General features: G+C 37.2%; 6 protein-coding genes and 1 long non-coding RNA gene across 8 annotated transcripts; 5 read left to right on the forward strand and 2 right to left on the reverse strand.

Annotated features, from left to right (window-relative positions):
* The first annotated feature begins 7,235 nt into the window (after positions 1-7,235).
* LOC125241810 lies at positions 7,236-15,315 on the forward strand. The gene is made up of 2 exons (XM_048150453.1): positions 7,236-7,363; positions 13,612-15,315. The coding sequence occupies exons 1-2, from the start codon at positions 7,275-7,277 to the stop codon at positions 15,308-15,310; spliced, it is 1,788 nt and encodes a 595-aa protein (XP_048006410.1). The 5' UTR covers positions 7,236-7,274; the 3' UTR covers positions 15,311-15,315.
* Positions 15,316-33,367: 18,052 nt separating this feature from the next.
* Positions 33,368-35,611, forward strand: LOC125241817. The gene is made up of 3 exons (XR_007178769.1): positions 33,368-34,239; positions 34,349-34,537; positions 34,696-35,611. It is a non-coding gene; the product is annotated as an uncharacterized LOC125241817 (long non-coding RNA).
* A 19,499-nt stretch (positions 35,612-55,110) lies between these two features.
* On the forward strand, positions 55,111-58,683 carry LOC125241815 (Y-box factor homolog). The gene is made up of 5 exons (XM_048150458.1): positions 55,111-55,316; positions 56,556-56,619; positions 56,924-57,139; positions 57,222-57,365; positions 57,873-58,683. Exons 1-5 carry the CDS (start codon positions 55,208-55,210, stop codon positions 58,141-58,143), a joined length of 804 nt encoding a protein of 267 aa, XP_048006415.1. The 5' UTR covers positions 55,111-55,207; the 3' UTR covers positions 58,144-58,683.
* A 3,309-nt stretch (positions 58,684-61,992) lies between these two features.
* LOC125241811 (facilitated trehalose transporter Tret1-like) lies at positions 61,993-102,461 on the forward strand. Of its 2 annotated transcripts, XM_048150454.1 has the most exons (14): positions 61,993-62,138; positions 85,438-85,564; positions 85,970-86,074; positions 90,262-90,464; positions 91,277-91,432; positions 92,320-92,403; positions 97,501-97,588; positions 98,011-98,144; positions 99,210-99,419; positions 99,885-99,950; positions 100,081-100,188; positions 100,557-100,702; positions 101,001-101,121; positions 102,167-102,461. In XM_048150454.1, exons 2-14 carry the CDS (start codon positions 85,438-85,440, stop codon positions 102,242-102,244), a joined length of 1,626 nt encoding a protein of 541 aa, XP_048006411.1. In that variant the 5' UTR covers positions 61,993-62,138; the 3' UTR covers positions 102,245-102,461. The 2 variants fall into 2 exon arrangements, with proteins under 2 accessions (XP_048006411.1, XP_048006412.1); XM_048150455.1 differs by lacking the exons at positions 85,438-85,564; positions 85,970-86,074 and having other exon boundaries at positions 62,007-62,138.
* LOC125241814 lies at positions 64,388-84,004 on the reverse strand. Its single transcript, XM_048150457.1, has 6 exons — positions 83,892-84,004; positions 83,146-83,430; positions 81,170-81,333; positions 74,747-75,005; positions 69,754-69,846; positions 64,388-64,578 (listed from the first exon to the last, which is right to left on the reverse strand). The coding sequence occupies exons 1-6, from the start codon at positions 83,916-83,918 to the stop codon at positions 64,432-64,434; spliced, it is 975 nt and encodes a 324-aa protein (XP_048006414.1). The 5' UTR covers positions 83,919-84,004; the 3' UTR covers positions 64,388-64,431.
* A 6,151-nt stretch (positions 102,462-108,612) lies between the features above and the next one.
* On the forward strand, positions 108,613-156,711 carry LOC125241809 (neuralized-like protein 4). The gene is given in 32 exon segments (XM_048150452.1): positions 108,613-109,091; positions 109,502-109,603; positions 110,254-110,367; positions 110,674-110,835; positions 122,519-122,657; positions 122,743-122,809; positions 123,024-123,156; positions 123,774-123,929; positions 124,429-124,569; positions 125,838-125,925; positions 126,065-126,167; positions 126,418-126,594; positions 126,771-126,861; positions 129,174-129,291; positions 129,935-130,043; positions 130,453-130,646; positions 131,086-131,271; positions 131,805-131,929; positions 132,227-132,339; positions 132,709-132,841; positions 133,583-133,724; positions 135,260-135,438; positions 136,342-136,548; positions 137,579-137,810; positions 138,171-138,253; positions 145,440-145,595; positions 146,070-146,255; positions 146,338-147,142; positions 147,145-147,294; positions 148,247-148,409; positions 149,551-149,610; positions 150,261-156,711. Coding segments are annotated over 32 exon segments (5,070 nt in total). The 5' UTR covers positions 108,613-108,938; the 3' UTR covers positions 150,364-156,711.
* A 1,142-nt stretch (positions 156,712-157,853) lies between these two features.
* Positions 157,854-238,823, reverse strand: LOC125241816 (neprilysin-2). The gene is made up of 17 exons (XM_048150460.1): positions 238,601-238,823; positions 215,901-215,954; positions 198,601-198,737; positions 192,969-193,076; positions 189,838-190,083; positions 187,330-187,541; positions 186,525-186,701; positions 186,133-186,218; positions 185,936-186,041; positions 185,586-185,770; positions 173,930-174,019; positions 173,207-173,357; positions 167,575-167,743; positions 162,013-162,129; positions 159,802-159,935; positions 159,579-159,719; positions 157,854-159,062 (listed from the first exon to the last, which is right to left on the reverse strand). Exons 1-17 carry the CDS (start codon positions 238,609-238,611, stop codon positions 158,862-158,864), a joined length of 2,325 nt encoding a protein of 774 aa, XP_048006417.1. The 5' UTR covers positions 238,612-238,823; the 3' UTR covers positions 157,854-158,861.
* Between the last annotated feature and the right edge of the window lie 49,535 nt (positions 238,824-288,358).

Consider the following 288,358-nt stretch of genomic DNA (forward strand, 5'->3'; position numbering starts at 1 on the left):
GATTTGGGGCGGCGGTTAATAAATACATACTTATACGTATAGTTATATACACAGAAAACATCCATGACTCAAGAACAAATATGTGCTCATCACACAAATAAATGCCCTTACCGGTGATTCGAACCCAACACCGCGTCTTAAAAAATGGAAAAAAAAAGTGTTTTTTTTTTTTCATTTCAACCCTAACGTGTGATATATTGTTGGATAGGTATTGAAAAAATACGGGTTTACGAAATTTTTTTTTTTTTGATAGACGGTAGACGTTTGACCACGATCACACCTGACGGTAAGTGATGATGCGGTCTACGGTGAAGCACGCTTACCTATGAGATACCTATTTTACTCTTGCTTTAAAGAGACCTTTCACTTTTCGGAAATAATCGTTCCAAAAGTTTAAAAAAACGCCCCCCCCCCCCCCCCCTCTAACTTTTGAACCATAAGTTTAGAAAATATGAATAAAATCACAAAAGTAGAACGATAAATTTCTAGGAAAATTATTTTTAACTTGATAGGTTGAACAGTTTTTGAAAAAAATACGGGAAACTACGGAACCCTACACTGAGCATGACCCGACATGCTCTTGGCCGGTTTATGGATTTTCCTTTGACTCTTTTAAAAATACGAAAGCGATTCAAATTTTAAACTAATTAAAACAAAAGTTATGACCAAAAAAACAGTTATTGGGTCTAAAATTGTTCAACTTTGACGGCAATTAAATAGCACTGAAACAATGAGCTGTGAAGTAATTATGAAATACTATTTCGCTTAAAGACGATGCTGTTAATAAATATTATGATAGGCTTTAGTAGTGATGTGCAAGTTGCGGAAACTTTCCAAAAAAATCTTAAATTTCTTGAAAAATTCACGAAACTTTCACGAAAAATAAAGGGAATTTAAATTTATGAAATGGAAAGTTTCTATCCATACAATTGTCCATACAAAGTATGGAAAGTTTCCGAAGTTTTCCTAGTTAAATAAAATTTCAGAATTTTGGAAACTTTCCGTCGGCACATCAGTAGGCTTTAGAAACCATCATATAATTATATAAATGGATACAAATCGAAGGTCATTGGCGCAGGTAATCCCCTAACGAAATTCGTTGATTCGACCCGATATTCTTCAATGAAAGATAACTATAAGAAATACGTACCTTTCCGTTCCGGCGACAACATACATATTTATTGTATTATTCTATGTATAGTAAAGGACATGAAATTAAAGCCGAGGCTGGGAAAAATACCATTTGCAGGCCTAAGTATTGATTTTATACGGGTGTCGTCCTTGGGAAACGATATAATTTAATATGAACGCAGCAACAAATGACATGATAATCAATAGTGGATTCATTCAATACTTACGTAGGTACCAAGTATACGAGGGCTGTTCCGAAAGTTGGTTGCTCAGTATGTAGTAAGCTCAGATGTAATTTATACTATTTTGTGGGATATTTCAATATACAACGCATACAAAAGAAATTGAGACTAGTGCTTAAAAATATATTTATGACATATTTTTACCAAAAGCTGTTTTGTATAATTAGAGTTTTAATTTCTTAGAAAAATTTGACTTTTTTTCTATATTTCATCGAATTTAGTATCCAAATAGTTGTAAGTATAATATGTTTGAATCCTCCGGGATTGATCAATTGTTTCTATCTGCTTTTTTTTTTTCATTTTCATTATTAAGTTAGGTTGACGCGAAACGAAAACGAAACGCCGCGAAAGGTAGTCTGGCTCTGTCTTGCCAATACGCAAGAGCGAAAGAGATAGATATCTACGAGCGTTTGGTTTCGTGAGCGTTTGTGCATTCGGCTACGCACGCTGACATCAATGTTACTACGTATATAGGTACGGTATGTTTTAAATAATCACTTGGGGAGATGGAGCAAAGAGAACTAAGCTCCTAGATGATTATAATATATCTTGCCCAACTATTTAATTAAATATAATGAACGGGATGACTATTAAAGCAAATTAGGGCGTAAGTATAAAAGACTAAACAGTAAGAAGGACATACATACTATGGCCGGACCAGTTACCGATTATCGAAACTGCCCCATCATTTGCCCCCAAAATGAGCGTTAGATAACGAGGTGTAAGTTTTACGTAAATCGTACTACCTAAATCCAAAATGCACTTACGTATTACGCCTTAGCAAAGAAAATATTTATGTCGCCAAAAGCGATCTAGCTCATGCCTTCATATAGGCGCCAACAGGCACTTTATAAGAAAATCAATCAAATGATTGTTTTACAAAAGATCAAACTTGTTAATTAACCACTCGTGCTCATATAACACTCCAAAAATTATAAATTGATAATATTTTGAAACAACGAAGATGAAATCAATCCTATTATGATCAGTTATAATTATAAAACTTACCTTCATTTCTACTAAGAATTAATTGTGAAATCGTTTTACATAATAATTTCATGAAGTAATACCGGCTATGGTAGTTTCAACTCAGTTGAGGCCACGCACACTATAACACTGTCATGTAATGACAACGAGATTTTGAAATTAGTGTTCTTACCGTGTACCGACTGCAGATTCAACAGTGAATTGTAAGAAAGACCAAAAAGTTTCTATTTACTATTTTGTTAAGAATTACGCCTATAGAACAATTTTCAAACAAAACAGAAAATAAAATATCTCGTATGTGATTAATTAATTGTCAGATTATGATTATAATATAAATCGTAGAAATCAAAGATAATATGTAATAAATTGCCTTATTTTATCATCGTAGCTGTTAAAATGGTGTTTAAGTACCTATTTTTTCATTAGGTACTTATTAGCAGACATAGAAGTCGCAGTAGCAATTTTAACGTCAATTAACATAGGGACATCCTTCCGATGTAAAATATATCGATAGCTGAATACTTATTTGGAAGTGAAATTTCATATGAGCTATAAAGTTCACCGGACAATTTAATTTAATAAAATAATATCGTTTGTCCTTAGCAAAATGTTATTCGTGCCACCGCGACTTCCAGCTAGTAATACTGAGTTCACATTTAATAGCGTCATGAGAAAATTAAACGAAGAAATAGCAGCACTTGATAAAGAAACGTTTAACAGCATTTTCAGAAAAACCCAAGAAGACGAAGAAAGATATAGGGAAACCTATGATAGATGATTTAAACGAAAACCAAAACCTTATAATCAATCCTAACGAATAAGATGAAGATAATTATGCCAAGTGACGGTGGTTTATAAAAGGATTTGTTCATTATTTTTTACTGGTTTTAATACCATTAATGAGAAGTATGTATATCAATAAATAATAATGTTTTTCAAAAATATATTAATCGTTTTTAGGGTTCCGTAGTCAACTAGGAACCCTTATAGTTTCGCCATGTCTGTCTGTCCGTCCGTCTGTCCGTCCGTCCGCGGATAATCTCAGTAACCGTCAGTACTAGAAATCTGAAATTTGGTACCAATATGTATATCAATCACGCCAACAAAGTGCAAAAATAAAAAATGGAAAAAGTGTTTTATTAGGGTACCCCCCCCCCTACATGTAAAGTGGGAGCTGATATTTTTTTTCATGCCAACCCCAACGTGTGATATATTGTTGGATAGGTATTTAAAAATAAATAAGGGTTTAGTCAGATCCTTTTTTGATAATATTAATGTTTTCGGAAATAATCGCTCCTAAAGGAAAAAAAAGTGCGTCCCTCGCGTGGGGGGCCCTCTAACTTTTGAACCATATGTTTAAAAAATATGAAAAAAATCACAAAAGTAGAACTTTATAAAGACTTTCTAGGAAAATAGTTTTGCACTTGATCGGTTTAGTAGTTTTTGAGAAAAATACGGAAAACTACGGAACCCTACACTGAGCGTGGCCCGACACGCTCTTGGCCGGTTTTTTTACATTCACTCACTCATTTCATTCATTAATTTTTTTGCAATCAGTACTAATCTTCATTTAGCTGTGTGTGTTATCATTCACTTCAACCTCCGTGGAATTACCGTGTATCTAAGTACCTAATTATTTTACCGAAGCGGAGTCTATGCTTTCTCGTATACTATTGCTCGGAGAATTATTTTTTCAGCTACCATTTGATCAATAAATGCCATATCGTAATTAATTTTCCAAAAATATGCTCTATTATTTATTAAGTTTGCATAATTGGTTGTTTGTACATTTGAGGGAAAAACCATACTCTTGTACGGGCCACCCACGGAGGAGTTTAAGCATTTATTGTAAACTTCGCGTATACGAGTACAAGTAGTACGACAAATAGCTCCGGTGAGATTGTTCTTGTATTTTTCCGAAATACTTAAGAGAGACAGATTACATTCATTCGTTCCCGAAATTGAGACAGTCACTTACTGCGGCTTCCTCCAAAGTTACATCCTGTATCCCATTGACTTTTATTTGTTTTAAAATTGTTCCCCAGAACATCGCCAGGGAGATCTTTGCCTTTTTGAATGGCCATTGGCCAAGCGTCATCGCTAGAAACAGATGTTGTCGGGAGAGTTGGTGCAATCGGCGGTGCTGTCCAGAATTGCACTGCGCAACCTAAGGGGTATCAATCAACGTGATTAAAGGATCATATCATTTACTTGTACAGTAAAACCTCCATTATCCGGATACCGACATCGAGTACAGAGTACTTTAGACCCGCTTTATGACACGTGCAATTTCTTTCAGTTCATATTCTAACACTTGTAAAGATATAAATTTCAAAACAGCTTGAAGAGCTACATCTTAAGACTTCTCCTTCACTTGGTAGGCGTTACGGACTAAGAGTCAACCCTGCAAAAACTTTTCCAAACGATTGTGTGGTTTTTCCAAATAATCCCTAGGATAATATCTCCGCTGCCTGCCATAACGTTTGCTGATGTCGTATTCCTTTTTCTAAAAGGTAAAGAATCTTGGGTTTTAATAGACTGTCATTTATCTTGGGTTCCTCAGATTAACGAGGTAAGCAGGAAGGTGTTTGCGTCAATGGGTTCACTTCGCCGAAGATTACGAAACTGTACTTGCCTATCGCGACCAAAATTGCGCTATCAGGAAGTAAAAAGTGGTACTATATCTTGATATACTTGTCCTTGGACAAGGAACCGTTCAAGTATTACGTAAGCAAAAATTATGACAAGTAAGGCCTGTAACGAAAAAAAACTGTAAATTTCAAACAGGTGTCATTCTAATTCTAAACAAAATGGCTACCATTTTCATCCTGTCATAGAGTCCCGAGACGTTATATTAATTATTCCAATATAAATTTCGCGTGTATTACGGTGAATAAGGCTGCAAAAATGAATAGAAAAGAACGTCGAGAAGTAGTCGTTTCCAAATGGCGGGAAAATCCACAACGCCCTACTAGTTTAATCGCAAAAGACCTAAAATTGCCCCGAAGCTCCGTGGATCTTATATTAAAAAACTATTTTAATACCTTGACTCTTGACGAGAAGCCTCGAAGCGGAAGACCTCGCGGGCCAAGTGAGCCCAGACTCGACAGAAAGATCATCAACTGCATTCGGCGAAATCGTAGTATGTCGGTCAGAGACATAGCGAAAAAATGCGGGTCTAACGCAACTATGGTGCAACGAGCTAAACAACGAGCTGGTATGCAAACCAGGAAGAAAGTAAAGTCGGCTAAAGTTACACAGAAACAACGGTCAATAATCAAAAAGCGAGTTCGAAAATTATACGACTTCCTTCGTTCAAAAAAACCGCATTTGATCATTGATGATGAAACGTATACAAAAGCCGACTTTTCAACCCTTCCTGGTCCGCAATACTACACATCGAGCAAAGAAGAGACTCTTCCAGATACGGAAACCACTGTTTGCGTCGGGAAATTCGATGAAAAGTTCCTCGTGTGGCAGGCCATCTGTGAATGTGGCGATAAAAGCTCGATTTTTGTCACAAAGGGAACTGTCAACCGAGATGTTTACATTAAGGAATGTCTCAAGAAACGACTCCTGCCATTTGTAAGGAAGCACAACGTCCCTACATTGTTCTGGCCTGATCTCGCCCCGGCTCACTACGCAGCTGACACGGTAAAGTCTCAAAGAGAAAGATATTTTCTCCTGATTTCAGTCAATGTAATAGTACGAGTAAAAGATATAAAAAACCGGCCAAGTGCCAGTCGAGCACGAAAGGTATCGTATCACAATCCACAATATGTAGAAACGGCAAAATAACATACATACATACATACAACATACATACAATCACGCCTGTTTCCCAGAGGGGTAGGCAGAGATCACGGATTTCCATTTACTACGATCCTGACAAACCACTTTCGCTTCACACACTTTCATAACGTTTCTCATACACGCTCGTCGGTTTCGAGTACTTCTGACCTGGCCTTTTTGCAATATTTCCCCGATTTGATCAAGAAAAGTTCGCCTAGGTCTTCCACTACCAACTGACCCTTCCACTCCTTTTTCATATACTTTCTTCGTTAATCTCCTCTCATCCATCCTCTCTACATGCCCAAACCACCTTAACATACCCATCTCAATCTTTGTCACCACATCTACATCCACTCCACACTTCTCTCTTATCACGCTATTTCTGATCCTATCACTCAACTTTACACCAGCCATGCTTCTTAACGCTCTCATTTCCACGGCATTCACTTGAAATAACATGTCGGTTATAATGAGCGTCCCACTAAAATATTTATACTTAATATTTTGTTTTCAGGATTTGTTGTATACGACAGCAGAAAAACATCATTTGTGAAAGTGTTAAATGAATAACTATCACGGTTTATTATGAGATAGACAGACAGACAGTCTGGTGACGGACTAGGACTCCCGTTGGACAGCCAAGTTTTAGTAAATAAAGTAAAAGTTTTAGTAATAAGGTCCCGATTGACTCTTTGGTTACGGAACCTAAATATTAACAAATGTTTGTTATGCTGCGATTAGTGCGATTGAGATACTTACTCGAATAAAGTTATTACTTATTAAGTATTTTATGGGAATTGTTTCTATCCCTAAATACCCATCTTCAGAAATCAGATCATAAGCATGCATGCTGATCCGTTATCTCCGGACAATGCATTATCGATTGCGACATGCCGATCCAGTGAACAATGTTCTGCGACCTTAATACTTAGGCACGTTTCGCCATGCCGCCGCAAATAGCTGATGTTTTCAAAGCAAATTAACATTTATCGCTCAATAATTAGTGACTACCATTGTAAAAGAATCATTTCCAGAACGGCTACGCTCACAGCCGATTTAAATATTAACGCTTTTTTTCTAATTAGTACTTGCGTGTGGTGTGTGGCGTCCGAGTGTGCCGAGATGTTGGCTGTGTACCTCCCCATTTTCGTGTCGTTGGCTATGGCGGCTCCAGGAATTTCTCGCACATGCTACAATTACTGCAATACAAAGTAAGTTTTATTATATACAATTTTATCGCCTGTCTGAGGCTCTCTTAATCGGGAATGCAAATTGTTATTCCGAGTGAAAAGTTATTTAAGTACCTATATTGTTTCTTCTTGTTAGCTGGTCAGTTTGACCTGTATTTGTTTTGTTTTGTTTTAATGTATAAATAAATAAAGGCCGTAGCAGGATAAGGGAACAAAAAGTGCCCTTTATGATTAGGAGCTGGTTTTTTTTTATAGTTACTTACACTTAGTAGTACGATTGTGCAAAGTTTTGTTGAAAAATTCCCAGTGGTTCAGCCAGCAGAAGAAAAAATCCAAATTCATGAAATATGACTTTTCTCTAAAATTATTTAACTTTATCATACAATCTTTTTTTCATTTTGGTTAACTAAATAGAACTTATAACCTGGAAGAAATTTGAATCTCCAACTATAATATTTCTGCAAAAAGTACGTAAGTCAACATTTCAAAAAAAATTTTTTTTAGTTTCTGAAGGAGGGACCACTCTAAGTGATACTTCTAAAAAATCCTTATTTAATGATCTGTCCGTCATATAAGTTTGACAGTTAAAATCGAAAAGCAACAGTGTCAAAATTAAAAAAATAATGTTGGTTGGATTTTGTTACATTTTATTGTTATACCGTTCTAACACCGCCAAATAACTTAAAAATATATTTTCTGTGTGAATGTGTAAAAATAAAACAAATTTTTGACAATATTGGCTTTAAAAAGATATACAGGGTATATTTTGATAGCGGGTCAGTGAGGGCAGCTACCAGATCCCGTGCTGCTACGCGAAAACGGTCTAAGGAGACATTCCATCTATTTCAAATTGATGAAGATTGGCGTTTACAGATTTTGGAAATAACATAGGTACAGGGCGTGAGAAAAAAATCATTTTTCAAAAACTTTTTTTTGATGCCAAATGATCCCATTCCTCTCAAGGATCAAAAGTTTGTATGGAACCAAAAAAAAAATCCGGCTGAAAATCCACAAATCGAGAAAAACATTTCCCATACAATTTATATGAAAAAAATATTTTTTTTATTTTTACATACGACTCACGGTAATGTACTAAAAAGATACAAATTGAAGAAAACTTTCCCCATACATTTAATATGGAGAAAACATGAAAATGTATTATGTAATGTAATTACGCCAATTAGTCCTGTTACATTGAAGGACCGTAATAATGTATGAAAACATAACAGTAACATAAGATATAGTAAAATTAGAATACATTTTCACCTTTTTCCACATGGGGATTTTTTTTGTGGCTTTTTAGTACATTACCGTAAGTTGATCTCTAGGAAACTATTGATACTGAATAAGAATGGAATCGTTTGGCATTAAAATTTATGTGAAAATAAAAAAAAAATTTTTATACAAATTGTATTGGAAAAGTTTTTCCCAATTTGTGGATTTTTTAGCCGGATTTTTGTTTGGTTCCATACAAACTTTTGATCCTTGAGAGGAATGGGATCTTTTAGCATCTAAAAAGAGTTTGTGAAAAATGTTTTTTCCAAAATCTGTAAACGCCAATTGTCATCAATTTGAAATAGATGGAATGTCTCCTTAGACCGTTTTTGCGTAGCAGCACGGGATCTGGTAGCTGCCCTCACTGACCCGCTATCAAAATATACCCTGTAATCCCTGTATATCTTTTTGAAGCCAATATTGTCGAAAATTTGTTTTATTTTTACACATTCGATCAGGTAATACATTTTTAAGTTACTTGGCGGTGTTAAGAACGGTATAACAATAAAATGTAACAAAATCCAACCAACATTATTTTTAAATTTTGACACTGTTGCTTTTCGATTTTAACTGTCAAACTTATATGACTGACAGATCATTAAATAAGGCTTTTTTAGAAGTATCACTTAGAGTGGTCCCTCCTTCAGAACCTAAAAAATTTTTTTTTTTAAATGTTGACTTACGTACTTTTTGCAGAAATATTATAGTTGGAGACTCAATTTTCTTCCAGGTTATAAGTACTATTTAGTTAACCAAAATGAAAAAAGATTGTATGATAGAGTACTTGTATGATAGAGTGATTGTATGATTGTATGATTGTACTTTTAGAGAAAAATCATATTTCATGAATTTGTTTTTTTTTCAGCCGGCTGAACCACTGGGAATTTTTCAACAAAACTTTGCACTCCAATTGCTAATTCGAGTCCAAAAAAACTACTACGATGTTGCCAACGCAATAAAATGTTTGTAAAATAGTATAATCCTTTTTTATAAAAACACACGCCAAGATAAATTATTTATTATTTATTTCAATCCTTTGATTTATATATTTAATAGTCTTTTATTATTTACATAAATACTAGGACGCTCGATTTTTTTTCTTTTTTTCCGTGATTTTTAGTTGTAAAGTTGGTATTGCGCTTGTATCACTTCAGGTATCAATAACATTTGGTGCTATATTTTGCGGTATAGAACAAACTATTGATGATATAGATATTGTGACCAATTTTTTATACATATATTTTACAATTAGCTAATCAGCGAAATAGTGTATAGTGGGCTTTATGGTTGCCACGGCTGCCATTGTTTTGGAAGCGGCCATGACACCATGGTCTGTCAAACTGTATTTGAATTTATTATTATGTATGATACACAGATATACAATTATACAGACTACATCTCTGATATATGAATGACAGACGTTAATATGCAAGTAGCGCTTTATTGACAACCGACACTTATGAACCTTTTAGATAAAAAATGGCACATGTAATGATCTATTGTTTTACCTTAAAGAGAGTATGTAAGTTTGAGTAATGTTCTTCAATTTATGGTTCCAAATCTCCTGAGGAGTCTCAGAGATACATTGGGCACTCGTTCAATACGCTAAGGAAATACCTTTCGTGAGCCCCTGACTTCGCCACGCGCCATTCTGAGAGCCAGTTCAGGTGCTACGTATCTTCTTAGTAGTTTGTGGGTGCTACCCTTCAGCAATAACATTCTAATATTGGTAATGGGTTGTTAGACTTCAATGACTAATTTAATAAACATTGGCGAAAATTGCACCTGACTGAGATAGGGCAGCTTTAGTGCATACGTTTGTCTGGTTTAAGTTTTATTATTATTAGCAACGTGAATGAAGGTGATGTTAATTGTCACATATACACGTAATATAATGCGAATTACCAACATTTATCATTAGTGGCGACCGGTGGAACTAATTTGACGTATGAGAATTAAAACAAAAAAACTAAAAAGAATTTTCTCCACAATTTTATCATCAAGTATTCTTGGATTTCTTACGTGCCAAATAAAGAATGTAGAAGGTTGGCGAAACCTGAAAAGTATTTTGACAGTGACATAAGTGACATTGACAGCTGTGACATTGACGTATCTGTCGTAGTTTTTTTGGACTCGAATTAGCAATTGGAGAAAAAAAAACCAGCTTCTAATCATTAAAGGGCATTTTTTCTTCCCTTATCCCGCTACGGCCTTTATTTAATGAACAATACTTGTACAAATCGATTCTTAAAAGTAAATCAGAAGATCTGTTTCCTAAGTAGGCGAACCTGTGGTTTAGGATAAACAGTGCCCCTCCCCTTAACTATAGGTACATAGTTACAATAACAAGTTGAGAGATTCAAATAAAGATAATGAATTTATGAATAGTAAAACAACATAAAATTTAGAAAAGGAACAACAAACACATGATAAATATTGATATGAGTAGGATTAATACACATATCATTTAAAAAAAATGTATAATTCAGTAACTTTATACATCTGTAGTATTCGTCAAATCCGGTAGTTCTGATTTTCTGCAGACTTGTATGATGTTGGCCTAATGAATAATCCAAGTTTGTGACGTCGAGCGCCGAACGCAACTTTGTCAAAAATCGAGAAAACTGCGAAAAAAATCGTTCATTTTCCAAATTTTGGCGATTGTAAGTATTGTAACCCTATAGGACTAGTTTTTGAAAAACCATTCTTAGGACGATTTTAAAGTAGACTAAATTTGCTACAATATGATACTTAAGATAAGTTCGTGAAAAAAAAATATCTATTTATCTTAGGTTTCTCAGATAACTCTATGTTGTATACAGTATGTTGGTTTTTCAGGGATAATTCTTTATAATGTGAACCGCTTTCGGCAGTTTTTAATTTATTTGAAAGAAGATATTTTAAGTACATTACCCATTGAGGTATATGTACTACGTACTAGAGGCGACGTTGCTAAGAGAATTTTTACACAACGCACTGCGGTCCACTGGACCGCAACGTTGTCAGTCCTTACCGGGTCCTTGCGGTGCAGTGACGTGCCGTGATGCATTTACTTTCCACGTGAATAATGCCTTCTTGTGTTTAAAAATTGTACTAATCACTCGAGGAAATCAAATAAAAGCCAAGGTGTGACATTTCATCGGTAAATTAAACAAAAAACTCGTCTATAATATTTTAAGATTGAATATTCTACAAACTCGCGAGCGGGCGCGACACTGCCGCCATTTTGGTGACGCAATCATAGACTATAAAAAGTTAACCGCGCAGATGTGCCATTTACACTGTTCCTACTACATATGTAATGTGTTTCATCTCTAATAGAGTTGCGAAATATAAATATTTCTATTTGGAAAATTAATAAGTAACTACATACTATTTCATTAATTATGTTACTAAAATATTTAAAAAATATATTTTTTAATATAATATAGTTAATAGTTTTTGAGTAAAATTGTATTTTTAGCACGCTCACTTTTTGCAGTTTTCTTCGGCCTGGTCATGAAAAAATGGAACAATTTATACGATTTGTCCAAAAAAATCGTGCTGAGGAAACTTGGTTACCAACTGACCACACATATATATGTTCATTGTGTATTTTAAAGAAGAAGATACATACAGCACATTTATTTTGTATTAATTTGTATTGTTCAAGTTGTAAATAAATAAATAAGTTTGACTAGAATATCCGTATTTAACTGTAATGTAAAATTCCCGTTAGGCAGAATATAATAATGTGTCACATCTGGTGGTAGACCTACTCTACGCGTAAATAACCGCTCCCCGCACCCCGCGCATTTGTCAGCATGTGCAGTGTTTTTGCTTGGCAACGTCGCCTCTAGTACGTAGTACATATACCTCAATGACATTACCCCATACATTCGCAAGGGTGGTAAATTTGAAAGTTAAAATATGAAAAGTTTTTTGTTAATTAAAAAAAATTTTTTCAAGGTACAATCATGATTTTATTTTATCTGTAATACTTAACGTAAAACCACTGTTTCGTAAAATTTTCATAATTTTTCGTCGGTAAACTTCGGAGATAAGGGAGGACGGTATTTTTTTTGCATTTTCCCTCAAAATACTTATTATTTCCACAACAAAAAAATATCAAAAATAGTTTTGATATGTAAGTACAATTTGAGTTTTTTCTAACGATACCGCACTTGAGCTAGTATCTTGACATTTACACGCCCCCCTTTCATTTTGGCCTTTTCTATAATTAATATTAATAAATTAAAAAAAAAATACCTTAAGTTTGTCTAGGTTAGCATTGTTCATAACTATAATATTCCAAATTTAAAAACGATAGCATAAGTAGTTCTCGAGATATTTAGTAATGTGACAGACGGACATACCGTAAGTGCGTTTTCACATTATCCGATCCGATGTCGGATGTAGGACCGATATCCCATACATTTAAGCCGCCATCTTTGATTTTTGCCTTTGAAATCCGTCCGACATCCGATATCGGATCGGATAATATGGGTTAACGGTTTCTTGTGTACCTCTTTGGTACGGAACCCTAAAAATGCATTTGTTTTTATACATTTTAGTCTGTCGAAAAGGCTTTGCCTCTGGTTGGTGTGGTGAAAAAATATAAGTTTCACTCAGAGGCCATGTTTATTTAACCTTCGCTCTATATTCTGCTTTTCAAACCAGTGCTCTTCAATATTGGAATCATTCTCTGGCTCGGGCATTAGTCGTTCGCTGTACCCCATACATTTCAAAAATTTCTACGTATACGTGTTGGCTTCGGCTCCGCCGCCACTGTTCCGTAATGGGAAAGACATAGTATACTTACAAAAAGTAATAAAATCAAATACAAAAGAGGTATATGTACGGAATCCTCGGGGTGTGAGTCCTCGGTTCCAAGCATGCACAGCCATTTCGCTTACGATGAAGTTCGTTGATTTAAAATACTATAGAAGTATTGTTAGAAAATATGACCAGCCTTTGATCGAATGATTTGCATACATGTGATATTTATTTTCCAGAACATCCTACCCAATCAAAAGCATTGTGCCCCTGGACTGCAATTGTGAAGATTTTCTAGACATTGCAATAGAATCCGAAGAGTCATCCAAGCTTACTCTTGACGAAACCGGCGTTTACTTTGTACCGGCGGATGTTCGAATCATTCTAGACAAAGTTCATTACAAGCCTTTCTTCATTTCAAACCCTGCAAAGTTTTTATCAAAAACAAGAGATAGAATATATAGAGAATTTGACTCCTCTAAAGGAGCCGTAAATGATCTCTTGCCTTCGCAGAGCACACATATTGACATATACGAAAAGAAGGAAACAATATCACATACCAGCATAAATGAGGAATCTGGAAATTCACCGCTATATTTAGATATAGAAATTCAGGATTCGTCGAATATAGATAGAATAGCTGAACAGAAATATACCTTTATTAATGACTTTGATACCACCGAGAAAGCTTTGGTCAAATGTCTCGACTTTCAGGTTCTACATTACACCAGGCAACATGGATTTATGAAAGAATTTCAAGAATTCTGGGAAGGCAGAAATTTACACAAATATGAACACTTGTCTGATTTGGATGTAGAAGAAAATATTAAAACATGGTGTAGTGAGCCTGCCACTATAGTACAAAACAGCCTGCATGAAATAAAGCAGGGGTTACCTAAAAAACAGCCCAATTCCAGAGCCGTCAATAGAATAACAGATAATGTCAATAACATTGACAACATAATTAAACCTACCAAAACTATTATGCCAGAGTTTACGGAGCCAGAAAAAACGACACTCCCGTGCGAGTCCAGCATCCTGTACGACAATATCACTGAATCACCCAAAACGAGTAATAAAAGCACTGAAGAAAATACATCCGATACCACATACAACGGCATCGAAAACTGGACTGTCATGGACATAAACGCGTCTTCCACTTTAAATAAGGATAATATGGACGAATATCAACATGTAACTTTCCCCGCAGCTGCACTCTCCGAGGTAACATCGACTACCACTGAGGATCCATTATCAGTAGATGATTCGGTTGAAATTAAAGCCATTAGTACATTATTTACAGATAATTTGGATACTACCACTAGCACACCAGTAGATACAGAAAATGATTTAGTCACTATGGGTTCTGAAGATATTATGCACACCTATGTCTATAGCCCAATTTTAACAGACAAATCAGACAGTAACAGACTAAGTGACAATGACGACGATCATTATTTTAATAATACCTCTTTAGTGCACATCTCGACCACGCCTTTAAGCACAGAACAAACCCTGGGAACTGAAAGTATCTCTGACACAGATGTTTTCGGTGAGGAATCGTTAAACCTCTCAGTCACTGATGCTTACTCTGAACTTCGAAGTGCGTACGATGAAAAGGAGGTAAAGATACCAAGAATAATAACCAAGGAATGTCAAAATAATACAATACAAACTATAATAGACGGCATTGAAGAGTTACCAAATAATGATTTCAGAGATGATGAATCAGACATAACTGGCCGACTTTATTTCGTTTCAAACAGAGAACTTATCCCAGTACGTTTTGTACAAACGAAAGGGGGTAGCGTTAATTTGGGCATAGATGGGACAGGGCTGTGCGATAAAATAATCCGCAATACTAACAAAAAATCAAGCTTACTGACAGTCCTATGTGAATATATACAAAGTGACATGTATCGAAATAAAAACCCATAATACATTATTCTTTTTTACTACCTTTAATCAAACGTTTTTTACCTAAAAATACATACAGAAAAGGGTGTTGCTTATAGTATATAGGTGTATTTGGTAAGCTGCCATTTTTTCAGTAAGTAAAGACTGTATCGATAAGTATAGGGACAAAAATAACATGAAACATTTTGGTACAACTTATTATTTTTTTGTTAAACTAAACTAGCACTTGACAGCTTCCTTATAAAAGTTAACAAAAAAACATAAACAAACTAAAATTGGACCTAGCCTTTAATTATTTTTCTTACGCGTCCTCGAACGCTGCCCATTAAGTATTGGGCTACCCTTTTTGACACCATCCTGGAAGGCTTTGGCCAATCTTTTTTGAAACTTTCAGTGGAATTTGAAGCTGTGAACTTTGTCCTGAGGTTTTGCTTCATTATAGCCCAAAATTGCTCAATGTGGCGAACTTCTGGACAGTTATAGGTGGTTCGTTCTCAAAAAAGTGGCACCGTCAGGGTAAAGTGAATGAAAAAAAATGAAAATGGTTTTTTGTACCTTTTTGGATTTAAATATGTTTTTGAGTGCATCAATCATACGGAATTTGCAGGAGGGAACGAAATAGTAGTAAAAACGTAGAACTTATAGCGAGTTGAAATTTTAGACATACAGGAGAAAGTGAATAGACAGGGTAGCAGGGAAAACGTGGCAGGATAAAGAGAGTTTGAATAAAAAAACAAGTTTACCACTAATAATTCAACGTATATCGACTATTATGATTTCGTTAGGATTCAATTTTTTTTCTTTAAGTAGAAACAAAAGCAAAAAAAAGTATTTTTTTTAAACAATATCCATTATTTTTTATTCAAAACAGTTGAAGTACAGTAAGTGATATCTGATTATTATTTTCAGTCGATGCCTGCAGTGTTTGACTGGTAGAGAATGCCTTAAGGCATTATGTACACCATTTTGTACTTTTTTATGTGCAATAAAGAATAAATAAATAAGTACCTACAATCACAGTCTTGTAAAACAACAAAGCACATATCATGATTCACAATGTGAGTTGTACTTGTGCATGTAATGCCTGCAATGGCTGCCCCAGTGGAAGAGTTGGTTCGTCTCCTTGATGTCTCCTTGGTAACAGATGTCGAGATAATGAGGTCAGTATTTAAAATGAGGGCCACTCTAGGGCCGGACGGTGTGCATTGGCTCTTTAAACATCTTGGAAGTAGATTACGTGGCCACATTGACGACTGCCTCCGAGAGGGTATAAATTCTCGTTGGAAGGTGGGCAGACTGTGCCTTTCGAAAAAAGGGTAGTCCAGCTGACTGTCCCTTAGGATACCGTCCCATTGCCCTCCTAGATGAAACTGGCACGATGTTGAGCGCATCATCGTAAGTCACATCTACTGCTGTGCACGCATTTTGAAAGACACGTGCCCAAACATCAGAGATCGGGTTCTGGGAGGAGCGATATACGCAATTGATGCGCTGCATAAATACAGCGGTCTGGTAGCAGAGAAAAGGCAGGGAGCTATCGCAGTATCTCTTGACATTGCCAATTACTTCGGCTTTCTTCCTTATGTGGTAATAAAATAGGCGTATTGCTTCCACGATGCGCCTTTCTATTTGAAGATCATCATTCACCATAGGGCATTACCTTATAGATAGAGTACTGCTCAATGAATCAGGAGGAAGATGCCTAGAAAGACGAATGGATTGTGGTGTTCCTACCGGCTGCGCCATATAAACGTATAGGGACAGGTCAATGAGACTACGTGCTCAAATCAAGACTGACTTCTTTATTCTTCTTCTTACCCACATGCATATTCATAATAATCATAACCTACCCACAGTTTTCCACAGGGGTCGGTACTGGGCGCCTGCTCTGGAGCATTGGCTTTGACTTGGCTATCAGAGTAGGCCAACTTCTCCGCATGATCACCATTTGTTATGCCGATGACACAATAGTAGCCGTGAGGGGAAGAAAGTACCAGGATAATAAGGAGAGCCACAGTGGCAACTGAGCTCACAGTTAGGCGCATTAATTTGTTTGGGCTTGCGGTGTTACTTGCCACGACCGATGACGTGGTTTTCGAAGGAAAGGTTGGCTTCTGCCCGAAGAAAGTGATTGCTGCCGACCTAGCCAAAATGATAATCGTTGACGCTATACGCCGATCGAAATGCAATCTGGTTCTGTAATATATTGATTTAGACTAACACGATTTGCACTCATAATTTGACAACCCTAGCGCAAAAGTGAATAATCAAGAACAAGTGCGGGTAGTTCGAGAAACTCGCGCGGCTAGAAGATGTTGATGCAATTCCTCGCCAGTCTACCCGTGACCACGAACATAATGTGATGTTCGAAACGTCGGGCCTAATATAAATGTAAGTGTTTACGCGATTAAGTCCCGTTTTGTTCTAAAATTATGGTTCTGTAATGCCTATATGCAAGAGCGATAGGGATGTTGCCTTGCCTATTGGCGGTGAGGCGGTCCCTCTTACGCCCCAAATTAAGTACTTGGGCTTAAATTCAAACCAAAACTGGTACTCCGAGGAACATTTTATCAAATTGGTTCCTAGCCTCGTCGGGACTGCTTCGGCGCTGAGCAGACTATTGCTCAATATCGAAGGACCCAATGCCCCATATCGGCGCTTATATGCGAACGTCATCCGCAGCGTGTATACAAAATTTCAGCTCAGTCGGTTGAATATTTCTGCTTCAAATTGGGTTGCAAGATTTGACCTCAACATACATACAAACATACATACATACATACATTGCAAGTTAGTAAAAACCATGTCAAAATAGCTTTTTTTTACTTGTGTTTCTTTATCCTGTCAACAGTCACTTTACCCTGCAGAGTGATGGCAGGATAAAGTTACACAGGGTGTAGTGAAAATCCGATTAACTAGATATTATCTCCGAAACTGTTGATAATACAACTGTCATAATTTTAATATACATAGTTATACTTCAATACAACATTAAAATGTTATTGGTAAAAAAACTGCCGTAAGTATTAATATTTTAAAAGAATCATGCCAGAATAAAGTGGACATACCTGTTACAAACTCCGAACGTCACACTTTGAAAACTTCTAACCACAAGACCGCAGCACCTCACACACAAACCTTTACACCGGCGGCTAGAACCATACTGGCTACGTGTTTTACGTATATTAGGGCCTCAATAAGACTTTCTGTGTGTGAGTGAGGTGCAATACCGCGGACGCACAGGATATGGAGAAAATATCGCTGGACAAACTTTGAAGGTGAAAATTAGTGTTCAAAAGTAATCGAAACATCCCGTGCAACGTATATTTAAGAATATAGTAGTCTATTCTCTACAAAAAACGATATTTTATTATCATAAAACTGCAATTTAATAATCTATAGAGCGAAAACAGGTGGGTTCATGACCTTATTCACAAAATGAACGCTGATTGCTTTCATCCACTCTACAGTTTTCTTAGCGTAGTGGCAGGAAAGTTGTTCTCTAGGATACTATTGATACTGAATAAGAATGGAATCGTTTGGCATTAACATTTTACGTGAAAATAAACAAAAATATTTTGTAGATATTTTTTTTGTTCCATACAAACTTTTGTGAGCGTCAGGACCCCTGGACCACTACAGATATTTGATGTTTAGTACATACTAAAATTTAGTACCTATTTGATACTATTTGGTACCTGAGTACATATATTTGGTACATCCACTGATATCGAAAAATCGAGCGAATAAAGTGGCCAGACATTCTGACGTCAGGATGTCTGGACCATTTTTGGTTTACATAGTTCTAGATAACACTACACTCAGGTACTAAATAGTATCAAATAGGTACTAAATTTTAGTATGTACTAAACATCAAATATCTGTAGTGGTCCAGGGGTCCTGACGCTCACAAACTTTTGATCCTTGAAAGGAATGGGATCATTTAGCATCAAATAAAAGTTTGTGAAAAATAACTTTTTCCCCTCACTAGCTCGGAAACACATGTTTTGTCATTTAATACCAGCGGGTAAAAACGCATTTTATCCACTAGTGGGTAAAGTAATTTGACCTTGAGTAAAGTCAAATTAACAGCTTTAAAAGTGATAAAAGTAGGTGAATCTAGTAATAAAGATGATTTACTACCTGTGGAACTACTGGAAGCAGTGATAAACGCATTTTTTGCGTTGTATTTTCCTCGCTATAGTGAGAGGAAAAGTTTTGTGTTACACTCGGGTGCAAATGTATTTTACTTCTCGTGTGTTAAAAAACTCGCAAGTTCAGGATTCTATTCTCGAACCACTCGCTTCGCTCGTGGTTCAACTATAGAATCCTTTCACTTGCTCGTTTTTCAATTCCACACTCGGCGTTAAAATACAACTTTGCCCCCTTGTATAACAAATAGCTATTTTTCTCACACCCTGTATGTTTTTCCAAAATCTGTAAACGCCAATCTTCATTTGGAATATATGGAAGGTCTCCTAATACCGTTTTCGCGTAGCAGCACAGGATCCGGTAGACTGACCCGCTGTCAAAATATACCCTGTATATTTTTTTAAAGCCAATTTAAGTGTCGAAAATTTGTTTTATTTTTACACATTCACACAGAAAATATATTTCTAAGTTATTTGGCGGTGTTAGAATGGTATAACAATAAAATGTAACAAAATCCAACCAACATTTCTTTTTTGACACTGTTGCTTTTCGATTTTAACTGTCAACTTATATGACTGACAGATCAGGGTGGCTAGCCGAATGGCACAATCGCTCACGAAACGCTCACGAAACGAAGCGCTAGTAGATATCTATCTCTATCGCGCTTGCGTATTGGCGCGACAGAGCCAGCGGCGTATCGCTTTCGTTTGGCGTCGGAGAAATGCCATTCGGCTACGGGGCCAGGCTTTTTTAGAAGTATCACATAGAGTGGTCGCTTCTTCAGAAAGTAAAAAAAAAAAAATGAAATGTTAACTTACGTGCTTTTTACAGAAATATTATAGTTGAAGACTCAATTTTCTTTCAGGTTATAAGTACCTACTACATATTTAGATAACCTAAATGAAAAAAAGATTGTATGATAAAGTTAAATAATTTTACAGAAAAGTCATATTTCATGAATTAGGATTTTCTAACTTTATCGGATAACCGCTTTCCCATCATGCTTCTCTCTATAGCGTTGCATTTAATAAGATGGGAGGCAAATTAGCAGACAGGTCGCCTGATGGTAAGCGATCACTCCCGCCTATGGACACCCAAAACACAGGTCGCCTGATGGTAAGCGATCACTCCCGCCTATAGACACCCAAAACACCAGAAGGATTGTTTAAACGAGAGAATATACTTGAAATAAAGTTTAAATGGGCATAATATAAAACTATATGCAAGCTTGCAACGTTTGAGCAACGTTGGAGCCATATTGATGTTAAACGAATTCGGCCGCGCTGTAGATAAACCCTGTAAGTTTCCCAGATCGGATTTTTACAACTTTCTATAACTTTGAATAGCAATGTTGCTGATACATTGAAATATCAACTTACTAGAAAGTTACGACGAAAACTTTTAAGAAGTTCATTTTTGTACATTGCAACAATAGCACATTTGCAACTTGTACGTAACTTACACGCTATTCATTACGGCAATGTTACATTTACAATATACCAATAAGTTTGAAGTTTTATATTGTATTAACTTTTCATAGATACCTTTTAATAAGTTACAAATGTAACATTGCTTTAAATAACTCTTGTGAAGTTCCTTGCAAGTTTCATTTCTGTACATTGCAACAATAGCACATTATGCAACTTGTACGTAACTTACACGCTATTCATTACGGCAATGTTACATTTACAATACACCAATAAGTTTAAAGTTTTATATTGTATTAACTTTTCACAGATACCTTTTAATAAGTTACTAATGTAACATTGCTTTAATAACTCTTGTGAAGTTCCTTGCAAGTTACACTTGTAATGTACCTAAAAGTAGCTCTCATAATGTTTCATTTGAAACTTCTGCTATGGTTATATTTGGTATGTTGTGTCAACGAATCACTGGCAGTTTATTCGTTTAGTGAAATAATAATATTGCTGCAATTTACTAGATGCACGTTTTGTGCAAGTCACTCGTGAACCGTTCACACAATATTTCATAGGGATATTTCAGGGAACGTGATTTTTGTGGTTGGTAGGACGTCGCAAATATAACTGCACGCAAGGTGCTCTGCAATCTTCGTGAGCCTGAGCGAGCCTCGTGCGGCTGCCAGCTGCCGGTTCAAAGAGATCTCGCTTGATTCGATCGCGATTCGATTGAAACAAGCTAGATTCTCTCCAAAATCCGACAGCCAAAGGCTCGCGCGCGAGTATGCTCGACAGGTTCGGATCCGTGCGCAGCTTACAGATACTTCCCAGCATAATTTTAATGATTATGTATGATCAAAATAACTAGAAACGAAAAAGTCAAACTTAAAAACTACCTCACACAAAAATCATTGATTGTAAAACAAAAACATGGATATACAGACAACATAATTATTTTATTTGAAGTTTTTTCTTCAGACCGCAAAAACAGCACCATACTAATGAAAAATGATATGTATACTTATGTAGTGTTAGACATTTGAATTGAACATATGTTATCATAATACACACAAACACTATTTTAAAACACTGCGTGAATACTACGACGGTTAAGAGCCCGCAGGACCCGAGCTCCTTCTCATATTTGAGGAGAATACACCCGTCGCGCTGTAGAGGCGTCACTAAGGCCGTTCGCACACGCACCTACTCCTCGCCTCAGGTGACATACCTGCAAAAAATTAAATTCATTAAATCTATAATTCTGATTGTACACGTGAAACATGAGTTTGCCGCTGATGAGATGAAGGATTTATGATATTTTGTATGATTTAACTTTATTGATTATTATTACACACTATCGTTTATTACACACTATTTATGTCACACTTTCGTTTTCTATCGATCCCTTATTTGCCAAGAGTGGCACTGAAACTTGAGTAGTTTCATGTGCTCTGCCTACCCCTTCATGGGATACAGGCGTGATTGTATGTATGTATGTATGTATGATTATTATTATTATTTGCCTGAGCGCTTTTGGAGCTCGCATCCTGCACAGTCTCCAATACGTCTGACGATTTCTTAGAAACTGATAAGTCTTCAAGAGGATACTTTGCAATTGTGGTTTTGTACATGGAATTTTCCTGTACTTAAAATATTTTATACCATACAAAATTACAAATGAAGCATTAGATAATTATAAGAAACACATTCGCAAAAGTAATTTTTAAATCAAATTTCTATTGAATATGTCTGATAGCGTGCATTAGGGTAATTTCGAAAGTCACAGAAAAATCACCATTATTTCCATCATCATATCAATATTCCCCTTTCGAAATTACCCGAGCATTTCTGTGCTTCGAAATTACCCCAATGCACCATGCTAAAAGAGTTGACCGTGACGTCACTAAACACAAATTCCTACTATTTCCATAATTAGCAAACTTAAAAAGAAGCTGATTTGTGTGCTACTCTGCGGAGGCGGCACCATAATGTTAATGAAATGCAACTAAATGTACGTATTATGTTTATGACTGTACCTCAGCAGTTCTCGAAAAGTTTATACAAAAATTAAGGGAAAAGTTAAATTTGTTTTTATTAATTCCTATTTTGTTACCAAGATTTTGTTGATAAATTGAGATTTTATTAAGTTTTATTTCGTCATTAGGGTTCTCTAGTATCTATATTTTCTTAATTATAAAAATTATCCTGTATATATCTTACGAAAGTCGAATTATATTACAAAATGTTGGTAACAAAATAGGATCAATTAAAATTTGCTGACGTGGCATTGTACAAAGTTGACGGGAATTGCTGACCTATACTGCCCCGCTAAGCCGAGTGGCGCTATCTCAAAACCAAATGATTTTGGAAATGGAACTGTCAGTTATAGATCCATACTAATATTATAAATGGGAAAGTGTGTGTGTCTGTTTGTTTGTCCGTCTTTCACGGCAAAACGGAGCAACGAATTCGAACGAATTGACGTGAACGAGTTGACGATTTGACGTGGTGATTGATTTTTTAAGTGGATATAGTTGAAGGGATGGAGAGTGACATAGGCTACTTTCTGTCTCTTTCTAACGCGAGCGAAGCAGCGGGCAAAAGCTAGTACTTTATAAGTTATCTGTGGATTTCCGTTTGAGATAGCGCTTTTCGGCTTTAGGAGGCCAGTATAGGGGGCAACGAAATAATGGGCTTTGAGCGTGGAAGGGACATATCTCCGTCTCACTTACCTGTACACCTCCTGACATAATAGCTCATAAGCAGGGAGCGTACTTTTCATGCCGATGACATTAATCTGACATCACGCTCCAAATTGGGTGATCCCAAATAGTTTATTGTAAATTATTAATCATTACTCGTCAATTATTTTAATCATATACAAATTACTTCAAATACAGTAGTCCATTTACATGTGGCATAAATAATACCTACTTGAAATGTGAAACGTGAATAAAATTATTTGATTTGTTTTTATAAATAAATTTAATTAAATAGTATTGTTAACAACACATTACAATAAATACGTAGAAAAGAGAATTTCTCTCTAACGTAAAGCACACCATCCTTCTTGCATTCATTACCATGCAAATAAATTCATAACTTAAAATGATATTGATGACTAATGATTAATAATTAACAATGATACAATTTGTGATCACCCTATATGGAGCGTGACGTCAAATTGATGTAATCGGCACGAAAAGTACGCTCCCTGCTCATAAGGTTCAGGTGGAATGCGGAACTACTGAAAGTACATAAAATTACTAAGTTGTAATGATTTTTTCAATACGTACATAATAAAAGGTAGGGCTTGCAATATCGGACGGTTTTCAATTCCGGAACTGGTTTTCGAGATTGGACTTCAATTCCGGAATTCCGGAACTAGTTCCGGAATTGAACAATTTTTTTTTGGTTCGGTTTTCTGGTGGATTTTTGATGAAATAATACAATTTTAAACTGAAATTTGTTATAAATCGACGTTTAAGACAATAACTCCGTACCTGAAAGGCATATAACACTGAAATTTTCATTTTAGTAATTTGCGTCAAAATCGGTCTTGCAAGGTATTTCGAACTACAGTTAACGATACAAACGAGGTTTTAGTGCGAGTTTTCTGATAGTGGTCAACGTTAAAGTTATTTTTTAATCCATTGAGCATCGAAATAATACAAAAGTAATAATTTACAAGAATTGCATAACGTCTTGTTCACATAACTGTAATGAAAGAAATATTGAATTACCTTTATCAGACTCGAGTAGGGACAAAAGATATCCAAGCTAGCCCAAAAAGACAGATTTTATAATTTATTCCTAGGTACCTACATGTACCTCTACACCTTATTTTTTTGTAAAAAAATAAATCATTCTTTTATATACATCATTTTCCATACATTTGCTTCTCAAATCTTTTGATTTTGTGGTAAGTGGTAATAGACTTAGATAGAGTTTAGTAAAATATGGACACAACTTTGTGAAAAGTGTATAAAGTAACTACGACGTTATGCTTGTGAATGAATGTAATACCAAATACTACGATTTGCTTCTGAACTTAAGACTTTATGCCTAAAATATTCAGTGCTATGAGAAAAGCAGTAAAATTTTGAGTTTATGCCCCTTTAATACCGATTAATTTAGATTATTACTGAAATTTAAGTTCGATCTAATAAATTGAGCATAAATAACGCCAATAAAATAATAATATTAATAATGTACCTAATGTTATTTATTTATGTTTAATTGTCCTTCAGTATTCGAGCATAACACTCAACTCCCGGCTAGTAATTTTAAATTATCACAAAACAAAACTTTCTACAACAAATATTTACTTTAAAATGATTATATATTTCACTTATTAGCTAAAACAATTGAGAGCAAAACCAGAAAGTGACAATGGTATAATATTAGCGGGTTAAAACTACACTATCTCGCTCTAACTAGCCCTGGATGCAACCCTTTGGTCATAAAATAGGTACTACCTGAATCCGAGGAGTGTCTAACTTAATGAATTTACATATCTTTTATAGATGCGGTGGTAGTTTTGTAAAATAACCAGGCTGATATTACACGTTTTCGTCCAAAAATATATCTTTTTTCAACTCCGGAATTTTCGGGATTATGTGTTTCAATTCCGGAACTGTAATATCGGAAAAATTGTCCGAAATTCCGGAATTTCGAGATTCCGGAATTCCGGAATGCAAGCCCTAGTTGAAGGCATCGCCGCCGCGCCGCAGAATAGCACACGCTGAATTTACTAAAAGGAAAGTAGACTTCCCACTTAATGCTAGTTAGTTACACTGTCCAGTTTTTGGACAACTATATATATTATAAGAGTGACCCACATGTCAGTGCGCTCCCTAAGCGTATTCAAGGCTCTCAAATTTGTTGAAACATGGTCTACAATAAATTTAATCGACTTACGAGATTTGTTATTAAGAGTAAAGTCTAAAAAAAACCGGCCAACAGCGTGTCGGGCCACGCTTTCCGGCCGTAGTTTGCCGTATTTTTCTCCAAAACTACTGAACCTATCAAGTTCAAAACAAATTTTCCTAGAAAGTCTTTATAAAGTTCTACTTTAGTATTTTTTTTTATATTAGGGTTCCGTAGTAGTAGTTTCGCCATGTCTGTCTGTCCGTCCGTCCGCGGATAATCTCAGTAACCGTTAGCACTAGAAAGCTGAAATTTAGTACCAATATGTATATCAATCACGCCGACAAAGTGCAAGAATAAAAAATGGAAAAAAATGTTTTTTTTAGGGTAACCCCCTACATGTAAAGTGGGGGCTGATATTTTTTTCAAACCAACCCCAACGTGTGATATATTGTTGGATAGGTATTTAAAAATTAGTAAGGGTTTACTAAGATCGTTTTTTGATAATATTGATATTTTCGGAAATAATCGCTCCTGAAGGAAAAAAAGTGCGTCCCCCCCCTCTAACTTTTGAACCATATGGGTAAAAAATATGAAATTTTGAACTTGATAGGTTCAGTAGTTTTTGAGAAAAATACGGAAAACTACGGAACCCTACACTGAGCGTGGCCCGACACGCTCTTGGCCGGTTTTTAGGGTTCCGTAGTCAACTAGGAACCATTATAGTTTCGCCATGTCTGTCTGTCCGTCCGTCCGTCCGTCCGCGGATAATCTCAGTAACCGTAAGCACTAGAAAGCTGAAATTTGGTACCAATATGTATATCAATCACGCCAACAAAGTGCAAAAATAAAAAATGGAAAAAAATGCTTTATTAGGGCACCCCCCCTACATGTAAAGTGGGGGCTGATATTTTTTTTCATTCCAACCCCAACGTGTGATATATTGTTGGATAGGTATTTAAAAATGAATAAGGGTTTACTAAAATCGTTTTTTGATAATATTAATATTTTCGGAAATAATCGCTCCTAAAGGAAAAAAAGTGCATCCCCCCCCCCCCTCTAACTTTTGAACCATATGTTTAAAAAATATGAAAAAAATCACAAAAGTAGAAATTTATAGTCTTTCTAGGAAAATTGTTTTGAACTTGATAGGTTCAGAAGTTTTTGAGAAAAATACGAAAAACTACGGAACCCTACACTGAGCGTGGCCCGACACGCTCTTGGCCGGTTTTTTTTTAAACATATTATGGTTCAAAAGTTAGAGGGGGGGGACACACTTTTTTTCCTGTAGGAGCGATTGTTTCCGAAAATATTAATATTATCAAAAAACGATTTTAGTAAGCCCATATTGATTTTTAAATACTTATCCAACAATATATCACACGTTGGGGTTGGAATGAAAAAAAAAATCAGTCCCCACTTGTGTCGCTCAACTTCAAACGTGGGTAAATCCATTTTGCTATAAGGTTAATTATCTTTCAGATCATATTACATTTTATATAAAATAAACCTTTTAGCAGAATGGATTTACCCACTTTTGAAGTTAACACTTTCGCAACCAGGCTAAATTTCGAACAATACCCCAGAAACCGACAGTACCCGATAGTCGGGCAACGACGTGCAACTCAATGCCGGACGCCGCGAACCCGATAGTCGGGCAAGCGGCGGACGCTCAGGGCTGTGCCAAGTAACTTTCGTATACGTGCATAAAATGAAAGAGTGCGTAGCACAATGTCGAAAATCAAATGTTCTAAGTACGAAATTCCGAAAGACATGACATCGAAAATCAAAATTGCTAATGTACGAAATTCCTAAATTCAACAGTGAAGTTAACTCCTCTTCGCGTAATTGTGGCTGAGAGTTGTGCTCATCAACTACTGCATCCTCGCCGAATATATTTATTAAGTCTCGCTCAATGTCATCAGGACCACGAGCATTCGCCATCGTCGTAGTAGAAACAACCAAATTAATTATCAATTCCAATCAGAGGCAAAACCACAAAGTCCAGTAAGAAAGCAGAAGTCACAGTTGTCCAGAAACAAGCCGATAGTCGTCAAAATAAAAATTAACACAACACAACAACGTCCAAAGCACATCACAAACCATTACGGAATGGCTCAGATTGCAAATTTTACACCGTGACCGGTGTGAAAAACCCGAGTCGCTAACTTCAAATAGATATTTATTTATTTATTTATTTATTTAATATTTTATTCAAAGCTACTTGTTTTGCTTCCACGCAGTTGCTATTTTATGACTTACCTATTGTCTTTTTCTGAGAACTGCCGCTTAGAAATTAGAATGTTGTTAGGTTCTTAGTTGAATTTTTTGGTTTATTTTTCTCCGAATTTTGTTTCACTAAAATAATCCTATGAGTACCTACTTTATCACTCTTAAATATTCGTAAACACAAATTAGGTTGTACGATTTACGAAAATTCTAACTCCTATTGATACATACCCGTGTATGCGATTTAACGTAACCAACTAATAAGAATTATTATTTTGTAATCGCATTAGGTAAAGTAAATAGAAATACAAAGTGAATTAATAAATATAATAATCAACTGTACCAACTTTTCGACCACATAAGTACATTATAATCAGAAGACAGTCAGTGGCAGCCCTGAGGTAGCGAAGATGCAAAGCTTGCCCGACTATCGGGTACGTTGGCGTCGCGTGAAGGTTTATAGCTCTTGCTCGACTATCGGGTATGCCGGCATCTGAGTAAAGTTTACGAGTACCCGATTGTCGGGTACGCGGCGTCCAATGTGTTAAGCGACACACTTTACATGTACCCTAACAAAACACTTTTTTTCCACTTTTTATTTTACCACTTTGTCGGCGTAATTGATATACATATTGGTACCAAATATCAGCTTTCTAGTGCTAACGGTTACTGAGATTATCCGCGGACGGACGGACGGACAGACAGACATGGCGAAACTATAAGGGTTCCTAGTTGACTACAGCACCCTAAAAATGATGTGAGGTTGAGATGATTATTTATCAATACATCCTTATTATAGGCTACTTTCCTTCTAGTCAAATCAGCTTCTTTTTAAACTCTCAAAACGAATTTGAATGATTTGCTGATATGGAAATTAAATGAAAACGTGTCGACTGACATCAAGGTCAACTCATATGATCATTATAAATTTCAATGAGACTTCTTAAATAGAAATTGGGTTTAAAAATATGGCAGATTATTTTTAAAGGCAATTTTTATTTAAGTTTTGCTTTGTCAATCTCCTTGCTCTCGTTATCACTACTGTCATTGTCCGACATTTTGTATTTACTGAATAAAAATACAGAAATAAATAAATGAAGAGAAGGGTAAAATGTGCAAGCTAACCAAATTCCATCGGGCCAAACAAGGTGAGTGAGTGCACTGTCGCGATGACACATGGATCTGCAGTTGGAGAATGGCCTGGCACGAAGTAGCGGGGCTCTGGGCCACAACCATCTGAAATGTCCGGTACGTGGGCTATATAAAACAAGTGCAAATAACAGGGAGGGAGGTGCAGAAACAGTTAATGAGAAAACCCAGGAATATTTATGAACACACACAAATAATTTGCAATTAAATGCACCCAAATATCAAATGCTACGCAAACGCTACACATCTCTTAGGTTAATTAAGCTGAGTTCGGACTATCAAAGGGTCATTTTGGATTATTTACGTGACGTTTTTATACTTGGTACACAATAAAATACAAATATAAATGTTGTAGATAAGATACAAATATTGTACTCTCGACGGCTTTTTATTGTCAAGTTGTAATATCAAGCAATCACAACTGACTACATACCTAAGGGTCACTTGCACCACCGAAAATGGAGGGTTAACCCGAGGCTAACCCACCATTTCATATGGAATTTGACAGTCGAAAAGGGAATCAAAATAGACGTATAAATGCACAACTACCTTTCTAAGCTTGAGAAAGATCCGCCGCGTCATTTGCACCCGACGACTGCGTGATGACTTGATGACGTGGCACTGGGATAGACTTCATTGGCCATTGCTCGCAGGCCGGGTCCTGTTATTGATCGCCGACTTGTCCAGGATGGCGGCAGATGATGGGGCATGGGGCAACAAAAAGAACCCTGAACCTGAACACAGTGAAAAATTATATTGAATTAGAATGTTTAAAATAAATCGCGTAATGCGCCATGTCGGTAGTCCGGTGGCGAGCCTTTTTTCTGTAATATGATATCTTGGGGATTCACGCCGATTCAGTGCGCGCCCCGAGACACGCAACGCTTAAGTGGGAACGCCAGAAACCAACCTAGTCCCACAATAAACTCAATAAGCTATCGAATAGTTAACTGCCACATAGGCTGTAAATGGGTAATTAAATAGCAAATCTCACCATTTTTCCGATCCGGTCAGCTAGCTTCAGCTAGCGGATTTATTTCAAGTTCACACAGCAGCACAGCACGCACGACACGATAGAAGATGGCGGCATTGGCGTCCGCCGTTTTTTTTTTAATTTATTTCCAGACCATGGATACAAGTCCTTCAGTCGCTCGCGGCGCGTCGCGGTCCGGGGTTGCCAACTCTAAAACCGTTCTCAGAAACAGAGGGAAAATTATATTTATAATATTCAGAGCCCGTAACTTTCATAATAATATTATTTAGTTGCGTCACCGTCAGTGGCGAAAATGCATATCGTGATTTCGCTAGGACGGGTATATACATATAAGTTGTATTTAATAAGAAACCCCCCTTAGTAATTAGTCTCTGGCATATAATTTATAAGTGTAGGTATTCAAAGAAGAAAATATTAATTTACGTGAAATGATCAATGAAGGATTTAGAAATTACTGACAAATATTATTTTGTATGTTTTAATGTTTATCTTTTAATATTTATTGTGATTTATTTTCAACACGGAGTAAAAGTGTAAAAGCATCTCAAATAAAATAATTATAATGTATTAAATGATAATGCAAGTTTGAATATACTATACTTATGACGTTTTTCAGTACAAAATCGTGCTTCGAAGTTTCGACCCAGCATAATATAATTCGCTTCTCGTTTTTCTTGAAACGAGTTTTAACTTTTTTTTCTAAAAACATAATTCTTGAAACGAGTTTTAACTTTTTTTCTAAAAACATAATTCTTGAAAGATTTTACTTTTCACTTTTTGACATTTATCAATGAGGATAGTGAAACCTCAGTGAAACTAATCTCCATAGTGGCATCAACTCCCTTAAAAAGATCTTTTTTACTGAGTAAGGCTTCCCACAGACAGTCTTAAAAATTCATAATCTTAAAAAAAATTTGTATGCAATTGACACTGACAGATCTGTCAGTGTCTTGTCAGTGTCAGTTTGAACTGTCAGATTGCATACAAGTTTTTTTTAAGATTATGAATTTTTAAGACTGTCTGTGGGAAGCCTAACAATTAGATTTTTTTTCAATTGATAGTAACTCTGAAGCTAAGCGATGTCCAAAAAAGTATAAGTAGGTACATGACAATATAGTCTCTAAAAGTGGTCAGGAATACACTGTTAAAATCTTTTGACGACGTTAAAAATATTTAGGGTCTGTTTAACAATGTCTAACTAAAGTATAGCTAATCAATAAATAAATTAACTGCGAGATAAAACATCCCACAGTTTGCGTTTTGGTCCAAGAGCTGGCAGGATTTTTGAGCAGGTCCTTGAGGCAACCTGGAAAGGTGCTCAGATGCTTCTCCAATCATAACCCACATCAGGTCTGCAAGTCTGGCAGCTGGGGAGTGGGGCTTTATCGAGCTATGAATTAAAGATTTAATTTTTTGGGCCCAAAAAAGGTGTTTGAGGCAACCTGGAATTATTAAAAAGTGAAAGTAGAGTTCCTCAGAAGTCGTATAGTGTTCATGCCAGATAATTTGGCCGGGTTCTTCACCGCGCCAGAACCGTGCAAAGTGGTAAAAAAATCCAAAAAAGGTTCTTGAGGCAATCTGTCATTTTTACCAGTAAAACATGAGGGTCTAAATAGCCATGAAAAAATAATGCCATGACATGAGGTGGGTGGGTGGGTGCCATGACGTACCCTGCCATTCGATCTTGAAAGTCAATTTTTTAGTTTTTCGTAAATAACTCGTAAACGGTGGCCCATAGCAAAAAAATATGTTAAACAGAAAATATCTATATAAAATTTCCTACAAGAAAGGTTATGTACGTTTTTTCGATAGGATCAATATATAAATGGACTAGTTTTTTAAAGGTGCGCGGGGCCCGAGGGCATTTGATTTTTCCAAAAAAAATTTTTCTCATTCCTATTTTTGGACCCCGTTCTTACCACGTGAAAAATTTTAGCGCGCTCGGACCGAAGATAAAAAAATAACAATTCAAAGTCGGCCATTTTGAAATTTTTTAAATGCTATTCGATGGACCTCAGATAACTAACTACATACAACATTAGTTTAAGTACTTTTAACCTTTTTCCTACCGTTACGGAGCTATGGGGATTAAAAAAAACCTCCATACAAATTTCAATCAGTCTTCAAAGGCCACCATTTTGAATTTTTCAAAATTTTGTTTTTGTATACTAATCTTTGGGCGACTGTACACGCATCTGCCAAGTTTCAGTGCGCTCGGACCATTTTGAAATTTTTCAAAAAAAAAGTCGGCCATTTTGATTTTTTAAAAATGCTATTTAGTGGACCTGAGGTGACTGTATAACATTTGTTTTAGCACTTTTCACTTCTTTGTACCGTTACGGACCTGTGGTAATTAAAAGACAAACCTCCATACAAATTTCAATTAGCCCTCAAAGGCCGCCATTTTGAATTTTTCAAGATTTTCTTTTTGAATATAAATTTTGAGGCAACCTTCCACCCGTGTGCCAAATCTCAGCGCACTAGGACCATTTTGAAATTATTAAAAAAAAAGGTCGGCCATTTTGATTTTTTTTTTAATGCAACTTTTTTCTACTCCGAGACCTGTATGACATTTGGTCGAGCACCCCCCGGCTATTTTTTTTAATTTCATTCGAATCAAGGCCGCTAAGAGATTCAACGACCAAAATTTGAGCACTCTACGTAAAGTCGGCCATTTTGAAAAAAAAAAAAGGCGGCGTCAAAAATTTCCCAGGGTCCTCACTGCCAAGAATAATGTTATACAGAATTAATCTACATAAACTTTTTTAATATTATGTAGATTAATTCTGTGTAACATTATTTTTGGCTGTGAGCCACCGTTTTTGAGTTATCAACAAAAAACGGCCCATGTAATCTATTTAAAAATACTTTCCAACTAAAAAAATTATCCTAGCGTAAAAACCTATATAACATTTCTTATAGGAAATTTTATGTAGATATTATCTGTTTAACATATTTTTTTGCTGTGGGCCACCGTTTACGAGGTATTGACGAAAAACGGAGCATGTAATCGATTAAAAAAAAACTTTCTTACTAAATTATCCATTTATATATTGATCCTATCCAAAAAACGTACACAACCTTTCTTGTAGGAAATTTTATGTAGATAGTTTTTGTTCAACATATTTTTTTGTTGTGGGCCACCGTTTACGAGTTATTTACGAAAAACTAAAAAAAATGACTTTCAAGATCGAATGGAAGGGTACGGCTACGGACCCCACCTCATGTCATGGCATTATTTTTTCATGGCTATTTAGACCCTATCTTTTACTGGTAAAAATGACAGATTGCAACCGAACCCTAATAAAACTTATTATATTATATTATTATTTATTTTTTCCACTTTTTATTTTTGCATCTCAGCAAAAGCAAATTTCAGCGGTTTCCAGTCCAGGACGGACGGGCGGATGGACAGACAGACAGACAAATATGGCGAAACTATAAGGATTCCTAGTTGACTACGAAATACTAAAATAAGCGCCAAATTTGAAACATGGGCGAAGGTTTATTGTGCCATAGAAAATTTGAATTAGGCGCCTTTTTTAAACGACAGTATTTGCTTGGCCATAATTTTCTTTAAATAATTTTATTAATGTAAATGTTGCAAATAATTGTGAAAATAAAGTTATCGAATAATAATACTAAAGCCTGACCAGAAATATATGACTATTATTGTCAAGAGGGCGCTGTTTATTCTGATGTATGGGGTGACATTGCAGTTTAGTATGAAGAATAGTTCTCATATTATATTTCTCTCTTTATTAGGCTCTCAGGCTTTATCAATCTATGACTTTCGAGCCAATTCGTCACTACTTTTAAAAAATTTCGTATCTCACGCTGTTCCTCAAAGTTAAAACGCAGTAAGTCTATATGCATTCCATACATACTTACTACAATTTTCTTTTCATTGATAGACGAAGATATGAGTTTTTTTTTAAAGTAGTGACGAATTATTTATGTCTCCTGATTTTTAGGACACGTGTCTTCTGATTTTATTCAAATTGGACCTGGCAACACTGAAATAATGTCAGAATCTTTTCTTTGACATTATTTACAATTTATATTATTGTACATAATTGGTTTTTTCACTATTCTTAAGCTAAAAAAAACACCTGTTTGTCCTCCAAAGAATACCTTATGTACGTATGAAACATATTCTTTCTTCTAGTATGAATTGTACGCATATTGCCAAACTTCAGGTTTAATTAATATAATATTGTTAATCAAACTACCTCTTCTATTTTGCAGTGGATTCACAGAATGATTGAGGATTTGAGGGAAGCATGTTAAGACTGTGACAATATGGTCTTAAGGCAGCCGGCCTCATTGAGAACAAGAAAATATTCTGCTTCATGTAGCGGTTGTTATTTGTTAATATGACATGTCTCGGCAGTGTAGTGACCCTGTGCTTAATTAAGGCTTCAGGCTCAAATCATGGTGAGGGCATTTTTTTATATGATAAACACTGACATTTGTTTCTCAATAAATGTATTATTATACACGGTCAGAGTATAGCAAAAGGACTTAGAAAAATTTGTGAACAATTTTTTTTTTGTTTTTATGCAGTACTATTCTAAAACATTACTTTGTTATAGGTAAACCAAAATGTAAGCGGCCGGTTGAAAAAGTAGCAGAGTCGAAAATGGAAATTAATGAGCTGCAGAAGTAAATTTTAGAAGAATAATTCTCTTCTTTGTTGTATCCTTGTGGCTGAGGGACATGACGAATGAGGCCATTCTTTACCAGTGCTCTTCACGCCACTCAATCCTGGGCCCGGTGCATGCTAGCCTGCAGTGGTCTTTGTCAGAGATGTTATTGTGTCTGCCCAATGTGTGCCCATGCTGCCACTTCTTCACTTCCTTGCCGTGTCCTGTGATTATGGGAATAATATGCAAATAAAAACCAACAATGGGCCATCGAAGAACAGGAGAGGGCATGTGGGCCTTAGAGAAAGAGTTGTTAATGTGAAGACTAAATAAATTCAACAAATAAAATCTCAACTATAATACTGTCTTTGGTACACCCGCTACCATCGCGTCAAATAGTGAAAGTGCAGTTCAGTGTAAGCAAAGACAGTGTACAAGATATACCACTCACCTATGGCATTAGTGTTACTAGACCACATTAATACATAAAGACTATTTTTCTAAACTTGTCCAAAAATTTTATTAAAAAGGTGTCGGAACGCCTTCTCGGGGGACCAAATAGCGGGTTCCTTCTTTGCTCAGAGGTTGAGTCTGGCGGTGCAAAGGGGAAACGCCGCAAGCATTCTTGGGTCTATGCCGGAGGCAGGGGATCTGAGGGGGTTTTTTATATTTAGTTATAACCTGCTTGTGTTAGTTTTAGTCTTTAGGGTTTTAAGATTTAATTATAAGATTAAATATATTGTTCGTAGTTGTTGTTGAATAAGCAGTGTTTGTGTGTCTGACTAACGAAAATATAAATTCAGATTCTAAACGTCTAAACTTGTGTATAGCTCTGTGTTGTCTTAATAAATCCTATTGGAAACGCTGTTGTTGTTCTGATTAGCCAGGCCTAAACGGTACCCTTCACCATCTTATAAGAGTACCAACTATTGGGAACCTGAACCTAAATGACAGTAAGGGTCACTTGCACCACCGAAAATCCGAGGTTAACCCACCATTTTATATGGAATTTGACAGTCCACTAACCTTGAGTTAAGCGGGTGGTACAAGTGGCCCTTAAGGGAACGCTATCACACAATGAAGCTAGGAATATATTGCGCGGACGTCTGCGATTGCACGTGCATGACCGACAATCGATAGTTTGCACAATTCAGTGTATAATCATTATCCAGATCGCGTCCGCGGTCGAGACCCATAATATGTTCCTAGCTTTACCAGTTCCACAATATAATATATCGTCACTACTTTGAAAAAATCTCGTATCTCACCCTGCTTCTCAAAGTTAAAACACAGTAAGTCTATATGCATTCCATACATACTTAATACAATTTTCTTTTCATTGACAGACGAAGATACAAGTTTTTTTTTAAAGTAGTGACGATACAATATTATGTGGTATGTACGTGGCTTGGCCCGAACCCACTGATGCACACGCCGCTACGTATCAGGGAGGCAAGTATGGTCGCCCGATAAATGATAAGATAAAACATCAACATCGTTCATCGCTCGACCATACTAATGCCTGCCAGGGTGCACACGTAAGGCACCGGCCACATCAGAGCGTCGCGTGTCTCGGGGCGCGCAACGGACGTCGGCGCCACGCCACCTGAGTGTAATTCAAAAAGCGTCTCCTCAGTACATTTTGTATAGGAAGGACGTAAGGCGCGCCGCCAAGCGGCGCGGCGCGCGCCACGCCGCCGCCACGCAACCGGGGGCGCGTCTTAGTGACCGGCCACACCAGAGCGTCGCGTGTCTCGGGGCGCGCAACGGGCGTCCGCGCCACGCCGCTTCAGTGTAATTCAAAAAACGCCTCCTCAGTACATTTTGTATAGGAAAGACGTAAGACGCGCCCCAGGTGGCGTGGCGGCGGCGGGGCGCGCGCCGCGCCGCTTGGCGGCGCGCCTTACGTCCTTCCTATACAAAATGTACTGAGGAGACGCTTTTTGAATTACACTCAGGTGGCGTGGCGCGGACGCCCTTTGCGCGCCCCGAGACACGCGACGCATAAGTGGGAACGCTGCCTTAATTACGTCCTTCCTATACAAAATGTACTGAGGAGACGTTTTTTGAATTACACTGAGGCGGCGTGGCGCGGACGCCCGTTGCGCGCCCCGAGACACGCGACGCTCTGGTGTCGCCGGTCACTAAGGCCGTTTTCACATTATCCGATCCGAATATCGGATGTCGGAAGGATTTTAATGGAAAGTAAACTGCATGCTGGGGATGAATCTATTGAGTGGTTCGTGATGGAGTCGTTGGATATCCAACATAGGTCTTTCAAAAGGTGTAGGGGTTTGAAATGAAATTCGTCCTTGATGTAACTTACCCTAAGACCGTTTTCACATTATCCGATCCGATATCGGATGTCGGAAGGATTTCAATAGAAAAAATCCAAGATGGCGCCGGTAATGTATGGGATATCGGTCCGACATCCGATATCGGATCGGATATTGTGAAAACGCACTAATACCTACCCACCGAGCAGTAAAAAAACAATCTGAAAAATCTAATAGGTATAGCTCAAAACATCTATTGTGTTTATAATTTACCCTGATGTTATGCTATTTTGATACGGGTAATATTTATAGATTCTAAAATAGATTAATTAAAGGAAATATCAATTTGTGATAACGCAGCAAAATTATAAAAAATATATTTAAAACGGTCAATGACTGCAATATTGATGTTAAATGTTTAATAAACGTTATTATTTAAAATTGGTGCAACATTGAGAAATTAATTCTTAAAAAAAACAATTGCCGTGACATTGTATTTATAATTACCTGTAATGTTACAAAATAAATATACCGGTTATATCAAAAGGTTTTATTGAAGTAAATCTTAATTTGTGATATTGCAGCAACTACATAAAACCAATATTTCAAGTGGTCAATTGCAGTAATATTGATTTTGAACATTTGGGAAACTTTATGCTACGTATCAGGGAGGCAAGTATGGTCGCCCGATAAATGATAAGATAAAACATCAACATCGTTCATCGCTCGACCATACTAATGCCTGCCAGGGTGCACACGTAAGGCCGTTTTCACATTATCCGATCCGAATATCGGATGTCGGAAGGATTTTAATGGAAAGTAATAAACTGCATGCTGCTGGGGATGAATCTATTGAGTGGTTCGTGATGGAGTCGTTGGATATCCAACATAAGTCTTTCAAAAGGTGTAGGGGTTTGAAATGAAATTCGTCCTTGATGTAACTTACCCTAAGACCGTTTTCACATTATCCGATCCGATATCGGATGTCGGAAGGATTTCAATAGAAAAAATCCAAGATGGCGCCGGTAATGTATGGGATATCGGTCCGACATCCGATATCGAATCGGATATTGTGAAAACGCACTAATACCTACCCACCGAGCAGTAAAAAAACAATCTGAAAAATCTAATAGGTATAGCTCAAAACATCTATTGTGTTTATAATTTGCCCTGATGTTATGCTATTTTGATACGGGTAATATTTATAGATTCTAAAATAGATTAATTAAAGGAAATATCAATTTGTGATAACGCAGCAAAATTATAAAAAATATATTTAAAACGGTCAATGACTGCAATATTGATGTTAAATGTTTAATAAACGTTATTATTTAAAATTGGTGCAACATTGAGAAATTAATTCTTAAAAAAAACAATTGCCGTGACATTGTATTTATAATTACCTGTAATGTTACAAAATAAATATACCGGTTATATCAAAAGGTTTTATTGAAGTAAATCTTAATTTGTGATATTGCAGCAACTGCATAAAACCAATATTTCAAGTGGTCAGTTGCAGTAATATTGATTTTGAACATTTGGGAAACTTTAAGTTTAGACATTGAAGTAACATTGAAAACTTGATGTTTAAAAGTTAATGTTGCTGTAACGTTGCATATGTAATATAGCTAATACCTTGTTGCAGCAATGTAATAAATGAACATTTAAATAACTTGTAATCAAAACATCCTTGCAATATTATAATATTAGTTTTCATTTGTCATGTTACAATAATATAGCACTACTAATTTTCTGAAAGTTTCAAATTACCAATAAGTTGAATGTTGTTGTCATATTTCTCCGACCTTACATTCTAAACTTACAAATGTGAGGTATGTAAACTTACTGCAAGTTATTGTAAGTTTCATGCTCAGTGGGTTAGCTTTCCATCTTAGAATATAAATTAACCAAAGTTATGCTTCTTATCTGTTCACAACGCTGAGTAATGTATGTGTTAATAAAACATGATAATAAATAAGAGATATTTATTAACTCGTATTCACTGTTCGATCCGCAGAATGTGCCCGATAAAAAACCTTATATCGTGACCTTGATTTCATGTTTCTTATATAAAAATCATTTATTTGTTATTATTCTTGAAATTTTGATTAATACTGGTGTACCACGTATACTTTTATATAAAATATGAATTAAATAACACATAAGTGAACACAGGAAAAAACACTTTCGAGTATAGGTACCCTGATACCCAAATAGTTACCCTTTGCTGGCACAAAATCTTTTTTGATCAATATTGGCTTCCGTCAAAAGATTCCTTCTCTAAGTGATCATGAATCTACAACCATCTCTTTCTTTATGATGAAATTAAAGAAGAACTTTGTGCCAAACGCGATTGTCGGCTATAGCTGTATCAAACTCATTTGGAAATGCCTTTTGCTCATTTGGCCACCCTTTGACTTGCCCGCCTGTGCTCAAAGATATGCCATGTAAACTAATAAACTAGATATCGTATTGTTGGTTACTTTATTTACAAATCGTAGTCTTTTTGGTACAGTACAGAAGGAGTAGTATAAAACGAACTTGAATTGATGAATGCCAACCTTTCGAGCAGGCTGGTTTCCGTACCAAGGTGCAAGACGTGAGTTTCGTCATAAAACCAGACTAAAATGGAGTTGGGTGTGGGGCCCATATTGCTAGGTAAAGCGATGGCAGGTGGCCTAATATTTTAACAGAATGGTGTCGGCTTACAGATGTAAGTAGCGCTAGACATCCGTTGGCTCGCTGGGTGGACGACATCCAGAAAATTGCGGGTCATAACTGGATTAAGAGTAGCTCAGGATCGGGACAAGTAGCGTACTAGAAAATAGGCCTATGCTCAGCAGTGGGCGAAAAAAGGCTGATATGATGATGATGATAACGGACTTGTTTGCAGATCGAGTCACGCCAATGTTGATTTTTATGAGGTTGGGTCTACGCCAGAAGGGTAAGAAAGCTGAATTTACATCGGTGACCGAGAGGCTCACGAGAGGCTCTTTTGTATGCTTTAATTTGAGAAAATTAAAGCATACAACTTCAGCAAAATTCCAATAATACCGTCGTTATCTGTGCCGAGGAAAAAAAGAGCTTTACACACTGAACTATGCTGGAAATGAACGTCCGGCATATAGGTCTCAGCATTTTGAGTTGGACGCAGACAGTTTATTAGGAAATGCGGTTCTGTTTTTTGCGTCTTGGAACCACTGAATAATTTTCCATTTTCAAAGTGTGGGTCGCGACCCCCAGGGGGGTCGCGGCACGTATCTTGAGGGGCCACGAAGTTTAGGTTTAAGAGAAACTTATGACAGGCTGATTTGATTTTTTCTAACTTCATGAAGTTAAATTCTTGAATTTCTACGTTCACGTTCACGTTGTCCACAACTCTATTTTTGCTAGAAATCCGTTAACTTTATCTGCTGTAATTATGTTTTCGTCAAAGATATCGCGGCAAGATACTCGTTTGCTACTTTCAATGGCCAAACATATTTAATCAGAAAGTAAATCTGCAAAACCAGTTTTATTATACTTGATATAGCTAATATTTGGCAAAGAGCTATGGGGGCCGCGTATAAATTAAGGAGTCATAAAGGGCCGTGACACCATAAAGTTTGAAAACCACTGTGCTATACGATACGTGCAGGACATGTTTGCACCTGATCGGTGGGCAAAAGTAGCAACTGAATGGTTACCGCAGCTTCGCAAGGGCAAAGGCAGACCAAAAATAGAGATATCACTCGGACAGCGGGAGCAGGCATCAAACCGTGATGAGTGCACGAAGGAAGAGGAGGCATTTACACAGCAGTGGGACACATATTAGGCTACTTAAAAAAAACACGATTCTATCAAATGAAGTTTGACATTTGCCAGTGATTGGAAACACAGAGAATGGAATTAAAAGCTTCATTTCCTGCAGAATCAGATCAGTAACAAAATTAGGATCATGCAAATTTAAGCAAACCTGGGTTACCTGGAGAAGTAAGGTGAAAAAAACAATCGCCTTCTATTCAATCTGCTGATTTACAGTCTTACATACAGCGGCTATAAGCAATTTGCCGACGATGTGGGCGCGTGGTTATTTTGGAAAGGACAATATTTCAAGGAGCCATGAAATCTAGAATGGATTACATGGTGATCTAGATCAAAAGATAGCAGAAGATCCAACAGGGAAAGTTCTTGGCTCTCCACTTGTGGTATTCTCGTAGGTGCTGTAAACGATTGTGTCAAGTCGTGTGCCAAGTCAAAGTCGTCACGGTCATAGATCTTCCCCCATAACCGGTTTTTCGCATTTTTCTTAGTGCTTAATACAGAATATTTTAAAAACAGTAAATTATATGTATTGGAAATTGCATAAAAAGTCCAAAAATGTAATCAAATACTAAGTTTGAGCAATTTATTAACTACCAAGGTCACGCCGATTTTACGCCGATTAATAATCGGCGGCGGCGGCGTGGCCAAAATTGCCGGCGGCGGCGGCGCGCCGGCGCGGCGCACACGTCTAGATTGGAGGTGCGCTGCCAGCCTAAGAGCTTCACTGAAAAGCGACTGGCAAATATCAAATGACATTTTGCATATAAGTTCAGAAAAACAATTGAATGTGTAACATATTTTACACGTCTAATACGTGTAACGCAATAAAATTATATTATTTTATCTTTTTTCCTACATCTGCAATTTTGCATGGATGTATTTATTGGCTGTGGTTACGGATAGACGCCCCAGTAAAACGGAGGTATTAGTGAACAACACTAAATTACCCTTGCATTAGCTTAAGTATGTTAAACAAAAATATTGGCCTACTTTTTAATGTTATATGCTTTTACCGGATTTATTTTTCTGCCGGCTGAACCACTGGGGATTTTTTCAACAAAACTTTGCACAATCGTTTTCGCTCGGCTCTGTAGCTTCGGCTTTTTGGCCTCCTTCGGTGGTCAGCCTCAGCCACTACCCTCACTCGTTCCCGCGCCCCATCACGGCGGGCGAGTGCTGCTCTCCCTCCGCGCCTCCGCTTCATTTATAAACACTCTAGGGGTAGGGCATACAAGACCACGTGGAAGTGGGGTGCTCTGATTCGGATTTCACAAAGGCAGGATAACATACTAACCTAACCAAACATTTTTTTTTTAGTTTTAATATTTTAGGTGTTTTGTTGGGTTTATTTTGTTTATTTTTTACCTGAAACTAATTGGTCTAGCGACTCTATAATTCTATCGACGGGGGCAGTCAGCGCGACAGCGGCAGTTATTTATTTTGATACCGCGCCGCCCATAACCAGGATAAATCTTGGATATGTCCGCGAGAAATTTGCGGAATCTTGCGGCGGGTGTTGGACAAAGGCGCAATATGTTCTGGTCGTACATACATTCGCCCACGTACCATTAATTTTTTTTTGCACTGCGGCATGAACGGCAATGGCGCTTGAGCTCTAACCATTGCCGTTCAATAATATTAGTGTGCACTTGCACGCTCCGCTGCTGCGAGCCGGGAATCGGTTGCCCCAGTTGTGGATGCGCGTCCATGGCAATCCGGCCTGCTACAAATTGTTGACTGTGATTAACAGTAGCATGTCCCTGCATACCCAAACGCAGATGGACCCCAGTATACGACCGGTGCATATCACTCATGATAAATGAATCTTCCTGCACCACGGCCTGCACAATGGGGTCTAAAGGGGTTTTATCTTTAATGAGTTCGACATGAACGTTCTTTGTCAAACGGCTGACACAGCCAAATGTCCATGTTTGGCGCTTCAGAAGACGCCTTCTGTGATATTTGTTACGCCGTGGCTTGCGTGGGCGACGGTCGCGCGATGGTCGCGTGACGGCGATGCGACGCATACGAAATCAAACCTTATCGATATGGAAGTAGACAATGCCATGAGACGCGACCGTCGCCCACGCAAGACACGGCGTTAGTGTGTGTATAAATAAACATTATATGAAAACATCATTATTTTTTATCATGTTCTATCTATACGATACTTCACTTTATAAAACAAGGTTTTCATATATTTTACAAATCATGGTTTCATAGTATTTCTAAGAAACATCTTGCAAGTTAAGACCGCTAGAAATCTTAAACGACTACATAGGTTTAAAAAAAAAATGCGCTTAGTAGTTTCGGAGATAAGGGGCCAATGGTCATTTTTTGCCTATTTTCTTAAATTACTTGACATATATTTTTTTTTAATTTGAAATACATACTTACCAGGTACTTATAAAAATTTCTTTCATTTGATATGTAACACAATATAGGTAGTTCAAAATACTTTTATTTTTCACTTTATACTTGTTTTTATTTTTCACTTTAACCCCCAAAAAGTGGACCCTATAATTAAATATTCTTCATTTAAATTACATGTCCGTCTTTGGGTCACAGGTTAACATTACACAAATTTCAAGTTAATCGGTTCAGTAGTTTTGGAGAAAATTGGCTGTGACAGACGGACATACAGACGCAAGAGTGATCATGTAAGGGTTCCGTTTTTCCTTTCTGAGGTACGGATATATGTAAGCCCTTTCTTTGTTAGGCCGGAAACTTTTGGACCTCGTAAGAAAAATTTTTTTTCTTTCTTTTGGCCTCAATAACGCGTGGTTAATGTTATGTGTGTTCCTCGCGAGCACCCTTTATAGACATACACGATGCTGATGAGGACACCAAATAATTAACCCCCGACACAAAAACGACGGGGTGCTATAAGTTAGACGTGTCTGTCTGTCTGTGGCATCATAGCTCTCGAACGGATGAACCGATTTAGATTTAGTTTTTTTTTTGTTTGAAAGCTGAATTAGTCGGGAGTGTTCTTTTCTTAGCCATGATTCATGGAAATCGGTCCACTATGTCGGAGGTTTTATTTGTGGTTATTTTAACAGGGTATTCATGATCCCATTTTAAGATTAAAATGTCATATAAACTTTACTGGTTTTTGCCCAGTTTCAGAGTTATTACCAATTGAAAAGTAAAAGAAAATGTCTTTTATTGTTGATGCCATCATGGAGAATAGTCTCGTGACTATCCTCATTGATAGATGTCAAAAAGTGAGCAGTAAAAACTTACCCAGATAATTAACTGCCAATACTGTAATAAAACGTATGTAACGCTAACGGTGACAGTATAAAATGTAGATCTGCCTTATAATCATTTTTTATAATATAAATTCAGTAACATATAACTCTATGTATGATAAGAAATGTCCTCAAATGAAAAACGGTTTCACTTCCCTCGTCTCTGGGGTACCTAAGTGAAACAGTTGTCTTTGTCTTGTCTTGTACAGTCAGCTGCAGAGAAAAGTAGACCCCCCTGCATACAAATTTGTATGCAAGAGGGTCTACTTTTCTCTGCAGCTGACTGTACTATGGGCCTCAAAAGTAATTTTGAATTTAACTGTTGTTCCATCTTAAAGATATAAAACAATTTGTATACCTAATACCCGAAAAGACACGTTTATTTTTGAATTACAACAAAAACATTGTATTAGGGGTAAGTGAAACATACATTGAAAGTCTAATTCAAATAAAAATATTCGTACAAAAAGTGGCCATGTATTGTATTTAAATTACACACTAATGAGAGCTGTAACTGAAAGTTGCCCACTTCTGAGTGCAAATGATTCCTTATCAGTTATTTTTTTATAATTTCGCACATTTTCCATGTCTCTGTACTTAACAAAACACTGCATACAAAAGAATGACACAACTTTTGCAAAAATATTAACCTATAATTTTTAAGGAAAAAAAACCGCCGCCTTTGGGGTTCTGATGAAAGCTACTTGCGAATGTTGGATTATGTAGAAATGTGTAGGTATTTTTAAAAGCTGCTTTTAATACATTAATTATTTGATGGCAACACATTTGTCATTTGATATTTGCCAGTCACTTATCGGTGAAGGAAAACATCGTGAGGAAACCGGACTCATCCTAATAAGGTCTAGTTACCCTCCGGGTTGGAAGGTCAGATGGCAGTCGCTTTCGTAAAACTAGTGCCTACGCCAAATCTTGGGATTATTTGTCAAAGCGGACCCCAGGCTCCCATGAGCCGTGGCAAATGCCGGGATAACGCAAGGAGGATGATGATGATTTGATGGAAACACAAATGAATATACGTATACCGTTATAGGTTTGAGGAGTTTCCTCAATTCCACATGAATCAGATTATAAAAATCGAAGCTTGACAAAATTTGACTTGAAAACTCAATATTCTTAACAAACATAACTAAATAAATGTCACTGTTCTGAACTTAAATGCATGCTATTCTTATAAAAATACCAGTCACTATAAGTGTGCCGTTCAGATTTAAGGAGTTCCGTTCTGATCTTCATCAGCAGTTCCACTGCACCAAATGTCACTGTTCTGGACGTAAGTGCATGCTATTCTTATAAAAATACCAAAGTCACTATAAGTGTGCCGTTAAGATTTGAGGAGTTCGGTTCTGACCATCATCCGCGCGCATTTCCTCTGCACAAATGTCACTGTTCTGGACCTAAGTGCATGCTGTTCTTATAAAAATACCAAAGTCACTATAAGTGTGCCGTTCAGATTTGAGGAGTTGGGTTCGGACCATCATCAGCAGTTCCACTGCACCAAAATCACTGTTCTAGACGCAAGTGCATGCTGTTCTTATAAAAATACCAAAGTCACTATAAGCGTGCCGTTCAGATTTGAGGAGTTCCGTTCTGACCATCATCAGCAGTTCCACTGCACCAAATGTCACTGTTCCGTACGTAAATACATGCTGTTCTTTAAAAAACACAAAAATCACCATATGTGTGCCTTTCAGATTTGAGGAGTTCCCTCGATTTCTCCAGGATCCCATCATCAGAACTGGGTCCTGAGAAAAATGGGACCAATCTGTATGCATATACATTCAATAAAAAAAAAAATTCAAAATCGGTCCAGTAACGACGGAGATATCGTGGAACAAACATAAAAAAAAACATACAGACGAATTGAGAACCGTCCTTCCTTGAGAGATTTGAGGTGGCAGTTAAAAATGTATAACATATGTTTCACTTGCCCTGACCCCGACTGTTTCACTTGCATCACTATTAACACTATGTTAATTTTTGATTGTGTTTTAATTATCAAATTGTGTCTAACTCAGATTGTATTAAATAAATCTAAATGACAGATGTGAAGAGTCAAATAAAAAATATTGTACTGACATTCATCACAGTTCAATAATACGAGTTATACGAGTTCTAATTGAGACACTTTAGCACTAGAAATTCGGCACCTCGTCGAATTTTTGCCACCAACAACTGATACTTTCTGAGGATCTGTCTTTTTCTCTTGCGACCTGCAGCGTAATCTTTTATCGATACGCGAAACTATTACCACTGTAACTATTTAACCGACACGCACTGCAGCTTATTGGAGTGACCCCAGTGTTTCACTTACCCGCATTGACCTTAGTAGAAAAAATTCAAAACAATTTTGTTTTGGAAAATGTCCTCATCTGTAGGTACATTACATTTTTTCTTTTTTTTTTTGATCTCAAAAATGTGTGGTTTAAATTATCTGGTTTCCTCATGAGCAATGTGTATATTTTTTTTTATTACGAAATAAAATGTCCCTAATGAGTAAAAATGTAATTAGGTCCAAGTGGCTGATTGTAACTGCTCTCCTGTAACATGAACAATTAAAACATAGATTGTACTCCCTAAACTAAGTCCCCTTTTATTTTATTTATTTATTTATTTTATTTGTTAGGAAAACTTACAGCTAAAGTTACAATAAGGCTATGTAAAATATGTGAGATGTAGTGTGAAAAGGGTTTCCTTCATATTTTTCCGGAAACATAGGTATTTGTCATGCTAGTTCAGTCGATGTCAGTAAATCTTGTACTGAGACAAACTGAAATAGCATGACACATTTGTACATTTCTGTAACAATACAGAGGCAAATCTTTTTGCACTACATCCGTACAAATTTATTTTTAAAGATGCTGAATAAATGTTGGTCAGATTTAAAAGTATAGCCTATAATTTATTCCTCCTATTAAAGGAAGCTCTTATATGAGATAAGCTATTATAAATATGATATGAAAACAATCACCACTGTAGCACAGTATACTAAAGAGTACTATCATACAGTATGGCCACTTCCGCTCCCCACCCGCCCACCCCCTCTCGGTTACCTCACAGTGACCGCGTGTCAAAAACGCGAACAGTAGACCTGTCATACTCATATCTCACTCATACAAGCATAGTACGCGTTCACCTACACGAGCTTAGAATGTGTGATAGGAACGCGCCTCTTTCATATATTTGATCCCCAGTGTCCGAGATGTGACTGTAGAGTAGATATGGTTGAAAATTGTGATCATGAGAAGAAAACATTATCATTTGCCCCAAGTAAAAATGGAGATCTTCACTAACACTTTGGTCAATAACAGAATTGAACTAAAACAACAAGAACACTAGGCCACTCTGACAAGATTGTGAGATCAAAGAAGACAAGGCAGGCTACTGAATGATACCACCCCCAAATCCCCCAATGAGGAAATTTAGGAGGCCAATCAAGTAAGTTTAAAGGAGTGCATGTATTCTTTTTTCAAGTTAGTGTAATTTTGCAGACATTCAGATTAATTTTAATGGAGCACATGAAACAGAGTCAAAGGGAGAGCTTGCAAAAATTAGTGATTTAGAGATGTAGGAATTATTGGTCCTATATTACAATACATAGGTCGAAACTTCAACAGAATATACCAATACGACAGAAGACAGTAAATTGCGTAGCTGGATCTAGAATACTATCGTCATTAATAACCTATACGCAGCTAATAATCAACTGCAACAAATCCATCTCACACGTTTTCTGACAATTAGTTGCACTTACAGTAAAAAAGTAAGGTGCTATATATATTCCGATTACACCATATAAAAAATTATATTTTCCAGTGTAAGCCTATTGTGTCTTGGTTATGTAAGTAAATAATAGAATGATTAAAATGGTAAAATAATATCGATAATAATTGCTCCAATTTACCGCTTAGCTTTGTTTTGTCGACACTCGCTAAATCAGCTGTCAGTGTCAGTTTCATACATGCCAAATACAAAAAGTCCGAATTGCACGATTGATCCCGGATCACTTGTTTACGGATTTATTAAAACACACTATAAAAATCATACTTTAACTAAAGTACCCATTGTATATAATAATTATAAAAAATAAAACTATATTTTCGCATATTTTCGTTTTTTTAAGCTATATCTGCGCAAGATATTGGCAACATTTATCATTAAATATCTTGTTTACGTAATTTTCGGTTCTAAAATAGCTTAACCTATTAATGTAAATTAATTAAAGTTCTTCTGTTAATTAATACAAAGGAATAAGCAATACTTTTTTATGTGCTTTTTTGCTTAAATTATTTGAATCCAAAGACGTATTAAAAAAAACTCGGAGCTAGTGACGTGTAGATGTTATATCGACATTATTTTAACAAGAGCAATGGAAATTTGGAAAAAGAGAAATAAAAAATAATAGTATATATGTATCAAACAAGTAAGTCAAAAACAAAAAGGAGCGAAATTCAAATTTACTCGACTCTAAGAGTATTGACTGAAGTTGTAATTAGTTGTTACACAAATAAATCGTTTAATTGGTATAAAACACGTTTACACTATATTTTTATATTTGTAATGGGCCACGTGCTGCGTACCTTAAATATGCGCGGACGAAAAGACACTGGTAAAGCTAGGAACATACTACGCGGACGTCCGTCGTCGATCGACCGCGGACGGGGATCTGGACAATGAATCTTATACTTTTAAACGAGCAATTCTTGTATATTTATTTATTTATTTATTTATTTATATATATATTTATTTACACTGACGATCTCGGAAACCGCTCTAACGATTTCGCAGAAATTTGTTATGTGGGGGTTTTTGGGGGTGAAAAATCGGTCTAACTTATCCTTAGGTCCCGGAAAACGCGAATTTTCGAGTTTTCATGAGTTTTTCTTCGCGCGCCATCTCGTGTGCAGTAGTTGTACTGTTAAGACAGAATTCTTTCGGTTGATGTAAGTACTATTTATTGCAAACACTAGATGGCGACACAGGTCAAGGCTAAAACGAATAGAAAAATACACTATTTGAGACTTTTTTTTTTTTTCAAAATGGGTCGCAAAATGGTCCGAGCGCGCTGAAATTTTGCACACGGGTAGACAGCCACCCCAAGATTAGTATACAAAAAGAAAATTTTGAAAAATTCAAAATGGCGCCCTTTGAAGGCCAATTGAAATTTGTATGGAGGTCCTTTTTTAAATCCCCATAGCTCCATAACGGTAGGGAAAAGGTTAATAGTGCTTGAACTAATGTTGTACAGTTATCTGAGCTCCATCGAATGGCATTTACAAAATTTCAAAATGGCCGACTTTGAAATTTTTTTTTTTTATTTTCGGTCCGAGCGCGTTCAAATTTGGCACGTGGTAAGAACGGGGGCTAAAAATAGAAATGAGAAAAAAAAAATTTGGAAAAGTCAAAAACGGTGGCGAGAGGGGACAAAGTCAAATTTCCCTACCAGTTTGTATGGAGGGTTTTTTTTTAAATCCCCATAGCTCCGTAACGGTAGGAAAAAGGTTAATAGTGCTTAAACTAATGTTGTACAGTTATCTGAGGTCCATCGAATGGCATTTACAAAATTTCAAAATGGCCGATTTTGAAATTTTTTTTTTATATTTTCGGTCCGAGCGCGTTCAAATTTGGCACGTGGTAAGAGCGGGGGCCAAAAATAGAAATGAGAAAAAAAAATTTTTGGAAAAGTCAAAAACGGCGGCGAGAGGGGACAAAGTCAAATTTCCCTACCAGCCTGAGGGAGCGTTCTACAGCCCGACGGTCATTGCTCCGGTCCAAGTTCCGAGCTGCGTACAGACAGTGCTCCCAAGCAAGTAAATATAAGTAAAAGCCGCAGGCCGGAGGTCCAACTTCCCTACAAATCCTACAATCCCCACAGTAACTACGCGGAGGGCCGAAGGCCCGGAGCGTGTCTGACAGGCTCCCAAGTACGCGAAGGCCGCAGGCCGAGCTGCGGGCAGAGTGCTCCCAAGCACGCGAAGGCCGCAGGCCGAGCTGCGTGCAGACTGTGCTCCCAAGAAAACAATAACAAAAAGTATCTAAATAAGCGAAGCGGCGGGCCAACGGCCCGACGCGGAGCTTCGAAACCAGCGAAGGCCGAAGGCCGAGCTCCGCGTAGGGCCGAAGGCCCGGAGCGTCCCTGACCGGCTCGCCGGCGGACCGGGAAGTTGGAGTTTAAAGACGACCCAATAGTAAAAGTGTCTTAGAGAAGCGAAACGACGGGCCGGAGGCCGCAGGCCGCAGGCCCGTCGTGAGCTTCTCAAGACACTTTTACTATTGGGTCGTGTTTAAGCTCCAACTTACCTACAACTCTCACAGTAACTACGCGGAGGGCCGAAGGCCCGGAGCGTGCCTGAGAGGCTTCCAAGCACGCGAAGGCCGCAGGCCGAGCTGCGGGCAGAGTGCTCCCAAGCACCGACTGTGCTCCCAAGCAAAACAATAACAAAAAGTATTTTAACAAGCGAAGCGGCGGGCCGAAGGCCCGACGCGGAGCTTCGGAGCCAAGCGAAGGCCGAAGGCCGAGCTCCGCGTAGGGCCGAAGGCCCGGAGCGTCCCTGATCGGCTCGCCGGCGGACCGGGAAGTTGGAGCTTAAACACGACCCAATAGTAAAAGTGTATTAGAGAAGCGAAACGACGGGCCGGAGGCCGCAGGCCCGTCGTGAGCTTCTCAAGACACTTTTACTATTGGGTCGTGTGTAACCTCCAACTTCCCTACAACCCCCACAGTAACTACGCGGAGGGCCGAAGGCCCGGAGCGTGACGGAGAGGCTCCCAAGCACGCGAAGGCCGCAGGCCGAGCTGCGGATAGACAGTGCTCCCAAACAAAACAATTATCAAAGTAATTAATTGAAATACGGTTGTACTCACGTTATTATATCGCTATTGCTGCGACATGTTTCGGGCCAATTCGGAGGCCCCTCTTCAGGCGTATAGGAGTTCACGCGACGGCTAGACTCCGCAAACTGAAACGCGCCGCTCGCCGCTCCGCCCGCTGCGCGCGCGCTGATAGGACGGGGGAGGGGGGCGCAGAGCAGTCTGCTGCTGTCAGCGGGCGGCAAGTGCGAGCACGTTACGGCGAACATATACGGTCGAGAGAGCGCCTGTTTTCTTGCCTTTCATTAAAGGGGTAACGGATACCATTGGACGCCTATTACGCCGTAGGTTTAGCATGAGGACAATTTTCCGCCCCCACACAAAGGTAAGGCAGGTGCTGCGCTCTCCTAAAGATAAGGACCCACTGGGTAGCCCGGGGGTATACGAGATACCTTGTGACTGTGGTAGAGCGTATGTCGGCGAGACTGGAAGGAATGTCTCCGCGAGGTTGTCGGAACACATACGAAGCGTGAAGAACATGGACACCAGGAATTCCGCAGTGGCAGAGCACGCGTACGATACCGGCGCGTCCCATTTTATACGCTTCGATAGAGCAAGGTTGTTGGTACGGGAGAAATGTTTTGTACCACGCAAAGTTCTCGAGGCCATTGAAATCGGACGCCGCCCTAATTTCAATCGGGACGGAGGCTGGATGTTGCCACCAGCATGGAAACCGGTAATACCTAATGTGAAGCGGAAAATGTGTTTTGACAATCGTGTGGACACAGTGAGTGCAGTGTGCTTACCTCCATCGGTCGACACAGCCGCGCTACCAGAACTCTACACAACAACTACAGCAGCAGACTGCTCTGCGCCCCCCTCCCCCGTCCTATCAGCGCGCGCGCAGCGGGCGGAGCGGCGAGCGGCGCGTTTCAGTTTGCGGAGTCTAGCCGTCGCGTGAACTCCTATACGCCTGAAGAGGGGCCTCCGAATTGGCCCGAAACATGTCGCAGCAATAGCGATATAATAACGTGAGTACAACCGTATTTCAATTAATTATTTGAATATGTCTCACGGAAGTTTAACGTGTATAATTATCAGTGTCTAAAAAGCGACGCGGCGGGCCGAAGGCCCGACGCGGAGCTGTCGTAGTTGTGCGAAGGCCGAATTCTTTCGCTCGATGTAGGTACCCTAGATGGCGTCCACATGAAGGATACGTGAGCCCGGCGGGCCGCTCAGGCCCGCGGGGCGAACCCACGCGGTCAAACTGCTAACCCCAAGTGTCAAGCGAAGCGGCGGGCCGAAGGCCCGACGCGGAGCTTCGAAACCGAGCGAAGGCCGAAGGCCGAGCTCCGCGTAGGGCCGAAGGCCCGGAGCGTCCCTGATCGGCTCGCCGGCGGACCGGGAAGTTGGAGCTTAAACACGACCCAATAGTAAAAGTGTCTTAGAGAAGCGAAACGACGGGCCGGAGGCCGCAGGCCGCAGGCCCGTCGTGAGCTTCTCAAGACACTTTTACTATTGGGTCGTGTTTAAGCTCCAACTTCCCTACAACCCCCACAGTAACTACGCGGAGGGCCGAAGGCCCGGAGCGTGTCTGACTTAGGCTCCCAAGCACGCGAGGCCGCAGGCCGAGCTGCGGGCAGAGAGTGCTCCCAAGCACGCAAAGGCAAAACTAGTTATACACTTAACCGTGCAAACTATCGGTCGACGGACGTGGACGTGGCCTTGAGCGCATGGACGTCCGATCGAAATCTGGCTCGCTGGATGTTTTGTTCCGTGCACACTGATCGGTCGCGGTCGCGGTCGATTTACAACGGACGTCCGCGTAGTATTTTCCTAGCTTAAAGCTAGGAACATACTACGCGGACGTCCGCGGTCGCGCTACCGCGACCGATCAGTGTGCACGGTTTTCGGGACGTGGCTTCGGCTAACCAAAACATCCAGCGAACCAGATTTCGATCGAACGTCCGTGCGCTCAAGGCCACGTAAACGATCGACAGTTTGCACGGTCAAGTGTATGTTCATTGTCTAGATCCGCGTACGCGGTCGCGCGACGGCGGACGTCCGCGTATATAGTAGGTTTCTAGCTTCAGCCATCTCATTGCCATCCTGCTGGTCCGACATCAGTCTTTATTGATGAGCCAGAATGATGGACCATCATGTAAAGGAGCAAATACAAAACGCGTTCTCGGCTGTATTATAAACACGGAATATGTCAAAATAGAAGCCACCTTTCTTTATTAGTACATTGTGCAACAAGGGGAGGAAGTTGAATATTACAAACGAGAGTAAGTAATATTCAAAGTAAAGACTCGAGTTAGTAATATTCCTACTTCCCGAGTTATACACAATGTTTTTCATCACACTTGCATTATAAAAAATATGCAAAAAGGTAAAAAAGAGTCCAATACAGTACTAGAAATTTCTTAATTCCCTAAGGAGAACGATTTTTCTATAACTCACTCTCCGGCTGCGTGCAATAGCACATTTAGCGTGCGAGTGTGATGAAAAATTTATTAAGCACTAACTTACTTATTTTAGGTTAGACATGCGCCCATGGGCAACTTTGTCGCCGCAACTATTTTGTCGCTCAAACATCCGGTCTATTTCATCATATTATATTTATTTATTTTCATACTAGCCCATAGACTGGATGCATGATAAGATTGATAAGCGCTCTCCACACTCGAGTGCGTATCGCGGCGCGACGCCGCGAACGCGAGTATGGTTTCGATACGCAAAAAGTTTCAGTGTGGAGGGCGCTTTAGATACAAAAAAGTTGCGGTGACAAAATTGCCCTCAATTTGAGAACTCAGATTTCCGCGATAGTCCTTGCTTTCAATTTGCTGCAACTATCTAATTGTTTTCTTTGTTTTATTCGTTATGTACTAAACAAAACATATAATATAAACATTAAAAAGACATCGATTAAGAGAGCGCGCACACGTGCAACTTTTGGCGGCGACTTTTTTGTCGCTCACATCATCGGTCTATAGGCTAGTATGAAAGTGCGCACACGAAGCGACGCAACTTTTCATACAAATACGTAAGTCGCCGAGCAACTTTGTTGCCCGTAGGGCGCGCACCCTTAAGCTAGGAACATACTACGCGGACGTCCGTCGTCGATCGACCGCGGACGGAGATCTGGACAATGAAGCTAGGAACACACTACGCGGATGTCCGTCGTGAATCGACCGCGGACGGGAATCTGGACAATGGAAATACACATAACCGTGCAAACTATCGGTCGACGGACGCGGACGTGGCCTTGAGCGCACGGACGTCCGATCGAAATCTGGCTCTCTGGATGTTTTGTTCCGTGCACACTGATAGGTCGCGGTCGCGGTTGTTTTACGACGGACGTCCGCGTAGTATGTTCCTAGCTTGAATATATACTTAACCGTGCAAACTATCGGTCGACGGACGTGGACGTGACCTTGAGCGCATGGACGTCCGATCGAAATCTGGCTCGCTGGATGTTTTGTGACCGTGCACACTGATCGGTCGCGGTCGCGGTCGATTTACAACGGACGTCTGCGTAGTATGTTCCTTGGTCCTTGCTTTAAGCTAGGAACATACTACGCGGACGTCCGTCGTAAATCGACCGCGACCGCGACCGATCAGTGTGCACGGAACAAAACATCCAGCGAGCCAGATTTCGATCTGACGTCCATGCGGTCAAGGCGACGTCCACGTCCGTCGACCGATAGTTTGCACGGTTCTATGTAATTTAATTGTCCAGATTCCCGTCCGCGGTCGATTTACGACGGACGTCCGCGTAGTATGTTCCTAGCTTTACAGCCTGGCAAAAAGAGTAGAAAAATAAAGAGTGGCAACATCGCAGTGCTCTGCCGTCCAAAAAAATCAATCGGTGAGAACGAGACGACTCTACGATGTTGCCACTTTTTAATTTCTACTCTTTTTTGCGGGGCAGTAATCCAGCTATCCAGCTGAAATTTATAAAGAATTATGACTAGAGAAAAAAAGAAAAAGATTACTAAGTAAATAATAAAAGTTCGCAAAATTTGTTTGGTATTAAATGTGTTATGTATTTAGGAATGTATAACAATTAATAAAATACAAAGTTTGATGTTTATCCTATATAATAATATAATTTTATACAAAACTATCGATAGTCGATAATTAATAAAAAAACTTATTTCATGTCACTATTGCGCGCGTCCCTAAATTCTCTCTATATTTGTCTTGTCACGATCGAAGAGCAGAACAGTTAACATCGAGGAGAGGTCGTGGAGGATTTTTACCATCTAGCCACCATCGCCGTTCGCCAATTACACCATGGCTGATACCGAAAAGGCGCCGCAGCCGCAGCCCCAACCACAACAGCAACAAGACCCATCAACCCAGCCGCAACAAGCTAAAGCGGCCAAACAAAAGCAGGTCATTGGTAAGTGCCGCTACGCCATCTTAGTTTTCGGGTGCCCGGCATTATGTTATCGAAAGCACATGGCCGCTAAACTATAAAATTCATTATTTCTGTGTTTATTTCGATATAAATAGGGACATTACTTAGTGTTTGCGTTAGTTTTGATTGATTTGAGTGTTTTGGTCATGTCTAAATTACTATTTGGCCGCCTAGAAGCCTTATTGATCGAATGTTGATCCCGGCGCACTCTCGCGTGGGTACCTGGTGCATCGCGACGCAGGCTAAATCAATACCGGAGATGCGTCCCAGTGCTCGCGTTGCGATTCGACGCAGATGAATTCGTCTCAGGACAGATACTGCAAGTGCTACAACATAATTCTGTATACCTGCACGGCTACAACACCGTATAAAGTATCAAATTAGATTCCAACTAGCACGGCTGATGCATTGAAGGCTGTTTATTCTATTACATATTGATTTCAGTTCAAATGCGTTCTTCTTATTATTAGTGAAAGTGTGAAAGTTTAAATCATAAATTGTGTATAAACAAACTTGTTTATTTGCTTACTCAAAAAGATAAATGAACTGTTTCCTCATACAAGAATATTGGATTTAATTTCTAGATTTTTTTTGTTATACTGAAGTTATCCATACTTATTAAATTTGAGCATGGTATTGAAGATTGTCTTTCTTCTTTACTCTTCATTTCATTTCTCTTTTAGTTATTTGTGGTCCCTGATAAGGTAAAGGCCTCCTCCAAGCTTAGCCATTTTACTCTGTTCTGAGCGGTGTCCATCCAGTTCCTTCCTGCTACCTTTACAATGTCATCAACCCATCTTTTGCGTGGTTTCCCATCCTTCCTATAACCCATAAATCATTACTTGGCACATAGTTGACTACTAAAGGATACTTCATGTCAGTAGTTTACACATACAGAGCTTATTGATTAATTAAATCTTAGCCAATGTAAAGTCTTCTCACATATTATAGGCTCTGTTTACAGCATCTTCACTGTGTCAATTAGTGTAAGTTGCAATTAACTTTGCACGGAGTTTTCAACTCTAACACAGTAAACTTGTTAATTCCATCCTTTGTATATGTATGGAGTGAAATAAATTGTTCCAGCCTCTATTTATATTCATTGTTACTTAAGTAATGTGAGCAGACTAATTAATATTGAATAACTTATTTATTCAAACATTTTTCATGTTACTGTAAGTTTTGTATTGTGTATGTACTAATAACTTCTTTTTTACATAGCTGAAAAAGTATCCGGCACCGTCAAATGGTTCAACGTCAAGAGTGGATATGGATTTATCAACAGGTAATACTATACATTTTATTCTAATTATTCATTAGCATGGTCTTATTACTAGTTTTCATTACCCACACTTGGAGCTAAGTTGGATTGGAATAGAGTTGCAATTTCAAAGCCATACTTAATGAAGACCGATTCACAAAATGATCTGTCAAACCTTGTCTGTAATAGTCAGATTTCCATTTTTAAATAAAATGTGCTCAAGCTTAACATATGTCACATTCTCCTCCTAATTAAAAAGTTAAAAATGGTAACTTCCTGCTATGTGTAATTATATTGGAAAATGTTCTAAACAAATTTAATTTTTCAGGAATGACACCAAGGAGGATGTGTTTGTACATCAAACTGCAATTGCCCGGAACAACCCACGCAAAGCTGTGCGCTCGGTCGGAGACGGCGAGGCAGTGGAGTTTGCCGTGGTCGCCGGGGAAAAAGGCTATGAAGCAGCTGGAGTAACTGGTCCCGGCGGCGAGCCAGTAAAGGGCTCGCCTTACGCAGCTGACAAGCGCCGCGGTTTCCATCGCCAGTAAGAATTTTATATCAACTGCATAATATTTGTATACTTACATAGAACTTTCATGACAACTGCTTACAACTTTTCTTTCTAGGTATTACCCCCGTCAAGGCGGCGGACGTGGCGGTGAAGGCGCTCCACGCAGAGGTGGCATGGGACGCCGCGGACCCCCACCCAACCAGGGGGGCGCCCAAGGGGATGAGGGGCAGGAGGGAGGCAGTGCACCGCCTCAGCGTAGGTAAGTGGACTCTGTCCAAGAAAATATGTTACAATTTGTACTAATTTAACATGTAGCCGAGTTTGTGGTGGTATGTTTTGATTTAGTAAAAGAAATTTGGAAACAGATGGTCAATTATAGAATAGAATAGAATAGAAATCGTTTATTCGTGGCAAATTAAAATAGGTATTAAAAATACAAACATTTAATTATTAGAACATAATATAAAAATTATCGTTTACCACGAAATGGTCCCGCCTCAGCATAATGCTAACCATACAGTCAGCGCTGGTCTTCCGCCGACACCATTTGTGGGCCACGGACGCAAACGTGCAACACGTCCTTAATATAACTTAAACGCGCCCATTTGTCATTCTTGGGTCGACGCCATCTTGTTGCGCCTGCGCGCTGCACGATGGGAATTAAGAATTTAAATGTTATTAAACAAATCAAATTATCAAAATTTTTTGATTTGTTCTTTTATTGATTAATAATTTCACTATGATTAAAATGTAAACTTCATTGCAGTTACTTCCGTCGTAACTTCCGCGGCGGACGTCGTGGAGCTGGGCCAGGACCCATGAACCGTGGCGGTGGCGGATTCCGTCGCATGCGTCCGCGCAACAACTACCAGGGCCAGGGCCCGGCTGGCGGCCAGCCACGACAGAACGGCCAGGAGGGCGAGGCCCCCGCCACCACGTCATCCCCGCAGCCGCAGCCGACTCAACAGGCCAAGCCCAAGACCACCAAACCTGCGGGCACCACCATCGAGACTACCACCAATGAGAGCCAGGCCTAAACACCCGGCATCTTGGTGTGGCACAACCCCTTGTAGTGCATGTTAATTCTAGCTGTGCCACACTCCCATCACATTTACTGTCTGTTCAACCAGTGTTGTTTCAATGTTGTATCAGGCTCTGAGAAATGAGATCTTCGTAATTATAACAACAATTTATCTTTCATTCATTAATGGTGGGGAGGTACAATAAAAAGAACTGCAAGTATCATGGATTTAAGATGTGATATTTTATTAATAAAAAAAATAATTTATTGTTCTAACTTTTTAAATTTTGCATTTTTTACTTGCAGTATTTTTTCTTTGTGTATATTAATGTATTTCTGATTTTAAATCAAATCTATGAAGAGGAAAAATTTGTGCAATTAACGTTTGATATAGTAAGGGATATGCAGGTCCCTGGTGCCCCAATTAAATTGAGTAATGTGAGAAACTTTTGTTTCTAGTTTTATTTTGTGCTGCATGTTACGAAATTATTTTAATTTTAATTAGAAGTACTGTACCCACTTGGAAGATTAAAAACTTCTTTATACCTGTGTGAAACATATTTCATTTAACATCAAGACAATTTTTTTCACCCTCGCCGGACAATTTAATTTGCTATGGCATTATTCGTTGATATCAAGTAATAAGTACCTACTAAAACAACGAAATTAGGTTAGGGCCTATCAGATGGATTTCTAATGGGGAGCCTGGTGGAAGATGTTTATGAATTTTTATTACCGACGACGACGTTTTTGACGACCGGTCTGGCGCAGTCGGTAGTGACCCTGCCTGCTGCGCCGCGGTCCCGGGTTCGAATCCCGGTAAGGGCATTTATTTGTGTGATGAGCACAGATATTTGTTCCTGAGTCATGGATGTTTTCTATGTATATAAGTATTTATATATATTATATACACCGTGTTTCACTTAACACTAAAAACCTGAAAACCGTTTGTTCAGAATCGAGAGTAGAATCGATTGAGCTATATCTTGATGGGGGTAATATTTTTTTCCCCTCACTAGCTCGGAAACACGTGTTTTGTCCTTTAATACCAGCGGGTAAAAACGCATTTTATCCACTAGTGGGTAAAGTAATTTGACCTTGAATAAAGTCAAATTAACTGCTTTAAAATTGATAAAAGTAGGTGAATCTAGTAATAAAGATGATTTACCACCTGTGGAACTACTGGAAGCAGTGTAAATGCATTTTTTGCGTTGTAGTTTCCTCGCTATAGTGAGGGGAAAAGTTTTGTGTTACACTCGGGTGCAAATGTATTTTACTTCTCGTGTGTTAAAAAACTCGCAAGTTCAGGATTCTATTCTCGAACCACTCGCTTCACTCGTGGTTCAACTATAGAATCCTTTCACTTGCTCGTTTTTCAATTCCACACTCAGCGTTAAAATACAACTTTGCCCCCTTGTATAACAAATAACTATTGTTTTAATTTGTATTATTAGTTATTGTTTACGTGCCCATTCTACAAATTCGTAATACAACATTGTGCATATCATATTGCTAGAGGTTGTATACCTTTTTCAGTATTTAGGGGTATTAATACTGGCTGGTTACTTGGACGATTATTTTTTCCGCTACGAGTTTGACGTTGTGCGTCACTTTAATTTTAAAGTTTATCATAAGTCATAACCAATTGAACTCTTACCTAATTACAACTTTGTCATTTTGGATGTTAGGTTTAAATTTGCTTACTGCGTCACCTGTCCAATTTGAAGTTTACTGTGACACAGTTTAACGTGCTTTACAGGTGACATAGCTGTCTATTGGTAAACCTTATGTCGTTGCAGTAACGTACACAATTAATCAGTTTTAAGGTTTACGATGGTAGCTAGCAATTATTTTATTGGATGTAGAGTTAAAAGTCGAGTAGAGCTGCACAGAAAATTAAATATTCAATTTAAAAAAATAATAATCATCAAATTAAAAAATGAATAATCTAGATACGTTTAAAAAAATAAAAATCAGTTGGGGTGTCTGAGGTTTTGAGTGATACCGGAAACACGGTGTATATCGTCTGAGTACCCACAACACAAGCCTTCTTGAGCTTACCGTGGGGCTCAGTCAATCTGTGTAAGAATGTCCTATAATATTTATTTGTTTATTATTCCACTTCATCAAATGTCACTTAGCCGCCGCCCAAATCTCAAGGTTTTTTATGTTAACGATGTCTCCCTCATTACTGGACTGATTTTGAAATTTTTACAAGCTTTTATTTTACTTGCCTTTCCTTTTGGGTCAAAACGTAGAAGCTAAATTTGGCCCACTTTCAGATTGAGCTGAAATTTTTCACACATGTAAATCACGTGACAATGCAATATTTATGGTATCATGAAGCTGATCTGATGATGGAGCAGAAAGGTGGTCATAGGAACGCTGTTATGAAATGTCGTATCCCCATCTAGTAATAGTATTTTATACAATCGTGATAAATTACAAAGCTTTTCAGTCGAGTACCATGTTTAGGCCACGAAGCTTGCTGAGTGGCCTAATAGTACGGTACGAGAGTGAAAAGCTTAATTTAGAAACATCACAGTGATAAAAGCTTGTGCCAAAACTTAAATATTTGCAAAAAAACTTATTTTGATTGAATAGTAACCACAACAAACGGAAAAAATATCCCAATTCATAATTGGCTTTCAAATTGGGACTTTCCCATTACCGATTGGTAACCGGTTTCGAAACGGGAAAAATAATCCCGTGTTGTAACGGTTACAAAATCATTACCGATTCGTAGCCATGGTTGGTAACCAGCTTCCAAACGAGGAGGGGGGGCTCTAACTTTTGAACCATAAGTTTAAAAAATCACAATAGTAGATCTTTATAAAAACTTTCTAGGAAAATTATTTTGAACTTGATAGGTTGAACAGTTTTTGAAAATAATACGAGAAACTACGGAACCCTACACTGAGCGTGGCCCGACACGCTCTTGGCCGTTTTTTTGGTATGGGCTTTGTCAGTCCCATATTAAACCGTCGTTGCTCATTGTGGCTGGTATGTTCATAAGAACAGTACTTATGCATTTTTGTTCAGAACAGTGACATTTGGTGCAGTACAACTGCTGATGATGAGCAGAACGGAACTCCTCAACGACGCATAGCTCATGCTCGGAGATTAGTTCTCTTCATTATGTTCGTTTAGCATGTTGGGTTTTCATGACACATTTTGGACCAGCTCAAATTCTAGAGATGGGATCCATGAGGAAGCACACGTATAGTGACTTTCTTTATGGGAAAATTAGGGACGTACATTACAAATTTTACATTTGATGATGATCAGAACGGAACTCCTCACCGAAGCATATAGTTCATGTTAGGAGATTTCTTCTCTTTGTTATGTTTGTTAAGCATATTAATTCAGTTTTCAAGTCAAATTTTGTCAAGCTCGTTGAAGGGTACAAAACCAGGTGCTTGCTTCATGACACCATTGCATCAATCTGTCGTCAGAACCGCTACTCTTCAACGGTCAAGTCACACAACATTAACTATAATTATAATAAAGAAATCGTAGTAAGGAACCTTAGACTTGTCACGACTTTGTCTAGATTTCATACATTTTAGAGATAAACAAGCAGCTCCATCGAGACTTGGATAGTTTTTGGTGGGATTGCTTTGACAGGCTGACAGCGTCCGCTATAGCTACTTTAGGCGTTGCTGGCGTCGTGGGCACGAGCAAAGAGCATTGAATCACTACGTTTTAGTACTGACATTGACTAGCATAACAAATACAAACGTTTCCGGAAAAATACGAAGGCACCCTTTTCGCGCATCTGTACCAGTTGTGTGGTGAAAAACTATTGGCTCTAGCAACACCGACGCAAACGTCATTATGACAAGCGCAGCTGCGCGTGCGATAGGGCGGGCAGGGACCGATACCAGTCGAGTGCGAATAACGGCTCACAAACGCGCGCGTTCTTTTAAAACTTACTAACGTTTTGATTGTAGGCTGTAGAAGTGTTAGTGCTGAATAATTAAAGTAGATTGACAAATAGCAAATTAAAAGGTAAGTTTTAGAATATACTACTATACTTCAGTACGCGATACCTATACATAGGATTCTACTTTATTATCCAAGTCTAACACTTTCACTTAGCATTGCGTAAGATTTTTGTTTCATATTTACCTAGTTCTTTTTCGGAGCTGAGGGACAAAACTTACTCTTTACTTGTTTCATATATATAAATAAATAAAAATATATTTCATATATATAAATATATATAAATAAAAAATATGACATTAGAAAAACAAGCTGTTACGAATGTGTTAGTATTGTTTGTTACAATGAATATTGATAGTATTATAATAGACAGGAAGTTACTTAACCCTTAAATACATTGTGTATGATGCAGCGTACACATTAAAATATATTTGTCCATATAAAATATTTCAATAAATAGAGTACCTTTCTATAGCTGGGATTAGCCTTTTCGATTTTATAGTCACATTTACCTCTATTAGTGAGACAGAACGTGTGTTTTACCTCTGTTACTGAGACTATATTTGAAATAGGTACATAATACATTCACTTAATTATTTGTTTAGAATTTTATAAGAATTTACCTCTGTAACTTGGACTTCAATGATAATTAATTTCCATAATTTATTAAGTGATTATTAGTCTATCTTTAAATTACACGCTTGGTTCTTTGTGTGTAGGCGAGTTTAAGGGTATCCTTTTTTTTTAAGTAATTAAAACTAAATTCGTATCCAAATAACATTAAAATTGTAAATCAAACAGTAACTTTTATAATAAGTATAAAAGTTTAAAACGTAATGACGTTCGAGTCTTATATTTCATTTAAAGACAAGGCTTGACTATTATTTTTAAAGAATACGATTTAATAATAACTATATATAAAATGTTTGCGAATCACTTTATTTATCACCTCTATAACTGACATATCCTCTATTCTAACCTCTATTAGTGATACTGATACCCCTCTGTAAATGTGACATACATTTTATTATACCTGTCTAACTGAGACCCTGGATAATTGGAATTCCTCTTTGTGTGAGAAAAATTGTCTCGCCCCTTGAAGTCTCACTTATCCAGGTTTCACTGTATACAGAGTATACCTACTTTTGATATAAAATTTACCGATAATGATAAAGTCACTTCTTTTAAAAAATCTCGTATCTCACGCTGCTTCTCAAAGTTAAAACGCAGTAAGTCTATCTATATGCATTCTATACATACTTACTACAATTTTCTTTTCATTGACAGACGAAGATACAAGTTTTTTTAAAAGTAGTGACGATATACTGATTTAGTATTTAAAAAGATATACCCATTACCTATATTTTTTTATAATTTTCATGGAGTCCGAAAACAATTGTCTATTACATAAAATTGAAACGGTTATTAAATACTTAAATTTCCATTATTAATACATAAAATTAACTTTTCACAAATAGAAAAAACTCATCTTAACATAAAGTTTAAGAAAAATGAACACTAATTTAATTTGTTATTTATTAAACCGGTACATGGCGATAAGTATACTACTGGCGTGACTTTATTTATTATCATAAAACATTTACTATTCATGAACAAAGCTCTAATTAATAGTTATTTTAAGTTAGCTAAGTTATTTATTATGATTATCACAGCTAGGTACACACAAAACAATTTAAATATTTAATATTAAGGTGCATTGGGCAATTCATCACAGAAATGCTCGGGTAATTTCGAAAGGGGAATCTTGATATGATGGAAATTATGGTGATTATTATGTGTCTTTCGAAATCATCCCAATGCACCTTATCCTTTACGTATGCAATTCATACACGGAGATATTACAGAGTTACGATATTAATTTCCACAAAACCTTAAAGTAAATAAGTAGGTAAATACTTTAAGGTAACCTACCTAGAAGTTTTTTTACTACTTATTTGGAATAGATGACTAAAATGTGATGTACGTCTACCTACGTATTTATTTTCAACTTAAATCATGCACGATAAACATCATCCTAGTTTTTGTGGAAGGTAAGGTCAGCCACTTGCTGTCGATGACATTCTATGGCCTCTACCTACTCTGCTAGCGATTGCTCGTTTCGCCGCCGTTGAATTGAATGCAGAGGTACTTATTTACTTGTACTCAAATGTTCTCATGGTACCGGCTAGCTTTGCGTGATCACATTGAAGATTGGAAAAGTCTGTTTGTATTTATAGTTTTATTTTAATCGCAAAAAACGATTCATAAATATAGGTACTAAATAAAACACGATTTTTTATTAAATAATTCTTAAATTGAATAAACAACGTTTTTATAATTGTTTAAGTCTCTTATTTTATTAAACATCGTACACTTGGTTCATGTTGAAGCTGGTGCTTGCTGTCGGCGCTGATGTTTTGTTTATGGACTTGCCCCGAGTTACTGCCCGGAGTTTCTCTTGTAACTTAGCGGTCATAGAATGCATGGTGTTGGTCCTGGGTATTGTCTGCAAATGGAGTACCTAATTGTAACATAAGTAGTCAAGGGATAAAGCAGCTAGGTCAGGTCATGGTCTTTCGCAATATTATCTTACATAGTAGTAGAGGAGTGGAATGAGAATTTGTATGGGAGGGGTCATAATAATTCCCACAGAACCGAAGTTTGGTTTTTTTAGTTCTTTGTGTGTGTCTTTTTGACATACTAAAAATATAGTAAAATATATTTATGCAAAATTAGTTTTTTCGACCGCCAAAAGTTGTATGAAAAATTACTATGGAAAAAAAATCCTAAAATTTAAAAATCGTCTCTGGTATCAACTCATGGGGAATTAAGCGGCAAAAACTTTTATAGCGTTGATGTTTAGCAAAAATATAAATATTTTTCAGTATTTCGGTAAAATAAAAAATGATAAAAATCATAAATTTGATGAAAGGAAGTAATTAAAACATAAATTTCAGCAATTGAATTTTTTCATAGGTACCACACCATGGTAAATACGGGTACGATCCGCTTGATGATAAGCAGTCACAGTAGCCTATGACGCCTGCCACTCTAGAGCCGCCACATGCACGTTGCTGGCCTTTTAGGGTACCTTTACACTAGAGATGCGCTACGTGATAGTGTTTCATATCCACCAATCATGTTCACTGTTCACAAAGCGTAGCGCTAGTGGGAACGGGTTCGACTAAGCTGATTGTGGATATCAGACGCATCCATAATACATATCTGGTGGAAAGGCACCCTTAACAGTCCTCAGCTAGCTCGCAGACTAAGGAGCGTCCGCGGGAGAAAAATCCTCCTATTGCGATAACCGTATTTACTCGTACCATAAACTTGTTCAATGTAAGTACATAAATTGTCGCATCCCAAACAAAAACTGTCCATAAAGCATTATATCGAACACGAGAGAAAACCAAAACCTAATAATCATTGGTTTTCTTAGTCATAATTGTCATAAATCTGCGCATCCACACACCCTGGACCCGTATATGGTCGCACACTGCGGCTTCTTCTTCAATCTAGCGTTTTCCCGGCCTAGCGCCAGGGTCCGCTTTCCTGCCCAGTCTTCTCCACTTTACCCGGTCTTCAGCATTCTTAGACATGAGATTGTTCTCTTGCATGTCCGCTCCCACGACGTCCAGCCAGCGCTTCTTTGGGCTACCGGGGCCGCGTGACTTAGAGCCTTGGACAGCGAGATTAAGGCATCTGTTTTCGATGTAGGCTTAGGAGGATTTTTCTCCCGCGGACGCGCCTTATCTTGCGAGCTAGCTGAGGACTGTTAAGGGTGCCTTTCCACCGGAGATGTGTTATGGATGCGTTTAATATCCACAATCAGCTTAGTCGAACCCGTTCCTACTAGCGCTACGCTTTGTGAACAGTGAACATGATTGGTGGATATCAAACACTATCACGTAGCGCATCTCTAGTGGAAAGGTACCCTAACGGGCCAGCAACGCGCATGTGGAGGCTCTAGAGTGGCAGGCGTCATAGGCTACCGTGACTGCTTATCACCAGGCGGATCGTACCCGTATTTACCATGGTGTGGTACCTATGAAAAAATTACTTTGCTGAAATGTATGTTTTAATTACTTCCTTTCATCAAATTTATGATTTTTGTAATTTTTTATTTTACTAAAATAGTGAAAAATTGTTATATTCTTGCTAAACATCAACGCTATAAAAATTTTTGGCGCCTAATTCCCCATAAGTTGATACCAGAGACGATTTTTAAATTTTAGGATTTTTTTTTCATAGTAATTTTTCATACAAATTTTGGCGGTCGAAAAAACGCATTTTGCATAAATATATTTTACTATATTTTTAGTATGTTAAAAAGACACACACAAAGAACTAAAAAAACCAAACTTCGGTTCTGTGGTAATTATTATGACCCCCAAGGCTATATCTCCTCTACTATAGCTCTTTACACAAAGCGTAACTCACTCTATGTGCTTTAAACGTACCTATACAAGGCGAACATCCGTAGTGTTAGGTTCCTTCTAAGAATATTGGGTTGGCACAAAAGTAATGACACACTCTACAAAACTCTATACATTTCCTTTCTTAAGTTAATTGTTTTCGATAATATTCTAGTATGTTGTAGGACATTCTAGGTACTTCTAATGTGAGGGTATGTAAAGCCGCCCTCGTGATTGGTTTAGTTAGATTGAAATAAAATGGACGAGCGACAAGTTCGAACACTTTACTTATACGAGTACTTGTTAGGCCACAGTGCGCGGGCTGCGGCTGACAATATCAACACTGCATTGGGCGCTGGAAGTACAAGCCATGCCACGGTGTCCAGATGGTTTGACCGTTTTAAATCAGGAGACAGGAGCCTTGAAAGTCAGTCACGCTCAGGGCGACCACCTGCATTCAATGATGACGATTTACGCCGCGAACTACAGTCGAATCCTGATGCTATACTACTCGTGAATTAGCGGAAGCACTTAACTGCAGTCACCACGCTGTGGAATACCATCTGCATGAGCTTGGGTATCGAAAAGTTTTGGCTCGATGGTTACCGCACATCCTTACCGACGCCAGTCGTGCAGTCCGTGTCGCCATCTGTCAATCACTTTTGCTGCGACCCCGACGTAAAGAGTTTTTGACTGATCTGGTTACGGGAGATGAATCATGGATTTATTATGAGAACGATACACGTCGTGCTTTTTGGCTGCCTCGAGAAGAAACGCCACCAACTCAACCGAAGCTGAGTCAAAAGAACCGCTTAAAAGTTTTGCTTTGTTGTTTCTGGGACTCGCAAGGCATGCTGTTTCATGAACTATTACACAACTCTAACAAATATTCAACACAGCTCACCGAACTATCTTCTGCTATCAAGAAAAAACGACGAAGACGAGCCACTGTAATTTTACTACATGATAACGCTCGACCTCATGTCGCATCTACCGTTCGCCAACAGCTGCAGAACTTGGGCTGGGAGACGATACCCCACCCACCTTATTCTCCAGACCTCGCACCATCAGACTTTCATTTGTTTAGAGCCCTGAAACGACATTTGCGGGGTAAACAATTCAATGATTTCCATGATGTACAGGTGGAGTTGAACAACTTTTTCGAGGCACAGCCATCAGAGTTCTGGGCGAAAGGCATCCAAACTTTGCCGGATCGTTGGCAAGAAGTCATAGATGCTAATGGTGATTACATCATCGACTAAGCTTTTTGTATTGTAATAATAATAAAAAATATAAAACGTAAACCAAGTGTCTCATTACTTTTGTGCCAACCCAATATTTAAGTACCATTATTTAAATGAAAAAATACGTATATACTATTGTACGGAACCCTCTGAACGCAAGTCCTACTTAGAACACATATTCGGACATTTACACGCAAAAGTGATAATTAATGTTTCTTGGTTTGTCTTCTAACAAACGAATGTCACGTACTTACCTACCCATATTAACCGTTTTCGGTCGTCGTTCTTCGCAAATCGGGATATTTTGAGTGCACACAGATGTTCGTGTCTCAATTCTTAGTCGCAGTATATATGGTCGTCGTTTAGCCGAGGCTACCCAAATGGGGACGATTTGTAACAGGCACAATTGGTCACAGAATTGTGCACTACCCGTGCACAAATTGTTACAGTTTGGCGACTGTTCCCAAAACCATTCGTTCATTTCATTCTTTTCAAATGGCGAACTGTTAGGAACGTCAGAATGAAAAATAAATAAAACTATATGACATTAAAACGTAATGGCGTACTTAAGAATTTGCAAATGGTAAATATTAAATATTTGCATTTGTATTATTATGTGGGTTAGTTACCATGGGCAATAGAACTGCTCGTGCAGCTCGAGTGATTTCATAAAATAAGTCTAAATTTATCAACGCGCCATCAATTTACCTCAGTTTAACGGGTTTAACCAGCAATAATATTATTTACTACTCAGTGTTTGTGTACATAAATAATTCATTGTTGAATTTTTCGTGCTCCGGTGCATACATGAATACTATACTGAAATAATAAAAATAATGCTAAGAAAACTAATAAAGTTGTTAAAATATGGATTAAGGCTGGGAAATATTCCTGTTAAAAACTGTCGAAAATTGGTCGCAAAATGGTCCTAGAGTACACGCGTGACCGAAAGCAGTGAATACGTTGTTGGATTTACAAAATGGCTTCTTCTGACAGTAACATTGACATTTTGTTACTGTAATGAGTGCGTACGGCGACTAACAAAGTGTAGCTAGAAACCGCCTGACAATGACATTGACAGCCACAAATTCGTACACATTTTAATACCGTCATGTGTGCATAGAGCGACTAACAAAGTGATCTAAGAAACCATTCTGACACTGACATTAACAGTCAAAATTTGTACACATTTTATTACCGTAATGCGTGCAATGTGCATACGTAGACTATATTTTGTTATTGTATCACGACCGCGCATTGTGTGCACGACATTACCACGCGTTATGTCACATTTGACATTTAGTGACTAATTTGAAGATTTTGCGACCGAAATGGTTGTATGGGTTGGTATGTTCGTGCATACATACATACCTAGGTACTTAATTAAACATATATGTATAAACTAAGAAATTTAAGAGTTAAGAAATTATTTTTTGCAATACCCTAGTAGGGTTATGTTACCCATGTTACCATTTAATGTAAAATTTCATGTGTAAATAAATAAATATCTCTACTTATCTCTAAATGAATTTTAATTTTTTAAAGTATTTTAGTGTAACAACGCTAGGCTAGGTTAGAAGAAGATTTTAGTGTAAAAGCACTAATAAATAAATTGAATCTACTTGCTCAACTTTATATTTCATTATGGGGAAAAGAAATTATGTACCCAACGCCTAAGTAAGTATATCTAGGTACCGATGTACGTTATTTGGTTTCGACACGCACGTGCACCCGTTAGTAATAACATCGTTGATTATTATGATCCTACAGTAACTTATTATTGAATGAATTCCCTAAAAAAAGTAAATAGGTATTTTTATTTTTAGTAAGCATGTTTTCAAATTCGTTGTCTTATGACTCTTTAATGAGGAGGATTCGTTCTCGCTATATATAAATGGTAATTGGATTTGTGACTGAAAAGCGAACTCAGTCGCATCATACGGGTTCCTATTTCACCTTCCATATAAAATATTCTTAAAAAAAACTATAAATTAGGGTGTTTAAAAGATAAGTAAGTACTTCACGGTCAGTAAAGTTCTCCTGGTTTAATTGTTGCAACTTGTGTTTAGTTAGCACATCGGAGTAGTCACACGATGATGATTCTGAAGACACCTAGAAAGAATGAAAACAGTTCAGGAAAACACCAAAGCATATGCTAATTGAGGAAAATTGACCGTCGAATTGACTTCAAGGAATTGATAACTCTTCTTTTTATAAGAGTTTTGCAGTACGCACAAGATATTTATAAGTAGGTACACGGTCATAATATTCACTTTACTCATTTAGACCGGAATATAGCGAAATAGAGCAGGCTCCAAGGGGATGTTCGTTTGCAAAAATAGCGCACCTCATTCTGACTTCAGATATATATTTTCTAGATCCCGGACATCATATAAACACATGTTGCCAACCAGTTTTGTGGTCCCCTTCCCCGCACCCCGGCAATCAAAAATCGCATACAAAGAAAAAAAAAATTTCATCAAACCATGCCGTGTGGGGTATCAAATGAAAGGGCTTACTGAGTAGTTCACGAATATATAGCATACTATAACATTTATTACACTTCCTCTAAGAATTTTTTTGAAAGTTTACTAATATGCTCGATTTTCGAGTTAACTTTAAACCACTATTGCTTGAGAAGTTATGAATATATTTTAATCGTTATTATTTTAAATAACTAACAATAGTCCATTGTTTGCGAACCAATAGTTCGTACAGTAAAAATAGCTAGCAATAGTTCGATGTTTCAATATGGTTCTTAAAATTCGGTTTCTGAGTGGAATTTCATTGCGGGACAATAAAATTGACAGATTAAAGTGGGAGGAAGAAAGCAGGAGTAGAAAAAATAATCTAACGTTTGGCCACGAGAAAAATATCGAAACTCGCCATCTTTGATTGCTCCCCTCGCTCCCCCATGCAACTTTTTGACTGTATTAACTATTATTTTGTATACAATGGACTATTGTTAGTTATTTAAAATAATAATGATTAAAATAGATTCATAACTTCTCAAGCAATAGTGGTTTAAAGTTAACTCGAAAATCGAGCATTTCAGTAAATTTTCAAAAAAATTCTTAGAGGAAGTGTAATAAATGTTATAGTATGCTATATATTCGTGAACTACTCAGTAAGCCCTTTCATTTGATACCCCACACGGCATGGTTTGATGAAAAATTTTTTTTTCTTAGTATGCGATTTTTGTTTGCCGGGGTGCGGGGAAGGGGACCACAAAACTGGTTGGCAACATGTTTTATATGATGTCCGGGATCTAGAAAATATATATCTGAAGTCAGAATGAGGTGCGCTATTTTTGCAAACGAACATCCCCTTGGAGCCTGCTCTAAAATATAGAATTAAGGTCAGTGCGGGTAAGACCGGCATAGTTTATTTGAATTAAAGTTTGAGTGGATAAAACTCTATAATTAATGTAGTCTGGCGTTATGCGCATGGTCCTATGGGATAGCAAATATTATATTTTACAAAGCTTTTACATTTTGGTGAATTAAGGTACTTTTAAGTGATAAAAATCACATTTTTTAAGGCTCGGCGGGTTGACCGTCCTCCCGCGATGAGCACGGAAAGACCGTCTAGTGCTTGTTGTCGCGTAATTTCATATAAGACTAGGTTCCAAAATCATGATCATTGTTATTTTACGTAATAACAGAGCAGAATGTGCTAGATAATTAATAAAATAACGTTAAAATTTTGAACATATAAGCATTTTTCTATTTATAAGGCAAGACCGGCATATGTCCCGTAGATGGGGTTCATAACCTTTTCTTTTCAGGTCCAGATATTGCATAATACTGTTTTTCCAACGAACACCTGCGAATCCAATGTAGTCACGATAATTGACCCATGACACCCTGACCCATGACCCGTTGACCCATGACAACTTTTAGGTCAAAGTGACAGTCAGCAATGTCAGATTTCCAATTGGTCATTAATTTTGAAGTCAGCACCCCCAAAACCCTATTTGACGACACCCATGACCACTTTTGTGTCAAGTGACAGGCAGCAATGTCAGATTCCAGATTGGTTATTAATTTTGGAATCAGCACCCCCGAGAACCTATTTGACCACACCCATGACCACTTTTATGTCAAAGTGACAGTCAGCAATGTCAATTAACGGTCGGGTAGCCGTAAAATAGTCGGTCTAAACCGTTTTAAAGGGTACCCATACGGTCCCTGTTGGGTAACGCTGATCATAAAAATAATGACTAACTTGAAATCCTACTCTCTTTGGAAATATTTGTCGTCGCATGTTGCACAATCTACATAATTATACTTAAACAAAAATAATAAAAAACGGGTAGAACTTACGATAATTCTACCAACTTAAATACGATGATGAATAATGCAGTGTAGGCTTACTTCTCTTCACCTCTTATCATTCTTCACAACTATGTCACATATATTTTTTTTTACTTAATACTTTCGAATGATTTTTGTAACACCATACGAATCATTATCAAAACTGTATTTCGAAGTTAAAATAAAAAATGGTACAACTATCATAAGCCAAAAACGTACTTATATATTGATATTGTTTACACTCGACTTATTTCCAATAAAGCCTAAAAAAGGTTGGCAACTTCTTGTTTATCATATGCCGGTCTTGCCTTTCTCTTTTATGCCGGACTTTCTGAGTAGGCACAATTTCTAAGTTACATATTTCAGAACATAAAACTAGAAATTGAGCGCGTTTTCAGTAGATTAATAGTACTAGTCAGAAAGAACGGTTATTAAATGACTACGTTACATACACAATATACAAATATTCCGACTGCTTCTATTTTATTTTAATTTTTTGCGGAACCATGTTGAACTCGATGTTCGAGTTCGAAACACGAATCAAGTTTTATGTTAACTAGTGTTCGTCCTAGAGATAGGTATTGAAGGTCAGTGGATTAAGGGCGAAAAACTGGTATACCTCCGGAGGTCTGAGAGGCGTAGATATATAAACACAAAAGTTATAGTCAATAGACGGTCTTTCCGGGTAGACGGTCTTCCCCACACTGACCTTATACCGTAATTCACTTTTTTTATTTTTCGTTAAGCTCCCGATGTTTTGTCGCAGTTATCATCATGAATCGTGGTCACGAGTAACATAATAATATATTTAAAGTCACATACAGGTCGAACGCGATTGATTATAATAACATTATTTTACCTTTTTAACCGTCGCCTCATATCTCTCAAGAAGGACGGTTATCAAGTCGTATGTATGTTTTTTTTTTATGTTTGTTCCTCGATATCTCCGTCGTTACTGGACCGATTTTGAAATTTTTTTTTTTTTTTTTTTGACTGAATGTATATGCATACAGATTGGTCCCATTTCTATCAGAACCCAGTTCTGATGATGGGATCCTGGAGAAACCGAGGGAACTCCTCGAATCTGAAAGGCATACATATGGTGATTTTTGTGTTTTTAAAGGAACAGCATGTATTTAGGTACGGAACAGTGACATTTGGTGCAGTGGAGCTGCTGATGATGGCCAGAACGGAACTCTTCAAATCTGAACGGCACGCTTATAGTGACTTTGGTATTTTTATAAGAACAGCATGCGCTTTCGTCCAGAACAGTGACATTTGGTTCAGTGGAATTGCTGATGATAGTCAGAACCGAACTCCTCAAATCTGAACGGCACGCTTATAGTGACTTTGGTATTTTTATAAGAACAGCATGCACTTTCGTCCAGAACAGTGACATTTGGTGCAGTGGAACTGCTGATGATGGCCAGAACCAAACTCCTCAAATCTGAACGGCACGCTTATAGTGACTTTGCCATTTTTATAAGAACAGCATGCGCTTACGTCTAGAACAGTGACATTTGGTACAGTGGAACTGCTGATGATGGTCAGAACCGAACTCCTCAAATCTGAATGGCACGCTTATAGTGACTTTGGTATTTTTATAAGAACAGCATGCACTTACGTCCATAACAGTGACATTTGGTGCAGTGGAACTGCTGATGATAGTCAGAACCGAACTCCTCAAATCTGAACGGCACACTCATAGTGACTTTAGTATTTTTGTAAGAAAAGCATGCATTTAAGTTCAGAACAGTGACATTTTTTTAAGTTATGTTTGTTAAGCATATTGAGTTTTCAAGTCAAAGTTTGTCAAGCTTCGATTTCTTATAATATAATCGGATTCATGAGGAATTGAGGAAACTCCTCAAACCTTAACGGTATCAAATAATTAATGTATTAAAAGAAGCTTTTAAAAATACCTACACATTTCTACATAATCCAACATTCGCAAGTAGCTTTCACCAGAACCCCAAAGGCGGCGGTTTTTTTTTCTTAAAAATTATTTATATAAATGTTCGGGGTAGACAAATAAATATTATCTACCCGCTTTTAGTTAATGTTTATTTCCCACCGCACGACATCAACACTCACAACATCCGCGCACTGGTCCGAAGATAGATCTTTTGGTTTGAACATTTGAATCACTGGTCCCCATGTGGGCGATAATCTATACCTACCCGTCTTCCCTGTTAAAGTTTTTAGGATATTTTTTAACTTCGATCGCCTCCCTCACAATCCGGGGATAATACTTAGTGTCGCTCGGTGGAAAGAACTTTGGGTTTGTGTAGCTCAATCCAGTGATTCGTTTCCATAGTAAGCAAGTGCTCGGCGATTCCAGATTTGTGTATATGGCGATTTTTAACTGCCGCAATGTGTTCCTTCACCCTATCTTGAACGCTGCGCTTTGTTTGGCCAATATACGCACTTCCACAACTGCAATCTATCTTGTAGACACCAGGATTTTGGTACGACATGACATCCTTAGGACCTGTATGTGACTTTAAATATGTGTACAAAGCGCGAGAACTTAAAGTGTTATACGAGTAACATAACATGACTTTTACTTACATGCCCAAAAACTCATCCTCCTTTCGTTATCCCGGAACTTGCCATGGGTCGTGTCGTGGGAGCCTGGGGTCCGCTTTGACAACTAATACCTATACCTAATTAACTACGTAGGTATGTATACCTACCGGCACTAGCGAGGTCCGCTGAACTCTGTGAATGTCGCGAGAGCACGCATTCGGGGATGTGAATACTGGATCTACACGAAGTCTATTGTCTTCATTAGCATTAAATACAAAGAAGGAGTTGGCCAGGGGTGGTAGAAATTTGGTGAGGACGTGCCAGGCCGCTAGCGCGGCGCAGAGTAGGGCGCCGGTCACTGCGAATACCGGGGCGAAGCCAAGCTTTTCCACCGGTAGACCACACTCGGCCTTGCGCTCATCGAACCTGAAATACTCATTTTCCATTAGCAACTGACAACTTAAGACTACTACTCGTTTGCCACACGTGGACGTGAGTATCTTACAAATCTTATGGAACGTCAAATATTAATGCTCGCGGCAGCCGTTAAAACTAATTTGACTCCGTACAAAAACAAGACAGCACCAGTCGTGCATCTAGCAATTAATATTATACTTACATATTAGAGTCAAATAGCTGGGCGTTTTCCAAAATAAATCTCGAAAATCGAATTTCACCAGATCTGGACGTGTCTGGCTGGGCTCATTCTTCTCAGAATCACGAGCTGATTCGATCCTGACGATAAAAAAAATGTGTCCTAATTTTTTTTCCTTTTACGTAACGATTTTAGTATGAACTTAGTACAAGCGTGGCGTATTGGAAACTCGAATTTTGCATGGAAAATTTGGGACACATTTTTTTATCATCGGGATCGAATCAGCTCGTGAATCTGAGAAGAATGAGCCCAAACACGTCCAGATCTGGTGAAATTCGATATTCGAGATTTAATTTGGAAAACGCCCATCTCCTAATGAAATCCTGCTAATGTATAAAGCGAATAAATTAATAAAAGGAGCTGGCCAGAGTGTGTTCGTAATTAATATGTACAATAAACTAAGCGCCAGTTGCATCAACTACATTTGACAGACACATCATCGTCACGCAGCAGACGTCTATGGAACTTCCCATACAAATAAATTTAACGAACGCTTTAAGGGTTACAGTTACAGACGGTTTGATTGATGCCTTTAGTGTTTTGTTACCATCACGTACAAAAAACTATTTTTCGGTATCCGTGTAATAATGATCGCAAGAACTTAAGGCTCTAAAGCAAAAACTTGCATACAAAGGTAAAAAATATTACTTATGCTGTCTAATGTAACTAACTCCGGTATGTTACTGTGGAGTTTAATACTTATTAAAAGTAGTTCTTTATTTGCATCATATACATTTTACAATAGGTACATGGACCCTGAAAGGGTATAGCAAAAATTGGTACTTAGTGACATAACCAACTAGGTATATTATAAACGAAAGGATATTAATACATAATAATACATGTTAGGTGTACTATAAAAGTTAACATATTAATTATACAAGTCATATCATATAGACATAGTATCATCTTCCATAAATTCAGTTATTGTGTAGTAGCATTTATCTATCAGCATTGTTTTTAAGTTGTTTATGAACTTTGAGTCAGACTGTACAGTTTTTAAAGAGGTGGCGTGTTGTAGGTAGGTACATATAACATAAGCTAAGTATTTAATAATCTTTTCTCAAACATGCAATGCAATGGTGTCATTACGTTCGTTATAAAAGGCTTCAAAGTAAGTACCTATCACGTTTCTGAATTCTGTCAGTGCACTTTGAAAGAGTCGAAATAACTGTAAAGGATTTTCATAGTTCGTTTCTTTATGTTATGTTTTCTATTATTTATAGGTAAGGTCAGTACTAGGGCTCTGGATACACGTGATTCACGCCGAACCGTAGCTACGTGATCTTAACACCGGCGGTACTAAGATCACGAATTTCACGAACACGGCAAGGTACGTACCTCGTACGCACGTACGTACGTACTTGCCTTAGCGCCCGGATTCACGTGACACGCCGCGGGCCGTGACACGCCGCCGCCCGAACTAAGTTCGTGTGCAGAGTACTTATCGTACGTTTTGTAGATTTAACTCGCCCGGGAGAAACCCAAATCATGACTATTATTGAATTATCACTTAATACCTATACTTAATACTGGACGAAATTTTTTTTACATATGAATTAAACTTATATTTATGTTTTGCTTCGATTTTTATACAATACATATAACTAGCGGCCCTCCCCGGCTACGCACGGGGATTATGATAAAAATTGTTATAATAAGTTATCCGTAAAAGATAGACATATGCCATCGCGGACTTTTTTGTAGACCTATTAGAGAGACACAATTTTCCAATACATTATTTTGATATAGCTCAAACGGTTTCGGCAGCGTTTTCGATTAAAGCTCTCAGCCAGCGGGATTTTGTCCAACTCGATTAGAAAATATCGTCATATTTCAACCAATTCAAACAAAACTTTAACAAATTATATACCTGAACTTTCCTCAAGAATTACTCTATTCATAAGTGAAAACCATATGAAAACCCGTTCAGTTTTTGAGTTTATCACGAACACACAGACAGACGCGGCTCCCCGGGAGTTTATTTTATAAGAGAAGATTAAGTGATTTACGGCGTTATTCTGTTTCCGATTTTATTGAAATTAAAACTAGCAAACTGTCCGATGCCTTACACTATCTATATACCTGTATGGTAAATGTCAACCTGTGTTACGTTACGTCTTAATATTGTTTATTTTTTGACATGTGCCGTCAGAATCCTCAAATACTTGACACTAACTTAAAACTGTATGTGGTGACCGTTTAGTATAGTATGGAGTAACTATTGTCCCAGAGCTGTAAGAAGTGTAAGAACCTCTTTTTCACACATGACAGCGTCCACAAAACGTAAAATCCTGTAATAATGGTTAAAAAAATCAAGTACTTAAAATAGTATTTTATACAATCGCGATATAATACAAAGCTTTTCAGTCGAGTACCATGTTTAGGCCACGAAGCTTTGCTGAGTGGCCTAACAGTACGGTACGAGAGTGAAAAACTTAATTATATCACTATTGTATACAATACTTTTTCTACGAGTCATCATCTTCATCATCAATGGACGGAAATATCATCATTCATGCAAGTTTAAATTAATGTTAATAGCGTCGTTCACCGTTGTATCAACATCGAATTACCTAGTAACCAATTATTTGTAACAACCGTCTCTGATTGGCCGATAACGCCACAAATAAAAAAAATGTATTTCAGATGCAGAAAAATTTGCCAGGTATCGCAAATTAGTATATAAGTTGTATGTTGTTCTATTTTTGAAATTATTACAGTTAACTTAAAGTCAACTATAATGAGATTAAGTACATATATTATTATAGTTGAGTCGGAACTGCCATAGAGTATCCAACACTGAAAAGTTAGCACTTATAGTTTAGTCTGTGGTGTCCTAATTGACAGATTACAATCGACGAGTAGAAAAATAATATTTCCCTTACTTTAAACATAATCTAAAACATGTTACATTTTTGCGGATCTTCGTTAGTAAGTATTTTACGATATTAATTTATAACGCAAGATTTACTTATTAAACCATTTATCATTAATTTTTATTTTTAAACTAGTGCTGTGGCAGAGTGTAATTTCGATTCAAATGACATTTCAGTAAGTTGATAGAAATCGTATATTTGTTTAAGCGCCTCCTTGTCCATAGGGCCTAATCGATTCAACCAATTCGAAATTAATCGTTAGATTTGGCAAACGATACGCCTTAGCCACATCGCAACATATGTACTTCAAAACAAATGTGTCAAAAATGTGAACTTACGGATCCGGGACAATAGTTCTGATGAAATTCAGCAACACGACGCTTAGCCATATATTTCTGGTCAAGCATTATTATGTTATTCTTAAGGTTTTCACATTTATTCTTTCATTTATTATGTATGAAAATGAAAACCTACCAAGTGGCTTTAATTAATTAATATTTAAGCTTGCTCTTATGTAAGCATATAACGTAATCTTAAATGTAAACAAGACAAACAGGAGTGTAGGTGAACAAAAGAGCAAGTTTATGATGACTATTATACTCCAGGCAAAAAATATGCACACATGTGCGCGGGGCCACGGCTAAGACAAAAAAAATGACAGCTGCAGTTCTTATCAGTTTCGGTACATTAAATAATACTTTTAGATAGTATATTCCTTTATAGCACTGTATTGTTTGACGAACGAGCTCAGCTATCTTACTGTGGTGGTATTTTGCAAATAATAAGCGCAGTTCCACCACGTGGTAATAAAGACAGTAAAATTTACGAGCAGCCTTTGTACGTGAAGCTGAGTGAAGTGAGCGATGTGTTATTTTTACATTTTAGGATTTTTTATTTAATCTGGATGAGGCAGTTTAGAATTTTAGTTTATTTCAATTAGTCACTTGTAAGATCCCAGTTGATCAACACTTGAAGGCCTTGACATTTTACTTTAGCGGTGAATTTAAAAGTTATTGTCTTATTGTTTTGTTAATTTTTTGTATTGTTACTGTTAATGTTTGAAACTCTTAACAACGAAGAAAAGTTTGATGTGGAGATATGCCACCAGAGTCGGAGATTCAACTTTATGTAGTCTCTGCAAGGATCGGACAAACAATGAGTTTCCGTGTCGTCATGGTACTACAGGATCTATCGCGAGGCATTTGACGTCAGTTCATTTGAAATCTGCTGTTACTGTTACGACATCAAACGAGTAAGTCAATTTTTTAAATAGGTGTAATCCATAATAAGTAAATGAAAGCAGCAAAGGTCTAAGTTTAAATACCATGAAAAAATAATTTTAAAGTTATTGCATGTAAATAGTATAACGAAGCTCACTTTATTAAGCAGTGCCTATTTATTATTTTTGAAACAATATATCAGTCATAAAACAGTGTTTACATCTTAATAAAATGATAATCCTGCGCCTTGAACCCTCTTAAAGTAGACTTTTTTTACTACCATCAATCTTATTACTATATAACGTAATTACACTAATTACCTAATTAAATAGTGGCTATAACAGTTAAGTAAGTTCGCGTAAAATGTATAACATAATTATTAACTAGGTATGTGTTAAAATTACGTTTCCGTGGATGTCATCCTATCGTCACATTCTTAATTTTTATACTAAATTGACAAATGTTTTACTCCTTGCATCAATAATTGAATGGTACCGTGAATACTTATCTTCCTATTAAATCTTATTAATCAGAGGGTAACTAGAGAGTTTTTGTCAACGAACATTGCAGACACATAATAAGCAGATTCAAGGGTATCACGGTGCACGGTTAAGCCCATATTACCACGTTAACGCATGGTATTTTTCAACCACAACCACTCAACAGATAAGCTTAACAAAGGATAAGGTATAGTCATGGTATAGTGCCATTTTAATAAACATAAAAGTAATATTTTAGTGAAAGTATAAGCATTTTTTGAATTTGTACTCGAAGCGTCGGTTGTAGCGTAGAGACAATGCTAACAGTGGTTATTTAATAATAAGTCGAATTTAGAATTATAACTGTTGAAAACCTTTGGATAGAGTAAAAAACTCAAATGACTGGAAGGAAACTTTATCTGAAACGGTTACCAAATCTAGCAGTTACCCTTACAAAAGGTTACCTACCCATATCGTTGGTATTTTTATAACCACTTCTAAATTAAGCCTATCGGAAACCCCGGATCGTTTATTTGGTTATATTTATTTATTACTTACATATTAATATTTGAAAAACCGCAGTATTGAATATAAATTTTAATTCAAAAGTAATTAAGATATAATCTCACGATACCTACATTTTTATTCATAACTTATAGAGACTGCATCCGATCTTATCTTCTCTCATGAAACGCCGCTGGCGGACCGAACGGGCGTGTCACGTGAATTCGTACGTACGTACGGACGGATCTACGAACGTACGTACCCTAATTTCACGTGATTTATTTTCACGTGACGAACGAACCAGAAATCCGTTGCCGTGTATCACGGCAACGTGCGTACGGCTACGTGTTCACGATACACGGTCACGACCGGGAGCCCTAGTCAGTACGCGCAAGGCATACTTTACTTAGTACTAGACGGGAAGAACGATTATTAAATTACTACGTTACAAACATAACTAATGCACAAATATTCCGACTGCTTCTACTTATTACATTTAAATTTTTTGCGGAACCATCTTGAACGAGTTCGAAACACGAATCAAGTTTATTGTTAACTAGTGTTCGTCCTAGGGATATCTACTTATTGAAGACCAATGGATTAAGGATGAAAAACTGGTGTACCTACCTTAATTTGTAGAGGTTAACAATGTTCATAACTATTCCAAATTTCAAATCGATAGCATTGTAGTTCTCGAGATATTTAGTAATGTGACAGACGGACAGACAGACAGACGGACAGAGCGGCGCCATAAGGGTTCCTTTTGTACCTTTTTGGTACGGAACCCTAAAAATGTAAAACAGCAATCTTTAGCTTGTTTATGGTTTTGAATCATCGGCAGGCAACCACTAACCAGTCAGCAACTCCACAGTTTTTGATTCCGTCACACACTACGCCGCTGGTAAAACAGTATCTATTGTGATTGTTTACACATAATGATTCATTTTTCCTGTAACACTCTTTATTGCGGCGTGAGAGCATTCGTGCTGCCGTAGCGGTTACCTGGTACATGTGAGCCTGAAATCATTAAGTCCTTAACACCATTCATCTATCTACTACTACTCTAGGTAGGTACATTTATTATGCTTGATGGAATACAATTATGTTACGTTGTTTTATCACAGGATGCCTCCGGTCTCCATCATCAAATAATGGACTAAGAGCCTGTAGCCACCGCACATATTTTTTATTTATTTATTTATTATAATAAAAACATAAAACATTAGATACATATACTTAAGTACTATGGGATAATAATATACGACGACGTTGAATGTCTGCCTGCATATTTGTAAGATCGGATCGAGAAAAACAACTAACTTTTCTTAAAATTTCAAGGCTGATTTATATGTAGGTATGTGATAAACAACATTTCGAGATCATTTCCGCCGGCCATTAGGTACTTTTACCAGATCCTTGAAATGTCTCTCTCTACTTACCTTATTTTCTCAAGCTACGGTCGGAGGAAATGCATTATAGGAATAACGATTATCAATTCGTAACAGTTTTTTTCTACCACATACCTACCTAATAACATAAAAATCAGTTTTAAAAATTTGAGGAAACTTAATGTTTTTAGGGTTCCGTACCAAAAAAATCAAAAAGGTACAAAATTACCCTTATGGTACCGCTCTGTCCGTCCGTCTGTCACATTTCTAAATATCTCGAGGACTAGGTACTTATGCTATCGATTTGAAATTTGTTTTCCCCTCCCTAGCTCGGAAACACGTGTTTTGTCCTTTAATAGCAGCGGGTAAAAACGCATTTTATCCACTAGTGGGTAAAGTAATTTGACCTTGAATATAGTCAAATTAACTGTTTTAAAATTGATAAAAGTAGGTAAATCTAGTAATAAAGATGATTTACCACCTGTGGAACTACTGGAATCAGTGATAAACGCATTTTTTGCGTTGTAGTTTCCTCGCTATAGTGAGGGGAAAAGTTTTGTGTTACACTCGGGTGCAAATGTATTTTACTTCTATTCTCGTGTGTTAAAAAACTCGCAAGTTCAGGATTCTATTCTCGAACCACTCGCTTCGCTCGTGGTTCAACTATAGAATCCTTTCACTTGCTCGTTTTTCAATTCCACACTCGGCGTTAAAATACAACTTTGCCCCCTTGTATAACAAATAACTATTATTTTTAACCTCTACAAATTGAAAGTATTATTATTTTTTAATTTATTAATATGAATGATAGAAAATGGCCAAAATGAAAGGGGGGCAAACTGTAAATGTCAAGTTATGCAGAGTTGCAGACATTAAATGTCGGTACATTCTCCCATGTCCTTTTTTTTTTTTTTTTTTTTTTATTATAAATGGGCTTACTCTTGACCACAGACTAGCCAAAGGCAAAGACGTGGCCTACGATGGAGTGAGCTCGCCCAGAAGATGCCTGTTCACTCTTGATTTGAAGGTTGCCGGGTTATATGAGCTCGGAAATATAGCCGCCGGCAAGGAATTCCACTCCTTGGCAGTGCGCATAAGAAAAGAAGAACTTTCCTCCTGTTCATCCTTGAAAACTAGGAAGGTTTGACGGCTCGGGCTCTTGCCCTAGCTAAATATAAGTTATATTTATATTTTACATTTAGGTACTTATGCTTATTGTTTCATCCGGAATACGCGCAGTAACTAGGTGAAGTTGAACTTGCTAGATTTGATCCATACAAATTACAAACACGTAGATCGTAGGTACATAGTCAGCACTGTCAGCAGCCTTGCGCCATAGAAACATTACTTATAAATGTAATGTCTTACGTACGTTACTAATGTTTGAAATGCTAATGCACTAGACTATTATTAGGTACGTTTATATATAAAATTTACGAACGTTCATATCTATATTAACACTGCTGTTACTCCAGAAGTGAAATTTGAATCTTTCCCGAACACTGGTAACAAAATAAGGTGACTTTTTGTTTTTTGCATCAATGGTGTCACATATTTTGTAGCATTTGTCATTTTCCTTGTACACCGTTAGCGCAGTTGGGTTTCGGTAGCAGCTGTAGTCTATATTATGTGGATAAAGAATGGATATTATTAAGTATACGTCAGAAGACTCCGCGAGTATTTCTACCTGACAATCGTAGTCCACTGGGTGTAGTGTATTGAACACCTGAAACAAAGTAATTCATGCATCTTAAAACACTGTGTTGTGTAGGTACATCATTGCACACTTTATAAGAAGTCAAATATGGAGTAATTATTCCGCGAACGATTAAATTACACGAACATTCTTAAAATTTCCGTAAAATAGGTACAGGAAATTTTCATGAGAAAATTCTTATGCATGTCGCCAATACAGATAATATGGTTAGTGTATTCGTTCCCGTCTATATCGTTAATTTTCGTTCTACACGAACTACTTTGACGCACTTATTTCAATCCCTATTGTATAAACAATATACCTATCCACATGAAAAATACATTCCACAAGTTTTATATTAGGCATTACAAATTTACTATAAGTACTATTTGCTATTCCGGATGTCTTGACGATAACTAGAGTATGTGGACGCAAACTAGCACCATAATCCTATTTACCTACCTAAGACATAAAATGTCCATAGTACTTACCAAAGTAATCGTATCGGATAATCCCATACCAAAAGACAAGTCGTACCTAAGTGAGCTAGAATAGGCGCAATTGTTAGATACGTCGTACGGGCGGTAAAGTATTAGTAGCCCAACACCGTTCACAGACAGAAACAAGCTCAGTAAGACAGTAAGACCAATAGCATACATAATCTACAAGTTATTTAAATGTAGTACATACACAAGGCTGTCAACCATTTTGGCAAATTACTTGAAAATACTACATGGTCGTGCACTGTACGTCATCTTTTTGGTCTCACGTAGGTAGGTTCAGCTAACGTAATACTATAGAGCTAGGAACATTTATTAACGTAGCGTTAGATTATTTAGAAACCTGTATAATAGTTACTTGTTTTATAGGGCGCAAAGTTGTTGTTTAACCGCACTTGCCAATATTGATACATTTGATACCCAAGTACCCAACTTACCCCAACCAAGCGAAAGATACCAATATTGAACCGGGAACATGGTGAGTGGTTCAAAAAGTGGAAACTTGAGCGTTGCGAGGGTTTCAAGACACGTAGGTTAAACAAACTTTGCCACCGAGTGAAACACAATTTTTTTCACCACACCAACACGAACAAAATACTGACTATAAAACATCAAACTAAATCAAATCCAGCAATCTATTCAATATTTATGATTGTAAATCATCATTTGTCGGTAAAATCTACCAGCCAGCTTAAGACATCATTACAATTTGTATGAAATTACTTAGAACTCTTGTATAGAAAAAATGCAATTTTGCTATCTGTTTTCGAATAACAAAGAGAGCCTTTACCAGTTGGGGTGGTGAAAAATTCATTTTTCACTCTCAACTTAAAAAATATATTTCATTGCTATGATTAAAATAGTATTCACGCTATCAAAGAACTATTTACGCGGTATGAAAATTATTCAACAAAACCTTAATTTTTAGCAAAAACTTCATGACTGATTTCGTAGTTTCTATGAAAACCGTTAATTTGTCAATTTTTTAAACATTGACATAAAGTCTGATGCTTACTTACCAGTTATGTAAACTTGGTTTTAATATAAGGTTGCAATATTTTATTTTGATTTGTAATGAAAATACATCTGTATGGCTTTGTTTTTATGGGTCGGAATTAGATTTTATAATACTCCAATTCATGCCTATTACCGATGGTACGATAAGATAACCCTCGGTAATAGAATATATAAGAATCTATTACCGATCCATGCAATATTTGTTTGGGTCGGTAATGGGTTCCTATAGAAGTATCTATTACCGAGCGACATATTAGTCTTGTATCAAAATATGACATTTAGTGTACCGTAAGTACAGATTTCTTAGGTGAAACTGAGTCTTCTGTGGGTATTCATAAAGGAGGATAGTATCAAACTGTGCAAAAATTATTTCAATAATGTCAATAATTTCCAGGCAGCACTATGAGGAAATCGTCTGTATGAAAAGCCGGTTTCGGAAACGTCCCTTAACAGTTTTAAGTCTTAAACGGTTTTGAACTATTTTTGTTACGCCTTGTAAATGGGACTATGTTACCTATAGATGGTGGTGGACCGAGACATCGAAAAGACCGACGAGACCCTCACAGATCAGTATGGGTACAAGAAAGATTTTCGGACTGCACTCCCGCAATTCCTAGCTGTTAGCGTCAAGAACTTGTTACTACTGGGTAAGATATCATATAGGTATCCAGTTGTCAAAGTACAAATGTACCTAATTTAATTACCTACTCATTACAAATAAGTGAAATCTTCTTAATGTAATTTAATTTTACGTAAAGTTATGAGAAACTTTACGTAAAATTACGTCCAGGTACGTATTACATCGGGGTTTTGGGTAGGTACCAGCAGCGGCTGATCCATACAAGCCGATTCCCACAGGCTTGCCTAAAATTGATTACTAGTAAAGTAGCTAATATAAAAGTAGGTTTCTTTTTGCTCAGTGTTGCCTAGCAGAAATTTTCACCAGCCGCCACTGGTAGGTACATCAGCCAAAAAATAGATAAAATTGGTTTTCCAGACAAATTAGTAACGTAGGTATGAATATTATGATGACAAAACTTATTTTATTGCAGGTTATGGCATGACACTCGGTTTTCCAACAATTCTCATCCCTGCAGTGAGCCAACCAATAGAAGAAGAAGTATTAAGTCTGTACCCGTCACAGGTGGCTTGGATTAGTAAGTGGCGACATAATTATGTAACTTGATGTAACTAATGTACCTATAAAGAATAATTGTTTTACAGTACGTATTTAGTAAGACAGCAAAATATGAAATGAAGTAGTAGAGAGCAATCATTGTAACATGATAATCATAATGATTGATGGGTTTGATTTAAAAACTAACTAGCTACTTGTCCTGTAGATAAGCAATCTTAATCTGTCTATTACTTCATAAATCACAATACATTCTAACAGATCATAAGGAAAACTTTATCAACATAAACTTGATCTAATTGCATATTATCATCTGAAGGGTGTAGTCCTAGATAAAAGTGAAGTAATCGGTAAGCTAATAATGTTAAATAATTTCTCTTTTTCCTTAATACGACTAAGGGCGGATCCAGCTTTAAAGACTGGTATATTTAATACTATACAGGGGGGAAGGGGGTCATGTGGGATATGACCCCCCTGGATCCGCCCTTTGGTATGACTGCATACTGCATACCATGACCACGCAGGATAGGTTTGATTTTTATTAACTGCGTAGTGTACACTTAAAATAATAAGTTACTTCTGTTACTCGTAATGTTGTCTATTACTTAACCCTTTACCAGGCCCCAAAGAACTAGCGTGTCTTCATACGTACTGTATATACTGTTACAACCGTATTGAACGCCTTGTAAAAAATGCATTTACGAAAGTCTGAGATGTTCCTTTAAACCAGAAATAAAAATGTGGGTTACGGTTATCCCATCGCCTGGCCAAGTAACTAACTGTCATAATCGATTTTGTCTTATTATATTCTTTACCAGGCGAAGGTATGTATTCCTCCCACACCTTATATCGGTTACCGTAGTCAGGTTTTAACTCCAAACCTCCTACAAAATATTTTGGAATCCCTGAAAATAGTATTTTATGATCTACATTCACAACACGCTTCTAAATCGCATAATATATCTTTGGCAGTCGTTTAAATTCACTTGACCAGTGATGTTAGTGGTTTGTTTACAAATCCGAACACTATACTGAATTTAAGAATAACACAAGGAGATATATCGAACCATTTTTTGGAATTTTCATGATCTTAATGATTGTCAGGTAATATAATCATATATTTTGCTAAATACTCCTGCGTCCTTGTGATATGACCAGAATTAGGATGTGGGATGACTCTATCCCATTGCCTGGCTGGAATTTGCCTGTGTGGGAACTATTATTCCCATGGCCCGATTAGATTTTGAGTCTCTTTGGTTTTTGTTATTTATTTTTAAGTATACAGGGTTTCATGAAATAAAACTATGGAAACGGATTAAATTGCGTATAATGAATTTAAAATACATCCCACACACACATTTAATGGGATGTATTTTAAATTCATTATACGCGATTTAATCCGTTTCCATAGTTTTATTTCATGAGTAACTATCGCGGTAACCGAAGACAATATTATATACAGGGTTTATCAAAAATACGAGTTTTCGTTTAAAGGCATTCTCGGTACGTATTTATTTTTTGTAACTATGATATACTAGCTTTTACCCGCGGCTTCGCCCGCGTAATAAAAGTATTCATTAAGATTTTCATTTGGATCCGTAGGGACCGTAGGTTTCTCTGTAGGTATATTTATCTGCGATTATTTCGATTGCACATAATACTTTTGCTTGCAATGATTGTAGAAATATTACACATCGACCACAGCGTAGGTAATTCTATATACGCTGGGGAAACCTTTATAAACATCCCACATAGCCCGTATTTCGACACTATGATCGGTGGGTAAAAAGTACTTTTTTCTATTATCCCTTACAATTTTTTACATTTTGCTTATACTTATCGCAAACGTAATCTTCAAGCAAGCAAACAACGATCGTCTTAGAGCACATTGATTGTAAGAGACCGCCGACCGATTATCCGTATCCCTCTAACGATACCCATATTATCCGTATCCGTATCCGTATCCGTATCCGTATCCGTATCGCTGTCGCTATCGCTATCGCTATCGCTATCGCTATCGCTATCGCTATCGCTAACGCTATCGCTGTCGCTATCGCTATCCCTATCCCTATCCCTATCCCTATCCCTATCCCTTATCAAGATGTTTAAGATATTATCTTAAACATCTTTATGTATAGGGATAGGGATAGCGCGAGAACTTAAAGTGTTATATTATAACACTTTAAGTTCTCGCGCTTTGTACACATATTTAAAGTCACATACAGGTCGAACGCGATTAATTAACATTATTTTTACCTTTTTCCCAACGTTTCGGCCAGGTTGCACTGGCCGTGGTCGCGGAAGACTGACGTCCCAGCAAAATGTCACCGGAGATGTAAACAACAAAAAACTACCCGATATTAATTTATATAAATGTTCGGGGTAGACAAATAAATATAATCTACCCGCTTTTAGTTAATGTTTATTTCCCACCATGTTTATTTTAAAGGTAAAAATAATGTTAATTAATCGCGTTCGACCTGTATGTGACTTTAAATATATATTTAATGATTTCTTATCAAGTGCTAAAATATAAAGTTTCATGGTTTTATCTTTTAAAATTAAGAAATCCCATACAAACTTTCAACCTCTTTTTCAACCTCTTCATCCCTTTTTTTCGAAATAAAAAGTAGCCTATGTTCTGTCTCAGGGTCTAAAGATTGTCTGTTCCAAATTTCATCAAAATCTGTTGCGTGGTTTAAGCGGGAAAGCGTAACAGACAGACAGACAGACAGACAGACAGACAGACAGACAGACAGACAGAGTTACTTTCGCATTTATAATATTAGTATGTATGGATATGTATAACACAGTCTCACACCTAGACAGGCAATGGGATAAATACTTACCTCATTATTTTTTGGTTAAAAGCAACACAATTATTAAATTTTATGATACTATCTTCAAGAAGAAATTTTTCAAGGAAAGTCTTTAAAAGGAGATTTTATAGCTAGGTACATGAATTCACTCTAGGTTGAACACAAAAACAGTTTTATTACTAACGTGAGTTTTTATGACATGACAAGACAATTTACTGGGCCATGGGAAGAATAGCTCCCACACAGTTAAACTCTAATAAGGCCATGGGATAATGTCAACCCACATCCTAATTCTGGTCATACACAATAAATGCGTAAATATTTAGCAATGTTTACGATTACATTACCTTTCAACACTCAAAATCTACAAAATGTCAAAAAATTGTTCGACCTATGTACTTCTGTTTCATAGAAATTAAGGAAAGTGTTCGAATTTCTCCGTAGTTTACTGAAATTAGCGTTAAAGTGAAACGACTGCCAAAGATATATTACGCGATTTAGAAGCATGTTGTGAATGTAGATCATAAAATACTATTTTCAGGGATTCACAAAATATTTTGTAGGAGGTTTGGAGTTAAAACCTGACTACGGTAACCGATATAAGGTGTGGGAGGAATACATACCTTCGCCTGGTAAAGGGTTAAGGTCACTTGCACCAACGAAAATGGTGCGTTAACCCTCGGTTACCACTTTTCCGTAGTACTTAAAGTCTTAGTACTTAAATCTGACTGACTTGCCATGGAAAGTGTGGAAACTCGTGTCCGGGAGCGAAAATAGATTACCTTGACATTTCCTGTGAGTGGATAGTGGTTAGATACTAGGCAGTAAAAGTTGATCTGTGGGATCCCGTAAATTATTACTGGTTGCTAAATCAATATCATGTCTGTAAAGAGTATATACTATTTTACCACACCAACTGATAAATACTGTCTTGTTTCATCAAAAAACTCACGAGAAACTTGCATTTTATCCACAAGAGCGCCAAGTAATTTCATACTTTAAACTTGGTGTCCTAACCTGGCTGGTAGAATTGTCACTTAAATAATCATCTTGAATCATAAAATAAATGTTTATTCAATTGATGGATTGATTTACTCGTTGTTGGAATCAATTCAAAAGGTTCAATATTGGAATTAACTTGCTCAAGTATCTATATTAATCACGAGCAGTTAAATAACAACTTTGCCAGTCTGTAAAACAAATAACTATTACAGTACTTACGGCGCTATTTTAGGCGCAAAGCAATATTTGCCTATTAATTAATGTCAAAAGGTCCATGTACATTGTACATACCACATGCGAGAAAGTGATTCGCAACTCTTTTTTTAATTTAATACCCTCCTTTTGTTTAATTTATCGCCACTCGTTTCGATATCCCTCTCTTCCGCAGGTTCGATCAACTTAATAGTGGTCCCAGTGGGCTGCGCGTTGTCCGGCGTGGTGACCGCTCCCATGGGCCGGCGGCGCGCGATGCAGTTCGTGAACCTGCCCTTCTTCGTAGCTTGGCTCATGTTCCACTTCTCCACCACTCCGGGGCATTTGTACGGAGCTCTGTTCCTTACCGGGTTGGCGGGAGGACTTCTTGAAGCTCCGGTAAGACTTTGGTAACCTAAAAGTTGCTAACACAATCATTGACATAATTATAACACGACATACACTTAGGGCTAGTTAGCAGCTGGCTAGGCAAATTATTTAGGGCATTGACGACGGGAACTGACGCTGAACTGATGACACCTGCTGAACCGGTGCGTATTGATTAGGAATTACATAGTTGAAATTGTTTAAGTTAGGTAACCGTTTAAGACTGTGAGCGCTCACAACAAATCAGCTTAATAGTTATATGTTATACAAGGGGGCAAAATTGTATTTTAACGCCGAGTGTGGAATTGAAAAACGAGCAAGTGAAAGGATTGTATAGTTGAACCACGAGAATAAAATCCTGAACTTAGCGAGTTTTTCAATACACGAGAAGTAAAATACATTTGTACTCGTGTGTAACACAAAACTTTTCCCCTCTCTATAGCGAGGAAACTACAACGCAAAAAATGCGTTTATCACTGCTTCCAGTAGTTCCACAGGTGGTAAATCATCTTCATTACTAAATTCACCTACTTTTATCAATTTTAAAGCAGTTAATTTGAATATATTCAAGGTCAAATTACTTTATCCACTAGTGGATAAAATGCGTTTTTACCCGCTGGCATAAAAGGATAAAACACGTGTTTCCGAGCTAGTGAGGGGAAAAAATTATTTCCTAAAATTCTCATAAAATAATTCTCGTTTCTCAAGTGACTTTGAAGCATAACAAATGCGTAGGATTATTTTAGGTACCTGTACCTAAGTGGAAGTACACATTTTCATGAAATCATATAGGGTACCTATTGATCAGATAAATATTCATGCAGGTATTAACATACGTGGCCGAGATAACGCAGCCGCACCTGAGGGGAGCGTTCACCGCCACGAGCTCGATGTGCATCATAATCGGCGTGTTCACGCAGTTCCTCTTCGGCCTGCTCATGTACTGGCGCACTGTGGCTCTCGTCAACATCATTTTTACGGCAAGTATAATTGGCACCTAATGTCAGTTAAGTATTAGTATTGATCCTAATCAGTGACGTATACCAGGGAGCTCAAAATCTCCATAGAACTCGACCGAGTCATCAAACTCTATGCGACGCTGACAGAAACCTGTCCCATCCCTTTTCTATGTATGAAATCTGCCTATCCTGATTGAGGGATGTTTATCAAATTGCGTGATTAAAATCCCCCATGACCCATCCCCTCCTTAGACTTTTTCTAATAGGTATCTACGTTGCTTGATACTACTCAAACGAGAATAGGGGCCGCTATCTACTCACTATTGCCCACCAAATTGGCGTAGGTATTGTCTCAGCACTTCATAATAATAAATTAAATGGTTTCCGTGACGGGACAGACATACAATTAAATACATATGCAATAAACTGGTTGTAAGTCTACCGGAACATCATAAATTCATCAACATCCAATTTAGCTAGAATTCTTCACAGTTAATAATTAATTATTTGGTTTCCATCAATTTAGATAAGAGCTACTGCACGGGCAAGGTCCAATAAACTGGCTAAATTTTTTGACTGCTAGAGAGGTCTAACGCTGACGATGGTTGGCATCTGACAAAAATAGGACTAAGTATGTATATATTTCCATTTTTAGGTAGGTTTAGTGTGCTAGTTTCCGTACAGCGCTAGTTATCACCCATTCGACGAAATATGATTATTAATCAGTAGCACTTATTGTAATTCTTTTCGTATTGTAATATTTTGCAAGTAGTTTACCTATTAAGAATATAAACATTTACTTGGACGAAAACTAGAGTAAGATGGACAAAAGCTAAGACAACGACCCTATTATTTTAATACATACATATTTAAATTTCAAAGTAAAACTCTTGTCTCTTTTTGAACAGATCCTTGCGGTGATTGCCCTGTTCTTCGTGCCCGAGTCTCCGCATTGGCTTGTATCGCGTAAACGATACGATGAAGCGAAGTCGGTAAATATTATTTATTCACCTGAATTTAAATGTGTAGACATAATTATGTCATTTTCAATGACAATATTACGACGCTCACCTACACGGCCTCACTTTTACGAGACTATAACATCTGACAATCACATTTATCTCTGATCTCTAACTGCGGTCTAGAGAGGAAGTGCAGTTCCCATACAATTAGGTTACTATGGACCCATACAATTAGGTTACTATGGACCCATACAATTAGGTAGGTACTATGGTTTTTTTTCTGTCACGAACAATACATATACTTACATATTATCAATTTATATTTCATACATCTTCACTGCATAATATAAATAGTCGGGTAAACAAAGTCACTTTCCGCAAATTGTTTGTTTGTCTGTCTCTGTGTATGATACTTATATTATTAAAACTATGCAACGGATTTTGATGCGATTTTTTTTAAATAAGTAGATAGAATGATAGAATGATTCAAGAGGAAGGTATTGTGAATACTACCCGTACCCGTTGTCCGGAATCTGATATAGTAACGTGCACGTGTATTGCAACTGTTTGAATTGTGTGAAACGTGAAACGGAAGCATCGGGTTCTATAGAACGTGAAGATGTTTTATTCAAAGTCAAATCAACACGATGACCTTTAACTAGCGCAGCATGCATCCACTATTTATGAACCCACACAAAACTAGTTCTGTTAGAAATACCTAAAAACTATTATACAAACTAGGATAAGCGTTGCTCAGCGCATAAGCGTTGCGATTCAGCGAGGTAATGCTGCCAGCATCTACGGAACATTGCCGAAGGGGGAATTTTTATTTTAGTTATAATTTAGGCTATTTTTAGATTTAGGTTTTTTTTTTTATTAAATGGCTTCAGTCCCAATAATGATTAAGGACTATTTCGCCAGTGTCAAGGTGATATGAGCTAATATTAATTAGTGATTTTGGTACGGTAAGTACGACAGTGTACGGTGAGTTAACACTTGTAAATTGATAGCTAGATTTTACAAGAGCACGTGGACTACCGGCCGTTGACGACAAAAAAGAGGCTAAACGCGTTTCGAGATTAATTCTTCATCAGCTTCTCACTACAACATTAGTTTACTGCATGATAAGCTATCGATATTATACTTTAAACAACAATATCTGGGAGACCGAGCTTCGCTCGGTTCTTTTTTATTATATCACGTCTTTAGATAAAAAAAAATAACAAAAACTTAATTTCTGGCCAGGATTCGAAACCCTGACACCTCAATCTATCTCTGATTCTGCATACATTATACCGACCTCGTACGACTGAGCTAAGCGGAATAGATGCGCGCGGCAAATTAACGACCATATTCTACATTTACTAACGCGAAAGAAAAACTCATGAAAACTCGAAAATTCGCGTTTTCCGGGATCTAAGGCTACGCTAGATCGATTATTTTTTACCCCCAAAACCCTCATATAACAAATTTCAGCGAAATCGTTAGAGCGGTTTCCGAGATCGTCGGTATAAATAAATAAATAAATAAATATACAAGAATTGCTCGTTTAAAAGTATAAGATAAGATTAATGAGCAAAAGAAATAGTTATTTGTTATACAAGGGGGCAAAGTTGTATTTTAACGCCGAGTGTGGAATTGAAAAACGAGCAAGTGAAAGGATTTTATAGTTGAACGACGAGCGAAGCGAGTGGTTCGAGAATAGAATCCTGAACTTGCGAGTTTTTTAACACACGAGAATTAAAATACATTTGCACCCGAGTGTAACACAAAACTTTTCCCCTCACTATAGCGAGGAAACTACAACGCAAAAAATATGTTTATCACTGCTTCCAGTAGTTCCACAGGTGGTAAATCATCTTTATTACTAGATTCACCTACTTTTATCAATTTTAAAGCAGTTAATTTGACTTTATTCAAGGTCAAATTACTTTACTCACTAGTGGATAAAATGCGTTTTTACCCGCTGGTATTAAAGGACAAAACACGTGTTTCCGAGCTAGTGAGGGGAAAAAGAAATTATTCACGACACGAGACCGCTAAGATGGCGTTCGAACCGGAAGTCAGATTTAGGTTAATTTACTTGGTTTATAACTTATTAGTTTATAATTTTTGATGTATTTTTTATCACTTTCTTAAATAAATTTTTGCACCTTATACAAGCTAAAGCATTGAAGTCTATTTAATTTTACTATCAAAATAAGTTGCATCGAAAATATCAGTGCGATTTTATGTAAAACGATTACCCGTGAAGCGGGAATTCCAAATTCCAACGCCTACCCAGTTGTTGTTGTTACCTAACATGAATTTCTATTCGCTTGCTCTTTGATGCCTTGAAACATAAAAAAATAGCCGTTCCAAAAGTTTACACCGATACAGTAATGTTAATAATTTTTGTGACGTTCTCTATCGAAAGATGCCGCATCGTTGGTTATCGATAAGATCTATTTCGTATTGAAGGATATAGCGTCTTGTTATTGGCAAACCACATAACACATAACGCATAGCCTTGACAATATAAAGGTCGCGTAGTGTTATCGAGGAATGTGCCGCAGTTGAGCAAATATCCAATTACATCAAAAATGTATGTTCAAATAGTAGTAAGTAATTAGACTCGCTTTTCAATCAAGCTAATTTTTCCAACTTAACTTTGATTTATATGACGGTTAGTAAATCGTAAAATTCGGAAGCGTATAAGATTAAAAAATATAAGTCATGACTGCGGTCACCGCTTGCATGTTGTGAAGACGAGAGTAGCATGGACTTCATAGACAACGAAGCACCAACGGCTCCAAGTAGTCATCCTTAAATCTGACACTAGCCACATGGCTAAAATTGCATTGCACATGGATGCATTGGGTGATTTTATTAATCAGGGAAACAAATAATAATATGTAAAATTAAGTGTTTAACATTATGGTTTTAACTCATTCACTCGGTTCCTTTGTGAACATGTTTTTTTACCGCTTTATTTTGTACTACCTACTGTTACTAATTTTAAGTTTCTTCAGTTGAGAGCCTTGACTGATTGATTCCTGATGATATCTTTCAACAGCATTGTCATGGTATCGTCAAGTTGTTGTTTGAAATGTCAAGTATCACCGCGATAATTTTGTTTTCAAGTAGATACATTGTGTACCTACCTAAAATAAATACGTAAGTCATGTAAGTGTTGTAATATGTCAGGTACAGCGGGGCAAAGCTCGACTGGGGGGCCAATGTAACTGGTGCATTTTTTCCATGTTATACAGTGTTTGCATTATTAAATAACTAGAGTGTCCACCGGTTATATATGGTAGACGTGTTTAGTGGATAGGTACATGTAGAACTCAACATCATAGTGTAATAATGGAAAAAATGGATCAGTTTCAATTGTCCCGCAGTCGAGATTTGCCCCGCTGTACCTTAGTTATTACATATTTGTTTTACAAGGGGGCAAAGTTGTTGTTTAACCGCAGTGACAATATTGATACCCGAACAAGCGAAAGATTCCAATATAGTTCCAATAGTGGAATCTTGAGCGTTGTGAGGGTTCGGGGCACGAAGGTGAAACTCATGTGGCAAAATGCCATCGAGTGAAACACTAACTTTTTCACCACACCGAAATAAGGAAAACACTAACTTTAAGACCGCAAACTAAACTAAATGAAGTTATTAAACTTTCATGATTCAAGATCACCATTTAGAGGTCCATTCTACCAGCCAGGTTCGGACATCAAGTTAAAATTTGTATGAAATTACTTTGCTCTCTTGTGGATAAAATAATGTCTGATAAAATACAACTTTCTCATCCGTTTTCGAAGAATCAAGAGCGTCTTCATCAGTTGCTGTGGTGAAAAATATATTGACATATACAACGTGTTTCCGGTATCACTCAAAACCTCAGACACCCCAACTGATTTTTATTTTTTTAAACTCATCTAGAGTATTCATCTTTTAATCTGATGGTTACTTTTTTTTTAATTGAATTTTTAATTTTCTGTACAGCTCTACTTGACTTTTAGCTCTACACTCAATAAAATAATTGCTAACTACCATCATAAACCATAAAACTATTTATTTGTGTACGTTACCTACTGCAACGACATAAGGTTTACCAATAGACAGCTAAGATGTCACTGTAAAACACTTTAAAGCTTTGTCATAGTAAACTTCAAATTGGACGAGTAATAGCAGTAAGCAAATTTAAACCCAATATTCAAAATGACAAGGTTGTAACGAGTTCAATTTGTTATGACTTATGATAAACATTAAGATTAAACTGACAAACAACGTCAAACTCGTAGCGAAAAAAATAATCGTTCAAGTAACCAGCCAGTATTATTACCCCTAAATACTGAAAAAGGTAAACAACCTCTAGCAATGCGATATACACAATGTTGTATTACGAATACAATAGAATAGGCACATAAAAAATAACTAATAATACTAATTTAAATAAAAATATTACCCCCATCAAGATATAGCTCAATCGATTCTACTCTCGATTCTGTACAAACGGTTTTCAGGTTTTTAGTGTTAAGTGAAACTGTATGTAAGACTACCTAAATAAGAATTACGTAGCTATAGGTACCTATGTAAAATAATAATACTTAAATATACTTACAGTGATATTTAGTTCAATAATTAGTTCGTTTAATAAATATATACATTACACTATATACAATTATTTACATTGACATTAGCACGAAAAGTTTACCCTTTAGCTGATCTGTATAACAATAAACAAAATGTAAAATTCCAGTAGATACTTAAATATTTAATCTAGAGTCTAGACAAAATATGGGTGAGATATGTACTTAGCACGTACTATTTGTGTTATTATATTTTATAAGATAGTGCTTAATAGTTTTAAAGAGCGCTTGCACCATTGCATATCTTAGTAGGTATTGCATTTGCATAGTATTTTCATAGTGTAAGGTATCGTTAAGGGATCATTGATCAAGACCTTTAACTTTTTTATTCTTAAGAAAACCATAGCCATAGGCCATACATTATACTCGTACTTCAAAGCCATAAATAGGCTAATGAAAATGGCGAAAACGTACATTCGTACATTTTAGAACCCGCATACTTTTATATGGAGCAGTTTTATGACATGAATTAAATACAATGAAATATTTCCAGAGCCTGCAATGGCTTCGTGGATGGACACACCCCAGTGCCGTAGAGAAAGAGCTGCGAGACATCCAGGCACTATATAAAAACAAAAAAGGTAACAAATTAAGAGCTAAGCAGTTGGTATGTTAAGTTCTTCTCTTCTTGATTTCATACATTATGTATGTAGATTAATTAAAGTACCTGCTATTGTTTTATTATTTATTAAAAATTACACGAAGTTAACAGTATTACACCAAAACACTTGATCGTTCAAAGTATTTGTGGCGACGGAAATGGTTTGACTGATTTTATGTTGGTGTTGCTAAATACGTTTTTTCCATGTTGTGGCTTTATATGTATCTAATCTTAAATACTTGTAATATGTGCAATAAACGCAGTCCTTACTAATATGTAAGTATAGTCGTGAGTCCCTAGCCTTTAGTGCTGCTTTTTTGTTCTGTTTTGCTTGATAACGGTTAATAAATATTTGAAATCTCGATCAAGCATGTACCTACTTATGGCTGTCTTATTTTTCAGTGCAATCAGAGGACGTCGATGAAACTATCAGAGAAAAATTATCGCACTACCTGGAGAGATCATTTTTATTTCCATTCTTTCTCGTCAGTTACTGTTTCTTCATTGGGCATTTCAGCGGCATGACTACGTTACAGGTATATTTTCATTGTTTCTTATATTTATACTGGAGATTTGTTGAATTTGAATCTATTCGACGAAATCTTTTTATGATCGGTCACCTATAGTGACATAAGGTATTGTTACCTGCGTTATGCATCATACTTATGTTTATCTACAGCTACAGGATATCTACGGTTGTTACTACGCTGGTCCGTGTTTTCCTTTGTTATTGTTTGATAAAAACGCACCCAGCGATTACAGATAGGTACGGACCTGTCTGTAACGTGATCTTCTTTCTAGACTCAGATTAGATCTTCAAAGCTTTCCACCGGATTATGACATAAGCCGGGTTGACAATCTTAACAGACTGATGATTCATTCACTTGTATAAGTATTATTTGTCCTTAAATTTAACTCTGTGAGATAAAACAATAAACGTGATAAAAACCTCTTAATCCCAGACATGTCAATATTTTGAGAACAAATAATACCTACTTAGGTGCAGCAAACCACAATAGTTACATTAGTTACATACGGGTAAATACAGAATCTATTTTGAGATGTCGCTATATTTATAAAAAGGAAATTAACTCATTATAGCCCGAATTTTTTCAGGTCTAAGAATTGGAAAATTTTGTAGCTTTAATTTTTTTTATTCTTTCAATCAAGATTGGTTGCCATAATAGGTATCGTAACTGGCGCTTGGCAAAATAATGATTAAAATTATAAAAAGATGTGTAGGTATGCCAATTTAATGGAAGTGCAAATTTAATACTCGAGCATTGCGTTCATTTGCATGACACCCACGTTTGGCGTCAGCTGTGCTTTTGTAAATTGAGCTATACTTAGTTACCCTAGGGCCCGCGCTATTTTAATAAGGTTCACAGAAGCATGGCTGAGCATATCAGGCATTTGAATGTAGTGACTACTGATTACGATTACGAGTTAATTATTCCATGTTCCATACCAAGCGCTTAGGAGCCCTCATTTACACCAGACATGTTACTATTAGGTATAACTACTACATTTATATTATATAAATAATCTAAGTTTGTTCATTTAGATCTGAATTTGTGATTTATTTGCACGGGCTTCCGCAGACATACGCGGTGTCCATATTCCAGATGCTAGAGGCTCCGATCGACAAGTACTACGCCACGCTGATCCTGGGCATCGTGCAGATATTGGGGTCCGCCGCGTGCGTCGCTCTGGTGCACTACACCGGGAAACGGCCCTTGGCTATGTTCTCCACCGCCGGCGCTGGGATCTGCTGCGTGCTTGTAGCAGCTTACGACGGATATATACAAATGGTGAATGTTTAAACAAAATATGTAGGGGACACGTTAAGAATTTCATCAGACTCTTTTCCTATCATGGACGGCTCAGAAGTCCACTGTGAGGTATGGATTTAATTGTCATGATGGACTAATAGCAACATGTCGCTGCAATAACTTGGCACTGAAATGTAGAACTACACTGTTAGTGTGATGGCCAGGGGGCACCTCAAGTCTTTCAGAAAATTGTCATATACCTGGAAACTTCAACTCTACCCATCGTAACCGTATGGACGAGCGGTCATCAGTCGTCATCAACTGACTAGTTCGATCCCAGCTCTGGATACTGGAGGCGAACCGTCTTTACCTCGTTACAACTAAATTCTATCATATCCTATGGCTCGCAGGGCGTTCTCTAGGCTCTCTTGAGATATAGTGATTTGGTGATATTTATTGTTTGCTTATACTAAAACATTTGATTAAAATTCGTTTACCTTTCAGCATAGTGTCTCGGCGGAAGCTAGTGCTGACACTGATGTGAACGGGACTCTCGACAGTGATATAGCAGTAAGTTTAATATTGTCTTATTATGTAAGGAACAAAATAACTAACTGCCTTCACATGTAACGAATTTGTCTTAATTAATAGCTTTCTTCTTTGTCTAAGTGCCGTGCTGATCGATATTCTGTGATTTCAGAGGAGTATAATATCAGGCTACTCATGGATGCCCACAACCCTCCTTTTGATGCTTGCCTTCATCACGCACACGGGCATCAGGTTACTGCCTTGGATTCTTGTTGGTGAGGTAATGTCCTTCAATTCAATTCTTCCCTCGATTAAAAGTAGACTATGGATGAGACTGGCCCAGAACCGGTATAAGTGGCGTACACGAAGTTAGGTACACTTTGGGATTCCACAAAGTGTCTCCCGAGCGTCAAAATTTAGTCAACTTTCTGGTGACGACCTAGCAATTCTATTTTCCATTTGTAGCAAACATTCATAAGTTATCGCCTGCGACACTTTAACCAACAAAATAATGCATCCACAATCTGTAGCAATAATTTACGACGGTCACAAAAATATGTGACACGATCTTTTTGTGGAACCATAAGAAATTACAGACATCGTAACTTGTCCGACATTGTAATGGGTTATCCGACATTCGCTGTCCAGGTATTCAGCGCAAAGACGCGATCAGGAGGCGCCGGGCTCGCCAGCGGGGCGGGCTACGTGTTCGGCTTCCTTACCAACCGGCTGTACGTCGCCTTGCTGGACACCATGTCAATCCGGGGCACGTACGGGCTCTATGGGGCAGTAAGGTAACTTTCTTCGTGTAAATAAAATATTACATTTTTTAAATACATAGTAGGCAACTAAAAATCAAACCTCCGGTAGGATTCGAACCTGCGATCTTCTGTGTGATTTCTTGGATTCCATGTTTTCTTTAGTTTAATAATTTATAGTATCGCACGTACTTATACTAGAAGTATCTGTTTGATAAAAATAAGTGAAATACCTATTGAATTTTATTTCCGTTAAATTGTCAGTGTACTTGTTTTAGGGGTACCTACTACGTACCTGTGTAACATCTCTACAATGTTAATGTTTTATTTTCAGCTTAACTGGGTGTGTGGTATTGTATTTTATTCTGCCGGAAACTGAAGGAAAAGAGTTGGGTGATATAGAAAACCACTTCGCAGGAATCAAGAAACTAGGCAACGAAGTCTATAAACCTCCGGTGAGTAAATCTATTCAGTTACCTCAGAATAATTAATAGGTAAATAAAGTCGGCAATGCTAAATGATAATATGGATTTTTTTATCTGAAATAAATGAATTTTATTTTATTTTTTATTATTATTTTTAAGTACACGGCCTCTTTTGTAATTAGATGATAACGGTTATTTATGTAGGTAAGGGTAATAACTCTTAACTCTTAATTTCATGTTTGACTTATCTTATACTTTTAAACGAGCAATTCTTGTATATTTATTTATTTATTTATTTATTTATTTATATATTTATTTATTTACACTGACGATCTCGGAAACCGCTCTAACGATTTCGCAGAAATTTGTTATGTGGGGGTTTTTGAGGGTGAAAAATCGGTCTAACTTATCCTTAGGTTCCGGAAAACGCGAATTTTCGAGTTTTCATGCGTTTTTCTTCGCGCGCCATCTCGTGTGCAGTAGTTGTACTGTTAAGACAGAATTCTTTCGGTCGATGTAAGTACTATTTATTGCAAACACTAGATGGCGACACAGGTCAAGGCTAAAACGAATAGAAAATACACTATTTGAGTTTTTGTGGCGAAATGCGCGCCATCTCGTGTGGAGTAGTTGTGTTGTTAAGGCTGAGAATTCTTTCGCTCGATGTAGGTACTATTCATTTTTGAACTAGATGGCGACACATGTCAAGGATACGAAACAGAACCGAGCGAAGCTCGGTTGCCCAGATATTAACTTATAATAAGACTGCACTGGCGGACGATCAATTCGGCTGTTACTTTAGCTTATAAGTTCATAGCTATTTTTTTTATATAAGAGAGTCATCAGTTTTTTTACGAAAACGACTGTTATCTGTATTTTTCAACCCTGAGGGCTGGGCTCTATTGGGATTACTTAATCCAGTTTCCTCACTATGTTTTCTTTCACCGAAAAGCGACTAGTTAGCAAATATCAAATGCAAATGATAATAGGTAAATACCTAAAAGTCCTAAAACACATAACTTTATTGGGAGAAATGATTTTGTATTTATTTTAATTTTCAAAATCGTTGTTTCAGAAAAAAACGAAGGAATCAATGTCTCATCTCAAAGGTGCAAGTAATCCAACGTTTGAAGGCGACGATACGCATATGTAATATGTACGGTCAACCAATTTGAATCCTAGGCCACTCTATTAGAACCCCGTCTTATTGACACAGTGCATTATTGGCCATTGAAGTCACTTTTGACGTTGACTGTGAAAAGGTTCTACAGTGGCCTAGGATTCTAATTGGTTGAGCGTACCTAAAATATATTAATGGTCTAGATTAAGTAGATAATTTTTATCGAGATTACATAGAAAATTAAGCTCTACCAGTGTAGTTTCATTTAATCAACGGTCAAGTAAACTATCAATGGCATATACATACCTAAGGCGTTTATATAATAAATTTAGACCGGATAGAGATGGACCAAGGCCAGAACAGCTACCTCCATTGTGCATGACTGAATCGTACTAACCATTTAGTCATGATCATTTGTTACGTTCTAGATCGTTCACTAACAAAAGGTAGGTACATACCTACTAGCTTGGTCAACGAACGATTCTAGATGGAATGGCCGAAAGCAGAAAGTTTCACTACGGGATGTTGTTAGGGGTAGTCAGGAGACATACATACTAAAAGTCCTCGGACTTTGGACGTGAGCTCGAAGAGGGGGGGATGAAAAAAGGTCCCATTTTTTGGTTTTTTGCTCATATTTCAAAAACTATGCGTCATACGAAATTTTGGTTTACTACACCTTGAAAGCTTATAAAATTCTCTATAACTTTGATCTAGAAACTTTTTTTCTATTCTCAACCATTATCTAGGTATGAGCTCCTAAAAACTGTTAATTTTTTAAAAATCGTTTTCCCCCCCCCCATGCTTCATACATTGCTCCATATTTTGAAAAATATTTATCTTAGACAAAAGTCTTCTTAGAAAATCTTGTAGATCATTCAAATACCTTTCATAATATGTGTACATATGCTTCTGGGTCATGTACCGTTGAATAATTATACGACTTTAAAACGAAATGAAACAACAAATGTATGTGATAAACGTGTAAAATATGTATTTCATGAACATGATTGTATTATGATGCTGTATAAATGCATTCACACAACAGGTAACAATACAATTACCTGTACATAAAGGCCTTCTCACACCCACATCTACCACTACTACAATATATGGTGCACCGGCAAAATATTGCCTTCAGTATTTCTTCCGGAGCAGCTGGTACTTTGGTTTGCACAGGAATCAGTAAGTTGCTTTCGTTCCGTGCCATCCCCATTCATCATCCTCCTTGCGTTATCCCGGCATTTGCCACGGCTCATGGGAGCCTGGGGTCCACTTTGACAACTAATCCCAAGATTTGGCGTAGGCACTAGTTTTACGAAAGCGACTGCCTTCTTACTTTCCAACCCGAAGGGTAACTAGGACTTATTCTTATTGGAATTAGTCCGGTTTCCTCACGATGTTTTCCTTCACCGAAAAGCGACTGGCAAATATCAAATGACATTTCGCACATAAGTTCAGAAAAAAGTCATTGGTACGAGCCGGGTTCGAACCGGCAACCTCCGGATCGAAAGTCAACGACACCCCCAGGATAGAGGAAGACACTGATGATAACGGCGGGGAGGATATTGTCTAAGATACCGTTGTCAATCTGATCCAGATGACATGGAAGAAACAGTTTCAATTTGTTTGATTTATTTGGGACAACAAACACAGTAACACACAAGGTTAGAGAATTGCAGTGTTGACAGTAGTAAGGTGTAAGACCGACAGCATTTCAAACAAACAAAGAAGACCGATTAGTATCATCCCGCCCAAAGAGGCAGCGAGTAAATTAAAACACGTGTAAGTTATATCCATACCTCCTAAGGATACTGAGGCAAGTGCAAACTCATGATTTTACAGAGGAGAGCCGTTCAAAGGTACAAAGTAACATAACTAACAAAATTTGTTCACATAATAACATAAAAATTCGGATTTGTTTTAACGAAATCAATGAGGTTATTTCTACATTCATGAGAATTTCAAATTTATAACAGTTTATGATCTAAGAGTACTTGATCCAGTATACGAGTATTTTAGCGCACTTGGTCCAGTATTCGTCAAGTAAAAACATTTTTTTTTTACGTTAAAATTTGATTTAAAGTAGAATAGTAGTAGAAAACTTTTAAGAGTTAGGACATAATTTTAACTTAAGCTGTTATTTGCAGTTTTTACCTCCGAAACTAAGTTAGTTAGTTGTATTAGTATTCCACACTTTTTTTACCTCCCTCGCTAATATACCAATGACTTTTTTAGGGTTCCGTAGTCAACTAGGAACCCTTATAGTTTCGCCATGTCTGTCTGTCCGTCCGTCCGTCCGTCCGTCCGTCCGTCCGTCCGTCCGTCCGTCCGTCCGTCCGCGGATAATCTCAGTAACCGTAAGCACTAGAAAGCTGAAATTTGGTACCTATATGTATATCAATCACGCCAACAAAGTGCAAAAATAAAAAATGGAAAAAAATGTTTTATTAGGGTACCCCCCCTACATGTAAAGTGGGGGCTGATATTTTTTTTCATTCCAACCCCAACGTGTGATATATTGTTGGATAGGTATTAAAAAATGAATAAGGGTTTACTGAGATCGTTTTTTGATAATATTAATATTTTCGGAAATAATCGCTCCTAAAGGAAAAAAAAGTGCGTCCCCCCCCCCCCTCTAACTTTTGAACCATTTGTTTAAAAAATATGAAAAAAATCACAAAAGTAAAACTTTATAAAGACTTTCTAGGAAAATTGTTTTGAACTTGATAGCTTAAGTAGTTTTTGAGAAAAATACGGAAAACTACGGAACCCTATACTGAGCGTGGCCCGACACGCTCTTGGCCGGTTTTTTCTGAACTTATGTGCGAAATGTCATTTGATATTTGCCAGTCGCTTTTCGGTGAAGGAAAACATCGTGAGGAAACCGGACTAATTCCAATAAGTCCTAGTTACCCTTCGGGTTGGAAAGTAAGAAGGCAGTCGCTTTCGTAAAACTAGTGCCTACGCCAAATCTTGGGATTAGTTGTCAAAGTGGACCCCAGGCTCCCATGAGCCGTGGAAAATGCCGGGATAACGCAAGGAGGATGATGAATGGGGATGGCACGGAACGAAAGCAACTTACTGATTCCTGTGCAAACCAAAGTACCAGCTGCTCCGGAAGAAATACTGAAGTCAATATTTTGCCGGTGCACCATAGATTGTAGTAGTGGTAGATGTGGGTGTGAGAAGGCCTTTATGTACAGCTAATTGTATTGTTACCTGTTGTGTGAATGCATTTATACAGCATCATAATACAATCATGTTCATGAAATACATATTTTACACGTTTATCACATACATTTGTTGTTTCATTTCAAAACCGAAATAAATTACACATATGAAAGAAAAAGTGACCAAGTGCTCTGGTGCCTGAGGCTGGAAGAGGCATAATAAGAGGCATTTCCCGCGATTGGAAAGTACGCTGGTTCGTTTCCAGCCTCAGGCACCAGAGGACTTGGTCACTTTTTCTTTCATATGTGTAATTTATTTCGGTTTTAATTTATATACATAGTAGTGTGACTACTTTAAGACAGCACAAGTTGAAATATTTTCAATAGATTATAATTTGACTTGGGTTCATTAGAATTGTTTCATTTCGTTTTAAAGTCGTATAATTATTCAACGGTACGTGACCCAGAAGCATATGTACACATATTATGAAAGGTATTTGAATGATCTACAAGATTTTCTAAGAAAACTTTTGTCTAAGATAAATATTTTTCAAAATATGGAGCAATGTATGAAGCAAAAAGTGGGGGGGAAAACGATTTTAAAAAAATTAACAGTTTTTAGGAGCTCATTACCTAGATAATGGTTGAGAATAGAAAAAAAGTTTCTAGATCAAAGTTATAGAGAATTTTATAAGCTTTCAAGGTGTAGTAAACCAAAATTTCGTATGACGCATAGTTTTTGAAATATGAGCAAAAATCCAAAAAATGGGACCTTTTTTCATCCCCCCTCTTCGAGCTCACGTCCAAAGTCCGAGGACTTTTAGTATGTATGTCTCCTGACTACCCCTAACAACATCCCGTAGTGAAACTTTCTGCTTTCGGCCATTCCACCTAGACCCCCCTTTTGAGCATTAATTGACTGATCTATACATACAATCTACATGTGAGTGCAATTGAACCTATGTAGAGTCAGACCAGACCAAGGTAGCTAACCTACCTACAACTAAGCTAAAAGCATTTTCACATCCGATCCGATATCGGATGTAGAAAGGATGTTAAAAATAGCGTTTTCAATATAATTATGTAAGTAAGTCGGTAGTAGGTATAGGATATCGGTCCTACATCTGATATCGGATCGGATAATGTGAAAACGCACTAAGGCCGCCATTACACCGGTAAATTTTACAGCTCAGTGTACATAGGTAAGCGACTTATGATTATGTATGACAAATCGTCGTTTCGGGTGGAGATAGAGTGTGGCTAATGAAATATTGCCCCAACTTTTGGCGGGAAATTCAAAAAATCTAGGGCTGGTCACATTTGGTATAGTAGGAGATATAGTTTTGATACTAGACAATATTTTTGTTTTCTGTGCACACTTATATTGAAAATCAATAGAAATTGCTAATATATGTAAAGAAATTTGACAAAATCTGTTAGCATTTGATCCAATTAATGGTGGTAATTGACATTTTTAAGGTTCAAATGTCTGTCTTAGGGGTAGACCCTGTGAAGACGAGTGATGTAAAGGGCTCGAAACGTAGGTCATGATGTTAATATACCTACGCGATTAATCCGTTTAAAAGAGTTTTATTTCAAATGTCTGTTTAGTATGTTAAGTAGGTAGGTAAAGAAAATGCACTATCGACATTTTTGCCGCTCATATATAGACATGTTTCACCAAGATATTTTTATATATTTTATATTTTTATTGCCATATAAGCAGTGGTGGCCGAGTGGATATGACGCCCGACTTTCAATCCGGAGGTCGCGGGTTCAAATCCTGGCTCGTACCAATGAGTTTTTCGGAACTTACGTACGAAATATCATTTAATATGTACCACTAGCTTTACGGTGAAGGAAAACATCGTGAGGAAACCTGCATACATCAGCGAAGAAATTCAAATGAAATGAAAAAAAATTATGTGAAGTCTCCAACCCGCATTGGGCTAGCGTGGAGACTAATATATAGCCCGAGCCCTCTCAGACATGAGAGGAGGCCTGTGCCCAGCAGTGGAACGTATATAGGCTAAATTATATTATTTATTTTATTTTTTATATTTTTATATCAAATTACTACTGACCAGTCACTTCACTGATTTCTTCTAAATATTGGTTTTTCGTAAGTAAGTCGTTACGTTCCAATATTTTTATTTTATTAATGCTTTCCAGAGCTTCGAGTTTCTCCTTGTCTTTACACTCTTTTCCTGTTTATGAGATTTAAGTTTTATTATATTCACATACTTAATCAAAGTATAGGCAAATGTTAGAACTAGTACTTAAAGTATCAAAATATTAATAGAGCACCAACCTACTATATTGTTTACGACTTGTAAACATTGCAGTTTTTCATTATATGCCGCTTCACGTCGACTTCGCTCTTGGTTGTAATTATTTATTAGCTTAAACAGCAAATTGCGGACCTCGCTTGGTATCGTCATTGTTATAATATTTAAGATTTACCCTTAATAACCCGCGAACAATTTGAATAAGTGACATAAATTGACAGCAGACGTTTAGCCTTTTTTTTAAACCATAGACAATTGGTGATACCACAAGGAAATATCTGTCAACAATATTTGGCTAGCCAGACTCTAGTTGAAGGGATGGAGAGTGACATAGGCTACTTTTTGTCTCTTTCTAACGCGAGCGAAGCCGCAGGCAAAAGCTAGTTTTCACATGAAAAGAAATACACAGCGGCCGCTGTCATCAAAATTGGTCACGTTTTTTCATTTGTAGTCTGCCTCTTTTCCACCTATAGGATGATCGTACACGTGACAGCTTCTCTTTTGCACACTTCAGCAGTCTTTAAGCGTAAAAGCGAAATGATAGGTCTGTGGTATGGCAGACTAGGGTTTCGATATATTTTAAAGAATTGGCAAATAATTACAATGTTTATAATGAAAAGAAATAACAATTTTCAATGAATTTTCATATATCGACATTGACACATATTCAATCAAAATATCAGTGGCCAGAAAGCTAGAAATAGGTTTGCACAAGGAGGTTATTAGCTAAAGCCGGGACGCCGGCAACCGGCAACAGCTGTACCGTCCCAAGTTCTAACTGTCATTCCGTACGAAAAATTCCGTTCGTCTGCGGAAAATAGATCCGATTTGGTCTATAGAGCCTTTTTAATCTTGACATATTTAAAGCTTGTAACACTTTTGCACAGATAATATAAATTGTATGTCAAATTAGTCAAATGTCAATTTTCACAGTGACTTCAGTTTTCGTACGACTTCCTTTTCCTTTTAAAATCGGGAAATCATAATATAAAACCGAACTGTTTTTCTTCTGAACTCAAATACAAAGATCTGTTGTGATGTGTCCCTTCGTGTTTATTTCTATGAGTGTTTCTAGTTGTTTGTAATGAAGGACAGGGGTTTTAAAAGTAATTAACACCCCACCACCATGGGGTGTGGAGTGAGAATGCGGCAATGAAGAAATTGTGTAAATAAATAAAAGACACTAAGATGTTTGGCTGTGAAGGGACTTCAAGCTCATTAAGAGCCCAAATGATATAATATGTATGGCTAAAGGCGTTAGAGTAAACAATGAGATTTCATAGAAGGTGTGGTGACAGAGTCACACTTCTAAATGACAACACTACAGCTGTAAGGAATTTTGTCGAGTTCAATCATGGGTTGATTCTTAGCGCGGAACCTTTGAAGGATGATGTTATGTTTGAAGTGTGTATTGATAGGAAGGTAAGCACTGCATTTGTCGAATTCTCTTTTTGTGTTCACCTGCATGTACAGTCACAGACTTTAATATAGTGCAAATACAAATTAAAGTCGTATATGCTATGTTATTTAATTTATTTGTATTTATTTCAATTGGAGATATGTCTGCTTAATTGTATATTTATTGCCGAACTCTATTACGCCCCTATCTGTCCAGTTTATTCTAATTTGATAGATTAAGAGATATAATACATTGACTTGGAAGTTGTATAATCTATGTATAAGGTCCTAGCATTCCTACAATGTATGAAAGATGTTAAATTAATTCACTATAATAAATTCAAAGAAACTAATAGTGTGGAAACATTTCTGGTGAGGCTTTACCTTTGTGTACTACAAGTTCTAGTTATAACGTAACTGTAATTGGCAAGCAGGTCAATGTGTGGAATGGAAGCCTTGAAATTGGAGTTACCACCCTGGACCCGGAGTTCATGGAACTGCCGGCAACAGCTACAAAATTGCGGAATACAGCTTGGGTATGACTTAGTTTTATTTTATTTGTAAATTACTTGCCATTTTGGTATACTGTTTCTTGATATAGACTGGTACTAGATCTTTGATAGCATATACATACACAGAGTGTAATTTTTATTAGACTTGGATTGGATCTTCATTGTTTTGAGAGGATCAGATGAGACTGAATCTCAACCAGTTTAAGAACCAACTAGATAACTATTTAACAAATTTAAAGAACACATCTTAAGAAAGAATAGATGGATACAGGCAACTATCAGTTGTTACAACTGCCTGCCTGATTAATAAATAATAATTACCTTTTAGATTAAACTGTCTTAAAGGGCCTGTTGGTTTAGGCCCCACGCACACCTCCCAAAAGTCCGGGACCCAATGGTCCCGAGATATGGCAAAACAAATAATAATAATATTTACAACAAGCGGTTGGCCTTAGTGGATAGTAATCCTGCCTGTGGAGCAGACGGTTAATCAAGGGTTTAAATCCTGGATACACACCTCCAACTTTTCTGATGTTTTATGTGTCCATGGGCAGGGTGATTACTTATCATTAGGCAACCTGTCTACTAATTTGCTTTATCTCATAAAAAAATGTTGTTGAATAACATAGATGTCAATTTTATTAGTATGTGTTTGTTTGTTTTTCATGTGATAGATAATGTCTGGCAGCTCAATAGTAAAGGATGGTGTCACGCTTGTCAATTCCTATGGTCCTGAACTTGACACACTCAGTGAGGGAGACTGTGTTGGTGTTATGAAAACAGCAAAGGTAAATATGTAACGTTGTTGTAACACATTAGATTGAATATAACTTTGATTAGGTATATAAAATCATGAAACATACAATTTGATTATATAAAACCCTTTAATTATATGATTACTTTTCTGTAAAACAATTTTTTATTTTATTTTATTTATTAAGCTTCTATTGCTGATCTCTCTCTCTTTAGCCTGATTCTACCTATTTTTTTATTAATCTGCGTGCCTTTGAGACATAAAGTCCTCACAGGTAAAGACAAAACTAAATTTATAACATATGAACCAAAATTATGAATGATATTGTATTTTGTTACAGGGGGAGTTATTGTTTTATGTGAATAGTCGATGCCTCGGCGTCGCAGCAAAAGACCTGCCTAGCAAACTGTTTGCCGTCATAGATTTATATGGACAGTGTGTTCAAGCTTCTATTACTCATGTACATGGCATGAGACCCATTATGGAAACTAGTATAGATCAGGTATCAACTTATTTATTGATGTCAGAGCACATCATTTTTATTGGTTTTGCATTCACCAAAATTATAGTATGATTTTATAATTTTTAGCTATTGATTGCCTGTGATTGTCAACATGACTTATCAGTGAGATACGGCCAGAGACCAATATGTGTGTGAAAAAATATGTTTTATTGTTGGATTCTGTACAGGAAATAATAACAAAGTAAGGTCAGTGTGGGGAAGACCGTCTACCCGGAAAGACCGTCTAAATATCAAATATCAAATTTTTATTGCATATCACATTACATAATATTAGGTGGAACTTACAAAAGGTAGGTTTACATGTGACGCCCTGCAAGGGCACAGCAATATATGCTTAAAATTAACATGCACTTCATACTTCTAATTATCTAATCATGTTTATCGTTAAAAAAATCTTTTACTGTATAATAACATTTATCTATTAAAAAACTTTTCAAATATTTATTAAACGTCGGCTGATTTTCAATGTTTTTTAGGGAGTTTGGTAGGTGGTTGTATATTTTTATAGTCATATAATGAGGGCTAGATGAGACTATTTTAAGTTTTGTTAGAGGCAATTGTAGTTTATTTAAATTTCGGTTGTTTCTCTTGATATTTGCTACTGTAGGAGTAAACAACTCAGTGTGTTTCTTAACAAATTTACATGCTTCTAGGATGTACATTGACGGTAAAGTGAGTATTTGGTGTTTTTTGAAGAGTGGTTTGCACGATTCCATTTGATCCGAATTGGTAAGTATTCTAACACATCTTTTCTGGAGGATAAATATATTTTCCATATCATGACTATTCCCCCATAAAACGAGTCCGTAGGTCATTCTTGAATATGCGTATGCATAGTACGCGGAAAGGGCGGTTTGGAAATCGGTCGCGCGTTTGATGTGTTGTAGGGCGTATAGAAAGGAGGACAGCTTTTTTGATAGTCTCTGGATGTGCGATTTCCAGTCCATGTTACTATCTAGGTCGATACCCAGTACGGTGGCTGATTCTACAGACTCTAATATTGTGCCCTTGTGCTTAAAGATTATTGGTAATGCTGATTTTTGGTAAGGTTTAAATTGAATTATTTTGGTTTTTTCAAGGTTAAGTTGGAGATTGTGAATATCTAACCAGTCTTCAATCTTTTCCATTGCTACAGTCAATTTGTTTTCAGCTTCATTTTTTTCAGAACACGAGAACAATACTGAAACGTCATCTGCAAATAGAGCGCTTTGATCTTCTATTGCATTCGGTAAGTCGTTTATATATATTAGAAACAGAATGCATCCCAAGACACTTCCTTGGGGATCGAGCCTGTCTGGGTCACGCTATTTGATCTGAAATGTTGTATTTGGCCTGTTTCAAAATCTGTATGTTCTATTTGGACTAACTGTACGCGATTGCTGAGGTATGATTTGAACCATTTATGGGCTATCCCCCTGATTCCCGTGCTGTATAGTTTGTCCAATAAGATGTCGTATCTAACTCTGTCGTAAGCTTTGCTCATGTCTAACAGGAGTCCTATGGCATATTTTTTATTGTTTATTTCATCCATTATGCCCTGAACATATTTGTAGATGGCTAAAGTGGTAGAGCGGTTTTCTCTAAATCCATCTTGGCTATCGTGCAGTATTTTAAATTTTTCATAATAAGAGTAGAGCCGTTTTATCATTGCTGTTTCAAATATTTTTGCTACTGTAGACAGAAGAGCAATTGGTCTATAGTTATTTAAGTCTTGTTTATCACCTTTTTTATGAATGGGTTTTACTATTGAGGTTTTCAGATCATCAGGAAAAATTCCTTCTGAGAATGATTGGTTTATGAGCCATGTCAATGGGTAAGTTAAAATATCCGCGCATGTTTTGATTAAGGAAGAGGGAATTTCATCTATGCTAAATGATGTTTTGTTTTTTAGATTTTTTATTATTAATTGTATTTCTTTAGGCTCTGTCGGTCTGAGGAAGAATGATTTGTTAATTGTATTCGTTAATGGTGCCCTGTTTTGACCTCTCGATTGGGTGCTTCCCATGGTCAGGAAATAGTTATTGAACGTGTTAGCTATTTGTGATGGATCATTTATTACTATATCGTTTTGGCTTTTAATTTGAATATTATTTTTTCGTTGTTGTCTGTTTTTATTTGTCTCGCAGTTGATAATTTTCCACATCGTTTGGGATTTGTTATTCGAACTTTGTAGTTTATTTTTATTGTCTATTCTTTTTGATTTGCTTATAACTTTTTTTAATAATTTACAGTATTGCTTATAATGGCAGCGTAGAACCTCACTTTTGGTCTGAGCTACAAGAAGTTTTAGCAATCTTTTATTTTTACATGAAATTCTTATACCGGGGGTTAAAAATGTTTTTTTGGGCTTTAGTTTTATTTTGACATTTTTTTTAGGGATACATTTATCAAGAGCTTGTTGCAGTGTATTCTGAAAGTTGTTGTAGTTTTGGTTCACGTTATTGTTATATGAAAATAGTGTATGCCATTCTGTATTTAGGATCTCGTTTCGGAATTTGGAGATATTTTCGTCATTAAAAAGCCTTTTACAGATGTTTAGGGTGCGTAAGTTAGGAGCGAATATAGGTATACTTAGCGAAATAGTTTTGTTGTCTGAAAAGCCATATTCGTGAATTTTTAATATAGAATCTTTAGTGTTAAAGTTGGTAAATATTAAATCAATACATTTGGTGCTAGTTGATGTAACACGAGTTGGCTCTATGACTTTTTGATGAAAGTTAAAGGATAACATTAAACTTGATAACCTATTTTTTTCTCTATTGTTTGAGAGAAAGTCGACATTAAAGTCACCTCCAATAACAATATTTTTGTTCTTGTCTTTGATGCTAATCAATTTTAAAAGGTTTTCTAAACTTATATAAAATTGTTCAATTTCTCTCTTACTATTTGGCCAATATAAATTTATGACTAAAAGGTTTGCCTGCGGAAGATCAATCGCACTTATTTCTATTATTTTTTCCAAAGAGATTGAGGTAATATCTGTACGGTCGAGACATTGTATTCCATTTTTTGTCAATATGAGCACTCCTCCACCTTCGTGTTGTGTTCGGCAAAAGGACGAGATGACACTGTATCCCTTTATATCCAGTAGATCTTCCTTAGTTTTATTGAGCCAGGTTTCCGAGATGCTTATTATTTGTATTTGAGGTTTTTCTTCTGTGAAAGCCTGAAGGAGGTGGGTCTTGTTCCATAAGCTTTGCATATTTTGGAATATAATTTGCAATTTAGTTCCGAAAGGTAGAGTTTGATGTATTATCTTTAGCTATTGTGTTTTGCACGTGTATTTCACTATTCGAGCTAGAGTTCTCTTGGGTTTGTTCCGGTGCTTGTGGTCCATTTGTTTGTCGGTGCTCTGTGGTCTGCAGCGAGTTACAGCAGTATTCGGATCCATTTACAAAAACCTTTCCATTTTTTACTATCGGACGCAGACCGCGTGCTCGTGCGTCCTGTAAAGTCTCTCTTATTACTCGTCTCTGTCTCAATGTGTTTGTGTCCATAAATTCCGAGATTGCAAACCCTGTGTTTTTGAAGATGTATTTATTGTTTAGAATATAATTCCTCATCCGCTTGCTTATAAGTTCTATATGTATTGGTCTTCGATTTCCTCGTTTTCCTATTCTTCCTATATCTTCGATATACCCATTAATATCTGTGCCCACAATTTCATAAAACAATCTAGCAACACGTTCTATTAGAACATAGCTGTTTTCATCAGTGTGCTCTTCCAAACCATAGAGAACAATACTTTTATTATTATTAACTAGCTTTTACCCGCGGCTTCGCCCGCGTAATAAAAATATTCTTATTGAAACGTTTACAAAAAATAAGATTTTCATTTGGATCCGTAGGTTTCTTTGTAGGTACATCTGTCCGCGATTATTTCGATTCAGGTAAAGCGGGGCAATTCTCGACTGGGGGGCCATTGTAACTGATCTATTTGCTGTACGGTCCGGTTTTGGCTGACCTTACACATATTACTATCGTTTTTAAAGAAATTCTTGCAATGATTGTAGAATTGTTACACAGCGACCACAGCGTAGGTATTAGGTACGAATATGTATGAATTTTACCTATATAAATATTTATACTGGGGAAACTTCATACAACCCACATAGCCAGTATCTCGACGCTGTGGTCGGTAGGGTAAAAAGTACTTCCTTGCATTATCGCTTACAATTTTTTCCATTTTGCTTATACTTATTGCAAACGTAAACATATAAAAGGCAAGCAAACAACGATCTTCTTACAGCACATTGAATGTAATAGTTATTACGGATGCAGGATACTCGCCGATGCCTACTTACTAATCCCTTCCCACTGAGCTACCTGCATTTTACACTGCCTAGATATCGATTGCCAACCGATTATTCCGACCCCAATCCCTATTCTTATCCCCGTCCCTATCTCTATCTTTGTCCCCGTCCCCGTCCCCGTCCCTGTCCCCGTCCCTCCCCTATCCCTATCCCCGTCCCTTATTTTTATCCCTATTTCTACCCCTATCCCTATCCCTATCCCTATCCCTATCCCTATCCCTATCCCTATCCCTATCCCTATCCCTATCCCTACCCCCAATCCCAATCCCTATCCCTATCCCTATTCCTAACCCTGTCGCTGTCCCTGTCCCTGTCCCTGTCCTTGTCCCTGTCCCTGGCCCTGTCCCTGTCCTTGCCCCTGTAAAATTATCATGCTAGGAGGTGAACTTTGAAAAATCCTTTCTTAGTGCTCCTCTAAGGAACTTCCGTGTCAATTTTAAATCTCTTGAACCAGAAGTAAAGATAAAAACTAAAGCTATACTTATGGCTATTTTGGATATTTTAACCCCATTGCACAACAACAGGGGAGAAAATTTCTTTTCCACCTCATTAGATTTTAAAATCGTTGTATTTATCGTGATCAGCGACCCGATAAACCATAAAAACGATATCCATATTGTGTTTTTGACTTTAGCCCCTTTGCACCCCTTTAGGGGTCAAATTTTCAAAAAACCTGAAACATGTATTTAGTCATATGTCTTTAGGAATCCTCCTGTGAAGTTTCGAATAAAATAGTCAAACTAATCTTGTTTCCCCATACAAACTTTGAACCCCCATTTCACCCTTTTAAGAGGAGAATTTTGAAAAATCCTTTCTTAGTGCTCCTCTACGCCATATAAGGAACCTATGTGCCAAATTTGATATCTCTAGGACCAGCGGTTTCGGCTGTGTGTTGATATATCAATCAGTCAGCAATATCTTCTTTTATATATTTAAACCCCATTGCACCACAACAGGGGAGAAGGTATTTCACTTCCGCCTCGTTAGATTTTAAAAACGTTGTATTTATCGTGATCAGCGACCCGATAAACCATAAAAACGATACCCATATTGATTTTTTGACTTTATCACCCCCTTTTCACCCTTTTAGGGGTTAAATTTTCAAAAAACCTGAAACACGTATTCAGTCATATGTCTTAAGGAATCTTCCTGTGAAGTTTCGAATAAAATAGTCAAACTAATCTTGTTTCCCCATACAAACTTTGAACCCCCATTTGACCCCCTTAGGAGGTGAATTTTGGAAAATCCTTTCTTAGTGCTCCTCTACACTATATAAGGAACCTACGTGCCAAATTTGAAATCTCTAGGATGAGCGGTTTCGGCTGTGCGTTGATGTCAGTCAGTCAGTCAGTCAGTCAGTCAGTCAGTCAGTCAGTCAGTCAGTCAGCTTCTTCTTTTATATATTTAGATAGTGTTCTCTCCATTTGTCATTTGATTATTGTTGTCTAGTTTATTCGCTAATGCTTCTACTTCTGCACGTAGCTTTGAGTTCTCATCCTCTAAGTGTTTAATATTTTCGTTTGTGAGGTTTATGGTTTCTTGTAGTCGTTTTTGTTCATTAGTTAATATTGTTGATTCTCGAGATATGTTTTCTTGAAGTGTGTTTATTTTTGAGTTCACTTCATTTAGTAGCGCTTGTTTTATATTTCTGGTGATAGATTCGGTCAGACTATCTTTCAAAGTTTCAAATTCTGACTTTATTAAATGTTTGAATCTATCGAAAGATATGTTTTCCGTGGTTATATTCATATTCGTGTTCTCTTCGATTGGGGTTTCCACCTGGTGATTTGGGGATGGTGTATCCGTTATGTTGGTGTCACCCATGATATTCGAAACATTACTGTCGTCTAACGACATGTCTGCTTCATTAGTCGGCGGTTGTCTCATCCACGTTGGAGACGCAGGCGTGTTGTCATCGCGGGGTAAGCGGGAATTCGCTGCGCACGGGGGCATTTCCAGTATTTTTTTATCTCATTGCCATGCTCTCTCATAAAAGCTGTAGTGTAGTTGAAGCATGAAAAGTGATAAGTTGTTTGGCAGAAGGTACAACTCAATAGTTCTCCCCTTTCTATTTTCCTCTTGCACTCGGAGCAGATCATTTTTGGATTTTTCACAAGGTGCTTAAAAATATCGTCGATGTTCACACGATTTTACAGCTATCTCCGTAAACGCAGAGATATTTCGATATGGCAACACTTGCATCTGTCACGTTGGAGCGCTGTCACTGTCAGCACTGTCAGTCGTGCCGAATCTTCCAATCAGCTGTTAGCAGTGCCGTTATCTTTTAAGTGATTTAGGGTTTTAAATGTTATTGTAGTTCAAAAACAAGTGATTCAACGGTCAAATTAATCTTCTCACCTTTCTATTTAGTGTCCAATGGTGATTATTTGAATGTTTGGGTCCGTAATTCCAAGGTAAGCATAGCACTGCACTTCTTCCACATTAAATCCCTTTGTTTTCAACATTAATACATATTTGGACGTATTTATGCAGAAGGGGACCAACCCACACATCTGTCAAAATTGAGTTATGTATGCAGAAGATGTTAAAAATGCATCTTACACCCCCTACACAAAGATCAAAGCCATATAATCATTTTTACGTATAAAATCATTTCGTTAACAAAGTTACCAACCCACATTTTCACTGTTACATTATATTTAAAAAGATCCAAGCTGTTTAGTACCTTACTCAATATTCTTTGTATTTATTTCAAAAAGATCCAAAGCACATGGTTCATCTATATAATATTGTTTTATTTATTTCATAAGAGACCAAGCGGGTTGGTTCCTTTTTAAAAAATAAAATCTGCACCGTCGAAAAGATCCAAGTCGCATGGTTCCTTATTAATTTTTATTTTTTAATATTAAGTAACTAACTAAGTTCATTGGTTCTTGTTTGCATAATTAAAATTAGCTCAGTTTATGTGTTCATAAAGATCCACATTACATGGTTCTTTATTAAATGAATTATATTTTGATAGTTAAGGGAACTATGTGCCTTGAATCTTTTTTGTTTATAAACTTTGTATACTTATTATTTATCACACTCGTATAATATATTTTTTTTTATTATGATTTGTTATGAATAGAGTATGAAATGATAAAAAAAACATGTCTGAACAAATCGGCGTAAAGCGTAAAGTACTGTTGCAAATATTTACAACTAGCAACACTGTGCTTCATGTCAAAAATAAATGGACGTATTTATTTGGAAGGGAACCAACCTACACAACTATAGTTTTGAGATACAAAAAATATTAACGGCTTATTTTTTTAAGTTAGATTGTCAAGTGCTGCAGTATGGCATTGTTTATATTGTTTTACTTAAACAAGCCTTGTAAATGGAGTTTTAAGTATAGTTTTCTCTTAAAAAGGCAATGGTTCCTTTTAGCAAAATTGGTTAAGTGAAGGTTGGTCCCTTATTGATTTATAGGTAATCTAAAAGGGTATACAAAAATAATGCACAATAATGGCAAATTTACTTTATTCGTAAACATAAACAATCTCTAAACTTATATTATATCGCTTTCGTAAACTATTTTCTTAGAATTATTTGGAGCCAGAGTCAACGGAGAGTACGGAAGAGGCTCTACACTTTTGTCAAATCCAGTTTCGGTGAGTAACTTAGAAGCATTTGAAGCAGGAGTCAACACAGAGTATGAAGGGAGCTCTATACATTCTTTAGATTGAACAGGAGTTAAGTTTTTTTGTTAAAACTTATTTTCAAGTAACTTCCAATTAATTTTGTGCGATCTGTAAGTGTATTAAGAACATTTTGAGCATTTCCGATATACTTCATTTCAGATTTTCTCGACAACCGATTCAGATATCTGCAGGTACGTATTATAATTTTTTCTGTAGCTTATAATTTGCATGCCAGTGTTTTTAATTTTATTTCACTGCAGCAAAACCCTTCCGACTGAAGAATTAAATGTTTTCATTTACGTTTACGCTAATAATGATTATAATAACCATTCCTCTCTGCAACATTATTTGTAGGACTAACGTTTCGTAATAATATTAACATTTATTTATTAACGTCCTTAAATGAATAAAAAGCTATTTCTATTCTATGTAAGCATGTATATGTAAGTATGCAAATTCTGGGAAAAACGCTAAGAAGATGATGATGAGCTTGGGATGGGGTTACGGTGGAATGAATATGTGTTAGGTTTAATGTAAGGCTTATTTTTCTTCTAGATGGCCTGGGTTTGCGAAAAAACGTTAATTCTGAAAATGTGGCTTCTCAGTTGCATAAAAAAAACCTTGAAAACTGAAACAACTAATGGTGCTGTGAGCCTATTAACTCCTGTACAATTTAAAGAATGTGTACAGCTCCCTTCATACTCTGTGTTGACTCCTGCTTCAAATACTTCTAAGTTACTCACCGAAACTGGATTTGACAAAAGTGTAGAGCCTCCTCCGTACTCTCCATTGACTCCGGCTCCAAATAATTCTAAGAATATACTTAGTTTACGAAAGCGACGTAATCGCCGAAACTGAAAAAAGTGGACCTCCGTACTCTCCGTTGACTCCGGCCCCAAAGAATTCTAAGAATATAGTTTACGAAAGCGATATTATATAAGTTTAGAGATTGTTTTTGTTTACAAATAAAGTAAATCTGCCCTTATTGTGCATTATATTTGTATAATCTTTTAGATTACCTATAAATCAATAAGGGGCCAACCCTCACTTAACTAATTTTGCTAAAAGGAACCATTGCCTTTTTAAGAGAAAACTATACTTAAAACTCCATTTTCAAGGCTTGTTTAAGTAAAACAATATAAACAATGCCATACTCTAGCACTTGACAATCCAACTTTAAAAGAAAAGCCATTAATATTTTTTGTATGAAACTTATGAACAAAAAGTGCTTTATCTCAAAACTATAGTTGTGTGGGTTGGTCCCATTCTGCATAAATACGTCCATTTATTGATACAGAAAAACGACGGAGCTCGTGTTTTTAATGTTTACTTGGCTCGGGTTGCCAGCCTCCGTCTATTGACAATAACTTTTGTGTTAATATATCTACGCCTCTCACACCTCCGAAGGTATACCAGTTTTTCATCCTTAAGCCATTGGTCTTGAATACATATCCCTAGGACGAACACTAGTTAACAATAAACTTGATTCGTGTTTCGAACTCGAGCATCGAGTTCAACATGGTTCCGCAAAAAATTAAAATAAAATAGAAGCAGTCGGAATATTTGTATATCATGTGTGTAACGTAGTCATTTAATAACCTTTCTTTCTGACTAGTACTATTAATCTACTCAAAACGCGTTCAATTTCTTGTTTTATGTTCTTAAATATGTAACTTAGAAATTGTGCATACTCAGAAAGTCCGGCATAAAAGAGAAAGGTAAGACCGGCATATGATAAACAAGGAGTTGCCAACCTTTTTTAGGCTTTATTGGAAATAAGTCGAGTGTAAACAATATCAATATATAAGTACGTTTTTGGCTTATGATAGTTGTACCGTTTTTGATTTTAACTTTGAAATACAGTTTTGGTAATGATTCGTATGGTGTTACTAATATCATTCGAAAGTATTAAATAAAAATGACATAGTTGTGAAGAATTATAAGTGGTGAACAGAACTAAGCCTACTTACACTGCATTACTCATCATCATAATTATTTAAGTTGGTAGTGTTTGTATAGATTGTGCAACATGCGGCGACAAATATTTCAAAAGAGAGTTATGTATTTTAGAAATAAAAGTAAGCATTTTGAATCCAATTATTTATTTAAACAGAATATATAATATTTGCGCACCCTTGACAAAACATAAATTTGATAAAGGTTGTTCGTCAGACGGTAGAAACTGAACCCTGGAGGCACAGAGGGTCATATCGAAACTATGACTAGTGGCACAAACTGTGCACTTCTCAAGCAAAATCATTTCGTCTTCCTCGTCGATATATATGCTGGCGTTAGGAAGTGCATCAAAAAAAGATTCTATCGATACATTCTTCGGAAGATGTATAGACATGACTTGTATATTGTTTGCTATTTTTAATAACTGAAACAAATATTTATGTATTAAGTATACAAATATTTATGTAAATATTTATGTATTAATGACATCTGAATCTCTACTATGAGTTTTTGAAGTCGTAATCGAGCAAACTGGGGCAAAGGGTGTTTGTTGAATCCTGAACGAAGTAAAGGAATCTCGCTACGCTCGGGATTCAAAATTAGAATCCTGAGCGTAGTGAGGGATTCAAGTATTAACGCTCAAGGTGGAAATTATTTTGCTACCATGTGACATATACAATTTTTCACGTCACCTATGAGGAAATTACCAAAATATTAATAATGAATATACCTACTGCAAATCAGTAGTACGAACTTAATCTACAACAATTTATAAACGATCATGAAATATAATGTCAAAACTCTTTTCATTGAATTAATATGTTATACTGGCAACATAAAATCCTTGAACAGAAAAGAACCACTCAGCTCCTCCAAGACTCGAGTTTGTAATATTCATACTCCCCGAGTTACACACAATGTTTTTCATCACACTTGCAACATAAAAATATATAAAAAGATAAAAAAAATTGAATACGGTACTAGAAATTTCATAACTCCCTTGGGAGAACGATTTTTCTATAACTCACGCTCCGCCTGCGTGTAAAATCACATTTAGTGTGCGAGTGTGATGTAAAAAGTTTCGCATTCATTCATACTGTAGTGACTATAGCAAAACCAAGCATTGCTAAGAAATGTTACCAAACTAATTCACGTATCTTAATATCCTATTACGTTTTCTTAATTAACATAGTTTCAAAAACAGATAAGTAGTTGGATTTATATGAGCCTGTAATATCGTGACTAAATTGTATTCGCAGGTGTTCGTTGGAAAAACAGTATTATGCAATATCTGGACCTGAAAAGAAAAGGTTATGAACCCCATCTACGGGACATATGCCGGTCTTGCCTTATAAATAGAAAAATGCTTATATGTTCAAAATTTCAACGTTATTTTAATAGTTATCTAGCACATTCTGCCCCGTTATTACGTAAAATAACAATGATCATGACTTTGGAACCTAGTCTCATATGAAATTACGCGACAACAAGCACTAGACGGTCTTTCCGTGCTCATCGCGGGAGGACGGTCAACCCGCCGAGCCTTAAAAAAAGTGATTTTTATCACTTAAAAGTACCTTACTTCACCAAAATACTGTAAAAGCTTTGTAAAATATAATATTTGCTATCCTATAGGACCATGCGCATTACGCCAGACTGCATTAATTATAGAGTTTTATCCACTCAAACTTTATTTCAAATAAACTATGCCGGTCTTGCCCGCACTGACCTTACCTATTTTTACAGTTGGAAGAGGACCCTAACAATGATGATACTTTAACATCAAGTGACATGGATATTGTGCCTCTACCAACTGACCCGTCTCAACCTAAGCCTTCTCAAGATGTTTATGTCCCGATCACCACTGAGGGTGCCTGTGCTCTTGGTAATTCACTCGTTTTTATGTATTTAATTGTATTGATAATAGGTACATCTGTCTAGCAAAAAACTAATCAGTGTTTTGTTTACAGTAGCACAGGATCGTTTAAGGTTTCATCCTAGATGTGGGATACTTGTAAAATTGTCAGCTAATAATAAGTGAGTTTTTTACGGTTTTATTGTGATTTACATCTTTTGTTCTAAGTTAGCCGTAGAACCCGTATAGCTCATTCCACTGCTTTGCTACATCGTAAAAGTTTTAGGTGCCAAGCCGCTCCCTGGGAACTTTGCTCAGTAATTACTTATTCTATGGCTAAGGTCAGATTTATTGATTGAGAAATTTAAAAATACATTTTGTTTGGTTGCACTACAGATCAGCAGAAAGGGCTAGACCTTTGGATGACTATAACAACGGTGTTGTCATGACGCATCGGCCGCTGTATGACAACGAACTGTTTGAGATACGCATCGACAGGCTAGTCGACAAATGGAGTGGTAGCATTGAGGTAAAATTAGTTATTATACATGTTTTATGGCCTATCGAATATATACCCCTACTGCCCCTAGTCTGTAGAAAATAGTTGGAACAGCCAGATTCTAATCCGAGTTTAATAAAACATGTATAAAACCGGAGGCTTCCATATATATATGACAATAACCTATGATAATAGTAGATTTCAGAATTAGGTTTAGAAGTAATGAATAGGGTGTGGAAATCCGTGACAAATAAGCTTGTAGAAAGACCACCTTCAGCACTAACGCCCCTAGCGGCGCAATCAAACGCGTTAGCCCTCATATATTTGTATGTCAGAGGCTCCGACTAGAGCCTCATTAAAGAAATATACCTAAAATACTTAAAGGAATGCAGTACAGTTGACTGCAACACTTTCCAATTCAAATCTGACTGCCGGTTCCTCTCAGGATGCCAACTCACCACGGCTGTCATTAATGTCATCTTAACTAGCCAGGAACTCCATTTAACAGCTGATCGGGTCATATAAATAACAGACGCTGTATCGCAGTCAAACACACTCAAATATAGACCATTTCCATACTTGACATTCCATCATCCGCAGCCGTCATGCTGCGACATGTATATGTAAACATCAGAGTGGTTGCACAGGTCGGCGTGACGTCCCACAACCCGGCAACCATCAGGTTCCCCTCCACCATGACCAACATGGACTCCGGCACGATCATGATGTCGGGCTGCAAGGTGCTCATGAACGGCCACGGCATGTGCATGGAGTATGGCAACTTTAACCTTGATGAACTACGGGTAACTATACCTACTATTGACATATCATTTTGATGTCGATTTTAGTTAAAAATATACATATTCTACGAAACACCTTTATAGGGTATGTATTAAGGTAACTAACTCCCTCGTTTGTAAGGTACAAATTTATTGATTCATATCTTAGATAGTAATATAATCATTAATCGTTTTTGTATATTTTACATAGATCATAAAAAATGAGGTAAATTCATGATATAATTTTCTGCAAAACGCCAAGTATTACAGACAATTTGATACCCTGTATACCTGTTAAGCTTAATATTGTCTTTGGTTATTGCGATAGTTACTCATGAAATAAAACTATGGAAACGGATTATATCGCGTATAATGAATTTACAATTCATCCCGACGTTTTGAACACTTTACAGCATTCGTGGTCAAGGGGTGACTCCCCCGAGTTTCCATAGTTTTATTTCCTGTTAAGCTTATTTTGTATATTGAGAAACGTCAACGATGTCTATATTTTATTGATGTACAGGAAGGAGATACTGTTGGTATGATGAGAAAGAGTACCGGAAAACTGCATTACTTCATCAACGGAGTCGACCAAGGCATAGCCACAGATAAAGTGGATCAACAAGTTTGGGGAGTTGTTGACCTCTATGGCATGACTGTAAAGGTATGTCGCAAAAATAAACTACTGGAATTCAACTGTATTAATGACTTACTGGCTGGCTAGAGTGGCCGCGTGTTCTAATGATAACTAGCGTTAGCCGCGCAAGCACGGCCTTATGTGGAATAGGTCATATTGATACATATTTCAGTTTAAACTCTAATATTCTGCTTGCTAATAAGTTGAGTCCTCGCGCGCGTGTTCATACAAGGTGTATAGAATGGTGCGCTAAACATTTATTGTAGGGACTTAACCGTCATCATCATTAAGTAACTCCAAACTTGACTTCTTACATGGACTCTAACTTTATGTTAGTTCGAGGCAATTTTGGTCAAAGTTGCGAATCGTGTGCTCGATATCGACCATGTACTTACACCTTAACTATTAGGAACATGAGGGTCGGGCTCAACTGATTTCTTCCTGTGTAGGTACTATGTATTACGTTTATTATGCCCATACCTACGCTCTTGTCATTGTGACCTTATTTCAGATGTCGTACTGTACCTATATGGCATAAAGTATTCTAATAAAAAAAATGTATGTATCGTACATATTAGTAATATAGTATTAAATGAATAGGCCTGATCTTGATTAGAATTATTAATTTAACAATAAATCAGCCACGACATTTTAAATCGGATAGCGATGGGAATTCGCAGACTCACCGCTGTCGCGCTTAGACGACAAATGATATAACAAGACTACATTCGACAACTGATTCCCTTCCCTATCATACGTTTACACACACACACACACAATAGGAAACTAGCGACACATCAAGGCTAGTGAAATCACAGAATATATAATAGTACAAGTACAGAAGGCTCACTCCTTTGATGTTCACAAAATGCCGCCATTCTAAATAATTACCTACATTTACAAACGGACCGCACGCGAGCAGCCAACATTGAATTTTATTGCGCCGCGCGAAGGTCGTCGCCAATGAATGGGCCGCGAACTCGCGGACGCTGACATGTACTTGTAGCGCGGCGATAGAATCGCGGAGTGAGCCGCCCCTGGTGAAATGCAGATTTGCTGAATTTTGCCCTATCATATGGCTCATAAAAGACAACATGCAATAATATTCTCGCTCATTGTCATCGAATTGAAGCAATCTTATACAGTACTTTACTTTGCTATGTCGAAAATTTTAAGGGCCGTAGGTATACAATTAGGGAACAAAAGGCCGCCGGTAGGGGCCGTAGGTATATAGCAAATAAATGGCTTTTCCTTTCTCTTTTCGCTTTTATCGTGATGTACTATTAATGTTCCAGGTCACTATAGTGGACCCTTGCGAGGACCTGGACACGACCGTTACCAACGCGCCGGTCGTGCTCGGCGCTCCCGACATACCTGCTCCGAGTAAGATTGCTTTACTATATTTTAAGTTTTGGCTTCTAAAACTCTGCTGGAATAGATGTTCTTCACTGGTGGCACAGTTGAGTTACTACAAATTCGAATCATAAAATGTTAATACAGATTTTTTTTTTCTGATTAACAGGCAGGATAAGACAAAGATTAGACGAAGATAGCCTTTTATTTCATACGCTGCGTGATTCGAATGTTATTATTATTAATGATGGTAAGACTGCTCATAGGCCTAAGTAAGTATTTCTTTCATTACTACATCTAATTAAGCTTTTATAAAAGTAACTATTTTATACCAAGATTATCAGCTTGATATTTTCATGAAAATTATTGGTGTTGCAAAGCCGGAAAAATTCTTCGAAACAGTTCAATGTGACTTGGCGTGACCAGACTAATGTCTGCTTCTTGATGATTTTAATGTATTTGCTATGAAATGAATTCGAAAATATACACCTAAGGTTAATTTAATCCATGTTGATATTTCAGTGCTTTCGAATACTTCAATAACGGGATAGTGATGACGAATCGCACGTTGAGGACAAACGAACTATTTCAAGTGCGTCTCGACTTGGTTATCCCTAAGTGGGCCGGAAGCATTGAAATTGGGGTCACGCAGCATTCTTCAAACGATTTACTATTTCCATACAAAATGAGCAACGCAAAGTAAGTTTTTAACTACATTTCGTTGATTACAATTTGTTACCCAATATGTGGATAAAATCAATTGAAATCTTTAATCTATCTGTACCTAATCAGTAGGGACAATGCTCATGTTATTATTTATAATTTTAATTGTTATTGACAACATCAGCTAAATGTGTTTAATACTGTGTGCGTAGATCTGGCACTTGGGCAATGACCGGAGAAGACGTAATTAGAGACGGGACCACCATCATACCGCAATATGTTAGGAACCTCAACAGACTCGTGGTTAGTATCCTCAAACAATTCTACGTAATTAGAATAATATAAAACAAGTCTAAGAAAAAAACTTACCGAAAAGATGCTCTTTTAGAAGTCGCCACACCCACAGAATTCAATTGAGATAGAAGAAACAAGTTGTTATATTTGTATGGCGGCCGAGAGTGTCAGAACTGGAGTTGTTACTTGCCTGTTATTTTAACCCTTTACCAGGCGAAGGTATGTATTCCTCCCACACCTTATATCGGTTACCGTAGTCAGGTTTTAACTCCAAACCTCCTACAAAATATTTTGTGAATCCCTGAAAATAGTATTTTATGATCTACATTCACAACACGCTTCTAAATCGCGTAATATATCTTTGGCAGTCGTTTAAATTCACTTGAACGCTAATTTCAGTAAACTACGGAGAAATTCGAACACTTTCCTTAATTTCTATGAAACAGAAGTACAGGTCGAACAATTTTTTGACATTTTGTAGATTTTGAGTGTTGAAAGGTAATGTAATCGTAAACATTGCTAAATATTTACGCATTATTGTGTATGACCGGAATTAGGATGTGGGTTGACATTATCCCATGGCCTTATTAGAGTTTAACTGTGTGGGAGCTATTCTTCCCATGGCCCAGTAAATTGTCTTGTCATGTCATAAAAACTCACGTTAGTAATAAAACTGTTTTTGTGTTCAACCTAGAGTGAATTCATGTACCTAGCTATAAAATCTCCTTTTAAAGACTTTCCCTGAAAAATTTCTTCTTGAAGATAGTATCATAAAATTTAATAATTGTGTTGCTTTTAACCAAAAAATAATGAGGTAAGTATTTATCCCATTGCCTGTCTAGGTGTGAGACTGTGTTACACATATATATATATATATATATATATATATATATATATATATATATATATAAATATATATATATATATATATATATATATATATATATATATCATAGTTACAAAAAATAAATACGTACCGAGAATGCCTTTAAACGAAAACTCGTATTTTTGATAAACCCTGTATACTTAAAAATAAATAACAAAAACCAAAGAGACTCAAAATCTAATCGGGCCATGGGAATAATAGTTCCCACACAGGCAAATTCCAGCCAGGCAATGGGATAGAGTCATCCCACATCCTAATTCTGGTCATATCACAAGGACGCAGGAGTATTTAGCAAAATATATGATTATATTACCTGACAATCATTAAGATCATGAAAATTCCAAAAAATGGTTCGATATATCTCCTTGTGTTATTCTTAAATTCAGTATAGTGTTCGGATTTGTAAACAAACCACTAACATCACTGGTCAAGTGAATTTAAACGACTGCCAAAGATATATTATGCGATTTAGAAGCGTGTTGTGAATGTAGATCATAAAATACTATTTTCAGGGATTCGCAAAATATTTTGTAGGAGGTTTGGAGTTAAAACCTGACTACGGTAACCGATATAAGGTGTGGGAGGAATACATACCTTCGCCTGGTAAAGAATATAATAAGACAAAATCGAGTATGACAGTTAGTTACTTGGCCAGGCGATGGGATAACCGTAACCCACATTTTTATTTCTGGTTTAAAGGAACATCTCCGACTTTCGTAAATGCATTTTTTACAAGGCGTTCAATACGGTTGTAACAGTATATACAGTACGTATGAAGACACGCTAGTTCTTTGGGGCCTGGTAAAGGGTTAAATATGTCTCAGGCCCTTGAGCGTTCATAATTTTTACACGACTGCCCCAAAAAAAGAGTGTATTGTTTTCAGCGTTCATGTTTGTATGTAAGTATGTATGTGTGTGAGTTTCTTTGTTCCACCATAACTTCTGAATGAATGAGTAACGAGGTATTTTTTATGTTTTTGTTGACTTCAACTTACAAAAATTGACGCCCGAAAGCTGCAAGCTGCGATTAAAGTCGGACAATTCAGTGGATTTTACTGAGTTCATTTGACACGCTAAGTAGATACGTTTGCTTGATCTATGATATATATGACATCTGTGACCACACCTCTGATTGGTACTTATTATGACGGCAGCATCGGTTAATTGTTACGTGAGATCTTCTTCATATCGTGCCGAGTTTCCTTTCATTTTTATACTTATACCTACAGTAGATGCCCAATAGACAGCGTGAGATTATACTTGTTTCATTCCGGTTTTGGTGATGATGATGATGTGTCGCTCCATCGTAGACCACGTTTTCGCCTCGGCTAGCCTGTGGCCGTGAGTAAGCCCATTTATACATATATCTAAAAATAGTCGATGGATGCCAAAAGTACTATAAAATGAACTTCGACACTAAGCCTTTGTTTCCCAGGAGGGGGACACGGTGGGCGTGATGCGCAAAGACATGGGTATTCTACACTTCTTTGTGAACGGCGTCGACCAGGGGCCCGCGGCCTTCAACATCCCCGAGCATGTCTTCGGGCTAGTCGGTCAGTGCTACTGCTTACTAAATACGACTGTACAAACTAATGCCCGCTAGATATCCCTTCGCACTATCTAGTCTACTCATTGTCTCCATTACACCTGACCCACACATTAGTAAATCCTGACCAGAAATGTATGACTATTGTCAGGAGGGCGCTGTTATTCTGATGTTTGGGGTGACAGTTCAGTTTAGTATGAAGAAAATAGTTGTAATGAAATTCTGCAACATGGCGCGTAGTCATATAGTTCTGGTCAGGCTTTAACTTTCATTATGTGCCCTATACATTACTGCTCAAAAATAAAAGTAAAATTAATTACGGTTATAAATGTCATAATGAATTGTAACAAAATAACGTTTTTATTAGAGAATTTTCACACTGTATACGATTTTTTGCAAAGTCTTTGACGGAGGGGCAAAGTTCCCGAAAGGGTAGTCCAGTTACCTATGGTCTAATGGCGTTATTTATAAACCTGAATTAGCTAATAATCATTATCTGCCATGCTGACTTTTAAATTTGTGAGAAATGGACAAGACACTTTTTAAGTTCAGTAACTTTTTTTATGCATTACGGGGTAAAAATGTATTAATGTTACCCCCAGTGTTTCTTGATGTACAAGCCCGCACAGTGTAGGTAATGTTCCCCGCAGACTTGTACGGGCGAGTGGCGCAGGCGACCATAGTGGAGGCGTACACGCCGCCCGCCGCTTACTCCCCGGAGTCGCCTCTCTCCACTGAGTCGAATGCTACCATTTATCCGTAAGTACTTTTTTAACAACCAGTTGTATCGAAAAAAGGATACTAAACATTTGATACTACGTTACTGTCCTTGGGGATCAGGCTTTGGTAGATCATGGCGTGATCCAATGATCGTGAGTTTAATGTCACTCGACACAGTAAATCATTCCACTTTTAAATAAATTCGCAGCTTAATTGATTAATAGACCCGACTCTGTTGACGTTGACTGTGGAAACAAATCGAATTATACTATTTTGGTTTAACTTCCATCCGTCGCTCCCGCGATGTTGATGCAAGAAGAATAAAGCTACTAAGGTCTTCGAAATACCTATGTCGCGCGTATATTTAAAAATACTTAACCGTTACATTATTGAAACGTAAGTATGACTCAGTTAAATTCAATATTTTTTAATGATGCATGCCGTTTAGGGAGATGTGCTTCCACCGACTGCACGGCCGCAACGCGCGCCTGTCCCGCAGCCGCTTGACTGCCTCGCGCGCCACCGTCTACTCGGAGTTCAACGACGCCGTGCTGTTCAGCTCGCGGCCGCTGCGCGAGTGCGACATGTTCGAGCTGCGCATCGACAAGATGGTCGACTGCTGGATCGGCAGCTTGGAGATCGGTGAGCTTTAACACACTCCTCACCTAACTAAATAACTAATGTGGCCCTGCGATCCAAAGAGGATCTCAGCCTCCAAAACGAGAGCACGCCACTTATACAGCTTCCTGCCAATTATCGGCTTGTAGCTGACGCAGATCCGCCAGCACCCACAGTCTCCTCAGCGGTATTTGGGCCGACCCACCGGGCGGCCACCAGTTGGTCTTTTCAGATACGCCCTTTTAGCAGCCCGATACTCTCCCATTCTTAGTGACCGTACCAGCGAAGTTTCTGGTCTTAGTTAAACTACATTCCTCACCTATGTAATGAATATCTCAAATATATGAACACGCACAGAAAGTTCTGATGAAGTTCTGGTGAAGGCCGACGAGTATTTTGTGCTTGTCAAACGTTATAAAAAAAAGTATTGGTATCAAGTTTTTAAATAAATGTTAATTTTCAGGTGTAACCGCAATCCGTCCGGACGACCTCGAGGCGAACGGTGGCGTCGGCGCCATAGCGGGCACCGCGACCGACCTCAACTGGGACACGTACATCCTGAGCGGCGCCGCCATGATGAAGGACGGCGAGTGCGTGCGCAGCGGCTACCCGCTCGACCTGGACACGCTCACCGTCGGCAGCAGAGTGGGTCAGTGCTGCACAACTAGTGCCTTTGTTTATCTCACCTCAGCCTATATCCTCAGCGCCACGGCATGATAAAATTCGGCGGCAGTCTTTACACAGACCCCTCACTAGTGTTACCTTACAAACACTGGGACATAATTATGCTGACTGGTGTCGTCACGATTAAGGATTGCGAGTCCCGCGCGCTCTGTGGACGATAACCGTCGGGCCGGCAGTAGGGCCGGTTTGTGCCGTGCATATCGCTTCTATAAGTACTTTTACTTACATGCCCACAACTCTTAGTTCACTTCGACTGCGGTTGGTAGCAATTCGGTTTATTTGTTTTTCACCAATCGGACTACAATTATATTTTTCTACATGATGCTACTAGAGTACTGGACTGTAAATTTATAAAAAAGAGATTAAAAATACAGCCCTTTTTAAGTACACTACGGTGACGTATGAGGATGATAGGTTCTGTCCCTGCAGATAGATGCGCTAGATAAATCGTTGAATGTGTTGGTTCGGTCGAGTGTAGGAAGGGTGTTTGTTGTTCAGGCATGATGTGGCACGCGGACCGCAGCCTGCACTACTACCTGGACGGCATGGACATGGGCAAGGCGTGGTACGTGCCGCACCTCAACATCTACGCCGTGGTCGACCTCTACGGGCAGTGCACGCAGGTATGTGCCGTGTCGCCGGCGTGGCTAGGGCTGCAGCTGCAGCCTGCACTACTGTCGGGCTCAAATGGATGTGGGTTGTGGGTGCTTCTCATACTGTGATTGACGTTTTCATAGATGACATTATTTTCCATAGAGGCAAGGTTTCTGACCGTGTCTCAGTTTGTCATAAAGCTAAAAAGTAGATAAGCGAATATGTTCGTATATTTCTTTTTAAATCCATAATCCGTCCTTCATGGAATATCTCATACGGAACGTGTATATTTCGGTGTTTAAATAGTATTTGTCTGATCCACGCAGGTTACTATTCTGCAAAACGAAGAAAGAGCTTTCAACTACAATGGCTGCACCAATTCGGATAATTCGCTGCTGAGCAACTCAAGAGCATTGTCGTCACCGCCGCCGCCATATTGGTAAGTCAATAGATCTAGAGAATTATTGTAAATTAATATGTTTTTAAATAACAGTACTAATGTATAGTCTTGTTTATTCAATACGAACATACGTTAAAACATTCATATGTATTTTAGCTTCAGGTTTGTATGTAAATGTTTATTTATTTTTAACCTCTTACTAGTTACCGTTCACTAAGCCGTCTAGGGTACTCAAGCTAGATTATTATAGTCTTGAGACTGTCGATAAAAAAGCTACAGTCTTGCAAAAAATAGAAGATTTAAATAGTGACAAGACAACATTCGTAGTACCGTCCCGATCTCCTAAATATATTGATTAAAAGTTTTTTCTTTTAGAACAGTCAGCATTAATCTGAAACAAATTTGCAGGAGTTTCTCGGAGTACTGCGGCGACAACATCTGCATAATGCACGACTACTCGTTCGCGCGCCGCCTCACGCCCGACCCCACCGCCGCGCTCGTCTTCAGCTCCGCGCACCTGGCCGTCGGCGAGATATTCGAGGTACCACACGGCAGCTAGTGCCCCGTGACAACACAACTGTGTGAGCAGGAGTCCCGGAATACCTACAGTGAAATCTGCATAATGCACGATATATCTCTGCCACACACTCGACGAGCGGCGTGGGAAGTAGCGAGGGAAACAGGCAGAGGCATAGTGAGGCCGCGCTACTCGTCATGCCGTTCATCGTGCTCCTCGTCATGCCCACCGCTCCCTATTTTGTCGGTTTTTTGACGTGAGTCAAAGGGCCGGTAACAGCTTAGTGTGATAATCGCGCGAGTAGGGCAGTGTGTGGCAACATCGCGACAGCGCGAGGGGCAGCGCGAGGAGCATAGTGTGGCAGAGGTAATTAATACTCGTTCGGAAAAGTTATGTATACTTCCCAGACACTTTTTTTCAAACGATGTCCTTTGCAACCAAAGAAGCATGCTCGCCGCCTGATGGTAATATGAACCATGGCAACAATGACTACATGATACTACTACTACTACTACTACTTCACTGGCTCAGCGACCCAAAAAGGATCTTGGCCTCCGACACAAGAGATCGCCACTCTGCCCTATCCTGCGCCACTTCACGCCAGTTGGGTACACCGAGTGCGGACAGGTCTTTCAGGGCTTCCTCGCACCAGCGATATCTGGGACGCCCACGCGGACGTTTTCCACCCGGGTGGCCCATGACAACATGATAAGAAATACTTATATCATTTATGTTTAGAGTATGAGTGCTACGTTTGTTGTTTAGGTTAAGATCGTGGAGTGCAAGTCGGGGTACGCGGGCAGTTTCCGCATGGGCGTGACCGACATCAACATCCTGAACGTGCACGTGAACCGCAGCTTGCCGCCCTCCGTCGCGCTGCTGCCGCACTACACCGCCTACATCGACGGTAACCTCATCGCCAGACCAAGGAATTTACACGGACAAAACAAAACACTCTCGCAACCTCTCTACAATGGGCTAGTTTCCTACTAGTCAAATCAGCTACTTTTTCTTATGAACTATTAAAACGATTTGCTAATATGGAATTACTATGAAATACTGAGGAGTGACGTCACGGTCAATTCATTTACTTTATATATTTCTCTTTGACTTATTAAATCAAATTATGTTTAAACATAACTACTGTCCATATTTTTCTTCTAATTACGTGGTGCTTTATTTCGTGCACTGCATAAAATATTTTATTTTAGGTATAGGAAACTAGCCTTTTAGAAACATTTTCCACTCTATCGACGACAACAATGTTGTATTGACATTGTTCTGTTTTATTTTAATTTATTTTTAACCCCCGATGCAAAAACGACGGAGTGTTATAAGTTTGTCAGTGTGTGTGTGTGTCTGTCTGTGGCGTCGTAGCTCCCGGACGGATGAACCGATTTAGATTTAGGTTTATAGATTTCATTTTTATTTTATCAAACTAGATTTTATAAATAAAATTTTAAAAAATCATATACATCCTTACAGAGAATCACAGATCTTTTAGAGAAATATAACTAAAACAGAAATAAAATGTTAGGTAGTAAGTATAACGAGTGCACACTCGCTTTAAAAAAATAACTTAACTAAATTAAATAAATTATAGTACAACGCAAATTTCGTTTTTTTATTTGAAAACTGAGTTAGTCGGGAGTGTTCTTAGCCATGATGAAAATCGGTCCACTTTGTCGGGGTTTTTTTCATTTGAATTACTATATTAGGTTGCGTTGTACACACGCGTCATATTTATTTCGAAAATTTTAATCTCTTCGCTACGTGCACTACTAGTGCTGCCCTCAGTTTGTCGGCTTAAATCCATACTAATACATATTATACATGGGAAAGTGTGTGTGTCTGTTTGTTTGTCCGCCTTTCACGGCAAAACGGAGCGACTAATAGTCGTGAGATTTTAAGTGGAGATAGTTGAAGGGATGTAGGGTGACATAGGCTACTTTTTGTCTCTTTCTAACGCGAGTGAAGTCGCGGTCAAAAGCTAGTTATATTTAAATTGTATGATGTCAAATTAGTTCCATCGGCCGCCGCTAGCATTAATGTTACAGTTAAAAATGACAATAAGATGTAATGACATTCAGCGCCACTCTGTCACGCGCGTTGTCAATACACGCCTACAGATGCTTCCAAATACAAGCTTTTAGCACAGTATAATAAAGAATACTATCGTACAGTATGGCCACTCCCGCTCCCCGCTGAAAGTGCCGCCCACCCCCGCTCGGTTACCTCACAGTTACCGCCTGTCAAAATCGCGAACAGTCGACCTGTCATATCTCACTCATACAAGCATGGTACGCGTTCACCTACACGAGCTTAGAATGTGTGCTAGGAACGCGCCTCTTTCATATATTTGATCGCTAGTGTCCGAGGTGTGCTTTTAGTCTGAAGACATCCTTAGATTCTATTTCATCAATACTACTAATTATTTGGCAGGTAAATACATGAAGTACTCGCGGCCCAACGAGAAAGAACACTCGCTGCGGTCATTCGTGCCGTCGTTCGACTGGCTGCGGCCCGGGGACCGCGTGGGGCTCAAGAAGACCGGCGACGGCCGCGTGCTCGTCTACTACAACTCCGAGCTGCTCGAGACCGCCTTCGAGAACGTTCCCGACGTTAGTACTAACCACAGATGTCATATATACCGTAGATCAAGCAAACGTATCTACTTAGCGTGTCAAATAAACTCAGTACAATCCACTGAGATGTCCGTCTTTAATAGCAGCTTGCAGCTTTCGGGCCTCACTTTTTGTAAGTTGAAGTCAACAAAAATATTGAAAATGCCTCGTTACGCGATATTTAAACACATACAGTGCCACAATAAAAAACAATATGATAGCTCAAGGGCCTGAGACATATTTAAAATCACAGGCAAGTAACAACTTTAGTACAAAATCTGACACGCTCGGCCCCTATACAAATAGATGAACTTGTTTCTTCTATCTAAACCTAGTTCTGTGGTACTAACCCTTACCACGACTAGTATGTTTAACTTACTTTCCATGCATCTTGGTTAAACTGGCATATTGGAAGTAAGTTGCGCAGACTTTAGTGAATATGTCAGTTTAGGCTCTAAATGCTATCGGATGTAGGACCGATATTCCATACAATTAAGCCGCCATATTTGATTGTTGCCTTTGAAATCCTTCCGACATCCGATATCGGATCGGATAATGTGAAAACTCACCAAGGGTGGTCACATCTATCAGCAACGAGCCGCATTTTGTGTACCTATGTGAAATCGCTCGTTAATATAAACATGCGCTTGCTTTCAGCTTTCCGATGCGTAACCGTTTTCATACGAATGAGCGATTTCTCATACATAAAATGCGACTCGATGCTGATGTGACTTTAACGGTGACAGTAGTATTTAAGTTACGGCTACTATTATAATCCAGATGAAAACAGTGTTGCTAGGTTTTCATACAAATATTTAATATCAAATTACTCGCTGAAAACGGAGTTTAAATGCTTTTTATATTATTTTTAAAGTAGCTAAAATGTCAAACCTTTTGCAGAAAGTATACGTAGTGATGGAAATATTCGGGCACGTGACAAAGATCCAGGCCGTCTCCAAAGGGGCGAACGTAGGCACGGCCCTGCCTCACACCATCCCCAACGACGAATACGTGAAGCCGTCACTGAGCGCCGCGGCGAAGAACGCCACCAACGCGAGCGTGGCCCACTCGGCGCAGAACAACGCTAGTAACGAGACTGCGCCACAGGTACGGAGTGGGGTGGCCCACATTTGTATGGGAAAAAATAAAACTCAATTTTTTCAATGGGGCACCCCCTCATTTTGTTTCACCTATTATGTGTCTTTAATACGCCAGATTTCGTTAGTTTTTCTCAACTACAAGAACCCGTCCTCATCGCTTTTAAATTTTAAATGTATGAAATCTAAAAAAAAACATTGTTATTTTTAAATGTTTTGTTTAAGTAACTTTTTCTACACTATAAAAATATGTGATTCATAAATAAGAAAGTAGAAAAATAGACTTATTTAATTTTTTTATAACTTATTCAATATTTTTCTCTTAGATGAATATTATAAAAAAATATAAAAAATAGAAACAAAACTCTTTTTCTACTTTGACTGAAAAATCCCTCGTACAAACAATGTAAAACAAATCGCTTAAATAAAAATAGAAAAATTGTAGTTTTTTTGGCTTCATACTAAATTAAAAATTTAAAGGTGGTTTGAGCACCCCCTTAAAGTTGAAATAAAATTACTAAATTTGGCGTATACATAATAGGTGTAGCAAAATAAGGGGGTGCCCCGTTGAAAAGAGAAAAAAAAAGTGTTTTTTGGCCACCTACCCTAGTATGAAGACGATGGTCCTCAATGCTTATTACTCTTATTAGTCACTTCAGAAAGTTCAAGCCGTCCCTAAAGGGGCACGGCACGGTATTGCAAGGGCAAGGTATGCCGGCACAATCGTTAATACACGAATAATGGTGATTGTAATCGTTTGCCCAGCAATAATTTCAATTCTGTCAATAATGGTTTAAGTAATTTCTGCCATTCATTTAATATAGTAGAATCGGTGTTTATGACATCGAAAGGAAGATCCTATACGATGAGAAAGATGTCTTTTTTTTCAGATTACATTTAAGAGAGAGTACCTTTTTCTTAACAATCAAAACGATCGACCGAGTTTGTATTTGTATTTGATCGAACGAGTACACTCGCATAGCTTAAATAAAGTTTATCTAAGTAACAAATATATCAGTAGAAATGTATTTCCTAACTAGGCCCACGTGGAAATAACGGAAGACACGAACGAAGAATCAAGCCACTCGAACGAGATAGTGTCCTCCAACGTGGAGTTCCTGGACGGCGTACTGGCCGGCAGCAACGACACGCTCACCGTGCCCACCGAGTCTACGCTCACCGTGCTCAGCGCCGACTCGCGCCGCCGCCGCAACCCGCTGCCCTACACCTTCCACTACGTGCACGGGAAGAACATCAAGCTATGCAGTTCAGGTATACCTCACATCACTGCACAGTCAGCTGCAGAGAAAAATAGACCCCCTTGCATACAAATTTATGTGCAAGGGGGTCTACTTCTCTCTGTAGCTGACGACATTTGTCTCGTTTCGCACCATTATCTATCGAGAGACTTGGACCAGATAATATCTTCGAACATGTAGATAAGCGGCACGCTGACAGGTGCGGACTGTTAGCCTCGTGTTGGGTAGAACTCGTCTGACATGCATTTATTTTTTTAATGGAAAGACTGATATAGTAGTTTACTTTAAATTTGTCCATACGAAAACACTTTGTCCGTATTGATGCTTTCAGATGTGTACAGTACGAGAGTAGTTGATTGCATTAATTTTACAGATACTGTGGCAATGCGCACGTCAGGATACAAAGACGGAATCGCCATTGTCAGCCAACCGCTTCGAAGGGGCCACAATTTTAGGGTACGTACTTTTTCTAATACTTAATTACTTATGTTATTTTTCCTCACTTTATGTTCAGCCACTATTTTCTATTATTTATTTTATTTAACCTAACATAATTTCGGTATTCGAACTGTGCTTCTTTTACTTACTCAAAGTTTTGTCTGAGTCATGCTGTAGGCAGCGAATGTTTACGTTACTGTCATGTGCATTAATATGTTGTGATATGCTATGAGAAATGTCTGCTTGGCATGACATGACTGCTAGTTGATGGTCATATACGCCAAATTAAAATATGTGTACTTTTGAACTCAGTAAGTGCGCAGTAAAATGATAAAGTGTGTGTGCTCAATTTACGACGTGTGTCATTGAACTAATGACTGCTAGACTTCGACTAGCGTTATCGCAGTCAGACGATATATAAACAAATATTTATACGTACTTAATAAATAATAAAAGGAAGTAAACATTACTACACTATTTTTCGCCTTAGATGAGTTCAGTGACACTTCCAGAAATTCTGAATTACGCATACTATGTTCGCAAAATATATTTGTAAAATAATTTATACTTTGACGAAAAATATTTAAAAGCAATAATACTTTTTTAATATATTGCATTATCAGTGCTTATTATATTCCATAAAATGCGAGAGAAAAATAATTTTATTTTTGAATAAACAATGTCTGAAACGGAACAGCCGCCCCTAGTATTTTCCGTTTCTTGCATTGCGTTATTTAAAAATAATATTATTTTTCTCTCATTTTTGATGGAATTTAGTTAATAGACCTTGATGATACAATATATTAAAAAGGTATAGTTTTTATATATTTTTCTTTATTGTACGCAAAAATATAATTTAGTTCGCAAGAATACTTAGCGAACATAATATGCGTAATTCAAAATTTCTGCAAGTGTTACCGAACTCATCTAAGGTGAAAAATAGTATAATGGTGTTCTATTAAATCTTGATGATATGTTCTTTGTTATATTAGTAGTTACCGCTAAACGAATGTGTGTCAGTTTTTACATATGCTAACTGCGCCAAGCGAATAAGACATACATTTAACATGGTATTAGCAGTAACAACTCTAAATATTGCGATGCGAATCTACCCTACAATATGGTACAGAGAGGCTACGCGTTACCTCGCCAATCTTCTTCATGTACTGCCCTCATTTTGTGGGCTTTTTCGTGTGTCACATCAGTTCCGAAGGCTGCCGTTAGCATTAATGTTAGACATGCCCAATTGCCCATAAGATGTGTATTTGTGACAATCAGTGCCGTTCTGTCACGCACGTTGCCAATAACGCAACTGTTGCTTACATTATCTGATTTGATTATTATTTATCGGAGAAACAAATTTATATGTATAGGAGAAAGACTAAAATAATGTAAACTGCTTCAAATATGTCGCGAGGAATCCACACGTTACGTGACAAAAGTCTAGTCACCCGGTAGTAGATTGGACTAATAATATATGAACACGAATACGTGACCTTTTGTCACATCTTCGTCCTGTTGAAGTATTTCAAGTATTATACAAATAAAAAAAAAAACAAGGTATTGCATGGCTACTGAATGATTTAGTTTATAAATTAAAACTTCTGTGTTCACTCAACTACTTATAGTGTTTAGTTTGCAATGCGAAAATGCTTAGTTTTATATCACTATGCAATAGCGAAATTTGATTAGAAATATCAACTCGTATCATTATCAACTCATATTCAATATATTTTGTGAACTAGCAAAATTTTGATGATATTACTGTTAAAGTACTGTACCGTAATGTAACATTACGGCAGTAAGTGCACATCTCAGCTTAAAAATATGTCATAAACATAAAATTAATTTATTTGGCGCTTATTAGGTCACCGCGAAAGTATTTGCCAATTTATATGGAAACTACTTATTCAACTTGATTTACTACAAGCACATGTGTTCAAATTACTCGTTCAACATTCTGTGTTCGCATAACGTATTATTTCGCATAACATATCTGTTTTCACTAGTAATTCGTGTAGGTAAGATTACGTACCCTTTCTTCCCGTGGGTGTCACCGCAATATCACGACTTCGGTATCTTTTAACCCCTTAATTGCTAAGAGTGACTGACACTTGAGCAGTTCCATGTGCTCTGCCTACCCGCTTTGGGAATATATGCCTGATTTTATGTATTTATGTATGTACGTATGATTAATGTACTAATCAGATGTACATTTTTATTCTCTGCCATGTTTGTCAGTCATCGCATTGCGAGAAATTGTTAACGGTGTGTTATTTGCCTTACTACTCGTAAGTATAATTTAACGGTCTAGTGTGCGGTTGTGGTTTAAAACATTATGTAGGTCTTAAATCTGTACATTGTTTCATACACCAATATGGGTGTTTTGGATCCTATTGTCATGTTATTAAAGGTTAGATTTGATCTGTCTGCGCTTTATTATTATTGACACATTTTATTGAGTTTATTTTTACTTGAGTATAAGCCCAACATCTAGCCTCTCGCGAGCGTAGCGTCGGGCGAACTGTATGGCATAGCCTAACGCCATGGTATAGATCCATGTGATATTGAATACATTTGTTTATCGACCGTTATACTCGTATTAACTATTTGTCGGGTGTTTTAGTTCTGTAGAGTTATGTAATTTCTTACATCATGCTCCTGGTTTATAATAGCTAGACTCAAGCCTGCACTCTTTTGCAAATCATATTACGTAAGTTGCTGTTGCATAATCATTTTTTGGTAGCTTACAAAGCGTTATCCATTGTGATGAAACATATTTCATGTCATGTAATAAGAAATAAGTATGAATATTCCTGTCAATGAAAAATTATTTGTAATGAATGTACAGCTACAGTAGAACCCGCTTAAAACGATTCTGAGGGGACCCAGCCAAAAAAGCGTATAATACGGGAAATCGTATTAAACGTGAAAAAATTGTGTTTCATCGTAAACTTTTAATATGGTTACTTTTTCTTGGAGCGATAATGCTTTTCTTCTTATTTTGACATCAGTGAACCAAAGATGGGACAAAGAATTCCCAAGAAGAAACCCAACACCGCAGCAGTGATAATGAGCGAAGTGTATGTAGGTAGGTACGAACTATCGCACTAACCGCTGAGTTAAGACGACAAATTAGAAATTTATCTTTACGGGTGTCGGTGTCGCCAGAATCGCGTAATTAGTACAGTACAATTAGTTCCGATTTTTGTCACCCGCATAAATAAAGTAGTAAAGTAATCCAAGGTGGGTGGTTTTAGATGGTGTATTAAGCGGGGACGCGAGTCGTATTAACCGTGAAAAAATGTCTGAAAACAAGTCTCAAATTGTAGGGACCGGCGTAAAATGGCGTAATATGCGGGAAATCGTATTAAACGTGATCGTTTTAACCGGGTTCTACTGTATTTTTATTCGCCCCTAGCTAAAAAATAAACAAAACTGAAACATTAAGTCTGCGTAACGCCTGCGGTCTTATACTTAGCAGTTTTTGCGCGAGACGGTTACTTTAGTTATGTCATATATAGAGTTGGCATTGGATGATCTTTTCTCTATTTCTTGTTTCTCCGATCCATCATTGTGTTTTTTTACCCGCAAGGCGAGGCGAAACCGCATCAAAATAATAGCTTGATGCGGTTCCCACTTGCCGATTCTACAATCTATCTCCTACAGCGTTTTCGTCGCTGGATTGCTCATCGACATAACTATTCATATATGAGCGCTTCGTCGACATAACTTTTCGACTGCGAATGATAGACCTACACAAGTACATATTGGTTCGCCGACACGTCTGTTTGACGACTGACTTTTTCATCGGAGTAACTACTCTCCGAAAAAACTTTTGACCAGCGCACGATTCTCCGACAGAACCTTTCAACGGCAGTCGTTTGGCCGACAATAGTACAGTCAGCTGCAGAGACAAGGAGACGCCCTGCCATACAAATTTGTATGCAGCTGACTGTACATTACGATACAAGTGTTTTAAATCGACACGAGTTACAAATTTCCTTTTCGCACGAATATCGTATGACTTTTTAAGTACATATAGCCCTCTGCAGTTTCCATCTGACCAAAAAATTAACCATTTTGCGTACTAGCGCGGCCAAAACGCACCATCTGTACTGAAGTAGTACATTTCGATGCAAGTGCGGAAAAGAGGAAGTTCAAAGTGAGGGGCGATAAATGAAAACACGACCGAAGGGAGATAGGAGGGAGATAATATAGCACCATCTGCACCGATAGCATGGTCGCGCGATAAACGATAACATCAGCAGGCCGTCCCTATCGCACTTACAAATAGTGCGAAAGGAAAATAGTACATTCGATACAAGTGCGTAAAAAAGGAAGTTCGAAACGAGTGGCGATAAATGAAAACACGACCGAAGGGAGATAGGAGGGAGATAATATAGCACCATCTGCACCGATAGCATGGTCGCGCGATAATAGTTAATTGATAAAAGTAGGTGAATCTAGTAATAAAGATGATTTACCACCTGTGGAACTACTGGAAGCAGTGATAAACGCATTTTTGCGTTGTAGTTTCCTCGCTATAGTGAGGGGAAAAGTTTTGTGTTACACTCGGGTGCAAATGTATTTTACTTCTCGTGTGTTAAAAAACTCGCAAGTTCAGGATTCTATTTTCGAACCACTCGCTTCGCTCGTGGTTCAACTATAGAATCCTTTCACTTGCTCGTTTTTCAATTCCACACTCGGCGTTAAAATACAACTTTGCCCCCTTGTATAACACAAAACTTTTCCCCTCACTACAGCGAGGAAACTACAACGCAAAAATGCGTTTATCATTGCTTCCAGTAGTTCCACAGGTGGTAAATCATCTTTATTACTAGATTCACCTACTTTTATCAATTTTAAAGCAGTTAATTTGATTATATTCAAGGTCAAATTACTTTACCCACTAGTGGATAAAATGTGTTTTTACCCGCTGGTATTAAAGGACAAAACAAGTGTTTCCGAGCTAGTGAGGGGAAAACGATAAAACAGCAGGCCGTCCCTATCGCACTTACAAGTAGTGCGAAAGAAAAATTGTATTTTATGCAACAGGCGTTTAAAGGAGGTCAAAAAAGACGAGTGGCGTGGGTTATTAAGACGCCACGAGTATTTTTTGACTCAGTTAAACACCGTTGCATACAATACTTTTTCTACGACCATGCACTTGGTTTTTATTAATAGTTTTCTTGAACAACTTTCGTGAAATTCACACTGTTTCCTGTATTTTGACGCGTCGGCCTCCCCTCTGTTCCTGCACTCACCCTGTCGCTCGCACTCCCCCGCGCCGCCGCCATCCTCCGGCGCCCCGCGCACCCACACTCGTATATCCATTAAAGGCTACCTAACAATGCTTTAAGAGCTATATCGTATGCGTGGGTGCGCGGGGCGCCGGGCGGGGGCGGGCATCTTTTATGTAGGGTTTTAACGATCTATGCACGACACTGTAAATGACGAATAACAACACGGGAGTAGAAAATAGTACATTACGATACAAGTGCGTAAAAAAGGAAGTTCGATACGAGCGGCGATAAATTAAAACACGACCGTAGGTACCGTAGGTCGTGTTTTAATTTATCGCCACTCGTTTCGTACTTCCTTTTTTTTACGCACTTGTATCGTAATGTACTATTTCCGTACAGATGGTGCTTTTATTACGCCCTAGTGCGAGAAGTCGGTCCATTTCTTCTCAGGTCGAGACTTAATGTACTATTAATTTATTGCCACTCGTTTCGAACTTCCTTTTTTCGAACTTGTATCATAATGTGCTTAATAACAATGCATGTGCTCGAAAAGTGTGTATTCTATGAAGCAAAATCGTGCGGAAAATTTTTTTTCAGTACAGATGGTGTTTTTTTTACGCACTAGTGCGAGAAGCGGTTCATTATATGTCAAGTCGAAACTTCGGAGGGCCATCTGTACTGAAAAACGTCGTACGATACACGTGCGAAAAGAAAATTCGGAACTCGTGTTGATTTAAAACACTCCCTTCGGTCGTGTTTTAATCTATCGCCACTCGTTTCGAACTTCCTTTTTTACGCACTTGTATCGTAATGTACTATTTCAGTACAGATGGTGTTTTCACGCACTAGTGCGAGAAGTGGTTCATTATATGCCAGGTCGAAACTTCGAGGGCTCATCTGTACTGAAAAACGTCGTACGATACACGTGCGAAAAGGAAATTCGTAACTCGTGTCGATTTAAAACACTCCCTTCGGTCGTGTTTTCATTTATCGCCACTCGTTTCGAACTTCCTTTTTTACGCACTTGTATCGAATGTACTATTTTCCTTTCGCACTATTTGTAAGTGCGATAGGGACGGCCTGCTGATGTTATCGTCTCATATATGAATAGTTATGTCGATGAGCAATCCAGCGACGAAAACGCTGTAGGAGATAGATTGTAGAATCCACTTGCCTTGGCTGAATGCGAGTTAATGGTGTCGCTAATTTACTATTTCCTAACAAATAGACCGAGTGTAGCAGTAGATACTCGGCCATCAAGTACACAAGTATTTATTTATTTAAACTTTACTACACAGTAAAAAAATGTACAAAAGGCGAACTTAATGCCAGAAGGCATTTTCTAGTATAAATGCTCTAGTATAAATCTCTAGTAAACTGCATGGCGGTGAAAGCAGCAACTCTTTTTTTTATGATCGAAACTGGTGGTTTGATCCACGTCAATCCGCAGTAAACGTAATCTCCCACAATAAGATTTAGCGCACGCTTTGACACTTTGTCTGATGCAGCCTATATATATGTATAACCTGACCACAATATTAAAATTATGAAAAAAAACCCCGACCGCGACATAGTGGACCGATTTTCATGAAACATGGCTAAGAACACTCCCGAGTAATTCAGCTTTCAAACAAAAAAAAACTAAATCTAAATCGGTTCATCCGTTCGGAAACTACGATGCTACAGACAGACACACACACAAACAGACAGACACGTCAAACATATAACGGTTCAGCCACGACATTGGGCTAAGCGCGACAGCGGTGAGCGGCGGCCATACAATGGAGCGAGACACAGCGATGGGACTTTTCATTCGCACGTATGGCTGCCGCTCACCGCTGTCGCGCTTAGCCCAATGTCGTGGCTGGGCCGTAACACGCCGTGGTTTTTGCGTCGGAGGTTAAAAATAAAATGGGGGCCGGATCACAAGGAAGCTCACAGCACAAGTGGTGTTACAGTTTCGCGTGGACAAGGTGGGCGGCGACTGGTCGGGCAGCATCTCGCTGGGCGCGGTGGGCGCGCTGCCGACGGACTCGCTGCCGCAGTGCGCCATGCACCTCGACCCGCCCATCTGGGCCGTCACCAGCGACCTGCTGCACGACAACGGCACCTTCGTGAGTATCTACCACACATTGTTCTATACCCTCTTTTACCCTTAAACTGTTGTCTCCTGTTTAAATGATTTACAAATTACACCTAATTTACCGGAAGTTTAATAATTTAAGACCATTCCTCATATAACTTAGTACCACGTGTCAGGAAAAAATATAAACGATCAAATGACGAGTTATTATTTCCGATGCACATGTCCAAGTGCAGGCGTGTTGTCTATACACAAAAACAGATCGAGGTGGGCAAGAATTGTCTTTGACGTATGTGTGTCGTTATCACAGATTGAATTTTGAAGTGATGGGACGGTAAAATGTCGCTCCTCTTTTCTCATGTGTCGGAAGCCGGCGTTGCTGAGGTCCGGCAAACTTTTTTCTCGCATTTACTTCAGTTATAAAAAGAGAACAAACAATTCACCTTAGGTTTTAATTGTATGTGTATAATTACTGTGTATTTACGTGACGTATTTGATGTAACAGAAAAAGACGCAAATGGCGAGCGCGTTCGAGGAGCTGTCGGAGCAGTCGGTGCTGACGATCCACTTCCGCTTCAACAGCGAGCTGGTGGTGGACGTGGACGGCGCCGTGGCGGGCGTCGTGGGCGTCGTGCCGCGCGCCTTCTCCCACGTCTACCCGCTCATCGACCTCTACGGCCGAGTGCACCAGGTACCCGTAATACAGCAACTTCTCCTGCTCGGATCACATTCACCACTGTTAAACAAGATTGTAATTACATGTTTTTACACAGGTTTCCGTGCTGCTTCACCCGACTGTGGTAGCTAGTGGCGCTTCTCTCGACCTGCCCATCATAGCGGAGAACCTGCGCGAGGAGTCGCTCGCCGAGCTCGAGCTGCTCGACGACGACGAGGACGACGACAAGATGCCCAAGCTCACCCCCGAAACACCCGAAATTCACCCCAAGCGCAAAGCCAAAGCTTACAGTCACGACAACCTCCTGGGGGACTCCTCCGACCCGCTGTACTCTCAACCCGGCCCCAGCACCCATCCCGACCCCCCCACGCACACTCTTCCAAACGAAAACGACGCTAAAAACAAGCAAATCAAATGCAGAAAAGTATGCGCCAACCGTACCGTGCTCCACCAGAGCTTGATAATAACGCCCACTCCCATCGACAACAACGAGTCCGCCAATCGATGCATACAAAAAAGTCACTCCACGCATAGTTTTTGTCAATTACCGGACGATAATAATTTGGAGGTGGACAATAAGGAGGCGGTCCGGCTCACGTTCAGCGCGGGCGAGGAGGCGGGCTCGGCGGGCGGCTGCGACACCAACATCCGCCACAACGACCGCTACCCCGAGGCCAGCGACGTCGACAGCCTCGACACCGAGATCATGGACGCGCTCGCGCTCGAGACCGGCAACCTGCCGGACCTCACCGAGGAGCACTCTTCCTTCATCGACGAATCCACTCGCCGCGACGACGTGTGGACCGAATCTCTCTCCCTCGAGAATCTCAACTACTTGAATCGAATACTCTGCCTGGACCAGCAGGGCTCGGAGGGGCAGAGCCTGGAGACGGAGTGGGAGGCGCGGGGGAGAGCTGCGAGCACCTGCACGTGGTGCTGAAGTATTGGCACTTCCTGGTGCTGCCCTACCCCGAGTTGCGGCGCGCCGTGTCTGCCGGTCAACTGCGCTGCTACTGCCAGAACTGTCAGCCTGACGCCCCCGCAACATTGTCAGGTATGTCTTGTGAGCCGTACTCATTATTATCGATTATATCTCAAACATTGACCCTGTAGGGTCGGGAGCCTCCCAACATTAAAGCGCGCTCTTACATTCAACTCTACGAAGCCTCACCTTCTAGACTCTTTGATTGATTGATTGATTTGATTTATTTGCTAAAATGAAAGCACAGGTACATGCATGCAAATACAGTTTAAAAATCCTTATACTAATATAACAAAATTCTTAAGATAAAAACCAGATTAACATTAAACAGATTTTAAAATACGTCACAGATACAATTTAAAAGATTAGGATATATAAATAGGATAGGATTAGGATATTAGGATATATTATTTTATTTTAATTTAGGGTTTCGGCCTTACGCGTTGCTCGTACATACTTTGGCCAACGCCTTTAGACATTTAGTATTATTCTGTGTTTAGGCACTGACTTCGGTGCTACCTGCATTTCATCTTTCATCATCGCCTTTGGCCGTCTCAATAGCGGCGGTTATCACCACGTTTCTCGTCAACGATTTTCCCCGACGCAGCCCTATTCGTTTAAGACAATATGTATACCGACGGCAAGGTTGCCAAAAATGTTAATAGCATACAAATGCAGTGCGATATGGTTTTTATTCGTATTTGTTATGCTAGTACTGACACTGACAGAATTAGCATGACACGTTCGTACATTTCCGTAAACATACGAAGGAAAAGCTTTTCACACTACATCGGGCTCCGGAGCCGAATGACATTTCTGCGTCGCAGAATTTAGTCTGGCTCTGTCGCGCCAATACGCAATAGATAGCTGCGAAAGAGATATTATCGTGAGCGTTTGTGCATTCGGCTACGCACACTGTAATTTCTATTTATTTTTCAATTAGTGCATCTAATAAACATCACGTCAAAGTTTTTTTTTATTGAATCTTTAAAAAACGGTGTTTTCATGCAGTATGGTTTTGCAGGATGGGTGCGCATCGAACGCGCCTCGGGCGGCACGACGCGCGCGTACTGGCACGCCGTGCGCGCCGTGCTGCGCTCGGCGCAGGCGGGCGACGGCGCCGGGCCCGCGCGCCGCCCGCGCTCGCTCACCACCCGCCCGCTCACCAACTATCCCAACCACGACATGTAACATTTCTTCGCGTACTTTGTCTTAGGCCGACAGTCCACTATCATATGTTTATCACAGAAATATCACCGGATCGCCAAGTCGTCCACAAACAGACGGCGTCAGACCGCCCCACATGGATGGGGCGCGCCCCGACACAGCCCCCACAGCGCCCAGCGCGGGAGGGGCCACTCACACCCCAGCAGGGGTGTCGAATGAAGACACACCACCACCCACAGAAATATGACTATAGCTGTATGTCTCCCTTTTTCTCCAACGTGAAGAAAAAGGACGGCATGTTGCTTATGATCATATTTCTATGATAAACATATGATAGTGGACTATCGGCCTTATGCTACTTCACTGAATATGTACCTGGGTGAATCCACGTAAAAGTAAAGTAGTCACGACTTCATTGAGTGTTTATTTGAACTACAGCTGCAAATGAAAGGATCTATGCATATATCGGGAAAGTAACACTTATTTAGAAGATTATTACTTGAACTTGCATCGTGAATAAATGGAACATGCCATAAAATCGTGACTCATGTTGCTCTTGCCGCGGATTGACCCTCCTACCGTTTACCTCACCTTAATTTCACCACTTTGAAGTACAACTGTAATAATAATAATGTACCAACCTACTATTTAGAATAAGTATTATGTAATTAAGTAAACAAACTTTCACTGTTAAACGTAAGCATGTCGTGTTTGCCTGTAATTGGGTGAATACTCAAGCAAGCTAATGTTATTTTCTGTTTATAATGTGTTAGTATTACACCTGTTGGCGACCCATAAATAAATAAATAAATACCCGCAACTCGTCTAAAATGACAAATGTCTAGGTTTAGGTGGGTTAGGTTCGTTAGATATTTAAAACTGCACAGTATAGGAGCCGGCGTAAGGGGCTCCGTCGACATCGTTTTAAAGTTAAGATAAAACGGATAAATATACTGTGAATATTTTGCGTTTTAGAACAGTTGCTTCGAACCCGATTCCTCAAGTCAAATCTTTTCTAAAATGATTTAAAAAAAAACAAAGCTAGTATTCCCAGACGGGGTAGGCAGAGCTCTTTAAGCTCATTTTAAGAAACGATAAAATCAACCCTTAAGAGCCCATATTACGTACCTGTTATAGTAATCAACAAGTATTCATTTCCAGATGGTTCGATGAAGAAGGCAAGCCGCACCACACAGTTTTGGCTATAGAAATTGATGCCGAGTAAGTATTGCCAAGTTTAATTTAATTTATTTAAAAAGAGACCTTTAACATAATGATGAATCATAAAAATGAGTATAATAAGTTAAAATCTCACGAGCGACGCTATCGACTATTTACGGAATGCTACATTTAAGTTGTGATTTGCATGTAAGATCGTAAACTTTTTTGAAGACCTATAAAAGAGAAAAAGCATACATGTTGTTATATCTCAGACAACTTGGGCAGCGTTTTCGTTTAAAGTTCTTAGCCCGTGTAATTATTTTCGACTTGATTGGTAGATGTTACAATATTTCACCCAAATCATACACAATCTTAACATAACATATACCTGAACCTTCTTAACCCATCGTATGCTTATGCACGGATCCGTGAGTAAAAGTAGGTCATCTTTTTGCATTTTTACCGGATTTTTTTTACTCTACATGGCATAGCCGAGGTTGGAACCGACGACTTTTTGACGTATGGCACACGAAGAAGAATCATTCCGCTGATACGTAAAAACGCATGAAAATCCGTTTTGGTGTTGGTCGCGAATATATAAACAGACACTCAGACCCAGACAGATGCTGCAGGTGTGTTTGTGTTATAAGGTGTAGCGATGTTTATGATGAATGTTCTCTTGTTTATGTTGTACAATGTGTATGTTCCAGAACTCAAGAGCCCACGCGAGACCGCCTGTTGGCGTTCCTGATATTCCTGAAATCTCACTCTGTCCAGCACAACGACGACAACCTGCCGAGCCTCGATGAGTAAGCACACCATCTCCACTCACTCAACATATATTATATGCGATATTATACACTAGTCTTAAGGGGCACAAAAGGTTGTCAATATAAGTATTAAATGAAACTTAACGAGACGTCAGCCGTCTGTATATTAGCAAGTAACATGTGTTAGGTATAAAGTTATCGTCAAATTTCTCCATCTTGCAGACTCACCTGTACACATGCTTTACTAGTCTTATTATTTTATAAGCACTGTTGTGATCTCAGTCTACTGGCTAAGTTATCTTTTATATTATTTATTATTTCGGTGTTTGTATTATTCATAGTAATTTACGTAGAACGACGGTTAAGTAATAAATAGGATATATTTCTGGACTGTGGTTTCGCTCACACACCAGTAAAAGTTTTGATGTCAGCAAGGCCTTACCTGACAACGAATGGTGTATCTGCAAAGTATTGAGGGTAGATGTAAGGAGAACTTATATGGGGGAACAGTTATAAAATAGCCCGGTTGGAAGCTATACATTTAGTTCGTATCATTTACGATAATTTGTAGATTTGGCAAATCTAAGCTTTCATATCACCTTCCATTTACTTTAGTGACGTCACGTCAACAAACTACCTTATAGTGACGTCATTGCGACATGAATCCGGGGTGTAAATATATCGACAACAGTTACAGTCGAGTTCATAAATATTTTCACCTTAACTCTTCAATAAGGTGAAAAAATGTACACATATTTATGAACTCGACTGTACAAACAAAATTTGTTTGTTTGTCAATTAAGTGCGTACCAATAGTACATTTATTATTAATGTTTTAGTCATTTCCTCATAGGTGACGTGAAAAGCAGTAAAAATCGTACCGTTAACTACTTATCGATACAGCTAAAACCTGGACTAATGAGAATGGTACAGGGTGTGAGCGCAACTGATCCATGTTAAGCGGATGAACCAAGCGGGATGCTGATTATTGTGATGTGATATTGATAGATACTTACGTTGTAACGAAATTTCCGATGTGCTGACTGATCTTGTCTGAATACCCTCGTCTCTTTTAGCTATGTGGGTACAAATATCCGGTCTCCTCGAAACCATCAAGTTAAACCAAACACATACCAGGTGTTTCTTGTAACAGGGGCAATTAATGAAACCGTTGACTATACGTATACTTCTTGAACTGACCAGCCGGCGTATTATGCTTGTTATTTTATCACTTATCCACGTGGAGATATCTGTCACTCTCACACTGACATACAGTCGAGTTCATAAATATGTGTACATTTTTTCACCTTATTACATAGAGTTAAGGTGAAGAAATGTACACATATTTATGAACGACTGTACTTGCCAAAGCGTGACGGATACTATATCCACATAGATAAGTGATAAAATTGGCAGCTTAGTACGCCGGCTGTTAGCGACTTCAGGTTTTATTACATGTTAAAGTTTGTTGTAAGACGCAAGTATTGCTAATTTAGTTATAAATAAATAAATATTGGGGGACACCTTACAGATCAACTTAGCCCCAAACTAAGCAAAGCAAGTTATGAAGCGTGACAAGCAACGCCAATTACAACAAAAATGGCGTAGATTCAATTTTTGGTTATTTAGTAAGTATTTTTAAAGTAATTGTCACGATGAACAAAATGATCGTCATTTGAGGAGTTATTTCAATATTTGCTCGTGTTACAGAAAACATTCAGTATAGTAGTACATTTTTTCCTCATATTTGTTTATCACTTGTAAGTATGTTAACACTACATTAAGAAGTACTCTACAAGGTTCCGATCCTAAATTAAGAAAATTAATCACAAATAACGAGTTTTGTTTTCTGTTGCACATTTTGTTAAAGTATCGAGAGAAGTGCATAATACAGTTACATTGAACATAGTACACATATTTACTACATTATGTTATTATTTTAGCTAACTCGAGCGTCACTGCATGGTATTAGATTCAATGAGCTACACTCCAGCTACCTAGGACTAGGAATATTGCATAATCAATATTATGGTATCAGACACGTTGATCCAATGATTCATACTTCTGAACCTTTTAACCGCTTGGTCTTTTTCATCGTTCGTGCTCGTGACTCCGTCGGTACGGTTTTGTTTTATTTCTCAGACTGCGGCGAAATAAGCTGGATATTGTACCAGTTATCAGACTAGGGCGGTTAAAAGGTTAATACAATAATTGCCTGTAAAATAATCAAGTATCTATAATGTAGAGGTAGCTTATAAAGTTGTGCCGTTCTGGAGTATACATATTCTCCATTTACCATATTGTCGAACGAGAATGTCTCTTGTATTTAAAGGAAAACGGCGCAACTACAGATAACTTAAAATCTATTTTTAGATTGACATTTAAGCTCCATACTCCAAATAAAACTATCCTAAGAATATTACGGTTTACGTGTCATAACAATACAATACATCCTCATATTTTTGCGACATCACATTTACTGTCCTGGTTGAACTTGGTGTTCTGTTAGTCCGTTTTCACATTATCCGATCCGATATCGGATGTCGGAAGGATTTCAATAGAAAAAATCCAAGATGGCGCCTCTAATGTATGGGATATCGGTCCGACATCCGATATCGGATCGGATAATGTGAAAACGCACTTCGGGTCATTTTAAGATGGATATCTTTATAAATCGTAAAAAAGATTTTATTTCTCAAACTAGCAATGAAATGTTGTCATAACGTAACGTCAAATTAGGTCGGGAGGTACTACGTATCTGGTAGTATATATAATGGAATGGAATGGAATTTCATAGTAATTTCCCCACCGAAGGAAATATATTCTTGTCTGTACCTTATTTCCTTTTGATGAACCCTTCATTGGGTGAAGGCCTTTTTTTTAATTATAAGTGGGGAAATGCTTTACGCATACCGCCCCGGTACGGGGACGGGCCGGGACGGTTATGTGAGACTCCCTGCCGCGGGCTAATGAGGCCCCAAGTATACCCACTAAAACCCCACTATGTTCGACCTTTGTGCTTTAGCGATGGCCTGCAGGAATGCTTACGCTTCACTTCTGCAGCACCACCAGCACCGGTCCGCGTCGCGGATCTCCGCCTCCGGTGGCACCTGTTTGCCTCGCCCTTTTCAGGACCGTTGTTACGGGACCCTCGGTTACCTCGGGACCTCAGATTGTACGGATGGCAGGCGTCCCCGTGCCTGCCATCTTGAGTTCATGGGCGCCAGAAAAGTTCCGGCGCCCAGCGGTGGAAATGGTCTTTGGTTCCACCGCTAACCACGTCGGCTGCAAAGGATAGGGAGAACGGCGCACCGTAATACCGGCACTCCTCTTCCCTTGCGGCCCCACCAATGCCGCTACAGCGGAGCGGCCCCGCCAAGGTCGCAGGGGGTAGGGAGAGTGGCGCACCGCAATACCATCACGCCTCTCCCCCTGCGATCCCACCTCGGCTAGGGTGAAGGCCTCCTCCATCTCTTTCCAAGTGTCCCTATCTAGGGCTAGCGTCATCCAATGTTTCCCTGCGGCCTGGGTTACATCGTCAGCCCACCGTCTGTTTGGGCGACCTTCGCGCCGCACTCCTGGTGGACCTTTCCATTTTGTTGCCTCAATGGTCCATCTTCGGTCAGAGTAGCGCGATAAGTGCCCAGTGTGTGAGAGCGTCAACTACTTTTGTCTTCTGTCTGATTTTAGTGCTGCTAATTTTCTGTATTTTAAAGATACTTCTTTCCATCGCCTTTTGGGTTCTTATGATTCTCATTTTTATCGATTTTGTGTAGGTCCATGTTTGGCAGCCGTATAGTAGACATGGCAGGAGGCAAAGGAACAATGTTCATAACTATTGCAAATTTCAAGTCGGTAACATAAATAGTTCTCGAGATGTTTAGAAATGTGACAGACGAACAGAAACATGCAAAACAGTTTACAGAGACGGTGGCGCCCCCTATTAATTTCTACTCTTTTTTTGCCAGACTACAATGCGGTAAATGTGACCGGTTAGAACGTTACCTCAAACATATTTAAAAAAAAATGTTTAAGCGCGGAAATATAATAAAAATATATGTTTGCTCGGATTTATCAAATATTATATCGAGAGATTTTTCAAATTTCAAAATGAGTTCGAACAAAGGTGATGTGGATTTAAAGTGTAGATACACCTCCGAAATTGTGAGCGGAGGCAGAAGTAGACATGAGTTACTTTCTGCCCCCGAAATCCAAAGTAAGTTTTCAAGGTCAGTTTTTTAGCCTATTTCATTGCAAGTTTGAGAAAAGCACTACATTCCTCGCCGTGAAAAGGGCTTATATACCTACTCACTCTGTAAGCTCTTATTTCCCGGCTGACGTAATGTACTATTTTCTACTCTTTCAATACGATGAGCGTTTTCTTACTACGGAGCTTGAAGCAAATGCGCTTCCGAGACACCAGTATTTATTGTATTCATCACTTTGCAAAACATTTCCGAACAAAAATCTGCTGTTGTGTTAGACGTGCATGTAAATAACTATCACTCGTCTGAGCAACACATATATACATTTTCACATAAATCCACGAAAATATGGAAGGTTTACTGGTGAAACCCGATAAGTTGAGCAAACTGGTTTTTGAAATTCGAACTAATGTGCAATTTCCACAATGTTGTTATTTCAAGAAAAAATTATCTTGATTTATCGGGTTTCACCAGTAAACCCTCGTATAATAATATGAATATTCTATGCTGTGAAAACTGTGTGAATGTTCTTATTCCAATTTACATGTAATCGTACGTAACACGAATATATTGTAATCGATGTTGATGTACTTAGTACTTCCAGTCTAGTTTGGACTTGAAACATACAACTGGTTTAGCCTTACGTTGTATTTGACTATCTTTAACAAATAAAGCTGCATTTTATCCAGATTAAAGAAGAAAATTATTAAATTTTACTTGACATATGGATGTCGGCGATTAGATTGTATTTGTATTATGATTTTGATTGATAAGTACTGAATAATTGTTCACGTTGTTCTGGAGAATAATGTTTATTTGATTAGACATGTAGCAATTAGAAACTTATCTAAATTCAGGGGTGTAATTCATACTCTATTTTCTTTAATATTACATACACCGTGTTTTTTTTGTTTTCCGTTAAATTCGACACGCTAACAACGTTCATTATCAGGAATCACCCTGTATATCACTTTTAGATAAATTCGCAAAAAAAAAATTCATCGTTTTCATACATAATAAATGAATTAATCAATGTGAGAGAGGATAACATTTAAGTTAGTGTCAAGTGATTGACGGCACATGTCAAAACAAATAACATTAGGAATTGGTAAAGGCTGTCACACAAGTGTTCAGTAATTATTTTTATTTTTTGAATAACTCGGTTACCGTAAGAGTTAAGACGCTAGTTTCTTAGGGAAATTAATTGTATTTGATCTAAAGAACCTCCCTTAAAGTTAACGGAATTCAATAAAAACCCGGTGTATAAATATGTTAAAAAACTACGAATCGTGTTGTTTTGTTGTAGATATATTGCTAAAGATAATGCTATCCGAAGCTGTTAAAACAAGGGTCACCAATGAGTTTTTTCAAGGGCCGGATTTAAAAATAAAATGACCTTTTCGGCCCATTACGAACACCAGCACAACAAAGAGCGGTCCGCGTTGAATCGGTGGCCCGTTTGGACCTGGACCGCGGCCCGTCATTTGTGTCCCCTATGTTGTAACAATTAAAATAATCACTATTAATATCCGCAGTAACTGCATAACATGAACCAAATGCAATCGTTAAACTTATTGCAATAATTTGTTACAAATATTACAAGAGAAGAATGAGCTTATAAAATAGTCTTAAACGGTATTGCAGCTTAAATGACTTAATTAACTTACATCTTTCAACAGTAGGTTTTAACAAACAATTCTATAATTATTAATTTCAAGGTCATGGATTTGTATACCTTTAGTTGTAAATAAATCGAATTATACGCTGTGTTCAAAAGATTGAATCAAATCAAAATGTTTCCACTAGACTCCTTAATACGACGGCACACCGTCTTAAACGTAAGTAGATGTGATAATTAAAATATCCTCTTGTGATATATTTTTATTCACTAATATACCAGTTCATAATTAAGGCTAAAGAAGTAAATATATAGAGAAAATGATGTAGTCTTGAGGAATGATTTGAGAATGTGGTTAATCGGTGTACCAATTCTGATATTGCATATGCTTTTAGAAGTATCGCTTGCGAACTGTGTATGCTTCTGGATAGCGAATGTTTTACTGAATTGTCCTCTAGCGTTTGAGGTCTGAAAATGGATTTAGTTCATTCAGTATTTCAGGTCCCAGCTATTTAGTCAGCTATTTGGCATGTATAATTTATGAACAAATAAACGAATCTTACTACCACTTTTTATGTACTTATTTTCTGATTTTATCTTATACACGGTGTTTCCGGTATCACTCAAAACCTCAGACACCCCAACTGATTTTTATTTTTTTAAACTCATCTAGAGTATTCATCTTTCAATCTGATCGTTATTTTTAATTGAATTTTTAATTTTCTGTACAGCTCTACTTGACTTTTAGCTCTACACTCAATAAAATAATTGCTAACTACCATCATAAACCATAAGACTATTTATTTGTGGACGTTACTGCAACGACATAAGGTTTACCAATAGACAGCTAAGATGTCACTGTAAAACACTTTAAAGCTTTGTCACAGTAAACTTCAAATTGGACAGGTAATCGCAGTAAGCAAATAAACTCAATATTCAAAATGACAAGGTTGTAATTAGGTAGGAGTTCAATTTGTTATGACTTATGATAAACATTAAGATTAAACTGACAAACAACGTCAAACGAGTAGCGGAAAAAATAATCGTCCAAGTAACCGGCCAGTATTAATACCCCTAAATACTGAAAAAAGGTAAACAACCTCTAGCAATGCGATATACACAATGTTGTATTACGAGTACAATAGAATGGGCACGTAAAAAATAACTAATAATACTAATTTAAATAAAAATATTACCCCCATCAAGATATAGCTCAATCAATTCTACTCTCGATTCTGAACAAAGTGTTTTCAGGTTTTTAGTGTTAAGTGAAACACGGTGTATACACTACATATACAGGAACAATGGAATATGAACCAAACGACTCAATAGTGTACCCGGGTAAAACATTTTTACAAGATATTGTAGACCATGTTACAGCGATGTTACGCTTGTATTGTACAGAATATAGAAGATTATCTACATACGTAGGTATATATATAATACTATTGACTAGAATTAATATTGACTAGACATGTGTATTTTAGGTTTCGTATGACACTTAGAGATATGAAAGTGGCTGAAGTCAGCCCAACCTTTTCGAAAACCATCAAATTTCGCAAAAAAACACGGGCACAAGAAAAAAAATGTTTTTCGACGACGTGTTTCGTGTTTTTTGAGACAAATATAGCGAACTTTATTTTGTGTTACTATAGATTTCGACAAATAGTTTTAAAAGGGTTCAAGGGGATATCAATTTAAACACACTGATAAAAATGTTCTTTTATTCGTGTTTAAAGACTCACAACAATAAGTTTGTATCCAAAAGTGTAATACTTATCTACTTATGCTAAAAATTAAATTATCAGTGATCATTTCCTTACTTACCTGCTAAGAGCGACGTACTTTACATACAGACATACATAAATACAAGCCGATGTACAGCAACTATGAGTTTCCGTACAAATCGGATGTCTTATTGACGAATCTTGTAATAAATAAACAACAAATATACCTACTAGAAACGAACCTTTTGTTCTTGTAGTTTTAGTGGAACGTAGGTAAGTAAGTACAATTTGATGAAATATAATAAGTGGCGGCCAAAGTGTCCAAATATACCAGAACACATCCTCATTTCTGTGGTAACAAAGGTGTGTTACGATATTTTAGCCAATTAGGTCGTATATCTATCTATATGTATATATTTTTATTTGGGTACTTATACAAACTTTAACACTTTAATTTACTGAAATAAAAAATCTTAAAACTTTAATTTCTTTGTACCTACTTAAATTTACAAGCTTAGAACGTAATTCTACTTTTGTAACGTACCCATCGACTGACGATTTCGTCGTGCTCTGTGTAACATTTGATCCTATTTTATAAACACACAATTTGATAAGAATATGACATAAATTTATTTACAAATGTTTTTTAACTATATAATTACTTGAATTAATTGAATACTCAGGTCTCCATCTAAATTTGACAAACATACCACACTACTACCTTGCGCACTATATGATTCTACGGCGGCCGTCGAGCTAGTAGATATGTTGACAGTCCAGACATGTCTACTGAACACGTGTCGATCAGGTGCAATGTATTGCGAGTAAACTTTCACATAGTAGCAACGAACGTTGCTTAAAAATCTGCACGCGGCGTTTGAGTCGAGCTGTGGGGTATGGTATTAAAGTGGTAAGCCGGTGCAGTAGCGTGTTCGTGATCGAGCGACAGGCCAGCCCAATGTCGATTCAGCCACCTGAGCGCCTGCGAGGACTACCAAACTTTGCATTTGTTGACCGGGTTCATCGGGGAGCCGATCGGGCAGTTGAAGTCCTTGGCGAACTCCTCCATGTTGGACATGGGCCCAATCACGCGGAAGCGGCCGGGCGCGTGGAAGCCGGTCGTGATGCGCACCTTGATCGCCTCGTTGCGGTACACGGCGCACCACGTGTTCGCTGCGCTCAACCAGAACAACTGCAAACATACACGTACCTCATTACTTATCTGTCGTGTCTCGCCGCTCGTAAGTATTGTTCGGTCTCTGATTTGTCGTTTACTGGGCTACAAACACATCTTTTATTTCTGAAATACGTACTGTACGTATTTGTACAACTAATACTCCGGTATGGTTAATAATAAAATATAATAATAAATATTGGGGACACCTTACACAGATCAACTTAGCCCCAAACTAAGCAAGGCTTGTACTATGAGTGCTAAGCGACGATATATACTTAAATAGATAAATACATACTTATATACATAGAAAACATCCATGACTCAGGAACAAATATCTGTGCTCATCACACAAATAAATGCCCTTACCGGCATTCGAACCCCGGACCGCGGCTTAGCAGGCAGGGTCACTACCGACTGAGCCAGACCGGTCGTCAAAAATGTAGACACTATTGAAAGCCAGAGTAACCAAGTAGTAATATTGAGAAAAACAGTATTGGTAAATGAACACATGTTTTGCACTCATGCAATTACCTGTCGAGGAGTGTATCTTTCTAGGCCAGGCAGCCGTTGCTCTTCCCCGTGGCGGTGGGTCCAGGCCTGGTACGCGTAGTAAGCCTCCTTGATACCGCCGTTGTCGGCGATATTCTCTCCTTGAGTGTTAACGCCGTTGAGCTGCAAATAAACCGCGGTCAGCAAATTATACAATATAGAAGCCATCAATAATATCCCGTAATGAGTGGTAAAGAGCCTGTACCTTCATGCCGACTTCCTTGACTGTGTAGTTGGAATACTGGTCTATGATGCACTTGGCTTTCTCCAGATATTCCTGTTTGGTCGACTCCTGCCACCAGTCAATCAAGTTGCCGTTCTTGTCGAATTGCCGTCCCTGTCAAACGAGTTTAGGATATTATAAATCAGTTTTATCTAGATATTTAAGTAAAACTAAAACCACAATTGTAATTTAACCCTTAAATGCATGATTTTTTCTTTTAACGAGGTATTAATATAATAATATGTGATAGACAATGGTTTTCTGACTCTGGGAAATAGTACATTGTGAAACAAGGGGAGGAAGTTGAATATTACTAACGAGAGTAAGTTAAATCGCGACGGCTTGCCGGAGCGATTTAAAGACTCGAGTTTGTAATTTTCATACTTCCCGAGTTACACACAATGTTTTTCATCACACTCGCAATGTAAAAAATATGTAAATAGATGTAAAAAAGTTAAGTACGGTACAAGAAATTTCATTATTCCCTTGGGAAAACGATTTTTATATAACTCACGCTCCGCCTGCGTGCAATAGCACATTTAAAGTGCGGGTGTGATGAAAAATAATAAAAAAAATATTTAATACCGATTTTAATACAAAATCAGTGTTAGAAGTTAAATAGGCCAAAACAAAACTTATTTATATAAATATATAATTATTGGCAAGTTTTATTTGTAAAGTTTGATTACTATTAGAAAGGTACACTATTTGTGAAGCCCCCATGATAAAATGTTTAAACATAAACTAATTACTAACTCCGAAAAATCTGCCTCAATCACATACTAAAAATCGCCATCATCCTGTTTTTTCACACTTTTCCGCCATTTCATCTTTATCCTTAAATAATAAATAGTAAATGATAATATTATTTAATTTATTTAATTATTTTGTTTTGTAAAGTTTGACTACTATTAGAAAGGTACACTATTTGTGAAACCCCCATGATAAAATGTTTAAACATAAACTAATTACTAACTCCGAAAAATCTGCATGAATCACATACTAAAAATCGCCATCATCCTGTTTTTTCACACTTTTCCGCCATTTCATCTTTATCCTTAAATAATAAATAGTAAATGATAATATTATTTAATTTATTTAATTCTTCTTCTTCCTCCTACCCTTATCCCACGTTATGTGGGGTCGGTACAACACGTCTTCCTCTTCCATTCTCCTCTATCTTTCGTCATCTCAACACTCACATCTTTCTTCCTCATATCCTCTTTCACACAATCCATCCAGCGTTGTTTGGGTTTACCCCTCCCTCTCCATCCATCAACCTTCATCTCCAACATTCTTTTGCCTATATGACATTCATCCCTCCTCATTACATGACCGAACCACGCCAACCTGCCACTCCTCATCTTTTCCGTTATAGGCGCAACTTTCAAACTTCCCCTAATATACTCATTCCTGATCCGATCCATTCTGGTCACTCCACACATCCATCTCAACATTCTCATTTCCGCTACGTGCACTCTCCTTTCATCCTCCACCTTTGTTGCCCAGCATTCAGATCCATACAATACAACAGGCCTCACAATCGTCTTGTAGATTTTCCCCTTAAGTTTAAGGGGCATCCGTCGATCGCATGTTGTCCCTGAGACCTGTCGCCATTTCATCCATCCCGCATTTATTCTATTTTTCACGTCACGGTCGATGCTTCCGTCATTTTGGAATAATGACCCAAGGTACCGGAAGTCGGAGCAGACTGGTAGGTATACACCATCTAAGTATCCATCATCTAATTTAATTTATTTAATTATTTTGTTGAAAAAAACTCGAACAAAATAGATCAATGCTCTGCGGGCGTAGAACACTAGTTCGATAAATTTTATCGCATCGGTACGTCCCTATCGCACTTACAAATGGTGCGAAAAGAAGGACGGGCTGAGGTTATAGCATTTATCGCGCGAACATGATTGCCTGTCTGGAGAGGCTCGAGAGTACGTTTAGCGCACATTAGAGGCGTGACAGTGAGCGAGGTGGACTATCCGTCTTTTGTAGGCAGGTTCAGGTTGATACAAGCGATATCATCAGACAATATGCAAATACTGTGCTAATGGGTATCCGAGTAGGTAGGTAGTTATAAAGGATCATCCACATGTATCACACCAAATTTCAGGCAGGCGAATGTCACGCTTTTTTGTTCCCTTTAACAGGGATTGTCACATTTAGTATGATCGTGACGATGGATCCAGTGCGAATGATCTCGATCGTCGCCGATAACGAATCCTATAGCGCCGTAGTTCATGTATGCAGGCCGCTTGGCCGAGAAGAACGCGCCTTGCAGGATACCGGCAGGGAACTCTGCGGGAGAAAATTATATTGCTTCAACACTAACATACTATACTACTTACTTTTTATTTTTTATCTACCGATGTCAACGGCGATTGATGAAAATGAAAATGAAAAATATTTATTTCGATAATAAATGTTTACATTTTTAGTTACAGGTTGGAGATTCCATTTAAGTATAATATACCTGTAAATGTAAACATTTATTATCGAAATAAAAAGATTAATATAAAGAAACTTCAAATGTGGGTCAAATGTACAGCTAACAGTGTTGCCGATGGTACAATGGCGTGTCGTCACGTATGAAAATGTTTATCCATTCAAGAGCGAAACATTTTATTCATTATACGAGTATACACCGTGGGCCTGAATAACCCGAAAGATCCTAACCACGCATTTTTGATACAAGTAGAAACGAACAAAAGTTTTTATTTGACTTTTGTAATTTTTACAAAAGAAAAATTGTTCGTATTTTTTTTTACTACTATTTTTGAATCTTTTACACAAAAAATAGATGTTATTCACAAAACTGGCACTTAAAATGAGTTTCAACCTTTTTTTTTCTAAAAACCTCATTCAATCATGACATCGATCCATTTATGCATTCACTTCCTGCTTTAAAAGGACATGTTAGATCAAAACTTTTTCCCCTCACTAGCTCGGAAACACGTGTTTTGTCCTTTAATACCGGCGGGTAAAAACGCATTTTATCCACTAGTGGGTAAAGTAATTTGACCTTGAATAAAATCAAATTAACTGCTTTAAAATTGATAAAAGTAGGTGAATCTAGTAATAAAGATGATTTACCACCTGTGGAACTACTGGAAGAAGTGATAAACGCATTTTTTGCGTTGTAGTTTCCTCGCTATAGTGAGGGGAAAAGTTTTGTGTTACACTCGGGTGCAAATGTATTTTACTTCTCGTGTGTTAAAAAACTCGCAAGTTCAGGATTCTATTCTCGAACCACTCGCTTCGCTCGTGGTTCAACTATAGAATCCTTTCACTTGCTCGTTTCTCAATTCCACACTCGGCGTTAAAATACAACTTTGCCCCCTTGTATAACAAATAACTATTGTTGTTAAAGTAAATTTATCTTATGTTTTTCTCTCGCAAAGACGCTTTCGCATGATTTTGATGTATACTTTATTTTTTAAAACATTTATGAACCTCACAGTTTCGTTTTCTTTCAACCCCTTATTTGCCAAGAGTGGCACTGAAGCTTTAGTAGTTTCATGTGTTCTGCCTACCCCTTTATGGGATACAGGCGTGATTGTATGTATGTATGTTATGAACCTCCAGGTCTTTTATCCCTTATATGTGTTTGCTACCAAATGTATTTGATATATGACTGTATGTGTTCTGAATAATTAAATACATTTTGAAAGGTTTTACTTCTCACTTTTTGATGTAATTGTGGAGAATAGTCTCACTTCACATCTATCAATGATCATAGTGAGACTATTCTCCACAATGGCATCACCGCCGTTAAAAAGGCCTTTTGTACCCAGTACCTTCCTACTGAGTAACAATAAGATTTTTTTTTCAATTGGTTATAACTTTGAAACTAGGCGATATCCAGAAACGTTTATATGTTGTACATTATAGTGTCTAAATTGAGACGTGTTGCGATTGAGACGGCGGGGCCTTGGGACTCAGAGGCTCGCTCCTTTTTCAAAGAGTTGGGGCGTCGTTTGCGGGAGAGGGGCTGCGATCCTCGTTCTGGGTCGTATCTGGTCCAACAGGTCTCCATTGCCGTCCAGGGGGGTAATGCAGCGGGAATAATGGGGACTTTTGAGCCGGGTACGATCCAGGGAGGAATATTTTAGTTTTAGTGTAGGACCTACCTTATTTATTTTGTATAGATTTAATTTATGTTACATTTTATATCATTGACACCAATAATGTTGTGTCTAAATGTGGTGTTGGCATTATAGTCTCTAAATACACTGTTAAAATCTTTCGAGTTATTCAGGCCCATGCTTGAAAGTCTTTAGACACTTGTGGTGTTTGTGAAACAAGTTTAACTAAGTAAGCTTGTATAAAACAAATGACGACCAGCCATTTCATCATCATCATCATCATATCAGCCCTTTATCGCCGACTGCTGAGCATAGGCCTCTCTTCTAGTACGCCACGTGTCCCAGTTGTCCCGGTCCTGAGCTAGTCTCATCCAGTTGTGACCCGCAATTTTCCGGATGTGGTCCACCCAACGAGCTAACGCCATTTATGTTGAATTTATTAGTGCATATGGAAACTAAAAAAAAGAATAAAAGGCGGGCATATGCTCAATAACTAGTTGAAGCTTCGCGAACAAGTACCTACCTATTAGGGTATTCAAAAACCGGTTAACTTAAAAACCGGTTAATAACCGAGACTTTTCCTTAAAACCGGTTAACCGGTTATTAACCGGTTTTGAGGATTTTTAGTAAATGGCCGTACTATGCAATAATTACCATTACCTTTAAGAATTCTGATGTTGATGATATCGTAGTAGGTATTACTTGCACGATGAGGATCATTTTTATCCAGTTTTTGGAAATTTTGTAAAATGCGGAAATTGCTAAAAAAAAGGCTTGTGTGGTTTGAATGTGATTCGTCAGTTTTGCGTTTTCTAGGCATGTCGCGAAGGTCTACAGCTCCCAGAGCCCCTAGTAATACAAGCAATTAATGTAAGAAAACCAAGATCTCCATTTTACCTTTCTTTAAAAAAATATAGTTTGAAATATACGGTAGACTAGACTCCGGTTACAACGACGCTCAAGGGACCGCTGATATTACGTCGTACTAACCGGATGTCGTACCTAACGAATTTCATTTCTTTTAATTAAAAGTAATATCTACATCTCTATTACTAAAACATTTCAATCAATAGGTTTATTTACAGGGTATTATTATCATAGTATTAATACCTTATTTCATTGTGACTCATCAAAAAGTCATTTTTAGTATGCGTGCTTGCTCATCATTTGTAAGTAAAGCTAGTTTTAGTTTATACGCAATCGAAACATACAAATTGGGTTCTATTTAGCTTATAAGATTAGACCCGAGGCGAACAAATTGTTAACATTTTAAAAGCAATACTCCAAAAAGTTACATGGCCACAATGTAATCTTGCTACTTGTAGCCAAGACAGGGGGCCGTGCTCGGGTGGAAGTAGCTTTGTTTCCTCAATTTACTAGCAGGGTGTCCACTTTCTGGAAAGTCAGGGAAAGTCAGGGAAAAGTCAGGGAAGCTCATAGTGGTCATGGAAAGTCAGGGAAAGTCAGGGAAATGATTTGGAGGTCAGGGAAAAACTTGGCACCAAGAAAAAAAAAATCAAAAAGTATTGAAAAAATAATATGATTTCTTGGGTTGGCCACATCCATGACAGCAAAAATGGATTCTCGGTAGTGATTTTAAGGCCACTTAAAATTGTCTCTTTAGACTTTTCATGACAAGTATAGTACCTGGCCTCCATCCCAGTGATTGCTAATGAGAGATATCTTCATGCTCTAGCTGATCTTAATTTATCCGGCCCAAAATCGTAAATGCGGAAAAATCCACATTTTTTTTACATTGCGTGCCCTACCCACATATTCCAAAATGGCGAAGGGGGTCGGGAATAAATTCAGTTATTGTGATTCAGATTAACTGGAAAGTTGCACCATAATGTCACCATGTACAACATTCATAAGGTATAGGTGCTTCTGTTAGTACGATGTGAAAACGACAAAGACAAAGTTACGTCGCTGTCCAAATTCTAAGTATCTATCCGACAATCCAAAGCGGAGTTCCTCATAAAGATAATGGTAAAAGCAAAACGTCACATAGAGGCGCAATTTGTATGAGTCAAAGGAGCATAGGAGGATAATAAGCGTGACGATGGGAGAACTTCAAACACTTGGAAACCTAAAGGCATGTAGTGCCAAAACACCTAAATGGGCATCCCGACGCTGACAACAAAGAAAAAATTTCGCGCTCGCTTCGCTCGCGTTTACCATTTTTCGTTTTATACATTTAAATTCCCTTTTTTTTCGTGGAAGTTTCGTGAATTTTTCATGAAATTTAAGATTTTTTTGGAATCATTCCGTAACTTGCACATAACCACTCTGCTCTGATAGACTAGGTACTCCATTTTGTTTCCTATGTTATGTACATAATAACTACTATCAGCCCCAGGGACGTATAAAAGGGGAAAAATTTTCGCGCTCGCTGTGCTCGCGAGATGTTTTTTTCTGGTGTAGGATACCTAAAGGCACCGAAACTCAAACTCTCTCTACCCTGACTGATGCACGGGCCGGCACTGGTATAGCCAAAAGTAAATGGCGATAACTACCAACTACAGATTTCGTTTACGTTAGTTTTATAAAACCAGAAATTAAAGTTTAATAGTTAACCTTAAGCTGAGTTTAGACGAGCAAGTTATTGCTGCAAGTTTTGAGACAGAAGTATATCCAAGAAAGAGATGCAGATATTTGCCACTCACCCTTACCTATAGTTACGTCTCAAAATTTGCAGCAATAAGTTGCTGGTCTAAACTCAGCTTATGGTACAAAAGTATGAACTGCCTTGCAAAATTTAATATTTCGTACTTTAGAAAACAAACATATTCCAGAAAAAAAATTGGATTGACAGACAGACGCACGAGTGATCCTATAATGGTTCCGTTTTTCCTTTTTAAGGTACGGAACCCTAAAAAACTTATTTTTTTTAGGTTTTTTTTCAAGACAGAAAAAAACCGTTTTTTTTGCAACCTTAAGCAAAAGTGGTAAAAATTAAAAATTTGGTCAGGGAAATTTTCTTAAATGGTCATGGAAAGTCAGGGAAAAGTCAGGGAATTATTTTGGGTTTAGTAGTGGACACCCTGACTAGTAAAACTAAAAACGTTGTCGCTCGTCGTTACAACCGGACTTGACGAACAGATTCTGTGTAAAATGTGTCGTATAAAGCGGCTGGTCGTTAAAATCGGAGTCGTAATAAACGAATGTACTTTCATACTATCACATACGAAAACCAAATACATACCTGTGCTTATGTCGTTGTAAGACGTTGGACGTTCGGTCTATGCGGAGTCGTAATATATTAACCGGACTACTGTATTGTATAAAATGTATAATTGAGTAGACTCGGGACTAATTTTTAAAATAAAATCATTACAGATAATAATGTTGTCAATGAAAAGTAATGTATAAATCTTTATTATTACAAAACATTAAATAATTACGTAGTTTTAACCTTTTTATGCCTAATTTTCCAAATTTTGAGAAATAAATACAGTTTCGGTTATTAACCGGTTAGAGACTATAAAAACCGGTTTTTAACAGAGGCCAAAAAGTCTCGGTTAACCGGTTTGCACATCCTACTACCTATGATAGTTGCATTGAACTTTGTTGTTGATTTCATTTTGAAAACATCAAAATGCGCAAATGTCGCCTGCAGGTAAATACTGTTTGGAATAAATCTGAAGGATAGACTTACGGATGCTGTTTTCGATGGAGGAGTAGAAGGCATTGACGATGGCGGGGCGGCCGTGGGTGACCCAATCGGTCTTGTTGACGGGCTCGCGCAGTTTGCCGAACAGGTACTCCGTGCCGAACAGGGTCAAGTTCAGCACCGACTCCATCAGCTTGTCCGAAGACATCTCCAACTGGCAACACAGGCACAAGCACACTTAGAGAGGCGTAGGCACTATAGGGATAGGGGCGGGAGTGCGAACAAGTTGTTACGACTATCTGAATAAAAGGTACATGCTATCTCATGGGCTGCCATGTCTCGCTAATGCAATAGGATATATGTATACCTTCGTCCAATAAATAAATAGTTGTTTAATGCCAGAGGACAAACATTAGTTTTATTCCAAAAATTTATTGAGTTTTTAAAAGTCGTTATTTTCGTCGAGTCAGCGCCAACGAATCGACAAATTTAGCCCATGTATTCAGTACACAAATAGCTAATTTAATAAACATGACTTCGATTAATCAGCCTGTACTATGGTTTTTGACATGGCAGTATGAAAGAAATGAAATGAGCATAGATAGAGGTGCTTCTTTACTTTGCATGCCCCTCGCACTACATACGGCATACGGCACTTATTGTAATACAGTCACAATATTTGCCGTTACGCTCTTTTGTTACTTGAATGAGATGAAAGAATGGTTTACGTACGAGTATATACGGTTTAGGACCATAGCTCTGCATCAAGTATCCGAATTAGGCAACTGTAGGTACTTCCATATCTTATCTATTCAAACATCATTTTAAACTTTAGAATAGGTATATTGTAAACCCAAATGAAAAGCATTATGCAATTACCTGAAATATTATTTTTCCTCTCACTAGCTCGGAAACCCGTGTTTTCTCCTTTAATACCAGCGGGTAAAAACGCATTTTATCCACTAGTGCATAAAGTAATTTCATCTTGAATATAGTCATTTTTTCTGCTTTGAAACTGATAAAAGTGAGTGAATCTAGTGATGACGATGATTTACCACCTGTGGAACTACTGGAAGCAGTGATAAACGCGTTTTTTGCGTTGTATTTTCCTCCCTATAGTGAGGGGAAAAGTATTGTGTTACACTCGGGTGCAAATGTATTTTACTTCTCGTGTGTTCAAAAACTCGCAAGTTCAGGATTCTATTCCCGAACCACTCGCTTCACTCGTGGTTCAACTATAGAATCCTTTCCCTTGCTCGTTTTTCAATTCCACACTCTGCGTTAAAATACAACTTTGCTCCCTTGTATAACAAATAACTATTATTTATTCGTAGATCTAACAAACTAGCATGTGAGTTCTTGTCTAGACACTTTATGCTTACCTAGTTAAATAAATAAAATATGATTTGAAAGAAATATGAAATGTGAGAAATTACACATAAGCAGCCAATTAAGAGGCTAATCTGTGTTAGAGGAATATTTAAATAGGCAGAACCAGCCTACACGAGAAAAATCTTCCGTTCCCTTCTCTTCATAAGGACTGTAGTCATGGCAGCATATAAGTATTCGTTATTTGAAATAATATGTATTGCGGTAAATTATTGTAGGTACTTATACACGACAGTAAACGCTTGCATCGTTGCTGACCAGGGTCTACAAGAGTTTTTGTTTTTTTGGAATATGTACCCGACTCGATAGCATAAACTTTACGGAAATTGTAGGTGTATATTTTTGGGTCCAATAATAAAAAGTAAACGCTCTTCATTTATTCCCATGTCAACGGCCATGATGTTTTTTTTTTATATTTTTCGTTTTTAACTAGGTATTTAATTTATATTATATTATTATGGTTACGCGACAGTACTATATATACATTTGAAACTGGAATAGATTTAGCCTCCTAAGGCCCAAGGTCCTACATGTAGTACTTATTCAGTTCGATTAAATTCAAATCGATTTATACTGGAACAGAGTTGCATTAGATTTGATCCGTTCGAAATAAAACAAACCTCTATAGTCTGTAGTAAAATCTCGTAAGGCCCACCATAATTCGATTTCCCATTTTGAATTTCAACCTTGTTCTATAAGTAAATCGGTAAGATTTTCGTTTGTTTCAAAAAGCAATGTAACAAGGGAAATTCTACTTTATTTGGTTCATGAAAGATTCAAATTCGTTTACATTACTATGTACATTGGGCCTTACAAGGATAAGTAAAAAAAATGAGTGGCATTTTTTTTTATTTGCTTGGTTGGGCCTTAGGAGGATAAACAAACAAAATTACGAGCTGGGAATTGAACCGGGCCTACAGCTTACACTAAAAATTTTAGTTGCCGATATATTTCCCAGTCAATCGGGAAAGTACCTATTACCTATATCCATTTTAGTTAAAATTTATCAGTGTGTATTTCAAATAAATTACCTACCTACATTAGAAGTCAAAAGCAGGACGGAATATTCTAAATTATCTATCATAAGTTTGCTGTTTTTACTACTAGGTAATTGAATCGATCAGCATCAATATCTACGTAAAGCACCTAAGTACCTGAGTACCTACGTGGATTCCGGAATACATAACATGTTCGATAATGTAAATGCCCTTGTAAAGACTTCATTGCAAATGCAAACCGTATTAAGTAGGTATGGGCTTTAAACTGTGTGTTAGCGTGGCTGCTTGCGGCCTTGTTATTATTTATGGCCCATCCCTTCAAGTCGTTAGGGCGGCACTTGGATCATACATTTTAGATTGTACGGTGCTCCGACCAACGCCAGGCTATGAATTATAACTTGCATTGGCTGCTGTAAGTTCAAGGTTACGATGAGGTAGGCAAATGTTTACCGTCCATTCACTTAATAGTTATTTGTTATACAAGGGGGCAAAGTTGTATTTTAACGCCGAGTGTGGAATTGAAAAACGAGCAAGTGAAAGGATTCTATAGTTGAACCACGAGCGAAGCGAGTGGTTCGAGAATAGAATCCTGAACTTTTGAGTTTTTTAACACACGAGAAGTAAAATACATTTGCAGTCGAGTGTAACACAAAACTTTTCCCCTCACTATAGCGAGGAAACTACAACGCAAAAAATGCGTTTATCACTGCTTCCAGTAGTTCCACAGGTGGTAAATCATCTTTATTACTAGATTCACCCACTTTTATCAATTTTAAAGCAGTTCATTTGACTTTATTCAAGGTCAAATTACTTTACCCACTAGTGGATAAAATGCGTTTTTACCCGCTGGTATTAAAGGACAAAACACGTGTTTCCGAGCTAGTGAGGGGAAAACTAGTTTAGTCATCATTTGCATTGCAGTATCTACATGTGAAGACACAAAGTAGCTGCATATTTAGGTGTTTAGGAAAGACCATGTTATATTATAGGCAAAGAGCATTGATCACTAAGTTTTAGGTAGATACATTTTAAATCGTAGGAGAGGAATCGAAAACGAAACCGATCTATCATTGTCAAAAGAGACATTTTGGTCTAATATATATGTCACATTTGACACGAACAGATCGGTATTCTATCTTAGAAGCATTATTTGAATTGGACCCATTGTGTTTAATACAAAGTTTTAGATACACGTCATGAAAATATCTGGATAATTTAAAATTTATTTTTTCACCACACCAACTGGTAAAGGCTTACTTTGCTATTCGAAAACAGATAGCAAAATTGCATTTTATCCACAAGAGTGCAAAGTAATTTCATACAAATTTTAACTTGATGTCTTAAGCTGGTTGATAAAATTTATCTATAGGTAAATGATGATTTTGAATTATAAATATTGAATAGATTGATGGATTTGATTTAGTTTGATATTTTTTGTACTTAAGTAGTCAGAATTTTGTTCGTATTGCTGTGGTGAAAAACTTTGTGGTTCACTCGGTGGCTAAGTTTGTTTAACCATCGTGCCTTGAAACCCTCGCAACGCTCAAGATTCCACTTTTTGGAAAATATTGGAATCTTTCGCTGCTCGGGTATCATTACTGGCACGTGCGGTTACACAACTATACTTTGCCCCCTTGTAAAACAAATAACTATTATGAGAGGGGATTCAAAAATATTTCAAGTCTATGTATATAGTTCGTATTAGTAGGTCTACCTACCTATATTATTTCACTTGAATTAAAAGGAAAAGCGGGCGTCCCTCAGCACACTCATAAAATGTCGCGGCAACGGCGCGGCACATCGAAATATGATGTCGCTGGTCATACGTGATGAGGGTCGTGACACGGCGACACGCAACGTGAGACGTTGCGAATTGCTAATATACATCACGACAACCTTTTTCTGTTTTGACATGGTAATATTTTTGGCATTTCCATATCAGTTTCATTCTCTAATTAGTCTTGTTAATGTGTTGCCATGGTTGGTCGGCAAGTATAAATTAGATATAAGTACTACTGATGTGTTATTTATGTTATGAGTGACTCCCAAGAAAGGTTAAATCGTAATATGTAAGAGACATTCGATTCGCTTTGTGATGTGTCGATTCTCACTTTAGGTGCTGTTATTTTAATAACCGGTCGGTTCGGACGCTTCGGGCCCTGACCCCATTGGAGACGGGAAAACGCTTCTTTAAGGAAAAATGGAGTCCGACCGACAGAATATTACAAATGTATACTGACACAATGTAAATATGCAATATAATTTCCACTATCTTAGAAGACTGATGTTCAGGGGTGAGTATCTCGTAGGACACGAGTTGGAGCTTATTTCATCATGGTGAAAATGAAAATATACATTGCCATCATCACCAACGTCAGGTGACCATTGTCACTATGCTGAAATAGGAGAGGATTGTCGCCCAACGAGTTTTTCCGACCGATTGTCGGGCAACGTGGGAGTTACATCCGGTGAATCACAGACCAACCCCTATAGACATCCATTACAAGACGACTCGCGGTCGCCAGCCTTCCTAGTATTTGCACTGATATAAGCGCGGGCGCTCGCCGTGCCCGATCAGTATCGACCAAGTAACAGACCCGAAAGCAGCGCGTGTTTTTCGCACTAAAAAATTGGAAAAGGGTATTTTGATGCCTTAAAGATGTCCACCTGTAGTGTGAAATGGTGTGGAAATGTAACAAGAAGCTCAAATTTAAAAACAGACGGCATTATATTCCACAAATAAGTCATATTTATAATTTATTCAGAGCCGGCATAGGTCAACTTACGAGTACATTGGCCACTTACGCGTCAGTAGAGGGACAGTCATACTTCTGTCCCTTTTCATCTGGCGCGACTGCCCGCCGTCCTTGAAACGGCCAATCACAGCGCGCTTAACACATTCCCCGCCCGCTCCGCGCACCGCAAACACTGGTGACTCGTATCGCGAACAAAATATACAAGACTGCTACTCTATAGGAGGTTCTCTGTGCGGTGAATTAATACGGTTAGTAAATGTCACAGAGAATGGAGTATTGTAAAGGGATATTATGTAATTAAACATTTTTTATTAAAAAATACAGTCATCTCTTGACACAGGGTTGAAATTTAAAGAACCTTAGTTAATATGGCGTATATTATCCTTTACCTACGTGACAAATACTGATCGCTATCTAACCATCTGAAGGAGTATGTTTTTTACTTGACGTGTCTGAGGTACATTTTTTTTTCTTAGGCTTTATTTATCTTTAGTTGTATGTAGGTAGGTATATTATATGTTTGGTGCTACTTACTCCGCCATAGAATTTAATGAGCTTCTCGTCGTCGAGCATCTCGCTGGGGTAGGCGATGTGCGAGGCCATGGCGTCGGCCTTGTCGAGCGCGGCGCTGCGCGTGCGCTCGTCCATCCACTCCACCTCCTCCAGCGTCTTGCGGAACTGTTGCCTGCGCCACACACACACACACGTCAACCAAGTAACTGACCGACGAGACAAGTACTTTCGCATAACTTCTATACAGGTATATTTAAAGCCTGACCAGAAATATATGACTACGCGCCATGTTGCGGCATTTCAAAACAACTATTTTCTTCATACTACACTGAGCTGTCACCCCATACATCAGAATAACAGCGTCCTCCGGACAATATCATATATTTCTGGTTTGGCTTTACTGCATTACGGAAACAAGTTACTAACTTGCTACATCAGTACAGTTGACCTTTGGGGAGTTTGGGCTTACCCCCTTTTTCATAATAACAAGCCGATAAAAATCGTATGTCCCTTTCTATAACACCAATACGTCGGAAAGGCACAAACGATTTTTATCGGTTTGATATCTTTATGGGTTTTAACGATTTTTATGGGTTAGTCTATGGAAACTGCTCATTATCAGGTGGGACGTATGCTCGTTTGCCCCCGACGTAGTTATAAATAAAATTACTTAAATAGTTAGTTGAAGAACCACGAATACCTTGTGACCTTCAAAGTTAAGAAGTTACTAAAATGTAAACTCACCTAATGTCATTCACCATTTCAAGAGCGTTGGCCTTCGAGTTTTCATTGAAATATTTTCGGATGTACAGAGCTCCCACAGCAATTGACATACTGAAAAAAAAAAATATCTGGCGTAAAATAGGGTGCCTGACCCTTTAGCGCAACTTGCCTTGTCGCGCGCGAGTCCGTACATCAAGCGCGACTTCAAGTATGGACTCGCGCGCGACAAGGCAAGTTGTGCTAGAGGGGCTGGTGTCCCCCTGTCCAACCATTCTCAAAAATAAACGTTGTTCTAAGGTAGTTGTTTCATGTTAAACAAAGCGAGGCAAAACATTTTGAACTTAATACGTACTAATAATATCTTATGATTTCACAAAATTGAAAACTAATTTAAACCAAACAAATGGGGCCACTTGGGCCCAATCCTGAGTATTTTAAATGAAAGCTGTCACAGATTTAGTGGAAAATAAATATACCTACTTATAACAAGGATTATTTATATAGGATTTACAATCCTCATACTAAGAATCGTACCTCCATTTTTTAGCACCATCATAACTACACTGATGATGCCTACAAATTTATATTTTTCAAAATGTGTATTGACGTTTTTTTTTTTTCTAGCCAGCGTTAGTGTCCCACTGCTGGGCAAAGGCCTCCCCTCTCTTCCTCCACTCGACCCTATCACTCGCATTTCCCCACCAGTTGGGATAAATTTTTCCAGATCGTCGCACCATCTCCTTTTTGGTCTGCCTGTACCTCTACCTACACCATCTATCGTAGTCCGTGGGTCCCACTCGGTAACCATTTTAGCCCACCTTTCAGGATGCATGCGACAGACGTGTCCAGCCCAGTCCCACTTAAGCTTAGCGGTCTTGGCACCTACATCTACTACTCGAGTTCTGGAGCGCAGTTCCGTGTTTCTGATTCGATCAGTTCTGCGAACACCCAGTATACTGCGCTCCATCGCCCGCTGACAAACCTTTAGTTTGGACTTTAAAGCCTCCGTTAACGACCACGTTTGAGCACCATAGGTTAGGATAGGCAGGATACACATGTCAATGAGTTTGCGCTTGAGACACAGGGGAAGGTCACCCTTCAATAGCGCTTTCATGGACCAGAAGCTCTTCCAGGCGTTTTCGATGCGTCTATTGACGTTATATCATAATATTAAAATGTCATTTCGTGTCATTTGTTCTTATAAAAAAATAAAAAAACACGCAAAAATATTTGGGGTAAATATGATTTTGGCCACTTTCAGGCTGCGAAACAGCGCCATCTAGTTTTAAGCTTTTTGTATGGGCATTGTCTGTCCCGGTATTATAATATACGGTCCTTGCTTATAGATATTAAACATTATATTCTGATGTGAGACTGCAGCTAATATCTCGTATAATTATTTATTCACGGATCATAAGCACGTACATCAATCGATTCAGTTAACAACATCTGAATAAGTACGCTTGCTGGAAATTCACAATAAGCCTGATATAAACGAGTAGGTACATACCTAGAATTTATTATATTCGTTCTAGGAAAGGTATAATACCTTTCCTAGAACGAGTTTTCCTATTAGAATTTAGTGGTACAGGGATTATCAATTCAGTAGAATAATCATTATGTTGGTATTGATCACTATGAGAGCAGTCAGCTTCAATAGTAGATGGAAAAACGCTCCAAAAATGTACCTACCAAATAGAAAAGATAGAGTGGGCAAACAAAACTGGAACTCTTTAAATGTGCAACTAATACGGATCATGGATAATGAGTGGGTAATGGTTTTACTTTTCATATTTTATTTTGAATTAAGATTTTGGTAGACAGATAAAAAACTTAATTATACACCGTGCTTTTTTTTGATCTTCGTTAAATTCAAAACGGCGTTAGGATCAGTAACAGAAGCTACCGGGTTTTATATGAATTTAAAAAAATCAATTTGTTTTTCATACATAATACATAAATGAATTAATACGTGTGTGGAAAAATAAGTGGGGCCCTGGAGGGAAGCTACCTTAAATCCTTAAGCTGCCTCATTTTACTTAAAGAAGACAATTAAAAAGAAACAAAACTGTATTTAAAGATTTTCTAAAACTCGCTTGCCTCGCCCTGGACTCGAACTAAATAAAATAAAGAAAAAAAAAACACTGTACTTTATACACGGTACTCGTGAGCATTGCGAGAGACTTTAAGAGCATATTCCTGATCCCATTTTAAGACTAAAATGTCATATACACTTTTCTAGATTTCGCCTAGTTTCAGAGTTATGACCAATTGAAAAAAAAATATTTTCTTATTGTTACTCAGTACAAAAGGCTTTTTTAACGATGTTGATGCCATTATGGAGAATTAGTCTCACTATCCTCATTGATAGATGTCCAAAAGTACGAAATGAAAGCTTTCAAAAATGAGGTTTTTAGAAAAATTCTTTCCTTTAGCCTCAGAAATGCGTGGTTAAAATTTCTCGCAATGCTCACGGTGCACGGAAGTATTGCTACTATTAAACTATTTTCTTATTGAAGAATTTTGATTCGGGTGCAAATCATTGGATCGAGTTTCACAGTCCTAAGGTAATTTCGACGGAACGTGGCGTTATTATATACCGAAATTGGTACGATAAGCCATTGAGATTTATAAATAGGTACGTATAAAAATTTCAATAGTGAACTATCAAATGTATGAAATAAAGTGATTTGTTTATGTAAAAAACCGGTGAAGTCAGAATTGAACAAACGTAGTGATTAGGGTTCTGCTCGAGAGTCTCGAACTCGAGAATTCTCGAGAATTTCGGCTTCATTCGAGACGAGAAAAAAATGACAGGTTGTAACAGAACAAGCATCTATGACGAGGAAATGGACTCGTTATTACATATAAAACTTACGGCGAATCAACTTTTCCTTGACCAACTTTTTAGTGCATATTTCCTTTGGGATTTCGTTGGATATTTTGACAAATAATATCTTTGAAGCTTTATCACATGTTTAGTCACGTCTTCACTCATAGAATTCACTATAATTCGATGCACAACTTATTGGAAAAAAGCTTATTTACAAACTATATCCACATGGATGGATTGTTGACACTAACAATCTGATCTGTCAAACGAATGGCGTTCCGATATTGCGTCTTGGTTCCAATTACAAGTCAGAGAGGTAATAATCACTAATATTGATTATTATACTTTCTGAATATATCATTCAATGTAACAATTAGGAACAAATGTGATCTTTCATTGCGAAGTTACTTACTAAATTGATTTAAACAATCTTTCACAAAATAATATTTACGTAAAAATATTTATCGATTTATGGAATGTTCCACTACTGGATCAGATAGGAATCAATATCAATAGCTCTGTCTCTCTTTAAAACACGTGCAATCATGCAGGTGTTACTACTGATAGGTAAACGATTATTTGCTGAGAGAACATGGACGTTAAATGTATAGGGTGTACGGCTTAGTAAACAAAGCAGTCTCCAGTCTCCATTATGTCTCCATTAGGTCTCCAGTCTCCATTATGTCTCCATTATGTCCCCAGTAGGTCTCCAGTCTCCATTATGTCTCCATTATGTCTCTGTTATGTCTCCGGTATGTCTCCAGTCCCCAGTATGTCTCTGTTATGTCTCCAGTAGGTCTCCAGTCTCCATTATGTCTCCATTAGGTCTCCAGTCTCCATTATGTCTCCAGTCTCCATTATGTCTCCATTAAGTCTCTGTTATGTCTCCGGTATGTCTCCAGTCCCCAGTATGTCTCTGTTATGTCTCCATTATGTCTCCAGTCTCCAGTATGTCTCCATTATGTATCCAGTCTCCAGTATGTCTCTGTTATGTCTCCAGTCTCCAGTATGTCTCTGTTATGTCTCCATTATGTCTCCAGTCTCCATTATGTCCCTGTTATGTCTCTGTTAAGTCTCCAGTATGTCTCCAGTCTCCATTATGTCCCCAGTCTCTGTTATGTCTCTAATAGATACTATAAAAGGGTCGGAGCGAGCTGACGCGCGTCATTCTTAAAATATCTACAAGACTAACAGTGTCTCTGGCTTTCGTGTATTATACTGGTGAGTGAAGTTGTTCTGCTATTGTTTCTTTGTTTGTTTTTACTTGGAAATTATTCTAAGTGATTGTAAACTTTGAAATTGTGTCTCTGTTTGATTGTGCGGGGATAATATCGTCGTACAGTTGAACTTGGACCGGTGGTGGAATTGCTTTACCGTCAGTTGTGGGTTTATTTTAGTGTTCTATTTATAGTGTAGTGTTACATTTAAATTAAAGTGTAGTGAAGTTTTCTGTGCTTTGTTTCATGAGTGCCGTCAAGCAATACAAAGACTGGGTCGATGTATGGCTGGTGCTTGGAGATAAGTCTGTGTTTGGTTTTGTGGGGAGTAATTCTTGCAAAACTAAGCTTAGATTATAGCACGAAAAGGAAACTTCATTCGTTTATTTAGTTGGTCAGTAAAATTGAATTGAGTAATTTTCTATGGGGTTATTTTGTGAGAGTTATAAGCCAGATCATTGTTTGTGACAGACTGTTGTCCGGTTAAGCGCTTTATACCTTGCGGTGTTAAACATAAGGCGTTTAGGAGCTTTTTGTTCCAAGTGGAGGCTTGGGCGCTTTTTTCTATTTACAAAAGCGTACTTTCTCACCGGTCTCAAAGAGTCCAACTGTTAGATGGAAGTGAGGACTTTCACGATTGACGAAAGACATTAGGAGTAATCCTTGCTCACTGAAGTCGGCAGTATTTGAGGCTGGGGTCCTATATATATATATATTTATTTACTCGGTGCTTTGGTTCATGCTGGCGTTGGTCGCTGGAGATTTCGGTTGTGATCGATCCATATCTAAGTAAAGTCTGATCGCAGCTGGGTCTCCCATGTGGCTGGTACTGGTGTGTCCTAGAATACTGGATATATACACGGATAGGGCGATCTACTCTCTGCTACCCTAGCCTGCGGGCAAAAGCAGAGGGGGGTATCTAACCAACTCAAGCCTATAGGTTGCCTATCTCAGCTTCGCTGGCTGAACTGTACAGCTTATGGTAGGGATACACTTGTGCATATTCTGAATATTAGATCTATGGTAAGTGATGGTCTGTGTTTCAGATATGCTAGAGTAGGGAAAACGATAGGATTAGGGTAGCGTCACACACTATTTCTATGAAAGTAGGGTTCTTTTACGATTGGTCTTAAAATATAATTGGTCAATGTGTATTTATATGGTTTAAATGTGGATGGATTTTAAATGTGGTGTATATGATCTTAAACTGCTTGCTAAAACTTTGAACTCATAAAATCTCTTATTACTTAATTTATTTGAGTGAAATTAATAATTGTGATAGCAATTTCTGATTTTTCGGTGTGGCTGCGGGACACTTAGTGTTGCTAACTGGTTTTTCAAGGTAAATTCTATCAAGTTGGTTAGGGAAACAAACTATTCTTTGGAATAAAAAGCATAGGTTTGTTATAGGGCCCAGTGGCATGCGAGCGCCGTCCACTGATGGAAAGTCAAAAGCTTAGAAAAGTTAGTAGACTTAGTTCTTATAAAAGTTAGCAACTGCTCGGTGTTTCGATAAAACATTAGAAAGATCGAGAAGTTATGGTCTATTAGCAGTATTGGGGAACGGGGGGTTTAGCTAGGGAAAAAGGAACAAAAAAAAAAAACAGGGTGTTAGTTTGTAGATAGATAGCCCTTCAGGCTTACTTGCTTAGGTTCCCGATAAAGTGGTTTGGTCGGGTCAGGGGTCCCATACCGCATCGCAAGCCCTTGCCCAAGCCGGGACCACTAATAAGGCGTAGCGGATGATTACCAAAATATTTTTTAATATTTATTTCATGTATGTTTCACTCACTAACTTTTATTCTAAAAATTTCTTCATTACGTCATTAATTTTCTCACATATAACTTTCTAGGCCTAAATCTGATAAAATACTCTTCTATAACACTATATTATTATGCTACAATAACCTTTATTCTTCTTTAAAATATAAATAAGTAAAAATTTAAATATTAGTCAAAAATACAGCTGATACTCATTAAAGGATCTGTGTTATTGCGGATCACATCGAAGGGTTCTACTTATTCACGCTAGACGATTACAAGGCCAAATTTACGGGGTATATTTAAAGGGGGGTTAGCTATACTGTTGATTAGTCAAGTAAGTAAGTAAATAAGTAAGGTGAGCGGAGGTTTAGTTACAAGGTACTCGAGAGTCTCGAGTTCCGAATGTAAAGTACGACCTGAAGCGAAATGCAACATTTTACCTTCTGCCCGGTCTCATCGCGAGGCGGTGGAAAGGGCGTCGAACGGCGGCCATAAATTTGAATGAGATAAAGCGATCTAACCTTTCGTTCCAACGTAAGCTGGCAGAGATTTTGGCTAGTTTTGACAGCATCCTGTTACTTAAAAGCACTTCGTCAGTACGAAAAAGTCAGCGCGTTCATGTATCTTGGATCGTTAATAAACTGCGACGGTGGTGGCCCCCCACTTCACTAAGAAATATAAGGCATTTTCCTTTTAAGTCCTCAGTTACATGCATACACTAAAATCGGTCTAATTACTACTTATACTTTGAAATCTTAGTCGATCTACTGATCAGCTTGGAAACTAAAACCCATCAAATCGCTGCCGAGCAATTTGAGGCGTTTTGGATTTGAATATTTAAATAAGTTCGCTTTGTACCTCTTCCTTCTTCATTCTTTTAAATTTTATGTCTTGTATATTTAATGTTGGTGGTACAATAAAGAATTTACTTACTTATGTATCACCTCTCCCCTTCCATTGGTACTTTGGTACCAGCCACTGTGCAACTAAGGTCTAAAATGATCCACACCTGGATAGGAAGTGTCTTCGACTAATTGGTCTTCTCTTTTTTTGGTTATTCTGTTTTGAACGAGTACCTATATCTTTGCTCATTCCTGTTCTAAGACCCTAACCAGGACGCTTTTGTTAAGAGCCTACGAAAAGAGTTTTCAACTTTTTATATTAAGTATCCGATCCGGTCCAAGATGGCATCTGGTACGGGCGTAGGCATTTATGCAAATGACTAGTGACTACAGTGGTAGTATCAGCATGGGCAATTATGCCACTGTCTTCCAAGCCGAGACATACTCAATAATTATCTGTGTACATAAGAATATAGTAAGACAAACCCAAGGAAAGAAAGCCTTCACATCGCCCAGAGTTGACTCTAGACTGGTATTAAACGGCATCCAAGCTCTTAACAAGCTTGGAAGGCAAAACAAGGTGCAACTGGTATGGATATCGGGGCACGAAGGCTTCATTGGCAATGAAAACGCTGATGAACTTGCCAAGGCCAGATCTGAAGACAACTTCATAGGTTGCACTGGACCTTTTGTGGGCCTTTCACAAGGAACCATTAAAACGGCTATGAAAGACCAAACAAAGGCTAATCACCAAAAAGAGTGGGATGCCCTGGTAGGTCTGAAGCATTCAAAGCTCTTTATGCGGAGGGTAGAATCTGGATGGAGCAAAAAGCTAGGAAAGCTAGGCAAAAGACAACTCCAAATTATAACGGGGGTGTTCACAGGCCATTACGGGATCAAAGGAATTTTGGCCAAGATGGGACACGCTGACTACACTGATTGTCGCATGTGCGGCGAAGAGGAAGAGACCGTCAGACATCTAATGTGTGAATGTCACGCCCTCGCCAGTAGTGATGGGTAGGACATCAATTTCAAATGAGTTTGTATGAGTACCTCATTTCCAAAAATGAGGTGTTACAATGTCTTACTTCAAATGAGGTGAGGTACTGATCTGTATATATATATTTTTTCTAGCATCGGCTGTTTGACAAAATCCATCGGCAACAAAAACTAGTATGTGTAGTTGTGTACTAGGTAAATATCCTTTATACATACTAAATTTCATTAGTCATAATGAGTACTTGAACATTTAACAAGAGAAAATAGATAAAATTAAAAAATATTTCAAGGACTGTCATAGAGGCCTGCATAACAACTTAATTTGATGTTTTTATGGAACTAGGTCTAATTTTGCCATTGAATAATATTATTTACAGTTTGTTCCATTTAAATTACTGCTACAAATTACAGTGGTTTCATATTATTAACAGCTTAATAATAACATACTTTGATTAGCATAGTTACCATAAAACTGCATGTTTTAAAACAAACTAAAGTTCGTATTGTTTTATAATTAGTACCACTTTTACATAAAAATAACAAACCTACCACTCCATGTGTTTTAAAAGCAATATGATAGTAATTAAAAACACCATTAACATTCGCGACGCCGGTAAGTCTTTTCAGTTCAGTTTCACTATTTTTTTGCACACAAATGACACTAAGGCAGAATCACAGGTAGGTATATTTGATTGTGTAAAAGTTGTCACCATTATTACATTTTGGCTCATTTATTAGTATTATCACTGTAGGACAAAACTAAACTTTATGCAAATATTGCTAATGCAACTAAGTACGTACAAACTAACTTTTCTTCTGTAAACTGTCATTACTGTCAACGTCAACCGCCTGTGAATTACGTTTCGTGTCGGATTTATTTATCATTCTATTGAATTAAGAAATGAATTATTCTTTCTATTACTGATTAAATACTTAATTAAACTACCATGCTTCACATAATTTATATTATATTTCGGTCAGTAATCTTGTAATTGTTTTTAAGCAAGCTTCGTAAACGCATCTTCTCAGTGGTTGGCCCTCTGTGTTGGTATGCTTGGTATTCCGAATATTCAAAACACTTGAGTTACCATTTCAACGTCCAGTCTAAGAGAGCTCCCTGATTACACATAACAATAGCCATACAAACTCTATTGCTGCGGTAGATCACGTTATACTGGTCAATGTGTTAGCACAATAATAGCTATCAAAAAATTCAAAAATGAAGACCTGCCGCGAAAAACAACATTTTGCATCTCAGCTGCATTTATTCATGACTTCACAAATGCGACAGAGACAAAAGATGTGGTTCACGCGAAATCGTCTGATTTTTCGCGCGATTTTTGCGAGCAAGTTAACTATCCTGGGATCAAAAAGGCGTAAAATGTATGAAAACTTGCGGCGCATAAGATTGTTTTCTTTCGAGTCATGTGTAACGTATTTTTGGTGAGGCAAATTTGAAGCCCGCGTGTGTCTGTCTCACTCCCTCTTATGGTAAACGTAACTAACTGTTTCACTTTGAAAGGATTTTTGAAGTGTTGTTGTCACAGTGCCTCTTCTGTCTTTCCGGTACAAAGCGATTTCCGGTACAAACGAGTCAAACGATACATTTTATTTTATCGGTGGACCTTTTGTCCCGGCCATAAGGTCTGTAGTTCGATAACTGAACGTGTGGTTGATCACTTCATTTGAGGTGTCGACTCTCGCGACGGAGTTTGAGGGCCGCGTCTGCCGCGAGGCGCGCGAGTGGATGATGAGTTTTTGACGTTTTGTGACATTTGAAGTATGTGCATGATCTGTGAGGAATGAGGTGTTTGTGTTGCTACTGTTGCGAGCGAGTATTTGAGGGCCGCGAGGCGCGCGTGTGGATGATGAGTTTTGACGTTTTTGTGACATTTGAAGTACGTGAATGCTTTGTGAGGCGTGAGGTGTTTGTGTTGCGACTGTCACAAGCGAGTAAAATGAAGTGCGGTGAGTTGAAGTGTGATGCAATACATTTTTGCCGTGTGAAGTACTGCGACAAATTAACAATATGAGTGGTACAAATGAGGTGCCTCACGAGTGAGGAACTCAACACTACTCGCCAGACAAAGAATGAAGAACTTTGGAGCAGGCTACCTAGTACCAAAGGACGTCAAAGAGCTACCCATGAGCCTCATCATCCGATACGTGGAGATGGTTTAGAAGCTCCTGAATAGCTGAAGGATCTTAAGATCGAAGGGGGTAATTGCACAAAAGATCCCGATGGGTCGAAGTGTATCTGGAAGGGCCCCCGCAGATTTAAGATAAGATGAGTATCCGATCCGATCGAGCGAAGGAGTGGTGGCACCGACGGTAACGGTATACGCCGTAGAGCTATGCGAAAAGTGATATGCCTAACCTCGACAAGATTTGATGAACAGAGGAATCAGTTGGAAGGAAGAAGTTGCTTTAAACGTTTAATTTCAATGACATTATGAGTTAATGCATGACATTTTAATTTACTTCACCCGTGTACAGGCGGGGCAGTTAAAGTCGTTGCCAAGGATTAGAGTATTATTATCAAGACTATAATTGTAGTTTTCCTGTTAAAATTTGATTTATGTTTATTTAAAAGAATATTTTTATTGTTTTTACGATTTTTTTATCATAGCGCGGTGCAATAAAAACTACTAATCATATTATTGCTCATTATTTTATCAAAATTTTACCATTTATAAAGAAAGACTCGAGACTCGAGAAGACTCGAGACTTTGGGCTCGAGATTTCTCGAAACTCGAGACTTCAAATAGGTCGAGAAATCAGAAACCCTAGTAGTGATACTGTGAGTGTAGTGTGTTTGGATTGGACAGACCATCGAGTGTGAATGCGACCAGTGGTAACGCTGAAAGTGAACGCAGCCGACGCGCGCGAAGGGTAGATCTCGCGCTGTCTACGCAACTATGACATTCACCCGCCTTCTTCAGTTTTCCGTGATCATGATGCATGCAACTGCGTCGAAATATCGGGGGCTCGACGAAAATCAAAAAGGTAATCATTAATTGTATTTGTCAGTAGAAAAAACCGGCCCAGCGTTTATCAAGCCACGCCTAATGTAAATTCAATTTTCCCTATTTTATATTGCGAGCCTATATTCTTAAAAGAATATCACCGTTTTTTATTGACAAGGTCGAGGCGTCAGAGTACCTATACTTAATGAACAGGGTAATAAACAAATGTTGTCGGTACAACTGCATTGAAAATGTCACGTATTTAGCTACCGAGATTTTACACGATTTGTTGTACCTATTAAGCAGTTGTGTTATTTTATTATACAATAGAAGAGAAGGAAATTTATTTTTACCAAATACATATAGGAATTATTAATCGTAGGTACCTAAGCATCTGGGTCATTGACACCTGGGGGGTTACCATGACTTGCTAAAGCCGTTCAGTTTAGGTTGAGAGAGAGGGACGGAGCTATGTAACTGCTATAGCTGTGTCCCTTTCTCTCAACCTAAACTGAACGTCTGTAGTACGTCATGGTAACCCCCCTGATACGGGTATTGTGTAGCAACAAAAATAAAATGAAATGTGATTCATCACCCCTACACTTACTTATAATAAGTAGGTATTTACATAATATGAAATTGCCAATGTACTCCTCTAGCTCTTTCTAGTATTTCCTCTGCCTGGCAAGTCTAGTCCAGAATGGCCTTACAGTGGCTACTTATAATTTCATCCTCCCAACGTGTGAGTGTGGGTGTCTAGCTCTTCATCAATTAATATACTTACACATACACGGTGTAACATGAGGAAACCTAAATAATTTTATTTAACTACTAACTACGTCTAAAATGTCATATTTTTTGGATTTTATAATTTTTTTTTGCAGAAATGTCTAAAAACTCGCGATCAATCTACTAGAGCCGAGCTGGGAATCGCAGCCGGGTTTTCAGCTTACGCGGCACGGCTAACGTCGATAGTGGAGTGTCGGCCGTGTAAGGTGTTATGTAAGATATTCGCTTCCCTCCAGTCGCCGGCGCCGGTTGGATATTGGACGTTACCTGACGCTGGTGGTGTCGGCGCACTCCTTCCAGCGGCTCTCGCGCTCGGTCTTGCCCGAGAGCGCCGTCACGTAGGTCAGCTGCCGCCGCCGCAGCGCCTCCGTCAGGTACGACACGGACGCGCCCGCCACTCGCCACATCACGTAGTTCGCCTGAACGCGCTTCGGGGTGTTCTCCAGAAGAATCTGCAAAAACATCTCTCAAAAAATCATGCAAGTTTTATATTATTATTATAAATGGGCTTACTCTTAGCCACAGACAAGCCAAAGGCAAAGATGTGGCCTACGAAATCAATTCGGATCAACTTAATCATATTATACTTAATAGTAATTTGTAAAATAAATACAAACCTCGAGCTCCGAAAAGTATTTGGGCACATTGACTATAGCAATTTCGTCTAATCCGACCACCGTATGAGGCGCAAGAAGAGTGTTGATATATTCCAGCCAAGGGATCCTAAAAAATAATAAAAGTTCAGTAAATGGAAATTACATAAATACCTAATTAATTAAATATAACATAATAACGATGTTTAAATATAACTTACCTAGGGAATTTTTGTTGCATCTGGGCAATGGTCATAGGGTTGTACAGGCTAGTAGCATTACGACGTTTTTCAAGTGGCAGAGATATCTGTAAAATGCAACATTAAGATGTGTACTCGTATGTGTCGCGTAGGTACCTACGAGAAGAGAATTGTGTGTGAAGGACGCAATTCGATTTAAGTACATGTTAATAAAGAAATTGGGTCACATATCAAGAGCGAATCTCATACCTAAGTACAGATCGTAATGACACCATTTGATCTTTTACGGTCTTCAATTTTTAGCACGACATAAATATGTGTTTTGGCAACGTCCATATTGAGAGATCGTAAACCTACCGGTCGGCGAATGATAAAGCAGTAAGATGTAAAACGTGAGTGGGTGGCGGGCTTACGTTAGCGAGCTTCATCTCGAACTGCAGCGAGTCCTTGAGGTCGTGCAGCGCGCGCGCGCGGTCGGCGCCCAGCAGCACGGCGATGTCCACCATGTACTCGTAGTACGCCTGCACCAGCTTGTCGCTCATCCCGCGGTTCAGGTACTCCCGGCTCAGTCCCAGCGACGCTTGGTCCAACTGTTGATAAATATGCGCGCTCGTGTTATTACTTCCCTCGCTTGTTTGGACGCCTCTAAACAAACACTACACTAGTACGGAACTTCCTGTCAGCGGCGAGCTCCTATATTGTATTGATAATTACATATTTCATTCGCAATAACAAAGGCAGTAGCGGGGCATAATATGTATAATATTCGCAGTAAGCAAGGGCAGTCTGGATGATGGTGAATCTTCGCAGGTACTGGTGAAGGTAATACGAAACGAAATCTAGTAAGCTATAGGCACTCCCAACAATTATTTATGGGCGTATATTTGCCTTAAAAAAATATCTGCAATCATGTAGCTCTCAATGAAAATTTAAAAATAAAGCTCTAGCTTGGTCCCTTTATAGTTGAAGTTATTGATCAAACTAACTTAAAGTGGAACGGTTTACAAATAGCATGCAGGAATCTAGAATTTAAGCTGTTATTCTTATATTAAGGTACCTAATTACCTACGTAATTAAACCATTTACATACTAAACTGAAATCAAATACCTTTCAAGATCGACGCACATCGACCGCTAGTGATTAACAGCAGTAGGTATGTATTGGGATTATGAGATTGGTTTTAAAGCGCCCCTGTTACATATAACATATAACCTTACATCGATGATTCTTTTAGTAGAGTTCTTGACGTCGACTCCGATGGAAAAGTCGAAGAAGTAGTCGACGGAGTAGCCGGCGGCGCGGAACTTGTAGACGGACTTCTCCCAGGAGAAGGCGTTCTCGTTCCAACCGGACCCGTCCAGCACCGGCCAGCCGCCCAGCCGCCGCAGCATCTCCAGCAGCGGCGCCGTGCCGCGCGCCTCGATCGAACCTGCAACAACCTCATTCTTCAACGTCCGCTCCGGTTTCGCCTAATGGATACTGGCCCTTGCTGGGTTGGTATTTGTTGTACACATGTTTGTTTTGTTGCTTAGTACCCCTAGTACAAGTTTTGCTAAGTTTAGCTGGCTGGTCGATCTGTATTAGGTGTCCCCATTGTCCCTGCCCCCAATATTTAAAAAAATCTTATGACAGATATTAACCTATAATTCCCGGTTTTTTGATAGGCTTATGTGGGGATTCCACACGTAGAGCCCGTTTGAAGAGATTTCACGGGCACATCAATACATACCCGTGAACCGATATGAGCGGACATTGGATGACGAAGTAGCTACAAAACCATAATTAGGTAAGTATTTTCTGTCGCAACATTACCCTGACTTTAGCACCGTCAGCTCCTTCGATACCATCCAAAATTGGATCAAGTAATTACCTGATTGAACCTGTGCCGTATTGACCATACTACATATCCAGATAATAGCTAGGTGATGGATGGTGTGGCTGTCGTTAAAACGACTTGTCTTGTAGTGAGGAGAGGAGGGTGTAGAAATGTATCCGCTCCGATGTTTGTTCATCCATCACTTACGTCACTTGGTTGTGCAAATTGCGGAAGCAGCAACATTTTATTTTCGCTTTCACTCACAATTATGGAACAAACTTAGGCAAAATTTAGCAACAATGTTAAATAATTGGAACAGCTAAGTCAGTCAGTCTATTAAAGATTGTGTTCATGAACACAGTTTAGACAGCGGAATAGTTCCAAATGGTATTCTCTTATTATATTGCACGCGAGCGAAACATGGCAACATTATGTAGGTCAAACTAGCAGTTCGGAACAACATGACTCGTGTCGCGGAGGCGTGAGTATCATGCTAATTCGATTAAAAGTTTAATACATTGTTAAACGTGTTTTCGAAACTATCACGCGCGGTAACATCCCACGGTTGAAAATAAGTTAAAATACTAAGGATATTGTGCATTCGGGTACTTTTAAGCATTTGCGCTCTAGTTAATGGTATGGCTACCCCTTCGGCCGCATACGCAACCGGAGCTTCGTACCTACATGCTTTCATGAACCAGTGAAATACAATAAATGAAAGTAGTTCTCTTGAGGCGATTAATGAAAAATTGCTGGTAAATCTGGCATGCCTTCACCTTCAGTGAACTTAGAGAATGGAGAATCACAATACGTTGTAACGTAATAAACAAAAATTCATTAGCAATCTTAAGGCATTTATTTCGACATTAAACCATTTTCGCAAAATGCGCTTTGTAATTTCAATAAATTTTGAGTACAACGATCTAATAATGTGGCAAATATTTAAAATACACAATCAATTAAAATTCAAAATACTTACCTAATGATATCCGCGCTTGAGTGCGGGAGATGAAAATGAATAAACTTAGTGAACCTTATTTCTCACCAGATTTTATAATATCCTTTGTTAATACTTTTATTATTATTTATTTTATGGGGTTAACGCTTTGATTAAAACGATGACGATAAAATTTTAATAAGTAAAATAAATTTTCCGATTTGTTTTTTTTTTCAGAGCGCAACTGGGATAAGTAGCTAAATAGCACATAATTAAGTAGTTAATACGTAAAGTAAATTCGTTTAGGTTGTCCCGTCTCGTGTTATTCCACGGAGGTCAATTAAAATAAACATCCCGGTGTTATCTTAGACAATATTTAACCTGTATCGTTGTGTTAAGGGAATGAGTAGCAAGTCATTTTAAGTTAAACAAGTAGTAAAGTTAATTGAAATTTAGATGAGGTAGTCGAATAGCTCTGATTACGGCATGTCCGCTTACAAGCGTTACAACGATTACAGATAAAGAATTTTAAATTCAAAGTTAATAAGTAAGTAGTGAAACATACGTACAGTCACCGGCATAAAGAAGTGATGATGTCTGTACCTCCTCGCTTTTAATCGTTTGACAATTTCGTAGACATGACATTGCAAACAAGTCGTTAATATGACAAGGTACAGAAATCATCACTTATTTATGCCGGTGACTGTGCTACCGACCTATGGTCACCAGATTATGTGTGTGTAAAAATAAAGAGTCATACGGTGAATCATTACATATTTAAGTACCGGTGTGAAAGCAGCGTTTACAGCCCAAAGGATGCCAGTAATTGTTTTTAATGGTTTCAGTAAAACAAGGACAACGGAGCGTAAGATGTTATAAATTGAGCTTTGTTACGTTAGTTTTTGTGGTTGGTTCGTGGTGTTTAGTTTAGCGTCCCGGGTCGGGTGTCGGAGGTCAGGGGAGGTGACTCACTTCTGTTCATGCAGGCCTGGTACAAGGTCTTGGCGAGCACGAAGGGCCGCGGCTCGGAGGGCGCCACGGGCTCGTCGAGCAGCGCGCGAATCTGCTCCTGCAGCTGGTCCGTGATGATGGAGAAGGTATTGACGGAGGTCTTGTCGTCGGGGATGCGCGTGCTCTTCAGGAAAGATCCGCACGAGAACTGGTAGAAGTCGTCGCACGGGTCCACTTTTTCATCCATGTTCAGCAATAGTTTTGACGCTGTATATATGATACACATTCATTAGATACCTATTATTGATATTAATCGTAATAAAAATAATATATATTTAATTCGGTAAAAACTGACCAGAAATATATGACTGCACGCCATGTTGCGGAATTTCATTATTTAGTCTTAGTACGTTGCTTCTGGAAAGTTATGTATGAAAATATTGGCATAATCAATTGAAGATTTTTTTTGGTTGGGATATGTACATTATAGGCCGAAGTTATTTTTCATCAACCCTCCCCATCTCTCCCCCCTCTGCGTCACCCCTCTTCCCCCCCTTAAATAGCCGAAAATGTGGTTTTTCGCGATTTCTGACAAAACCGTTGAAGATACAGAAAAAGCGTGTAGGAACAAAGTAATCCTTAATAAATTTACTACAAATCATTCATTAACACTTTGGTTCTAGCACTTATAGTTTTCGCGTGATCCATCACGAAAGTTGGTCCTTTGCTGCAATTTTCTTTAGTGAATGTTAAGGTTTCTCCCAAATTGCTTACGAAATCTGTTTGATATTAATAAAATATTATAAACTGAAAATGAATTTCAGGGGGAAAAATCACTACCATGGGTGGAACTTGAACTCACGGCTTCTGGATTGAAACTCCAGGGCTCTACCAACAGCTACCAAAAGCTCATCCCCAGTCATCGATATACTATATGGATCAATGGTACTCCTAGCGACTACTATCGTGAAAATATTACGTCTTAAATAGTTACTGGAATTCCAAGACATATTGGAAATTCCACCCATGGTAGTGATTTTTCCCCCTTAATTTTATTTTAGTCATGGGTTACAATATTTTGGTCATATCAGACAAATTTCGATGATTTCGTAAGCATTTTGGGCGAAAACTTAACATTCATTAAAGAAAATTGCAGCAAAGGACCAACTTTCGTGACGGATCACGCGAAAACTATAAGTGCTAGAACCAAAGTGTTAATGAATGATTTGTAGTAAATTTATTAAGGATTACTTCGTTCCTACGCGCTTTTTCTGTATCTTCAACGGTTTTGTCAGAAATCGAGAAAAACCGCATTTTCGGCACTTTAAGGGAGGGTAGAGAGGTGACGCAGAGGGGGGAGGAGTGGGGAGGGTTGATGAAAAATAACTTCAGTCTATAACGTACATATTTCAATTAAAAAAAACCTTCCATTAATTATGCCGTAATTTTAGCTAATTTCCCCCTACTATCTGGTACATTATGTACTACATATATATGTATGATGTATATTATGACTGTTTGTGTTCTAAATAAAAAAAGAACTATTTTCTTCGTACTAAACTGAACTTTCATCCCATACTTAAGGATAACAGCGCCCTCCTGACAATAATATACATATTTCTGGCCAGGCTTAATTATATTATTAAGTGTAAATCCTATCGATGGTGTACAGTTAGCATCAATAGTAGCGGATGAAACAATGCACCAAATGTATCTGACATTCTGAATAACTTTTCTGAATACATAAATCTGGTCGCGGACAGAAATGTCGAAGTTTAATTATTTTTTCTATGTACCTAACTAATAGTCACATCTATTTTTGTTTATCGGGTACATACCTAATGGTAACTACCATTACTCATACGCCTGAAGCGTTATTTCATCAATCAGCCCAAAATAAGGAAAAAAAAATCTTTCTAAATTTTGTTTGAAAAAATTACACATTGATAATTTATTATTAATTATCACCTACTTGTGATCTTCCGTAGCCGGTAAGAGTTTATTAGGCAGCCTAATGTATGCACCTCGCCTAGTATGGTAGAAGTAAACCAAGCAACTAAAGTGTTATTTGATGTCTGCCTAAATGTAACAAATACAAACCTAAGACTTCTTAAGTATAGGTACCTCTGATATCAAACGACAAAGCAATCGCCACGTGTAACGTGTAAGGCAATTGTGGCTATAGTACTACTTAACTGCACTGAGCGTAACAAATGTTAATTAGAGACTTTTAACAATGGCCAACGCAGGCAGTAAAAAATAATATGGATATTAAACATTTGTATTAACGTCATTGCACCTTTGCATCATTGTGACATACATACTCTATATTTCTTGGCTAGAATAAGGTACTTATACAAAATAATAATAGGTAATTTCTAGAACGGAAGAAACGCTTAGCTAGAAAGTGACAAGAGATTTTCGGCAGACTTCAAACTACCTATGTATGTTATCTGCGCTAACTTGAGTTGAGTTCTCGCGTGCGTCTTTATAAAGCATAGTTAATTTAGAATTGGTACGCGATGGGAGGAATTTAATTTTTAAATGAAAAGAAAAAAGTAAACAATATTTTTTATTGCAGAATATAAATTGTCACATATATTTCAGTCATTCAGTATGTTTATGCACAAAATTACGGACTTTTCTGAAAATAGTATTCATCATCCTCTGAACAAGATTTTCATCCATCTTTTTTGTCTGTTGATTCCGTGTGGACCGCAAGGAGTGGATATTTTGAATTATTTTGCCACTATTATTTACTTGTCCTTTAATGAAATAATGATTTGGGCAATAATTATTGCCTAGTAGTTTTCTGGAAATTCAACAATTTAGCAATCATTGACCCAGACCAAGGGGATTTTTCACGTATTTGTTCACAGTGCATTTTCGCCGGTCAACGTCCATCATCAATAACTTACAAACGCAAAAAGTTAGATCAACCAAATTTCTAATATAGAGTTATCAACGTATTAAAATTAAGATGTGATTATCAGTTTTTTTTAATTTTTAAATATATTTTTTTTATTCGTCGCTAAACGCGTGCCAATATATGTTAACTATGCTTTACATACATCTAGAGCGATTTGCATGCGAGAACGCGACTCGTACCCGAATATGATGTACTCGTAGATTCAAAGTTTTGAACGTCTCACCTGTGTGCACGCATCCCGGCTGGCTGCAGATCTTCTCGTCGGAACCTTTGGAATTGGCGGCAGGCGGCATGGATTCAGAAAATCTCAGTTCACTAGTTTGTGGCATGTCTAAAATGCAGATATTTAAATGACAAGTGAATGCATGACAAGATATAAGCCAGCTCCGTGACATACAGCCAGGAAACACAATGAAAAATTATGGGTAGTTAACATAGACATTTCATTTGATATATGTTTAAGCAAGATGGATATTTAATTCACATAGTGGTTATAAAATCATGACGCAAGATACTTAAGTAGGTTAAAGTTGCAAATAATCTGGAATAATTTAATTCTATATGTTAAATTAAATTCTATAAGATATAAGTATGGGTGGCCTCAAAATACAAGCTATTTCACACAACGTAACTTTTAGCTGATTCCGCAAAATGGAGAAATAAGGGTTAATTTATATTAAACTATTTTATGAATAGTTATAAATGTTATAATTTCGAACGGGACTCTGCTATAGCCTATACTCATACTAGGATTTTTTATAAGTGTAGATATGTATTTGTGTATCCATGATTGACGCTTACTTTTTCCCTATAAATCATTTATTTACATGAAAAAATTTACATTATAGAAAATAAGACTAAAAGCATACAAATTATAGCTCTATATCTAAACGGACGGACAGAGTCGCACCATAACGGTTTTTCGTACCTTTTTGGTACGGAACCCTAATAAAATAGACCATTTAGGCATTGTATCAATGATGCTCGCGACATTTCCACGCTGTATCGCGATGATGATTCGTTGGACCTACGAGGAAGTCACCAGCTCTTCGATCATCAGTTACGTCAACACGTCGACTTATATAATTATGTTTTCAAACTGCCAAAAGTATCACACAGTGATAAAGAATTAACAAGATGAATGAAATCTATTATCTTGGTCACAACACACACACAAATGCACGTTATCATTTAAAGTATACCAAATAATTTAAGTTATTGTCCAATGTTATTTGTCTGTAAAGAAAACACGTCGATACTTAGGTGACCGGAAATGTAGGCATGTACTTAGTAATAATTTTATTTCTACCTAAAGGTATTATTACTTACAAACTACCCTCCCTGGAATGATCTACTTTAAAGAGGACTGTTTGGCAATGTTTTATAGATGAAATATTTTTTTGAATATACCTACTTACCTAAACTGTATACAGTACAGCGAGGAAATGTCGCCAGTATCCTTGGTACAATGCCTCAAGGGCCTATTTTAGACATTAGCTAGCTTTTAAGTTTAGTCTTAGTTTCTTATATAATTATGTAAATATGTTCATGTAAATAAAGAGTTTGACAACTGTATGAAGGTTTAAGATAGATACTTAAAATGATTTGATGTCGAGCATGTGGTTTCTTTTAAAGGCGTTTTACGCATTTCTTGTGATGTGAGCGTGTGACGTAGTTTTTACGAGATTGTATTAAAGAAGCTGTATTGTAAAGAACCACAATACGCGGAACTGTTAAATCAGAAAATAAACTGTGGAAATATACAGCATGTGTTTTGATAGCGGGTCAGTGAGGGCAGCTACCGATCTGCTATCAAAATACACCCTGTATAGTTTGAAGGCCCGGCAGATAGTTAGACTTCGTTCTTCATTAACATAACTCTTATTACAACGTTTGAGTCTGACTCTCCAAACCGTTTCGCTTTTGTGAGATGTACCTACCTAAATACTTCTTTGTTAGTTGGAAAATCATACACTAAACAAGTTGACTGAAAATGAAATGAATTATTTTACACTGTGAAAGAACTAAAATTCGTTTATTCAATAACTTTAAGATTTTGAAATAGACGAGAAATTAACATAAACTGTAACGTCACATTTTCATGTTTCATGTAAATTCTTCTGCTAAATATTTTAACTGGTATAAGAACCAGTACCAGTCAATCAAACACCCTATTATTAGTATATTACAGCCAAGCCTTGGACAGTGTCCCAACGACGGGTGCGTAAGAGTAGCAGCAATCTATAGAACACAGTGCAGCAATCGGATATAATAGCCGGCTCGTGAACGCCATCGCCAGCGAATTATGCGCTCGACTGGTCAACGGTCACATTTCAAATTCTCTTACACTAGTTTCATTACATACAATGTCATTAAGCTATTGTTGACACTTTGGTGCTATTTCTCAAGAGTGTGCAAATACAAAATTAAATAAACGTAATGTTTTGTCATTGTCAGAAGCTTTGTTATTGAAAACTGTTAAGTACTTACGCAACTCAAATGAGCGACAAGTTTCGCCATACTCCGTGATCATACGACTACTTTAATGTACATTTACCTTATTTAAGGTCTGGTTATGTTATAAAAAGTATTTCGATTATTAATAAATATATAATTAGATACCTATTGCTATACCTCAACGTATAAGGTGTGAAGGCGAATCTCGCGTAGCGAAGTGCGAATTTCAATCACGTCTGAGACTTCTTTGCGCTTCCGCACTTGCCTTCTACCTCGTCGCGCCATCGCCAACTACCAGAAATCTAATAATGTCAACGTATTTTATTGCGTTACTTCGCCTACCAAATCACTAGCATTTCAAACTTGCACTTATGTAAAAACACATACGTTTTTGCAAATACATACATGGTCTGTATGAGGAGGTCGTGGATTTTGTTCTACAAAACATATGCGGATTATGCGACGATAAACTGGTGGCCCAAAATCGACAATCTCCTTTAGGTACCTTAAGATTAATATCTCATGTAAGAAAGGTCTTGGTAATTTGATATTCAACAAAATGATAATGTCTCGTCAGTCATTAAAGGTCAAGTTAATTTTACGGAAATCGACATTGTTTATATTTAATTTGAGAGGACATGCAAAACTAACGATTTTAAGAAGATACCTAGTAGACCAGTATACTCACACTATTTTTCCTCGCGAGTTCATTTGAAATATGCTAAGGGGCCGTCCATAAATTACGTCATTCTAAATTAGGGGGGGGGTTTGGTCTGCGGATGACGGTAAATGATAGATGGGGGGGTGTTTCGAAATTGACGTCATTCTTATTTATTTATTTATAGTTTACTTTTCACGTACAAAAAGATTATTTCTAAAAAGAAATTTCTTCCAGCACACCTAGTAAGTGAGACTGCAAATGTGAGAGGCGGCTAAGGCGCATACAATACTAAAATAACTCATAATAAACATACATAAGTAATGCAACATAGATGTACACAAATACAGTAATAACTACAGATAAAATACTCTAACAATAATATTACATATAATACTAGCTGCCCGCCCCGGCTTCGCCCGTGGTACTTAAATGTATTATACATATAAACCTTCTTTAAGAATCAGTCTATCTATTTAAAAAAACCGCATCAAAATCCGTTGCGTAGTTTTAAAGATCTAAGCATACATAGGGACAGACAGCGAAAGCGACTTTGTTTTATACTATGTATTGATAATAAAACTTAAATAATAACTACAACATTACATAATTAATAAAAGTACATAAATACTATACTTATACTTAAATCTTGGGACGGCGAGGAACAGAAGTCCTTCAACAGTTGCATGACGGCGTAACGGGACAGGCACTTGACGTTGAGTGGGTTGAAGACGTGGATGAATCGAGCCAAAACGAATATCGGGAGGATACGGAGATATTATAATACCCGTGATCCAGAATTTAAAAGAATGGGTGAAAACTCCGTGGGAGTTATCCAAAGAAAAGTAAAAAATAAGTAGTTATATTATATCAATGATTATTGCCAAAGTAAAAATAATAAAAGATGATTCTATAACCAAGTGTTTTAATCATATAATACCCTATTTTTCTCAAATCTGCAATGTTTTATTTTGTCAAACTGTAATGACGTCAATTTTGGGAGAAGGGGGGGTCATTAAGATATGACGATAGGATGATTATAGGGGGGGGGGGTCTAAAATCTGAAAAAATCGATGACGTAATTTATGGACGGCCCCTAATGGCGAGTGTCAATGAAAAAAATTTAGGAACCAGCAATGTTTTTAATTTAACTTACCTACTGGTTCCCGTGAATTACGTATGATCTTATGACCTATGTGTAATCAAAGCATACGTGCTAATTTTGATAACGAACTGATATTATACTTGTACCTACCAGAAAATACTAACTACAAACTATTCGTTTCATATGCCCGGTTTCAAGTATGGAATGCGGCGGAATACGAATTACGACGTTAATTTGTTTGATTGTTATTATAATACGTGTACTTCTTATCCTAACGTGGTACATACATACTACATAAGTAATTCCACCATATTTTCTGATTATACAATTTACCTATACTTACGAGTAAGTCTGACGAAAAAGGCCCTACGTAATGTTTCCAATATTATTATATTTTTAATAATGTCAGATAATTGAATACCGTCAATTGGTACGACTAATCCTCGTAATCTGCGATCGACGGGAGCTCATTCTGCCTCGATCTTCGCTAGCGGGTGTGGCACGAGCCGCAGAGAAGCCGCATCCGGCCTTTCCGATCCCGGATATGAGGAAGTTTCCGCAATGAGCTACCTTGGGGAATGAAATTCTCTCGCTACGTTGATAAGCAACGTCTGCAAAATAATGCACATAAATAACATATTACTTCCCTTAAAAGCCTTCGCATTGGGAATTTGGAACTCATCAAAATTAATAACAGTTAATTCAGATTTAATAGTTCATTAAAATAAATAATCAACTTCTGATTAACCACCGAAGTAATTTCATTGTGTCTAAAATAATCGTAGGCCACGTCTTTGCCTTCGGCTAGTCTGTGGCCAAGAGTAAGCCCATTTATAATAATAAAATAAAAAAATAATTCTTTCGTGTTCCGTTATTTAGAGCGGTCGAAGCCATGCTGTTCCGTAAGTAACTTGTAAATTACTCATATAATTATAGGTATATATCTACGTCAAAATTTCTCTAATTAAGTATTCTACCTGCATCAGCTGCGGCACAACAATGTACGACTACCTACACGGTAAAGGTTGATGTTGCCTACCGTATGTCGTCACACCACGATTTTAGTAAAATATTAAAATCGTAATAGGTACATATGTATGTACTTAAAGTATCTAAATTAAGATAAATTTATTATAAACACTATACATACACTATTTAAAATTGGGAACTATGACGCGGATAAGTACGTCGTTTAGAAGTTGTCAATGAATGTAAAACCTCAACAATTTGTAAATTTTCTCATGTAATTAAATGGTTTAATACGGTATACCTACTTACTTGTAATTAGAAATAACTTATTAGGTATTATTGATGCCGGAATTTAATAATGACAGACGAATTCTTATGTAACTTCAAATCGAGCGCAACCGGTGATTGAATAATAATAGCATAATATATTGGTCAAAAATGATCCACGAAACTGAAGAGGTATTCGGAAGGCAGAAAATTAATTGCATGTCAGCATGAAGTGTTGCCTGCCACGCTTGCGGAACTGCGTCGGACGTTGTGTGAAAAGCTTCATGTCTGCCAAATTTTGAGTGGATAGCCATGCAGTAGGAAGTTTCATTTTGGGTTCGATTGGGGTAGAGGTATGCGATGTTAATAAAAATGGGTATGAATAAGTAGGTGCGTTACCGTGGTGCGCGGGCGCGGGGCGCAGCAGCAGAGCCAGCACGAAAGCCGCGCAGAAGCCAACGGCCAGCGCACTGGTCACGCCCGCCACCAGCAGCAGGCGCTTCTCCATCTTGCTTCGCTGGCCCCAAAATGATGGTCTGTTAACAAACATTCATTCAATCAAATATTATGTCTTCTAGTAACTATAATAAAAATATACGTTACACAAAAATTACACAAACAAAAATAAACGATTAAAAATCACCAATCAAAATATGAAATAATACAAAAATGAGATTTCCTGTAAACTTGGAATATTTTAATGATATAAAGTGACGTTACCCGGGTAAAGGGACCTTATTTTCGATGGCGCTTACGTCCCTCGGCGTCGTATTTGTAATATTTGTATAAGAACATCGCCCTTAACGCCGTAAACGCCATCGACAATAAGGTCCCTTTTCCCAGATAACGTCAATATTATTTATTCAGAATGTCACATCTCATATTTCCGGATTGATATCTATGTCAACATAGGTACCTGTAACGTGGACTACCGTCTTATTAAAAATATTGAGTTAAATAACTTTTTTATCTTATAGGTAACTACTTCCATTTTGCCACTTATCTTCTGATGCCATTAATAGCGATCCTTAGTGAAGGTTACCGCAAGAAGTAGGTCCTACAAGCAAAGGGCCGATTTTTTGACCTGTCATAATTAATAATTTTTTCAGTCTTCTCGTAAGTGCTAGAATAAAATTACACAGTAGTAACCCTCATTTCTGACACTATTATACTCCAAATTAGTGTAGTTAAATATTAATATGCTACTCGTTTGCCTTTTATCTCATCTCACTACAAAAATGATATGATGGGAACTGTTTTTTTTTTATACTTCAAACCTAGACACGGAACAGTGTACGTGGCAAACGATTATTTTATTCATATTACTAGAACATGCAGCCCTATAAACATCGCGGGCTTTCTGTAAATGAACGTTATTCTTTGAAGGAGAAAATTGCTTCCAAATTCGCTTTGGTAACCCGATTTTCGTATACCTGCAATTTTCCTTAGTGTTAAACGAAAATAGTCGCTAGGGAGGCTTCATCCATTCTTACGTGGGTCTAAAGAAAACTCTCTTATTACAAATACGTGTGTATTAGGGAATAGAAAATTTACTTGTATTTAAAGGCTGGTAATTTGGTAACTTGTGAGCACTCGTGGTGATCGCCATGTATTTCAAAACTGTAATCCATACTAATATTATAATTGGGAAAGTGTATGTGTCTGTTTGTTTGTCCGTCTTTCACGGCAGAACGAAGCGACGAATTGACGTGATTTTTTAAGTGGAGATAGTTGAAGCGATGGAGAGTGACATAGGCTACTTTTTGTCTCTTTCTAACGCGAGCGAAGCCGCGGGCAAAAGCTAGTTCTAAATAAATGAAACATATTAGTTAACTACCTACAGAATCTAAATAAGCATGAAATATGTAGGTAGTTAACTAATATGTTTCATTTATTTAGAATATTTCAAAAATGCTTATTTAGATGTGATCGCTCTAATGCATTTTGCTAAATTATATTTTAACGTATAAGTTAAAAGCAATCTGTCGTTCATCGGCACCATGTCACGAACATTAGGGTATAAGATTAATCGGTATAATTTTTAAGAAAAAAAAAACCGCCGTGTTTGCTTTTATTTTTAACCGACTTAAAAAAAGGAGGAGGTTCTCAATTCGACTGAATGTTTTTTTTTTTTTAGTTAAGCACTTGCGAATGCGAATTATGTAGAAATGTGCATTTTTTAAAACTGCTTTTAATGTAAATATTTGATTATTTGATGGCCATACAAATTAATATACGTACGTATAGGTACCGTTTAGGTTTGAGGAGTTCCCTCAATTTCTCATCAATCCGGTATCCGATTATAAGAAAACGAGCTTGACAAAATTTGACATGAAAACTCAATATGCTTAAGAAACATAACAAAAATAACAAGTTTCCTAACATGAGCTATGCGTTGCTGAGGAGTTCCGTTCTGATCATCATCAGCAGTTCTACTACACCAAATGCCACTGTTCTGAACATAAATGCATGCTGTTCTTATAAAAATACCAAAGTCATTATAAGTGTGCCGTTCAGATTTGAGGAGTTCCGTTCTGATCATCATCAGCAGTTCTACTGCACCAAATGTTACCATCCGAACGTAAATGCATGCTGTTCTTATAAAAACACAAAAAACACTATACATATATGTATGCCTTTAAGATTTGAAGAGTTCCCTCGATTTCTCCAGAATCCCATCATCTTAATAAGTTTATGATAAAAATGGGACCAAACTGTATATAAGGTGTTAACAAATTAGTCACGGATATTTTTACGGCTGATAGTACTCCGCTCCTGGAGTATATTTATTTATGAGAAACATCATATGTTTTGTTATGTTTTTGGAGAAAACTAGGAAACAAATGTGCTATGTTAAAACAGCCTGTTAATAAAATAATTAAATGAGATCTCTCTATACACTATTAACGTGACATTAGAGACAGTGTTAAACATCCTGACAGTATCATATGAAAATTTCTAGTGAAAGTTAATTGTTTTGATGTTAATTAACGCCCCTTAAAATATTCGTGACTAATTTCATAACACCCTATATATACATATATGTATAAAAAAATCTGTCCAGTAACGACGGACGGAGATAATAATATCTAATAACAAACATAAAACAAAATACAGACGAATTGAGAACTCCCTTCCTTGAGATTTGGGCGGCGCTTAAAAAAAGAATTACGAGATATGTGGCGGTTTTTGAGGTTTATAGAGTTCAAATTAAACAAATTAGCTTAATTATATTTTTCTATTTTACTTTAACATAAGCAATTCACGTTTTATCAACGGAGATAACTTGCGGAGGCACCGCTAAATGAATAGTTGGTATGTCAAAATCATGAATATTAAAAAAAAACATTGTTAATGTTTTGTGATGTTACTGTTTTAATGTCAAATTCTCAATAAATCAACATAATAAAACTCCACAAAAATAATTTTCCTCGTTTTTTGGGAGCATTTACTAAATGAATCCTATGTCGCATAGAAAAAATACCTGTAGCAAAAAACCCGTTTTTAGGGTTCCGTAGTCAACTAGGAACCAAATTTTCGTCATGTCTGTATGTCTATCTGTCCGTCCGTCCGTCCGTCCGTGACCTCAGTGACCGTTAGCACTAGAAAGATTCAATTTGGTACCAATATGTATATCAATCACGCCGACAAAGTGGTAAAATAAAAAGTAGAAAAAAATGTTTTATTGGGGTAGGTACATAAAGTGGGGAGTGTTTTTTTCTTCATTCCAACCCTAACGTGTGATATATTGTTGGATACGTATTTAAAAATGAATAAATACTTACTAAAATCAGTTTTAGATATTTTTAATAGTTTCGAAAATAATCGGTCCAAAAGAAAAAAGAAGTGTGTAAGTTTTAAAAATGATAAAAATCACAAAATTAGTACTTTATAAATTTGAACTACTTATCAAATTTAATCATAAGCAATAATACAATATGTTTTGAACTTGATAGGTAGAACAGTTTTTGAAAAAAAAAAATACAAAATACTTTCTAAACTAAGTTTGTAATTTAACCGTACAAGCAGGTGTTTATTAAGTCTGTAATTACTATAAAATCTAGTTACTATAAAACTAAATTACGTGCTTTGAAATAAAGTAAAAATTGTGAAAATCTGTTCACGCAATTAAGAATTATACTTCATTTGCCGACAGATGTCGCTGTTCGTGGGACGCGCATATCCTATTTCGCGGGGTCGGGGAAGGTGTGTCCTCACGTACGGTCGAAAATTTATTGTGGTCAAATTGTCTTGATAATAAATGGAATTTAAGTGAAAACACATTTTGTGACAGACGGGAAACTACGAAACCCTACACTGAGCGTGGTCCGACACGCTCTCGGCCGGTTTTTATGTTCTGAAAATTCTGAAATTCATCTCATTCCAGTTTTGTTTGGTGTCGAGTAAAATTAAGTAAATTAGGTAACTGGGAAACTATAGGTGGTACGATTTAACCGGCGGTACAATATAGACGACTCTCCCCTATACATATACTTACTTAGTAGTTACGCATCACGCCTGTGCGTACCTAAATTCAAAGGAATTTCATTGGACAAAAGCCAACTCTTTGTCAACATCGTTTCTCTGCCATCAAAAACTTTTCCCCTATAATCAAATATTCATTTTAAACAAAGGAAAAATGTACTTTTTTAAAATACCTGTTATTTGTCTGATTTCAGTCTGTATTGAATGTGGAGTGTTAGATATTACTAGGTCTTTGAATGAACAACAGCCTTCAAATAACATTTTTTAATAAATCAACTTCAGATGGCCCTCCGAAGTTTCGAGCTGGCATATAATGAACCACTTCTCGCACTAGTGCGTAAAAAAAACACCATCTGTACTGAAAAAAATATTATGTATTTCTATGCCAAATAAATATTTTCTATTCCATTCTACTCTAAAAGCCAAGCCCGGTTGTTTGTGAAGAAAAATGAAAAACGTGCGCGCCCGATCACTGTTATTGTTTTTGTTTGTTACAGTTGTTGTAATTTTGTAAGCAAAAACACTCATTCTACATATACTTAACATAGATTTTTAAATGGCGAGTGGTCGATTTCGTTACTTAAAAATGTGTAAAAATCAATGAATTTTGAGCGATAGAAATTGGAAATCTAGCGGTATTGACCACTTGTTTTCAATATGTTACTAGAATTTGATTTTGAAGTACATACTACCAAACGATCATTTAACAAAATACCTACCCTACACAACATTGTAACAGCAAATTATATAGTTTTATTATATGTATCAGATCAAGATTTAGAAAATGTTTATTTTTACACAATTAATGATTAAGTTATTATTATTTACAGGGTTGGGCAGAATAACTGTCCTAGTTAAAAAGTGGTATAAAATTTTAAAAACACGATAATGTGAAAAGTAGTGCTATGATTTATATCCATAATATCTTAAGTTTTAAAGTGTTATGTAATATATTTTATTTGCTTTTCTTTAACTTGCATAATTTTAGGCATTTTGCTGTAGAAGGAGTTTGACCCGGCACGCACGACCTCATCTGCTAAGTCATGCAATACTTGACTACCCGACCCCAAAATAAATGCCAATTTTAGCCTTTTGCCATCTCAATAAAACTTTGCATTTATTTTTATATGTAAATATTAATAGTTATCAGTTACCTAAAGATGCGTAGCGTACGTTTCAAGATAAAATATCAGCCTAAAAATTTCGACTAAAATGGCACTTTTCCTCATGAAGATATTGTGGTCTGACTGAGTTTCTCTTATGAATAAATTTATGGCTAAAATATCTTCGTTTCTATCCCTTAATATAACACCATACTCAACATCAGTCTGACATTTGTTGAACTCCTGAAATCGAAATGCATTTTCTTTGCAAAATGGCCATCGTGCCGCGTAAATAGCATTTTGTATCTAGCCCTCACATTTTTAAAAGAAACAGCGTACATACATAAATTATCCTTTATGTTTAGGTCCCTTAGTTCATGGTTATTTTGCAGTATGCAAAATGTTGTCCCCTCTTCAATTATATTATGTTATTGAATATTTTATAATTTTAAGCACAATTTTGTATGATTCGCCCATGGTTATTTGTAGCTACTTTACTGACACAAACCATCCAATTCCTACAAAATCTTTACTTGATTTCAGAAGAAAAATACTTATATAAACGATTTTTGGTATGCAATATCAAAGCAATATTGGATATTAACTTTTTTCAGTTAGTTGAATATCTCGCCCAATCCGCAATGTTCGCTGTCATAACTTCCAACTGTAAATACTTTTCAATTTTGTTATAAAAAAATAATTAAACAGACTGTAAGGCCGTTTTCACATTATCCGATCCGATATCGGATGTCGGAAGGATTTCAATAGAAAAAATCCAAGATGGCGCCTGTAATATATGGGATATCGGTCCGACATCCGATATCGGATCGGATAATGTGAAAACGCACTAATAGAAGTGTCTTAGAATCCGTGAAGGGCATTAAATTGTGGATTTAAAATGATACACAGGGAATAGAAATCTGTTATATTGAAATAGATAACGACATGTATTACAATAGGACAGTTAATCCGCCCAACCCTGTATATCATATCATAAGCTTTATGAAAATATCCATTGAGACAAAACAAGACAACAAATCAATAAGTTAAAATCGCTTGTTAGAAGACAACTTTTATTGTAAGGTACAGAATTCCATTCAAGGCACGCTTGACCCTTATTTTATCGAATCAATTTTGGAACTTTTCGCAATACTCTAGACATGTGTCAAGATTAGCTTTTTAAGTTGTTTCAGAGTGCTGCCTAAGAGAAGAAACAATCTAGAAGCGGATTGTGTAGGAGGTTATTTTAATACTGGGCAAAATTCGTGATTGAATTTCTACTAACATATTATTAAGTTTAGAATTATTTTTATTTTAAAGCTGTAGATTCCTTATTACACGGTGTAACACGAGGAAACCGAATAATTTTAACAGCGCGTATTCCTCATCATATTAGAACACTAAAATGTCATATAAACTTTTCTGGATTTCGCCTACTTTTAAAGTTAAAAATATAACAATTACTTATATTTCATACAAAACGCTGTTTAGATGGCGATGATGCAGTTATCGGACATAATCTAACTATCCTCGTTGATAGATATCAAAAAGTAACTAGTGCGTCATGCCAAAAAAAATATTTTAAGTGCTAGTTTTAGGAATAACATTTACTTTTTATGTGAAAATCCAATAAAACTAACCAAAAAAATAAACAATTTTTTTTTTAACCCAAATTGGCTTAACGTCATAATATACAACATTTTATTTTTATTTTGCCTTCAGAAGTGCGTGGTTAAAATCTTTCGGTTTCCTCATGTTACACCGTGTATTATTTACATATTCACGTGTATTTTTTTATTTATTCGGTATGTATTTTAAGTAAATTATTACGTACAACGCCAATCATCAATATTATAATTAGGGTAGGTTATCCTTCCTGTTTACCTTCTTATTTTCAAAGTGAAGTTGAAGCGGAGTGAGAGGTTGATGTCACGTAAAATCATGGATTTTGAGATATTTGTACATACGGTTCACTTACGCTCTCTACGTTAAAAACGAATGACTGGGTCAGTTTTTTTCCTCAAAGTTGGAGGGTAATCTTCATGTCAAGACAAGCAGAATCGGCTGTCAGACTTCATTTAACACGGAGCGCTATTACCACGCTCCGTGATCGAAGCAAAATAGTCTGCTTTTCACTTTCATTAATACCAGTTGCATTGCGTTACGTATTACGTTAGCGGACTGCGACACTTTTTCTTACTAAACACCCTTAATGCTCTATTCTTATCTACTTTTACTACGACACTTATTTCTATATTTCAAGTCTATCCCTACTCAAATCTAGGCTGCGTAACGTTAATCTTACCTTTGCGTAATTCCCCCACGGAGCAGTCAGACATAATTTGCTTGTTGCGCTAGTAGACTCGCTTCCTACTCTTCCTAAGTACCTTCAAATACCTTTACATAAATAATTTCACAAAGGATAGCCACAGCTGTGTACATATTAACAAGTTGAAGAACTTATAAAATAATTATAAACTATATTTTGTATTCTGATAGGTATAATCGTAGATAAATTATTCATTTTAATCTAAATTTACCTTTCCTCGAGTACATAAAAAGGTCATGATACTCATGATCACAGTTAGGAAAATCCGCATTTAGTCTACCTAACGTATGCGGAATGAAATCTGGACAAAGTTTGGATACCGTACAGAGTAAGTAAATAAATAAACTAAAATAATATATAAATGCCAGATTAAAGTTTACATATCTGTCATTTAAACTGGTAAGTTTGATGAGTATTGGATTCCTTTTCTTGAAATTATGGTCAATCGAGAAGAACGACCTCGCTAAACTGTTTGTAATTTCTACATACCAATTTTCTTGTCTTCAATGTTTGAATATTACATATACGTATGGAACCCTTAAAACGCAAGTAGAACTCGCACTTGGCCGGTTTTTTTTATACAAGAAGAACTATTTTACTAGCATGCATCTCTTTTTTCAATATACATTAAAAATCGAAATACAGAAATATAAAAAGAGCGGAACTATAATAATAAATGTTGTACGAGTACATATATGTATATTTATAATATTTAGCTAAATGCAATACGGAACCCTAAAAACGACTGATTAAGTATCGGACCGGAATAACCTTCGATCGTGACCACTGGTTTTGAAGGAAACAATTATATTATAACGAATTTTCCTGTTAAGATGTTAGCTTAACTTGACCTTAAGTTTATTAAGGTAATTTGCTGATTTCCTACCGGAGAATCTGTATTATAAGATTTATAAGTAATTAAACAAGTCACAGAAACAGTCAAGAAAATGTGTGCTACTCTGCGGCGGCGCCACCTTAATGAAATTCAACTAATGATATGTTAAAATGATGTTCGTAAGACGTACAGTATGTACGTGTAATGTTATGACTGTACCTATAGCGGGAAATGAAATAATGGGCTTGTATTGTGGGCGCCACTCAGTTCTCATAGATAGAAATTACATCATCTACTTTTTTCTTATGGAAATTGATGTACCAATGCTGTTTATTATGTACGTATGGAAAAAATCACTATAACTTAGTAAATTTATGTACTTTCAGTAATTCCGCATTCCGCCTGAACGGTATGAGATAGTATGTAAGGAGGTGTACCTACGGGTAAGCGAGAGGAGATATATTCCTTCCCGCGCTTCCACGCTCGGCGCGATTTGCTCTGGGTTTCAATAATTATTATTAAATTTATGCCCCTGTTGTACACTCTGCTTTTCACTTCGATTGCGAGGAATTAATTATATTTTTCTCGGCAATTTACACCACGAAATTGTCGTAAAGCGAAAGAACATAATACATAACCAACTCCCGCCAACTTTTTTTTCAACATGTAATCAGAGTTTCAGACGCTTGGTTTTTTGCCAAGTCAAAAATTTTTTTAACGATAAGTAATCGAATCCTATTTTATTTGATTTACTGAATTTAATGACAGAAAATACGGAATTCTAATATGGTACATCAATTTCCATAAGAAAAAAGTAGATGATGTAATTTCTATCTATGAGAACTCTGCAGCGGCGCCACAATAAAAGCCCATTATTTCATTTCCCGCTATAGGTACAGTCATAACATTACACGTACATACTCGTACTGTACGTCTTACGAACATCATTTTAACATATAATTAGTTGAATTTCATTAAGGTGGCGCCGCTGCAGAGTAGCACACAAGAAAATGTATTTATGTACCACACGTCATAGATGTTATGTTCAGCTATAATTATATCCTTTTTAACAACTGTTGCATGTCTAGAGTTTTACGCAAGTGGTTACGAGGTCAATTAAATAATGGCTATTTTATGCTTAAGCACATATAGGTATTTCTATTTCTTAGCTTATCTCAGGTATTTTCCCGTCCAGAATAAAGCATACGAGTAATATAATACTAGTGGGTTTTACTGGAATCTTGGAAAATGAAGCCACGCTAGCGTTGAACAAGCATGAAAAGTAAGTATTTTAACAACACCATTTCTAAAACAGCTTTTTCTGTACAGGTGGTGCTTTTTTACTAGTGCGCGAAGTGGTTCATTTCATGGCCATCTGTAATGAAAAACGTCGTACGATACACGTGCGAAAAGGAAGTTCGAAACGAGTGGCGATAAATTAAAACTCGACCGAAGGGAGTGTTTTAAATCGACACGAGTTACGAATTTTCGCACATGTATCGTAATGTACTATATGTTCTCGATAAATGTCGATAGATATCTTTTATTCCTAGCTTGGAGACTGAGGAAGTGACAGGTTCTATTGTTAAAACATTTTCACATGCTAGCAAAATTATTACCATTTACAGCGTTAACACTTAATCCCTCACTAAATCCAATTTCTCTATTTTGGTTTATACCCTCTCTTTCTGGAAGAGCGGGGTTTTCTGTCACAAGCAAATTTTGCTTAAAAGAAAATCCCAACCTCGTTGTGTAACCCCCTTATATTAACCTAATAAACTTTTTCATTTTTCATTTTTTCATTTTCATTTTCTCTATTTATAGTAAAATCTTTTTTCTTTGTAACAGGATTCCATAAACGGCCTCGACGTAAATACAAGTAATTTTGCTAGCTTGGTAATCTATAAAAGTTTAAGTTATACCTATAACAGATTCTAATCAACCACCTAACTGTTTAATAATAATAATAAATATTGGGGACACCTTACACAGATCAACTTAGCCCCAAACTAAGGAAAGCTTGTACTATGGGTGCTAAGCGACGATATACATACTTAAATAGATAAATACATACTTATATACATAGAAAACATCCATGACTCAGGAACAAATCGTCACTACTTTTAAAAAAACTTGTATCTTCGTCTGTCAATGAAAAAAAAATTGTAGTAAGTATGTATGGAATGCAGAATGACTTTTAACGACACATTATTAGTCGACGTTTGCACACATAACCGTAACAACATGTGGACGAATTTGTGGTTGTCATTGTCACTGTCAGAACGGTTTCTGACAGTGACATTGACAGAATTTGTACACACATGTGTAGGTCTGATTACCGAACTGCTCCTAAACCACTGTATCCGCAAATGACAATCTGAAATACGAAGGTTTCTCAAACTGTCTTGTGAAGTTGTGGACTGGTTGCTTTGAATCATTTAAATATGAGCGAATTAAATAATAATAAACGACGACGACCATTTATAGAAATGTGGGAAAGTTAAGAAAAGTGCAGAATGATAATACAAATAGATAAGCACTTTATAGTTACTTAATGTATTAAATATATAATTTTTAATTCTTATTGATAAAAATGAAGTGTAGTGTTGCTTTACACAATAAAAGTAGGAATCAAATGAAATAGAGTATTTACTGTGATATTAATAGAATTTCTGTTGCGCAATGATAGTTTTTTCAGTACAGATGCTGCTTTTTTTAACGCAGTAGTGCGAGCAAATCAAGCAATGATTCATTTCTTGTCTGGTCGAAACTCTTAGCTTAGATTTAGGTACTGAAAATCGTCGTACGATACACGTGCGAAAAGGACATTCACAACTCGTGTCGATTTAAAACACTCCCTTCGTTCGTGTATTAATTTATTGCTACTCGTATCGATTTTCCTCTTTTCCGCACTCGTATCTACAAGTATTTTGTTTGGGTTACAAAAAAAACACATTATTTACTCTACTACGTTTTATTTATGTCTCTTTAACATTACAAATTTGTAGACACTTATCTATACAAAAATCTTGACAAAAGAAGTACAGATCGCTGAAATGAATGTTGATAGTAATATTAATGAAGACTACTTCAACAAGTGTCAATTGTGAAATGCCGCACAATACTAGTTGCTCTATAGAAGACCATAATAATATGATCCCCGATCCTTTACAACCCAGCAGCTCGGTACGCACGTTACAATTTTTTTTTAATCTTCTTTAGTGAGGGCAACTGAGTACGACGGCATATTTAATTGTTTATAAAGTTTGAGGATACCTGAAAAAAATGAATACAAGAAGCCATTCTGCTTTCGGTCACACGTGTACGCTGCGACCATTTTGCGACCGTTTGTTGACCGTTTGGTGACCGTTTGGCGACTGTTTTTTACATGGAATATTACCGTCTTAATCCATACTTTAACAACTTTATTGGTTTTCTAGGCATTATTTTTATTATTTCAGTATAGTATATGCACCAGAGCACTAAAACTTCACCAATCAATATACATAACACGCAAACACCGAGTAGTCAATAATATTATTACTGGTTAAACTGAGGTAAATTAATGGCGCGTTGATAAATTTAGACTTATTTTATGAAATCACTCGAGCAATTTAATTGGCCATGGTAATTAGCCCACATTATATTACAAATGCAAACAATATTTATCTTTAACAAATTCTTACGCCATATAGACTTACTGCGTTTTAACTTTGAGGAGCAGCGTGAGATACGAGATTTTTTAAAAGTACCTAGTGACGAAATATCTGTGCTCATCACACAAATAAATGCCCTTACCGGGATTCGAACCCAGGACCGCGGCTTAGCAGGCAGGGTCACTACCGACTGAGCCAGACCGGTCGTCAAAACTGTATACGCAAGAGGGTTTTTTTTTTATTTTAAATAAGGAATTTAGAGGGGGATTTCCAGTCGGGAAATCATAGAATATCTTAGAAAACATCACGATGCATCGTTTTACTAAGCTACTCGGGAGGCTCTAGCTAGAAGGTAAGCAAATGCAGTTGCAGTTGTAGCAAATGTTGAAGTTAATCATCTGTAATCCGTGCTATTTGTAATATATTCATAAGGTAGCTGTTTAGTTGGAGTAGCTATAATACCTATTATGCTCAGTTTTAGTTTCAATGTGTAAATAAATAAATGATCTTCATACAACATATTGACATGGCTGTGATTGTTGCCTTATTTTAAAACTTATGACTGTTTTTGCTGTAATAGGACGAAGTAAACATACCTACCTATTTGCTTACTAAAGGTCTAATGTAGTGATACAAAATGCAGTGATGTGTTGTACTGGCGCGCGACAACCGACACCGGTCCAAACCCGTCTCGCAGCTCTCGAGGTGTTCATGTTATGCAACCGTCCACAGCTTCAGCATTGTCGGGTCTTAGGTCTTAGGTCTTAGTGTCATCTGACCGGTTCGACAAAGGGTCAATGTCTCGGACAGGTCAGCGAACCTTTTTGACCGTCAACATCGGATCCACATTAACATGTAATATTATATTAGAGATTGTGTCATTCATGAAGACGCGGGCTCTAGTTAGTACTAGTATTTAGTAAATTTTCGCATCATCATGATTGAAACGATCTACACTCTTTGAGTAATGTTACAGTTACACGGATATTAAAAACAAGAATAATTAATAGCGTTATCGGAATCCGATAACATTTTTTATTTCTGATACACCAGATACCTAGATTTAAGTGCAAGCTTTCACCACATAACGTTAAAAACTATTTTATTGACATATTTATTTTAGTATAAATACTAGGACCTATAAATTGATTACCTACTTAGCTGTTGCAAAAACACCAAACGTAACTCAGGGTCATAAAAAGTTGACAACATAACTATACATATAGGTATACTTACTAGTACATATATGTAAGTATAATAATAGTATAAGCCTTTTATTCAGACAAATTGTTTTGTACAAATTACTTACATTTCTTTTACAGTTTATAAATTTTAGTTTTACATTTAATATTCATATTTTGGTTTTAGACAACATCGGTTTGGTCTGTTTGCCGTTTGACAAAGGCCTCTTCCATCCCTTTCCATTTTTCCCTGTCTCTCGCCAATCTGGTCCAGAGTCTCCCCGCGAACTTTACTATTTCATCTTCCCATCTTATTTAAGGCCTAAAAGGCCGAAAAAAATATGTAAGTAAGTAAGACGATATCTACGAACCTAGAATCTCCAACTCTATTGTCAAAATACATAAAGAGTCACAAAGTACCTACCCCTCTTCGTGGAAAACCATTACTTTACTACCTATAACAGACACTTTTGGCGCGTCGTTCTGATACTGACTTTACAAGAAACTACTTTCCTCTTGTTTAAAAACTGGGTAAACGAGCCAGACAGTTATTAAAACATTAGTTAACGAAATAAAGAAAAAGCGAACGCGGTCAGGCGCACAAAGGATCTCGTCGACAGCCAGCGGCGCGGCGGCGGCGGGCGAGAGGCGGCGGCCGCGGCCAGGCGCAGGGACCGGCTCGGGAAGGACTACGAGCGGTGTAACAGAACGGGATCAACCGTTATCTGTGGCTGCAGGTACGTGTCAGGCTTGTGAGGTCGACGACCCCATCGATTATCCTCACTACACCTATTGGAAACATCACTTATGACATGCTAATGTATTCTAACGTTACCAGATTTTTATATGAATAAATCAGGATTGTATCTGTATTATATGCAAATTTAATGCAAAGCAAGGGGCAGGTTTGCCAAAACCAAATATGAAGTAGGTATATATTTGCCCCGAATATCAAATGTGTGTATGTAGCAACTCATTAGCATCGACTACCTTCAACATATGGAAAATTTAAAATTTAAGCATTACTTACTTGTCATTTCAGTTAACAGAGTCAGCAGTTAAATTTAGCTTTTTGAGCGGGTTATGTTTTAAAACCGTGTGTCGAAAGTGTACAGACCGATAGTAGGAGAGACATTCAAAAATACACTTACGATTGGATTTACCATAAGTTAACAAGACATAAACGATACAGTGCACAATATTAAACAAAACGCAGGTACACATTAGTTGCCTCAGATATTAACAGCTAGGTACAACGGCCATGTGGCTAGATTTGGGTAATATAACCACATACTAAGTACAAGTACCTACAGTACAAGCACATACATAGGTACAGATATAATATAAGTTAACCACTTGTACGCTTGGTTTAACTAGCTGTCACCTATATTTTACTTAGTAATAGAGGCCACTGAAAAATATCAATCACGTAGTAGGTAATAGCTAGAATACCTACACCCGACTGCCTATTACTTAGTATCACGACGTAAACTTTTGTTTTGAATGTTTAAATCCATTGTACAGCATTAACATCAAGCAAACTAGCACGTTTGGACATTTTCAGCACGTTAACTATGACGTCACAAGTTTATTTATCTTATAAGGTGTCTCAACATGTATGCTAACTTGGCCGCAGGTAGAGAGAGATCCAAGCAGCGCGAATGCTGAATATTTACAATGGTCGAAGGTCGTGATGATAGTTATCGAGCTGCTTGGCTGATTCCCTCTTTAAACTACGGCCCTTTGTTCTGCGGCCACAAGCGTGCATACATTATTGTAATATCATGAGATAACCTTTTATTGCTTATACCATACCTACTTGAGAATTCAATTGTTTTCGTGTATTTGTACCGATATTTTATTAATTTTGAGCGATGCTTAAACATCGGAATGTAGATGCTTAAATAATAATTGTCGTTATATGTAAATAGGTACTTGTAATTGGAATATCTTTAGTACAAATATGGTCTAATACCTAATACTCGATTTTAACGACGTTTAAGGAGGTGTTTAATAATTCCCTGTTTTGGAGGTGCTAAGTAATGTGTTTATCATATTATAGGTAAGGTGCCGCGAAGAGGAGACTGTTTCATTTCATAACATAATACTTACTAGGTATATATTTTTTGATAGTCAGGATGTCTTGTGTGAAATTCTTGCAAATATTGTGGAAATCATTTTGTACTTATTATTTTGTCAATATGAGAGATTACGTGAAATTCTGCGTATAGAGAGCGCCACTAACAAATACTGAGGACCTACGGCGAAATAAATACAATGAAATTCCGCTAACTGCCTCATAATTATCATAAAAGAGAAGCAGGCAACGAAACATCGACATTCACATTTCGCGGCAGGCTCCTAGTAAAAGACAACTAAAATATTTCTTTCTAGACTCCATACTGTAAATAAACCGTCTCTGAGGCATCACAGCACTGTCTTAGTATCTAGGGAAATTTCTGAAAAATGGTTTAATGCGTATTATGTATTAACTTGCTGTAAGTATGGTTTAGAATATGTTGCACTCTGGCGGCAGAACGTTGCAAAAATACGCCCTATTCCTAATATAGGCACGAAATTAAATTACGATAATTGGCCTTGTCTGTCACAACAATGGAATAAATAATTAGTATTGATAAATAATATTTACATATTATGTATAACTATCATATGCGACAAACGAACTTCCCTTACACATAATTATGAAAATTAAACTGCGTCAATAATTAAAAATAAGTGCGAGGCAAAAGATAATATCAAATAAATGGAAATAGTTATTTGTTTTACAAGGGGGCAAAGTTGTTGTTTAACCGCACGTACCAATATTGAACTGCAAGCGTAGCGAGTGGTTCAAAAAGTGGAATCTTGAGCGTTGCGAGGGGAAGATTAAACAAACTTTGCCGCCGATAGAAATACCTACAACATTTTTCACCACACCAACACGAACAAAATAATGACTATAAAACATCAAACTAAATCAAATCTATCAATTTGTTAAATATTTATAATTCAAAATCATCATTTATAGGTAATTTCTGCCAGTCAGCTCAAGATATCAAGTTAAAAGTATGAAATTACTTTGCACTCATGTGGATAAAAAGTATGAAATTACTTTGCACTCATGTGGATAAAATGCAATTTTGCTATCTGTTTTCGAATAGAAAAATAAGCTTTTATCAGTTGGTGTGGTGAAAATAAATATAATGTTAGTATTTAAATATTCATTTAAACTATACTCGTATGTATAAATTTAATTAGTATACCTAGTACACTGACCAGCACCTGACCAGCGCGTTTTGTAAAGGATATTAAATTTAAAGACAGGTTCAGGTTGCGATTTTATGTTTTTGAAAATATTGTTTCAATTCAATAAGTATATAAGTAATATAAACGGCGCAAATATGCGACCATAGACTCTGGTTGCATGTTTGAGCCGTTTGGGGTGGAACCTTGGACCTTGGGGACTCGGAGCACACTCTATTTTCAAGGAACTGGCGAAGCGCCTCATAGATGCTACGGGTGACCAGAGGGCTGGTTCGTTTCTTGAGCAGCGGATAAGCATCGCGATCCAGCACGGCAATGCTACTTACCAGCCTTCTGGGCACCCTACCATCCGACACCGAGCTTGCTCCTGTTTTTAACCCCCGACGCAAAAACGACGGGGTGTTATAAGTTTGACGTGTCTGTCTGTTTGTCTGTCTGTCTGTCTGTTTGTCTGTCTGTCTGTCTGTCTATCTGTCTGTTTGTCTGTCTGTCTGTCTATCTGTTTGTTTGTCTGTCTGTCTGTGTGTGTGTGTCTGTCTGTGGCATCGTAGCTCCCGAACGGATGAACCGATTTAGATTTAGTTTTTTTTGTCTGAAAGCTGAGTTAGTCGGGAGTGTTATTAGCCATGTTTCATGAAAATCGGTGTACTATGTCACGGTCGGGGGTCTTTTCAAAATTTTAATTTTGTGGTTAGGTTATTTATTTGTAAATATATTTTTGTGTAGATATATTTATTCCATGTTAGATTAAGTTTAGTAGTATAATTTCGTTTTATGTTTTTATACAACACATGTACTGATTTTATAAATAAATCTAGTAATACATATTGATTCATTATAACTTACTTGACGTTGTTTCTCATGTTGTTGAAATTTGTAGCAATGTATTCTCCGTCCGCACTGTAACAAAAAACTTATTTTAGCATAACATAAGAAAAGTAAATTTTATGTTATAAAATAAACAATATATTGCCGTGGCCAGCGGAAGCCGTCTAGAATTAATACCACCTACTTTCTAAAATAGTTAAAAAAAAAAAAATTACAAAGATTAATTCGTACAGCTGCTGCCAAAACAAAGAATCTCTCCTACATCGAAGGTACTAAGGGGTACTATATCACTGCGGCTGATTGTACATGTATGTTATTAAATTGCCTTTTTTCACCTTTCTACAGTTCACATACAAATTGGCGTTCGGTCCACATCAAGCGCGACTACGTTGTTACGGCCATGTCACTTGTTTAATAGTTATGTGACTTTCTTGAAATGTTTTTCAACCGATTCCGGATATTTAGGTACTACATACATATTCTTAATATTTATAAAGTCTTATCGTTAAAAACATATACTTCATTTTATTTACGAACAAATCCATACTAATATTATAAATGGGAAAGTGTGTGTGTCTGTTTGTTTGTCTGTCTTTCACGGCAAAACGGAGCGACGAATCGACGTGATTTTTGAAGTGGAGATAGTTGAAGGGATGGAGAGTGACATAGTCTACTTTTTGTCTCTTTCTAAACACCCACTTCCCTAAACATGGGGGGTGGAAGTTTGTATGGAGCATTCTGTAATTTTCGAATTTAACGCGAGCGAAGCCGTGGGCAAAAGCTAGTTATTTTATATTTGCACAGTAGCCATTTATTTATTATATAAGTCCTGTTATATTTATTTTCAAATCTTAGACAATACGTATAAAGCGGACATTCATAGATACCTTTTATACTTAAAGGAACAAAGGCTCAGTAGCAAAAAGTAACATACAGTGGTAATCGTAATAAGCGATCCCTCCTTGACTCTATAAGTACATGATTAGTTCAGAGATAAATAAACAGTTAAAAACATAATGACGCCTAAGATGCTAACAAGTTTGCAGTTTAATCTTGAATAGGTACTCAATAATATTCAACTCACAAAGCACCTCAACTAAGGAAATTGCAGCCTAGATTGTAACTCGCTATATCGGATATTGTTCCAAGGCACCTTTCTGTTAGTCTTTGATACAATTGGGCCTTTAGGTCACCGCTATTGACGAGTATGATGCAATATCCAGGTATTTTAGGTAGAACCTCCAATGGAGACAATAGATAGAATTGGGGCTTATTGGTAACGCGTGACGGCTGTATAAGTATAATCTAGGCTCACATAGCTACGCAGTGCCATGGATAATAAAGTAGGTACTTAGGTTACATTGTTTTTATAAAGATGGCAATATAGTATGTACTACAGGTAAACATTAATAGGGAGATGGAGTATAACTGAGTAGTTATTGATGATAACATTCAATTTTGGATTTATCATTTTTTGCCGCCTGGATGTGAAGCAGACGACCTGATTGATGGGAAGCAGTCATCGCTGCCCATGGACATAAGACATATAACACCAGAGGAGCCACTTCTGCGTTGTGTCAACTTTAGAGAACTCTAAATATCTGCTTTTTGATGAGTCGCAAGAAAAACATCTAAGTTAGCTACCTACTTACAAACTATATTTTAGCAATGAAACATTCGGTAAGTACCCAGTAAGTGACCGGAGCCGGCGCAATGAGATTGATTAGCTGATATATCAGCATGTGATGCGAAATGAGCTGTTTCCTACTTTACTCCAGCTAAAGCGTTCGTGAGCAGTTTCCGAGAATGTCAAAACGCTTACGCGTTGTTAGCGGGTTAATTGCGTAATTCTTTTGACGGTCGACTCAGGTTTGATATTCTTAAACCTATTTCAATGATGGCACTACTAAATTACAAATAACATTCTAAGACCGCTTATCTGATCTCCTAGGAATTATCTCATTATCTGAAGTATGTAGTTCTGGTGTTGAATAACTACGAGTAAACAAACGGTTGTTATGGAAGAGAAACAAATAAAAAGGCACTTGAATCACCCTATAATCATCTCCAGACGATAGTCATTGCCGCGGTGATAAATCTGTAAGTATTATTGATTGTGTATTAAATGCATTTTACTGACTATAATGTCTGATGAACCGCTTCCTTATTAGAATAGAATTTACACATAGGTTATACAGTTTCAACGAACGTAATACAAAACATGTTTTTCAAACTCGTCTTCCTATTGCTAAAACACTATGTTAGGTCGCGTGTTGTTAAACTAGTTAATAATCTTTAGTATCATTGTTTCCTTAAATCCTATTGTTTTGGTCACAACATGGTTACCCTACCGCCTCATTTTTAGGTTGGTTGTTAAGAGAAAATAGTTCGCACCTAGTTTGTAGTATAAACTCACCTTTTTGTTTATCTAGACTAACATTTTATGAAGAAAATACATTCATGTTACCTGTCACAAAAATCAACACATTGATAACTGATAAGACGCCTACAACTGACGTCATGCCATGACGTCACAATGACTGACCACATTTCAAGAATTGAATTTATTTATTTTGTTAGAAAATTAACAAAATTTAATTACGTAGAATTGTAAGACCACGTGCATTATATTCTTGGTCGTTAATAGAGTCGGAATCACTTATTTTGTATTACGTTCATTAAAACACCCTATATATAAATAGTAGTATAATATACGACCTACGCGGATGTAATTAAGGCGACGCATTGTACATTTTCGCGGCAGAGATATCGATTTATCTCAGGAATTACAAAATACAAAAGTATTATTTTGTAAAATTCATGGCATCTCCTTCAACTTACAACAACGCCGGGTATAGAAGAGAAAAGCCTATAATGTGACTGTTTATAATTTTCATTATAAGCACAAATGGGACCGATTTTACGAGTACCTCTATTCTTAACCGCCGCCCAAATCTCAAGAGAGGAGGTTCTCAATTAGTCTGTATTTTTTTTTATGTTTGTTCCTCGATAACTCCATCGTCACTGGACCGATTTTGATTTTTTTTTAATGTATATATGTACAGATTGGTCCCATTTTTATCAGAACCCAGTTCTGAAGATGGGATCGATCGTGGAGAAATCGCGGGAGCTCCTCAAATCTTAAAGACATACATATAGTGATTTTTGTGTTTTTATAAGAACAGCATGCATTTACGTGCAGAACAGTGACATTTGGTGCAGTGGAACTGCTGATGATGGTCATAACGGAACTCCTGAAATCTGAATAGCACACTCATAATGACTTTGGTTTTGTTATAAGAACAGCATGCATTTACGTTCGGGACAGTGACATTTATTTGTTAGGAGAATTGTTTCTCTTTGTTGTTTGTTAAGCATATATTGAGTTTTAAAATTTTCTCAAGCTCGATTTCTTATAATCGGATATTGGATTCATGAGGAATTGAGGAAACTCCTCAAACCTTAACGGTAACATACGTATATTCATTTCTGTTTCCATCTAATTTAATGAATTAAATTACAAAGCAGTTTTAAAAAATACATCATCATCATATTTCTACATAATCCAACATTTGCAAGTTTCACCAGAACCTCGAAAGCGGCGGTTTTATTTTCTTAAAAAATATTTAATTGGTCATATACATAACACAAACTATAAAACAGTAGGTACTTTTGAATTTTCGATTAGGTATTTTTTTTACTTTAAACAGTAGAGCTGCTTGTGCCGCAATGTATTACAAAATAAACCAGCGTATCATGATTAGAGCTAGTTATTAGATTGGAACTTAGAAGGAATTAAACGCCTCATTTTTAGATTTTGTTGTTTCACGATGCGTCACCTTAACTGAAATTCCAGATTGCGCAAACTTCTTTTTAACTTTTATGATCTGCGCTATAAAAACCAACACGAGAAATAATAAAAACAACGAATGTTAGTAGCTGGACTAATTGATTCTCTCATTAGTTAGCATAATATAACTAAATCTTCAACCGGATTAAGGTTGGTTTGCGGCAACAATGCTGCTTACAAATTAGTTTAAGTACTTTAAGACAATGACACAATACCAAAATGTAGGGTCCTAGGGTCAGAGTTGAAAGGTCAGCACACTCAATACTCATGTTCATTTTTCTTTTAGACTAGAAGTGTGTATATCGAATTTGCTAACGAAACCTTTAGAGAATCCGTCCAGATTAACACAGGCGGACGGTGAAATAACATTCCAAAATGAGGCTACGTTTATATATCTTTAATATTTTTAATCCATGTAAAACCCCCCACTATAGTATGTACTGCAAGTATGGTTCACAATTTCAAAAATAATAAAACATAGAGAAAAACATAGAGAAACAACATATACTGCTACCACCTATAAGTAATATGTACATCACTTTATTTGTGAAAACATAGGTCTATGTTTTCACAAATAAAGTGATTCTGATTCCTTTTCGTTGAGTCCCAGTATTTTCATCCATTTATTCAATTAGTCAGCCTTACACCTACAAACGAAGACAGTATGTACAGGTGTGAACGGCTTTTTTGGAGACCTCGAAAAATCTTGTCTTTTGGAGGGGATCAAAAAATTAAAAACTCGTTGGAATAAGTGTTTTGGCCCTTAAGGAAGACTATCTTGAGAAATAAATGTAATTTGTATAAAAATACTGATGTTTTTTGACTTTTAAAAAAACTTATCAAACAGCCCTCGTATATGTATATGTACTTCGTATGAGTTGGTAGTAGTGTTATGATATCTTCAAGTAAAAGCGGCGGTGAAATCGCCTGGTCGCGTCCAGTTTTCCGTCCGCCGGGATAACTTGAGCCAACGGACCGGCGGAACTCACCTTGTATTTAGCTTTAAATGGTATTCGAAGGGGCAGAGTAACACAATAATTTATATTCGACCTTTAAAAAGTATATTACAAATTGCAATAGTCCCTGTTATTTCATAAAATATTGACGAGAATCGATATAATGTACGGAACTTCTAGGCTGCTCTTAGGTGTTTTTACTGTCACTGTCTGGCTCGTGTTTTAGAGACTTTTTAACCGCCGCCTCAAATCTCTCAAAAGAAGGTGGTTCTCTATTCGTCTGTATTTTTTTTTAAATGTTTGTTCCTCGATATCTCCGTCGTTACTGGACCGATTTTGAATTTTTTTTTTGATTGAATGTATATGCATACAGATTGGTCCCATTTTTCTCAGAACCCAGTTATGATGATGGGATCCTGGAGAAATCGAGGGAACTCCTCAAATCTGAAAGGCATACATATGGCGATTTTTGTGTTTTTAAAGGAACAGCATGCATTTACGTACGGAACAGTGACATTTGGTGCAGTGGAACTGCTGATGATGGTCAGAACCGAACTCCTCAAATCTGAACGGCACGCTTATAGTGACTTTGGTATTTTTATAAGAACAGCATGCACTTACGTCCAGAACAGTGACATTTGGTGCAGTGGAACTCCTGATGATGGTCAGAACGGAACTCCTCAAATCTGAACGGCACGCTTATAGTGACTTTGGTATTTTTATAAGAACAGCATGCACTTACGTCCAGAATAGTGACATTTAGTGCAGTGGAACTGCAGATGATGGTCAGAACCGAACTCCTCAAATCTGAACGGCACACTTATAGTGACTTTGGTATTTTTATAAGAACAGCACTGCATGCAATAAGTTCAGAACAGTAACATTTATTTAGTTATATTTGTTAAGCATATTGACTTTTCAAGTCAAATTTTGTCAAGCTTCGATTTCTTATAATGGGATACATGAGGAATTGAGGAAACTCCTCAAACCTTAACGGTATACGTATATTGATTTTTGTTGCCATCAAATAATTAAAGCATTAAAAGCAGTTTAAAAAAATACCTACACATTTCTACACAATCCAACATTCGGAAGTAGCTTTCACCAGAACCCCAAAGGCGGCGGTTTTTTTTTTCTTAAAAATTATTCAACTATTACGTACATTTTTTAATTTATTATTATGTAAATTAGTTTCATACCGAAAATATAGATACATTTTTTTGACCGTTGAAACTTGACTGAGTATGCACACACACATATTGATATGCACACTTGACATACAATAGAATAATAACTTAATAAGTCATAACAACTACAAAGTTAGCATGGAAGCACAGTATAATAAAGAGTACTAGCGTACTCCCACTCCCCGCTGAAAGTGTCGCTCACCCCCTCTCGGTTACCTCACAGTTACCGCCTGTCAAAAACGCGAATAGTCGACCTGTCATATCTCACTCATACAAGCATAGTACGTGTTCACCTACACGAGCTTAGACTGTCTGTTAAGGAACGCGCCTCTTTCATATACATATTTGATCGCCAGTGTCCGAGGTGTGATGGAAGTTAGAATAGACGTAGTAATGCAAGAGGTTACAGGATATTTAAGTTATTAATTTGGACAGCAATACATTTCAGCTATTGCAAATCTGCACCAGCAATGCTGCACTACGCTAGCAACCCTATTAGTAATAGTTTCATATTCATTATATTTACTCTATTATTTTGTTTTAATCATGTGAGTTGTGTATAGTATGTGATGCTGATGGCAATCTATTATACTTACGCCCAAGCAATACGCAAACAATAAATTGTGCTATTTTATGTTGTACAACAAAGAGTATTGTCTATTTAGTATTTACTTTTCTCTGACAAATTTACCATTAGAATTAAATGTTATTATTAAGAGTCACTCCGTCGTTGTCACCCTGAAAGTATGCTTTCAATTTTATGAAATACTTATACACATATTTTTCCACCACACCAAATCGTACCTAAAGGCTCTCTTGGATAAGAAAGTTGCGATTTATACACAGGTGTGCAAAGTTATTTGATAGTTTTAACCTGATGTCGTTGTCTGGTAGAATGTTGGTTGTCTTTATTTACATGAACATCCATACTAATATTATAAATGGGAAAGTGTGTGTGTCTGTTTGTTTGTCAGTCTTTCATGGCAAAACCGAGCGACGAATTGACGTGATTTTTTTAAGTGGAGTTAGTTGAAGGAATGGAGAGTGACATAGGTTACTTTTTATCTCTTTCCAACGCGAGCGAAGCCGCGGGAAAAAGCTAGTACTTACATAATTATATAAGAAACTAAGACTAAACTTAAAAGCTAGCTGTCTAAAATAGGCCCTTGAGGCATTGTATCAAGGATACTGGCGACATTTTCTCGCTGTAGGTATTTTTTTAATACTACGTCGGTGGCAAACAAGCATACGGTCCGCCTGATGGAAAGCGGTCACCGTCACCTACGGACGCCTGTAACTCAAGGAGTGTCACGTGCGCATTGCCAACCCGTTAGAAATGTGTACACTCCTTTTTGCTGTGTTGAGTACACAGCAAAAAAGAGTGTACAAGCTTTAAGGAGGGTTTGGGTTGCCGTGACGATTCAAAGGACAATAGACGGAACAAATTAGTTCCGTAGGTCCTTCCGTCACCAGCACACCGCACCCTCGTTGAGCTCTGGCAGCCTTACTCCCCGGCAGGAACACAACACATTAATTTAACATTATTAATTTTGGATTATGTTTTGTTAGACGTTTTACGGTTAGTATTTTCCTCGTGTTTGTGTGGTGAAAAAGGTTGTTTCACTCGGTGGCGAAATTTGTTCAGCCTTCCCGCTTTGAAACTATCGCGACGCGACGTCGAGATTCTACTTCTCGAACCAACCAATTAATATTCGATTCTTTCAGTGGCTTGGGTATCAATATTAGCACGAGCGGTTAAATAAAAGATTTGCCGCCTTATAAAATAAATAATAATATGGATCACTAATCAGCTCCGAACCCAGCAAATCTTGTCATTTTTCTATGAGTAGGTACTTCGATAAGAAAAACATACGTATTTACATAAATACATTTATAAGCAGTCATGTTAAGTGTACAGAGAGATCGCCAATAACTTTGATACAAGTAGGTATTAAAAAGAGTAAATTGATCACACAAACAAATGCCCTTAAATGTCCTTATTATTGTCATACTTTTACGATACGATGTAAAAATGCATGAATAATGGGACTGAAACAACGGGCATATGTACGCATACGCACTGAAGCAGCGAAAACAAATAACTGTAGTCACTATCAATGCTTTTATAGTCAGAATGGAAACAAATCAATATTCAATAACCATAAACGTCATTCAATTGAGTTTTAATCGAACAGATGGCACTCCACGTCTTGGCTGTGACGCAGTCCCGGAGATCATTGCTGAAATAAGGTCGGCAAGACGCGGTGGCGTCTACACACGGCAACAGGGTGCTTAGCCAACGTGCCCATCGTTCACGCATGCCCCGCAGCGTATAGTGGGTATCTCTCTACCACTCTTCCATATTAGTGTGTAAATTGAGTTTCGTTCGCTACGGAGCGTAAACGATTGTCTCAATGGCTTACCCAGGCCTCTGCTGGAGGCCGGTGCGAACTGTTTATGCCAATACTGTTTTCGTGCAATGGTTTCGGTGGAATAATAGGCGCTATTTTTATTTTTATGGGTACACATATCATTTTTGCACCGTGGAACGAACTATCAACGTCCAGCGATTAATAAGAATTCTGCGGATATTGGCTTTATCTTAGCTTAGACACTTGAGATGGATTATTCGAATTGAAACTGTAGTCGATAATCAATACCGTATCAACACTTTTTACGAAGTTTTTATCAACACAAGTGAAAATTAGAAACAATAACATAATAGAACAGAATATTCTTTAATTTAACATCAGTTTGGATAAATACAACACAATCTAGATGTTAAATTAGGAGTCTACTCAGCATATTGCTACGGCAAGCCGAGGCGCTGATTTTCAGTGGGACCTAAAACTAATTAAGTAAAATGACTAAAATTAGTGACAGCACAAATATCAAACAGTTGCAGAATACCGCCACTATACAAGTAAATTGACAGCAGACATAAGACGTAATATTAACTTAATTACTACATTAAATTTATGATAGAAAGGGCAGCACCATAATAAACAAGCGACATACAAAGAGCAACAGTAAGTATTAGTTGAGGGCAAGGACTAAAAAACTACTACTGTTAGTTGTTAAAAACTGATTAGATTAAGTATTTTTCTGTTTGAAGAGTAATAATGGTTACAGTTTATTTTTAAAAGTATTTTGGGACATATTATTTCTAAGTCGTGGAGGCAGGTCGTTCCAGATTTTGGTTGCTGAGATTTTAAAACTCTGTAACCAACAGTTTTGTGGTGCGGTAAAGATAATTTATTTTGTACTTTACTGCGAGTATTGAGATGGTGCTCTGAAGCTCTCCTTTTGACCATGTATTTTTTTCGTAAAGATGCTCATGATAATTACATTTCTATTTGTTTTAAGGGTAAAAGTTGTAGATAGTTAGTAACGAGTCGTTTGAATGGAATCTTGATCTTTGCTAGGGTGAGGTTTCATTTCAAGGCCCGACGAATTTATTTATCAAATTGCTATCGCAATATATTAAAAAACCGGCCAAGAGCGTGTCGGGCCACGCTCAGTGTAGGGTTCCGTAGTTTTCCTTATTTTTCTCAAAAACGACTGAACCTTTTTTTTTATGGGATAGGAGGCAAACGAGCAGACATGTCGCCTGATGGTAAGCGATCACCGCCGCCCATGGACACCCGAAACACCAGAGGTCAAGTTCAAAACAATTTTCCTAGAAAGTTTTTATAAAGTTCTACTTTTGTGATTTTTTTCATATTTTTTAAACATGTGGTTCAAAAGTTAGAGGGGGGGGACGCACTTTTTTTTCCTTTAGGAGCGATTATTTCCGAAAATATTAATATTATCAAAAAACGATCTTAGTAAACCCTTATTAATTTTTAAATACCTATCCAACAATATATCACACGTTGGGGTTGGAATGAAAAAAAATATCAGCCCCCACTTTACATGTAGGGGGGGTAACCCTACCCTAATATTTTTTTTTCCATTTTTTATTTTTGCACTTTGTTGGCGTGATTGATATACATATTGGTACCAAATTTCAGCTTTCTAGTGCTTATACGGTTACTGAGATTATCCGCGGACGGACGGACGGACGGACGGACGGACAGACAGACAGACATGGCGAAACTATAAGGGTTCCTAGTTGACTACGGATCGACGGACGGAATGATGTCAGGATGTTATTAGGTACATGATTTTGTTGCTTTGTGGGTGACTTTAAGCGCGCTCAAATAAAGCGGTGTACCTTGTACGAGTACATGTGGTGGGTGCTATACAGTATACAGTCAGCATGTATGGTTAATAAAGCGGATGAAACAACGCACCAAAATGACATATGGGACACCCTGCACGGGAAGCATGGTCGCGCGATAGACGATAAAATATCAGGCCGTCCCTATCGCACTATTAGTAAGTGCGATAGGGACGGCCAGATGTTTTATCATTTATCGCGCGACCATGCTTCCCGTGCTGAATTACTATTCTAAATATGTATAGATAAAACTGAAATTATATTTCGAAACTTCGTCGAAAAAAAGCTGTTTATTTTTAGACCATGTCATTCGCTTCTTAGATGCAGCGTGCTTGGAACGCCGGGTTGGACGAAGTCCGCATCTACTTCACTGTAATGCGAAATAATACATACACTAATCCGGTTTTTAATCTCATGGTGCCTCGTGGCATTAAGTGGCGATCATTTACATCAATAGGAAACTTGTATCCCGTCGTCGGTAACTAGCTTGCAGCCAACAGTTTATTTTGTTTCTGTATCTTATATTAACGCTTCTGCGTTGTAGTTTTTCACCTCGTCGTCCGTCCGGTGACGTCCGTCATCTTAACTCGCTAACCGTTAATTCTACTATGAATTTGACAATCCTGTATAGGTAAATAAAACTTGGCGACAAAGTAGTAAAATGATTCGTGATCCCGGATTCTTCAATAATATAGGTTACCTATTTAAAAAACGGGATAATTGTGTGCTGATCTAATACCGTAATCAATAAAATGATGTACTTACCTGTAATGTTTATGGATGTACCTGCACTAGGAGACGAAATAATGGGTACCTATTAGGGAATGCAATCCCGATCCCGCGGGATCCCGATCTCGCGAGATCTCGTGTAAATTTTCGGGATCAATCCCGACGCATAATTTGACGAGATCCCGTTCGGGATTGACGGGATTGGGCGGCAGTGGTCAGCAACGCTACACACGTCCACTCGGGGCGCAAGCGGCGCGCTGAGCCGCTGACTGACGGCCGCGAGCGGCAGGAACGCCAAACAGCGTTAGAAAACTTGCCTTGCCTCTTTCAGTGATTGCAGAGGATTTAAATTTACGTGCTGCACTTGCCAACCAGTGTAGAGTCAGAGAGGGCATTCTCAGCAGCTGGGTACATTGCTACGGACATAAGATGTCGTTTAGCAGATGACACAATTAATAGGTACCCTTTTGTTTTTTAAGGAGTCATTTTCAAAATCACTCGTAGGTAACTACTTCCTAATTCTCTTGAAACTTGAAATATGCTTATTGTATTGATTACCTAATTTACTTATGTTAATTTTCTTAAAACTTGATAATTATTTAGTTAGTAAGATTAAAGAATAAAGATTTTTATTTTCTTTCAAGTAATATGTTATTTTAGTTAAACTAATTATCACAAACAAGCAGTTATTGGCTTCTTCAGTCATCCGAATTTTTTTTTTAAAACTAGTCGGGATCCCGAAAATTCCGGGATCCCGCGGGATTGATATTTCTAATCCCGCGGGATCCCGAATTTTCAATCCCGAGTCGGGATTGCATTCCCTAGTACCTATTCAAAAGTGGTTCCGCTGGGGAGCAGACTCTGCACGGGAACCACTTACCTGCATAGTATTTATGAATCGATAGAAACGATATTAAATTAAATAGTAATTTTTTTTTCTAGTGGTGACTGTTGTTCTAATACTGTTTATTATGTACAGTATCATTGGTAGTAGTTATCAATTTATAAGTGTTTTTGTTGACTTTTTTTCAAACCGTCCATCCCCAAATAAGACAGTATGAGTTGAAGTTTGTATACATAAAAATAAATTTGAAAAAATATATAACGATACGATTGTGATTTTAATTGTTTTTTTTTATTATCGTATATGTTATGGCAAAACAAACCCGCTGAATAAGTTGACCTGCTCTATAGCCTGCAGCTCTCTCGGCTTTTTCATTCTCCATATGAATGTCCCATCTCAGATTTCGTTTTGTTCTGTCTAAGCTCGTGATTCCCTGGAGTCTAACCGCAATCAATATGAGTAGGATTTATTATTTACTCTCCCTCGTATTCTGTTTGTAGTAGTACATATCACTGTTTCGCACGAAATATTTTTTATAATAGGTACATAGAATCACAAATTAAAGGCAGTGAATTTCCCTATTTTTAATAATTGAATCTTGGTATTGTCAAACACTAATTAAACTTTTGAAATTATATTATTGGGTCGATTGATTTAATACATTTCTCAAAGTTAAAACTTCAAATCAACTTGTTATACTTAAATAATCGGTAGGCACTTTAACTTGTTAAGATATTTGTGAAGACCTTGGCTTCTCCGATTTATCTGATGAAGGTGAATGTACTCTATGATGACATAGTACTACTTTTATGGCTAACTTGTCTTATTACCTAACATTTAAACATTACCTGTATATTCGAATTCGAGACTTTTTAGAAGTGGTTGTAGTACCAGTAAGATGTTGCTTTAATAGGACACTGCTGTTTTTACTGCCGACGTCCACACGCATTTTACGATGATGGGATGGATTGCTCTCGGAAAATATAGACATTTTTATGGTCGAGTAGAGGTGTAAATATGACGCAGGCAAGCCAGGAGCTATGGAGTGTAGTCGTAAGGTAATAGAGCAACACAGGGAGAGTTGACTCAGATGGCCAGACTTGGCATTATTCGAATTAACTAATACGAAAGATACGATTTCATTCTCTACGTAATTAGACAAAAAATGTATCCTAATGATAATAATATCAGATTGACTGGAAATTGTATAACGTATATCAAGTTACGCGTCACGTGCCGGTCACAGTACTAACATCAACATTCATCTGCCAAGACGAGCCATGCGAAGATTGTCAAAAGCAACTCACAAAAAGAAGTGAAATTCCGCCAAAACACTTTCATGTAAGACGTTGCAAGACGAGACGAGAGAGATAAGGCTCGCCTGACAAAAATATATCAGATCACTTAGAGCTTAACTTTAAATGTACAAGCCAGGTACTTCAAACACTTTACATAACTATAATGGGCTGCTTGTAGTAATTTTATAGTCCTGCCAGAAGGTAATTTAATCAGGAAGAGAGTTTCCCAAGATGTTGCTTTGTTCGTCGACTGTTTACTAAGAAGTACTGTTAGCCTTCTGAGCACACTGCCCAGCGGTAGTCACTTTGTTTGTTTATGTATTTTCCCCTCACTAGCTCGGAAACACGTGTTTTGTCCTTTAATACCAGCGGGTAAAAACGCATTTTATCCACTAGTGGGTAAAGTAATTTGACCTTGAATAAAGGCAAATTAACTGCTTTAAAATTGATGAAAGTAGGTGAATCTAGTAATAAAGACATAAAGACTACTTCTCGTGTGTTAAAAAACTCGCAAGTTCAGGATTCTATTCTCGAACCACTCGCTACGCTCGTGGTTCAATTATAGAATCCTTTCACTTGCTCGTTTTTAAATTCCACACTCGGCGTTAAAATACAACTTTGCCCCCTTGTATAACAAATAACTATTAAATTTATTTGTAGTTTGTACCACTAAGTTATGTAAATAATAGAATTTCGCATTTTTTTGGCAAGCTGTTGTTTTCATTTTTTTTTTGCATTAAGTAATATTTTCACCACAACAATTAGATTTAAGTAAATGGATGAGAAAGTTGTATTTCATCCACATGTGGACAAAGTAATTTCATACTAATTGGAACCTGTTTAAATTGTCTGGTAGATTCAATATTTCGTAAATTGTTGAATTTGATTTAGTTTGTTTTACAGTTAGTATTTCCTTTGCTTTTATATGGTGAAAAATTGCGTGTTTTACTCTTTATGCCTTGCAACCCTCACAATGCTTAAGTTTCCACTCAATCGGTTTATTGCCAATAATTAATGTACCTACGAGTAAGTAGATTATGCACTAGACGCATGGCAAGCGATCTTTATGTACAATATTATTGTAAATATACATATATGTAAGTACAACCTGTTTTTATTGAATTCCGTTAACTTTAAGTCCGTTTTCACATTATCTGATCCAATATCGGATGTCGGAAGGATTTCAATGGAAATAATTTTTAAGAAAAAAATACCGCCGCCTTTGGGGTTCTAGTGAAAGCTACTTGCGAATATTGGATTATGTAGAAGTGTGTGGGTATTTGTAAAAGTGCTTTTCATACTTTAATTATATGATGGCAACACAAATTAATATACGTATACCGTTAAGGTTTGAGGAGTTTCCTCAATTCCTCATGAATCCGATTATAAGAAATCGAAGCTTGACAAAATTTGACTTGAAAACTCAATATTCTTAACAAACATAACTAAATAAATGTCACTGTTCTGAACTTAAATGCATGCTATTCTTATAAAAATACCAAAGTCACTATAAGTGTGCCGTTCAGATTTAAGGAATTCCATTCTGATCTTCATCAGCAGTTCCACTGCACCAAATGTCACTGTTCTGGACGTAAGTGCATGCTGTTCTTATAAAAATACCAAAGTCACTATAAGTGTGCCGTTAAGATTTGAGGAGTTCGGTTCTGACTATCATCAGCAGTTCCACTGTACCAAATGTCACTGTTCTAGACGTAAGTGCATGCTGTTCTTAAAAAATACCAAAGTCACTATAAGTGTGCCGTTCAGATTTGAGGAGTTCGGTTCTGACCATCGTCAGCAGTTCCACTGCACCACATATCACTGTTCTGGACGTAAGTGCATGCTGTTCTTATAAAAATACCAAAGTCACTAAAGGCGTGGCGTTCAGATTTGAGGAGTTCCGTTCTGACAATCATCAGCAGTTCCACTGCACCAAATGTCACTGTTCCGTACGTAAATGCATGCTGTTCCTTAAAAAACACAAAAATCACCTTATGTGTGCCTTTCAGATTTGAGGAGTTTCCTCGATTTCTCCAGGATCCCATCATCAGAACTGGGTTGTGATAAAATGAGACCAATATGTATGCATATACATTCAATCAAAAAAAAAATCAAAATCGGTCCAGTAACGACGGAGGTATCGTGGAACAAACATTAAAAAAAATATAAAAAAATACAGACGAATTGAGAACCACCTTCCTTGAGAGATTTGAGGCGGCGGTTAAAAATCCAAGATGGCGCCTGTACCTAATGTATGGATTATCGGTCCGATATCGGATCGGATATGTGAAAACGCACTAAGGGAAGGTTCTGTAGGGCAAATGAAATTAATTTCTCAAAGAAACTAGCTTTATAACTCTTAACTACGGTTATCGAGTTATTAAAAAAAATCTCAACACGTGAGTGACAGTTGTAGTAATTTAAGCTTTTGTCCCAGATTTGTAAGAACCTCTTTTTGACACATGACAGCGTCCACAAAACGTAAACTCGCGCAACCTAATGAAATTTTAAATAAAATCCTGTAATCATATTTAAAAAAATCAAGCAGGTACTTAAAAACAATATTTCGCTTACTTTAAACATAATTAACACATATTACATTTTTGCGGATCTTCGTTAGTGAGTACTGAGTATTTTACGATATTAATAAAATTTATTACCCAGGATTTACTTATTATGTCATTTATCGTATCGACGGCAGGCTCAGCGGCCGAGACTGCCGCCAAAAACAAACGCCTGAAGTACTCTGCCTTGGAAGTCACTTATGACTTCGTACGGCTTGTCCAACAGGTCTCCATCGCCATACAGCGGGGTAACGCTGCTAGCGTGATGGGGACCTTTGGACCCGGCATGGCCCAGAACGGGTTCCTTTAGGTATCCTACCTTTTTTTTTATATATAAGGTGCTGATTTATTAGATGCAGATATTTTTACAGCTGATAGTACTCGGTCTCTGGAGTATATTAAACCGTGAAACATTATAGCTTTTACGATGTTTTTTTGGAGAAAACGGAAAAACAAATTTGCTACGTAAAAACACCCTGTTTATGTGATTATTAAATGAAAACTCATTGAACAGATTCTAGTACCTCTTTTACGTACCACTTAACTGTAACTGGCCACTTCAATGACATGTGCAGTTTTCCCGCCGAACCTTTACGACATTTACAACAAACAATTGTTGACATGACAGACAGTGTTATTGTGACATGTGATAATGCACATGATGATTTTTTTTAGACGAAATTATAATTAATTTTTTGTTAGGAAAATGAAATCAAAAAAGTTACATGAAAAGATTTCTTAATTTATATTTAAAGTTAATTATTTTAATGTAAAGTATCATGTGTTAAAATATCTGCAACTAATAAATTAGGACCTTATATATGTAGTAATAATTGTTTTTTTTTTAATTTTATAATTGTATGGTACTTATTATAATTAAAACTGTTCAATATTTATCAAATTATTGTACATAAGAATAGTTTATAGTTCATTTTTATTTTTAAACTAGTGTTGTGGCAAAGTCAGTCATTTCGATTCAAATGACATTTCAGTAAGTTGATAGAAATCGTATATTTGTTTAAGCACCTCCTTGTACATAGGGGGCCTAATCGATTCAACCAATTCGAAATTAATCGTTAGATTTGGCAAACGATACGTCTTAGCCACATCGCAACATACCTACTTCAAAACAAATGTGTCAAAAAAGTGAACTTACAAATCTGGGACAATAATTAGATAACCTTCCTTGGTATTAATAATTCATATAAAAGGAAAGATACTCAAATTTACTAAAGGTAAAAAGAGATTGACTGACATCTAACAGATTGCAAAAGTAAAATAATAGTTCTTGACTCTTCTTATTTTGAGATAAGCTCTTCTTGATTTTAGAGTGTGTGAACTTGTGAAGTAAGTACCTGGTTTGTAGAGTTAGAAGTTTGGTTCTACACGATCTAATACGTTTTTGAAAGGCGAGCCTTATGGTAGTTAGTGTTGAAAATTCATTTTTTTTGTTTCCTACTGTAAAATACATAAAAATAAAACCGGCCAAGAGCGTGTCGGGCCACGCTCAGTGTAGGGTTCCGTAGTTTTCCGTATTTTTCTCAAAAACTACTAAACCTATCAAGTTCAAAACAATTTTCCTAGAAAGTCTTTATAAAGTTCTACTTTTGTGATTTTTTTTCATATTTTTTAAACATATGGTTCAAAAGTTAGAGGGGGGGTGACGCACATTTTTCCTTTAGGAGCGATTATTTCCGAAAATATTAATATTATCAAAAAACGATTTTAGTAAACCCTTATTCATTTTTAAATACCTATCCAACAATATATCACACGTTGGAGTTGGAATGAAAAAAAATATCAGCCCCCACTTTACATGTAGGGGGGGTACCCTAATAAAACATTTTTTTTTCACTTTTTATTTTTGCACTTTGTTGGCGTGATTGATGTACATATTGGTACCAAATTTCAGCTTTCTAGTGCTAACGGTTACTGAGATTATCCGCGGACGGACGGACGGACGGACGGACGGACAGACAGACATGGCGAAACTATAAGGGTTCCTAGTTGACTACGGAACCCTAAACCAATAGTTAGATTTTTTTTTTTTGTATTTAGATTAAAGTTCAATTTAAATAAATCATAGGAATCCATGCAGATAGAATCGCAGAAAACGAACCATAAAATTCATAGCGAAAAAAATAATAATGTAGGTACACTAGGTACCTTATTTAAAATTATTAATTATTATGCACACGAGAGTTCGCGGTTCGTAAGCTAACTGTGCATAGACTTGTACAAGACGGTGTTGTGCGTTTCCATGTACGAAGAGTAAATTCGAAGGCTTCAAAACTTCGGGAAACACATCTAGCACATAAGTTACGAATTTAAAATTTTACATAAAATGTATAACTACGGCCGTTTAAACCGTAATAAACGTTAATCTCGACTCTCAATGAAAATAAGACTATCCCACCTAAAACATACCTGTTAAAAAGCTAATTGTTCGCCTAAAAAAGGATTGAAATCTAGTCCAATGCCAAGTTTAGATGTACTTTAAAATCGATCATAATCATCTTCATCAACAGCCCGATTCACTGGTAAACATTTGCCATTCCCAAGACACGCCACCACACCCAGTGCTCCATTCTAGAATTCTTCTAAATTTGAACTTGGCGGTACGTACAGCATAAAAACCTGCCAAGTTCCAACCCCTCCTATACCCTAATCGTATTCTCATTGTATCACTAGTTCATAAATATTTTTATTAAAAATTTGATATTAAATTGAGCTGGCTAACTCACGCTTGAGCTTCTTAAATTTCTTAATATACATGGGTATTATAAAACACGACCTGTGTGCCAGATTTCATAACGCTAAGACAATTGGAAGTGGGCGAAGTGGCCTAAAGGTTTTGATTACTGGTCAGTGAATGAGTGCCAAAGTTAGCTCAGCTCTACTGACGCTATATCTATGAAATTTGTTATTAGTATATGATTACGTAGGTACAATTTTACCTCTGTACTTGCAATAGGTACTGAGCTACAGCGGGGTCAAAAGTGGGTCGAAACGGTTCGTGTAAATAGTGCACGGCATGCGCGCGGACTGTTGCTGGCACTTGGCCTGCGCCCTACCGTGCGCTTAGATAAATGTATGAACATTGCTACGGGCGGAACTGTTGGTCAGCAAATCCGATTCGCACTGATCTGGTTTTTATTTATTTTTAGGGTTCCGTAGTCAACTAGGAACCCTTATAGTTTCGCCATGTCTGTCTGTCCGTTCGTCCGTCCGCGGATAATCTCAGTAACCGTTAGCACTAGAAAGTTGAAATTTGGTACCAATATGTATTATCAATCACGCCAATAAAGTGCAAAAATAAAAAATGGAAAAAAAATGTTTTATTAGGGTACTCCCCCTACATGTAAAGTGGGGGCTGATTTTTTTTTTCATTCCAACCCCAACGTGTGATATATTGTTGGATAGGTATTTAAAAATGAATAAGGGTTTACAAAGATCATTTTTTGATAATATTAATATATTCGGAAATAATCGCTCCTAAAGGAAAAAAAAGTGCGTCCCCCCCCTCTAACTTTTGAACCATATGTTTAAAAAATATGAAAAAAATCACAAAAGTAGAACTTTATGAAGACTTTCTAGGAAAATTGTTTTGAACTTGATATGTTCAGTAGTTTTTGAGAAAAATACGGAAAACTACGGAACCCTACACTGAGCGTGGCCCGACACGCTCTTGGCCGGTTTTCTGTAGGTAATGATGGTAAATTTGTGCCGAAATACAGTATCTAGAGTACAGCAACGTAGGATCCTTCAAGCATATCATAACAATGCAGTGCAAAGACTGCAAAGCACGATTCGCAGAGGTTAAAGGGACCTTGAAGGAAAACATTATTTTTAACAAAAAGCCCTCGTTTCGGTGTTTTTAATTAGTTAACTGATTCTTATGAATCTTTCTGTGAGGCAGGATACTATATTTTCCTATGTAGTTAGACGATATAGATAGAATTGAAAATAAATTTAAAGTTTAGCCTTGATTAAAACGTGTTAAAATTCAGCATAAAAATATAGCCCCCGTTATTGGAAGCTGTAAGATAATGACTGAATGTTAACGCTACCAGAGGTATCCTTTCCAGTAGGTACTTCATCTGAAATTGTATTAACCTCATGAATATTCTCCATGTCATTTGAATCGCTTCTAAGACGTACATTACCTATTACGAAAGCTCTGGTTAGTTCAGCTTTGTATTTTGATTGAAGCAGCGAGGAACTCAATTAATATAGAGTGTGTATAAGATATGTAGTAGATATTTTAAAACCGAAAGGAACAAAAACTAGTCATACATACTGTACGAGTAAAGAAAAACATCTTTGTTGTTTACGAAGAGTGATGCAATTTCATTATTCATTCTTTATACACTAGATTGACGAATGGACATTTAATCACATGCATGCACCTACAATTCTAACTTCATGGAAAGTGCGGTGTTAAAGAATATCGAGGCTAAAATCAAAATCTAGGAGTCAACTTGATAAAAACTAACTAACAACATAATAGAAAATAAAACGAAGGTATATTGTATGTAGAATGAGACCATATTACCTATATATCTATGTAAATATAAATGTACCTAACATATGAGGCACCGTGATCTAAAGAAGATAATAGTTATTTGTTTTACAAGTAAAATATTTTATTCCTATTTGAAAGATGATTTTTTAATGAGAAACAAACAACATAACAACTATAAATAAGCTTAGAAATAATAATAAATAAAATAAATTAGATTAAATTAAAATAACTTATAAATAAAAAACCTCGCCCAAGGCGCTGCCACCGGGCAGTGTGCCCAGAAGGCTGGCCGCATTGCCACGTTGGATGGCAATGCTAATGCGTTGAGCAAAATATTGGCCAGCCCTCTGGTCACCTGTGACGTCAATAAGGCGCGCCGCTAGTTCTTTGTACATCTGACGCGCGCTTGGCCCCCATAGCCCCAGTGTTTCCACACCAAACGCCGCAAAAATGTAACTGCTGCCAAGGGTAGCATATTTGCGGCGCTTGAGGTCTTCGGCCACAGACGCCGCATGACCAGCACCACCACTGGTGCCCTGAAGATGGGACGGCGCAAGTGTGTCAACACACGTGGCATCCCACACCAGAGGCCGACCCAACTTCCAAGGCACCAGAGTCATACCGTCGGGCCTGTTGCCATCGTCCCTTGCCAGGCCGACTGGCTCAAGGATGGCTGGGACTTTGACACTGACAAAGGCCCTTCGGATGATATCGTTGATGCCGGCAAGTTGTTATTTAACCGCACGTGCCAATATTGATACCCGAACAAGCAAAAGATATTGAACCGGAAGCGTAGCGAGTGGTTTAGAATGTGGAATCTTGAGCGTTGCAAGGGTTTCATTTCAAAGCAAACAAACTTTGCCACAGAGTGAAAAACAAAATTTTTCACCACACCAACATAAATAAAATTAAATCAATTTATTTAATATTTATGTTTCAAAAGCATCATTTATAGATAAATCCTACGAGCTAGCTTGAGACGCAACAGGAGCGGTCAATTCTCCGTACGAACGCTGTCGACTATTTCCTCCTTGGTTTTTGAAACTAGAGCAATGTTTTCTATCAACACAGATTATTATTATTTTTATCTGTGTCGGACCGTTTGCTTTTTTGATATTCTTATTTTTAAAGGCGCTAGGGCCCATCAAATAAAAAATGTTCCTAAACTGCCAAACTGATTATGGCGTAAAAAAAAGGTGTGATGTTCAAAATTCATAATAATTAGCAAAAATAAACGAAACGCTAACGGACACAGATAATTTCATTGTTATTCAGATTCTCAAATTTCGTTCCGATTGTTTATTAAGTTTTGGAGGAGGAAACAGTCGAGAGCGGTACTTCGATTTTAAAGATTTTTTCGCAATATCTTTTACCTGAGTTGTCCTTAAAGTACAATTTTTTTTCTATAAATCTAGTCAGTAACACGAGTAGGTACCTATATTTAACTAAAATTCCCAAAGGAGGGCTTCTTTCCATTATAGTATTTCGCTGCTGTTGCCTTAAGTTAAAGTTTGTATGAAATTATACAATGCAATTTTTCGAAGAATCAATAAGGTTTTTACCAGTTCGCGTGGTGAAAATATTATTTATCGCTACTGTTGGTAGGCCGATCGTTGATCAAACATCGGCAAATAACTCAACGAAAGTTTTTCAGAACGTAGCTTTTGCAACATGATACTTACTTATTATTGATGTTATAATATAAGTATGGCTGATAATTGTAATACTACTTAATAGAGACGCCGCATTAATCAGTAAAACAGATATAATCATATTTAGGCAGAATTTAATATGGTTATCCTTATCAGTTGAAACATACGTAAGCGTGTAATTTTATTCGCCTCAACGGCAAAACAAGAAGATTGTTGATATTTATTTGGTTCTTCACTATTAATTACTTGTCTTGATTGATAATAAAGTACGTAAGGCACTAATCATTTTTCAATTGCTACGGTAATAAGAACATTTAAGTTGTCATAGATTTAGGTTTGCTACATACATTAATCACACACCTCTCACTTAAGTTTCAGTATAGCCAATGAACTTTAGGTTTTTTCTTAATTATTAATGCGATTGACAATGAGTTACTATGGCTTAATGGTTGAAAGCTTGGCTGCGATTAATTGGAATTATGTTAAGTGAAATAACAATTAATATTTGATTTATCTTTTAGTTACTTTCTATACTACAAATCCATAGCGCAACTACGCTGTCAAACAGTTAATATGAGTGGCGGCCTACAATTAAACAATTAAGTTGTATAATATATATTACCTACTGCAGGGCTAACGTAAATGATAATTACAAGTAATTATTAAAAAAACATACTTAAGTAATTATTAAAAGACACCTACTTATTCACTTTAACTTAGTTAATTTTCTATTGTCTTAGAAATCAAATAGCTGAAAGTAACTATAACTCAAAAACAACTCGTAAATCGCAAAGCACAACGGCAATACACTTAGCACTTCCAACGCAGATTTATGAACTTACCTCATTGAAGTAGTGTCCGTTTGTTTATTTTTGTTGTTAGAACACTTACGCGGACGACATGCGGCGACGGACGAGCGCGGCGCGAGTGGCGGGCGGCGCGACCGAGCGACGTTCACAGTCTGCGCCTTGCAAGATGAGACTGAGCGGTCAGGGAAACTACCGCCGGTCGAGGAAAGCGCGGACCGAACTCTGTCTAGGAGGCGGCTCCGAGCTCACCTGCCTGCTTGCGAGTAGTAGTCGAGGAAGCGGCCGCTGCTGCGCTGTCGACTAGGGCCGACTGAGTCACGCGCCAACCACACCATCACTTTTATATGCCGAGCCCCTTCTCGGACTTGCTACTTACACAGGTTTGCTTTTCCCCTTGAGAGCCTGTGGGACCAGGAATGTGCAACAGTGATTTGTAAGCCGGAGCCTCCGTTATTACAGCTCCCTGCGACTCCTTGCAGTTTCCTGTCTCTCTTGCGAAACGTAAACTATCTTTACTACTACGTCGCCTACCTATATTTACAAACAGACACAAGTACATCCCTACTTTACGAAGGATGTCCGTGCCATACATGTAGATATTTATGTACTATACTTCCTCACAGAAATGCTCCAATTCCTTCAAAACATGTGAGGAATATTTACCATGTTTACTACTATACATACATACTTACTTGCATACTTAAGCAGACGCGTCCATGTTTTTAGTTACCTCGTATCGCAACATTCGCAACACAAATTAGGTACCTACCCATTTACAAGTTCAGTATAAAGTACCTATAGTATAAAGTCAAAATAAGTATTTTTTTGTTTCAATAATAAAATGTACAATAAATTAAATTATAAACTAGACAAATAAAACTAAAATTAAATGAACTAAATTAAAAATAATGTAAATCTTAATAAACAAACGCCCTAAATTTATTTTTATTTTTAATTTAGGTTATTTAATTTTATTTTTATTTGTCTAGCTTATAATTTAATTTATTGTACATTTTATTATTGAAATAAAGATAGCTAAAAAATTAAGTATTTTTTATTAGTTTAACCACTTGATGCATATCAATAATTCTATTACCTACTTCTTGCTCTATTACGTAGGTATGTTTTTTCGGGCACACATGTAATGGTTTAGAATACCGCAGCACCATGTGCAAAAACGTATCCGATAACAGTTCCATAAAACCTGGAACATTAATGATAATAGTACATTACGATACAAGTGCGTAAAAAAGGAAGTTCGAAACGAGTGGCGATAAATTAAAACACGACCGAAGAGGGATTGTTTTAAATCGACACGAGTTACGAAACCTTTTCGCACGTGTATCGTACGATGTTTTTCAGTACAGATGGCCCAGATGGATGGGATTTATTATGTGTCAGGTTAGTGATGGGTCGTTACCGGTAATATTACTAAAACGAGTATTTTACCAGTAATGTTACTAGTAATATTACCACTTAGCGGTAATTTAGAGAAATATAGACATAAAAATAGATAAAAAATATTTCTTTTGTGTTTATTGATACAAAGGAGACATGTTGCACTGTATTATAACAAAAAATAATACCTACCTAACGTCATTTAGTAAACTACCAATATTACCAGTAATATTCCCAATACTACCGAGTATTTTACCAATCTTACTGGTAATATTTCTATAGTAGTATGATATGAAAGTTACAATGAATCATAATTTTAAGGAACAATATGGCAAAAATATAACAAAAAATTATTAAATCAGTTTTAATTTGTTGTATTAGGGTTCCGTACCTCAAAATGGAAAAACAGAACCCTTATAGGATCACCGTCCGTCTGTCACAGACACAGCCAATTTTCTCCGAAACTACGGATTCGAATAACTTTAAATTTGATAGACGTATGTAACCTTATGACCCAAAGACGGACATGTAACTTACATTAATACATTTCTATCATAGGGGTCACTTTAGGTAATGTAAAAATTAAAAATTAAAGATTTTTAAATGAAAGTTTGTTTTACATATCACATCAGAGAGCTAGAATTATAGGCATCTCAAAATTGTTTTTTTTTAAATTAATTAAGAAATAATTTAAGAAATGAGGCTACTCACAGATTACAAATTTAGTGCGAAAAGAATTTCTTCATACTTTTACGGAAATGTACGAGCGTGTGATGCTATTTCAGCTAGTCTCAGTATAAGACGTACCTACTGACAATGTCTGAACTAGCATGGAAAATACGAACGTTTCCGTAAAAAATACGAAAGAAAAGCCTTTCGGCTTTCGCACTACATCTGTAGCAACGTGTCTGTCTGTATAAACATTTTCATTTGTAATTTTTCCCAGCTACACCATATTTTTGATCACCTACAGGTGATTCTGGTACTACAGTACCAGGGCCGCAGAACCGGAAGGCGAAATAATATCCAAATTTCCTATCACCAGGACCATAGAACCGAAAGTTGGTAAGGCAGGGTTACACAGCCGTAGGCACACAGATTAGTTTATGTATTGTAAATATAGAAAATTAATAGGGTAGTATTTTATTTTTGCTTAAATCTCATCTAACAAATTTTCGTTAAACAGTAAATAGTAGAAAAATGGTCCGATAATGGAGTTTCACTTCTTACTGTACCTCAGAGTAAAAAAGAGAGAAAAAAATCGGCCGTCCTACTCGGACTTTGCTGGTTTTGTTTCACATTACCTATTCGGTACACACACATAGTTAACACAAAGTTATTGGGTACCTAATGCAGACTTGCAATTGTATTACAATAGATAGGTACCGTAAACTGGGGTTACATTGATCAGTTTCAAAGTTTAAACTTCTCTAACATCAACTTTTTTTAGTCTTTCGCTGCTAAAAATCTAGAAATGCTAATAAAATAATGTACGGAGAAAAAAAAACTAAAACTAGGTTTTTTTTGGTAATCGAATGTAACCCCTTACAGAAGTATTTTATCTCAAGGAAACATAAAAATCGGTTCGCAGGTACAAAAGTTACAACTGTTTAATGCTATTTTGGGGTTACTTTGATCAAACATATAAATTACCATCTTCGAAAAATCAACTTTATGTAAGATTGTCTCAATATTTATCACAAAAAGAGATCAAATTATCAGCCTCAATAAGTACCTTGACATAATACACAATAATCAACTTTGTGTAAGTATGGTCAATGTTACCCCATGCAGGTGATCAAAGACACCCCACAAATTAAATATTAGTAATAAAATGCCTAGTTTGAACTTTAACACGAAACTCAATACAATGATATACCTAAAATATGATATTTCTAGCAAGCTAATATTCACTGTGAACCTTTTACTCTAATACCCACTAAGTTAGTTTAGAAGTTATTTGAACATGATAAATAGCGATAAACTATACTTATATTTTGACACCTGATTTGTACTGCCCACGACTATACTTTTTCGCTACGTTAGAGTAACTAATGGAAGTACCTAACTATCAATAGTGCCAACGCCGTTAAAAAATGGACAGATGCGTTGGGACATGTAGAATTATGCGTTAAAATACGAAGTTTTTATCAATGTAACCCCAAGTATCAAAGTAACCTCAGTTTACGGTAATTAGCTAATTACGTTAATATCGTCGAGTACAATTTTTGTCAAAATAAATAAATTTGGGTAGGTTCCACTCTAACCAAAGCTGTCAATTTCCTACTATTTAGCCTGATGTGTGCAAAGTTATAAGTTTAATAAAATAGTTTTTATATTTTATGGAACAGGGACAAAATATTCAAATATTAGATATATCTGCCACATGATACCACAAAATTATACGAAGTATATTTGCAGTTGGTGACAATGTAGGAAAGGAATGTTTCCAGTAAGACTGGTAATTTACTCGGTATTTTTGGGAATATTACTAGTAAGATTGGTAATTTACTCCCCGAGGCACTCTACGAGTTTTTTTAAGTTTTATGATGGCGACTTAGTAATACATAATTAAAAAAATAACCATCGCCTCTCATAAAAATCGTAAATTTTGTATATTACTGGGTTTTGGTAATATTACCGGTAAGATTGGTATTTTACTGGTAATATTCCCAAATGGAAAAATACTGGTAACGAGTATTTTACCGACGACCCATCACTAGTCAGGTCGAAACTTCGGAGGGCCATCTGTACTGAAAAACGTCGTACGATACTCGTGCGAAAAGGAACTTCCTTTTTTTGCGCACTTGTATCGTGATGTACTATTTTTGTGGTTTTACAAGTCATAATAAAATATGGCAATATTTTGTTGGTTCACTGAACAGTAATCAATAGTCAATAGTCAATAGTAATATTATAAATGGGAAAGTGTGTGTGTCTGTTTGTTTGTCCGTCTTTCACGGCAAAACGGAGCGACGAATTGACGTGATTTTTTAAGTGGAGATAGTTGAAGGGATGAAGAGTGACATCGGCTACTTTTTGTCTCTTTCTAACGCGACGAAGCCGCGGGCAAAAGCTAGTTAATTATATAAGAAAGACTTTTAAAAGGGTCAAGTAGCCTATTATTAACAAAAATATTTTTCATGATTATTTATTTTATACACGCTTCGAAAACATTTCTCTTGAGATCCGTATTGATGTAATAAGGTAAATAACACACATTATGTATTTCAAGAGTAATAGTATCTTTATTTTGCCACGATTTCAACATAAGTGAGTGTAAAACCATGATTCCATACCTGGTTTAGTTGCGGCTACCTTAAAATATAACATTAATTACCCGTGTTTAAGGGTTCTCCGTGTTTTTCTCGTGCTTATTTATTTTTGCTCAAGCTCGGAGTAATCGGAGTTCGTAGCACATTTGCCCGGTAACCTAGATTATATTACTAAGTAGCGGCATTATTCGGATTCGGACTGTCCTTCGGCGGTATGCTGTGGCGGTAGTTGACTATTGTTTTATCATTCTTGCCTAATTTAATCGGAAACCACTACCACATTAATAAAAAGTAGTTAATGTGAGTCATACTTAACTGAATAGAACTTTTGAGACTATTTAAATATTTAAAAGTGGAAAATATCTGCCTTGGATGAGACTTGAACTCACGGCCTCTGGATCGATTCTGCATGAGACTACATGATACTGAAGTATCGATCGCTTTTAAATTTATTCATAGCCTAATGTCATCGATTGTCGACGTTTACGGCTCATCAGAAGTTAAACACTATTAAATATGGCAAAAGTTATTAATACTTGTTGGGAAACCAGAAACCACAAAGCCAAACCCATGACGACACAATACGTACAGTCACCACACGGCAAATTGTCACTACTTAATTTAGTCGTGTAATCAAAGTTAATTAGTAATTACCTACTGAAGTGGGTTATTCACTTATTCCCACATAACGTTCCTGTACCTACCTATTTAAAAAAAAATAATTAAAAAACACGACTGCAGTTTTAAAGCGAACTGAAAAGATGAAAATAATCGTTAGATATGTTGGTTAGCCAACTTGATTAATTTAAATTAGAATAATGAGTGTTTATACTATTTTTCACCTTAGATGAGTTCGGTGACACTTCCATAAATTCTGAACTACGCATACTATGTATGTTCACTAAATATCACAATGTCTAAGATAAAATAAAGGACATTTTACATAATGTCGTGGCATCTGGGAAAGGATTCAGATACCCTCGGTGGGCGAGTCCGACTCGCACTTGGCGGGTTTTTTAATCTTTTTCTATGACTTATTAAATAGAAATTATGTTTAAACATAACTATTGTCCATATTTTTCTTGCGGTGCTTTATACCTGTGGTGCTTTATTTCGTGCACTACATAAAATATTTTAAGTATAGGAAACTAGCCTATTATACAAAAAAATATTTAAAAATCTTACATAACTAAAATGGAGGAAGAGTTGTGCTTTTTGGAGAATCAGAAGAGTAATCCCACAGTGCTGCACCGAGGACATCGGTACAATCTTAGTGCAAAAAACCAATACGGCACTTCCAACTGGAGGTGCACTAACAGAAAATGGTGCAATGCGTCAATCACATTAAATGCGGCGAAAACACTTATTGTGAAAAACAGTAGGTATCCATACATGTCAACCCGATTTTGTAAAAAAACAAGATTTATGCTACAACATACGAGTACAAGGAGGATGTTACACAAAATTTCGATTCGGCCCAAAATATTTTCGAAGCAAAATTCGAGTAATTGAAAGATGAAAGCAGCATAAATCTTAATCCTTTACCGACCTTCAAGCAAGTGAAGGATACACTGCACCGACACCGAAAAAAGTTTTTGGGTTGCAAATCCCTGAAAATGTCTTCACTTAAAGATGCTAAAAGTGCTTGAGAACATGGTAAAAGTATGAAATTTATTGAAGATGGGGATGATGACAAAATCATAATTTTGTACACTAAAGTCTCTAAGAGGGTGATCAAGGCCTATCGGGGATCCGGGTCATACTTTGGTGATGGAACCCACAAAGTTTGCCCACAGCCGTTTTTTTTTTCAATTATACTACCTCCATTTGGACCTCAAATCCAATTTTGGCTGCACAAATTTACTTCCTGTGGTACATGGTTTGTTACCCAACAAAGCCCAGGACACATATATACCTACCAGATTTTTTCAGCTTTTAGAAGATAAGTTGAAAATACGAATCGCATCATTTCAATGTGATTATGAACTGGCTGTGATGAATGCTGTAACTGTAAATGTGGTAATTCCTAACGCGTATTTCGTGAAGGAAAACATAGATGCCATTAGTGTCTTCTTTCCGGATAATATTACTCACAAGCCAAGGTCCATTTACCACGCTATAGGGGCCAAGGTGTATGAGGGGGATGTGCGGGGTACAGTTCGCCTCCTAATGTTGGATTCGAAATCGGGTGCGCCAAAGTTCATATAAAATTGTTATATAGATTATTGGTAGTCCGAAAATGTTTCTCATACAATTTTACATTATAACGATCATTATTTATAACAATTTTATGTTAATAACTATCGTAACTTCGAATGACTTATGTTCATAATGTCATTCATCATAAATACGTTTTATACTAATGTTTATGTTTATATACTTATTGATCATAACGATCGCGAAAAATATAATTTATCGTTATATTATTGTTACCAGAACAGACATCACATGTGACAGTCCAGTTAGGTGCGACGACGAGCCTAGCGAGGAGGAGCGTGTTAGGTTGACTGTGAGCGAACCAGAAACGAATTTTTAATGTAAATTGTATGTGTCACTATAAAAGCTTCAACCGCGCTTCTATAAATGGCACAAGTTTTTCATAGAACTTCCCCAAAACTTTTTAAATACTTTTATGATGAATGATTTTCTTAAACACAAAATTATGAATGTTATTAAATATTTGTATAGAATTTATGATTAAAAATTTTCGACTAAATGATTATTATGAACAGTGATAGTAGTACTATTGATAATAATGAAACAAAATTATGATAAGTAAAATTATGAGAAATGATCATTCGGAGCACAAATCGGTATAAACAATAATTTTATAACAAGTAATTTTATATGAGCCAATATGGACCCTTCGAAATCAGCTCTAACAATGAACATACTTTAAGGGAGTTACAGAATAAGCGTCCTTCTCCATCGAGGCAGCTTTCATTGCCAGCCGAACCGGATATTTCGACTCCCTTCTTAAACGTGTCTTCTTCGGATGTTGTGGATGCTTTGAGAAGTTTGCTCGATCTTGTATAGAGCGTTAATTTGTGCTTTGACGAAAAAGGATGGGAGCGTTATTAGGCCTATTGCTATTGGGAATACTATACGTCGTTTGGTCTCTAACTTGTGTTGCCGTTCTGTTAAAGATGACATGGCACAGTATCTTTAACCGCATCAAGTGGGGTTTGGCACGAGTTTGGGCTGTGAGGCGGCAATACATAGGTACTACACGCGCCTTTGCGATGACAAGCCACATCGACGACAGGGTTATTTTGAAGTTAGACATTAAGAATGCGTTTGACTCTGTGAAAAGGGATACTATGTTAGGGGAGGGGAAGGATCTCATACCCCCTCTATATCCTTTCCTCTACAAGTGCTATGCAACACCTAGGAACCTTTTCTACAGCAGTAACGTATTGTCCTTGCAGGTCGGTGTTCAACAGGGAGATATTTTGGGCCCGTTGGTTTTTTGTCTGGCCGTGCAAAAGCTGGTTACTTTGGATTATCCCTAGAACATATGGTACCTTAATGATGGTACGATTGGTGGGCCGCCGGAAGTTGTCTTGAATGATGTAAGAAAATTGTTGCCGTCCATGGTGGCCATTAGATGGAGGTTCCACATTTACTGTGGTTCTTCAGTTCCAAGGCACAGCCCTTGCCTTGTCAGGAAGTATTGGGATCCTCGGAGTCGACATTTCGAGTAACGTCCAATTCTGTTTTCAAGTTTACACCGAGTATTATTTTTTTTATTATCTTATACATGAACTCAACTCTCTTAGCAACATTACTAAGAATTCGTCTTGATATTTTTTCAGTAAACTGGTGAATTTTACCTTGCCGCCAAATCCTTCAGAAATAACCGAATTAATTGAAACTTCAAAATTAAACAGCTCTACAACTTAGTTTATGGTACATTGCCGTCAGTTTTTAGATACTTATTTTTAAGGATTTGTGTTTTTTTGTCCATAATGGCATCACCGTCCATTATAGAGTATTTTACATTATTGGATAGTTATTAGTAAGTAGGAAAAAATTGGGAGACAAGATGCATAGGTATTTAAATTTATTTATTTTATTTGTCGATACGTTATATTTACACATATTTGAGTGCCACGTAAATATAAACGACATCTATTACTGAATTAAAAATAAATACCATATTGAGGTCGTAGGTATGTATGTACAGTAACAAATTTAATGTAGGTACACAACTAAATTAGTAACATAATTACGAGTAAGTACCTTACTAGTTTACTATTATCAAACAACTCATAATTATGCTCATGATTAAATAAATAAATATAAAATGGAAAATGTACTTATTTACCTCGTTTTTATTCTAGGTGTTAATGAGGATAAAACCTCAGGTCAGACGATTTTCACGTATGTTCTTAAGTAGTGAGACAACTCTATAACTATTGATTAAGAGATTAGTTATTAGTTCCATTATTAACTGTAAATTGAATTTATTCAATAACACTTCAGATCTTCTATTTCAAATAAATCCCCATATGGCCCTTTTCATTATCCGGTTTTGTTTATTTACGCCTAAATTCATGTATTTACTCCGCAGTTGCCCAATTTGGATATTTCCATCTATCTTGTCCTCCATAGATTCCTCACTTCAGGCAATTCTCTCCAAAACTCTCAACATCCATTTCGATACTAGGTCGTGGGCCCAAGCGGTTCTTCCTGTACGGCTTGGTGGTCTGGGTGTCCGCACTTCGACCAGTTCGGCTCTACCCGCTTTCCTGGCTTCTGTATACGGCTCGCTGTCTCTCGTCGGTATTATTTTAAACCATACTCAGATACCTGACGATGAGATAGCGAGTCTGAAGGAGGCCAGGGAGGCCTGGTGTGAATCATGCCCAAGTGCGGACATTCCGAATCATTCGGGCACGTTCAAAATCGTCCGGACTCTCAACCAGTAGTGTACCATGAGCTGCTTTTAGGCGGGGAGAGTCCCAAGCCCGCTGGCTGTGATGGGCGACCGGAATGTCCGCACTTGGACATGATTCACACCAGGCCTCCCTGGCCTCCTTCAGACTCGCTATCTCATCGTCAGGTATCTGAGTACGGTTTAAACCCGAATCCCCGCCCATTTCAGTTCCCGAGTCCGGCCATTGGCTTCGGGCACTTCCATCGCGACAGATTGGCACTGTTTTGGACCCAAGTAGCTTGAGAATAGCTATATGCTTAAGGCTTAGTTATAATTTAGTTTTATTTTATTTGTAAAATTTTAATTTAAGTGTTTTTATTATGTTATTAGTTTAAACGTGATTAAACTGACAAACTAATGAGAGATTAGTAGTGATTGTTTCAACGAAATCGGCTCAGCGGTTTTATCGTGAACTGGAGTTAAAAAAGAGCTTTTGATCAAATTATGTTTTACTTCGAAACGGTGTCTAGTTATGTGCTATTATTAGGGTTTCTGCTCGAGAGTCTCGAACTCGAGACATCTCGAGACTTTCGGCTTCATTCGAGACGAGAAAAAAATGACAGGTACTCGAGACGTCTCGAGGCCCGAATGTAAAGTACGACCTGGCCCCGTAGCCGAATGGCATTTCTCCGACGCCAAACGAAAGCGATACGCCGCTGGCTCTGTCGCGCCAATACGCAAGCGCGATAGAGATAGATATCTACTAGCGCTTCGTTTCGTGAGCGTTTCGTGAGCGATTGTGCCATTCGGCTAGCCACCCTGAAGTGAAATGCAACTTTTTACCTTCTGCCCGGTCTCATCGCGAGGCGGTGGGGACGGTGTCGAACGGCGGTCATAAATTATAACGAGATAAAGCGATCTAACCTCTCATTCCAACGTAAGCTGGCAGCGACTTTGGCTAGTTTTGACAGCCTCATGCTATTTAAAAGCAATTCGTCATTACAAAAAAGTCAGCGCGTTTATGTATCTTGGTCATTGATAACCTGCGAAGAGTGCTATGGCTAACTTCGACAAGATTTGGAAGAACAGAAGAATCCGACGTCAAAATAAAGTGCGATTATTTCAATAATCTCGATATTTATGTACTTATGGACTTGGACCCCGAAAAGTTTTGATGTGGCTAAGATTGACGCTATTGAGATGTGGTGCTGGCGAAGACTGCTACGAGTATAACTTGAAAAGCTAGAAGAACTAACAAACATCTCTATTTTGCAAGAACTGAATATCACCACACGGCTCTCTAAAATATGCCAAGAGCGACCCTCAGATTTTTCGGACACATTATGAGAGCACCAATGCATAATATGGCGAATTAATGGTAAACATTCTTGGGGTGGGGCTCGTAAGAGATGGTCTGACTGTGTGAAGAAATCGTGTGGCGACAGCGTATACTGTGCAGTCCACATGGCTTATGACCGCGTTCAATGGAGACACGCTACTTGTGGTCGCGAACCTCGGCAATGAGGAAACGAGGAAGAAGAAGAAGTTATTTTAAACGTTTAATTTCAATGACATTATGATTTAATACATGACATTTTAATTTACTTAACCCGTGCACAGGCGGGGAAGTTAAAGGATTAGGTATTATTTTCAAGACTATAATTGTAGTTTTCTTGTAAAAATTTGATTTATGTTTATTTCAAATAAGATTTTTATTGCTCTTACGCATTTTTTATGATAGTGTGGTGCAATAAAAACTACTAATCATATTGTTGTTTATTGTTTTATCAAAATTTTACCATTTATAAAAAAAGACTCGAGACTCGAGACGACTCGAGACTTTGGGCTCGAGATTTCTCGAAACTTGAGACTTCTAATAGGTCGAGAAATCAGAAACCCTAGCTATTATCATTTTTAAGAAAAATAACCGGCTCATATTGGGTAGGCTGTTCAAAGATGCTCGCGAAATTTGGATCATGTAGAAAGGAAGAAAATTATTAGTTTTAGTGTTTATTGATGCACCACCCAACTAGACTCATTGAAAATTGTATATATGGTTGACTGGCAGTGAATATAAAGTTTTATAAGTAATAAACAAATATCTAGATGTCATTTACTTATCCATATACATAATATGATATGACAATTGTATATGACATTACAGTTGAGCCAATGCGCTGTAAAAATAATTAAAAGTAAAGTTATGCAGATCCGGATCCGGCACCGGGTCTGGGTTTAAGTCCAGGTGCCAGTCGGATAACTTACTTAACAATCATATAGACAAGTTTTTAAGGAGCTTATATTCTTATCATCAGTTCCACTTCATCAAATGCCACTGCTTTGTAAATCCTTGGTTATTTCATGGACATACAAAAGTCTACATATACCGTTAAGGTTTGAGGAGTTACCTCGATACCGATTAGAACTCAAGCTGACCTGAAATTCAACACACTTACACTACCGTCAAAAAGTTTAAGACCAAACACGATATATGCAAATAATCAACATTTCATGAAGTTCCTATGAGAATATTACTTTTCAGTACCTACAACCGACAAAATAAAGCGTATAACAATTTTTAAAAAGGGATCATAATAAGAAATAAAAGCTAAAGGTTTTTCTCATCGAAAAATCCTCCTCGACGCTTTTTCACTTCCGAGCAGATTCTTGGCATTCTTGCTATAAGTTTGTGTAGCGTTTCTTGGCTAATGGATTTCCACTCGTATTGCAGTATCTCCCATAGAGCTGTTGCAGATGTCGGACATTGTCTTCGGACTCTACGGTCGAGTTCATCCCATAAAAATTCGATCGGGTTAAGGTCTGGGGATTGCGGTGGCCAAATCATATTTTTTAACACACCTTGGCGTTCTTTATTGACTGTGTATTATAACTTCTACAGATCTTTGCTGAGTGTTTGGGATCGTTGTCTTCTTGCAGAACAAATGGGTTGCCGATAAATATAATAAGATTACGTTGTTTTCTATTGATTACAAATTTAGTTTGATGATTTTTAGAAGGGTTTATAACAATGACACTGAACTAGGGAATGCAATCCCGACTCGGGATTGAAAATTCGGGATCCCGCGGGATTAGAAATATCAATCCCGCGGGATCCCGGAATTTTCGGGATCCCGACTAGTTTTAAAAAAAAAAATTCGGATGACTGAAGAAGCCAATAACTGCTTGTTTGTGATAATTAGTTTAACTAAAATAACATATTACTTGAAAGAAAATAAAAATCTTTATTCTTTAATCTTACTAACTAAATAATTATCAAGTTTTAAGAAAATTAACATAAGTAAATTAGGTAATCAATACAATAAGCATATTTCAAGTTTCAAGAGAATTAGGAAGTAGTTACCTACGAGTGATTTTGAAAATGACTCCTTAAAAAACAAAAGGGTACCTATTAATTGTGTCATCTGCTAAACGACATCTTATGTCCGTAGCAATGTACCCAGCTGCTGAGAATGCCCTCTCTGACTCTACACTGGTTGGCAAGTGCAGCACGTAAATTTAAATCCTCTGCAATCACTGAAAGAGGCAAGGCAAGTTTTCTAACGCTGTTTGGCGTTCCTGCCGCTCGCGGCCGTCAGTCAGCGGCTCAGCGCGCCGCTTGCGCCCCGAGTGGACGTGTGTAGCGTTGCTGACCACTGCCGCCCAATCCCGTCAATCCCGAACGGGATCTCGTCAAATTATGCGTCGGGATTGATCCCGAAAATTTACACGAGATCTCGCGAGATCGGGATCCCGCGGGATCGGGATTGCATTCCCTACACTGAACATTGTGTTTGGTCTTAAACTTTTTGACGGTCGTGTAACAAACAACGAAGAGAACAAATCTCATTAGAAGAGCTATGCATATTGAAGAGTTCCGTTCTGATCATCATCCGCTTCAGCCGCATCAGCCGTTCCATTAATTACATATATTATTCTAATAAAAAATCACTATGAGACATGACTGTATGCCTTTAAGATTTGAGTTCATTTGCTTTCTCCAAGATACTATCTCTAAGAAGAGATCCCTTAAAGGGATAAGCTCGCCTTTGTACACAAACGTTATAATTATTCTCTGTACATGTAATTTGTTCTGTACAATAAAGTGTTTACTACTACTACTACTACTATCATCTCATCAGAACTGGGTTTTGATAAAAATGGGACCAGTGTATGTAAAATAAAATTCAAAATCGCTCAAAAATGAGGGATATATCAAATAACAAACATAAAAAACATACAGAAGAACTGATAGTCTCCTCCTTTTGAGATTTGGAAGTCGGTAAATAAATGAATTCAGCACCCCCGATTCATACGAAAACGATACCAAACATAATTATATAGATAATCAAGATAAGATTAAAGGCCCCCACAGAGAGCCCCTGAAAAATTATATAAGACATCGGAAATCGGGACTAATTTGACCAGTTTTATTATTTCAAGCAACAAATCGAAAAACGGGACCAAATCAAACCTTTTTACTATTTTAGACAGACAATTCAGTTACGTTTCCGTACAGGCTACTAGCTTAGACGCATAATGTTATTGGAAATCTGTTGGCCGACTTATTGCAAAAATTATTCGGTTTTATTATTTCTTTATTTTAGAATGCTCAGGGGAAACATCTTTTGGACTTTCCAATATAGAGTTAATTATCCTTATTGTATAACATCCATCCTTGCAGGTTAAGAATCACAACGAGCCACTAATATTAACTAGTTATTCACCTTACGGTTCTAATAATCAGTTCATTTCTATTGCCAAGTTGGACATGGAACCCCAGTCCGTGTTCAAAATCTTATTTGAATTTGCCTTCGAGTTTTGAGTGTCGTACGACTGACCGGTTTTTCTGTTTGCAAAATATCCGGTGATAGATCAGTGTACAATGGCACCGTTATAAACTTTGTTTAGGAATAAATTACAACTGTTCAATAAACGGTTTCGGCTCCGTTGCTAAGTTTTTTGACCTTATTATACCTATTGAGTATAATATCAATAATAGCCATAATTATACGATATTGCTTAGCCCGAAACACTATTTTGTAATATTTAACGAAGTCAAGCGACTTTTTCACTCTCCTACGCTTTTAAAAATTTACAGCATTTTGACGTGGAATAGGTGTCATAATTATGCGAAGCCTTATAAAATAATAAACAGTTAAGGTTGTCATTAACCCTTAACAGGGCAGGAGGCACTCGTAATTACCACCTTTAGACTTTATTTGACAATTTGACAGAATGCAACTTTGACTAATTTTTAAAATTCTTTTGTCCTATTAAGGGTTAAGTTTGTCTTTAGTGTAATAAAGTTTAAATAAATAAATTAAAATAGTGCCAATATACCTCTAGTGTCAAACTTTAATGCTACTTACCGACCACTTATGTTTTTTTTTTTATGGGATAGGAGGCAAACGAGCAGACAGGTCGCCTGATGGTAAGCGATCACCGCCGCCCATGGACACCCGAAACACCAGAGGTGTTGGAGGTGCGTTGCCGGCCTTTAAGATGGGTGTACGCTCTTTTCTTGAAGATTTGAAGGTCGTATCGGTCCGGAAATACCGCAGGCGACAATTCATTCCACAGTTTAGCTGTGCGGGGCAGGAAGTTTCTGGAGAAACGCACAGTTGAGGACTGCCAGCCATCTAGATGATGACGATGGAAATGTTGTCGCGTAGGGATATGTCTATTTAGACTCCTTCTACCTAACTTTATACATAACCTTAGTTTTATTCATAATAATATATTATGTAGGTAGTAGGTAGGTAATTAGGTATATACATTTAAGTTAGTATTAAAGTGTATGACTGTTGTAGATATTTTTAGTTTTGCTCTTTTATCTATGGTTTTAACGTGCTGATAATGGAATTATTATTGTCAGATACCTAAATTAAATACTCACAGTTGTGAATGAGCTCTTGGATAAATAAGACCTTTGAAAACTATAGGTACCAATGGTTCTGTAATTCTCGTCGTCGGTGTTCGTGTAGTTTGGTTATTCAAATCTACTTAAGCTAATGTTTTTATAGTATTTTATGCAACCGGCGTTTAAAGGAGGTCAAAAAAGACGAGTGGCGTGAGTAACAATTTGAGGCGAAGCCGAAAATTGTTGATAAAAACGCCACGGGTATTTTTTGACTCAGTTAAACACCGTTGCATACAATACTTTTTCTACGACCATGCAATGCAAGTAGTTTTTAATAGTTTAAAATAATTTTCGTGAAATTCACACTATTTCCTGTATTTTGATGCAGGTTTGCAGTGCCATGCCAGCGCTCGAGTCAGCCGCCCAAAGCCATCCCCCGCCGGCTTCCCGCGCACGCGGCTCAGTAACGTTATGTAGCGTTGCCATGGTTACAGAACCAAACAATGCGTTTTCAATTTTTTCGTTACTGCGCGCATGTGCGGGAAGCCGGCGGGGGCTTCGTTGGGGAATAGACTTTTATGTAGGGTTTTAAAGATCTATGCACGACCCTGTAAATGACGAATTTCGGGAGTAGAAAAAATTGTAGGTAAATAGGGATATGGGTTCCAAAATTAAACAAAAAAAACCGGCCAAGTGCGAGTCGGACTCGCCCACCAAGGGTCCCGTACAAACTTTCTTTCAAACTACCTATTTAAAATAATCTCATGTTTTCATATAACTCTAATGACTTGACTAGAAGACAAAAGTATAGGTACTAATGAGCATTATTGTGTATAGCGCCATCTCTCGGTGAATTCGCTAACTAATTTGCGTTTGCGCGACCTGTATACTATGTTGGTTTTTCAGGGATAATTCTTTATAATGTTAACCGATTTAAACAGTTTTTACTTTATTGGAAAGAAGACGGTTTACGTAACATCTCGTATTAATTTAAAGTACGATATACATTCGCAAGGGTGGGTAAATTGAAAGTAAAAATATGAAAAGTTTTTGTGAATTAAAAAAAAAGTTTACAAGATACAAACATGATTATATTTTTCCTGTAATATTTAGCGTAAAACCAATGTTTCCTAAAATTTTCATAATTTTTAGTTGGTAAACTTCGGAGATAAGGGGGAGGGGAGGGAACGGTATTTTTTTTTACATTTTCCTTCAAAATTCTTTTTTTTTCCACAACAAAATAATTATAAAAAATAGTTTAAATTTGCGCTCTTTCTAACGATATCCCACTTGACCTAGTAACTTGAAATTTACAGTTTGCCCCCCATTCATTTTGGCCATTTTCTACAATTAAAATTCATAAATTAAAAAAAATATACTTTCTATTTGTAGAGGTTTACAATGTTCATAACTATTCCAAATTTCAAGTTGATAGCATTAGTAGTTCTCGAGATATTTAGGAATCTGACAGATGTCCAGACAGACGGACAGAGTCGCACCATAACGGCTCAGCCACGACATTGGTCTAAGCGCGACAGCGGTGAGCGGCGGCCATACATTGGAGCGAGACACAGCGATGGGACTTTTCATTCGCACGTATGGCTGCCGCTCACCGCTGTCGCGCTTAGACCAATGTCGTGGCTGGGCCGTAAGGGTTCCTGTTTGTCCCTTTTTGGTACGGAACCCTAAAAACGTAGGGAGAAAAGGGCAATTATCACTAGAGGCAGCTTAGAGATGCTTACGAATGCGATCCAGATCCAAATCCATTTTTGGGTTTGGTTTGGAACCTGTTTCACATAGGTAGGTACAGTGACCGGCATAAACAAGTGATGATTTCTATACCTTGTCACATTAACGACTTAACGTCTTGTTTGAAATGTCATACGAAATGAGGAGGCACACTATGACAGATGGCGCCACCTTATTAGTCTATTGCACAGATAAAAAATTTCATACGTGAGAGCGGAAGTTTTTTTTTCTCTCTCATACATATGATTCATATGAATGACAGTGACAGTTGCAGGATAAAATGTCAGTGTGCCTCCTCATTATCAAACGATTAAAATAACAAAAGCGACAAGGTATAAACGATTAAAATAACAAGGTATAATCACAAAAATTATGCCGGTGACTAAAAAAAAAAAATTAATGTCTTCAATTCTGTTACACTCTTCTGTCATAAAGTCAACGGTTGCAGAATTTTCTAATATAAAATACCTAACACTTTTTCTAGAATTGAAGATGGGAGCTAATGCAATAACCCCGGCCTTAAGGTCGAAAACTTATATTATGACTCATGTCATGAAATAAAACTATGGAAACGGATTAAATCGCGTATAATGAATTTAAAATTCATCCCGACGTTTCGAACTCTTTACAGCGTTCGTGGTCAACGGGTGACTGAGAAAAAATTATATATAAAAAAAAATTAACCAATTTCTCTACACAATAGTTATTTGTTATACAAGGGGGCAAAGTTGTATTTTAACGCCGAGTGTGGAATTCAAAAACGAGCAAGTGAAAGGATTCTATAGTTGAACCACGAGCGAAGCGAGTGGTTCGAGAATAGAATCCTGAACTTGCGAGTTTTTTAACACACGAGAAGTAAAATACATTTGCACCCGAGTGTAACACAAAACTTTTCCCCTCACTATAGCGAGGAAACTACAACGCAAAAAATTCGTTTATCACTGCTTCCAGTAGTTCCACAGGAGGTGGTAAATTATCTTTATTACTAGATTCACCTACTTTTATCAATTTTAAAGCAGTTAATTTGACTTTATTCAAGGTTAAATTACTTTATCCACTAGTGGATAAAATGCGTTTTTACCCGCTGGTATTGAAGGACAAAACACGTGTTTCCGAGCTAGTGAGGGGAAAAATATTTAATTTTTTTTTTTACATACATACATACATACAATCACGCCTGTATCCCATGAAGGGGTAGGCAGAGCACATGAAACTACTCAAGTTCCAGTGCCAGTTTTGGCAAATAAGGGGTTGAATGAAAACGAAATTGTGATTGTGATTGTGTAATTTTTTTTATAACATAGTAATGGTAATTTTTAAATATTGTATAACTAGCTTTATTAATAGTGTGTGAACCTGCCTTAGAAATCTATATTATTTGTGGTCATGGTTCGTTAATATTTCTTGTATGTGGGTAGCTTTTGCACATTGTAATTTTTCCTCAGTCACCCGTTGACCACGAACGCTGTAAAGAGTTCGAAACGTCGGGATGAATTTTAAATTCATTATAGGCGATTTAATCCGTTTCCATAGTTTTATTTCATGAGTAACTATCGCGGTAACCGAAGACAATATTATATTATGACTATAATATATATATATACTTACACTTACACTTACATATACTTACTTACTTATACTTACATATACTTACATATAGCCTAAAAGTTCCTTGCAAAATGTGAAGGAGGAAGGGGGTTTTAATTTGCTGACCAGTATTGGAGTTGTTAGATTTAAATGTAATGTGTATTTATATAATCTTACTATTTGCATGTTACCTATTATATTACTGGCTTACAACAAGCATGTCTATGCTACATAGTATTTGAATTTTATATTTCGCCTGTTCTTATTTTTGTCTGCATGACAATATCATGTCACTTGATTTGTTTGTTTACTTTAGGATGCACGTTACTTAATATATTTTAATTATACCTAAACAGTCTCGTGTTATTTAACCATTGCGTACTCAGAAAGCTGCGCTACAGGGTAACTATTTTTAAAAGCACCCAGGCATCAACCAAGTGTCGAGTTGTCGACATCGAAAAGTAAATTGAATGATCGAGTCGGGTCTACCGGGCCGCGAGCAGGGAAAGTCCCAGATTAATTGGCATTGTTTATTTTGCTACGTTTTATTGACTGGTGACCCTCCTGCCCGAAGGGATCTCTTGCAATTTCTCCCGGGATTCCTACTTCAACTAAAGTTATTATTTCAGTGGAGGTTGTCAAATGAAATACTAACTTTGCTATTATTATATTATTTAGTACAGATTCACAAAATACAAATTACAACACCATAAAATAGTGAATGAATCTTGTCAGAAATCGTTTCGGAAGCAGTAAGGCTTGGATGGACCAACGTTATTTTTATTTCTGTAAGTTACTTTTTAATATACACTTGCAGTTTTGTCTGGTTCTTGACTTGGACACATAATTTAAGCCCAAGCACAGAAATTTGGAAGTGGCAAAGTTTAAAAACCGGGGCCCACCTTAGGCGCCAGTACCTTATTTGACCCAATTTCAGCGATTATTGTATAGGTATCATTAACAATGAAGCTCCAACATAACATAGTCTATGAACGTAACGGCACTTATCAAGATGGAAGTGCTTAGCGGAAATGGCAAGCAGTAGTTGGTGGGATCATTGGTATGCCACACGGGTTGTGGTTAGATATGTCCTTACACGGTTCCAGCATCTTATGTGTCGTTCATCAAGGTGGTATTGGTATGTTTACTTAGTACCTTATATAGTATAGGCATTAGGCAGATACCTCATTTGCACAATTCATCTCATTGATACAAACATCCATACTTTAACACGTTCGCGGACGCGTATTCTACAGCATACGTTTTTGTACTACTTCTGGTGACGCGTATGCTATAGAATACGTTATTTGGTTTGAATTTCTGCGTTTGTTTGCTTAGTAATCTGCTTGTTCACAGTATAATATTATTCACCAACATTTCCTCTACCATTCACTAGAATCATAGTATGCATACTGCAACATTACATAGTTTTATCGCAGTTAAAAAATATGCTGTGGCGTCACAAATCGAGTTCACCTTTTTGTGACGCGTATGCTATAGAATACCTCTTTGTATGGAAATTTGCTCAGTAGCCCCGCGAGCGTCACCGGGAGTTGGCCCGTGAAATGTGGCCAAATTTCGAGCGCAAACGCAATTTTACGGATTGTTTAAAAAATCATAAGTAATTATTTTTACAGTTTCTATATATTTTTGTGTTGCGGTTTTGTTAACAAACATGTCCACTGTCGTTTTATAATAATACACCGTGATTTTGGTTACGATAAATTAAGAAAACCGAGGCATGTTTATACCTATTATTTGAGTAATTTCCTTCGTACTTAGTCATTGCTTTGCTTATAGAATTGTGAATAAACCCTATTTCTGGTTGATACTGACTGTTTACGTTAAACTGTGTCTTTTTGAGTGAATTTTGTTGGTGTTTAACTACTTGAACTTGGTTTAGATGCTTGTAAAAAAGTATATAAAGCTGGGCGAATCATCGCGTAGTGAGAGGTAGTGGATGAGTTCTACCCAGAAATTGAACAAACATTATTCTAGTCTCAATGACGAAACGGGTGACTACAGTTCTGACGAAAGTTAGGTACTCTAAAAGAGTCTGTAGGAGATACACATTTAGACAATTCTTCTTGTACTAAAAAACTCTGTATTCGTGAACAAGCTTTATACTTTTATTTGTCGGCATCATCCCCGCAGCCAGAAACACTAAATGTTTTATTTGATATGATTCTTCAGAATGAATCTGCTGTATCACCATCTATGGATCGTATGCTATAGCATACGGTGTCATATAAGATCACATTTTGACTCAGTATTGTGTCACGGTATGCTATAGCATACGGTGTCACATAAGATCAGATTTTACCTCTGTATTTTGTCAGGTATGCTATAGCATCCGAATGCTATAGCGTTCCTCGTCACATAATAACCCTAATATAAGCTGTCTAAGGACAGGTATGCTATAGCAGTCGAAAAATTCCCATACAAAATATTAGTGTCCCAGAGGGGTGACTGAGCATCCGCGAACGTGTTAATATTATAAATGGGACAGTGTGTGTGGTTTATGCGTCTAAAGACTAAAAGGAAATATGGCAATGTATAAAAATGTCTACTTTTAAAACATACATTTGTCTGAGTATTAGAAAGTCAATACTCCAAAACGTTTAAATATTGCCCAGTCGGATTATAAAAATGACTACTATCAAAGTATAAAAATGTCAACATTCGCAGTTTGTAAATGTCTTATACAGTGAAACCTGGATAAGTGAGACTTCAAGGGACGACAAAATTTATCTCACTTAAAGAGGTATTCCACTTATTCAGGGTCTCAGTTAGATAGGTATAATACAATGTGTGTCTCACTTACAGAGGGTATCACTAATAGAGGCCAGAATAGGGGGATGTGTCAGTTATAGAGGTGATAAGGTGTTTCTCATATAGTTATTATTAGTTGCATACTAAAAGAAAAGGTAAATAAGCCTTGTCTTTAAATAAAATATAAGACTTTTAATGTCATTGTGTCATAGAAATTTTATATTATGAAACTTATATTTTTTTATAATTTTTATGTTACAAATCGAAATTTTAGTTTTAATTACTTAAAATAACCAAGAAAACCCTTAACTCACCGAAACGCAAAGAATCAATCGCGTAATTTACAGATGGGCTAAGAATTATTAAAAATATGGAAATAAGTAGATTTTTAAATTGATGAGATGATTAAAGTCCAAGTTACAGAGGTCATAGATTTACTGTATCTCAGATACAGAGGTAAATTTCTATAAAATTCTTAACAAACAATTAAGTGAATATACATTTCAAATATAGTCTCAGTAATAGAGGTAAAATACACACTCTGTCTCACTAATAGAGGGAAATGTGACTAAAAAATCGAAAAGGCTAATCTCAGTTATAGAGGTCTGTTTTGTCTCACTAACAGAGGTAAATCGGTGCGAAAGTGTCGGGACCGCACCTTGGGTCCCAGCTAAAGAGGTTTCTCACTTATCCAGGTCCCACTTAACCAGGTTTCACTGTATTAAAAATGACTATGTATAAAAATGTCTACAATCATATAATATGTAATAAATGCCTTATAAAAAAAATTACTAGGTATAAAAATGTCTACTTTCTTTATTTATGCCGTTCATAATACCTATAGTTAGTCAACTTAGTTGTCCTTAAATCAAATGATAACGATATTTTTATTGTATATATTGACCACATTGTTCATTTAATAAAATTCACTAAAATTTAATATTGTCTGAAAATCTAAAACTAACGGACAAAAGACAAATATTTTTTTAAAGGAAAAATGGAAAAATTCACACCTCCGGCAGGACTCGAACCTGCGACCTATGGTTTTGCCGGAGCCATCTCTCTCACCAACTGAGCCCACGGAGGCCTGCTGGATGTGTGCGAATTTATCCATGCCTTCCCTTAATTATTAAATGCCTTAGTGTGCAATACAATACAGTTTTAGTTAATTAAAAAAGAGAATAGGTTTTTCCATAAATGTTGTCAACTACATATTATTATGTGGTTTTTAAATCGCCCCTGCCTTTAAAAAAAAACTTCGTAAAACATTCAAAAATATATTTATGAATTATAACAAACTAATTGCTTACTTAAGCTTAATATTGACAAAAACGTATATAATGGAAATGATTAGCTTCTTTCTTGAGTTTATGTATAAATTCCAACACAGGGTAGCTTTTTCATAAATTTCGATTTCAGCCTCCTGTGCCAGCCTTCCAGCACATTCGTTGTTCGGTGTTTATTCGTCGAACAACTTAGGAGCCCCGTCGGGAATTTGTGAAGCCAATGAAAACTCAAAGTGTGGCCGGTGCTATAAAAAATTTGCACCATTCGAAGTATTAAAATTGCCGATATTTTACAGGTTTAATAAAAATCTTTACATGTTCCACTACACAAATAATGACTCTTTTTAAACGAAAATAAATTGAAACACTAAACGTTTTGGTATATTTATTGAAATTAAAAATCCGTTTTTGTCGGGTAGTTTGTATATTGCACTGGTATTACTGTGGAAATGTACCTGGGCGACCAAGTAGCGGGCCGCTAAACATTATTTTTTAGCAACTTTTGAGACTAGGTGGCAGTGATTTTTAATTAGTAATTACTAATAAAAACCGTCTTCTTCAAATGCGATGGTGGTAATAAGGTGGTTATAAATTAAATTATTGGTGTTGTGAGTATCTGATATGAAAGAACATCGTCTGTTTTGGACCGATTTCTATATTGACTTGCATTGGATCATAACATAATATAACAGTAATTGTGTTCGATCACTTCACGATTTTTTAGTATGTAATTGGCAGGGTGCAAAGCGGGTGGAGGGGGTAGCTAAAACGATCACAGCGCTCACTACGGCCAAAATTGACATCTTAGTCGCTGACTTACGCTGTCAAAACCATATTGCAGTAAACATTTTCATATCGTTTTTGAGATAAATTTAATATGGGCCTATTAAAATTTGTTATGGTGAATTGTAATAACTTCAAGAAAAATATCGACTAAATTTTAGCTATTTCCAAGACCGTGTTGGAAAGGATACCACCGTTTAAGTGAATAGTTGCCGTAGGAAGAAAAGTGTCGTCCAACCTCTGAAGTTTTACTTAAAAGTGCGTAATCTTTTGATACAAGTATTGAATTGAATTTACGGTGAATTTAGAGTGCAAATTTTATTGGAGTTATAAAAGCCGACGTGGAAGCCAATCCCAGTTATGTTCCAAAATCATTTTATTTGTTTCCTTAAGTGTGCTCCTGTGTACAAATCGAAACGGATTGACTAAAATGCGTAATAAATATCGAGGTTTCAATCGGACGAAGGAGCACGAGAGCAATAAAAGCAGAAGTAGTCCATCCGCTGAAGGCTTATCACATTTTAAATAAAATTCCTGAAAACTTATTTCATCGCATTGATGATTACATATTTGATGTGATATCTGCTAAACCTCCAATATTTTCAAGTAAATGAAACAAGTTTTTGTAATGTATACTATACTTAATTAAAAGTTATAATAGCTAGTTTGTTTTTATTTTACAATAAACCCTGTACCCTGTATCACGCAGCAGACGTCTATGGAACTTCTCATACAGTAAAATTTACCGAACGCCTTAACGATGACAGATGGTTTGATGCAACCGGCCCTAAATATTATGTTGTTATATATTGGGTTAAATGATATTTATAATACCTATAGTTAGCCTATGAAAATGACATAGCATAGCAGTGAACTGATCAACAATTTCAAAAGCCAATGATTTATTAATACTTTATTGCACATAGGTACAAATGGTGGAAAAAAGTCTTCAATCTCTAGAAAATGCCCAGCTAGCACTAATTTCTTGTCTTTATTCATCGTCTTAGGTTGGAAAATGATTTCGTGAGCGATGACACGAAACCCCGTTTTAGTCACCAGTTTGTTAATTTCTCACTGAAAACAACAATTTTAATGTTATTGGCGATAATGTTGTAACCACCATCGTCCAAAATTGTCTAATATAGTAAAATAACACAAGATTTCATTAATTTTTTCACAATGTTTACTTCTTCTCGCTTGAGAGCGGCGACAATATTGTCCATAATGGTCACCTGTCACGTGGCGTGTCGTCGCGCACGGTCCCAATAGAGTGATCGTTAATAACTGGTTGAAAGTAATTTGTTTTTCTCTCGACCTTTACTTTGAAAACCCCTGACTTGAGCTACACGTGTTACTTTGACAGTGACAGCAGTTTGTTTACGTTTATTCCGTTCAATTCGTAATGGGACTATAGAAGATATTTTTAAAAGTCAGTCAAGGCGACACTGCGTGGGGATATTTCCAAAATTGACCTCCACCCCTTATACATCATTTCAGCCGGTAGTAAAACCAGATTAGTTGTTCTTCGAATTATACTCCAGCCATCCCTTGTCTCGTCAAGTCCCAGTTCTTTAGCTTTATCAATAACCGCTTTTTGAAAATGGAAAAAGCATCCAAAGACTTCGGCTTGTGGAAAAACTTCCTTGACTGCATTTATTGCTGCCAGCTCGTAGTCACATTTATATTTTTTAATATTAATATTTAATTTTTCTTTCAGTAATCTGAAAAATCTTACGTAAGTATTTTGGTTTTTGTTCGGTAAGGTACCACATTGTCGCTTACCATAAGGACAAAATTTGCTCGTATCTTTATACGAATTACCTGTTACAGCGTCCTTGTGTTTAAGTGACAATGTGGTTGGTACCTTTGCCATAAAAATGGCACATTTATATATTTCGGGGATTTCGAAAACGACTTTAAGGAATTCGATGAATATTGCCAGTCCGATTGATAAAATAGTCAAAGGTTTCAGGGGAAGGTCTTCTTAGACCGTTTTTGCGTAGCAGCACAGGATCTGATAGCTGCCCTCACTGACCCGCTATCAAAATACACTCTGTATACTCGCAACTGGCTGTCAGCTATATTTCTCTTCATTCGAGTAGTCATTTTTATACTTCGGTATCTTTATATTCCATCCAACATACATGTGGACATTTTTATATTCTGTCATATGCACTGTGACAAAATTATTCAAGTGGACATTATTATACATCGTCATAGTTCCATATAGTCCATTGATGTCAGATGTCACATCTTTATATTTCGTCCAATATACATGTGGACATTTTTTATATTTTGTCAAAATTATGTAGGGAGGAAATTATTCAAGTAGACATTTGTATACATCGCCATATTTCCTTATAGTCCTTAGACGCATAAACCGTGTGTGTGTCTGTTTCTTTGTCCGTCTTTCACGGCAAAACGGAGCGACGAATTGACGTAATTTTTTTAAGTGGAGATAGTTGAAGGGATGGAGCGTGACATAGGCTACTTTTTGTCTCCATCTAACGCGAGCGAAGCCGCGGGCAAAAGCTAGTTTGTAATAATTGTATTCCAACTGGCAAGCGTTCTGTCCGACGGTCACGGTTATATTATACATACAGTTTTCCATACGATAACGAAATTAATCTCAGATATCCTTCCATTAGGACGGTAAAAAAAACATATAATACTAAGCCTTAATAAAGTTTCTTACATGGAGGTACTCATCCCAGCCATCCCAGGTGAAAAATACTATAATAATATTATAAATGTGGAAGTATGTCTGTCTGTATTATTTAGCAGCGTCTCTAAATAGGTGTAACATTTTTCATCAGGCGTTTTAAGTATCAATACTTATTACTTATTCCATGCAGATGAAGTCGCGGGCAAAGCATTTTTAGGGTTCCTTACCAAAAAGGTACACAAGTCACATTACTTAATATCTCGAGAACTACCGATATTAAATTTGGAATAGTTATGAACATGTTAACCTCTACAAATCGAAAGTATATTTTTTAAAATTTATTAACATCAATTATAGAAAATATAAAAAAATACCGTCCCCTCCCACCCCCTTATTTTCCGAAGTTTACCAACTAAAATTCATGATTATCAAACATGGTTATTATAGTAGATATTACAGGAAAAATAAAGTCGTACACGTATGTTAAAAACTTTTTTTATAATTTATAAAACACCTTTCAGATTTACTTTTTTAATTTAACCACCCTTGCAATACACGCTTGAAAATACATGCTTTCAAATAAAGTAAAAATTGCGATAACAGCATTGCGATACAGCGAGGAAATGTCGCCAGTATCCTTGGTACAATGCCTCAAGGGCCTATTTTAGACATTAGCTAGCTTTTAAGTTTAGTCTTAGTTTCTTATATAATCATGTAAATATGTTCATGCAAATAAAGAGAATCATACATAAAAAAAAGTAAAAATGGTTAAAATCGGTTCACGAAATAAATAATTATCCCATAAAAAAACATCTTCCATACTTTAAGCTCACGCACATTAGTTTACTTAAGTATGTATCGAATTGTCTTGATTTTATTTGGACGTTGTCTAAATAAAATTTTATATTATAAATATTACTTGTCGTCAGGGAAATTGAGTCTTGACTTGAGCATAGCTGGGCATCGTTAATCAAATAGTTAACTTCGATAATCGTTAATCCGTTACTAAAAAAAGTTAACATCGTTAATCGTTAAAGCGATACATTTCAACGAATTTAACGCAAGTTAAAGTTAATCGATAATCCGTTAACACGTGAAAATAATGTAATTTTACTGTAGGTATTTAGTTCTATCACTTCTATCAGTAATCCACTATAATGTATTACATATATTACTGTAAAAGCCCGAAGTACAGCAAGCCTATTAAAATCTAGGCTGCATGTGGAAGGCAGTGATCGCCTGAGCTACTGCCGAGAGAGAGCTGTGTCAGGAGAGCTGCAAGTTCACAGCAGGCGGAAGCGTGATGCGGGTGGTGTTGGGGAACTTGGGGCGGTAGAGGCTAGGGAAGTGAATGTGGTCGTAAATTGGGGTCTCTATTGGATCCCATATTTTTTGAAGTCCGATTTTTACTATCCATAACGTTTTCCGTCATATATTTCCCTGTGCTCGGTTTAAACTCATCAAGAAGAATCGAACAAGCCCAGACTTGATAAGATTGCGTTGATTCATTACAGTACTGCTATAACCGTTTTCAATTCGATCATCATAATATTAGCAATATGTCATCATAATATTGCATAGTCACGTGATATACATGTCGGCGGCCGATCGTAAAATCTGCCAATTCACGAGATTCCTAGGCATATCATGAAACGGCGCCAAATCATGAAATGCCTAAAAGTTGCCCAGGCATATCACGATGTGCCTGATAAACAACACGGCAGATCGATTAAAGCAACGCATTCGTCGATATTCCCAGCTATATAGCGGGCACTTCGTAGAAAAGTTTTGTGGCCATTGGTGGTGCTGCGTATGCAGCGTATGCGCGATGGCGCGGATGGCGGCTGTGTATGTTTTGTTTACCGAGTGAAAAAGGTCGGCGCCACAAAAAAATGATTTTAGCACCGAAAATAGTGTGGTTATGGTTATTCAAAAGAAAGTGCAAAAGAAGCTTTTTTTCTACTCGTCGACTTTAATCTGTAAATTAAGACACCACAGACTAAGTGCTGACTTTTCAGTGTTGGCTATAATATAATATCTCATTACAGTTCACTTTAGTTAATTAAAATGGTTTTATTCAATAAGTAACTAGTTTTCGCCCGCGGCTTCGCTCGCGTTAAATCCCAATATTCGGCATGCTCCATACAAAATTCCACCACCCATTTTAGGGAAGTGGGGTAGCCTACGTCACTCTCCATCCCTTCAACTATCCCCACTTAAAAAATCATCTCAATCCGTCGCTCCGTTTTGTCGTAAAAGGCAGACAAACAAACAGACACACACACTTTCCCATTCCATTAGTATAGATTTAATATGTCTCACGATGGTTTTAACAAAATTATTGAAAAGTATAATTTAATATTTGTTCCAATTAGTTAACAATACAAGTCTCGTTTCATTTAATTTGTAAAATACAAAGTATTTAATTAAATACTGTACTTATTGTGTTTTTTTGCATTTTTTACTTCAATTTCGGAACCCTACTTAAGTATGGAACGATATGGCGGCGTATCATGATGTGCCTAGGAATCACATGATCTGCCTTAATGCTAGCGGATTTTACTTGGTGAAATCACCAAATGGCGGCTTATCATGATATGCCTAGGAATTTCATGATCTGCTTAAACGTCACTGGGCAAATCGTTAAACGGTGAGTTTTGAACGATATGGCGAATGTTATAAAGCCAAATCATGATTTGGCGCCGTTTCACGATATGCCTAGGAATCTCGTGATCTGCCGGATTCTTCGTTCGGCCGCCGACATACATAAGTATGCAAAATTTCAGCTCAGTCGGTTAAATTTATATTATCTGCTTTCGAAATTGAGTTGCGAGATTCCATCCGTACTTAGATACATAGTTGTTGTTAGTTACCTACATGCTATCATTGTAAGCAAATTATTAACATGCAAAAGAACAAAATTGGGCTGTTTATTACTTTATAACATTTATATGTAATAACCGAATGACATTTACACTAAAATGGTATGGTATATTTGATTTTGGGTTGTATTATTTTCATGTGTTTAAAATGTTCAATAACGATCCCTTTCTTTCCCATTAGCTTTTTTTTCAGAATTTCGTTAGTCAGAAGTTGTTATTCATATATTTTGTGGTCATAAACATCATAGTCATAATTTTTGTAACGAATAACGCTTAATGGTTCTAACATTAACAACCCCATCATATTGGATGCCATAACCTTAAAAGTTTTGCCCAGTGACGTTTAAGCAGATCATGAAATTCCTAGGCATATCATTATAAGCCGCCATTTGGTGATTTCACCAAGTAAAACCCGCTAGTGGCATTAAGGCAGATCATGTGATTCCTAGGCATATCATGATACGCCGCCATATCGTTCCATACTTAAGTAGGGTTCCGAAATTGAAGTAAAAAATGCAAAAAACCACAATAAGTACAGTATTTAATTAAATACTTTGTATTTTACAAATTAAATGAAACGAGACTTGTATTGTTAACTAATTGGAACAAATATTAAATTATACTTTTCAATAATTTTGTTAAAACCATCGTGAGACATATTAAATCTATACTAATGGAATGGGAAAGTGTGTGTGTCTGTTTGTTTGTCTGCCTTTTACGAGAAAACGGAGCGACGGATTGAGATGATTTTTTAAGTGGGGATAGTTGAAGGGATGGAGAGTGACGTAGGCTACCCCACTTCCCTAAAATGGGTGGTGGAATTTTGTATGGAGCATGCCGAATATTGGGATTTAACGCGAACGAAGCCGCGGGCGAAAACTAGTTACTTATTGAATAAAACCATTTTAATTAACTAAAGTGAACTGTAATGAGATATTATATTATAGCCAACACTGAAAAGTCAGCACTTAGTCTGTGGTGTCTTAATTTACAGATTAAAGTCGACGAGTAGAAAAAAAGCTTCTTTTGCACTTTCTTTTGAATAACCACACTATTTTCGGTGCTAAAATCATTTTGTTGTGGCGCCGACATTTTTCACTCGGTAAACAAAACATACACAACCGCCATCCGCGCCATCGCGCATACGCTGCATACGCAGCACCACCAATGGCCACAAAACTTTTCTACGAAGTGCCCGCTATACAGCTAGGAATATCGACGACTGCGTTGCTTTAATCGATCTGCCGTGTTGTTTATCAGGCACATCGTGATATGCCTGGGCAACTTTTAGGCATTTCATGATTTGGCGCCGTTTCATGATATGCCTAGGAATCTCGTGATCTGGCAAATTTTACGATCGGCCGCCGACATGTATATCACGTGACTATGCAATATTATGATGACATATTGCTAATATTATGATGATCGAATTGAAAACGGTTATAGCAGTACTGTAATGAATCAACGCAATCTTATCAAGTCTGGGCTTGTTCGATTCTTCTTGATGAGTTTAAACCGAGCACAGGGTAATATAAACAAATGTGTGTTTTGGGTGCACCATGGTTCCCCTTATGGCAATATCACTGTTCCATAAAGGCATGGTATTGACGCGATATAATTTTTACTTGCCACCAGACGCAAGAGTGTGTCATGAACATATCGATACTGAAGATTGGAGTGCTGTGGTGCATTCCACCTCAGCCGTCAGTTACTTATACTTCAACGAAGTGCATGCCTTTTGGAATCGGTACGAGTAACACTAGTAACAGTGGCCTCCGCACTATATTGAAATTAAATATAGTGATATTTACCTAATGTTGTATTTCTTAATTTCGGTCACTAGTGTTAGGTTCATAATTATTTTAGCTAGCAAAATTGAATAAAATGCCGCGAACATTAAAAGAAAAAGAGGGAGGGATAGAAGATCGGATGATGGCGGAACATTGGGCTGACGATGGCGTTCTGTTTTTACGAAAAATAATAATTAACAAATACGATAAGAAAGAGAATTATGATAAAGATGTGTTATAAAAGTAAGGGCCAAGCTAAGTACTGATTGTGGAAATAGAATAAACATAGTCATTGCCCTTAATAAAGTGGTTTTACTTATTAAAATTAGTATTTTGGGAGGATTTTATAATACTAGTAATTCCCCGATGTGAGAAGGCCTCGCTTAAACCAAATGGCAGCATTTGTATCTGCACAGATAAATACCAAACATAAAACAAAGCATGCGGTTATATTATTATATTTATTTATTTACTTAGGTACTAAATAAGTAAAAATTCTTTATTGCACCATTTTAGCATTTTACATGTAAATAATTAAATATATAAAGACTAAGCTATTATTAATTCGATCTCCCTACTTAGAAGTATCTAACCTGTCAACATCTATTACTACCCATGACTTTTCTTGTATGCATAATGATATATTAGACTGTCAATGTAATCCCATCTCCCGTGTTAACTGTGTAACGTATTTAGGCCTCAAAGTTGATGAACACTTCTCCTGGACACACAATGTAGATTTTATTTATAACAAACTAAAAGTACCTATTATTAGGAAAATTTTATTATCTGAAATTCAAAGTTCCTCTGCATATCCTTATATGTATCCTTAGTTGAATCAATAATTGGTTATGCCCTTGACTGCTACGGATTAACAACAAAAACTAATTTAAACAAGTTAGAAAGTATGCAAATTAGATTCCTATTAGTCAATAATAAAACTAAAGATAAAAACAAAAAAGATTATAGAAACTTGTTTAAAATTTGTAATATTCTTCCGGTGAGGTGAGCCTCAAACATAAATATTTAACTAATATTTAATTTACTGTATAATAATCATGGCAGTCAAGAGTATACCCAGTTACACCATAACGAAGCTTATGGTACCAGGGTGGCTAGCCGAATGGCACAATCGCTCACGAAACGCTCACGAAACGAAGCGCTAGTAGATATCTATCTCTATCGCGCTTGCGTATTGGCGCGACAGAGCCAGCGGCGTATCGCTTTCGTTTGGCGTCGGAGAAATGCCATTTGGCTACGGGGCCAGGTCGGTGTCTGCGGGCAAGCTTGTCGTGCCGAGGGTCACTAATTACTACGGCGATAGGTGTATTCAGAAACGCCTTCCCTACATACTCAACAGCCTGCCCCCTGACATCAGACAGGAAACATGTAAAGTGAAGTTTGCGAAAAAGCTACGTAGTTACCTTAAAAACTGCATATAATAATTAGTATTATAGACAATATAGTTATATGTTGATTATAATATATATACATGAAAATAGTGATAATGTAAGAGAGTAGAGACTGCTCGATCCCACAGTCAAACCGTGAAAACTGCTTTGTGGGTAGTGATGGGTCGTTACCGGTAATATTACTAAAACGAGTATTTTACCAGTAATGTTACTAGTAATATTACCACTTAGCGGTAATTTAGAGAAATATAGACATAAAAATAGATAAAAAATATTTCTTTTGTGTTTATTGATACAAAGGAGACATGTTGCACTGTATTATAACAAAAAATAATACCTACCTAACGTCATTTAGTAAACTACCAATATTACCAGTAATATTCCCAATACTACCGAGTATTTTACCAATCTTACTGGTAATATTTCTATAGTAGTATGATATGAAAGTTACAATGAATCATAATTTTAAGGAACAATATGGCAAAAATATAACAAAAAATTATTAAATCAGTTTTAATTTGTTGTATTAGGGTTCCGTACCTCAAAATGGAAAAACAGAACCCTTATAGGATCACCGTCCGTCTGTCACAGACACAGCCAATTTTCTCCGAAACTACGGATTCGAATAACTTTAAATTTGATAGACGTATGTAACCTTATGACCCAAAGACGGACATGTAACTTACATTAATACATTTCTATCATAGGGGTCACTTTAGGTAATGTAAAAATTAAAAATTAAAGATTTTTAAATGAAAGTTTGTTTTACATATCACATCAGAGAGCTAGAATTATAGGCATCTCAAAATTGTTTTTTTTTAAATTAATTAAGAAATAATTTAAGAAATGAGGCTACTCACAGATTACAAATTTAGTGCGAAAAGAATTTCTTCATACTTTTACGGAAATGTACGAGCGTGTGATGCTATTTCAGCTAGTCTCAGTATAAGACGTACCTACTGACAATGTCTGAACTAGCATGGAAAATACGAACGTTTCCGTAAAAAATACGAAAGAAAAGCCTTTCGGCTTTCGCACTACATCTGTAGCAACGTGTCTGTCTGTATAAACATTTTCATTTGTAATTTTTCCCAGCTACACCATATTTTTGATCACCTACAGGTGATTCTGGTACTACAGTACCAGGGCCGCAGAACCGGAAGGCGAAATAATATCCAAATTTCCTATCACCAGGACCATAGAACCGAAAGTTGGTAAGGCAGGGTTACACAGCCGTAGGCACACAGATTAGTTTATGTATTGTAAATATAGAAAATTAATAGGGTAGTATTTTATTTTTGCTTAAATCTCATCTAACAAATTTTCGTTAAACAGTAAATAGTAGAAAAATGGTCCGATAATGGAGTTTCACTTCTTACTGTACCTCAGAGTAAAAAAGAGAGAAAAAAATCGGCCGTCCTACTCGGACTTTGCTGGTTTTGTTTCACATTACCTATTCGGTACACACACATAGTTAACACAAAGTTATTGGGTACCTAATGCAGACTTGCAATTGTATTACAATAGATAGGTACCGTAAACTGGGGTTACATTGATCAGTTTCAAAGTTTAAACTTCTCTAACATCAACTTTTTTTAGTCTTTCGCTGCTAAAAATCTAGAAATGCTAATAAAATAATGTACGGAGAAAAAAAACTAAAACTAGGTTTTTTTGGTAATCGAATGTAACCCCTTACAGAAGTATTTTATCTCAAGGAAACATAAAAATCGGTTCGCAGGTACAAAAGTTACAACTGTTTAATGCTATTTTGGGGTTACTTTGATCAAACATATAAATTACCATCTTCGAAAAATCAACTTTATGTAAGATTGTCTCAATATTTATCACAAAAAGAGATCAAATTATCAGCCTCAATAAGTACCTTGACATAATACACAATAATCAACTTTGTGTAAGTATGGTCAATGTTACCCCATGCAGGTGATCAAAGACACCCCACAAATTAAATATTAGTAATAAAATGCCTAGTTTGAACTTTAACACGAAACTCAATACAATGATATACCTAAAATATGATATTTCTAGCAAGCTAATATTCACTGTGAACCTTTTACTCTAATACCCACTAAGTTAGTTTAGAAGTTATTTGAACATGATAAATAGCGATAAACTATACTTATATTTTGACACCTGATTTGTACTGCCCACGACTATACTTTTTCGCTACGTTAGAGTAACTAATGGAAGTACCTAACTATCAATAGTGCCAACGCCGTTAAAAAATGGACAGATGCGTTGGGACATGTAGAATTATGCGTTAAAATACGAAGTTTTTATCAATGTAACCCCAAGTATCAAAGTAACCTCAGTTTACGGTAATTAGCTAATTACGTTAATATCGTCGAGTACAATTTTTGTCAAAATAAATAAATTTGGGTAGGTTCCACTCTAACCAAAGCTGTCAATTTCCTACTATTTAGCCTGATGTGTGCAAAGTTATAAGTTTAATAAAATAGTTTTTATATTTTATGGAACAGGGACAAAATATTCAAATATTAGATATATCTGCCACATGATACCACAAAATTATACGAAGTATATTTGCAGTTGGTGACAATGTAGGAAAGGAATGTTTCCAGTAAGACTGGTAATTTACTCGGTATTTTTGGGAATATTACTAGTAAGATTGGTAATTTACTCCCCGAGGCACTCTACGAGTTTTTTAAGTTTTATGATGGCGACTTAGTAATACATAATTAAAAAAATAACCATCGCCTCTCATAAAAATCGTAAATTTTGTATATTACTGGGTTTTGGTAATATTACCGGTAAGATTGGTATTTTACTGGTAATATTCCCAAATGGAAAAATACTGGTAACGAGTATTTTACCGACGACCCATCACTATTTGTGGGACACTGTTCTAATGTAAACTGTTTATTTGTGTTAATAAATAAATAATAAAATATTATATATATATATATATATATATATATATATATATATATATATATATATATATATATATATATATATATATATATACAGAATGTTAAGTGAGAGTATAACTAGGTAAGAACAGGCGGTCTTATCGCTAAAAAGCGATCTCTTCCAGACAACCTTAGACTAATAACTACGCTACGTTTTTTCTATTTGCTGCTATTGATCATACTTATTATATTGGACCCATCTTAACTTTGCAATTTTTTTCAAGCATTTTATTACGCCTGTCTTCCCATCGAGATAATCTTTTGTGAGTCTGCTCAAACTTTCGTCGTAGAGAACACTAGCTCTAGAACTTTTTTTTTTATATTATAATATACTTCGCTTTTTCGGATTTCATAATTGTAGTGAATTCCTTCTTTCTAGACTTCCGGTTGACTTTTGACTGCAATCGTTTATGTCAACTTTCCACACTGTTTGTTGTTCGGTGTCGTTCGGAACTACAGCAAAATCTGTTTAAGGTAATAATATTTTAATCCACTCCCTATCAAAATATTCGATGAACTCGACCATTCCCGGTACATGTTCCCCAAGTTCCTGAATGGATAGCCTAGCCATGCTTCTGGGATGGCTGAAGCAGCTAACAATGCTATATGTGCTGTCAATCTAGTTATTTTCTTTCCTTCCTTACTCTTTGTAAAATTTTGCTTGTTTGAGTTTCTCCATATAGTTGAAAATGGAAATAACATCCAATTACCTGAGCATCAGGAAATATTTCTTCAATAGCATTGATAGTCGCTAATTCGTAATCGCAACGGTTTGTTACTATTTGCAATCCAAATTTGTGTTTAAGAATATGGAACAGACGGTGATATTGTTAAATTGCTGAATGAGACTTAAAACATTTAATATTTTAAAGTACTTTATTTAAGTAAACATTATTCTAAAGGAAAATTATAATATATTGACACTTGATAGGAGAAAAGCAAAAGACGGAGTAAAAAAATTTGTTTCTACCATAGACACAAATAATCAAAGACGACAAGTGTTGCCAATGTAAATGTACCTATACTTAACACGCCTCCTTACATTTACATATATATGGCAACAAAAACTTATACTATTACTGATAACTTATACTATTACTAACCATATTATAATATATTTAATAACTCTCTAAATTTAATAAATTTGACATTTCCAAGAGCCTTATAGCTTGGTCAACGAACGATTCTAGATGGAATGACCGAAAGCAGAAAGTTTCACTACGGGATGTTGTTAGGGATAGTCAGGAGACATACATACTAAAAGTCCTCGGACTTTGGACCTGAGCTCGAAGAGGGGGGGATGAAAAAGGTCCCATTTTTTGGTTTTTTTGCTCATATTTCAAAAACTATGCGTCATACGAAATTTTGGTTTACTACACTTTGAAAGCTTATAAAATTCTCTATAACTTTGATCTAGAAACATTTTTTCTATTCTTAACCGTTGTCTAGGTATGAGCTCCTAAAAACTGTCAATTTTCAAAAAATCGTCATCCCCCTACTTTTTACTTCATACATTGCTCCATATCTTGAAAAATATTTATCTTAGAGAAAAGTTTTCTTCAGAAATCTTGTAGACCATAATAATCACCTTTCATAATATGTGTACATATGCTTATGTGTCACGTACCGTTGAATAATTATACGACTTTAAAAAAAAATGTCACTGAGCAATTTTTTCAGTGAACGAAAAGAAGCAACAAATATTATATGTATGTGATAAACGTGTAAAATATGTATTTAATGAACTGGATTGTATTACGATGCTGTATAAAGGCATTTACATAACAGGTAACAATAATTATAATTAGCTACACTACACATAAAAAAAATTGGCCCAGAAGACAGTTAGTAGTATATCGATACCTCCTAAGTAGAGACTGAGACAAGTGACAATTTTTAATTTTACTAGGTAGGTACATTTACCTTCCACGGAAAATTCATGCTGAAATTTGCATTAGTTTTGGAAATAAAGTAACGTATACTGATGAAACTAACATATTCTTGAATATCGAACAGTGTAGGTATACTGAGACAAGTCACATGCACAACTGTACCCCGTGCAGTCATAGTGGAGGGAGGTAAAAAAAGTGTGGAATACTGATACTGATACAACTAATAATATGTAATGAACTTGATTGTATTACGATGCTGTATAAATGCATTTACACAACAGGTAACAATAAACTTAGCTATACATAAAGTCCTTCTCACACCCACATCTACCACTACTACAATCTGTGGTGCACCGGCAAAATATTAACTTCAGTATTTCTTCCGAAGCAGCTGCTAAGTACTTTGATTTGCACATGAATCAGTAAGTTGCTTTCAATCCGTGCCCATCCCCATTGCTCAGCATAATAATCGCATCCAAGCCAAGTCTGCACCTGGTGGTATGTACGGAATGAGTGCTCCATCGCTGCTCCCTCAGTGTTGGTCCGCATGGGCTCCACCAGACCAAGACATTATGTTAGTTAAACCTATAACAGAGGCAAATTCCCTTCCCTACCGCCCATTATTCGAGTCAGGAGATGCAACAGATAGGCCTAAAGGACGTACTCTTTTTACATGCCTTCACGGGATGTGACACCAGCTCAGCAGCATTTCGGAGAAGTAAGTTGGTTTCTGCAAACTTTATTTGAAAACCCCTGGAATCCCTCTGCATCATCTGCTGACATTAAAGACAGTGAAAGTGTTTGCTTTTTTAGATGGTATATGGAGCAAAGCACGAGACCTCTCTGTATGAGTTTAGATACTGTAATGGCATATTAGCCACTTTCTGTGTTTAGCAGTAACACAATGGTTTACTGCGACATAACGCATATTGCTTGGTCAGCGACAACCCAAACATGTATATATAGGCACACCTTTATACAATAAATGGAATTGATTGGGATTAATTACTATCTACTACTCGTGTCTATCATTGACTACACCTCATCCCGTGACGCTGCTCCTCCTCAACAGTAACATCATATCTTGTTATTACATGGCGACCCTTGCCTCACTGAACCAGTGAAGAATCTTCAGATACGCAGTCAGACCGGGTTCACAGTTCAGGCACACTGTGGACCCGGGGAACCCGAGAACGTCGAGAGTGAAAATTATTTATTCCACTGAAGACTATTAATGAAGATCGGCGCTGAAGAAACCACTTAAAAGAAAAAGATGTCCTACAACCGAAAGCAATAAGAAGACCACGAAGAAAGAAGAGCGTTGTCCAGGGTTTCCCGGCTCGCAAATGAAGAGGTGTCCAGGGTTATCCCGGCCCATGTTCGAGGGAGTCCAGGGTTAGCCCGGCCCGCATCATCACCCGTAGCAGAGCATCGATCACGTGCAGCATCAGCAAGCACCACGTGGAAGAGGACGAGGATGGAGCCAGCTCGAAGCAACGGACTTCTAAGGAACGCACCCATCTCCATCAACGAACAGGCCCTAAATAGTATTTTATTTCCCTTTCTAATTCATATATAATGTCAAATTTTCTAATATTTTTCGTTAATTTTATACCAATTTAAATTCTCGCGATTTGTATTTTTCTTAATTTTTCTCTAATTTTTTAAGGTTGTCGCTAATATCTAAATTCAAGTTAAATGTCACTCGCTCCGATTACCATAAATAAAACTTAAATCATAATTCCCTTATTACGGTTTAACAACATAACTTCTCTTTGAACCGTACATGGTTAAATAATGTATAAATATTATATTCTAAATTACAAATTATAAGTGTCGAATTTAGTCCACGAAAATAATTTACGCAATTGCGCACGCGACGACGTTAGTGCACGTTCCGCGCGTCAGCAAAAATTTAACTAGGTCGCGTGACTTCGCCGCGAATCCACATTATTCTAATAATCAGTGAATGAAATTTGATACCGACAATTAAATAATTAACAACTTTATTCAATAAAATTATTTAATTGCTATTAATTAGTAACTAGTACTACTTAACTACGTTTTAGACTGATCACCTGATTTGTAGTGGATGTAGAATTGATAAAATTTTTTTTAAGACTTACTAAATTTTCGTTACCAGGCATATATACACCGTGTTTCACTTAACACTAAAAACCTGAAAACAGTTTGTTCGGAATCGAGAGTAGAATCGATTGAGCTATATCTTGATGGGGGTAATATTTTTATTTAAATTAGTATTATTAGTTATTTTTTAGGTGCCCATTCTATTGTACTCGTAATACAACATTGTGTATATCGCATTGCTAGAGGTTGTTTACCTTTTTTCAGTATTTAGGGGTATTAATACTGGCTGGTTACATGGACGATTATTTTTTCCGCTACTAGTTTGACGTTGTTTGTCAGTTCAATCTTAATGTTTATCATAAGTCATAACAAATTGAACTCGTACCTAATTACAACCTTGTCATTTTGAATATTGAGTTTATTTGCTTACTGCGATTACCTGTCCAATTTGAAGTTTACTGTGACAAAGCTTTAAAGTGTTTTACAGTGACATCTTAGCTGTCTATTGATAAACCTTATGTCGTTGCAGTAACGTACACAAATAAATAGTCTTATGGTTTATGATGGTAGTTAGCAACTATTTTATTGAGTGTAGAGCTAAAAGTCAAGTAGAGCTGTACAGAAAATTAAAAATTCAATTAAAAAAAAAGTAACGATCAGATTAAAAGATGAATACTCTAGATGAGTTTAAAAAAATAAAAATCAGTTGGGGTGTCTGAGGTTTTGAGTGATACCGGAAACACCGTGTATATGTACATAGTTAATTAGTTAATGGTACCAATATACGAGTAAGATAGGTTAGCGTTGCGTAACTAGTCCTTTTTGTTAGATAAAATCAACAATTTGGAGACAAATATAGTTTGTGCAAACGTGGAGGCACATCAAGTTATGTGGCCTCATACAGCTAGAGCACAAGTCCTTCATACTTGATCATGGTGCGAACAACCGTATTCCTCCGTGAAAGATGTAGGAGACTCCTTGTAGTCTTAATGTAGATGTGCCTAGGTACAGGATATCCCTAAAGGATAGGCCTGATATGCCGTGTTTATTTTTTTTTTGTGTTAGGTTAAAGGGTACGCACAGAGGCGTAGCCCAAGGTATTGCAAGGGTGACCATGCCCATAGTTTATTATTAGGAGTATTGGACTCCAACCGGCATTAGTTTTTCTTATTTTTTTTTTATTTTAAAGGTACCGATTATACTATTATATAGATAGAATGATTCCACATACGAGGACATAGATAAAAATTTAGTTTTTTTTAATGAAGCGATAATTTCTGATTATTTCCTGCCTGAGATATAAAAATATAATTAATGTTGAATTTTTACTGTTAACAATTATTTTAACAAGTTACAATTACAAGTCTTTATTATTGATTTTCACTAATATCTTACAACTGAAAATAACTTTTATGATTTTTTTAAGGACTGCTACACACATATTAAGACACTAGGAGCAATTAATTAATTAATGTTCATTTTATTTCGAGTTTATTGTCTCATTTGCCCAGTTTAACCTTATTTTACAATACTTTGATTTCAGAAAAAATTGTAAACTAAGTAACATGCGTTTAAATTTTTTCTTCTGCCACCCCGGCGGTGAAGGGACTTTCGGGGGAGGTGTAATGGCATATTAGCCACTTTCTGTGTTTAGCAGTAACACAATGGTTTACTGCGACATAACGCATATTGCTTGGTCAGCGACAACCCAAACATGTATATATAGGCACACCTTTATACAATAAATGGAATTGATTGGGATTAATTACTATCTACTACTCGTGTCTATCATTGACTACACCTCATCCCGTGACGCTGCTCCTCCTCAACATTTATTGTGTACCTATAGCGCCATCTCTCGGTGAATTCGCTAACTAATTTTTTTTTTACATTTTCCTTCAAAATTCTTTTTTTTTTCATAAAAAAAATATATAAAAAAATAGTTCATTAATGTTCAATTTGAGCTCTTTTTAACGATACCTCACTTGACCTAGTAACTTGAAATTTACAGTTTCATTTTGACCATTTTCTATAATTAAAATGTCAGGACACATTGAACTCCATGGCAGAATGTTGCGGACTCCGGAAAACAATGATACTTATTTGAGTTATTTGTATATTTCCAAGGTGCCTCAGAAACGACTTCGTGGAAATTAGCAATATATTACAAAAATAAACTGAATTCCTCTGTAAACTGAATTTCTTAATATCAAGTGAGACGAATGATTGCAACAACCACTGCGCAATTGAGGAAGAAGAATGGACAGAAGTGTTAGTCTTGCCCACCAACTGCACGGATTTCGGGACCAGCCATGCAAACACAATCGCCGACCTTCTCAGGTTTTCGCTGAATACAGTACCTACACGAAGTGGTGTCGAAGATGTTCTGCAGTGTCTTGGAGCAATAGATTGATTTTATTTATTATATTATATTATTATTTTATTACCGGTGTATCGGAGGAACTACGAGCAAAAAACCTAGTACCAAAGGTATCCCCAGTCAACTCTATGGTTATACAGATGAACTAGAAGTTAAATACACTATAAAAAAACTTAAAAGTTAAATACACTATAAAAAAACGGAAAGTGTAGTATTTCACCGACTAAAACTATCAATTTAACATTTTTTTGACGTTTTTTTTTAAAGCAGCCTTAAGAACTGGTAAGTTCCCCGACGCACTGAAAAAAACTGTCGTTATTCCGATATACAAGGCTGGGGAACGAGACTGTATCTCAAATTATAGACCCATATCCTTATTGCCAACGCTGGCAAAAATATTAGAAAAAAATATAAATACGAAATTATTATTTATTATAATCATATTGTTGATAAACTTGATCGTAACAAAAAATGTATAGGGATATTTTTACTTAGACATAAAAAAGCATTTGATACAGTTTCTGTCCCATTGCTGCTTAAATAATTGGAAAATATAGGTATACGAGGCACGCCGTTGCAACTCTTCAATAATTACCTCAAAAATAGGTCACAACTTGTAAGAGTTGGAGATTTATATAGTAAAGAAGAAAATGTAGAATAATGAAATCGATATGTTTGGTTTTAATTTTCAGAATTCAATAATTAAATAGACGGAGAGCTGGCAGGATTTTGGAGTAGGTCCTTGAGGCAACCTGGAAAGGTGCTCAGATGCTTCTCTGATCATAGCCAACATCAGGTCTGCAAGTCTGGCAGCTGGGGAGCGGGGCTTTATCGAGCTATGAATTTTTAAAGATTTAATTTTTTGAGGCCCAAAAAAGGTGTTTGAGGCAACCTGGAATTATTAAAAAGTGAAAATAGAGTTCCTCAGAAGTCGCATAGTATTTATGCCAGATCATTTGGCCGGGTCCTTCACCGTGCCAGAACGGTACAAAGTGGTAAAAAAAAATTCCAAAAAAGGTTCTTGAGGCAGTCTGTCATTTTTACCAGTGAAAGATGAGGGTCTAAATAGCCATGGAAAAATAATGCTATGACATGAGGTGGGGTCCGTACCCTGCCATTCGATCTTGAAAGTCAATTTTTTAGTTTTTCGTAAATAACTCGTAAACGGTGGCCCACAGCAAAAAAATATGTTAAACAGAAAATATCTACATAAAATTTCCTACAAGAAAGGTTATGTACGTTTTTTCGATAGGATCAATATATAAACGGATAATTTAGTAAGAAAGTTTTTTTTAATCGATTACATGCTCCGTTTTTCGTCAATACCTCGTAAACGGTGGCCCACAGCAAAAAATTATGTTAAACAGAAAATATCTACATAAAATTTCCTATAAGAAAGGTTATAAATATAACTTTTTTCGCTAGGATCAATTTTTTAGTTGGAAAGTATTTTTAAATAAATATTTGAGCCGTTTTTTGTTGATAACTCAAAAACGGTGGCTCACAGGCAAAAATAATGTTAGACAGAATTAATCTACATAATATTTTCTACAAGAAAGGTTCTATAAGATTTTTCACTAGGATCAATATTTTAGTTGGAAAGTATTTTTGAATAGATTTCATGGGCCGTTTTTTGTTAATAACTCGAAATCGGTGGCTTACAGCCAAAACTAATGTTTCACAGAATTAATCTTCATAATATTTCCTACAAGAAAGATTCTATAATATTTTTCGCTAGGATCAATATTTTAGTTGGAAAGTATTTTTCCAACTTCCCGGACCGCCGGCGAGTCGATCAGGGACGCTCCGGGCCTTAGGCCCTACGCGGAGCTCGGCCTTCGGCCTTCGCTCGGCTCTGAAGCTCCACCGTCGGGCCTTCGGCCCGCCGGTTACGCTTGTTTAAGACACTTTTGTAAGGAAATTGTATGGGAGCACTTTATGCCCGCAGTGAAATTACTTGGATTTGGCCCGGGTGGGAGCCTAAAGGTGAGATTTTTTTTTCACATTTGTAGCATTTTTCAAAAAATTTTTATATCATTTTATTCTAGACCCTAGAGAGATTCTATGACCAAAATCTGAGCACTCTAGGATAAACTTGAAAAATCGACAAAAAAAAAGTCGGCCATTTTGAAAAAAAAATGGCGGCTTCAAAAACTACCCAGGGTCTTCTATGACATTTGGTCGAGCACCCCCCCAATATCTCCCCCCGTTTAGCCAGGCCGTCCAACAGTTTTTGACCCAAGAGTCGCAGACCAAATTCCATATTTTTCCCACACGTCTCCCCGCTCCCTCTATACATGTAAAGACACTTCGACCGTCGAAATCGGTTTAGCCGTTCTCCAGATATAGGGAGAGGTTAGAAATCAGTGGGGTTGCAGCTATATATAAGACCGTATGCCTGTTTGCCACCCACGGGATCAAGATTTGTTGGGTCATTATTTCAATGCATGAAACTGTGTTCAGACTTGATGTGCAGAAAAGTATACGTAGTAAATGATATTTTATCAACTTTACGTGTTTATTTTGTTAATACTATTATCGTCCAATAATGTTTTTTAGAATATTGTAAGATGTTTTTCTGAAATTTCCGATTTACGTAATAAACATCACGCTACGTGGTCAGTTCGGATGAGACATCGTATACTGCTCACTACTGTTAAAAATACATATTTAGCAAAAACGCAATGTTAACTGTATGTACTTATGTGGAAGTAAGTTGGCTATATATAAAACAAAAGCACAAAAAATACAGCAATGATGAATATCAATATTGACATGATTTAATTTGTTCCTAAAACCATCATCACTCTCGTGGTCACTCATATTTAGTAATATTTTTGGCAAAAAAACTGGTTACATCGTAGTATTTATACGTTTTAAATACATTAGCAACACCGATACTCTGCGTCAAAAGTTTGGTAAATAGTTGGACACCGATGACGGACATCATTTATGATTAATAAAATGATATTGTATCTTGTCAAGTCTGTGTCAAAGATCGTGCGTCACTTTTGTTGACTTAAGTTTAGGTAAGTGTTTAATCAGCGCCGGCCCGTGCACTCGATCAGGGTAGAGCGAGTTTGAGTTTCGGCGCCCTTGGGAAGAAGTCTCTCTACGTAGGAAAATAAATCGCGAGCGTAGCGAGCGCGAAAATTTTTTCGTAGTAATGCCGTAATTTGAAGATTAACGCAATACAGAATTTATGGATTTCAACATACAGAGTGCGAAAGGGAAAAATGCTTGAACTTTCGTAGTCGCACCCTAGTATAGTTACGTGTGGCTGAACGTGGATATCAAGTACATAAAATAACAAACAAAATGGAGCACTATAGTGGCCAAGTCAGGAAAGCAGATTCGGAATTTGCCCTAACTAAAAGAGAAGATAATTATAAATAGTAAGCGCGAGCGAAGCGAGCGCGATTTTTTTTCCTATTGACTCAATTAATTAAGACAACCCGCCAGCGGGGAATCCGCGAACTTTTAAGTTTTTATCGTCTGCAGAGCTGCGGTCTTTGACATATATGTATTTTGGGGTATTTTGACTTTACAGGGCGCCTATTTTCCCGACTTTTATTTAGGCCTTATATTTCGCTATCACTATTATTTTTATAATACTAAGAGTTAATTAAGAGATTAACTGCGGACTCGATCGTCACCGTCGGGATGCCCATTTCGGTGTTTTGCCACTAAGTGATCTGAGTGCTTTGAAATTCGCTCACCATCTGCTGTGACTCACAAAATTGCGCTTCTCTGAGACGTTTTGCGCCTTTGGCTTTATGAGGAACTCCGCTTTGGACTATTGGGTAGACTCATATTTTTGCATTTGGATAGCGACGTAACTTTGCCGTTCGTCGCACAACAACGTGGTTGGTCAAGGGCTAGAATCCTTCTTTTACGGCGCCCTAGCAACAGCGCCCTTATGAATGGCAATGTGGTGCAACCTTCCACTTAATCTGACTTACAAATCTCGATTTTCAATAGGTGGATTCATTTCCAACTCCTCTCGCCATTTTGTGATATGTGCGCGCCCATGCAACGTATAATTTTTTGTATGGATTTTTCCACATTCTCGATTTTGGCGCCCCCATACCATGTGGCGCCTAGAGCGGCCGCTCCACTCGCTCTACCCTTAATCCGGCCCTGTGTTTAATTATTAAATTATATTAATATGCTTAATTCATGCTTTCTGGGGTTAATTTACACGTCGACCATGTAATTCCGTTATAACTTAAAAACTATTCAGTATAAATCCGTTAAAGCAGACTATCGTCACTTTCGTGGTCGTCACTTTCGTGATCCGTCACTTTCGTGGTCAAAAGTCACTTTCGTGGTCGGACACGAAAGTGACTTTTGACCACGAAAATGATGCATCGGGAGATGAATTTGTTAAATTTAATTATTAAATTAAAGTTCTTTGTAAGATATACGCTTATAATACTTTGACATGTGTGACACCTATATGTAGAAATAGTACGAAGTGGTAAATATTAGTATTTTGGTGATTAAATTAATAAAATAAGTTTTACAGTTCAATTATGCCAAAATGTCTGAAAAAATTTAAACGGATGCCAATGTCATTCATAGCAGAAGTAAGGTTACTAATCTAGAGAAAGGTATTAAATAAGAAAAGAAAATGGATTATTATTTAAAAAAAAACTGTTTAAATACCATAGCTGTGTTCACGAGAAGATACTTACTTCTCGTGAACAAAGCTACGCGAAAAAAAAACTGGAGGGATCGAGCTAAACGTTACGGGGATAGAATAAAGCAAAACAAGCCAAATATACTAAAAGAGTTATTAGAGAAGAAACGCCACCTTAAAGTGAAATATCAGAATATAACCCGTCCCCTTCGCGCGCGTCTGCGGGTAAAAAAGCGACTCTTAAAAATCGCAGAAAATTAAAACACGATTATGTCGATTATTTAAGAAGAAAGGTGCAAATATTAGACACTAGATTGGCAAATTTAAATGACAGATAAGAGAAAAAATACAAAAAACAATTTAAAAGAGCAAAGAAAAGCTTGAAAAAGGAAATACGACGGAAAAACGAAATCGATTAGTAAACTTAGATTAAATAAGACATAGTTAAGTTTTATTTAGAAGACATCGATATCTGTAGATATCTGCTGGCAAAAAAAGAGAAAATAAGCTTATTAAACAAATACACCGTAACGTTATGTAACAACGCGATCACAGGAAAACCTTTACTCGGAAAAACCTTATTCGAAAATCATCTAAGTGACAATTCAACTGAAAGTCGGGATGTTTGATATGAAAGTGTACAACATGCATACCATACCGATCTAAAAATAATAGGTATCACATTTAAAACAATATTTGATTCAATTACAGTGATTAAATTCAGACGTTAAGGTGTAGACTAAGTTGGGTAACTAAAGTGATGATTTGAATTCGTCACTTTCGTGAGCAAGTCATTTTCCTTTTTTTTAATGAACGTGCAATGTTTATGTCAAGTTCATTGCTACCTGACTGATTGCAATCGATGGTTCCTAAATCATGTTATAACTATAATTTCTATTATATATGTAAAAGGCTTAAAATCTGATTAAGTGTTATTTTTCGTGGTCATCATGGTCACTTTCGTTACCACCAAATATAGTTTTTTGAGTTTTTTTTACATAAATAATTATTTTTGATCTCTAACACCATTAAAACTTTGATTTGTATATCTGACTACATCCATAATAAACAAAAAACTAATCAAAAAGAGCATTTTTGTTTTTGAACATTTTTAGAACCCCTTGAAATAATGACCCTGACATTAAGTCGCAGTATACAGCATTTCTCGGAACTATTTAGCTACTTACGAAAGCAAGGAGCGCCGGACGATCGAACGCATTCCGTTGTCTACGAGCGCTCGGCGCAGACTGAGCGGGCCCGTATCAACAGTGTATTTTATTCGAATTTTAGGTGCTTTAAAAAAATGTCTGTCGACAGAAAGGTATGTCCTATATGTATAATTTTTTTCTTATATGTCAACAAGAAGTTCTAGTTTAGGATAATATTATTTAAGAGTTACAATAAATGCAGGAATCGCAGGAAAAATACATAATGTAAACCTCTTTTTATCGAAAAAATGGGGAAGATACGGAAGGTTATTTATCCACCATTTCAAATAAATCTTAAAATGTCAAACTATAGACGATAAAATAGCAGGCCGTCCATCGCACTATTTGTAAGTGCGATATCCGGACGGCCTGATATTTTTTCGTCTATCGCGCGACCATGCTTCCCGTGCTGGATATAACAAATAGGATTGTGATTTGTGATCATTTATTACCCCAAATAACATATTTTTTCTACTCCCGTACTGTTATTCGTGAGTTACAAGGTCGTGCATAGAACTTTAAAACCCTACATAAAAGATGTCAGGACAAGTCTATCTAGTCTATACCCTGAAAACATTTAGTAGCAGTCGCACGATATAGCTGTTTTACAGTTCAGTAAATACATTGCTACCAACTTAACAAACCAATTCGCAGAGTCGAGACTCCTTCGTTTTCTGCTGCGTTCATTGGCGACGCGTCGAATCGCATTCAAATGTATAGAACTCGATTCAACTCGGCTCGATTCGTCTTAGTGGCCAGGCTTCAAAGAACCATACCATAGACAGTTTTATTTTCATGTTTGCACTCAAACTGCATATTCAAAATGGTAGGCGGTCCACCTAGATAACTAAGATGACTGAAAGTAGGTATTTGTTGAATTTATAATTTTCTTTCAAAATAAGTGCTTGGTCGTAGAAAAAGTATTGTATGCAACGGTGTTTAACTGAGTCAAAAAATGCTCGTGGCGTCTTTATTAACAATTTTCGGCTTCGCCTCAAATTGTTACCCACGCCACTCACCTTTTTTGACCTCTTTTAACCACCAGTTGCATAAAATACTATAACAGCACAATCACGATTCTAAACGAGTGATCCCACTACGAAATTTGAAAACGTCTACCGAAAAAACTGATTTGTTTTAAGTATAAAAAAACATATTTTAAAATATTATATTATGATTAACAAAATTAAAATATTATATTAGCTTAAGATATGTTCTTTTAGAAACATTATCAGTTTTTTAATAATCACTTAAGTATAGTTTCATTATAGTTTTGAATGAAAAATGTTACATTTTGCAAAAAACGCTCTTCTTTAGGAATAAGGCCTCTTAACCTTGGTTGATTCCGTTTCGCGCTACTTAGATAGAGGGATGCAGGTGGACGTGCTGTACTTTGATTTAAAAAAAGCCTTTGATCGCGTAGATAACGACGTACTCTTAAGCAAATTATGCAGCATTGGTTTCTCGCCTAAACTGCTTTGCCTTTTTGCTAGTTATCTACGTGATAGACGGCAATATGTGCAGCACAGTTGCTTTGTGTCGAGTGCCTACCCCACCCGTTCCGGGGTCAGTCAGGGCTCTATTCTGGGTCCTCTGCTCTTTGGTGTTATGGTCAATGATCTTGCCTTGGTGCCTAAGCATGCGCAATGCCTACTCTATGCTGACGACCTGAAACTAATTTACAGGGTCCAGGAAGATTCTGACTTACAATCTTTACAAAGTGATATTGATCGGGTTTATGAATTGAGTCTTGTAAACAAACTTCTGAAACTTCAGTTCAATGTTGACAACTGTGCGGTTATGTTTTAGATTCCCACCTTAACTTTCATGAGCACATGACAATGCTTGCTGCAGACTGTTACCGCAGGCTTGGGTTTGTTGTCCGCAACGCCAAAGAATTTGACAATCCCAGGGACATAAAGCTTCTTTATACTACCCTGGTGAGAAGTAAGCTTGAGACAGCCTCAGCCGTTTGGAATCCCCATGAAGCGCCCTACATCCTGCTGCTCGAAAAGGTCCAAAAAACATTTTTGCGTTTCTTTTATAAAAAAATGTACGGGTATTACCGATTCTTGTACCCAACAAAATTCCTTTTGGGGACGTTGGGTTTCTTCTCGTTAGAAGTTATTGCTGATGTCTGTTGCATGTGGTATTTTGAAGGGGGAGTCAGATTGCCCGGTTGTAGTATCCCAGCTGGTCCGTCTATTTGTTCTCTCTGTGACGAAATATGCTTTTCGTGAATGTAGGCACCCCCTACTGGCGGTGCCGGCCGCTCGAACCGTGTTTTGCCGCAAGTAACCGCTAGTTCGTGCACTGCAAATAGTGAATGAGTTTTTAGACG

This window comes from Leguminivora glycinivorella, chromosome Z (assembly GCF_023078275.1).
Source record: "Leguminivora glycinivorella isolate SPB_JAAS2020 chromosome Z, LegGlyc_1.1, whole genome shotgun sequence".
NCBI classification, from domain to species: Eukaryota; Metazoa; Arthropoda; class Insecta; order Lepidoptera; family Tortricidae; genus Leguminivora; species Leguminivora glycinivorella.

What these genes read in the sequence shown, in the direction of transcription:
- LOC125241810 (XM_048150453.1), top strand. Translation starts at nt 7,275, where the DNA reads ATGTTGGCTGTGTACCTCCCCATTTTCGTGTCGTTGGCTATGGCGGCT. An exon ending in TACAATTACTGCAATACAAA is followed by an intron (nt 7,364 to 13,611) that starts GTAAGTTTTATT and finishes TTTATTTTCCAG; the next exon opens with AACATCCTACCCAATCAAAA.
- LOC125241811 (XM_048150454.1), top strand. Translation starts at nt 85,438, where the DNA reads ATGGTGGTGGACCGAGACATCGAAAAGACCGACGAGACCCTCACAGAT. An exon ending in ACTATATAAAAACAAAAAAG is followed by an intron (nt 97,589 to 98,010) that starts GTAACAAATTAA and finishes CTTATTTTTCAG; the next exon opens with TGCAATCAGAGGACGTCGAT. An exon ending in CTCTCGACAGTGATATAGCA is followed by an intron (nt 99,951 to 100,080) that starts GTAAGTTTAATA and finishes CTGTGATTTCAG; the next exon opens with AGGAGTATAATATCAGGCTA.
- LOC125241816 (XM_048150460.1), bottom strand. An exon ending in CCAGGCCTGCATGAACAGAA is followed by an intron (nt 187,542 to 189,837) that starts GTGAGTCACCTC and finishes AGGTTGTTGCAG; the next exon opens with GTTCGATCGAGGCGCGCGGC. An exon ending in GCCGACACCACCAGCGTCAG is followed by an intron (nt 174,020 to 185,585) that starts GTAACGTCCAAT and finishes TTTTTTTTTCAG; the next exon opens with TATGTCAATTGCTGTGGGAG.
- LOC125241814 (XM_048150457.1), bottom strand. Translation starts at nt 83,918, where the DNA reads ATGGGATTATCCGATACGATTACTTTG. An exon ending in TATCCGATACGATTACTTTG is followed by an intron (nt 83,431 to 83,891) that starts GTAAGTACTATG and finishes ACTTTGTTTCAG; the next exon opens with GTGTTCAATACACTACACCC. An exon ending in AACTGTGGAGTTGCTGACTG is followed by an intron (nt 75,006 to 81,169) that starts GTTAGTGGTTGC and finishes TGAGTATTTCAG; the next exon opens with GTTCGATGAGCGCAAGGCCG.
- LOC125241815 (XM_048150458.1), top strand. Translation starts at nt 55,208, where the DNA reads ATGGCTGATACCGAAAAGGCGCCGCAGCCGCAGCCCCAACCACAACAG. An exon ending in GGATATGGATTTATCAACAG is followed by an intron (nt 56,620 to 56,923) that starts GTAATACTATAC and finishes TTAATTTTTCAG; the next exon opens with GAATGACACCAAGGAGGATG. An exon ending in CGCCGCGGTTTCCATCGCCA is followed by an intron (nt 57,140 to 57,221) that starts GTAAGAATTTTA and finishes TTTTCTTTCTAG; the next exon opens with GTATTACCCCCGTCAAGGCG.